At 43.9% G+C, this 288,358-nt stretch overlaps 1 protein-coding gene and 1 pseudogene across 7 annotated transcripts; one reads left to right on the top strand and one right to left on the bottom strand.

The window, feature by feature from the left end:
• Nucleotides 1–55,627: 55,627 nt before the first annotated feature.
• LOC114606862 (eukaryotic translation initiation factor 5A-1-like) lies at nucleotides 55,628–56,176 on the top strand (annotated as a pseudogene).
• A 12,240-nt stretch (nucleotides 56,177–68,416) lies between these two features.
• On the bottom strand, nucleotides 68,417–265,001 carry NTRK2 (neurotrophic receptor tyrosine kinase 2). Of its 7 annotated transcripts, none has more exons than XM_077936017.1 (18): nucleotides 264,341–265,001; nucleotides 241,794–241,868; nucleotides 240,468–240,539; nucleotides 232,750–232,818; nucleotides 226,233–226,384; nucleotides 213,648–213,784; nucleotides 210,993–211,125; nucleotides 209,288–209,587; nucleotides 204,175–204,225; nucleotides 203,248–203,280; nucleotides 196,970–197,073; nucleotides 189,224–189,323; nucleotides 123,303–123,479; nucleotides 104,216–104,346; nucleotides 99,389–99,561; nucleotides 90,614–90,848; nucleotides 70,517–70,675; nucleotides 68,417–70,022 (listed from the first exon to the last, which is right to left on the bottom strand). In XM_077936017.1, the coding sequence occupies exons 1-18, from the start codon at nucleotides 264,592–264,594 to the stop codon at nucleotides 69,837–69,839; spliced, it is 2,541 nt and encodes an 846-aa protein (XP_077792143.1). In that variant the 5' UTR covers nucleotides 264,595–265,001; the 3' UTR covers nucleotides 68,417–69,836. The 7 variants fall into 7 exon arrangements, with proteins under 7 accessions (XP_077792143.1, XP_077792141.1, XP_077792142.1 ...); XM_077936015.1 differs by having other exon boundaries at nucleotides 123,303–123,491; nucleotides 264,341–265,000; XM_077936016.1 differs by having other exon boundaries at nucleotides 123,303–123,491; nucleotides 209,291–209,587; nucleotides 264,341–265,000.
• Nucleotides 265,002–288,358: the final 23,357 nt, after the last annotated feature.

Below are 288,358 nucleotides of genomic sequence, written 5' to 3'. Positions count from 1 at the left end.
TATAGTGCATGGAAAAGAATGTTTTCACCTCACCCACCCAAAAGTTTGATAATGTTACAAAAGTTGGGTGTCTCCCCCTCTCTCTGCTGAGCGGTGGCAAGAGGTTCCAGCAGGTTTCAGGCATTCAACCAGGGTCTGTGGTCCTTTGGAGAACTGAGATACGGGAGAGACTGTCGTAGCTTTAGGAAATATGGTTTATTGACCTATTTGCACTCAGTCTGCATGGAGGGAGTCCAGATCTTACAGTCATTTCAAGAGGGGCTTATGTCCCCCACAGAAGTACAGCCCTGGAGTCTAACAAGGCATCTCTCCCAGCCTGCCCAAGATGGATCCCACTGTTGTTTCTTCTTCTTCTTCTTCTTCTTCTTCTTCTTCTTCTTCTTCTTCTTCTTCTTCTTCTTCTTCTTCTTCTTCTTCTTCTTCTTCTTCTTCTTCTTCTTCTTCTTTGAAGCCTCCCAGAGTGGCTGGGGAAACCTCCCAGAGTGGCTGGGCAGTGTAATAATAATAATAATAATAATAATAATAATAATAATAATAATAATTTCTCCTCCTCCTCCATCCCAGCAACCTTTGCTGGAGACTCTCCTTTCCTGTCACCTCACCCTCAGTTGCCCTGGCAACCTTCCAAACCCCCAGTCTGTGTTCACACCTCAGGGCAAGCGCAGAGGACAGTTCTCTTGCATTGCCAATGGCTCTCAGTGGCCCTGTATTCTTTCTTCATGGCCCTAGCTTGGCCAGGTCGTTTTGCATAGTCTAGCCCAGGAATTCCTCTGAAGCTTGTATTTCTCCCTTCACATCCCAAATACCGTATTTTTCGCTCTATAGGATGCACCTTGTTTTAGAGGAGGAGAACAAGGGGGGGGGGAATTCTCCCCCTCTCTGCTCAGCACCCCTTCAGCGAAGCGGCAGGAGAAACAGAGCCCCTTCCATTTCTTCTCCTGCTTCGTTGAAGGGGCGTTGCACAGCTCTCCCTCTGCTGAAGCCAGGAGAGTCTTGCTCTCCCAGCTTCAGCAAAAGGAACCCGAAGCCTTCGGAGCGCAGCGCGAGTTCCCGCTGCCCTCCGGAGGCTTCAGGCGACTATCCCTGAAGCCTGGAGAGCGAGAGGGGTCGGTGCGCATGGGCCCCAGAACAAAGGTGTCCTGCCCTTATATAGACATTTTAAATCCCCTGCCCTGGAGCTCAAGACCACCCCTCCATACATCATACATACATCACAGAAGGGGTGTAACCCAAGACCACCCCCTACAAACATCATACCTACATCACAGAAAAGGTGGTCTACAACAGAAATTTGAATGTTGTTGTTTTCCCCGTCTGCCAGGTTATCTGATAATGCCTTATCTGATTGCCTTTCCTGGTAGACTGGCCATCCCTTTGAAATGGTGATTATCCAATTCCTGAGACAATAGGAAGGTTCCCTCACCCCCTCCCTCCTTGCAGAGAAAACATTTGGTCAGTTTGGGAGTCAAAATGGTTTCAGGACGGTTTTCCTGTGCTGTTCCAGAAATGTGGTCCACATATCTATGTACGTACTTGGTTGGTACATTTATGAACATTTATTATATATATATAAGACCTTAAATTTAGTCTCTGACAATTACATATGCGCTTATCATTTTAAATGATGTTGTGGATCAGATATAGCCTTGGGAATGGCTCCTACTTATGCCTGGCCTGAATAAATCCTTTTATTCATCAACATATGCAGAACTACCCATGGCATCTTGCGTTCTGCCAAGCTGGCGCAATTAGCTCTGAGCAAGTAACATTCCTTTCTCCAGTCTCTAAGAGTTACGAAGGGAGGGTGCCAACACTCTTGAATGCACTTAAACCATGGGGTTTGTCTTAACTCACACATGCTTTCGTAATAATGGATCTCGAGTGGGACAGGCGCCATGTGGGGATAATTAGATAATATTTGATGGAATAAGATTTCAGCATTGTTCCTCTGAATCAGCGGGATTGGCATTTCAATGTCTGCACTCCAGTTTGGGACAAAAGTGGGGGGGGGGAATCAGAACATGAGAGAGCTGTGTTTTTAAGAATGCATCTTAAATATATTCTGTTCTACCTCTAAGGAGCTTAGGATGTGTACTTATGTTACTCCTACAACAACCCTGTGTGCTAGGTTGGCGCGTGTGTGTGTGTGTGTGTGTGTGTGTGTGTGTGAGAGAGAGAGAGAGAGAGAGAGAGAGAGAGAGAGGTCAAAGAAACCTACCAAGCTTCATAAACAAGTGGGGTTTGAGCCACAGTCACCCTAGGCTAAAAAGGTAAAGAGACCCCTGACCATTAGGTCCAGTTGTGACCGACTCTGGGGTTGCAGCGCTCATCTCGCTTTACTGGCTGAGTGAGCCGGCATACAGCTTCCGGGTCATGTGGCCAGCATGACTAAGCCGCTTCTGGCGAACCAGAGCAGCGCACGGAAACACCGTTTACCTTCCCACCGGAGCAGTGCCTATTTATCTACTTGCACTTTGACGTGCTTTCGAACTGCTAGGTTGGCAGGAGCAGGGACTGAGCAATGGGAGCTCACCCTGTCACGGGGATTTGAACCGCCAACCTTCTGATCACCAAGTCCTAGGCTCTGTGGTTTAACCCACAGCACCACCCGCATCCCATCATCCTAGGCTAAGGCCAGCACTAACCACAATCCCACATTACTTTATACGGAGTTGGAAGGGCACTGCGTTGGACAGAGAACCTCTGCACCAGAATGAATATAAGTTGCCCAAGATCACAGTAAGTTGCTCAGGAGAATTTCACAGCAAATTATACCCATAACCAAGCATGTATAAAAAGCAAGAAACTCTGCCTTTCTGGCTGTTAATACTCCCTTTCTAAACTCTCCTTTTGCAAATAAAAACCAAAGCAATGTTCCACCAGCTTTGCATTTCCAATTTCAAGCACTTCCACTAACCCAGAAAATGGTCCCTATGTGGCAGGGATGTGCCTTACAGTGAATGGGAGGGAATGTTGAAAGGAATGTGCCAAGGGCTGTTGCTTGTGAGAGCAGTTGGTCCTGGACTAGACAGTCAAGTGACTTAGAATCATAGAATCATAGAGTTGGAAGAGACCACAAGGGCCATCGAGTCCAACCCCCTGCCAAGCAGGAAACACCATCAGAGCACTCCTGACATATGGTTGTCAAGCCTCTGCTTAAAGACCTCCAAAGAAGGAGACTCCACCACACTCCTTGGCAGCAAATTCCACTGTCGAACAGCTCTTACTGTCAGGAAGTTCTTCCTAATGTTTAGGTGGAATCTTCTTTCTTGTAGTTTGGATCCATTGCTCCGTGTCCGCTTCTCTGGAGCAGCAGAAAACAACCTTTCTCCCTCCTCTATATGACATCCTTTTATATATTTGAACATGGCTATCATATCACCCCTTAACCTCCTCTTCTCCAGGCTAAACATGCCCAGCTCCCTTAGCCGTTCCTCATAAGGCATCGTTTCCAGGCCTTTGACCATTTTGGTTGCCCTCCTCTGGACACGTTCCAGTTTGTCAGTGTCCTTCTTGAACTGTGGTGCCCAGAACTGGACACAGTACTCCAGGTGAGGTCTGACCAGAGCAGAATACAGTGGCACTATTACTTCCCTTGATCTAGATGCTATACTCCTATTGATGCAGCCCAGAATTGCATTGGCTTTTTTAGCTGCCGCGTCACACTGTTGGCTCATGTCAAGTTTGTGGTCAACCAAGACTCCTAGTCCACTTAGTCCAACCAAGACTTAGTCCACTATATCATACACCTTCATGCATATACAGTGGTACCTCGGGTTAAGAACTTAATTCGTTCCGGAGGTCCGTTCTTAACCTGAAACTCTTCTTAACCTGAGGTACCACTTTAGCTAATGGGGCCCCCCGCTGCAGCCGCGCCACCGGAACACGATTTCTGTCTCATCCTGAAGCAAAGTTCTTAACCCAAGGTACTATTTCTGGGTTAGTGGAGTCTGTAACCTGAAGCGTCTGTAACCTGAAGCGTCTGTAACCCGAGGTACCACTGTAGGTCAAACAGAGCTCCGTTTTATAGGCTGTGAACACTCTATTCCTTTAAAGCACATTCAAAACACATTCTTTCACTCAAAGAATTCTAGGCGCTGTAGTTTTCACCTCACAAAGTTGCAATTCTCGGCACCCTTAACAAACCGCAGTACCCAGAATTCTTTGAGGGAATGAATGTGCTTCAAATGTGCTTTAAAGGCATAGTGTGTACACAGCCACACCATAGCTGTCAAGTGTCCCTTATTTGAAGGGACAGTCCCTTATTCCAGCGCCATGTCCCACTGCTGTCCCTTATTGATGGATGTCCCTTAAATGTCTCTTAAATGATGTCCCTTAAATTTGAAAGGAAGCAGCTTCTCTCCCTCCCTCCCTCCCTGCCGGCCAGGGAGGAGGGAGGCTACAACTGTGTTGCTTGGCTGTATTGCTCACCCAATAAGAAGTCTAAGAACGACTGGGGGGTGGGGCTTGCATGCCTTGTGTGTGGCTAGTTAATGCAAGCTGAGGGGTTTTTTGAATGCTGGACGCCATTTTGTTGCACGTGCTGCTGCAAACTTTGCACTGCAAAGCCAGGCCGGGGAGCCATCTTAAGTTGAGGCTGCATAGGCCTTGCGGTGCATGTGATTCAGATTCTATTCAGTTGAATCTCTGGTTACAAAGTTGGTTGGACATTGTTCTCAGAGCTACCAGCATGAGTTTGACTAGACTGCAGGAGGGCAGGAAGACTGGAGTGCCTGGAACAGGTGAGGCTGCAGGTCCCTTATTTTGGCTGCTGGTCCCTTATTTTCAAGGCTGCTGGTCCCTTATTTTCAAATCTGTAAGTTGACAGCTATGAGCCACACTGTCCTGAAAACTGCTATGGGGATATTTACCTGGCAAATGGGGGGGGGGACTGCTATGGGGGGGGAGGAGGAAATGTTCTGCCCCACTTTGAGACATTCAAAGGTGGAAGACTCTAAATATGCACAGGCACATTTCAATGCATATGGGTCATGTGCAAGTACGCAAGTACCAGTGTGTAGACCAGGGGCATTGAACGCAGGGCCTCTAGCTGCTGTTGGACTACAAGTCCCACCATCTTGCCCCCTGGCTATGCTGGTTGGGGCTAATGGGAGTTGGAGTCCAACAACTGCTGGAGGGCACCACGTTGGCTACCCCTGGTGTAGACACTGTGTGGACAGGCAGGTAAGATGATCCTGCCACTATGCTCTCACCCCCTGTGCTGTGCATGTCAACTGAATGTGTGGAGTCCTTCCTGAACATCTGAAAATGGCTCCTGACTCAGGTTGATGATTTATAAATATTCATTCTCCTTTGGATTCCAGTAAACAGTTGCCCTTATGTTGACATGGTCCCACTCAAGATGGCCACATTCACTTTCCATAGATGGAGATGAACTACTGAACATGCACAAACCTGTGCCAATTGTCAGCTAAAGATAAATATGCTTCAGTCAATACTGAATTCTGATCCTTCTTTTCCCGGCTCATAGAGGAATTTTTTTCTAGTCTACATGATGCCATTATTTATGTTCAATTGTAACCTGTTAATCATATAATGTATTTGACTGATAATCGCTTCTTAGAAGACTTCTAACTATGTTCATATTAGCCTTTCTGATCATGAAGGTATATTGGGGATAAATTGCAGACCTCCTCATTATTCTTCATGAAAGCTAGGCCAATAACTGCCCTAGTATCATTGATAACGGATTCCTCTCTGTTCTATTATCATCAAAGGAGCAGTCTGAATACTATTTATCTGTCAAAATTGGAGTTGTTAACCTTGATGTTGCAGCTTGTAAAGAGGGGAGATAAATGTCTCTTTCAACAGGCACTTGAAACCTCCTGCTGTAATTTATTACAAAATTGCCACCCCAATAAAAATGTTAAATACTAGAGGAACATTCTGTAAAACAAAAACAAAACAAAACAAAACAAAACACCTGGATCCAGTCCAGAAAAGTTAAGTGCTGGAGTCAATGAGACTTGAGCATACTAGCATCTTGCATTCTTGGTATCAATGGGGCAAATTTTCCTCTGTATTGTTCCATTTCTATCTATCATCTATCTATCATCTATCTATCTATCTATCTATCTATCTATCTATCTATCTATATCTATCTATCATCTATCTATCTATATCTATCATCTATCTATCTATCTATCTATCTATCTATCTATCTATCTATCATCTATCTATCATCTATCTATCTATCTATCTATCTATCTATCTATCTATCATCTATCTATCTATCTATCTATCTATCTATCTATCTATCATCTATCTATCTATCTATCTATCTATCTATCATCTATCTATCTATCTATCATCTATCTATATCTATCTATCTATCTATCTATCTATCTATCTATCTATCTATCTATCTATCATCTATCTATCATCTATCTATCTATCTATCTATCATCTATCTATCTATCATCTATCTATCATCTATCTATCTATCTATCTATCTATCTATCTATCTATCTATCTATCTATCTATCATCTCTTTCGCTCCTTCTCCAAGCTAGCAAGATCACCATCAAATAATAGCATGACCCTACAATCTGATTTAGAAGACAAGAAAATGGGAATGATTAGGTTGTCCCCCCATGACTCAGACAAGTTGCACGGATGTAGAAACACAGGACAGTGCTACGACACCAGTTGGACTGCAGTGTGCAAAACAGTTTTATCAGGATACAAATGAAAAACAGTCATGGGACTGTTTGATGGGTTGCCCATGTAATGACGTTTTGTAAAGCACTTCAGATACAAAAAGGCTTTATAGAAATTGGCAAAGGTAAAGGTACCCCTGACCATAAGATTCAGTCGTAGACAACTCTGGATTGCGCGCTCATCTTGCCCTATAGGCCAAGGGAGCTAGCACTACTTAAATACACATAAGTTTTGGTGACCCTGTCCCTGAGAGAAGAACTCTGTGGCAGGAGCTGCCCTGGACATTGGCACCAGCTCTGCTCCTGGATCTGATCTGGATGGAAGAATGAGGGAGGGACAACCAGAAATGCTGCTGACATCAGCTGTGATTTCAAGAACTATAACTTTAAGAAGTCGTGCTTGATCTTGATCTTCCTTGCTCTCTTCAATTCCTTTTTCCTTGTGCCCTTTTAGATTGTGAGTCTGAGAGAACAGTCGTGTTAAAACTGATTTTTGTAAGCTGCTCTGGGAGCATTTTTGACTATGAAGTGAGGTATAAATGCATCACTGTTGTTGTTCATTGTGCATTATGTTGGGGCAACACTGACGGTGTTCCTGTGGCCATGAAATAAAACCAAGGGAAATACCATTTTTATTATATTTAATATTAGACAAGAACCATAACAGTTTGATTTTTTTAACAGAAAAAATATTTCTTTCTTTCTTTCTTTCTTTCTTTCTTTCTTTCTTTCTTTCTTTCTTTCTTTCTGCCTCTCACAGAATATTGATCTGATTGCACATGTTGGAAAATTAAGGCCAAATTAATAAAACTATCGTATCTAGTAAATAGCTACTTTATCAATATTTTAGAATACCATGGAGGTATTCACTGGTGATCTCAGTTGGAGGAGGAACATAGCACTTTTTGTAGTTTAACAACCTTCTGTATAAGGATAACTTCAAAGAGTTTGCAGAGCAGCAGGGCTGACTCCTTTGCTCCTCAGATTTAGGCTCTGGAAATGACACGTGCCTTAACTCTGTTACTGTATTTACTTTTGCAAGACGCTTCGAATGCGTACGGTGGAGTTCCACATTTTTTTACAACCTATTGGCTCCTTCAAGGTGATTCACTAGCAAATTGTTCCAATGACTGGAAAGGGCGCAGCTACTCTCAGTTGAAGAGCATTGCCATTTTGAAAGGTTGTGTTTTCCTGCTCATCAACATTTTGTCTTTAGACAGGAAGGAAGTAGCTCTGGCAGCGTTGATAAAATATGGGACATATTTTGGGACCATATTATTGCCACAGGCATGACGCAGTTCTGGAGTTCTGCTTCTATGAAACTAGAGCAACACAGGGTTCTTAGAGGACACAAACAAGACTTTTAACATAAAATGAAACCTCTGTGCTTTAACTAAAAGCAACCCAGGGCGCTTTAGGGCTCTGCAGGAAACCTTTTGGACAGCCTCAATTTTTGCATAGCCCATGGACACAGGAAAAGAGGGAGAAACAAAGGAAATGTAGTGCAGAAAAGCTCAGAATGAGGGGGTTTAGATACTTTGTGGTGGCCTCTCTCTGATTCTGGGTTTCACCTCAATTCACCTTGTTTTTCAGCCCTCCACTCGGCTCATGCATGCAACTATTATTTGTTGCATTTGTTGTGCCCTACATTTTCCCCAAGGTGGTTCATGTGGTGTTGTTGTTTAGTCGTTTAGTCATGTCCGACTCTTTGTGACCCCATGGACCAGAGCACGCCAGGCACTCCTGTCTTCCACCGCCTCCCGCAGTTTGGTCAGACTCATGTTTGTAGCTTCGAGAACACTATTCAACCATCTCATCCTCTGTCGTCCCCTTGTCCTTGTGCCCTCCATCTTTCCCAACATCACGGTCTTTTCCAGGGAGTCTTCTCTTCTGATGAGGTGGCCAAAGTATTGGAATCTCAGCTTCACGATCTGTCCTTCCAGTGAGCACTCAGGGCTGATTTCCTTAAGAATGGAGAAGTTTGATCTTCTTGCAGTCCATGGGACTCTCAAGAGTCTCCTCCAGCACCATAATTCAAAAGCATCAATTCTTCGGCGATCAGCCTTCTTAATGGTCCAGCTCTCACTTCCATACATCACTACTGGGAAAACCATGGCTTTAACTATACGGACCTTTTTTGGCAAGGTGATGTCTCTGCTTTTTAAGATGCTGTCTAGGTTTGCCATCGCCTTTCTCCCAAGGAGCAGGCGTCTTTTAATTTCGTGACTGCTGTCACCATCTGCAGTGATCGGTTCACATGGTAGGTAAAGGTAAAGGGACCCCTGACTATTAGGTCCAGTCATGACCGACTCTGGGGTTGTGGTGCTCATCTCGCTTTATTGGCTGAGGGAGCCGGCGTACAGCTTCCAGGTCATGTGGCCAGCAGGACTAAGCCGCTTCTGGCGAACCAGAGCAGCGCACAGAAACGGCGTTTACCCTCCTGCCGGAGCGGTACCTATTTATCTACTTGCACTGGTGTGCTTTCGAACTGCTAGGTTGGCAGGGACCGAGCAACGGGAGCTCACCCCATCGCGGGGATTCGAACTGCCGACCTTCTGATCAGCAAGTCCTAGGCTCTGTGGTTTAACCCACAGCGCCACCCGCGTCCCGGTTCACGTGGTAGTTGTGAGAATAAACTGCCATTACCACATAACTAGCCTTTGAAGTAGGGTTAAACTGAGAGACACTTCTGTAAGCTTCATGTGGATGAGTAGGGCTGGTCCAACATGTAGACTTAGTTATTCTTTGGCAGCATCAGTCTGTTTGAAGACCGCTAGCTGAGGCAGACTGACATGAAGCAATTCCAGCCCAAACACGGACAGTGGTTCACTCAGTTGTACATCTGTGCCAAGGATGGCTTCTTCTTTTTAATTCCATACCCCTAATTGCCATTGAACGGTTAACCGCCAATGCTGCTAATTGCTATTTGTAGTTGTTTTGTTCTTTTTAAGTGGAAATATCAATCGAAAGTTAAATAATAGCAAAGAAAGAGGAGTTCTGTTCAGCAAGGGCTTCAGGCGCCATGTGGTGATGGATGGTCATAACAATGGCCATATATCTCTGTCCAGAATTAAAGTGGCATATAAATGGTTTAAATAAACAAATAAATAAAATTTGTAGGTAAAATTATTTAATAAACTTTCTGAGAATTTGGAGAAAGTGTGGCAATTCGGAATGGTTGCTCCTGAAGATTTGGGGTGGGACCGTCCTACCTCATCCAAAGAGAACAGAACTTAATCAAGTTAAGAGATTTCCCAACTTTCCCCTGAATAAACTCCAGAGACCAGCCCCAAGGGGGAGTTTCCCCATTACTTGTGAAAGGTGCTACAAAGGATGTTGGCTTGTGAGCAAGTAGGTTAGTGTTTTTTAATGACAGCTGAGAGAGGTATGGAGTCAAATGGTACACCTACACATTTATTTTGTGGGCTCTGTTCAAACAGGTTTTTGAAACAATACTTTTTAAAAACCCTGTTTACCAGAGGGAAAAGTAGAAGAAGTGAGTGCACTACAAGCAGTGATCTCTATTTCAAGCTGCCATTGACTCCGGGGGGAGGAGGAGGGAAGCTATTGTCTGTCTCCATTCCTAATAGGCCCTCCCATCACGAAAGCTTGATCTATATTTATTACAAGTGGCCCTGTTCTGTCTTTTGAGAACATGGCCATGTTTATTATAATGCTATAAAAATGGCACTTTTAATAGCGGCTTCAAAGAAACTATTTCCTATTCTGTGCTTTTCCTCCTCCTTTTTGTCCCAGACAAATGCTAGCCAAAATCTCCCTTCAAAAAATGATGTCTTTTTCTCCCCCACGCTGTACCATATGGTTGATTGAGACCAGTTTTCTCTGGCCTACTTGCCTCTCGTTCTGGAGCCGATTTATCCAAGAGACGAAAATAGGGCTAACTTTGCTGGCAAGAAAAGAAAGCTCCAGCTAAAATGAAAATTGTGGTGTCTAGAAACCAAGGGCTTCTCACAAATCTTCAGATCAGATTGAAGTGCATTATTCATTTCTGTATTTGATATAATTCTCCCCACCACATAAAAAGATATATTGCCTCTTAGACAAAGGTGGATATACCTTTTTGTTTTGTTTTGTTCTGTAACGGAGCAACCTTGGGACAATGGCCAAAACTAGGTTAATCCAGAAAGTTTCAAGATTGTGGCATGTGCAATAACCCAAATGTAATCTTAAAATGGCAAGTATCTGGTCAGTGATTTTAAAAAGTCTAGCTTTGCCAATACCTAACATTTAACATATGAAAGCTAGAAGCTTTGGTCTGTGGAATAGCACACTAAAGACCCATAGATGTGGGAACCACAGTACTTTTAAAACATTTACCTCATAAGGCAGAGTAGGGCATATTCCATATGTAGCAGCAAGGTGAGATATAAATCTTTTAAATAAGTAAATACTCCTTTCAACAGTCTCTTCTTTGAATGCTCATAATTTCATCTTTTGCCCAAGACGTTTTGCTATCTGCAGCTAGGAATGGATGGATCTATTTCAGTTCCTCTTAGTTTCTCATTTTCCAAGTCAGTCATTTATATTCCTGCAGTGCCTAAATGGTAACGAAGTCTGTCAGCCTCACCTCAGGAATCCTTATACCAAGTTTGGCAATGATATCTCAATAGATGGCTGAACCTATGCCAAAAAATAGGTGAAATCAGGAAGTCATGTTTTGTTCTGCCATCTTGATTCAAAATGGCGATCAGCATTCAAAAGTTAATCAAGAACCCTGCCCCCACCTCAGAAACCCTTGTGCCAAGTTTTGTGAAAGAAGAGGATGAAAATCTATGCCACAAAAATGGGTGAAATCATGCCAAAGTCACATTTTGGTCCCCCATCAAGAATAAAAATGGCAAAATGTGTTCTCCCTCATGGAGAGCACAGGTTGCTGGCGGGGCTGACGAGACACCTCACTGTTGCTAGGCAAATGGTTGGCCAGCCTTTAAGCAGGGGCGGGCTGTTACTGGGGAAATCTAGATGTTGCCATTGGTTGATTGACAGCCCTATTTGTTAAATACAATGCTCTCAGCGATGAACTTCCTCTTTTCGCTGCGTGCTTTGGATCACCCGCCCTCCCTTCCCCAATTTTAGGCTATTTGCTTGACCTTGCTATGCCTGTCATAGGGTTGTCTGCTTTGGGGCAGGGGCCTGGTAGCAATTTTGTCCATTTGGCTGATTAGTGTGTGCCACTTGGTTTTTGCCTACTGCCTAGCAAATCGTCACAACTTGTAAGGTTTGCGGTTAGGCATTGGTCTTGGAGTTGGTTGGTAGAGGGGTATGGATTCGGCTGTGCCTGCCCCTCCAAAATGCTGCTGCTTCAAGGGTTTTCTGTTAAAGGAACCCAGGGGCTCGCCATGCTTTTGTCCAAACCCCCTGGCAAGGGGCTAGGGCCATGCAAGCCCCTGGGAGCATTCTGGGGAGAGGTGAGGCATGGTTCCCAGTCCCGTCTCTCTCCCCAGGTGACTTACCCTTGCTGACTTCGTGGGGGGTGCGAATGTCAGAGCTGTCCCCGGGTGGGGTCAGTTAGTGCTACCAGTGCCTAAGCAACCACTCACATTGCTGTAATTTGAATAAAGTTGTGGCCAAAATTATCTCTGAATGCATAGAGAGCAAACAGACAAACCACTTTCCAAAACATTATATTGTCTTATAATATAATCATATTATATAGTATCAAAAGCCTTTCTAAGTCTTACACAAAACATAAACATTGATTCTCCCTCCCTTTAAGGGATTTTCTTGGCACCCTTTCAAAGCAACAGAGGGATGTGAAGTTTCTCAACCATTGTTCCATCAAGAAGCAAAAGTTATAAAGGACTCTGTGTTCTTCTAGCCAGTTTCTTCTTGGGATAATATCATCCCATAATGAGAATGGTAGAAAATAAGTAGAAATAAAACCCTTAGGATCTGCTCTTTCGGTTACCTTATTTATCTGTAAGAAGGAAAGACAAACTCTCTCAGACTGGATACTCAGAAAAGCACACATGCATGCAAAGAAAATAAACCCCAAAAGCACATTTGGTTGTCATCTGCTGTACAAATATTTTGATAAACGTTACAGGAAAACACTACTGCTGAATTATGTCAGAAAGTCCCTTGAAAAGAAGCTCATGCCCTGTCGGGCATTTTGAGATGTATTTATTTCTATTATAAAGCTGGCAAAGCTGTTCAAATAATGTCAGAGTTGTAATAGCACCAGATTATGAGGAGGTTTGACAATGGAATGTCAATGGAAAAGGCCCTGGGCAGAATGAAGCAGCAGTCACTTGGCAGTTATGCAGAATGGACAGTAATGGGCTGTGAATGAAACTCTCACTCACTCAAAAAGCGCTCCTTCCATCCCAGCCTTGTGTTTTTGGGGCAATCAGACCCCTCCAGTGAGAAGTATCTCCCCGCCCCACAATGGCCCACTCATTTTCTCTTGAGTAAAGGAGGAAATGAAAAGCTCTTGTGTGAAATTTCATCTGGCAGCCTTGGTTAGCTTATACAAATAGTCCCCTTCTCTAAATACAAGCAGATACTGGGAAAATCTGAAACAATGCCCTTTCCCCCATGTAACATTTAAACAGAAAAAAGGCATACATATACAGTGAGATCCAGCGGTTTGGTCATATATTTTCTAGTCTTCACATGCCATTATAAATTCAGAAGGAAAAATATGAACAGGGCCGTCTTTAGCATATGCGCCACTGGGGTGCAAAGATCCCCCCCAGCACCCCCAAATTAAATTAATTTCGTGTGCACGGCACCATTTGCATCTTTGGTAAATTAGCGCACAAAGTCGAAAGTCCTTTAGTGAAACAGTAGGTATACATTTCAGTAAGACGTAGGTATATATGTATTTTGCTTTTCTAGCTTGATCAAAATTATTTATTATTTCATAACAGGTGGATAGTTAAGAGCATGGGTAGGCAAACTAAGGCCCGGGGGCCGGATCCGACCCAATTGCCTTCTAAATCCGGCCCGCAGACGGTCCGGGTATCAGCATGTTTTTACATGAGTAGATGTGTCCTTTTATTTAAAATGCATCTCTGGGTTATTTGTGGGGCACAGGAATTCGTTCATTCCCCCCCAAAAAACATAGCCTGCCCCCCCCCCAAGGTCTGAGGGACAGTGGACTGGCCCCCGGCTGAAAAAGTTTGTTGACCCCTGGTTAAGAGCTTAGGCAACTTCAGCAGTGAGCGCCCCTGCACCCCTTGCATCCCTGGGTAAAGATGGCCCTGAATATGAATGCCTTGGGGATCCTGCCTCCTTTTCCTTCCTTGGACTGAGCATAGACATTAGAGCACCCTTCCTCAGCCACAGTGGACTATTAATTCCCAACATCCCTGACCATTGAGCTTGCTGGCTGGGACCGATAGGAAAGGGTATGCAATGCTACAAAGTAAAAAATAGTAATGTTTTTCTAATATTAAAATACTCTCGTAACAGTGATGGATTTTAGCTTTCAGACTCTCTAATGTAAGAGGAGATAAGTGTATGCTCCTAAATCTATCTCTTGGGGAATTAGATGCAATTCAGCTTTTTCTCCACGGTCCTGGAGTAGAGCACCATTGCTATGCCCTGTTGGCTTCCTTCAGACACAACATGTTTGCTGTTGCTAATGTCCTACAGGAAAAATGGCATTCTCTTTCACAGCTAATATCATTTGAGAGTGGAAAAGTATACTTGTTGACGTTCTTCCAGATGTATACTTTCTTCCTTCTATGAATCATGGATTCCACTTTGCTTCACAGGCAGCGGAGGAAATTCTCATGTTTCCTTACTTCTTGGAAGACAATATTTACATCATGTCAACATCTCCTTGAACATCATGTTTTGTGAAATCCACTTTTCATTCCTGAAAGTACTGTTGGTGGTGGGTAGATTCAGTGTGCATTTTTAAAAAAGCATCAGGCAAAATAATTCCAGATAACAGAGCAAAGAAACTAAATCTGAATTTAAACCAAACAATGGCCTATTATGATACAAAAATCCAATACAGCTGAGAACACAGGTGTTTGGAACACGGACCTCAAAGGTGGTTTTATCTGAAGCATGCTTACTGGCGCTATCACTACCACATGAAGCAAAAAGCGTCATTTCACAGCACAGATTCAGCCTCTTTTTAGAACATGGAGCATCTGGGCAGCTGAAGCAAACACACACACACACACACACACACACACACACACACACACACACACACCAGCCAACATGGAACTGTCAGCCTTTAAAACTTACTAAAAATGTACAATAAAGAATGGCTTTTCCTCCAGCGCCGAATGACACTGCATCCTTTGATGCTGACAATCATTTATTGTTAAATACATATGGAAATGGGAAGAGAAGCAAAATTTATCACAAGAATAAGATGACTTTAAATCGGTGTTTCCCAATGTACTCCTGGGGGGATTGTAAAAGTGTTTCCAAGGGTCCAGGCCAGAATTTTGCATTTCCCCTTCATCATAGGTTTTATTTTACCTGCAGAAAACAATTCAAAAATAAAAAAGTTCGGAAGCTATGCCCTTACAACTTGAGCCAGAAGTCACACAGTGCTGCACCCTATGCAGTCCTTGTAGCTGGTCTTTCTAATGGTTCCAATCTTTTATCCTGTATAACGGTCTGGATTCCCATGCTTTAAATACTTCATATTTATCTTGAAAGAAAGTGGTTGGGTGGTTGAATACTGGGATAAGAGGAAACTTAATTGAGCCTAGGGTGGAACTCCAGCACAGTCATACCTTGGAAGTCAAACGCCTTGCAAGTCGAACATTTTGGCTCCCGAATGCCGCAAACCTGGAAGTGATTGTTCCGGTTTGCGAACGCTCTTTGGAACCCAAACGTCTGTCACAACTTCCATGGCTTCTGATTGGTTGCAGGAGCTTCCTGCAGCCAATCAGAAGCTGCGCCTTGGTTTCCACACCATTTTGGAAATCAAACGGACTTCCGGAACGGATTCCGTTCGACTTCCAAGGTACAACTGCACTTCAAAACCCATAAGGTCGCACATAGAAAGGCACTACTAAGGTTATGTCCCTTTTCCCTTTTGTTGTACATCTATTTAAAAGCTGCTACCACTATCTGGAATAGTGACATGGAGGGTCTCAAAAAAGTATAGGAACTTTGGCAAGGCTCAACAGCTGCCATTTTGCCAAGCCATGGCGCTGATAAGCTTTTACTCTAACTTCGGACCAAACTGGCATATTTTTTCGATTTTTATTTTTTTATTATCAGAAAGCAGACTGCACATGAGACTTCAGCCGCATTTTTACAGAGACCACATTTTAAACTTGAGATCTAATGATGTTATAGAATTGGAACATAGACTGGCTTTTTGCATGGAAAAGACGAGAAGACACTGAGCTGGATTAAGGCTGGTGGCAAACATTCAAGGCAGTTACATCATTTTCAAAGCCTCCTAACTTGCTTAACTCCCCCCCCCCCCCCCGTAGCTGCACTCTGGAGAAAGAGAGGCTTCTCGACACAAATGTGTTGCTAACCTTTCTTGTCTGGAATGCTTGCACCCACTGCTATGCCCTCATCCACACAGGGGTTGGCAGCACATCCCATTTGACCGCTTGAGGTGAATCAAGAAGTGCCGCCTCTGCCACTGGCAGAGAAGATTGCACCGATTTCCGGTGAGATCTTGCTGAAATTGTGCAGTATCTTAGAATCATAGAATCATAGAGTTGGAATAGACCACAAGGGCCATCGAGTCCAACCCCCTGCCAAGCAGGAAACACCATCAGAGCACTCCTGACATATGGTTGTCAAGCCTCTGCTGAAAGACCTCCAAAGAAGGAGACTCCACCACACTCCTTGGCAGCAAATTCCACTGTCGAACAGCTCTTACTGTCAGGAAGTTCTTCCTAATGTTTAGGTGGAATCTTCTTTCTTGTAGTTTGGATCCATTGCTCCGTGTCCGCTTCTCTGGAGCAGCAAGATGCACTCTGCAAGAACTCACACGATTTCAGTGAGATCCTGTGAGAAACTGGCATGATCTCACCTAAAATTGGCATTGATACCGGCAGTGGGGCAGGCAGGGTGCCCATGTGGGCACTGCCTTGTGGGCTTCTGCCTCCTGAGGCGGCAGCCTCACCCGACCTAATGCCTGTGCCAACTCTGCATTCCCAACACAAATTTGAAGCACATTTAAATCATATGGTTTCCTTGCTGGGAACTGAAGCTCTGTTGGGGTAAGCAATAGTTCCCATGATTTTGGGGGGGAAGTCACATGCTTTGACCTTTGCCTCAGAAGAGCGAGGAACGTTCTCAGGGATGACTCACACCCTGGCCAGCACCTTTTTAATCTCCTGCCCTTAGGCAGGAGATATAGAAGCATGATAAACCACACCAACGGGTTAAAGAACAGTTGCTACCGTGGGTCTTGAGGCTGCTGAATGGAAGACAGCAACATTGCAGCTGACATTCAGGGTTGGTAGTCGTAGGATAGCACACAGAGTGTAACAAGGACTGAGAGATTGTGGGGTACAGTGGTACAGTGTCAATAAAGTATTTTCTATTTTCTATTTAAATGCAAAGTGTGGATGTGACCATTATATATCCTCCAGCTAATCCAGACAATATTTTTGCTACAGAAACTGTGTCTTTAAATGCCAATTGCTGGGTGCGGGTGGGTTACACAAATTTCCACAATGGTGTTTGTCTAGAATATGGATAACACTGAAAAGGAATACTAGAGTTGGAAGGGACAACAAGGGTCATCTAGTCCAACGTCCTGAAATACAGGAACCTCAACTAAAACATCCATGACAGATGACCATCAATCCTCTGCTTAAAAACCTCCAAGGAAGGAGAGTCCACAACTTCCCAAAGGAGTCCATTCCACCGTTGAACAGCGCTTACCGTCAGAAAGTTCTTCCTGATGTTTAGTCAGAATCTCTGTGATGGCCTGGGATTCCGATTCTGAGAGCGAACCGGAGGAATCCCAGCCGGCACAGGAGTCCCCGCCTCCAGGGCTGGCTGAACTGGGGCAAGGCCTAGATTCTGAGGAGCCTGCACCTGTGCCGGATCCTCAGGAGCAGGCACCAGGTGAATCCATTCTGGCCCCAGAGGTGCTTGAGGACTCAGTGTCTACAGGTGAGCCTCCCCCGGGGCCCAGTAACCCTTCGGCCTCTCCTGAACTGCAGAGGCTTAGGGCAGAGAGGCGAAGGGAACTGGTTTCTCCCAGGAGGAGTGCTCGCCTTAAGGCCAGGAGAGGCGGGGCTCCTGGGGGCCAGGACCGCCCCTGGCCTCAGAGAAGATAAAGGCCAGTCAGCCCGGTCCCAGGTTGCGGGAGCAACGTCGTTATTGAAGAGCTGTTTCGGCCAGCATCCAGTCCTGTTCCTCCAGTGTTCCTGTTCCCCGCCCGGCTTCCTGCTTCTGATCTTCGAGTGTTCCTGTCCTCGCCCAGCTCCCTGTTTCGGACTTTGCCTCGCACCTTGTGAGCTATTTCCAGGCCAGTGACTCAGGACTGAACTTTGACTACAGTAACAGTAACCTTCCCCCTGGGACCAGCACAATCTCCTTTCTTGTTACTTGAACCCATTGGTATGAATCCTACCCTCCAGAACAGGAAAAAACAAGCTTGCTCCATCTTCCATGTGGCAGCCCTTGAGATATTTGAAGATGGCTATCATATCACCTCTCAGTTTCGTCTTTTTCAGGCTAAATATACCCAGCTCCTTCAACCATTTCTTATAAGGCTTGGTTTCCAGACCCTTGATCATCTTGGTTGTCCTCTTCTGCACACACTCCAGTTTATCAACAGACTTCTTAAAGTGTGTTGCCCAGAATTGGACACTGTATTCCGGGTGTGGTCTGACCAAGGCAGAATCAAGTGGCACTATTACTTCCCTTGATCTGGACACAATACTTCTGTTGATGCAGCACAGAATAGCGCTAGGTCCCCCTCCCTCCCGCTGCATCACACTGTTGACTCATGTTAAGCTTGTGTTCCAGTAAGACCCCTAGATCCTTTTAACATGTACTACTAGTAAGCCAGGTGTCCACTATCTTATATTTGTGCATCGGCTTCTTTCTGCCTAAGTGCAGAACCTTCCATTTGCCCCTACTGAAATTCATTTTGTTAGTTTGGGCCCATGTCTCCAATTCATTCAGGTCATATTGAATCCTGATTCTGTCTTCTGTGTCATTAGCTACCCTTCCAGCTAGCGAGAGCCAGTGTGGTGTAGTGGTTAAGAGCGGTAGTCTCGTAATCTGGGGAACCGGGTTCGCGTCTCCGCTCCTCCACATGCAGCTGCTGGGTGACCTTGGGCCAGTCACACTTCTTTGAAGTCTCTCAGCCCCACTCACCTCACAGAGTGTTTGTTGTGGGGGAGGAAGGGAAAGGAGAATGTTAGCCGCTTTGAGACTCCTTAAAGGGAGTGCAAGGCGGGATATCAAATCCAAACTCTTCTTCTTCTTCTTCTTCCCAGTTTGGTGCCATCTGCAAATGAGATGAACATCTCCTCAATTCCTTCATCCAAGTTGTTTATAAAGACATGGAACAGCTATGGGCCTAGGACAGAACCCTGCGGCACCCCACTTGTCACTTTCCCCCAGGATGACGAGGAACCATTAATGAGTACTCTTTGGGTTCAGTCAGTCAACCAGCCACAAATCCACCTAACAGTTACCTCATTCAATCCACATTTTACCAGCTTCCTCAAAATAATATCATGAGGGACTTTGTCAACATACTGAAATCAAGATACACTATGTCCACAGCATCCCCCTGATCCACTAAGCTTGTAACTCCATCAAAAAAGGAGACGAGATTCATCTGGCATCTTGTTTTGAGAAACCCATGCTGGGTCTTGGTAGTCACAGCATCCTTTTCTAAGTGCTCACAGACTGACCCTTGAATTATCTGTTCTAGCACGCTTCCTGTTCTAGGAATACATGCCTCTTTTTCTAAATGTTACAGGAAGATTCATTGGGGGAGAGGGAGCTTGCCTTTCAAAAGGAGTTCCTTCTAGTTAGAGAGAATTCTGCCATTAGACACCCGCCCAACAGCTTTTGCCTAAGACTAGTCTTGCAGAAATCCCAAATCCAATTTTGAGCATCTTTTCCTACATAAAACTAGGAGCCATCCACTGAAGCTGAATGTTGAAAGATTTGGGACAGGCAAAAGACACAGTGCATAATTAAATTATGGAACTTGCTGCCACAAGAAGTAAAGATGGCTACCAACTTGGGTGGTTTTAAATTAGACCAATTCATGGTGGATGAAGCTATCAGTGGCAATGAGCCATGATGGTGGTGTCCTGCCTCTTCTGCCAGAGAAAATAAGCCTGTGAATGCCAGTAACTGAGAAGCAATTACAGCAGATTCTTACATCCTTTAAGCACATACAAAGTTATTTTTTTCCCCTAGTCACATTTCACAGATTCAGTCTTTCACATTTTGGAGGATTAGATTTGCATCAATAAACCAGGAAGCAAATTTAAGACTGCCATCTGAAAATTCAAATGTACACCCAATAATTCATTAAGCTGGTAGTAGTTGATTCTGTTTTACAGAATTACAGAAGCATCTATTTCAATCAAACCAGTCAGGATGCACCACTGACTTAGCAATAATTAGACTCTCTTAACTAAAACATGGAGGGAAAGGTGAAATCCTGCTTCAGCCATACATAGTAATCGACCTTAAAGATACATGGACGGGTTCCCCACCAAAAAGAAATTATATCTAATCCAGATTTTACAAACCTCAGTAATTCTTCCACATCATCCTAATTATTCCTTAGCAAGTAAAGCAATTTTAAAAAGAGCTTCAGATGACTTTCACTTCTTCCTAGATGCCATGTAGAAAAGGAAAATGAAGAATGCCAATTTTAGTGGGTTGTCAGTGCTGTTAAATACACATAACATCTCAAGGGAAGCCTGTTCTGTTATTCTTTCTGTACCAGATAACAGTACAGTTTTATTGGTGCAGTTTGAATCTGTTGCATTTTTTTTATATTTAATAGTAGAGCCTTCTGGTGCATGAATTTCCTGAAAAACAAGAGTAATATACACTTGGCAATATTTTACCCGTTTTATCCGCACACGAAACTTAATAAAGTCTGAAATTCAGAGTGAATTTTAGATGGGAAAAACGATGCATTGTGGAACACTTTCAAGCTGAAGTTATGAGCTCTGTGGAACTGAAGTGAATTCACAAAAAGCCCGTAAGAGAAGAGGGCGCATGCAATGGTTTAAACAAAGGGCAAAAGGAAAATGGCAACCCAAATTCTGCTGCTGATGGAAGCAACAGCCGTGGCAGAAACCCCGGTGTCACAGATTACAATTCTGCTGGAAACTGGCTATTGTAAAGTATTGGGCTGTTGTTCATCTCAGCTTTGTTTTCTGCTTCCCCCAAAACACATGATGTCCTGTGTAGTGGTTAAAGCAGGGTTAGCCAACATGGGTCCCCACCAGGTGTGACAACTCCCATCACCGTGACTATTGTCCATGTTGACTGGAACTGATAGGAGTTTGGGTGGGTCAAACAACATTTGGAGGGGGCCACATTGGCTACCAAGTAGAGAGTTAGCATCCTAAAGTTCAAATCCTCACTCAAACGTGAAGCACAGTGGGTGGCCTTGGCGCAGTCTCCCTGTCTCTCACACAGCCTGAGTCACGTGAGGAGAAAATGGGTAGCTCCTCTGAACTCCTTGGAGTAATAAAACAATTTTGCCATTCCAGTTTTATCAAGCCATTCATGTTCTTTCTTTCAAGTAGTTTTGAGAACTTCACCTTCATTCATTGACCAAGGACAAAAGTTTCAAGAAAACTGAAGGTGGATTTGCTAGGTGGACTTGACCCTTCCACAGGATCACGACTGGATCAACCTAGTAAGCAAACAGAATGCAGTAATATACATTTCGCCCAAATTGGTGGAAAACACATCTTGAGATGAAGCCTGGGTGGTTATTTCTTGTAAAAAGAAGACCCCACAAAGACAAACCAATTAAAATTAAGCATGTTTCAATCTCTTCCAAGGAAAGATGGGCTCCCACGTGTCTGTGCATTCCATACTGTCTTCCTTGATGAAATCATATTTACAATATAATCTTACAAGGAAGACAACTTTAAGGAAATTCATTATGAACTGTGAGAACTATTCATTTTAATGATAATAACTTGCCTACACAGTCTTCTTTAGATGTGATAAAAGCCATGGGATTAGGCTAAATATTGTCATGGTAACAGTAAGAAAAAGAAATACTTTTAAAAGGGTTTCCCATAAGCGAGAACAGCTCACATTCAGTAAGTAGCCTTCAATAGAAGTTGACATCTGTTATTCATTTGTTGTTTCTTGGTTTCAAGAAAGGCAGGGATAATTGGAAATAGTCAAGTGTTCTGGGAACGCATTGAGTGAAAGGGCTCTTAGAGCTTCTTAAATACTGGTCTGTTTATCCCTAAAAACATTACGTATGTACCTCCTTTGCCCATTTACACACTGGACAGGCTAGTTGCTTGGTGTTCTTGCATTGCTGCTTTTCTTTTTGATCAAAGCGGACCTGTCCCTTAAATAAAACAAAGAGTAGACCTACTGATCTAGCTGAGGAAATACCACCCGTTTTTGAAAACCCAGAGACGAGAGGAAGAGAGAATGGAGGATATGATAGAGGGAAATGCTTGCTTCCATCTGACGTTTTACATTACATGTGGTTTATCTCATACTTCCCTTGCTTAGATGGCAAAAAAAACCAATGGTTGTTTGACAAAAGGGCCATAGCTCACTGGTAGAGCATCCGTTTTGCATGCAGAAGGTTCCCGGTTCAATCCCTGACGTCCCCATGGAGGGCTGAGACAGTTTCCTGCCTGAAATCCCAGAGAGCACCAGTGCAGATGATGCTGAACTAGATGGACCAATGATCTGACTCAGTATAAGGCAGTTTCCTATGTTCCTCCCAAGTCTAACCAGAAGAAGCTTCCCTCCCAAATCTATAGCTAGTTGTTGTTTAGTTGTTTAGTCGTGTCCGCCTCTTCGTGACCCCCTGGACCAGAGCACGCCACACACTCCTGTCTTCCACTGCCTCCCGCAGTTTGGTCAAACTCATGCTGGTAGCTTCGAGAACACTGTCCAACCATCTCATCCTCTGTCATCCCCTTCTCCTTGTGCCCTCCATCTTTCCCAACATCAGGGTCTTTTCCAGGGAGTCTTCTCTTCTCATGAGGTGGCCAAAGTATTGGAGCCTCAGCTTCACGATCTGTCCTTCCAGTGAGCACTCAGGGCTGATTTCCTTAAGAATGGAGAGGTTTGATCTTCTTGCAGTCCATGGGACTCTCAAGAGTCTCCTCCAGCACCATAATTCAAAAGCATCAATTCTTCGGCGATCAGCCTTCTTTATGGTCCAGCTCTCACTTCCATACATCACCACTGGGAAAACCATAGCTTTAACTATACGGACCTTTGTTAGAATCATAGAATCATAGAGTTGGAAGAGACCACAAGGGCCATCGAGTCCAACCCCCTGCCAAGCAGGAAACACCATCAGAGCACTCCTGACATATGGTTGTCAAGCCTCTGCTTAAAGACCTCCAAAGAAGGAGACTCCACCACACTCCTTGGCAGCAAATTCCACTGTCGAACAGCTCTTACTGTCAGGAAGTTCTTCCTAATGTTTAGGTGGAATCTTCTTTCTTGTAGTTTGGATCCATTGCTCCGTGTCCGCTTCTCTGGAGCAGCAGAAAACAGCCTTTCTCCCTCCTCTATGTGACATCCTTTTATATATTTGAACATGGCTATCATATCACCCCTTAACCTCCTCTTCTCCAGGCTAAACATGCCCAGCTCCCTTAGCCGTTCCTCATAAGGCATCATTTCCAGGCCTTTGACCATTTTGGTTGCCCTCCTCTGGACACGTTCCAGTTTGTCAGTGTCCTTCTTGAACTGTGGTGCCCAGAACTGGACACAGTACTCCAGGTGAGGTCTGACCAGAGCAGAATACAGTGGCACTATTACTTCCCTTGATCTAGATGCTATACTCCTATTGATGAGGCCCAGAATTGCATTGGCTTTTTTAGCTGCCGCGTCACACTGTTGGCTCATGTCAAGTTTGTGGTCAACCAAGACTCCTAGATCCTTTTCACATGTACTGCTCTCAAGCCAGGTGTCACCCATCTTGTATTTGTGCCTCTCATTTTTTTTGCCCAAGTGCAATACTTTACATTTCTCCCTGTTAAAATTCATCTTGTTTGTTTTGGCCCAGTTCTCTAATCTGTCAAGGTCGTTTTGAAGTGTGATCCTGTCCTCTGGGGTGTTAGCCACCCCTCCCAGTTTGGTGTCATCTGCAAATTTGATCAGGATGCCCTTGAGTCCATCATCCAAGTCGTTGATAAAGATGTTGAATAAGACCGGGCCCAAGACAGAACCCTGTGGCACCCCACTAGTCACTCTTCTCCAGGATGAAGAGGAACCATTGATGAGCACCCTTTGGGTTCGGTCAGTCAGCCAGTTACAAATCCACTGAGTGGTAGCATAGTCAAGACCGCATTTTACCAGCTTCTTTACAAGAATATCATGGGGCACCTTGTCAAATGCCTTGCTGAAATCAAGGTAGACTACATCCACTGCGTTCCCTTCATCTACCAGGCTTGTAATTCTGTCAAAAAACGAGATCAGGTTAGTCTGACATGACTTATTTTTCAGAAATCCATGCTGACTATTGGTGATCACAGCATTCCTTTCTAGGTGCTCACAGACTGTTTGCTTAATGATCTGCTCCAGAATCTTCCCTGGTATTGATGTCAGACTGACTGGGCGGTAATTATTTGGGTCCTCGTGATGTCTATACTTTTTAAGATGCTGTCTAGCACATCACCATAAATCGGTAAGACATCTCAAAATGGTGGTGTGGTCAACTCTGCTGTGCAGGCACACTGCCAGATTGGCTCCACCGGTTCACCTGTCCAGCCCTGACCTCTTGCTGCCATGCTCTCCCACTTTCCCTTCCAGGTAGTGATAGTGATTCCAGGTGTGCAGCAGATCCCCTCCTCATCACTGCTCCTTTCATGACCAGATGAGAACAGCTGAAGGTGAGAAAGCTGTTTGTGATGTGGCTACCTTCTCCAACCCCAGCTAAACACACAAAAAAACAGCTTGCAAAGGGAATTTATGTGTGGTTTATGTGATAGAGAGATGCAAGGATTGATATGATGATGACTTTCTTAGGGCCACCATATAACCTCCAACACTTTGTAGCCAAAATTCAGGACACCATCTTCCCAGACAACATCTTTCCCTTTTTTAAAAACCGGGAGAGCATAGCAGTCATTTTGGCAATTTCGTACCACAGTCCTGTCCCCCCAAGTGCTTTTTTCAGGGGGGAATCACACAGTGAAATCACAGCAACCCAAATAGCCACTGTTCTCTTGAGATAAAAAACAGGATGTCCTGGTTTTTCTGGGACACTTACCACCCGCCTGGTAATTTACCTTTGGCCTGATGACTTTTGGATGCCCTTTTAGGTTGCGCTAGAAGAACTCAGGGGTCAATCGACAGTGTCAGGTTAATACTTATATTAAGGCTAGAAACGAAGCAGTTGAAAAAGGAGGAAAGAAAGATGGTATGATAAACAAGATTCCTCATTTTGATTATGCAAGATGCATATAAGCCTGCATAAAAAGTAGACAATTATATTCAGACTCTGTAATACATTATTTATATTGCAGCAGAATAGTTGGCCAGCATCTGTCTGCCTAGTCCTAAAAGGCACTGGACAAAAAACAAGAAGAACAACTTGTTGAGCGGCAAATGTGTGGTGCCAAAGAGCTGTCCTTAGAGGAGGATTTTTTCAGGCTTGTAAAATTAGCCACAACTTTGGTAGCAAACTTTTGAAAAACAAACAAAAGTCTTTTAAAAACAAGAAACACAAGAAAGGCCCCCTCTCCTGAGCCAATCACACCCATTTAGCTAAACAATCAACCAGCAAAAGGCGTCAATCATGCTACAAAACTCTGCAGCTGTCCATTCATTATTCATCATTGTGTATGCTTTCTGCATACCATATGGGAGACTCAGATATCAGAGATCAATAAATATAATGCATGCCAGGAGAAGCACTATAGCTAAGAAGGTCTTTTGGATGCTGCTGGAACTAACAAGCACATGTGACTGATAAAAAATATTCCCTCACCCCCTTCTAAAAATGACCAGGCCAAATAAATTAAAACTCTAGCAGATCATACGGGACTCTCCATTCCAATCCAATATATTTACTTATTAAAGGTAAAGGTACCCCTGCCCGTACGGGCCAGTCTTGACAGACTCTAGGGTTGTGCGCCCATCTCACTCAAGAGGCCGGGGGCCAGCGCTGTCCAGAGACACTTCCGGGTCACGTGGCCAGCGTGACATCGCTGCTCTGGCGAGCCAGAGCCGCACACGGAAACGCCGTTTACCTTCCCGCTAGTAAGCGGTCCCTATTTATCTACTTGCACCCGGGAGTGCTTTCGAACTGCTAGGTTGGCAGGCGCTGGGACCGAACAACGGGAGCGCACCCCGCCGCGGGGATTCGAACCGCCGACCTTTCGATCGGCAAGCCGTAGGCGCTGAGGCTTTTACCCACAGCGCCACCTGCGTCCCATATTTACTTATTAGAATGTTTTAAAACCACACTACCTGAAAAGAAGCAACACTCTACACCCATAGTAGGATTTAACAGGGACTGCAAAATGTTGGGTTGCTTATATTTTGCTCTGTGTCTCATTTCTATTTTTTGCTGTGTTCACCTTTTTTTAAACAACAACATCACTTGGTTTTAGAATGGTTTCAATTTACAGAGGACCCCCTGTTTGGAGGGTTGATGGTCCAAGTCCATTTAAAGATGAAGAACAAGAAGAAGACAGAGCAGGGGCCTCAAAGTTACCAACTGAGTAGGTACACATCTCATGTGGTCAGTCTTCTATACTATAGTGTGATGTAAGGTACAGTATTTCTGTTTAAGTGATAATACTTCTTTCTAAATTTGTGCCTAAATATATAAAGCAGCACACACACATTTCATGCAAATATCTATCCTCTTTTGCCCCCCCCCTTGTTTCAGGTCATTTAAGGTTTGTCCACCGCTTTGAGCTTGAGAAAAGTGTTTTATAGACATTTCAAGTAAATAATCATAAACAGCCTATCAGTGAGATTAAAACTATTTTCAGGTCCTCAGCATGTGGGTTGTGGTGGGGAAGAGGGACACTGTCATGCCTGGAGACATAGAAACAGAGGCAAGTCCATTACCATGACACAGGGGAAAATAGAGGGTAAATGGTAAATTGGATTTGATGGTGTTTATGCAATCTTATTCCCTTGTATCTTAAATTGTCATTTATGTTGATTTCTGTGTATTCTAAGCTACTTCTGTATATCCTAAGAGAACAGTTCTTCGTGGGACTCTATGTGGAATGTGCATATTTTGTGAGATTTTTTGGAACTTATCAGTTGCATTGTTAGTACAGACTAAGCAGTGAGGAAGAATTAAAGAACCTTTTAATGAGGGTGAAAGAGGAGAGTGCAAAATATGGTCTGAAGCTCAACATCAAAAAACGAAGATCATGGCCACTGGTCCCATCACCTCCTGGCAAATAGAAGGGGAAGAAATGGAGGCAGTGAGAGATTTTACTTTCTTGGGCTCCATGATCACTGCAGATGGTGACAGCAGCCACGAAATTAAAAGACGCCTGCTCCTTGGGAGGAAGGCGATGGCAAACATAGACAGCGTCTTAAAAAGCAGAGACATCACCTTGCCAACAAAGGTCTGTATAGTTAAAGCTACGGTTTTCCCAGTAGTGATGTATGGAAGTGAGAGCTGGACCATAAAGAATGTTGATCACCAAAGAATTGATGCTTTTGAATTCTGGTGCTGGAGGAGACTCTTGAGAGTCCCATGGACTGCAAGAAGATCAAACCTATCCATTCTGAAGGAAATCAGCCCTGAGTGCTCACTGGAAGGACAGATCCTGAAGCTGAGGCTCCAATACTTTGGCCACCTCATGAGAAGAGAAGACTCCCTGGAAAAGACCCTGATGTTGGGAAAGATGGAGGGCACAAGGAGAAGGGGACGACAGAGGACAAGATGGTTGGACAGTGTTCTCGAAGCTACCAGCATGAGTTTGACCAAACTGTGGGAGGCAGTGGAAGACAGGAGTGCCTGGCGTGCTCTGGTCCATGGGGTCATGAAGAGTCGGACACGACTAAACGACTAAACAACAACAATGTGGAATGTGTGTATTTTGTGAGCTTTTTTGGAGCGTATCAGTTCCATTGGTAGTACAGACTAAGCAGTGCTTTGAACAGTCAGCTGAGGCCATCTAGGTGAGAGTCCATACACTGGAGAGAGGGGGGGGGAGAGAGAGAGAGAGGGAGAGAGAGCGCACAGAGTGTGCTCCTGCTCTAAAAACTACAAGTCCCAGAATTGTTACTATTACCTGTGCAAAGAGGCAGGAGCAGCCAGCAGGGCCTGGTAGCAGGAGTGTGGGAAATTGGGCATAATAATTAGGGAAACTGAAAAGGATGAGGGTAATGCCTCTGGTCTCCAGGAATACATAAAACTGACACTAGATCCCAATGACAGAAAATGGTGCCAAAATACATGCATGTCATACCACCATGTCTGGCTATAATCACAAAGCAGTCCGCAGAAATCAAGGACCATAAGCAAAGGTAACACAAAGAAAGTAAAGGGCACCAATCAGTCTTTTTAAAAAAACAGACAAGGATTTTCTTCTCATTTTTGCTAACTTGACAAAACTTGTGTGTGCATATATTGTGTGTTACAAGTTTGTGCTGGGTCTCAGAAAAACAGTGCTTGAGCTCTTCCCTTTTCCCTGCAGTCTGGTTCTGAAAGTGCTCCATGCACACTTCATTGAGTTTGGGCAGACATGCAAATCTTCAAAGGTGGCGGCAGCAGCAGGGGAATTTACTGCTAAGGTATCCGCCCTGCCCCCCCCCAACAACATATATTAACCAGAGGTTGCTACATGCTGTTTCTCCACAGAGTTAGCTTCTGCACAATCTGTTACTATCTTTCCCCCTTATTTAGTGCATTGAAGTTTTAGGATGTTTTTGCTAGAAGTAGATATCCAAAGAAAAGTGGACATAGAAACTTGCATTTGGTAAACATTTTGTTTTCTAGCCCTGAAATGCTGAAGAGGAAAAAAACCCATACACAGTGCCTCATTTTATTTATATTTGCCAGTGATTGCAATTTGGCACCCATCTCAAAGCCTAATCAACGGCCTCACTCGTTTCCCCCCTTCCAAACTGTTAAAAATCTCAGTTTAAAAATGGTTGCTGGCATTGCCTTAAAGGCACGTCTGTACTCTGTTAAAGTGCAATACATTATCATTTAACAATTTTTCGTTCCTTTAGCTGCAGCGGGAGGCAGGAGGGCAGGAGGAGAGCCGTATTTGCAGGACAAGGATGAGGTGGGACAAAGTGGCGGTGAGGTCAGGGGAGCGCAGGACTGGTGATGTTCTTTCGGTGCTCTTCTTACCAACTCTAGACCTTGCCATCACTGCACACACCCCATGATTGCTAATGTGCCGCTGCCTCTCCACATCCCCCCCCCTCCGCAATGCCACTCCTAGATTCCATGCTATTGAAATAAGCATTTCAAAGTGACTGAAGGGGTCAGAGCAGGGGTCAGCAAACTTTTTCAGCAGTGTCCCTCAAACCTTATGGGGGGGGACTATATATTTTTTTGGGGGATGAACGAATTCCTATGCCCCACAAATAACCCAGAGATGCATTTTAAATAAAAGGACACATTCTACTCATGTAAAAACACGCTGATTCCCGGACCGTACGTGGGCCGGATTTAGAAAGTGATTGGGCCGCATCCGACCCCCAGGCCTTAGTTTGCCTACCCATGGGTCTGACTGTTGAACTGACCAATTTGCAGCTTTTTTACCCACCTTGAACTGAAGTGTTTTGATTTGTCAATATTTTAGGAGAGGCAAATCTTGGGGCGGGTGGGCAGGGGTTTGAATCAGAGCCATTTTGTTTCTGGAATGGTCTGCTCTGAAGGACATTTTAAAGAACCTTTTCTCCTTGAATTATTAGGTCAGTTTCAGAGGGTTGTTAGATTTTTTTTTTTTGGTCAGTTCGGTCAAACTGATTTTTGCACATTCTTCATGAAATAATAAAAGTTTTGCACACCTTTCAGATGTCACGTATAACACTTGCAGGAGAAGTAGTAAAAGGCAGGGGGCTTGCTTAAACCCCAGCAGAAAGTCACTCACTGATTTCCCTCCACATCTCCCCCCCCCCAGCTACTTTCCCCAACTTGACACGAAAACTCTGCCCCAGCGGAAGATTGCAATAATAGTGACTGAAGGACAGGGGTTACAGAGAAAAATGGGTTTGCAGTGGGTATCAGGATGAGTTAAGCACCACCCCTCCTGGCTGTCATTTCTCCTTTGCAAACTCTCCTCTGGGGGAATTGAGAATCCTTTATTTGCCACCGAATGGCCAGTTCTGCTCACAGTGGCAGCTAGATAGACAGTGCTATAGAAAGGTCAAACACCGGAGCTTCCCTTCACATTGTCCCTGTGCTTCATGCAGCCTCGCATTTCATGCAGCTCCTTTCCGACAGCTTGACGCCTCGCCATAGGAAGCCTTGCTGTACAGCAAAAAGCTGACCTCGGCACTGTGCCACGTTTGGAAACCTTAGCTCTTGGGCTTCTATCCATCTTCTATAGTCTGAAGAAGACGGAGATGAGGATTGGTTCCGTTAAAACTGAGCGGCTGAATGGAAAATAAGAGGGGTTTTTAAAAACTCAATTGTTCTTTGGCAAAACTCTCATTATATAACCAAAGGGCAGATGTTGTTGTGAGGTCTAAAGCCAAAACAGGCCTTGCCAAGGATGGAGGGAGCCCAGTTGTTCAGTTGAGAAAAGGCACGGAACATTTAGTGGCCAAGTGGGATGTAGAGGCAGAGGAGAATAAGCGGCAGCCATGATTTCTTCTCCCCTGCAGTTTGTCTGCTTCATTGTAGGCAGCAGAAAGGCAGCTGCGATCTGGCCCTGCAAAATAACCCCTGAAGGTTTCACCTTACCTAATAGCACTTGAAGAAAGAAAGGAGCATGTGGATTTATTTGCAGTGCCCGTTATTGCAATTCAGTGCCATTTATTTTGAACTGCTGCCTTTCAGTTGGAGAAGATTTGAATGTGCAAGCATATTCATCTATGTTGGCAGAGTCTTGGACACCAGTCATCATTTCTTGCTAGGTCTTGTGCAGCTAGAGAAAGCTGAATTCCTACAGAAGCGCATGGATGCCTGGGCCCCAGGATCAAGAATATGATGAATAAGTGGAAATTTCCTGAAGATTTTGGAGGAAGCACTCTGGCTCTATTGTAGGCAAGCTTCCCAAAAATTACCTGAGCTCTTTTGGGAGAAAGAAAATTTTCAGGGGAACTTCAGCAGTTTCCATCAAGATTATTCAAGGGCTTTTTCTACTCATCCCTTGTAAGAGAAGATCTAGAGAAGATAATATCTCATAACAGGAAAATAAAAGAAATCTACTGGATAATAATATCAAAATGAATTAAAAAATGTATAGTAGGATTATTATTGAACAATATTTGTAAATGAATATAGACAGACAGCAAGAATTTGTATATATAGAAAGATTTATTTGTTTACGGACATTTAATGGAAAAAATGAAGAAGAACAATCTTGTGGAAAATGGACAAAGACAATGCGAAAAGTCAAAGAGGACACAAAAAAGCCAGAAGAAGAAGGAAGGAGGGAAGTCAGCTCAGGAGAGCAAGAACAAATGTGAAATATAATGTATGTCTATGTACAGTATGTAACTAAAAATTCAATAAAGATCATCTGAAGGGAAAAAAAAGAAGATCTAGAGAAGAAATGGAGAACCTTTTTTGGTTTGTGGGCTACATTTCTTCCTGGGCAATCTTCTGCAGACAGCATACCACTGGGAGGCGCAGGGTCAGAGATGAAAGTGGTGTTGGGATGCGTCCGGGGAGACGGGGACATTTGGCAGGCTCCTAGCTGGCTCTTGCCACCGGCCAGCAGCCAGGTGAACTCCGGTTCTCAGAACAGCATCAATCAGCGACTCAAGCCTCAGAGACCTTTAGAGACTGAGCACGCTCTAAACAGCAGAGTGAATAACTCTTCACAACGGAAGTGGCGGACAGAGGCATATGTAAGCATATTTACAAGCGTTTATTCAGCATCAGGACAAAAGAAAAACATGTCTGCTTCCCTTCGTGTCCAAGCAAAACAGCAGCATAGGCAAAAGCTATATACAACGGACGTTCCCAGCAGACTGTGCTGGAAGTAAACAGGCATGTGACACACAACAACTCCACATGCCTGTTCTAAAGGTGGGATGGAACGATATCCTAACAAGTGGGTGGAGTGATGAATGTAACTTTTCTCTTTGTACAGTAGGCTAATTTTTACACATCCTCACACAGCCCTCCATAACCTTTACCCAGGCAAACAAGAGGCAGTACTCAAGAGCAGAAAACAAGGTCCGTGAAGGGCGTGACTTAGGCAAAGAGGATGTGACTGGGGGAGACGATTCTTTGCATTTTCCAAGCTAATTGATGAAGAGGAAAGCAGCTGTCCTTCAACATTCACACCCCTGAATTTTATGATGCAGTTTTCCAGTGAAAACGTATACAAAAAAGTGTATATTAGAGGAAAGCACATACACACACACATGTCTGTATAACTGAGAATAACATACAAAATTTCATTTTGTTAGGGAACATTGCTTACAAAAATGTACATGTCAAGTATAATTGGATGTAAAACTGCATGGGCAAAATGAGTAAGAATTTTTGTGCTGACTTTCCCCCCTTAAATTGATGTGGAAATGAGGCGAAGTGAATTTAAGATTGGGAAAATGAGAAAGCAAGGCTGCATTCAGATGGGGTGTGTGTGTGTTTTTGCTGCAATAGCTTTACTGGGTATAATGCTAGGACTTCTGCCCTGATTTCTAACCTTCCTTTTACACTTCCATACCTTCTTATGCTATGGAACTGTGGCTTTTTTGACCAATATACCACAATGTCACACTGAATTTTAAACGATGAGAAAGAACCGTGTACATCACCCCAAATTTTGTCAGTGCAAATCTTCTGTGATTTTCCAAGTTATCATGGTTGCAAATTGATTCTTTCTATAAACATTTAACATGGAAACGAGTGCTAAACTTTCACCAGATTCCACTAGATTTTCAGAAGTGGCTTTTACGTCATGTGAGAGTTCACATAAAATGTGGAAATGAACAGATAAAGAAACGTGAAGATGGAGTAGAGTGCCCTCTGAATGCAACCTGAGAGAAATTGAAATTGACAGATCTATCCACCCCTGCTATAAATTAAACTCAATTTCTCAGCAGGAGCTGTGATAGCTGTGCAGTCACTGACCTTAGATAAATACTTGCCTCTCGTGTTCCTTCCTCATAAGGATACTTATCTCATGCTGCCGAGGGTTGCAGAAAAGGGTGTGATGCTTTACAATGTTGCTTGAGTCACAAGCTTTACGGTGACATACAAAAGAATAAAAGGAGAATTTCCTTTTCTTAGTAATGATCATTTCTAAAACTGGCAGGAACAAATTAAAAGGCTGTGGTGGCTAAGCAGTACTTCAAAATCCAGGAACATGGTTTCTCTGTGTTACCTTGGTGATGGTGCCATATGCAGGCACTACCAGCCAGGTACAGTCATACCTTGGGTTGACGTAGCTTCAAGTTAAGTATTTTCGGGTTTCGCTCCGTGGCGACCCAGAAGTAACGGAGCGTGTTACTTCCAGGTTTTGCCGCTCGCGCATGTGCAGACGCTCCAAATGACGTCACACGCATGCGTGGAAGCGGCTAAAGGCGACCCGCGCATGCGCAGAGGCGCAGTCGCGTCTTACGTTTACTTCAGGATGCGAATGGGGCTCTGGAATGGATCCTGTTCGTATCCAGAGGTACCACTGTAATACTTAGAAGCCATGGGCTCCTCCAGACATCCTTTTTATTGTGCATTCATGCTGATTTGTACTCATGAAAGGATTGGGACAATTATGCATTATCTTGCTTTCAATTCTGTTTCGTGCATGCAAAATTTTCATGGTGGACATACTACTTTGTTTCTAGTCTATTCATGTCCTGTAGCTTTGTGCTGAAAACCTGTATCTTTTCATACCACAAATGTTCCAGCGGCTTGTGAAACATGGACCACTTATAAACAGCATCTCCAACTCCTCGAAAGATTCCATCAACGGTGTCTCTGAAAAAAAATTCACATCACTTGGGAAGACAGGCGAACTAATATCAGTGTACTGGAAGAAGCAAAGATCACCAGTGTGGAAGCAATGATTCTTCAACATCCACTTCATTGGACTGGTCATGTTGTGCGGATGCCTGATTATTGTCTTCCAAAGCAACCACTCTATTCCGAACTTAAAAATGGAAAGTGTAATGCTGGTGGTCAGCAAAAGAGGTTTAAAGACTGTCTCAAGGCAAATCTAAAAAAATGTAGCATAAACACTGACAACTGGGAAACACTGGCCTGCGAGCGCTCTAGTTGGCGAACAGCCTTTACCAAAGGTGTCATGGGCTTTGAAGACACTCGAACTCAGGATGCATGGGAGAAATGTGCTAAGAGGAAGGCATGCTTGGCAAATCCACACCATGATCAACTCCCACCCGGAAACCAATGTCCCCACTGTGGAAGGACGTGTGGATCCAGAATTGGCCTCCACAGTCACTTGTGGACTCACTCTTAAGACCGTGTTTATGGAAGACAATCTTACTAGGCTACGAGTGATCACCAAATAAGAAGATAGGCAATAATGCAGTAGCAATGGAGGAGCACTGTGGAACACCCAATAAAATGGAATGGTGTCTGTACAGCCCAGTATAAATCCACCAGAATCCACCTGCAAACAACAACAACAAAGAACAGTTTGACATTTGATCTTAGCCAACAGGCTGAGAAGCAATCTAAATAGACTATGATTTGTGGTGTGGCATCCATTTTTCACATACTTATTCTTGACTCAGATTTGTCATGGCCAATAAAGTTATTTGGATTGGATTGCAAAAAAAACACCCACCAGTATGAAGGGTCCCTATATTGATCTGAAGGCTCAACTTTGCAAAGCTAAGCAGTTGTGAATCTGGTCAGTCTTTGAATGGAAGATTGCCTAGGAATGCTACAGATAGTACATTGGAAGGAAGGTGGGATATAGAAGTCATAAAATAAATACATGCATGTCAATCATGGTTGTGATGAAAACCCAGCATGCTCAGTTGCGGTAAACACTCCTCCTAGCTTCCAGCCCTTTACCCTCAGAAGCGTAAAGGATGTAAGAGCTTTTGTTTCCTTGAAGTTAAGCCCTACTATTGTGGTTATACACCAGACTTATAAGCTGAACCCTTTTAACATTTCATCACTCCCAATTGGCAGGGTTTTTTTTGCTCTCTGTGGTTTGCTATCTGAAAGTCTTCAAGAAGATTAATCGTCTTATTGCTAATGATTACAGTACAAGATCAGGAAAGGCTCAAAGCCAAAGGCTTCAACGTTTTCTCTCTTTCTTTGAATGGTAAAGAAAGGGACAAGAGACAGACAGATGGACACAGAGAGAGGTGGGGTAGGTTTCTTAATACACTATATGTTGCTCTTGATAAAAGCTTTATTATAGCTTCTGCTTCTGCTATCTGTTGACTTGCTGTAATCTCCTGAATCCTTCTCAGTCTGTAGAAACCAAGAAAACAGCTGGTCTAACAGTGAATTCACACATTACTTTTTCTACGGGTCTTGCAGAAGCCACGTGTCCATGAACATTCCTAGAAAAAAAGACAAAAATTCAAATGCACACAATTCTAAAAGTCATATCCCAGTTCAGATATGTATTTTGGAGTACATAGATTTGTCCATGGGTGAGATCCATTACGTCACTGATCTTTTGCTATATATGGTGCAGTGTTGCTCCCCCCTCCTTTTTTTGTTGGGTTTTATAAACAAGAATAATGTTATACAGACAAGTATACTAAGTTTTCTCATGTCATTTGTATATCACAAAAATAGCATAATAAATGTGGAAAAATATCTACAACAGATGTTTCGTTATTAGTGGTCAGTGTATAAGTTCTTGGTTCATGGTTTAAACAATTAGGAAGAAGGAAAAAAGGGGGAGGAGGAATAGCGAGTGGGGTGGGTGGGGTTATGCATCTATTATTCTACTTGTGTTGTGTCAGCATTATTTGTGTGTGTTCTCTTGCTATTCACTTGTATTTCCTTAGTGGTGAGAGAGATTGGGTGTGGCTTAAGGTGCGGTTGGTTGTCTTTGGTTGACTGTAGTGAGAATTGTTTTTGTATGTGAGTGGGGTGTGAGTGTTTATTTTTGAATCAGGTTAGCCAGATTGATTTGCACGCTGATCCTTGTTGTTGTCTTGTCGGGCTACGTATGTGATAAAGGGGAGCCAAACCGGGTTGAAGGTGTCTTCGTCTATTTGTCCCAGTATCAGTTTCAGTTTATTGGTTCGTTTTTCTAATGCAGCACCTAGCCAGTGTGGTGTAGTGGTTCAGAGCGGTGGACTTGTAATCTGGTGAACTGGGTTCGCTTCCTCGCTCCTCCACATGCAGCTGCTGGGTGACCTTCGGCTAGTCACACTTCTCTGAAGTCTCTCAGCCCCACTCACCCCACAGAGTGTTTGTTGTGAGGGAGGAAGGGAAAGGAGAATGTTAACCGCTCTGAGACTCCTTAGGGTAGTGATAAAGTGGGATATCAAATCCAAACTCCTCCTCCATCCTGTAGCTGCTATGATGCAACGAGGAAAGCATTTTGTTTTACACAAGCCTGAGAGTGCTGTATAACTCTGCCATCCTTTCTAATGCAAGTCAAAAGGAAACCCTTGTTAGGGCATCCAACTGGTGTAAGGCTGGGCCAGTCATAAGAACTGTGAACCTTTCCCTCAGGTTTTAGGATGTGGCATGGGCTGGTGATAGCCTCATCAATTATTTGCCCCTTTCTAGCCTCTCCAAAGCCCCTAATATATATATGAGAATATATATGTATATTCATATATACAACCTGAGCCCACGATGGAGGGGCTCACAGCATTAAGACCCCCAAAGGGTCTTGTTTCTCCCACCTCTTTAGAATCTCCTTGGATTCAAACAGAAATCAAACATTGCTCTCTCCCTGCCTTTTTACTGATTTGCGTCTAGCTTAAAGGTAAAGGGCCCCCTGATCATTAGGTCCAGTCGTGACCGACTCTGGGGTTGCGGCGCTCATCATGCTTTATTGGCTGAGGGAGCTGGCGTACAGCTTCCGGGTCATGTGGCCAGCATGACTAAGCTGCTTCTGGCGAACCAGAGCAGCCCACAGAAACGCCGTTTACCTTCCCGCCAGAGCGGTACCTATTTATCTACTTGCACTTTGACGTGCTTTCGAACTGCTAGCTGGGCAGGAGCAAGGACCAAGCAATGGGAGCTCACCCCATTGTGGGGATTCGAACCACCGACCTTCTGACCGGCAAGTCCTAGGCTCTGTGGTTTAACCCACAGTGCCACCCGCATCCCTGCTTCTAGCTTACATCACTGAATTCTCAGCTCTCACTTTTGTCTTTCTAACTATCAGTCAGTTAGTGGGGAGCAGCCATTTGCCCCATTTGTGGCCTCACACAGATCCACTTCCTTTGTTCCCCTTAATGGCCCATCACCCAGGTGATCACCTAATCAGGAAGCTAGCCTTTCTTAGATTTTAACCTTTGATGGATCCAGGGGTTATAAGGGTCTCGCCATACAGCCTATTCCCCCCAAACTCATAGCATAAAGTTTTATCTTGAAATCTTTAAGATAATATTTTAGTTTCCTGTTAATTATGTTGCTTTGAATGTATACTTTAAATCTGACTTTTTTCAGTAATGATTTATTCTGGGTTGTTTTATTTGATGGTTTAACTGCTTTGAGATTTTCTTTTCTTAGAAATATAAAGCGGTATAGAAAATGAAATGAATACTAATAATATGAATGCTGACTTCTTTTGTGAAGTGGGCTTTAAGTATGAAATGCTTAAATGTTAAAAATCACATTAAACAACAACAGCAATTGTAATGACAGCTGCTTTATCCTGAGGGAAGCAATTCTAGGGGAAGCTGTAAGAACGAAAGCAACCTTGGAGCAATCATTGTTGGTATGTCAACGCTGCTCAGAGCAGGGGTGGCTAACCTGGGGTTCTCCAGATGTTGCTATTGGATTTCAGGTCCATGCTGGCCGGGGCTGATGGGAATTGGAGTCCAACAACATTTGAAAGGTCACAGGTTAGACTCCTCTGGTTTAGCACAACATTAATTTATTTCATACTTCATTCTACGTCCACTTGTTTCCAGCATAAAATGAGCAATGATATACCCAAGGGATACCCACATACGTAATACAAAAGAAATAGTAAGCAGAGCTTTGGAGAAAGGAGGTTTTGTAGAAAGCTGAACTAGAGATGCAGAAAGTACAACAACCAACAGAAAACAAGAAGGACTAGTATGTCTAATCTCTTTTTCTGAGAATATGTAACCCCAGTGTGATGCTCCCTTGCAATAGTACAGTGGTACCTCTGGTAGCGAACGGGATCCATTCCGGAGGCCCATTCGCAACATGAAAAGCCCGCAACCTGAAGCGCCTTATCTGCGCAGGTGTGTGGTTTAGCGCTTCTGCGCGTGTGTGAGCAGCGAAACCCGGAAGTGACCCTTTCCGGTACTTCTGGGTCGCCATGGGACACAACCTGAAAAAACATAACATGAAGCAAACGTAACATGAGTTATGACTGTACAGTGGTGCCTCGCAAGACGAAAATAATCCGTTCCGTGAGTCTCTTCGTCTAGCGGTTTTTTTGTCTATTAGTGGCTTAGCGGATTAGCGCTATTAGCGGTTTAGCGGCTTAGTGGCTATTAAAGGCTTAGCGGCTTAGGAAAGGGGGGGGGGAGCGGGAAAAAATCGCAAGACTCGCAAGACGTTTTCGTCTTGCGAAGCAAGTCCATAGGGAAATTTGTCTTGTGAAGCAACTCAAAAACGGTAAACCCTTTCATCTAGCGGGTTTTTCGTCTTGCGAGGCATTCGTCTTGCGGGGCACCACTGTATATGGTTATTCATTCTTATTTTAAAAATACTGTATAAGATATAACCATACAAAATTCTGCCCTTGGAAATTATCATCTTTATTTTGTGTGTGTGTGTGTCTGGCCCATAGCAGGAGTGTGTTTATAAAAGTTTCCACAGAAGAATGTCGGGAAAGTGTGGTCACTAAACCATTTAAGCCCACTGGCTGGTTTTCCCTTAATAGGGATAAACAGTACAGGAAATTTTACTACTAAGTATCTTGGATACATATGAAGGATTTATGCATGGCCACTTTGATAGCACTTCATTAATTCAGAAGGTGGGAATGACTAATGCCAAGTCACTATTGGAAAACTGGTCGTATTCTGTAAGTGTTAGAAACTAATATGGAGGAGAATATGTGCTGTTTGCTCTGAAGAGTGCAATGTCTCTGCCTTTACGGTGGTGAGGAATTTTTACTTGGGTGACAGCCCAGTTTATTACCTGATTTCAGTGGAATTTACTTCCATGCATTGTGCTCATTATTGGGGTGTTGCTGTGCCATTTTCACCACCACTCCTAGGCTGGCTCTAGACACATCAAAGAAGCGTTTCAATTTAAAGCGTTGTAAATTTAAACAGGGAAAACACGTAGAGAAAAACAGGACTCCACATCGCCATCTGGTGGCAGAATGTTACATTGCACATACAACACGTATAAATCACTTTTTCTTTACCAGTCTAGCCGAGTCCCTAGGCAACGTTACTTGAATTTAGCCTAACAGCTGCATCAAAGCACTCACTCCTCTTCTGTGTCATTGACTGTCATTCATCTGACCATTGGCTATAGTTGCATCTTGGCCAAAAATATAAGTCAAAGGTTTTGCATGGCAAGTCATTTTTAAATCTCTGTACTATTTTATTTTATTTTTAAAGAAACTTTTTGGCACAAAAGGTAGTGCAGGACGTTCCATATAATCTTTACATTTGTTAACCAAATGTATAGAGAACTATTTTAAGTACCGGTATATATTTGAAGTGGCATACAGAAAGCCTTCAGTCCAACACATTGGATTCAATGAGCTTAAGTATTCATACCTTTGTGCTGGATTTAGATTTATTAAGTTGTTATATAAATCCCAGTTTAAAGTAAGCCATAAGAACGAGCAGCAGGAATTCATAAATGAAAATAACTCTTTGTAACTATAAATGGGATTGTGTTTTTTTCAAACTCAGCAGGGTTTGTTTACTATGGCCTATTGTTAGTGAGGACGAGCTGTCCATACATTTATGCTCATGCAGTAGTGTGTTTGTGTTGGCACACACTTTTCTGTGCGAGAAGCCCCTGTGTAAACATAGGGTGGTCCCAAAAGCAGCTGGTCTAGTGGGACAGAGCTGTGAAGCCGTCTTCCCAATAGTGGTATGACTTGGGTGTGGTTGGGGCAGGGCGGTGATGATGCTGGAGCTCCACCGATTAATTAATGGGAGCATGATAAAGTACAATGCGGTCCCCCCCCCCCAAGTACATGGGGTTCCCCTCATTACTGAAAACTGTTGTGTACTGAAGTTCTCACCCTGGGCCAGCCGGGGGATACACTAGATAGTTTTCACTCAGGTCCACATATGCAAATAAGGAATTGAAAGTGACGTTCAGTGATTGGATAGTTACAGAAAGTTGTTACTGTTGCCTTGTAGTTGAGCGCTATATAAGCAGGCTAGCTGAACCCTTCAGTCCAGTTCTGTTCTGGCCTGTGAATAAACAAGAGCTTTTTGAAGAATCGCTATGTCGTTTGATACGTTCACCCACAACTTAACAAAAACAACTTAACAAAAACATTCCTGCTCACATGGCATTCAGCATCAGAGATGCTACATGTGCCACAGAACTATTGGACTTGGGAAGATGCTTCATGGAACTAAAATACAAGATCTGTTGGAAGAGGTTGAGTAGAAAGGAGGCAAAGATTAGCAGTACATATTCAATAGCACGGTGCAGCATGTGTTTAAATAGTAAAGGAGTGCAATGTCTTAGTGATTTCTGTGAGATGGGCTGGCCTGGCTGCTCCTCTCTTCAGCAACTTTAGGCAGCAAGTGAAGTCAGAGAGCTGTGACTGACAAGTGCATTGTTTGGCCACCAGGCGATATGTGTACGTTTATTGTACTGTACAACAATGCAACCTTCAGGTTAAAGAAAACAAAATCTGATGCTTATAACACAAACCTTAAGTCCCATTTTGCAGCCATTTTATACTTCCTTCTTATATATTCCCTCCTTCTACCTTGCAAGGGAGCCTAGTCTTAGAGCTGGTGACTGTCCCAAGGTAGGAAGTGAATTAAGTGTGTTTAAAATGTGAAACCACACAAGCTCATAGTGCAGTAGTACCTCCGGTTATGTAACCCATAAACTTTGGGATGCAAAAGCAGCAAACCCGGAAGTATTTTACTGGGTTCTGCCCTGCTCGCATGTGCGGTAGCGGTCCTCAGGTTGCGGAAACCTCAGGATCCGACTGGACCTCTGGAACAGATCCCGTCCACAACCGGAGGTACCACTGTATTTTCTTTTTGTTTACCGAGGTTGACACCCCCCCCATTTGTGTTCTGCTGAGAAACTGCACAGAATATATTTGATAGTCCATGAATGCCAACATGTTAGTCTTTAAGATACCGCAACACTTACTTTGTGATCCCTTATTTCACGTGTTGCTTCTTGGGTAGAGTTACCAGATGTCCCTGGTTCCCGGGGACAGTCCCTGGATTTGCAAATCTGTCCCCGGACAAATTTCGTTCCCGGAATGTGCCCAGATTTGCAAATCTGTCCCCAGGAAATGTGACAGCGGCAGCCTCAGCAGCCCGGAGCCAGCCTGGTAGCGCAGTTGGCTCTGGCTGGCTTCAGGAGCTGCTCACTGTCGTGGCGCCCGCCATTTTTCCTCGTTGAAAGTTCCCATATGATGTGTCTTGTGCGCAACACATCATATGGGGACTTCCGGCGAGTCAAAATGGTAGGTGCCACGGCAGCGAGCAGAGAGCAGCTCCTGAAGCCAGCCAGAGCCAACTGTACTACCAGACTGGCTCCGGGCTGCTGACTGCCACTGCCGCCGCCACTGCTGAAGGGGAACCAGGGACGTCCGGCAGTACAGATCTCCTGCCCCCTTCCCCCTTTGTTTTGACTGATTGGAGGAGGCTCGGGAGTCGCAGCCGGCCAGCCGTTGCCCAGTTTTTAAAAAACTCTGCGCATTTATGTTTCACAGGGTGCGAAAGAAGGGCTTTGCACCTTGCCTGGCAGAGAAACTGTGCACCTTGCGGCCCTCCTGGGCAACGCCCACCCGCCCGCAACTCCCGAGTCTCCCCTGATCTGTCAAAAGAAAGGGGGAAGGGGGCAGATCATCGGAGAAGGCTCAGGATATGCATGTGCGTTTGGGCCCAGGGTCTTTGGCCTCTCCATCCCCACTACAGACTCCCTGTTGCTACTCAGCTTCAAAAAAAAAAAGAAGAAAAAAAAGGGGGGTCCCCGGATTCATTGGAAAAAATCTGGTAATTCTTGGGGGAAGGGGTAAAGGTAAAGGGACCCCTGACCATTAGGTCTAGTCGTGACCGACTCTGGGGTTGTGGCACTCATCTCGCTTTATTGGCCGAGGGAGCCGGCGTACAGCTTCCTGGTCATGTGGCCAGCATGACTAAGCTGCTTCTGGCGAACCAGAGCAGCGCACGGAAACACCATTTACCTTACCTATTTATCCACTTGCACTTTGACGTGCTTTCGAACTGCTAGGTTGGCAGGAGCAGGGACCGAGCAACGGGAGCTCACCCCATCACAGGGCTTCGAACCGCCGACCTTCTGATTGGCAAGTCCTAGGCTATGTGGTTTAACCCACAGCGCCACCGTGTCCCAGGGGAAGGGGTTTGTGTGTCCTATTTTGGGAACTGCACCAGGGTTCCTAACCACTATCATTCAGACTTGAGTCTGGGGCTTGTGCAGGTGGTCAGGACTGAACAAGTTGCCAGAGGCTGAGAATTTCACTGTGGAGCTTCCCTGGCCCTAGATCTTTAGCTTCCATAAATCTCTGCTTTCTATGCATCATTTCAAAGGCACGGCAGCCTTCTCTGTGCCTCGATCGGCTGAGCCCTCCACAGAACCTTTCCCCCTTCCCTTCTTGCCCAAGTTCATGCAATCCTGCGCAGACCTGGTGTGCTAGTTTAAAAGATGCCATCTCTGCTACAGGCAGGCCGACAAAGGCAGACATTCATCAAGCCTGTTAGGAATTAGCAGTCTCTTTTCATTCAAATGTAATCGGCCGGCAAGTTCAACTTGCATTTGTGAGGGGTGAGGCATTCGAAGATGGTTTTATGGTTGCAAATAATAATAATAATAATGATTTGAGAGCTGGAGCCAAGAGGACCTCATCAGACAGGAAGAGAATGGTCTCCTTGGTAATATTTAGAATACTTTCAAATCCAAGTGCTTTGAATTAGAGCTTTCCCAGCACTTGAATGGCCCTGTTAGCTCTCTAATGTATTGGGAATTACAGCTAAACATAATCATCATAGTAGCTAGGAGAAGGAAATTACCAGATGAGGCCTTGTAATTCTATACCTCTGGTTAAGATTGCTTAATTTCATTTTTATCTCCTTTTTTTTTTAAAAAAAAAAGCAATTAATTTCATTCAGTGATGAATGCTGTTGCATTCCCATGTAGAAAAATGTGACAGACACCACTCAGAAAGACAGAACAGTCATATTCAAAATTCTAAATGGATTTTAATATTTGGTGCCCAAACAAATCACTGTTTATTTATTTCTCAGTATATTTAGGATCTGTCCTACTGTCCTGAAGGCATCCCCTTGATTCCTCTCCCTCCATGGACCACTTACTTTCACTGTTGAATTGTATTTTTCTCTGGCTCGTCATCATTATTATTTTAAAAGGATTAGTTGTTTGATTTGAATTTTAACATTTTGTGCTACTGCCTTTTTTTCTACTGTTCTATGTTTGTAACCCATTCAAGTGATGGGTGTTGGACACCCAAAAAAACTCCATACTCCATAAATTCCACTCACCTGGACCATGGGCAGCAGTTGCAGCACATGACTTGCCGCCATCTCCAGGCTCCTTTTTCCACTTCCAATGGTCGGCATGAAGTGGCGTGGCCTCTCCTGCTGGCCAGGGAGAGGGGGAATTAGAATTTAGCCCACCTGTGAAATTGACCAATCATGGGTGGACTCCAGAGGCTGACATAGTGGCGGTGAAGATGGACGGAGACTCTTGCAGGGTCTGGTCTGCTTCCCAGGCATAAATTAGGCATTTCCTTGCCCTTCACTGCAGTCAGATTTCAAATCTCCCACCCACCCAGACATTTAGTCTGTTTCGCTCATTCATCTCTTGGGGCGTGGGTGCTGTATAGTCAGTGTAAGAACTTGAGGTTCAGTTTTCACCACTTTTGTGGATAGATGCTTAGAACCCTTAATAGCTACCTGCAGGCAGAAACAAATTTAAAGGGAGAGGGCTAAATCTCACGGAAAGGTTCAATATCTTCATTTGGATATACAGTATTAAAGACGAAACGAGACAAAAGTGGTCTTTATTACATTTTTTTCTGGTGACTTTTTTTTTTTACTCAAATAACCTGCTATAGGTTCTTCTGAGGAACATTCCCTTGTGGTCTAAAAAAACTGTCCCAGGAAGCTCTCAGTACTAGGTACTGTGGTAAGGCAATCTGGCATGTTTGAGACAAAGCTTCTACAATGATTTTTGTAAGATTTAAACAATTATGTGAGGACGTTTTAGGAGAAAAGCGCTTAATTTCAAAACAGTTTGAACACTTAACCATAAAATAATGTAGGAAAACACACCCACCTACACCTAATCTGAACTGTGTCCCTACCCTGGAGTCTGGATCCACTGCAATCCTCTAGCTATTTCCTTCTGATTTTAGCTCTGATTTCTTTGCAGCGAGCTAACTCACTCCCTTTGTGCATTTTACGTCTATACATGATTTCTTCTCCTCCAGCCAACCTTTGGCCAATCAGAAGGGCAGGAGAGCCCTATTTAGGTTTCTTTTCCCTATTATTGATTCCTCCCCCCACCAACTTAAGTCTTCAGGTTTTATTTCCTCCTTAAGGTATAAATAATAATATTTATACCCCTCCTGTCTGGCTGGGTTTCCCCAGCCACTCTGGGCTGCTTACAACATATCTAAAAACATAAAAACATCAAGCGTTAAAAACCTTCTTTGACTCTCCAGGGATAACTAAAAAATAAAAGCAGCAACAGTTGTTCAGCCCCAAAACAAAACACAAAATGAAATATTTTCATTCTTTCACAGGGTTCCAGAATGTAGCTTTAAAACAATTATCCTCTCCATCCAGTAGAATGCAGTATGAGCACCCTGCTTTTGAAGAGCAGAAGGTTATGCTATTCCTTGGTCTAGTTAGTGAGTTAGAGGGAGTTTTGCAGCAGTGGTGTAGCGTGGGGGGTGCAGGGGGGGCCGGCCGCACCGGGCGCAACATCTGGGGTTAGGGCAAATCCACAGGTTAGGGGGCGCAAATCCACGGGTTAGGGGGCGCAAATTACTTGCCTTGCCCCGGGTGCTGACAACCCACGCTACGCCACTGTTTTGCAGAAGTATATTATACTGAGCCCCTACCCAGCCCAGTTTATCATATCACAAGCCTGCCCCTCCTGAGACATGTTTTGCCTTTTCTGCATTCTGTGATTCATTGCAATCAATAGGACCACGCATGCAAATTTGCTCTCTCTCTCTCTCTCTCTCTCTCTCTCTCTCTCTCTCTCTCTGTGTGTGTGTGTGTGTGTATGCAATATAATTAGCTGGGCTATGTCTCACATTATACTTTTAAAATTAGTATCAATATAATCATTAGTGACTTAGCTTACTAAATTATATGATTTCCTCATTGTCACTGGATTCCAACTTAGATATGGATGATGGGCACTATGGTGTAATGAAGAAATAAATCACGCAGAATTAAATGTCTTTAAAAGACATGCCTTCCCCCCACAATGACAGCCTCTCATTCTGCTTGAGGGAAACTCAGTCCCATAGACAACCCTGGCCAATCAGTGATCACATTGTGAGCAGGCTGCACGGTGCTATACAGCCAATCAAATATGACTACTTGATCACCTCGAAAAGGGCAGGTCAAGTCAGTTGAGAGTGAGAGCAAGTCAAGGTGATGCAAATAGGTGGATATTTCTTAAGGTGTGTCAAAGAAAGGGATGCCCATCTTTCTACAGTTTAAAATATTTACAAAAAAACCTGTGAGAACCAGCTTAATATTTGTGTTTACAATTCAATGCATCACTGTCACATCAAAGTAAGCGTAGCCGATCTACTGGCTGTAAAGAAGCTAAATGGCACAATCTCCTAGCATGCACTGATTTTTAAGGGCTTGCTGTTTGTTCATCTATAATTGTTCTGTTTTTCCTGATGTACTGACCATGGGAAAGACATCTGGAATTCTGGATCCCCCTCTCAACAACTAACTTACGAAAATCCAACCTTTGCCTTAAAAACAACTGTTTGGAAAGGTGAAAAACGCCGAGGTTACCATGTTCTTTATACTTCCCCAAGACAGCTTCAGCCCTATTTCTGACCTGGAGATATTCTTTATTGCAAAATGGAGGAAAAAGCGTTTCAGTCTTCTCTCTGCACAAATGAGCACCTAGCAGAGTGCAAAATGATGTGTTTTAAGCAAGGCATTAGTCTATTTATTGCACAGATATTGATGTGTATTGGATTTGGTCTATTTTTGAGACAGTGCCATGGTAACTAGTCTCGCTTGACAAAGGCCTTATGTCAGAGCCAAATTAAAGTACGTAGAGGCTGAACTTCAGGTAGCCTGTGAGATCAAGGCTTCTAGCACAATAGTGCACTCAGCAGCAACAGAAAAACAAGCGGCTGTGGCTTTTTATTTTCTGAAAATAACGCTCATTGGAGACTACAGAATTAATTGTCAAAGTACCCAGGGCAGTCATGCCTTCTCATTCTAATGATGCCATCATTTCTGCCTGCATTTGCAACAAATCAGAATGGGTAATATCAGGGGAGGGGACACAATTTCAGGCCACAAGCAAGGGGGCAATTGAAAGAGTTTTAGGCTGTAATGTTGGACACACTTACACAGATGAAAACAAATCCCATTGAGCATAATGGGTCTTACTTCCCAGTACACAAGCGTATAATTAGGCATTTGGATATAAAGGAACATTTTACTGAACAGACCATAGATTTGAAAATTAAAAACTCTAGCCATTGCTGCGAATGGCACCTCCAGTAATCAAAGTTGGGAGACTCCTATATATTTTTAGCCTTGTACTGTTCATTTGCTGTTGTTTGTACATTAGACACTATTGGGGCTGTTTTACACCATACAATCACAGCTGCAAAGCAATTGGTTAGAGCATGGTGCTGATAATGCCAAAGTCACTGGCTGGCCCCCCCTGCATATTCCTAGATGACTCTTGGGGTCCCTTCCTCTACAGTTCTATGACTCTAGGCTTTCAAACAACTGAAAGTAAAGCCAATCGAAGCCGAAGTCAGCCAAGATACATGGAACTACCTAAACGTCCGTCGCAACATGTTTGCTTTCTTGGTTGATAAGTGAAAACGTAGGTGCAAGGCACAGGTACGGGACTCAGGACAGCAACTTCCATTGGTTAGTTGCCAACCAGAGATCAAGACCGCCTTGAAGTTTGATGCCTGGTGTGTGATGCTGGGCTGTATCATAGAATCATAGAATCATAGAGTTGGAAGAGACCACAAGGGCCATCGAGTCCAACCCCCTGCCAAGCAGGAAACACCATCAGAGCACTCCTGACATATGGTTGTCAAGCCTCTGCTTAAAGACCTCCAAAGACGGAGACTCCACCACACTCCTTGGCAGCAAATTCCACTGTTGAACAGCTCTTACTGTCAGGAAGTTCTTCCTAATGTTTAGGTGGAATCTTCTTTCTTGTAGTTTGGATCCATTGCTCCGTGTCCGCTTCTCTGGAGCAGCAGAAAACAGCCTTTCTCCCTCCTCTATGTGACATCCTTTTATATATTTGAACATGGCTATCATATCACCCCTTGACCTCCTCTTCTCCAGGCTAAACATGCCCAGCTCCCTTAGCCGTTCCTCATAAGGCATCGTTTCCAGGCCTTTGACCATTTTGGTTGCCCTCCTCTGGACACGTTCGAGTTTGTCACTGTCCTTCTTGAACTGTGGTGCCCAGAACTGGACACAGTACTCCAGGTGAGGTCTGACCAGAGCAGAATACAGTGGCACTATTACTTCCCTTGATCTAGATGCTATACTCCTATTGATGAGGCCCAGAATTGCATTGGCTTTTTTAGCTGCCGCGTCACATTGTTGGCTCATGTCAAGTTTGTGGTCAACCAAGACTCCTAGATCCTTTTCACATGTACTGCTCTCAAGCCAGGTGTCCCCCATCTTGTATTTGTGCCTCTCATTTTTTTTGCCCAAGTGCAATACTTTACATTTCTCCCTGTTAAAATTCATCTTGTTTGTTTTGGCCCAGTTCTCTAATCTGTCAAGGTCGTTTTGAAGTGTGATCCTGTCCTCTGGGGTGTTAACCACCCCTCCCAGTTTGGTGTCATCTGCAAATTTGATCAGGATGCCCTTGAGTCCATCATCCAAGTCGTTGATAAAGATGTTGAATAAGACCGGGCCCAAGACAGAACCCTGTGGCACGCCACTAGTCACTCTTCTCCAGGATGAAGAGGAACCATTGATGAGCACCCTTTGGGTTCGGTCAGTCAGCCAGTTACAAATCCACTGAGTGGTAGCATAGTCAAGACCGCATTTTACCAGCTTCTTTACAAGAATATCATGGGGCACCTTGTCAAATGCCTTGCTGAAATCAAGGTAGACTACATCCACTGCGTTCCCTTCATCTACCAGGCTTGTAATTCTGTCAAAAAACGAGATCAGGTTAGTCTGACATGACTTATTTTTCAGAAATCCATGCTGACTATTGGTGATCACAGCATTCCTTTCTAGGTGCTCACAGACTGTTTGCTTAATTATCTGCTCCAGAATCTTCCCTGGTATTGATGTCAGACTGACTGGGCGGTAATTATTTGGGTCCTCTCTTTTCCCCTTTTTGAAAATAGGGACAACATTTGCCCTCCTCCAGTCTGCCGGGACTTCGCCTGTTCTCCAGGAATTCTCAAAGATGACTGCCAGTGGTTCTGAGATCACATCTGCCAGTTCTTTTAATACTCTTGGATGCAGTTCATCTGGCCCTGGAGACTTGCATACATCTAGACTAGCCAAGTATTCTTGTACTATCTCCTTAGTTATTCTGGGTTGTGTTTCCTCTGCTGAATCATTTGCTCCAAATTCTTCAGGTCGGGCATTGTTTTCTTTATCGGAGAAGACTGAGGCAAAGAAGGCATTGAGGAGTTCAGCCCTTTCTGTGTCCCCTGTTTGCATTTCACCATCTTCTCCTCTGAGTGACCCCATGGTTTCTTTGTTCTTCCTTTTGCTACGAACATACCCATAAAAGCCTGTGGTTGCTTAATTGTGAGAAATGTAACCTCTGCATTCACACGGAGCTTCGTGGTTACTTCACCTGCTCTAGAGTTAACTTGGATCCAATTTCTGAGAACCTGTTTGGGGCTAGTCAACTTGGTCTTTTCCAAATGTTCTTGGGCTCTAACTTCCATCAGCCCCAGCCTGCATGGTCAGTGGCGATGGGAGCTGTAGTCAGGATGTCTGAAGGCTACCCACGCTTTAGTGAATCCCATTTTCTGCTGACTCCCACAGGAATTTGGATAAAGGATTAAACCCACCTTCAACTCAAAATTGCCCTAAGTACATCTTAGGACTCACCTGCTTCTTCAAATATATATTCATTTACTGTGTTTATATCCCACTTTCTTCTCCAAAGAGCCTAAGGTGGCATACATGGCATACATGGTTCTCCACTTCCTCATTTAATTCACACAAGAACACTGTGAGGTAGGTTAGGCTGAGAAGCAGTGACAGGCCCAAGGTCACCCAGTGAGCTTCAAGCATTTAAACCCTGGTCTCCCAGGTCCTTGTCTGACACTCTGACACAACACCACACTGGCTCTCTTGCCCAATAAAAATTATGTTGACCTCAGTGGGACTTAATCTGAAGGCATGTGAAAGACTATAGCCATAATCTCCCTATTCATCACCTAAAGCAGATATTACATGTCCTTCTGTAATTCAAGGTTATCATTAAAAAGGTAAAGGTACCCCTGCCTGTACGGGCCAGTCTTGACAGACTCTAGGGTTGTGCGCCCATCTCACTCTATAGGCCGGAGGCCAGCGCTGTCCGGAGACACTTCCGGGTCACGTGGCCAGCGTGACATCGCTGCTCTGGCGAGCCAGAGCCGCACACGGAAACGCCGTTTACCTTCCCGCTGGTAAGCGGTCCCTATTTATCTACTTGCACCCGGGGGTGCTTTCGAACTGCTAGGTTGGCAGGCGCTGGGACCGAGCAACGGGAGCGCACCCCGCCGCAGGGATTCGAACCGCCGACCTTTCGATCGGCAAGCCCTAGGCGCTGAGGCTTTTACCCACAGCGCCACCCGCGTCCCAAGGTTATCATTATCATCATGCAATTTTTAGTACATATACAGAAACATGCCATCATATATAGGACAGTCATTAGGCACCATCATCTCTTGTTTCATGATTTACATCTGTGTGAGGAATAATTCTTTGAATGTGGTGTGTTGATTACAAGCTATAATTTTGTCAGCCTCAGATTAGCTTTGGGGGGAGAATATGGACCTACCACCACATTTCCAAAATACTTGCTATATCTTCCCCATATCTGAGAGAAAAGAAAAGACAGCGGCCACACCAAAGACTATGAATACAATCTTACCACTGTTTTGAATCAACGTGACTGCATTTAAACAAATCTCATTGTGGAGCGATAAAGAAATTATTAGGGCTCTTAGAATGAGGGAACATTCTGTTCGGCTGTCAGTCTTGATTCACTTTCTCTGCAACCTTTACTGAGAAGACAAATCAATAAAGATTTGAAGTTGCTCAGCCATTAAGTCATGTAAATGCATCGTGCATTTAATAGTTAATCGTGCAGGTCTGGGTGGGTGGTTTAGCACCCATAGAAGCTGGTTCAGACTAGACATGATACCCTATCCACGTCCAGTCAAAGTATCTACTAATAGAATCCATTGGCACTTGCTCCCAGGAAACGGAGTATAGGATTGCAGCCTAAGAGACATGGCACTTGCGACTGCATCTTTCCCTCAAACAATTAAAAGCAAGTTTGACACAGACACCCCTGGATTTTCATTAGGACTGCAGCATACAGAGAGAAGCAGACAACCTTTTTCTCCTTAGAAGCAGTCCTGCCAAAAATTCCTTCTCCCAATCTGGTGTCTACTGTTAGCTCTGAGGCAAGGCTTCTATGGGCATGAATGGCAGCCAGTAGGAGGGAAATTTTAACTGGGACCACACAGCGGGGAGGAAAGAATTAAACTCTCCCTCCCCGCATTCTACAGGCCCACACAATGAAAATCACCTCCATGCTTGCAAGAACAGGTGAAGTGCTTAATGTCCTATTTAGTTTGCTCCAAAGCTTTACATGTATGGACCCACAGTTAAATGGGAGTGAGGTGATCATGGCTTAAGCATAGGTATCACTAGGCCTATAAAAGTTTTGAAGAAACAAAGTAGACTTCTGTCCGTTACTTGAAGACAAAATATATGGGCCAGATGCTTTCTAAGAGTTCGCCCTGACCCATAGCTAAATGTTGCGTGGTGTGGCAGTTTTTTGGGGGGCTCACAGTTGGGGGAAGATGGGTTAAACTACCTTCTCATGTGTTGTGGTGGTCCCAATTACCCCCTCCCCCGCTGGCCCGGGTGCTTAGTATTACATTTTAAAATGCCTTGATATGGTTGCTAACCACAGGATGGATGTAACATGTACTTTGTCTTTCTTCTCTCATGGTTAGGGGAGCAATTTTGCCTTCCACAGGTTGCTTAGAGGGGATTGTTCTCCTGACTGGAAGGCTGACTGGAAAGAGAAAATCTGTGTCACGTGGATATCCTAATTTGTTGTTCATCAGCCTCTACTTCCAGGTTATGAGTGCCTGAAATGTTGATTATAGGATTTGTGGGTATCAGTGGAGATCTGTTAAATAGGGTAACGTCAGTGACGAACATTGCATTCGATGAATAAAGAGCTCTATTTTAGAAATGGCAATCAAATACAACAAAGGCGAAGTGCGCAAATGCCTTACATACACAGCACTGCTCAGCAACCAGGTCTCTGGCTTTAATTTTTTTACCTACTCTGTTGCTAGGAGACGGGACCGCTGTGTTCCTACCAGCTCCACACTTGCTTGAGGATCTAGTAATTGGCGTGTGTGTGTGAATGCGCACCAGTTCCCAAAATATCACAGAAATATATTTAATGAAAGGACTGCAGCAGGGTAAGGCGGATGCTGGCAAAACCTGAAAAGATACTTGGAAGGAATGAGCAAAGTTCAATAGCATTCAGGAATGAAGCAAGGACACCGTGGGGTTCGACCGGCAACCTAGATAAACAGACATAAAATGGATCTTAAGTCAAGCTGCCTGCTCAAGCCGGGATTGGGCAAGTGTGTAGGTTGGGGGGGGGGGCACTGATGTGATCTATGTATCTGTCAATTGAGGACTCCTGCAAGCCTGTTGCAGAAGAGAGGACGACATGCTCAGTCCGTATGTAAACAGCGAGAGCGGCTCCCCAAATAGCCCTGTCCATTGGCACAGACATCTTCAGGGAGGAAACTTTAGTGTCCAGCCGCACGGCTGACATTTCCCTCCTTAGGGATATTTGCACTGCATAAGCAGAAACCATAGGACACAGGTGGCGCTGTGGGTTAAACCACAGAGCCTAGGACTTGCCGATCAGAAGGTCGGCGGTTCGAATCCCCATGACAGGGTGAGCTCCCATTGTTCAGTCCCTGCTCCTGCCAACCCAGCAGTTCAAAAGCACATCAAAGTGCAAGTAGATAAATAGGTACCGCTCCGGCGGGAAGGCAAACGGCATTTCCGTGCCCTGCTCTGGTTCGCCAGAAGTGGCTTTGTCATGCTGGCCACATGACCCGAAAGCTGTACGCCGGCTCCCTTGGCCAATAAAGCGAGATGAGCGCCGCAACCCCAGAGTTGGTCACAACTGGACCTAATGGTCAGGGGTCCCTTTACCCTTTTAAGCGGACACCAGGGTTGGGGCTACTTGGATTGTATGACATTGGGTTAGGGCTGGGGGTGGGGGCAAGGTTACTACTCCCCTACTCACATGTTGAGAGAGACTGCATGTGCTAGTCTTTTGAAAAGGACTGCACTGCTCACATTCATGCAGGGGCAAAACTAGGTTTCATTTCACCAGGGTCAAAGATCTAGTTTGCACACCCCCGATGTGCATTTGCATGTACACACACACACACACACACACACACACACACAGGTTGGGAGCTTCAATGACACCCCTCTGGAGGCTTCACCAAGAAACCTGGCTAGCCTCACTGTAGCTACGACCCTGCATTTATGTAATTTAGTTTCAAAATCATAACTATTATAAAACATGAAGGCAGAGGCTGTGTAAAGTGATGGAGAGGACCAATGCTGGTGCGCGCGCGTGCAGAGCAGAGATTGGGAACAGTGATGTAGAAACATTTCCCTGTTCACTGCTTCCTCCTTCTCCCCACTCTGCCATGGATGAGCTAGACTTCATCCGCTATTGTATTCCCACAACCTAGGACTGGCTGAAATATTAGCAGGCAGCTGGTGGCAGAGAAATGAGCGATAGTTCCAGCTATTTCTGCAAAGCAGGCCTCTTTGCCAGAGTTACAAAAATACTGAGCCGGCTAAATGTTCCAGGCATTGCACTTGTTTTTCATTAATCTTGTGAATATTTACCTATCTATTTATTTGCAAAACTGAACCTATTGCGAATGTAATATGTTTTCAATATTTTTTTAATTCTGGATTTTAAATTGTGTAACCCACCCTGAGACCTGCCGGTGAAGGCTGAGCAATAACGATGCTGCTGATAGTAATAAGGTTAAAAAAACATATTTCTGAAAGAAGAAGCATACTGTTTTATAGATGCTGTGCCGGCATCATATTAGGAGAAGCATTCCCTTGTGTGCAAGAGAAAAGGGAGACAAGCTTTTTTTTTGCAGGAATGTGTTTTAAAATGTTCAGTGCCACTTGCTTGACAGTTCTGAGCAAACAGAACTTTGTGCCTCGTTTGCTGTCTCAGACGGGGTGGAAGGGCAGCAGGTGGAAAGGGAGCAGGGTTTTGTTACTGCTGTCAAAACGAAAAGTCAATAAATAACAAAGATGGTGCTTGCCATCTGCAGCTCTACAAATTATGCAAAATCATTGATGAGCAGCGTATTTCCCATCGATTATTTGTTTAATGGATTGATCTAACCAGTTAACCCATTGCACATTCTTACGTACACATCCTTCTCTTTCCAAAGTCTTTGCAATGTACAAATCCCTTCAACACATATAGTACATGTAAACTATATGTCATAATCATAGACACTTTGCTAGTATATCAATAATTGCGTGTTGAGGTCCCCATGCCACCCCCCAAAATAAAATCACACATCACACATAATTTTTGTTTAAGGTTTTTGGCATAAATTTTGGCCACAACTTTATTCAAATACAAAAAATGTGAGTGGTTGCTTAGGCATTGGTTATGACTATCTGTCCTTGCCCCAGGGACAGAACTGACTTCCGGATTCCAGCGGAAGCCAGCGTGGGAAACAAATATTGGGTGAGAAATGAAGCTGGGCATCAGTCCCTCACTTCTCACCCGCATGTTCCTGTGGGGCTTGCACGGCCCAAGTCCGATGCCAGGGACAAGGACGAAAAGAATGGCAAGCCCCTGGATTCCTTTAACGGAATTCCCTTTCCGCATCACCATTGGAGGAATAGGCACTTACCCCTCCACCAACCAATTTTAACCAATGCCTAACCGCCAACCTTACAAGTTGTGATGATTTGCTACGCAGTAGGCAAAAACCAAATGGCACCAGCCAATCAGCCAGATGGCAAAATTCCTACCAGGCCCCCGCACTAAGGCGGACGACCCCATGACAGGCATAGCAAGGTCAGGTAAAGAACCCCCCCCCCCATTACAGGGAGGGTGGGCGGGTGATCCATTGCAAACAGCCAAGAGGACGTCCCAAGTTAGGCGTCCAGCATTTAAAAGCTCTGACCCCACCTCCAATTTTGGCAACATTCAATTCTCCCCAATGACCAAATTAACCCTTTTGCTGCCTGGGTTTCCTCCAAAAATCTGCCCAGCAACAATGGGGTGGCCTACATCCCCAACCGCAACATGTGCTCTCTCCTATGGAGAACACGCTTTATAAGTTTAGAGGTCTTACTGAAATATTGCCTTCTCCCACCTGAACCTTGAGATCCTTTTCAGACACAGCTGCCCCAAGGCATTTTGCTGCCTGAGGCAAAGGACAAGATGGCATCCCCATCCCCATTCCACATACAGGGTTGGCTGTTGGATCCCACTTCAGCACTGGCGATGGGATAGCACCACACCTAGTTATTTTCCAGGGTGCAGGGCAGGCCATCTGCCACAGACAGCTCTGTTCACCAATCCTCATAGTTACTACAGGCACGTGATGCCTAAGTAGGCTGCTGCCTCACTTAGCCTAACGGAAGGGCCGGCCCTGTTTTCAGAGTCCTGCTCCAGGCGCCTCTGCCAAGGGAAGTGAAATTCTCCCATACCTTTTGCGATCTGTGATTTTAAAGTGATATACACTATAAACACTCTGTTTACATGGCATGTATTTTTAGCCATGCCGTGAAACTGGTTTCGAAGTGTGTGCGCACGCTGTGGGATGGGTGGCAGCAGTTGAGCTTTTGGGCGGCTTCCATAACATCTGTTCAACCATGGCTGATGACCTAGACTTCAAGACCAGCAGTGCCAGGGGCCTCTGCTACCTTCTCCATGCAGTGTTTTGCTCAAATTTTGCAAGATTGTGGAGGTGTCCCTTCCAAGACCAGCAAGCACGGTCATGTCAAATTGCTCCTCACTGGCATAGACATATTCACTGGGGGAAATATGAAGATATCTGCCTTTCTACCCACAACATGGATGTGCCCAACATTAAGAGAAATGACTTCCAGCTTTTTGGGATTTAGAATGGGTACCTCTCCTTGTTCCAGGACAGCGGGAGTCTGAGAGAATCTACACCTTCCTGAGGAAGACCTGGGCAAGGAGACTGAACAGAAATATGACGGGTGAAGAAATCCTGATCGCCGTACTTTCTGCAATTGCTGTCAAGCTATGTAAAGGAACTGCAGGGCAGCAGTTTCAACTGATTATGAACCAGAGTGGATTACAACCCGCAGATTGTCAGATTTGGCTTCAAACCCTAAATCTCTCTCCCTCTCTTTTTTCTTTTCCCTTCCTTTAAAAAACAAAACAAAACAACAACCCCTCTCTTCCTTTTGAATTAAACAAAAGTAAAGAAACTTTTTGTGGTCATTGTAAAACAGGACAGCTGGACGCTTAATTGTATTCCTTTTGATATTACTTCACTTGTTTTGGTCCCCCTTTCGCCTTGGTCCTCCCAATCCCCCTCCCCTTTCTTGGTTGTTCGTAACACTACAGCTGTTTTCTCGCAAGAGAAGTCGAGAATTTGCACTTAAAAAGGAAAAAAAGAGAAGAATATTAAAACTGCTAGAAGGAGGGGAAATTGCAGGAGACTCATGTTGATTCTTTCTCTCTTAAGTTTTAATGCTTTCTGTGTAGAGGTGGAGGTGTTGAGGAGGGAGGTGTGTCTTTTCCCAGAACAACAAACTGAGCAAAAAAATACATTTAAAATTCCCGTTGCGAATTGTGAAGAGTTGCACTCTTAACCCTGCCAAATGTGTTTGTCTTATGTTTTCTGTTGAGGCAACGTGGGAAGCGGAGGCCTGGCTCTCTCTGCCATCGGATGCTCCCCACCCCCCTCCAAATAATAATAATAATAATAATAATAATAATAATAATAATAATAATAATAATAATAATAATAATAATAATATATTTATATCCCGCCCTCCCCAGCCAAAGCCGGGCTAAGAGCGGCTAACAACAATAAAAGTAACACAGCATTCTAAAATCAATTCAAAATCAAATTAATGGCAACCATTGGGCTAGAGTTCTGTGAGGAATACCACATAGTGGAGGTTGCAGCAACTGGAGAAATTCTATTGGGATGACAACCTTTCTTGTGCTTGGAGGTTAATCCATTAAAAAAAATTGGGGGGGTTGGGGGGGATCACTGTTCTAGTTGCTGAGCTTGCTTAAAATTCTCTTCTTTAATCCCTTCCTTCTAGAGCACCGAAGTCCCCCTCCCCAGATTTGGAAGTGGGGGGCAGGGGGTGTTCCTCCCACAGGCACAGAGCACTCCCCCTCAAAGTGGGAGGAGATGCTTGCAGCTGCCTAGCAAATGACACACTTTTTTTTGCCCCTTGCCTTCATTCCACCTGGGCTCTTGTCCCTGTCAATCATGTTCAATTACCTTCCTTGCCCCCCACTTCCTGGCAACCAGTGCTGTAGCTGCCTCCTAGGCCCCTTCTGTCCTTGGAGCTAGCTAGAAAGTCTCTTGCATGTCCCTCTCCACCTCCAGCCCTTTCCCCCAGGCTGTGTAACTGCACATCCCCCTGTCAGAGCTGTTCGAGGTAGGGGTATTCTGGGGTAGGTAACAAACTAGCCCCCCAGCCGCCTATTTCCTTGGTTCATATTTATTCCCCTCTGCTGTCGCCTCCTCCCTGTTAATCCAACACATTTGTTAATCAACATGAATAAACAAGCTTAATATGAATACAGTGGTACCTCGGGTTACATTCGCTTCAGGTTACATACGCTTCAGGTTACAGACTCTGCTAAGCCAGAAATATGACCTCGGGTTAAGAACTTTGCTTCAGGATGAGAACAGAAATTGCGTGGCGGCAGCGGGAGGCCCCATTAGCTAAAGTGGTACCTCAGGTTAAGAACAGTTTCAGGTTAAGAACGGACTTCCAGAACGAATTACCGTATTTTTCTCTCTATTACACGCAGATTTTTTCTCCTAAAAAGGAAGGGGAAATGTCTGTGCGTGTTATGGAGCGAATGGGGGGGGGGGTCCCTGGAGCCGATTAGGGGAGCGCAGGAACAAAAATCAGCAAAAATCAAAGCGCGTTGTGTCGGAGAAGGGAAACCTGAAAAGAGGAAGTGGTTGCTTTCCTGCATTCTGCCTCAGGGTCTTACTGCCCACCCTCCTCTGTTTCGTTGCTGTGTTTGCTCAAACGGAACAAAGAGCAGGCAAATCCCCTCCCCTCCAGGCAAGCAGAGGGGAAAGCAGAGGTCTTTCCTTCTAATTCCTCTCCGTGCTCCTCACAGGCAGCCAGAAAACATGCAGGAGGAGAGAGAAAGCTGGCTTCGGTTTGTGGAAACTTTTGCCTTTTTTTCCTACCTCCCGTTAAATCCCTCTCCTGCTTTCTTAGCCAGCTGCTGCTTCTCTGCACACCGCTCTCTTGTCCCTTCTGTGTTTTTCCTTCACTCCCCACTTAAAATGTAGTTACAAAGCATGGATCCACATGGATCCTCAGGATCTTTGCATTGGGCCACCCCAAATTCACCATCAGATCACATAGCAGCCTGCCCCCCAAAAATCACACACCCACTGTTGCCTGGGGCTGCAATGGTGCAAAAATGTGGTTAAAAAGCATGGATCCACATGGATCCTCAGGATCTTTGCATTGAGCTACCCCAAATTCACCATCAGATCACATGTCTGTGGCCACAGCATGAAGCACAAAAATGATACATCCACTGTTTCATTCAGAATTTTTTTCCTTGTTTTCCTCCTCTAATAACGAGGTGCGTGTTATGGTCAGGTGCGTGTTATAGAGCGAAAAATACGGTAAGTTCTTAACCCGAGGCACCACTGTATAAAAAATTAAAGAAACTGGTTTCCTCTTCATTTCTACTGGCGTTTTTTAAATGCTGCAGTTGTGTTACACTGGTTTTTGTTTGCAAGCTGTCTAGAGGACAATACATTTGCTGTAAATATAAATAAAACTCGGAAGCCTATGAATAAAAGTCTGAAAGCATAAATCTACGTGCATGTGCATATGCTGTGGGCTGACGCACACCTTCCCACATAGTTTACGCAGAAACCATATCAGACAAAATATAATGAAAGCTCTGGTCATCTGTTTAGTAGGAGGTAGACTGAATGCATGAGGCAATAGGGCCACAGCTCCACCAACCTTAGTCTTGATTCCTCCAAACCAACCTGCTTTCTTACAGCCAATCCAGAGGGTTCAATACCTGTCTGCTTCCTCTTCCTTCATTTTGCCCTTCTAGGACTCAGCAGAAAAGAGGATGGGGACAAAAGCAGAAAAGGTGCCCCCTGTCATTGGCTCTGCCTCTACTGGCTCTACTACTCTCCTGTTGGCCTCCTTGCCTTCTGCCCTTCCACTCCCAATAGACATCAACCATCACTGGTGGGATGCTGCTGCAGAGAGCTAGATTCAGTGGCCCCTGCTTCCTTTTCAAGTAAATACCGTATTTTTCGCTCCATAAGACGCACCTAGTTTTTAGAGGAGGAAAACAGGAAAAAAAATATTCTGAACAAAACAGTGGATGTATGATTTTGGTGGTTCATGCTGTGGCCACAGACATGTGATCTGATGGTGAATTTGGGGTGACCCAACGCAAGAATCCTGAGGATCCATGTGGACCCGTGCTTTGTAGCCATGTTTTTGCGCCATTGCGGCCCCATGCAACAGTGGGTGTGTGATTTTTTTGGTGCAGACTGTAGCCATGGACATGCTACATGATGTGATGATGAATTTGGGGTGACCCAATGTAAAAATCCTGAGGATCCATGGGCTTTTACCTCCCCCCTCCCAGGCAGCCTTTGCTAGCATCCCTTATCTCTCTCCCAATCCCACCGATCAGCTGTTTCCTTTCAACACTCCCTTCCCTCTTGTTTGCCTTAGTGTCTTAGCTGGAGCAGTTTTTTGCTCCTCCTTTTCTTCTAATTTCTCTCCTTACTGCTTTAGTCTTCCTGTTTCCCCCCTTTGCAAGTTTGCTGTCTTTACCTCCCTGCCTCCCAGGCAGCCTCCTTTATCTCTAGCGTCCCTTATCTCTCTCCCCGATTGGCAAACAATCAGCGGCTTTGTTTCAACACCCACTTCCCTCAAAAACAAAACAAAAACAAAGCATGATACGCTTTTTGCCCCTGGCCAATTCGGCTCCAGGGACCACACATTCGCTCCATAAGATGCACAGACATTTCCCCTAACATTTTAGGAAGAATATGTGAGAAAGCCTGGTGTGGCTTGTTTTTAAAGGAAGATGCAGGACATGAGATTAAAAAGAAAGATACTAGCGCAGTAACATGTGGCGACATGAGAGAAATTTGGCCTGCCATTTCTGTCAAGATTTTGGTTGCACAAAGATCCACCTTGCTGATCCCCACTGGAAGAATTCTACAGAACAGTATGTGAAATTGCTTGTATGCAAGGCAAGGCAGCATTTAAGCAGGGCCATTTCAGATGATCGGCGAGTAATTGCCTCCTTCAGCCACATATTATTAGCATTTGAAAATAGAATTCAACATTCTGCCTCATGTGCTACAGTCTCCCTCAGCTTCAGCTTGCAACTCTTCAATACGAGGTATATCCACACCGCAGCTGAAAATTCACATTTTCCAGACCCGTTTTGTCTGCTAAAGCACTCCCCTGGTTCCACATCTCTCTGTTTTATTTATTCACTGTTCCCATATATCATAGTACAAGAAGCCCAGCTTCTGCCTATTTGTGTTTCAGATCTAGAGTCAAGTTGCTGATTTAAAAATACCCACCCATGGACCCTCTGTAAGGAGCCCAAACGCATAATAATAATAATAATAATAATAATAATAATAATAATAATAATAATAAATTTATTATTTGTACCCCGCCCATCTGGCTGGGTTTCCCCAGCCACTCTGGGCGGCTTCCATAGAAACAAAAAAAACACTAAAATATCATATATTAAAAACTTCCCTGAACAGGGCTGCCTTAAGATGTCTTCTGAATGTCAGGTAGTTGTTTATCGTTGCTCATGCATATGAGCTCTGCGGGTGTCTCTCGCTGCCATGTTAGATTGCTACTGTGCGCCAACTAAACTTCATTTCCACATCTAGCTAACTGCATTTCACCAATCAACACCACAAGTGACCACTAAACTAGGCGCCCTTAGAACTACCACTGATCTTAGGATCCCGCCCGCGTTCCTTAGTCTCAGACACTGCAGCTCAGAAGTAAGCCCCATTATGTGCAAAGTGGACCGCAGCGCAGAAGAGTTAAGATATAAGGTGGAAATGGGATAACCCAAGAAACATGATATGGCAAACACACACTGCCAGGCAGTGTAATCAGTTCTGTAACCTTAAAAGGTAAAGGTAAAGGACCCCTGACAGTTAAGTCCAGTTGCAGACGACTCTGGGGTTGCGGCGCTCATCTCGCTCTATGGGCCAAGGGAGCCGGCGTTTATCCGCAGACAGTTTTTCTGGGTCATGTGGCCAGCATGACTAAGCTGCTTCTGCCAAAACCAGAGCAGTGCACGGAAACACCATTTACCTTCCCGCCAGAGCGGTACCTATTTATCTACTTGCACTTTTTGGTGTGCTTTCAAACTCCTAGGTTGGCAGGAGCAGGGACCAAGCAACGGGAGCTCACCCCGTCGCGGGGATTCAAACGGCTGACCTTCTGATCAGCAAGCCCAAGAGGCTTAGTGGTTTAGACCACAGCGCCACCCGCATCCTCTGTAACCTTACCACCATGTAATCAGTTCTGAAACCTCACACCTTACTGCCAGTTAGTAGAGAGTCAGATTTTAGCCATGCAAAAATCAAGCATATTCACTAACCAGCAGAAACGTCATATGGTTTATCAAAAAAGCTTATGAAAAAACAAGGTGGTTTCTGAGATGGTATGGGCGTGCTCTTGGTATGCTTAGAACATGCATAGGCTATTTGAAGTCACACACCTAACAGGGACATTCACAAGAATTCTTTTTTGGAGGGGTAGGGAAGTAAAAAGGTGAAAAGGGAGCGGATAGTTTCTCACACAAAAAGAGAATAATAGTGTTTCCTATCTCAGGTTCTACAGATGCTAGACACTCTGTTTTTCAAATGAATCTGGGGGTTGCGGTCATTGGCGGGAGGCAACTGCCCCACCTATACATGCCCATGACATTTACAGTGGTGCCTCGCAAGACGAAAAGAATCCGTTCCGCGAGTCTCTTCATCTTGCGGTTTTTTTGTCTTGCGAAGCAAGCCCATTAGCGGCTTAGCGGATTAGCATTATTAGCGGTTTAGCGGCTCAGCTGATAAGCAGCTTAGCGGCTTAGCGGATCAGCTGATAAGCGGCTTAGCGGCTTGGGAAAAAGGGGGGGGGGACTCGCAAGACATTTTCGTCTTGCGAAGCAAGCCCATAGGAAATTCGTTTTGCGAAGCACCTCCAAAACGGAAAACCCTTTCGTCTAGCAGGTTTTCCGTCTTGCGAGGCATTCGTCTTGCGGGGCACCACTGTACCTAGCCAGGGATTGTTGTATTTGTACTGAAAGAGTGAGTAACCATGTGGTCCCCACAGCATTCTCACAACCCAGAGGCATCTAATGCAAGTTTGTGCATCTCTTACTCCTCAGAAAAGAAGGAATTGCTGAAATCAGACCTTATTAGGTAAAATGGTACATGGGCCACTTCTTCACTTCAGTTGTTTTTCTTCAGAATAAGCCCCTACATCTCAAGGTTGCTTCTGCAGACAATCCAGCAATGTGGTTTATATATATATATAGACAGTCGATGGAAGGAAACAGGACACAACAGCTCATTGCAGTTCTGTGCCTTCTTAAGTAATAGTCACTACTGTGTTATTAATTGTTTTTCTTTAGGATGACATTGTTTATTGTTGGACATCATTTTCATTAGATACACTTTAGTACAGGAGACTTTCCATGTCAGGCTGAGAGAAGCTGGTCACATGATTCACAAACAAAACTTTGAACATTGCTACTCGGGCATCACTTCAAATTCAGCCAAGATGCAATAGGTCTTTATTTTAAAAGCAATGAGTTTTGATAACAAACTGCAAAACAAGAACCACTAAATATCGGCACGGAGACGTCACAATCAAAGGAAAAAAATGAAAAGGGATAAAGAGGGCTCCAAACACCAGGTCACAGTTTGAGTGAAAATATAGATATTTATATCAACATCTAGATCTTCCTCTTCCTCTTCCTCCCACCAGAAAAGGCAGAAAAAGGTCTAGAAAATATATCTATACACATATATGTACATATACTATAAGTGGCCTGTAGCACTGGGATGAATAATTTCTAAATTAAATTCATTTGTGATGCAATTAAACCCAGTGTGGGTTTAATTTACAAAACATTCTCAGCTGTTTTATTCAACATTTGGTATTTTTTTAGTTACACAAAGACACCTAAAAGCTGTATGTAGGTCTCTGAAAATGTTTGATTTCTGCTTTCTTCCACCTTCCTGTCAAACAGCCTTGTTACGAACAGCTCCAGCTGCTCCAGCTCAGAGTTTTACTCCACTTGACACTCTTAAATCTTCTCCCAGAAAATGAACAAGCCCCCCCCCCCGCCACCCACCCCGACCTGGCTTTGAATGCATAGACGGTAAAAAATAACATATAACCATCAATTCCCAATTCTTCTCCTGAGACATATGTTAAAAAGATGGCAAAATAGTCACTTGGTTGCTTGCGTGAAATTCACAGTGTTTTCCCTGCAACATATATAGATTATTAAATTTTTTTTGCTTCATATTTGCAACGAATGTATAAAAATGAAATCAAAACAAGCGTTCACCTAAGGCTCTATGAGGATCGCTCGAATCAGAGCAGCAGTATCTCAGCCCTGATAAGAAAAATACATCTTTGTGTGCTATTAAACCTTCACATTTAGTGACAAGCCACAATGCGCTGCCCCCCCCCTCTGGCACACTCTCTGTTCCCATGGCAACGCTTTCAATGTGCTCCCAGGGACAACGGCCACCTCAAGAAGACAGTCTTCTTAGTCAACCGCTGGCTTCCTTGGGAAGTTGCTTGTCCTGCAAAAGCCCACGCCACTCTCCAAAGAGTAAAGAGAGAAATCAGGAGACAGCAGGGTTGCTATTGTTTAGGATTGTGAGGCTTGGCGCCTCGTAATTTTTTAGGATTATGAGGGAACGTGTGGGTGGGTGTTTCTGCCTGAGGCAACAAATGGCTACATGGCCTGGGTGGGGTTGGAGTGAAGAGGCGATGCTGCAGACCTTGTGATTCCCACTGACTGCTGTTTTTGAGTGGCTATAGACATAAATGATAATTTACGTGTCAGAGTAAACAAACCCCATTCAGAAGAAGAGCCGCCTTCCTGTCGCAATGCAGGACCCTGTCCCTTTGCAAAGCCCACTTGCCCCCAAAGCTAGCTGAAGAAAAGGAGGGTGGAAAAGAGAATACAAGAAATCCTTCTGTGGTTCTGCTCAGCCAAAACAGCCTTCGTTGTTTCAGTTGTGCCCTTGCAATTATATCAAAAAGTGAAGCCTAGACATGAGAGATGTCTACAAAGCCCCCCGGCTAAATTTGTTAAAGGCCGCAGGTACGCTTGCCATTTTTGCATTGCCAATATAATAAAATACAACAAAGATTTGCATACAATTTGTGTCTGGTCACATGGGCTCGGGAAAGGCTTTAATCAAGATAAATGGCCTTTGCAAGAGTTTTATATCAGTGAGCTTGGGAAAGTTCTCCAACTTCTTAGACGAGCTCAGGGATTAACTCCACAGCTCCAAAGTCTTTGGAGCTTCCCTGAACTGTCTTCTGTGGGCTACCTCAGAGATTATAGATGCACAACATCTGTGATCATTGTCCAGGAGAAATGTCTGAGAATTGCTCATTCAGAAGTTCTCTCGCATTGAACTAGCACATTTCACCACAAAATTCACAAAAATTCAGCTCTGCTGCACAGTGGCGGACCTCCATTTTTGGGTCCCTGTTATGGGGGCCCCTTCGCAACCATTAAAGAGGTCTGGGTAACCACTGTTCTCTTTTTCAGTTGGGTTGCTCTAGGACAGATCACAATTTAAAAAATAAAATAACTGCATCATCTCAGATTTTGGTTAAAATTGCTGCACATGTCAAAGTCACGGGTGTAAATAAAACTTTCCTATGCCTTATAGTTTTCCGGTTACCGTGACATTTGGCATCTGTGCTACTGACACTCAGACTTGAGGGTTGTTGAACTATATACAACAACAAAAAATATCAATTTGAGATAGGCAACTCAAATTAGGTCTACTGAACCCAAAATTGTTAAGCCATGTGGACTAAAATGGCTTCTGGGGCCCCTCTGGGATGAAGCTTAACCTTCATTAGTTTCATAATAATAATTTAACAATAATTTATTATTTATACCCCACCCACTTGGCTGGGTTTCCCTTGCTGCTACAACACTTACTGGAAAGTCTGTTGCTTTCCCAGTGATTCCATCCTACCCTCTTGTGTGGCACCTTTGTTTTTCCAGCTTAGCCTTAGAAATTCTACTGTGCATAAATGACATGTGAAAACTCACACCATGGAAGTTCATGAAAAATAATAATAGCAAAAGAAAATGAGGCAGGCTAAGTCAAACTCTTAGTCCCAAAGGATACTCTTAAAACCAGTCAGAAAGGAATTAATAGGGCTATTTTTATGCATTTAGTAAATCTGCTTTTTAGAATTTCTCTGGTTAGTCAGAACTGCATGCAGGTTAGATACCGATCACCAATATGTGGAAAAACATACATTATTATTATTATTATTATTTTAAAAAAACCTAAGGAAAAATGGATGATAAATGGATTTTGGTTACTTAGCATACTTTGTCAGCCTTCTGATCTACCTTGTCTTTTATACATCACCAGTAAGAAGATATGTGCAGTGTACACAAATGTATACATATACACAAAATCACATATGTCTGCATATGTATAAATCAAATATTTATAAAACACATATACAGGTATGTATCTACTGTGGATATATACACAATGTATGCAATCACAGACACATATCTAATTTATATTTAATTTATATTATATCTATATGATTGTAGCATAGTCAAGAAAGGTTTCCTCTTTATTTATAAGCCTGATTGTCATATTTGCTCAATGTATAAAGTTAGCCAAAGTTGAAAAAAATGACAGATATGTTCACAGTAGATGATTAACCTTTCTTTCCCCATTTTAGATTATATTTCTTACTCTTATTTTCCTGTCAGTTACCTATAGTTATATCCACTTGAATGAATAAATGCCACTGTTGCCTTAGCGTTTAGTTAGTTAACACCTTTCCTACAAGGCCAGAAGATTTTATTCACTTAAGGTCCACATTTGCAGTACAGGCCAAGATTTAGGCACAGAACAATGGCTGTATAGAACATTTGGTCCTTTAACATGGGCATATGGGTAAGCTACTGCACACTATACTATAACACAGTATTTTTAATTACTCTCTTATGCTTTTCCAGAAAGGGGGGTGGGGAGAGGATACCATCTGGTCAAATTTTACATTTGTTTTGGTATACAGTCCTTCAGCAATCATACAATATACATGGTTATTTTCAAGCTGAGAATCTAAAAAATGTGTATTGAGAGGTGAAATAAGGGTACTTTTTGTTAATGAGGTCTCTTTCCGTATTAGTCCCTTTTCTCTAGGAATGGCAGCTACAGATCGGTCACACTTTATCAAAATTCCAGGCGTTCTCCAGTCATTGCAGTGCAGTGATTTCTGCATTCTTCTCTCATATTCTCAGACTTGATTTGTAGCAACCCACCCCAGCTATAAGACCCAACTGCAACACCAGCTTGTCCAGCGAGGAAAGGCAAAGTGCAATTGCAACTTTTTTTGTGCTCTTGTGCCTTTAATTAAAGTTTCTTGTTTGTAGAGCCCACCTGTTTAATGCTTTGGGATGAACTGCCTGTTCTTTGTGCCTCAAATAGCCTATTTTAATTGCCACAGTGTTAGTTCCATTCATGCTGGGTAGAGGGAGGCTCTAAATTTTCCCCTTTCCTTTTTTGAATAGTGAAATACCACTATTTAACTATTAAACTGCAAAAGAAAAATAAATAAAAGGAAATGCATAATTAAAGCCAAGTTTCCTCTACTGGAATCTAAACCGACAGGTCCTAGAAGCAAGAAACTGTTAATTAACACTGGAAAGGACCTTTATAATACAGTGCTTGGAGTCTCCCCTTTAATTCCACTTTCAACTAATCATACTAACCAATGCCTCAGCAGTGCTAAAGCAACCAAAGATTTTGAAAAATGACTTTGGAATGCAATACACGGATGGGTGTGCCTTTTAGTGATCTCTGACATCTCAAGATTTATTTCCCACATTTTTCACATATTGGAAATGAACTAGAATGACACTTTTAAAAAGTGGTTCTTGAAAAGAATGGATGAAAGAATGGATAAGACTGAGTGTTCAACATTTCTTCTTTCCATGTAATAAATTCTCAGCAATCACTAAAATAATCTTCAAAGTCCATTTCATATTAAATATCCTCAGTCATTAAAAAATCCTGTTCAAATCTTATTTAGGAACATATATATATATATATGTATGGGACGTGGGTGGCGCTGTGGGTTAAAGCCTCAGTGCCTAGGACTTGCCGATCGAAAGGTCGGCGGTTCAAATCCCCGCAGCGGGGTGCGCTCCCGCCGTTCGGTCCCAGCGCCTGCCAACCTAGCAGTTCGAAAGCACCTTCGGGTGCAAGTAGATAAATAGGGACCGCTTACCAGCGGGAAGGTAAACAGCGTTCCGTGTGCTGCGCTGGCTCGCCAGATGCAGCTTGTCACGCTGGCCACGTGACCCGGAAGTGTCTGCGGACAGCGCTGGCTCCCGGCCTATGGAGTGAGATGAGCGCACAACCCTAGAGTCTGGCAAGACTGGCCTGTACGGGCAGGGGTACCTTTACCTTTACCTATATATATGTATATGGCTATATATATATATATATATATATATATATATATATGGCTTTAGAGTTACATTGTTATATGTATTCTTCACCAACCTTTGTCAATGACATAAGAGAGCCCAACTTCACCACTATTTAACATTTGCTATTTTAATTTAGATGTAAAAGAACAGTTTCTTTCCAAACTACTGAGGGACAAAAAGAAAGTGCCTTAATAAATAAGAAATGCAAGCAAAACATATATTAAACTATTATGGAAACACTTAGAAAAATAAGTGCTTAATTTTAAAAATAAAACGACAATAAAACATTGACAAGCTGTGCGTTTATGACCCCATTTGTTTTAGTAAAAAATAACCCCTATTTTTTGCAGCACTTTCTCCACAAAGGTAGGAACTGACTTTGATTTTATCTCATCTTAAGGGTTTATAATAGAAATTACCTGACATGCACATCCTAGACCTTTCACATTTGTGTGTCACGAGCTTGCCTTCCTCAGCCCAGCAGCCATGATGAAAAGTGTAAACGCACCATGCCTGTCAATCTTAAATAAAAAAAAGACCGGAATACCACCACTTCATCAAGCAGACACCAGTGCGAACTCAGAATCTTAATCATTCACCAAGTTAATAACCGTACTGTCGTTTCTCTAGAGACTTCTTGGACCTGTTTTCTCACAAATGCCATATAATCTTCGGTACCAGCCTCTTGCGCCTGCGACAATGTATAGATGTTTGAATGTAGCTAATGACCTTCCTACAACTAAATATATGTTTTCCGTCATGAATTTGCTACGCCTATTTGGGTGCACAATGAGATGAGCAACTGTTTTCAGCACAAATTGCTGGGTATTAATCAACAGGGACCATGCTGGGTTGGGGTTTGCACAGGGAGAAGGGGAAGAGGAAAGGGGGGCGACAGCAGGGGCTCGCTGTCTGAACAGCATCATATAAGAGAAGCTTCCCTCCTGTCTTACTGAAGCATTCATATTTTAGGAATTGGCCTTGGTAATTATACTACACTTTAATATACCCCAGCCCTCACCTGCGTTATCAAAGACTCACGGGAGAACAATTGTACCAGTGGCATCAGAACAGAACGAAAGAACAGCCTATCCAAATCAGGCCCAATACCTATCTTAGTACAGCATCCTGTTTTCACAGTGGCCAACCGGATGCCTTGGAGAAGCCCACAAACAGGAAATAAGAACAGCAGCACTCTCCGCATGTGTGATTCTCATCAGCTAGTATTCCGAGACATCAGAAATCCCTATGGTTAAACAAGGCTGGAGCATATTGCTATGCAATTCTGGGATGTCTTGGCAACGCCTTTTACACAGACCACATGGATGCATCTATCAGTGTAAAAATGGCGGCACACTTAGATGTGCCTTTACTCCTCTAAACATTTCCCAGGGGAAATCACTGAATTCCTTCCCATTCACCAAATAATTACATCGATATATTAAAGTGGTATATTGGATGCCATCTGATCCTATAGTTTCTCCTTAGAGTGGATTACTCAATCTGCTGATTTCTTTCCCTCTGGCTTGATCTCAGCTAAAACAAGATTCCCACAGAGAATACCAGTCTTCGGTTTTTCTGCCCAGATGCCAAAGCACGTGAAGAAGAGGTGAATCCATAGAAGCTCCAGATATCCATACAGCAGAAGTCACAAAGTTCAAGTCATTATTTCCCTTTTTTTATCCAGGTCAAAGGCATGAATACAACAAGGCATTGTTAGTTGTGATGGGCAAAACTGAGTGTCTGTTGATATAACAGGTCAGGTTTTTTAAGGCCTTTGTCTATGCAGAGTTATAATAATGCAGAAGCCTGATTGAATAGAAATCGAGGGGCAGGGACAGAGACACAGAAAGAACGAAGGGGAGAAGAGATACATGTCAGTAATGTCACAAAGTCAATACTGTGTCTACAGAGGGGGAAATGCACACAGCTTGCCCTTTGAAAGCTTCTCCATATCTTTGTATTTAATACTGTCAGAGTTGAGAACACATTTTAATGGAGTTTAGTGGCAATTGAACACATTCATTCACACACTCCGTGAGAGGAAGTGCCAGGAGTTTCTATCCCAGAATATCCAGGTACACTGGAGATGCCTTGGCCAAGTTCTGAAGCAGGCAGTGGATTTCTTTGATGTTGAGCCTCATATGAGGCTCCCGCTGCCAGCATCCCAACATCAGATCATAGACTTCCTTGGGGCAGGTGCGAGGTCGCTGCAGGACACGGCCCTGAGTAATACACTCAATTACCTGGAGTAAGAGAGAGAGAGAAGAGAAAGGACAAGGAGCAAGCCAATTTATTCTTTCTTTTATTGCTGATTTGGGCAATTAGTCAACACATCCTGAGAGAGTCACCCACCTCCCAATTTACATGTGCCAAACACTTCTGCACTCTTATCTTTCTATAAATGTTCCACTTCCGGCAAATGGATCCAGCCAAATACACTGCCTTTGAGACCATTTACCACCACAGACTCCCTGGAGAAGACACTGATGCTGGGAAAGATGGAGGGCACAAGGAGAAGGGGGCGACAGAGGACGAGATGGTTGGATAGTGTTTTCGAGGTTACCAGCATGAGTTTGACCAAACTGCGGGAGGTAGTGGAGGACAGAGGTGCCTGGCGTGCTCTGGTCCATGGGGTCACGAAGAGTCGGACACGACTAAACGACTAAACAACAACAACAACCACCACCACAGCCCGACTGCATTTTTAAAAGCATATCATTTGTACAACAGCACCCACCTCATTGTTTGAGAGCTGATACCATGGCTGTTTGCCGTAGGTAAAGATTTCCCATAGAACGACTCCAAGGCTCCAGACATCACTTTCCGTGGTGAATTTTCTGTACATTATGCTTTCAGGAGGCATCCAGCGAATGGGTAACATGGTATGTCCACCAACCTGGATAGAAGAGTTTGAAAGAATTTAAATGGTTTTTGTGGGAAGAAGTATATGGAGAAAGGGACAATACATGTTTTAAAGGTTTTGCAGTGCAATATATTATTTCCTGTTATTGTGAATTTGTGTCTCATTAGTACATCCTTCTGCCTCTTGTTATCCCCTACAATCTTCATCAAGAATGGATGGATTCTTCACTTCCAAAGCAACATTCTTTGAAACTTTCAGGGACTTTACACTATAGTCCTTTACTTCTTTTGCAAAGTATCAGGAGAGCCAAAAGTCTGACCAAGATTTATGGAGCATTTTCTTCCAGCTGTATGCCAGAGTTTAGCAGTAGCATATGGATGTTTGGAGCATACAACTGCATTCAGGGCTACTGATTTACTTGTAGAAAGCACTTCTGTATGCACTTAAAGACATACAGAAGTGTTTTCTCAAAAAGGAGCCATTGTTGACTTCCCTGAAATGAAGGCATATATGCCGGTTACATTTGTTCTTAAATGCTTTCCTGGTTAAATACGGTGGACAGGAAATGTATCAACAGTTTGTGGATTACTCATTTTGTTTCACTGCACAGAATATTTGACCATGGCAATCAATGAAAATCACTTTAAACCAGGTTTTACGCCATCTCCAATAAGGAGCTTTGCATCTAACACACAAATAGGCATACAGTGGGTGGTATTCAACTAAACTGTGGTCAGAGTAGACCCATTGAAATGAATGGCCATGACTGCATTAGAGCCATTAATTTCAATAGGTTTACTCTGAGTAAAACTTAATTGCTTACCACCAATTTTCATTCATTGACTGTTTGCTCCAGATGGGTTGTGCCAGAACACAACAATGACTAAAAGTCTACAAGCAAAGGATTGGCTAGACATCTCCAGGCATCCCCTGGTGAACATACCCAAGCCACTGTGTTTCAGCTCAGTTCCTAAGTCACCGTGTTTCAGAGCAGAAGCCACAGCTGGCAGAATTACTCTGCACTGCAACTTGGAAAGGTGCAGCAGTCCAGTTAGCGGTTCTCAACCTGTGGGTCCCCAGATGTTGTTGGACTACAACTCCCATAATCCCTGAGCTCTGGCCTTGCTAGCTAGGGGTGATGGGAGTTGTAGTTCAACAACATCTGGGGACTCGCAGGTTGAGGAAGGCTGATCTAGGCTCTAGGAACAGCCAGCTACACTCTTTCCTTGGACATATCTGGGCTCTAACATGAATGAAGCAGACCGGCCGCTGCTCTCTGATGTTCCTGAGACATCTGGGGGCTTCCAGAGCACATGAAGGATTGGTATCAAGGGTGCCAGAACCAGGATGTGTAAAAATACCCATAACTGAACTAATATGATCTGTGGCCGAGATCTGTGTGGAGAGTATAGTGTTACTAATGCATTGCCAATATGCACACCAGACACAAATACAACATTCAGTTTCTGACCCTTGCTCTAAGATGCACTGCGAGAAGCAAGATGCTATCCTTGGCTGCATTTTCTCAGTGGGTGGGTGAGCATTCATTAGGAGGTTGAAAAAATATAGAGAGACCCTTCGAAATCTGTGGCTACACACCAGAGCAAAGGGCAAGCACCATTACAACATTATTAGTTGCTAGAGGCTTTTGGTTCATTAAATATTAAGTGGCTCTTAAGCCTGTTCATCACGTGGCATCTATGACTGCTTTGGCTCCGTGGGTTTTATGGGACAGTCTTTAAAAAATTAATGAAAGCTGGTTGTAAAACACGGTTCGCTCTTTTATTGAGGTTTTGTTGTGATTTAAGCTTCTCGCTATCATAAGAAATGTAAACGCCTATTAGAAAAAGAAGGGCACCCTTCCTCTTAGTGGCTTCCCCATAGGTAGATATTCCAGAAGAATAACATATACTAAATGTAGGAGCCTCATTTGAGACATAGCTACACACATACAATCGCTACATAAAGATGCTTGGGCTGCTTCAAGGTAACAACAGAAATGTTTTTATTCATAACTATAGATACAAAAGGGACATGGGTGGCACTGTGGGTTAAACCACAGAGCCTAGGACTTGCTGATCAGAAGGTTGGCTGTTCGAATCCCCACGATGGGGTGAGCTCTCATTGCTGGGTCCCTGCTCCTGCCAACCTAGCAGTTCGAAAGCACCTCAAAGTGCAAGTAGATAAATAGGTACCGCTCCAGCGGGAAGGAAAACGGCATTTCTGTGTGCTGCTCTGGTTTGCCAGAAGCGGTTTAGTCATGCTGGCCACATGACCCGGAAGCTGTACGCCGGCTCCCTCGGCCAATAAAGCGAGATGAGTGCTGCAAACCCCAGAGTCGGTCACGACTGAACCTACTGGTCAGGGGTCCCTTTACCTTTACTATAGATATAAACACACACATACAATTAAGGCACTTAAGCTACTTAACTCCCAGCCCCCTCTATTGCATCATCCTAATCAGTTTTGTTACACTGAACTTCTGCACTGTGGAGTCTTGCATAGTGTTTGTTGTGGGGGAGGAAGGGAAAGGAGAATGTTAGCCGCTTTGAGACTCCTTAGGGTAGTGATCTTTTGAATTCTGGTGCTGGAGGAGACTCTTGAGTATCCCATGGACTGCAAGAAGATCAAACCTATCCATTCTTAAGGAAATCAGCCCTGAGTGCTCACTGGAAGGACAGATCGTGAAGCTGAGACTCCAATACTTTGGCCACCTCATGAGAAGAGATGACTCCCTGGAAAAGACCCTCATGTTGGGAAATATGGAGGGCACAAGGAGAAGGGGATGACAGAGGACGAGATGGTTGGATAGTGTTCTTGAAGCTACCAGCATGAGTTTGACTAAACTGCGGGAGGCAGTGGAAGACAGAAGTGCCTGGCATGCTCTGGTCCATGGGGTCACGAGGAGTTGGACATGACTAAACGACTAAACAACAACAACAAGGGTAGTGATAAAGCGGGATATCAAATCCAAACTCTTCTTCTTCTTCTTCCCTTCCAACTCTACAATTCTATGATACCTCATGCTAAGCTTATGAACAGCTGTTGTCTAATAAACAAGATATAAGTTGTATAGCCTTTTATACACCAAACAGTGATTCATATTGGTAAACAAGAACCCTCATGTCTCTGATCCCCTCTCTCTCCAGAGTTAGTTCATTGGCTTTTTAATGATCACAGTTTGGCTATCGCTCTAAATAGACAGATATAATTCAGCATTGATGCTGTTCCAGCATTCACTACTTCCTTGTAAGCCAATGTGGGCAATGTTCTTTGCACAGGAATATTACTCATTTCGGGGTAATAGTCATCTTTTCAGTCTCGAGATTTTTAATTTGCGGTATTGTCAAATATACAAATACCGCAGATTCTGCCCTCTCCACAATCCCTGCTTACGAAGGCTAAAAGAAAGGCATATTTTCTCCAAAACGATGAACTGTTTTTCCAATCGGTGCAATATTTTCTGGTTGAGAGGGCAGAAAAGGTAAGGAGGGGATATTTGGTCTGGAAGATACTCATCTGGTGTTCCTTATCAGCTCTTCACTCCCTGTTACAAAGACACATTAATGTTGGTATAATGGTGATCTGTCATTCAGCTCGGCATGCCATTAGTTTTAAACGAGAAAACTCATTCTCTTCCCATTCATGCCCACTCTGCTTCTGCAAGGGCAGAAAACACTGCCTGCTTTTGAGGGAGTGTGCTGTAAAGACAGCTATGGCACTGCATACTAATTGACACACTTTAATGATTTCTTTCCCTATTGCTCTCTCCTCCCTCTCTGCTCGCTGCTCCCCTGACTTGCCGGTTCCTAGCACATAAGGCTTGCTACCATGGAAACGAAGTCTCCGAATGTGCAAACCTCACCACATCAACATCTTGAGCATACTGCTGGTGAATTTCAAAAAGGTACCTCAGGCTAGAGGATAGGCAAAAAGAGGGGGATTTCCTTCATGGGCAGGCTGTTTAGGGTCCTGACAGATTTATTATGGCCAAGAGATCAACACTCACACATATATCCCACCAACATATTGTGCTAAAATGGTACATTATTATATTGCATGCGCACCCTGCTTACTACGCGAGAAACTAGCAGAACCAAAATAGACCAGCAAATCTACTTCTCATTCCTTTACCAAGGTGGCAACCCCTTAAAGGCAGAGATTCCTTCTTGTGTCTGGGGAAGTTTAATGACTCAGAATAAATGTGTTCCTGCCACTGGTATACAAGATGTAAGCAGTACAGATGCCAATCTGTGAAAACATTCTATTGAGTCAATTCAAATGATGCCTGAGAGATCTACAGGTGCTACCCAATCATAAAATCAGAACCAGAGGGAAGCTGACTCAACAGGTGGGCAAAGCCCTCTGCCAGTGGGGTGATTAAGGGGCAATGGATAAGGCTGAGCTGGAGCTATTTGCCAGAGCTCACATGCAGGCCACTGCAGGGGCAGGATCCAAATTTTAAAAATAAATTGGACTTGGAGAGCAACACACAGTTGGAATAAATGCACTGTACAATCATCATTTTATCCTGCTCAGTCATTTGTAGGCAGGATGGCTAGGGCAGAGGAGCTACAGATTCTGAACAATGGGACTGTCTCAAATTCCTGCTGCTAGTGGTTTAAGTCTAATTGAGAGTGTTTCTTCTCAGGAAACTTAAATATTATTATTTATTTTATTGAAAATAAGCTTTAAAAACAAAGTTCTTCAAAACAGGACTGCCCACCACACCCTCACTGTTCACAGTAAAGACACTTGGAGTACCTTAGTGAAATACCTAAGCATACTTTTGGGGTTAACAATAAACTTGAGTTAACTTCAGATGTGGGACATGGGTGGTGCTGTGGGTTAAACCACAGAGCCTAGGATCAGAAGGTCAGCAGTTCGAATCCCCATGACGGGGTGAGCTCCCGTTGCTCGGTCCCTGCTCCTGCCAACCTAGCAGTTCGAAAGCACTTCAAAGTGCAAGTAGATAAATAGGTACCGCTCCGGCAGGAAGGTAAACGGCGTTTCCGTGTGCTGCTCTGGTTCACCAGAAGTGGCTTAGTCATGCTGGCCACATGACCTGGAAGCTGTACACTCGGCCAATAAAGCGAGATGAGCGCCGCAACCTCAGAGTCGGCCACGACTGGACCGAATGGTCAGGGGTCCCTTTACCTAACTTCAGGTGTAACTACCGTTTAGCAATGTGTGAACAAGCCTTGCACTTCCTCTTTCCTCCCACCTTCATGAACTGTTGAGTTACTTCCTTTCTCAGCCACATCACAGTTTACAGTTACACCTGAATCATCCAATTTGTATTTGCCCTCCAAATAAAGATAGGAAGTCACTATGTCAATGTGGTTTGCCATCTTGGTTTTGGAGTGTATGTGCACAGTTTTGTTGGCACACTATGGACTGCATGGAAGAGAAAGTAATTCGTTGGCCCACTTTGCACATAATACTAAGCAATTTATTTTTAAATATATATATATAATGGTTTGTTTTACAAACCATGAGTTATCAACAAGTTGTTCCACGGACAATGAAACAAATCATGATTTGTTGCTCCAAAATATGGTTTGTTTTCTAGCTGCTCTTCCTTCACATCTTTGTGGTTTGGAGAGCTCTTGGGTGGGGTTAATGGACGGAGGGTGTTATGTTCACATGGAATGCCAAGCCATAGTAAAAACAGATCAAGGTTCATAAGCAAACAAACCACAAACTATGGCTTCATATCACAGTTGGTTTGCAGTAAATAAATCCTATTTAAGCTGTTGAGCAGGGTTCACACATAATGCTAAATCATGGTTTAATAAACTATAGCTCAATATACTGTGATTTATTGTTATTTGTAAATCAGAAAAAGCAAGGGGGGAGGGGAAGGGTCCATGGTGTGGTTATGTGTGAACCAGCCCTTACTGAACTCTATTTAACAGTTCCTGTTTTCCAGGAATCTGAGCACCATATTCAATAAATAAATGGTTCATTCTGAGTTTGGGCTCTGGTTCAGTTTCATTCCCACAACTCACACCAGCAGGACTCCTTATTGACCTTGTTACCTGCCTTCGGCCATCAGGATAGGGTGGGAAACAAATGGCGGGGGGGGGGCGCCTCACAATAAAAGTATATTTCATTGGCAGATAAGAGGGTAATAGTACAATGCATTGGAGTTTGCAGGCAAGCAGCAATAAACAAGAGGAAGTCTGGGATGATAAGCAAACATTTTGTTTGGTTTGCATTTCAGGAGGAAGTGGAGGCTTCGCTCCTTAGAAGACAGTCAACTTTGATCTTGAAATAACTTCCTCCTAATAACTGTAATTTAACCTGCCTGTGCCCAGCAGTTCTCCGGATTCCTCTAAGACTCTGGGTGGTTGCTTCGCAGAAGGCAGCAGAGAGTTTCTATGTAATTAAAATTACAGCTGCAGAGAGCTATTCGTTGAGCTTTCAAATCTTGGTGCCAAAAACAACATCTCTACTTGTGAGGGCAGACTCCTGAGGTGCCCGAAACTCTAAATTAAAACTCTCAATGCACAGTGATAATAAAGCCGCTGTTCCAAGATTGGCACAGGGATTAAGAAGGGTGACATCTGCTTTCCTCCTGAACCGGAGCTTTCAAATTCACCTTCGTTCACCATGCTCTTCCATTCATTGCAGTGCCATCTACACAAATACTTTCCCTTCAATAATTCTACAGGTGCCTAGTATAAGAGGGCAAGGATTTTATTGGATCCAGAGTTTCAGGGCTCCTTCTTGCCTCCTACCTGTGCAAAACTTAAAATTACCATCACCTAGAATGGAACATTTTTGCCCTCAAGGGATTGGCTCGGAATTTCTATATGCTTCTGTAAGGATCACCCAACAAATTCCCAATTGCTCACAAATTATAGTGCCCATAGCATATTGCTTTCTTCTTTATAGAAGATTTGCTATGTTCTCATTGCAGATCTAATTTCTATTTCTCATGGCCAAGTTAGGATCAGTTAGCAGAAGTGGGGAAGGGGAGGGATGGACAACAACAACAACAAAAAAGACTTTCCCCCATAACAGTCAACAGACATAGGCAATGAAAGCAAATTTATAACATAAGAAGTCTCCTTTCTATGTGGAGGGATGCTACCAGAAACTATTTTCCAGCATGGTTCAATGGCCACTCTTTGGCTTCTAGGCCAGGGCATAGCTGTCAACTTTTCCCTTTTCTGGCGAGGAATCCTATTCGGAATAAGGGAATTTCCCTTAAAAAAGGGAAACGTTGACAGCTATGGGCCAGGGTCTACCCTACTCTCCTTCCCAGGCTTTGGGGCAGCTTTGTGCTAAAACTGGCACCAATGGCAGCTGCTGTGTGGGCTTCTGCACCTTTAATTAACTATTAAAAGTGTAGGAGCCCTGCATTTTTGCATCTGGCCATGCCGGCTGGGGCCAGTCCAGCTTGGAAGATCAACCTCACTCCACTCCCACCTTATACCATTCTTTGCTACCAGCAGCATAATCCGTCTGCAAGCCCCTGCTTTACACAATCCTTGCTTCATGTCATTTTTATGTCCGACGACTCTGGGGTAAATGAACTAAGAATACTGCGAGGACGAGGAGTCCTCGAAGGTGGGCTAAAAATAAAGGCAACCACCATGCTATGTAGCAAAATTACCGTATTTTTCATCCCATAGGACGCTCTGTCCCATAGGACGCACCTAGTTTTTTTGGTGGGAAATAAAGGAATTTCCCCCCCTTTATTTCCCCCCAAAACCAGGTCGGGGAAACCAAACCAGGTCGGGGAACAGCGGGATGGCGGCGCTGCGCCTCCCCGCTGTCCCCCGAGCTTGTGGGGCTGGCCGATGTCTGCCCGGCGCGAGGGGTGCTCTGCTTCAGGGCGCTTTGTGCGCCGGGCGGCAGGCTGCTATCCGCAGCCTAGGGAGCCCTGCGGGAACGGCCGCGGGCTCCCCAGGCTTGCTGATAGCTTCCTGAAGCCTGGAGAGCGAGAGGGGTCGGTGCGCACCAACCCCTCTCGCTCTCCAGGCTTCAGCGAAAGCCTGTATTCACCCCATAGGACGCACACAGATTTCCCCTCCATTTTTGGAGGGGGAAAAGTGCATCCTATAGGGCGAAAAATACGGTAACATTTGAGACTGAAGGAAATCTCCACGCGGCAGTGAGAAAACAAAGGGTGTTTATTGCTAGCAGTAATGGCTCAGTGCGATCACTCTCCGAAAGCTGAGCAAAGCCCAAAAGGGTGGGCCTGCTAATATACATACTGTAGCTGTTATCTGTTAAAGCAATACATATGCATAAACTTCCTCCAATCTAAAGTTACAACACACTACTAATTATACCATGTATGGTCTTTCCTTCATTACCTATTCATTAGGCAAGGAAACAAAGGACTCGCTCTTGTCAAATGTAGACACTTGAAAATGTTGTTTACAACCTTGGGAGTAAAGCTGCTCCCATCACAAGATAAGGCACAGGGCCTCTAGCCCCTGGGGGAAAAATAAAATCCCTCTGTCATCCTCTAGAATAGATCCTGACATGACGCAATGGCCGAACCAGGCTGTGACGTTGGAGCGGAGCTGAAAAGCACATGTGGGGGAAAGAGCTAATTTCATTTGAGTACCAGTTGCCAAAATAGCATCTAATAAAAAGCTTTCAAACTGTGGCAGTTCAATATAAACACCCACAAGGATGCCTTGGCAAGCTGCTTGACTCGTCACCAGCCTGCCCCTGCTTTTCCTGTGCGAGACCTCGACACAAAACTCGCCCACACAGGTATGCAGCTGCGTAGTGACAGCGGAGACCTGCAGGTGCCTGTGAGTGCTGCCATTTCTGAGGGGAGAAAGAAAGGCAACTTCTCCCTTGCTCGAAGTGTTCTATCGGCAGCTAAACCTGCTGCCATTATTTATAAAAAGAAGGGGGAATAAGAACCCTGTCGCCATACATCGACCCTTTTTAATGTATAGACATTTTACACTAGAAATTGGCAGTGAAGTCACCCTTTGGGCTTATTACACTGCCATTATCGTTAACAAACAGTGGAGTCACAAGGAAATCTACAATGCACCAAAGCCAGGAACAGATTATTGAAAGGTTGTAAGATGGAAGGCAGAGCACAACATGCTAAGGAATGATTTCTTTTCTTTCTTTCTTTTGCAGTGCACAGATGGCCTCTCAAAATTCTCTACCCTGTTTTGTCAGCAGAGAAACTGATGGAGTGGGGCATTTCACTAAATTTCTCCATGGGGAGGGGAACCTCTCCAAATTTATTGGGGTACGGGTCCAAATTTGCAGTGGCAGTACCACAGACAGTCTCTCTCCCTCTCTCTCCCTCTCTCTCTCTCTCTCTCTCTCTCTCTCTCTCACACACACACACACACACACACAGTGATTTTTTCTGGGGGAATGCAGGGGTACCACTAAACATTTTGTGAATCTAAGTTTGGCCTCATTGAGGGGCAGTATTTCAATATGGGAAGAAGGGGAAGAAATGGAGGCAGTGAGAGATTTTACTTTCTTGGGCTCCATGATCACTGCAGATGGTGACAGCAGCCACGAAATTAAAAGACGCCTGCTTCTTGGGAGAAGGGCAATGACAGGCCTAGACAGCATCTTGAGAAGTAGAGACGTCACCTTGCCAACAAAGGTCCGTATAGTTAAAGCCATGGTTTTCCCAGTAGTGATGTATGGAAGTGAGAGCTGGACCATAAAGAAGGCTGAAGAATTGATGCTTTTGAATCATGGTGCTGGAGGAGACTCTTGAGAGTCCCATGGACTGCAAGAAGATCAAACGCATCCATTCTTAAGGAAATCAGCCCTGAGTGCTCACTGGAAGGACAGATCGTGAAGCTGAGGCTCCAGCCACCTCATGAGAAGAGAAGACTCCCTGGAGAAGACACTGATGCTGGGAAAGATGGAGGGCACAAGGAGAAGGGGGCGACAGAGGACGAGATGGTTGGATAGTGTTTTCGAGGTTACCAGCATGAGTTTGACCAAACTGCGAGAGGTAGTGGAGGACAGAGGTGCCTGGCGTGCTCTGGTCCATGGGGTCACGAAGAGTCGGACACGACTAAACGACTAAACAACAACAACAACATTTCAATATGAGTAGGAAAATGAGAGTACCCCTAAACATTTTTAAAGAAAAAAAGCACTGCTCTCTCTCTCTCTCTCCCTCTCTCTCTCTCTCTCTCTCTCTCTCACACACACACACACACACACACACACACACACACACACACACAAAACTGTTGCACTGTACAAGCACATCCTTGAGCACTCTGTATTTGTGTAAAAGGCAGCTACTACAAAAATGGCAGGGAGGAAATTCCATAAAGTGGCCCTTTAAACAAACTGAGAGTGGGGTCCGTGGGCAAAAAAAATAATTTCCCCAGAAAATGTCTACTGAATAATTTTGCTTCCACAGCGAGTAGGTAGCTCTGAGCCTCTCCATACTGTGCCAGAATCTGCCATTCTACTAAGAAGTACAATTCGTGCTGGAGAATCTAAGATTAAAACCTAGCAAAAACATATAACATTTATGGGAAAAGTTCGCTTACTCCAGGAAGTATTAGCTTGCTGCCAAAGCACAAAACAACCCCAAAGTAGAGCACCCTTTAAGCCTCCAAGCAGGTAGAGGAGCCTGCAGAAGCTCAGTAGGTTACACCTTCTTGGTAAACACTGGGAAGGTTTGCTTATTTTGAGTCAACCTGGTGACAGACAAAATCAGATTCCTATGGTGCAATAAACAACCTGATACAGGTCAGTGCAGAGTACAAGTATCCGAGTTTTATTTTCCATTCATTTGTGTGTGCCTGCGCTATTGTTATATTTTGTTGTGGCTTAATTTGTGACAGGCTTTGGCTTTCTGGCATTCAAAAGGGGTTGGACTTTTTCCCATCGCGGAAGAACGTGTACCTCTTACAAAGAAGCTGTGATTGCTTCTATTATCTAATATATACACACCTTAATATTTACTTAGTTACACTTACTCTTAAGGGGGGGGATTACATGTTGATAAGAAGTCTTTACTGGTTTTGGGAGGAACTCAAAGTGTTTTCCCTCAGGGTTTTTCTTTTATCCTGCAAGGCAGCTGTAGGTGACTTTGAATGAAGTAGAGGGGAAAGGGGAAGTTTAACCATTGCCTTTCCAAAACAAAAAAAATTCCTTCCAGTAGCACCTTAAAGACCAACTAAGTTAGTTCTTGGTATGAGCTTTCGTGTGCATGCATACTTCTTCAGATTCTTCATTGCCTTTCCAGTCACTTGTCCTCCCTAAATCTCTCCACCCATCCCCCCCCCCCCCGCTGCGTTCCCATCTGTGCTAGAAAAGATACCGTGCTCTCATATCTTTGGCCCTGCAAGCACAAAGGGAGCTTAGGGCGACTCTGAGTTGACAAATGGCTACCAAGAAAAAGGGGACCCGTCCTTTGCAAGCAGGTGTCTGATGAAACCCAGAACTGCTCTAGCACTTTAACAAACGATAGCAAATGACACGTTGAAATTCCATCCCCACAACACGAGGTATTTCTCAGTGACCATGAAATGTATGTAAACGAAAGTAAGGTGTTTTATGCAGTGATGTTAATGCAGGCAAGCCCTGAGAGATAGTAGAGCACGAGACTTTTAATCTCAGGGCTGTGGGTTCAATCCCCATGTTGGGCAAAAGATTGAAGGGGGTTGGATTCAATTATCCTTGTGATCCCCTCCAACTCTGCAATTCTATGATTATAAGCCAGACCATCCCTTTCCCCTTCTCCTGCAGGCCAAATTTGTCAGATGGATGGGGCCAGCCACCTGTCAATCATCTGATGTCATTTGACAACTCAGAAGGGGCTCCACTGAACCCCTTTGAAGGCTGGCTGTCAGTGCCAATCAGCTGATAACTGCTTAGAGCCCTATGAATACAAACCACTTGCAAACTGACTTCAGAGTGAGTTTTAACAGATTTTACCAGTTTTTATGGGATCAGCGTACTAAATTTGTGTTATGTACTGAGGGGAAAACAAGAATTACAATATGTCTTGCAGTCTATATATGGTAGCACTTACTTCGGATGAGTGCAGATAATTTAGGCTTGATTTATATAGGACCATAGTGGGATTTTGTGCCTGTTAAGCTTACAGAAATGATAAGGGCTGTGGAATTATACAGAGGAATTATATCAAAGGAAAACACCTTCCCAGTTAGTTAAAGGTAAAGGGACCCCTGACCATTAGGTCCAGTCGTGACCGACTCTGGGGTTGCGGAGCTCATCTCGCTTTATTGGCCGAGGGAGCCGGTGTACAGCTTCTGGGTCATGTGGCCAGCATGACTAAGCTGCTTCTGGCGAACCAGAGCAGCGCATGGAAACACTGTTTACCTTCCCGCTGGAGCGGTACCTATTTATCTACTTGCACTTTGACGTGCTTTCGAACTGCTAGGTTGGCAGGAGCAGGGACTGAGCAACGGGAGCTCACCCCATCGTGGGGATTCGAAGCACCAACCTTCTGATCAGCAAGTCCTAGGCTCTGTGGTTTAACCCACAGCGCCACCCGCGTCACTTATCCCAGTTAGTTAGTAATGTGTGATTGAGGGAGGTTTGCTTTCAAATGGGAACCAAACTGAGTTTCTCCTAGTGAATTCAAGAATACCTTGCAAAGTTGCTGTTTGTAAATCCCCTTGACATAAATGCTAATGAGTCACCTGAGTTAGGTGCCAAACATAAAGAATGGGAAACTTCCTGTCTTAAGGGAATAACACTGTGAGCAGCCAAACACCCCAGACCTCAGCAAAAGAAGGAAATGACCCCCGTCAGTATGAACACCAAACTCAGTTCAAACTGAAGAAGTTTGTATAAGGCTGCAATTTTGCAAAATGTTGAAAGAACACTTTTTTGGGGGGGTGGTGGAGGATAAATACTTATTATCAAGATCTGGGGTCTGCATGCCAAGCAAATCTGATGCTCATAATTTATCATTCTGTTTTCTCTTTCACAGAATAAGAAAGACGGAAAATGCTATATGTCATTCATGTCTTAAGACATAGTGGGCTTGCTTTTAAAAAGAACTATCATGTTTTTACATGTTTCCTGCACTGGACAATAGAAGTACTTTCCCAGCCTGTCTGTTGTACGATTTCAGAGAGGCTCTAAACAAACAAACAAACAAACAAACAAACAAACAAACAAACAAAGCCTTTGTAGCTAGCACCACGCAACAGCACAACATGCCAATTATCCAAAGGTTATCTCTCTCCACAGTTGTCCCTGCAGCATCTCTTAATAGCTGTGCCGACAGAGTGCAGAATATCATTAACAATCTGACAGAGCAGAAGGGGCCGGGCCTATTTGCCATGTAAACAGGCAAGCGTCAGACAGTAATTTTGGATGCAAACTAATATCTCAGCAAATCAGTGCAGGCGTCATGGAGTGCCGGTTACTAACACATTAATAAAGATGGTTATGTAGACACTGGTAACCAAGACTTGCTTTTCCACTATGCACCGCAGAGCTAAGAGATACACAGATCAGGCAAATGAACAGCTGATACAACAGTCAGTGGCAAATATGCAGTTTCAATAGTAAAAAGACACAAGCTTACTACACGTTCCAGTGTCTTTTACAGTTGATCAATGTCTTGCTTTGATCATACTTTTACCCAACCTTCCTCCCAAACAACAACGCAAAGAGTAAAAAGAATACAAAGATTTTTACAAAGCAACACCTTCAAATATCTTCCCAGCTAATTAATTTCAAGGATGCAAGAGACTTCAGATATCTGGGTAAGCAGGCCTGCTTTAAAATTCTGCCTAAATACAGGCAACAACCGATTTATGCACATCCAAATGATAACGCATGGCACAGAATCTGGAAGTGACCCTAAAATGTCACTAAAAGGCAGGAACAGGGGTGGAGATGAAGCACTGCTGGAAAGTCAGCACCAGTTAGGTAGCCTGCTGGGGCCACCCCTGCTGTTTATATGGGCTTTGGTGGTTGATACTGCAGGAGGTGATGTTTTCACTCCCACACTGTTTAGGGCCTTGTACTTGGAACTGGGCCTGGTAGTTCACTGGCAGCCAGTATAGTTTTTTTCAGGACCAGTGACACATGGTCCAATTAGTCTGCCACACCAGCTGCAGCTTCCAGGCTGTCTTTGAGCCCCACATAGAGCATACGTGTGGAGCCCAAATACAAGGTCACTAGAGCATGGCCTACTGTAGTCAGGCTCTTCTGGCTCAGAAACAGCTATGGCTGTCAAACGAAAAACAAATCAAGTCTAGCTACTGAGGCCACTTGGGATTCCGGTGGCAGATCTGAATCAAGGCACACTCCCAGACCATGAGTGTGTCTTCACGGGGAGTGCAACTCACCCCGCAGATCACTCACCTAATTCCAGGACTCGAAAACCACCCACCCACAGCACTTGGATTTTATCAGGATTCAGCTTCAGTTTACTGGCCCCCATCCAGCCCATCACTGCTTCTAGGCACTGATCCAAATTTCTCACAGCCTCTTCTGGTATAAATGGAACGGTGAGATAAAGCTGCATATTATCGGCATGCCGAAGACACCATGCTCCAAATCCCTGGATGACAACTCCCAATGGTTTCATATAGATGTTGAAAAGCGTAAGAGACAGAATAGACCCCTTGAGGACCCCATAGCCTAAATGCCCTGCAGGCAAGAACAGAACCATTGTAATACAATGGCTCCAACTCCCCCCCCCCCCCGAGATGTTCCAGAAACCTTGATCAACGGTGTCAAAAACCACTGAGAGATTAAGGAGAACCAACAGGATCACACTCTGTCCCTCTAGCATAGCTTGGTCAAGGTGGCAGAGACTGTCTTGGTGCTAAAACTAGACCTAAAATCAGAGGTCTGGATAATTTGCTTCCTCCAGACGCACGGGCCACTGGCTGGCCACCACCCTCTCCATCATCTTGCCCATGAAGGGAATACTAGAAACTGGGTGAATGTTTCCTAAAACCTCTTGGTCCTCTTCAGGAGGGGTTGTACTACCACCTCTTTCAAGGTGGTGGACATAACTCCCTCAAGTGGTGTGGCATTTACCACTCCTAGTCAATCCCCTCCTACTTGATTTCATCAATCATAATGGATGGGGATCAATAGGACATGTCGTTAGCCTCAGTACCGCAAGTGTCCTGCGCAAGTCCAGGATAGGATCATTATCACTATTTGTCTTTATCAAGACAATCATTTCCTCCCATGTTGGTTCAGGGAAATGTGAGGATGTCACTGTCCCACTTCTGCTTTAGAAGGGGACTAGGGCCTTAGGGTGGAGCAACTTTGGACAGTATGCAATAAAGGAGAGCTAACTAAGAGGTCCTGGGAGCTTTGGGTACACCGGACCAATCTAGCATCTGAAAGAAGGCTTAACCACACCCCAGAAGAATGGCTAAGGGCATAAAGACTCGCCTGAGTTGGACCTCTGTCTGCTACCGTTCTTTCAAAGTTTACCTAGCAGCCAGGCTAGGCTGGTGCAGAAGCCACCTCTCAGCAACTGGGCAGATAAAGGCCAAGGCCCTTCCTTTTTAGGCCAAATTAATTTGAATTATGACAAATAAAGTAGTAGTATTTTACCCATCTGGGACGTGGGTGGCACTGTGGGTAAAAGCTTGCCGATCGAAAGGTCGGCGGTTCGAATCCCCGTGGCGGGGTGCGCTCCCGTCGCTCGGCCCCAGCGCCTGCCAACCTAGCAGTTCGAAAGCACCTCCGGGTGCAAGTAGATAAATAGGGACCACTTACTAGCGGGAAGGTAAACGGCGTTTCTGTGTGTGGCTCTGGCCACGTGACCCGGAAGTGTCTCCGGACAGCGCTGGCCCCCGGCCTCTTGAGTGAGATGGGCGCACAACCCTAGAGTCTGTCAAGACTGGCCCGTACGGGCAGGGGTACCTTTTATTTTACCCATCTAGTTTTGTGTTGCTTCTCTCTTTTCTCTCCTACTTCCACAGTGGGCACTATAAACTACAAACAACCTAAGATTCTGATTTTAAGGATTTCTGACATCAAGGAACCCTTCCTATATTGCTTTGCCCACTGAGGATGTTTAAATAAAAATATTTATAGCCTTTTAAACTGCGTGTATGTGGGGGTATTGTCTTTCTTTGTCACTACTTTATGTATTTTTGTGTTTTTTGTATTGTAAACTGCCTTGTGATCCTCAGATGAAAGGCAGTATATAACTTTAAGAAATGTTTATAGTGGAGTTATAAACTCCATTATATGTTTATAATGGAGCCCCTTCTGTGTTGCAAAGGATTCTGGGGCATGTCCTAGGGCTCTCTAAGGAGCATCACCATTGTCCCATGTGGGTTGAAAACGTACCTTAGAATGTGTCCTAAAACAGTCTTGTGCATTCATTTGTCTACTGCTGGGGAAGACAAGAAGTGACTGGCAAGCTGGCTTTGGGGGAAGCTGGTCTGCCACTACTGATTTATTTTTTTCCATTGAGGAGTTCCAGGATTTCCCAGAAGAGAGTTTGAAAACCCTGTTATGGGAGGATATTTTTCCATGATAGAAAGCAAGAGCTCTGTGCAGGCCCGTCTTACCCATAGAGGCTAGTGGCACGGGGTGCCAGGGCGCCAAGTTCTGGAGGGCTCCAGGCGAGAATCCAGGGAACACCGAACAAGCGCGCTGAGTGAACAAGGGTGCGTGTGCTGCTCCCGCCGAGCGTCGGCTCGGTGTTTTCCCTTTTAGCCTGCAGGCGCCGAATTCTGCAGGGTGCCAGAAAGCTAAAAGGGAAAAAACCGAGCCGACACTCCGCAGGAGTGGTGCACACGCCCTCACTCACTCGGTGCAGGCAACTCTGGGAAGGGGGGCGCGCCGGAGGGATCTTTGCACCACGGCGCCGGATATGCTTAAGATGACCCTGGCTCTGTGATCAATCTTCCTCTAAGCTGACACCCACACCATACATTTAAAGCACTCCTGTGCCACTTTAACAGTCATAGCTTCTCCCAAAGAATCCTGGGAACCGTAGTTTGTTAAAAGTATAGGTACAATTCCCAGCACCCTTAACAAACCACCTTCCCCAGGATTCTCTGGGAGAAGCTATGACTCTTAAAGTGGAATAAGGGGGGGGGGGTTAATGTATGGTGCAGATGTAACCTAACTTGCCAGATAGACTTATTTTGAAGCTACTGCCCTTGAGGCATTATTGTCTCGTAAAGTGTAAAAAGTGCTGAAACTTTGCGGATGCAAATTAGCCAGTGGCAACCCTTTCCTGCCCCAAGGTCTTAAAACTGCACGTGAAAGTCATGTTCGCTCGTGTGATGTGATGTCATTTTCGTAGTGTAACAATGTACTAGCTTGGAAGGCTAAAGCTTGGGAAGACAACATGTGACAGAAATCTAGTTCAGATGTTCACTAATTGCAAAGTATGGATCACTGGAGGAAGCAACAGACAATGCAAACCAAAATAAGAGTGTTCTTTTTCGGCTCTTAATTAAAACAGTTGTATGAAAATAAATACTGTCCTTGTGTGGTGGTGCAGTTTCCTCTGCCTTGCCACTAAGCCATATGTAACAATTCACTTTTGAAGCAGGATGTCTGCAGACAACAGAACTGCTCAAAATCGGTTCTGTCCTCTCACAGAGCCAGGCCACTAAGCGAAGAATGAGGTGGCTAAAGAGCACGACTCTTTATTTACATGTGATCAAAACCAAATGCTGTTAGCCCATGACTTGTTGCTTTACAATAACCACAGCCACTTGCCTCATTAAAAGAAGTTAGCAACAAAGACGGCAATAAATAATCAGTTTAGCACTGAAGCTTTTATCTTTTGTGAAGTCCTTTGAATGTTGGTCAACAAATTGATCCATAAGCAATGACTGAACGCTTGTTGCTCTGCAGGGAGTTCACAAATGCATGGGAACATGATTATGTCACCATCGGAAGGTAGGCATTGTGAGGTGGCAGCAACATGCAACCTATTAATGTTGTGTTGCATGATTTTTAACTGGTACAGTCCTACCTCGGGTTACAGACACTTTGGGTTGCACAATTTCAGGATACGCACAGCGCCGAACCTGGAAGTACCAGAACGGGTTACTTCTGGGTTTCGGAGCTTGCGCATGCGCAGAAGCGCTAAATCACATTTTGCAGATGCGCAGAAGCACTGAATCACAACCCACGCTTGCGCAGACGTGGCGCTGCGGGTTGCTGGCGCTGCGGGTTGCGGACGCTGCGGGTAGTGAACGTGCTTCCCGCACGGATCACGTCCGCAACCCGAGCGTCCACTGTATTTTCTTTCCAGTAAGATCTGGTCTCTCTCAGGCTTAAGAACAGATATGGTGGTTGTGTTATCATTGATATGACGTGGCAGATCAAACTGACCAGTCAGCATTCATTGAGAAATGCTTTTTCTTTATTCATGTCAAGCAAGCTCTCAGGTCTCAGAAGAAACTTGTAAGCTACTCGTGAGCAGGAATAAAAAGAAAGATTAGCCAAACAGCTATTTCATTTTTAATAGTTATCAACTCACAGCTAGCATGTTGGACCAGAACCAGAGTTCAGTAGGTCAGTATCTTCACTGAGAAAATAATGTGCCAAAAGCTGTTTCTCAAAAGTTTTCTTCTGAAAAAGAGGCTTCCCTTTACCTGCCTCATTCCTCAGGGAGCTTTAGAATTTCTTTATAATTTCAGTGATTGTGGTGTTTCCTGATCTCAGGGGAGGAATGTCTCCCCCTGGGCTTTAATTGAAGGGTGGGACACTGGGGAGGCTGACCACTGAGAGCCTGGGCGCACTCACTGATTTTGTTTTTTTAAGAAGGTGCTCCCTTTTACCTAAAAAAATAAATAAATCCACACTGATTTCTTTATAAGTAAAAAGATTACTCTTTTCACAAATGAACATCTGCCAGGAGCAGGGTAGGCAGCCTCCCTGGGTTACCCTGCTCAGAAAGAGTCCAGCAATGACACCATGGGGTTTTCAGGGCAGGCGCTTGGGAAGACTGAAGGAGGCAGATCACGGGAGAGATGGCTTGTAGAATGAAAGAAAGGACACTCACAAGAACCTCGGCTCATCTCAAAAGTAAGTGCAACAAAAATCTTGCATCTCACCCACGGGAATTTTACTTAATTTTCCTTTCCCCTTTGAAAATTTTGGAATGCAATTTCTTTTCTCATTAATGGATGCAGAATATTCATGAAAAGATGCAGAAGGCATTTTCCAGCAGAAGGCTAGTCTGAGACTTTGGCGAGCCAGACGGCTCAAGGAAATTCATAAAGCAAGACAAGCCGGCAATACGTGGAGCCGACTATTTCTTCCCAACATCTGGTGGTCAGCATGTTATATTCTCTGCGACTATAGAATTGCATTTTTGGATATCATAGGTAGCTAGAAATCACCACTGAAAATTGTCTCGGTTTATTTATTTTCAAAGCCAAAGGATGAATTTAACATTGCACTATTATGGAACAAAGGAACCAACTCCCATCTCTCCCCCCCCCCCTTGGTGTGCCAATCTGGGATTCTCCTGACCCCCCTGAGCAAGATTTGTGGGGCCTGAGCGAAGGAGCGGGGAAAGCCCTGTTGTGCTCCTGCTGGTGCAACTGGCCCCAAGTATGAAAGTGGCAGCCATAAAGTGTATATTATACAAGATGTATAATATTTCAGTTTTACAGAGTGAAAGATCAGTCTAACAGTTAATGAATTGCCCTCTGGCCCTCAATTGATTTATGACCGGGTAGGGATTTTAATCCAGGTCTCCCAGATAAAAGTCAAATACTATACCCACTGGAGCACTCAGCAGGATATATTTCCTAAAGTGTCCATCCTTGACACTTTAAACTCAACTCTACTAACATTTTCTGCTTGTAGATTAATAATGGTTTCTGTATCACTCTTTGCACAAGCCACATGGCAGTTTAGAACAAAATTAAGTAAAATAATCAGTAAGGTCCATAAAATGACACAACCTCTAAAAATAACAGCACAAATACTGGCTTCAATTGCTGCAACAAGATGGCAGACTGAAGCCAAAGTTATTAAAAACAACAAATCACTTACCCTGTAGTAATCTGTGCTATAGACGTCTCTTGACATTCCAAAATCTCCTATCTTCACCAGTAAGTTTTCACCAACCAGGCAATTCCGAGTGGCGAGGTCACGATGCACAAAATGCTGTGATGCCAAGTAAACCATGCCAGCTGCAATCTGCTGGGCAATATGTAACATCTGTGACTGGGTTAGCTCAGTTAGATGACTCCCTTCAGCCATCAGAGCTGCATCAGGTCCATGTGCCCTGTATGGAACACAGGAGAGTGTAAGCAGATCCGTTTATTCATTTCCTTTAAGTTTAAAACATGCACACACAATGGAAGAACCATATGGGAGATGAAGATCCATGAGCCCCAATCTCTTTAATGACCATCTGTTTTGAAGAGCAGGCAAAGTGCTTATTGAGTTTATATCTCCTACAGTCCTTTTCCAGGTTAAGAATCTCAGTTGTATGATTCATGAAAACATCAAGGCCTGGATTAACAGACCTCGGGCTCATCCACACTTAGCTTTGCTCTGCATGTCTAGGCTCAGGTCCTCGCTTTCCAGGTTCCTGTCCAAGCCCCGCTGGGACTTTCCCTGCAAAAACCCGCTCTTTACCGCTAAACTGGAGCAAACAGCAATCTGTGGAAAGCCTGAATTGCTGTTTGCTCTGATTCAGCAGTAAAGAGCAGGTTTTCCTGGGGCAAGAGGCAGGGCATGGCTGGGAAAGTGCGAACACATGCATAGAAAGTGAGAGGCAAAGGGTGCGTGTGGATGAGCCCTTGTCTCTACAAATGAAAAGGGACTTGCTGGTCTCTGCCAAGACTTAGCAGAACACATAGAAACCCTACATATTCTGCCTTGGACTCCATGGAGGAAAGCCAATTATAATATGAAACTATTGTACTCAATGCTCAGTAGTACCCTCCGAAGCCATTTAAGCTCTGGAAATGGACTCTTAATAACCAAAGAAAAATAAAGAAGAAGGGTATTGCTCAAGTTATTAACAGACAAAACATAATATACGTGAACTGTCTTGTTTTGCTCATTACACATCCCTCTGCCAGCCATAGGACAGAGGGCATAGATTACAGCATACATTCCAATACAAATTGGTGGGGTGCATTCTTTCATTAGTCCCAGAGAGACTTTGAAACACAAGCATCCTTTCTGGTAAAATAGTCTGCTGCTCATAATCAGGGCATAATCCTCACTACAAACTGTGGAACAATCTCTGTGAGAACATCAGAAGCAGAATGGTTTTACACCAGTGACAATGCAAATGGCGCTAGGTGAGTGTTCCTGCTGGCTCTGAGTTATCGTCTTGCAGAATAGTTATTGCACTGGTGACTGGTAGGGATGGGCTGGATAACTTTGCTCCTCTTCTGTCCTTCATAAGACCCAAGACAAAAGTTACAAAGAAAGATTGGGAATGGAATGTGTCAGGAACTCGTCCTACACTCGAGTAGGACCCTGGCAGAGACACATGCCCAACTGGCATGTTCTCTCCCTCCTGGTCAATTGTTCGGGAGCTTCAAAAGCTTTCTTCAGCCCGAACATCACAGAGACCGATGCCAACAGACACCGGCACACTTAGGGATCCGCAGAGTCTTTGCAGCTTGTGTAACAGACCTCAGCAACTCAGCATTTTGGCTAATCTACTTTATTTACCTATAAACACACACGGAGCACTGGATCATGGCTCCCTCTCTCTCTAGCACCAGACAGCAAAGAGAAAGAACAAAGGACAATAGTCCCACCTCACAGAACACAGTAACACAAACATCCTGTCTCCATCACTTCCCACTTTGTGGAGTCAAAACATACACCATTATGTGATAGACGAAAAAATCCCATGACTGCAATCATGGAGCAGGAATTCTAACAGAATGTACCCATCCTAGTCCCTTCTCACTTCGGACTTGTGCAATCTGACATGAAGGCAAATGTCAGCCTTCAGCCCTTAGAACACAGAATACATATCTGAGGATACATATCTGGGGGGAGAGTTTAACAATCTGTCATAAATGCTCAAAACAGAGAGCAAAAAATACAGATGCAGTGACTGGAATGAAGTCTTCCAATTATGCGAATTTGCATACATTCACTTCTGGTTTTTGTGTCTGTAGAACGACATGGGTTTTTAAACAAACACATGAATAAACAAATAAGGAACTGGAGTAGAAGAGGATGAAAAAGAGTGGAAAACAAAAAGAAAGATGATAAAGGCCAAAGCAGAAACCCAAAGGGTGGGACACGATGACTTGTACTGTCAAAATCCCGCCTTTTATTACTGTATCATTTTGCTTGCTGAGCTGTAGAGCAGATTGCTTTATTCACGTTTAAAAGCTTTCTTCCATGATCATTGGAGACATTTTGAAAATAAAATAAAAGCTGAGTTTGAAAATGAGCAAGGAGATTTTGAGGGAAGCAACAGCAAAATCCTTGTTGCAGGTGGTAGAAGCACAAGGCTGGCTTGCCATGGACTTGAGGAGACCAGCGCATGCTTTCAAGTGGCCCTCACATGAGAATGTGAAGGTTGTGTCGCTGGGCACTCAGATCCTAAAGAGATAAACAGCTGCACTGTTGTTTCACAGACTGGAATGTCGCAAATTAACTACAGAAGCATTTCATGTGAGAAAACTCACACAAGCCTTATCACCACAGATTTGATATAGGTCCCTTTTTAATTCCTAACTCCCACATTAAGTGCATACAGTTGTATGTACATGGTGGCTGAAATGTAGGGCTGTCACCCCTCCCTAGAAAAACGTGATTGTCCTTTTTTCAAGTGTCCCCTGTCCTTTGTTGTTTAGTCGTTTAGTCGTGTCCAACTCTTTGTGACCCCCTGGACCAGAGCACGCCAGGCACTCCTGTCTTCCACTGCCTCCCGCAGTTTGGTCAAACTCATGCTGGTAGCTTCAAGAACACTGTCCAACCATCTTGTCCTCTGCCGTCCCCTTCTCCTTGGGCCCTCCATCTTTCCCAACATCAGGGTCTTTTCCAGGGAGTCTTCTCTTCTCATGAGGTGGCCAAAGTCTTGGAGCCTCAGCTTCAGGATCTGTCCTTCCAGTGAGCACCCAGGGCTGATTTCTTTAAACAGGACACCTTTTTTCATGTATTCAACTCCTCCTCCTCAAAACTGTGTGGGCAGCTTTTAACATTGGCAGAAAAACAAACTGTGAAGCAGCACTCCCTTCTGCAGTCACGGCACATATCGTACGTAGTTAGTCTTTGTCAATAATATTTGACTATCACCCATTAGAATTATTTCCATCTAAATTTGATTTTTAAAAATAAAAATGACTGGCTCTTCTTTTTCATTTTTGTCCAATTTATATCTAGAACAGACACACAGCTGTGTGTGGCTGCCACATTTCATTTTTTTCTTTAGGTTTCCTCCGCCTAAGTGCTACCCACAGGAAGGCTCCCTGACCTTCAGATCCTGGCCTGCAATTTGGCCCTGAACTGCAGGAAGCCAGCACTGTGAAGGACGTAGAGAGTTCACTTTCTCCTGGCGGCCATGGGGGCGCTGCAGGGTAAGAAATAAATGTTCCTTTGCCTCACGATCAGCAAGCAGCCTTTTATTAAGCTGCGTCAAATGGCAGAAGGAAGCCAGACTTAAGCGCAAGCTCAAGAGCAATTCAGCATTCTAAACTTGAGGAATAACTAACAATTGAAGGCAGAGAGAGAAAGAGTGCAAAAGAAAGACCATGTGTTGCTGTGGTATAATCCCAAATCAAAACTCAAGAGACAAATGTAAATGAATAAGTGCTTCAAATGCTATTAAACGGGTGCCATTATTATGAATTTTTAATGTTTGCATTCAATTGTGGGAAGCTGCCTTGCGCTGCTCATCCAGGCCACCTCAGCTGGCACTATCGGTCTATTAATAGCATGGATCTCTCTCCCCACATTTGTTTGGGAGTAAAGCCTACAGTGGGATTTACTTCCAAGTAAACATGTGTCAGGCCAGGCTGCCAGTAAGGTATTCTCCCTGTGGAAATGGCACATGCCTTTTTGGGATGAAATGGCTGCGCTGTTAAACACAGGCCGCCTGTATCCCAGTGACAGCAATTTAGGCAGCCTTCCTCTCTCCAAAGCAAAGCAGTATGGGGAATGCTAATGGTATCTCACACCAAGAACTCTGTTAGCTAAAGAAGGATCTGCTGTGAAACACATCATGCCTTTAAGGCACATTCAAAGCACCTTCTTGCCCTCTAAGCAGTCTGGGCACTGCAGTTTGTTGAGGGCTGCTGGGAATTGTAGTGCTGTGAGTGGTGAACTACAGGGATCCTGAATGCTTTGAGGGAAACAAGGTGCTTCAAATATGCTTTAAAGGTATAAGCATCCATTAGATGCCAGTTGTGTATACAATGGACTTACGAAGGGGAAGAAATAGGATCACAGCAGCAAGTTCTGCTACTCAGCCTATGTACATTCACTAAACTATGCAGTGATACAATCAGTACACACATAGACTTAGATGTCATCTGGGAATCTGATTTCTGTTGACGTAATCGCAGGTCACATGAACACAAGGCCTGCTCTAGCTTTCTGGGGACGCTTGGATGCAGGTTATCAACAAGGCCTTATCTCTTCTCTTTCCTCCTTAAACGTCGCTTCTCCCTCTATCATACTAATAAAGTGTCAAGCTAGGAGGATGGATTAGATCCACTGGATGCCTTTAAGAAATGTTACTCGTGTGCAGAAACATGCACTAGAGTTTCAGCCTCCTAAATTTTTCAATGGTGGTTGACTGCATCTCGACGCTAATGCATTTATATATGTAACTACAAGAACAAAAAGCAGACAACCACCTGCACAGATAATGAAGGTTGACAGGGAAGCTGAAACTAAATAGAAAAAACTAAGGGCTCGTCCACATTGCCACTTGCCCCACAACTTGCCCCCAGGAAAACCTGCTGTTTATCGCTGAATCAGAGCAAATGTCAATCATGTTTTCCCTGGATTTTAGTGCTAAAGAGAGTGTTTTCTGGGGGAAAGTTGTGTGGCAAAGGCAAAACTGCTTGGACTCACACTTTCTAGGAACAAGCCAAGTGGAAGTGAGGACAATCCCTAATTTAGGCTGCAATTTTAACTCCACTTACCCAGGAAATAAGCCTTATTTCAACAGGGCTTACTTCTGAGTAGGCATGGGTAGGACTGCGCCATTAGAATATTAGCTAGTGAAAATGATTTCTCTGTTCAAAATGGTATCTTGAGGAATGTTTACTGTTGATGTGTGGTCTTTAGGTAATATGACTGCCAAAATACCCTTCCTAACAAAATACCTGATTCCAGAATAAAGTTTGGCATCCAAAAGGCATCTCCAGGAGCCCAGTAATTGTGCCAGATCATGTGGTCCATGCAATACACTCATAGATGATCCTATAAGCTCAGGCTGGATAGTTTTGGAACACAGGATTGGAGGACAGAGCCAGATTTTGAGAATGTGCCCTGTTCTTAAATGTTTTCATATGGCTCAGTTCCTATGATCTCTCACAGCACTTTAGGAAAGTAGACATCAAGTCAACTGGATAGTTTCAGCACCAGTTTTTGTTGTTGTTTTTTTTTGTATACTTCTTCTCTTTCCCATGGTTTGCAGAATTTTCATGAGTCATATGTTCCCCATTCCTGAGTCTAAATCCTACCTTTTGTGGACTGGAAGCTTCTCCCAGCCCTAGCCTGAGATGTGTGCCATTTTATAATGTATACGTGTGAGTAAGCCCCATGGTGTTAAATGGGACTTACTCCCAGGTAAGAATGTATAGGATTGGAAGCTAAGGGTTGTATGTGACTAAGTCTTACTCAGCGTAGACCCACTGAAATAGTAACTTGAGCCATGACTTTTGGTGGCACATAATAAACAAAACCAAAACCCATCAACATGCAAGTTATGAAATATCTGGGCTATATTCTCATCATTGTTCTGGAAGTTGGGCAATAGGGGCAGTACAGGATTCCTTTTGGTGTACCGACCTCCCCGCTGCACCAAGGATTCCCTGCCCGAGCTGCTTCAGGTTGTGGCGGATGTTCTCCTGGAGACACCTAGCTTGGTTGTCCTAGGGGATTTTAACATCCATGCCGACACGACCTTACAAGGGGCCACTCGGGACTTCGTGGAAAGCATGGCCTCCATGGGGCTGTCCCTGAATAAGTCTGGCCCAACCCATAGCCGTGGACATGCCTTGGACCTGGTGTTTACCTCTATGGATGTTGGTGATCTGACACTAAGTAAAAGCGAAACGAAAGAAGTGCCATGGTCAGATCACTTCCTGGTGCAACTGGACTTCTCTGCGACCCATCCCCTCTGCAGGGAGGTGGGACCAATTCGGATGGTCCACCCCCGCCACTTAATGGATCCAAATGGTTTCCAGAGAGTGGTAGGGGATGCTTTATCCCATGTTGATGGCCTTTCAGCTGATTCCCTGGTGGCCCGCTGGAATGTGGAGTTAACCAGGGCTATTGACTGTTTGGCTCCGAAGCGCCCTCTCCGATTGCATGGAGCCCGGACAGCCCCGTGGTTTTCCACGGATCTGAGGGCAATGAAACAATCGTTGAGACGGCTAGAGCGCCGGTGGCGGAGAACTCATTCCGAATCTGACCGGACACAGGTTAGAGCTCAACGTCGAGCCTACCAAGTGGCGATAGTGACGGCGAAGAAGAATTTCTTCGCCGCCTCTATTGCATCTGCAGAAAACAGCAGCAGGAGACTTTTTCAGGTGGTTCACAATTTAGCGGAACCACCTGCAACATCGGGGCCCAGTACGGGCCACATGTTCTCCTGCAATGATTTTGCAAAGTTTTTTGCAGATAAAATCGCTCAGATTCGGGAAGAAGTAGACTCCACCGTGGGAGCAGGGCCGGGGCGGGAGAGTGCTAGAGTTCTGTCTAGTCAAGTTGAGTGGGATCAATTCCAATCTGTTACCTCCGAGGATGTGGACAGGCTGCTGGGACGAGTGAAACCAACCACCTGTCTCCTGGATCCTTGCCCATCCTGGCTTATAAAAGCTAGCCGGGAAGGACTGGGCAATGGGCTTCGTGGGGTGGTGAATGCTTCCCTCCGTGAGGGAGCCTTCCCAGACCCGCTGAAAGAGGCGGTTATTAAACCGCTTCTTAAAAAACCATCTTTAGATGCGGCCACGATGGCCAACTATCGCCCAGTCTCAAATCTTCCATTCCTGGGCAAGGTGATTGAGCGAGCGGTTGCCGAACAACTCCAGGCACGCCTGGAAGAAGCGGACCATTTGGATCCCTTCCAGTCGGGATTCAGGCCTCATCATGGGACTGAAACTGCCTTGGTCGCACTGGTTGATGATCTCCGGCGGGCTAGGGACAAAGGTGAGAGCTGTTTCCTAGTTCTGCTGGATCTCTCAGCGGCATTTGATACCATCGACCATAGCATCCTTCTGGACCGTCTTGAGGGGCTGGGAGCTGGGGGCACTGTTATACAGTGGTTCCGCTCCTTCCTCCTGGGCCGTGTTCAGAAAGTGGTGGGGGGGGATGAGTGTTCAGACCCCTGGGCTCTCACTTGTGGGGTGCCTCAGGGTTCTGTCCTCTCCCCCATGCTTTTCAACATTTACATGCAGCCGCTGGGAGAGATCATCAGGAGGTTTGGGCTGGGTGTTCATCAGTATGCGGATGATACCCAGCTCTACCTCTCTTTTAAATCAGAACCAGTGAAGGCGGTGAAGGTCCTGTGTGAGTGTCTGGAGGCGGTTGGAGGATGGATGGCGGCTAACAGATTGAGGTTGAATCCTGACAAGACAGAAGTACTGTTTTGGGGGGACAGGAGGCGGGCAGGTGTGGAGGATTCCCTGGTCCTGAATGGGGTAACTGTGCCCCTGAAGGACCAGGTGCGCAGCCTGGGAGTCATTTTGGACTCACAGCTGTCCATGGAGGCACAGGTCAAATCCGTGTCCAGGGCAGCTGTTTACCAGCTCCATCTGGTACGTAGGCTGAGACCCTATCTGCCTGCGGACTGTCTCGCCAGAGTGGTGCATGCTCTGGTTATCTCCCGCTTGGACTACTGCAATGCACTCTACGTGGGGCTACCTTTGAAGGTGACTCGGAAACTACAACTAATCCAGAATGCGGCAGCTAGACTGGTGACTGGGAGCGGCCGCCGAGACCATATAACACCGGTCTTGAAAGACCTGCATTGGCTCCCAGTACGTTTCCGAGCACAATTCAAAGTGTTGGTGCTGACCTTTAAAGCCCTAAACGGCCTCGGTCCAGTATACCTGAAGGAGCGTCTCCACCCCCATCATTCTGCCCGGACGCTGAGGTCCAGCGCCGAGGGCCTTCTGGCGGTTCCCTCATTGCGAGAAGCAAAGCTACAGGGAACCAGGCAGAGGGCCTTCTCGGTAGTGGCGCCCACCCTGTGGAACGCCCTTCCAGCAGATGTCAAAGTGATAAATAACTACCTGACATTCAAGAGACATCTTAAGGCAGCCCTGTTCAGGGAAGTTTTTAACATGTGATATTTTATTGTATTTTTGGTTTTTATGGAAGCCGCCCAGAGTGGCTGGGGAGGCCCAGCCAGATGGGCGGGGTATAAATAATAAATTATTATTATTATTATTATTATTGGCCAACACTGTTGGATACCTGATGGACTCTAGTCCACAAAAACTTGTGTTGTAATGCATGTATTAGTCTTTAAGGTGCTATAATGTTGTTGTTGTTGTTGTTGTTTGTTGTTGTTGTTGTTTGCTGCAACAGACTAGCCCAACGTTATTTCTCTAAAAGCTATTTCCACTTTGTACATAATTAGCAGATGTTTCTTTATGAATTTACCTGAGGAACTTGTTAAGATCTCCATGCTTCATGTATTCAAAGACCATGATGAGAGGATCTCCTTCCACACATACCCCATAAAACTTCACAATGTGTTCATGCTGTAAGTTAGTTAATAGTTCTGCCTCCCGGTGGAAGTCTTTGCGGGCATTATCGCTAGCATCTTTTAGCGCCTGTGAGGAAAGAGTCAAACAAAGTTAAGAGAAAAACATCACACACTTTCAGAAACTTGGCAACTACTTTTTTTGTTTTGGGAGGAATCACGCCGTCAAGAGTGTTGTGTGTTGCACTATTTCCTTCTGCAATTTCTTATGCCAGGAGCCTAAGTCACCAGGTACTTACATGGTGGCAAGTTGTCTTATAAGTTCTCTTCTTGGGCGATACATATTTTTTTCCATTTTTACATACTGTTACATTCAACAACATGGTGACCTTTCCTCCTCAGAAACATTGCACCCAAGTATCAAGACTCTTGGCGCAGTCTGTGTTGCCAAATGGAACTATTTTGCAAGGAACAGCTATGTCAACGCTATGTACCAGATATAGCTGTATTCACACTGTAAAAAACCCCCAATGGTCTGAAAATCTCTCACAGAATGAAAATGAAATTACCAACTTGGGAGGAAAAAATGAAGTGTGTGTGTGTGTGTGTGTGTGTGTGTGTGTGTGTAAGCGAGAGAGAAAAAGGGAACATGCTATAAACCCTCAAATCCAAACACATTTAGGCTGCATTCAAACATGGGGTTTATTGCATGAGTTTTACAGGTACTAGCACTTCTGTCCCAATTTTCAATGTTCTCTAACTATGGCTTTTTGCTTGATATACCACCGCGTCATGTTAAATTTCGTTCGCACTAGTGGGTGTGGTGTGACACAACAACAAATGTCATTGGATATGTCACACTCGCCTTCCCTTTCCAGGCTTGGGTGCTTCCATTCCCCCATGATTCACGGCGCGGTATGCCAAACTGCCATGCAGAATTTCATTATGTGAATAAAACCCTTCCGATATTACGGGTTTCCAGGGTTGCAAAAGGATTTTTTCTGGAAACAACAGAGAAATGAGCACTAGAACTCTGACTAGACTTGGCTAGTCTTCCAAGATGGGGATTTTACTTTGTGTGAAAGATCACATGAAAGGCAAAAATCATCAGGCGAAGAAACACCAGGAAGATGAAACGAAGTGCTGTCTAAATGCAGCCTTAGTTGGGGAAGGTGGAATGGTGAACTCATGTTTTTCATCTCTGAGGAGTAGCAGCTGTTTTCCGTGATGGAGCTGTTGCCGTGGTAACTGTACACTGTCCGTCAAAACAGCCAAATGCACACTGTCTCTAAGCCAAGATAGATTGTTGATGCTTGAGAATTATTGCTGCTAGAACATCTTTGTGTCCCCAATCTAGTCCTTTCAGAACAGCAGAAACTCCCTAATCAAAATTCTGCTTGTCTCTCTTTCCCACCCCAACTGCAGTCCTTTTCGGTAATTCAGTTCAGGGAAAATGAATGCGCAGGGTGGGAGCATCTCAGCGGCAGGGCCTACCTCTCATCTATATGTGCTCATTAGAAAACCCAAAGAGAGGGCATCACTGACTACCATTCATGATGGCTCTGGTCTGCCTCCATGGTCAGAGGCACTAATACTTCTGCATACCAGTTGCTGGAAACCACAGGAGGGGAGACGGTGCTGCTTGCAGATTACCCACAAGTCTCTGGTTGGCCACTGTGAGAACAGGATGCTAGACTAGATGGGCTGCTGGCATGGTCCAGCAGGCTCTTCCTATGTTCTTATGTCCACACATGCATGTGCAGGATCTCTTCCGATGTTCTCATGAAGGTTAGGGGTAGAACCATCAACAAGCACACACCCCTGCTATGCATGTTCTTTATCCATGTGCTGGACTATAGAGAATACCCTAAGCCTTCTACCATATTGCTCTCTGTGGCTTTAACAGCCTTCGCTTTTCCATTAAGGTAAAGGTAAAGGAACCCCTGGCCGTTAGGTCCAGTTGCGGATGACTCTGGGGTTGCAGCGCTCATCTCGCTTTATTGGCTGAGGGAGCCGGCGTACAGCTTCCGGGTCATGTGGCCAGCATGACTAAGCCGCTTCTGGCGAACCAGAGCAATGGAAACGCCATTTACCTTCCTGCTGGAGTGGTACCTATTTATCTACTTTGCACTTTGATGTGCTTTCGAACTGCTAGGTTGGCAGGAGCAGGGACCGAGCAACGGGAGCTCACTCCGTCACGGGGATTCAAACCGCTGACCTTCTGATCTGCAAGTCCTAGGCTCTGTGGTTTAACCCACAGCGCCACCCACGTTCCCTTCCATTAAGCTACAGTCCTTTCTTTTAATTCCTCCTCTAGCGCCTTTTCTTTTCTTGAAGTCTTTTCTACACCACCCTAATGAAACAATCCCAAAAAAGTGTAACAGGAATATCCTGCAGCAAAGACAAAAGCCACACTTTTGCAATCAGAATTCTATTCTGTGGAGAACAACAAATTCTGTCTTATCTTGTCTGCTGCTTTCACATTGTTATGAGTTTGTACATGGCCTCTCCATCTGCTTGCTTTTAGAGGGCTTATAGCAGGACTGTGTGTTACTCAAATCTCAGCTAAATCTTTCTGCACAGAAGCTGGCTCCAGAATGGCCACACACAAATCAAACTTTGTCCAAACAAACTGAAAGTAAAAATAAACCTGAGTCAAGTTGTTTTTTTTAAAGGGCAAAGCAGAGCTTCCCTCTGTATGTGTTTTCCTCTTTTTATATCAAATCATTTTTTATGAATATCCTTTCTTCTAAAGCTATTATTTCATACAAGATTAGAATATTTGCCATCCTCTCTTCCACACACCCTGAAAATGCTACCTTTTGAGATTTTGTCTTCTCACAGGAAACAGCGGCTGCCATTCCCTAACATGTATACACAATGCTGTTCTGGGTTGCCCAGCAACCAGCAAGGAGGCATGTCAAAGATCCAATGAATGAATAGCAAATGTGACAATACTTGAACATTAAGTGAGATTATTTGGCCTTCTGGGGCAACTTGCTCAGATTCTCCTCTGTCTAAAATCTTTCTGAAATGGACATATTAGTCACAAAGTGTATATTCCACAAGGAGAATTGAAGGATGTGTGCATATAACGTCCCCTAAAATTCCAGCACAATCCTATATGTATTTATACAGAAATAAGTTCCACTGCTTTCAGTGGGGCTCACTCCCAGGTGAATATACATATTGGTGTGTGGGTGTGTAAGAGAGAGAGAGAGAAAATCTTTTTGCATTATTTGTGCTCTTATGTTTTCTCTCTGCATCAAGGTGACAACAATATTGTCAACTACAAAGCTACTTTGAGTAAGAGCTAACCATTAACTACAAAGTCAGAGTTCCAGATCTGTCAACTTGCAACTGCAGTCCTGCTCACACTTGCAAATTGCATTCACTCAATATGTGAAAAGTGATAGTGGAGAGTAAGACTGCATCCTCTGGTCCTGCCCATATCTTCTGTCTGTTCACCAGTGCGGACAAAGTCCTATGTGGTATGTGTACAACTGGAAGCAAAGTAGATGCTTCCATGCAATTGAGAACTCTGCAAAAATGCTGGGCCAATGATCTCACAGAGCCTTCGTGCATTGATTTGTAACCACAATGGGCACACCTTCTGCATCTGAACACACAGAAGGGAGGGGGAGGCCAACAGATGTAATCCTCTGTCTACCGCTCCTGAAAAGTAAACAGGCTTATCACATAATTTATCAAGATTCTATTGTCTTAAAGAGACAGGAAGTGATATCACATTGTTTACAATTCAGAAAAGAATAAATAATAAGCATTCTTAATAAACAATTATGTGTCCCCCTTGGCTGACCAATTCATATATTTAAAAAAACACATAATGAAGACTTGAAGAAAAAGCATAATTCTTGGAATGCTAGTACTTTTCTCCAGGCACATAGTACAGTGATACCTCGGGTTACATACGCTTCAGGTTACAGACTCTGCTAACCCAGAAATATTACCTCGGGTTAAGAACTTTGCTTCAGGTCAGGATGAGAACAGAAATCGTGCTTTGGCGGCGCGGTGGCAGCAGGAGGCCCCATTAGCTAAAGTGGTGCTTCAGGTTAAGAACAGTTTCAGGTTAAGAACGGACCTCCGGAACGAATTAAGTACTTAACCCGAGGTACCACTGTACTGGTTGACACACAAACTAAGTGCATAGGTGGCCTCACATGCACAAGTTTGCTTAAAAATGTAGATCTAATTAAATTATCCCCCATGCTGTAAGAAAGCATTTAGGGATGAGAGACACAGCAAGGAGCACTTTATCACTAATGTTCAGCCATGGAACATGTTTGCAGTACTGTACTAGGGCTCAACTCTCGAGCACGTGAAGCAAGAGAGAGTGCATCTTCAAACATCTGCAGAGTGCTTTTTCTTCCCTGAATAAACACAACTAGAATGTGAGATTGAGATTATGACAAGGTTCTCCTTTGAAAGGGTATGGCTTTCAGGTAGGCCACAGCCTACTTCTAGGCATTTTCACAGGAATATCCTGACTTCCTATTAACATTTGCAAGATGTTAATAGCAGCCTACTTTGAACAATGCAGGGCAGGTAGAAGCCTGTGACTCTATGGATGATGCCAAACTACAACTCCCATTATCCTTGACCGTTGGCCATGCTGGCTTGGGCCTATGAGAGCTGGAGTCCTATAACATTTGGAGGGCCACAGGTTCCTCACCCATGTTTTACAGGAACCATTTATAGCTGGAGACAATTCAATGGCAACAAACATCAACCGTTACATCCACAACAAAGTTGGTCCGTTTTACCTTCACTGCAACCAAGATCTTTTCCTGCTCATGACACAGATTATAACATTCGGCCAAGAAGACTTTCCCAAAGGCTCCTTCTCCCAGTTCCCTTTTGAGAACAATGTTGTGTCGCTTGATGTGCTGGACAACTGCAAAATGAAGGTAAAGCAAGGATTAGAAATGAATTTCCTGGCCAAGGAAAGAGCCAGTTTGGGAAGTGGGCCCAGGTAAAATCCCAGCATGTAGAGCAACAGGGCTTGCTTGCTCTGTTGACTTGGCAAGTCTTGCCCCAAAGCAGGACTCCTCCCTTTTTACCTGGCCATGTTAAGTCAAGCAGCTAATGCAGAGGTCAGGACCATTCAGGCTCACATGGCCATTTCTAGCAAACTCCGCCCACCCACCAATCATGTGACCTGACAATCGTTTCAATCTGCCCCAACACCTTCCTCAGCTCCCTTCTGGTTAGACCTAACCATTTACTCATATTATGTATGAGGTATACATTTCCCCTACCCCTAAACAAAGGGGGAATTGAACATAAAATACGTAAAATGGAATTGAAATATATCAGAGCTGGCCAGCCTTCCAGGGGCCACATTCTGATGTGGGGAGGCAAAGCCAACAGAGGGTGGGGCACAAGAATGAAATACTTTGATATTGCTGTTAAAATGGTGTACAGGTTAGGTTGAAAAGGCTTAGAGAGGGGGAAAGTGTGCTCCTTTTTGACAAGATCAAGGTCGTCCGTCATCCTGGGATGTCTTTGATCACCGCAGCAGAGTGAGCTCTGAAAAAAACAATTCTGAATGCTGCTGCTTCAAGAAATAAATTAAGAGGAGGAAAACACTGAAAGACAGGCTGTGTTTATTTCCTGTCACTTCCGTTTTTTAAAATTTCTTTAACAGCTGCTCCCCTTTATTGCACAGCAAAGAAAATTTCTGAGGGGGGGGGTGAGGGGGGAAATTCATATAACCTAGGAAGATAAAGTAGGTCTTCCTTTAATTAAATCCAGCCTACTCTGTGGCTCTCCTCGCTTGCTCCTCTTAAATTGAGCTGCCACTTACTCTGTCTGTTTCATTCAACAACTAGGATAAATAAAATGTTTCATTCTAGCAAATATGATTTACACTCTTGCTCTGAGGTTAAACGGAGAAATAAGACAACTGGCAACAATATGGCCATCAGAGCCTGGGCAATTGTCTGCTACAGGATAAAACTGTCTTACTGCATTAAAACTTGGACCCGTCACCATTTTCTTTGATGCCTGTTCTTCTTTCTTTCCCTGCTTACAAAAATATTTACAGGGCATGTCTACTCAAATGTAAGCCTCATTGAATTCTATGAGACTTACCACCATGTAAATATGTACAGGATTGCAGTCTTGGTACTTAAAATACCAGACCATACACACATATGAATGTCACAAACTATACTGAACAACTATTCCTGTTTTTGAGATGTTACTTGAGATGATACGAAAAGGATAAAGTTATGACAATGCTGCTGTTGCTGCTTTATTTTTGTCTGCTTCCCTTTATATCAGATGATCCTGTAGAGCAAGAGTGAAAGCTTCTGTTTAAGCAGGAGTTTCACTGCAAATCACTCCTGGAGCAAGGCTCTTTGAAAGGTCCTGCCCACCTGTCACATTTGACCCATGAGAAGTAGGACAGGTACAGAGGGGAATAAAGGTTCTCTACCCCTGCTTTATAGTGTAAATCAAACACTGGCCCAGACAAAATAAGCAGGGGTTGCAGGCGCCACTGATCAACCCCATCCTCTTGTCAAAATGGCCAGTGGAGGATGCAACAGGTAAAGGATGCAGCCTGCCAGCTTCATAAGTTTCCCCACCGTTGCTTTTCACGTTGACCTGATGGCTCCAAAATGCCAACAGATATGACTCATAATAAGAGGGCCCTGAAAATGTAAAACTAGGCTATCAGGCTTGCTGAACTCAGAACCTGCCTCTATGAACACAGAATTATAGAACTGTCATGAAGAAAGGCATCCTAAGTGTCATCTAGTCCAAAGCCCTGCGATGCAGGAATCACAGCTAAATCCCTGACAGATGGCCATCCAAACTCTGTTTAAAAACTTCCAGTGAAGAAGAGTCAAGAACCTTCAGAAGTAGTATGTTCCACTGTTGAGAAGCTCTTGCCATCAGAAAGTTCTTCCTAAAGTTTAGTTGGAATCTCCTTTCCTGTTATTTGGAACAGCAGAAAACAAGCTTGCTCCGTCTTCCATGTGACAGCCCTTCAGATATTTGAAGATGATTACCATATCACCTCTTTTACAGGCCAAACACCCAACTCCCTCAACCATTCCTCATAAGACTGGTTTCTCAGACCCTTTATCATCTTGGTCACCCTCCACAGCACATGTTTCCAATATATGAATCTTCCTTATACAATGTCCCATCAGGCCCAGTATTGTCAAGCTCCCAAGTGCTCATGCTAGGATCTTAAACTATCCCTGCTACTGGAGAAGCTAGGGAGTGACCCTGGGACCTTCTATACATGGTCTACCACTGAACCGTGGCCTTTCTGAGGAATATATACAGCAGGCTACTAGTGCAGTAAATGTCCAAAACTTACTTTGCCACTGGTGGCAGACCATATACAGTGGTGCCTCGCAGGACGAAAATAATCTGTTCCGCGAGTCTCTTCGTCTAGCGGTTTCTTCGTCTTGCGAAGCAACCCTATTAGCGGATTAGCACTATTAGCGGTTTAGCGGCTATTAAAGGCTTAGCGGCTTAGAAAAAGGGGGTGAAGCGAAAAAAATCGCAAGGCTTGCAAGACGTTTTCGTCTTGCGAAGCAAGCCCATAGGGAAATTCGTCTTGCGAAGCAACTCAAAAACGGAAACCCCTTTCGTCTAGCGGGTTTTTCGTCTTGCGAGGCATTCGTCTTGCGGGGCACCACTGTAGAAAGAAAAAAATGCATGCTGGGTTTAAGGCTGATATTTGGCCATTTGACTTGGTGATGGGGAGCTACCTAAATCTCATTGTACAACAGTTCAGCCAACACCAGCATCACAGCCTATCATTTCTACACTGCTTCACATTTCCAAAAGAATTTCAAAGTAGGATTCAAGCTGCCTTAAATGATCAAATAGAACACTGCGAAAAATAAAAAATAACACATTACAAATGAGAATCAGATCCAAATATATTATGATTCACATTTGTTGCTGTTTAGTCGTGTCCGACTCTTCGTGACCCCATGGACCAGAGCACGCCAGGCACTCCTGTCTTCCACTGCCTCCCGCAGTTTGGACAAACGCATGTTCGTAGCTTCGAGAACACTGTCCAACCATCTCGTCCTCTATCGTCCCCTTCTCCTTGTGCCCTCCATCTTTCCCAACATCAGGGTCTTTTCCAGGGAGTCTTCTCTTCTCATAAGGTTTGATCTTCTTGCAGTCCATGGGACTCTCAAGAGTCTCCTCCAGCACCATAATTCAAAAGCATCAATTCTTCAGCAACCAGCCTTCTTTATGGTCCAGCTCTCACTTCCATACATCACTACTGGGAAAACCATAGCTTTTACTATACGGACCTTTGTCGGCAAGGTGATGTCTCTGCTTTTTAAGATGCTGTCTAGGTTTGCCATCGCCTTTCTCCCAAGGAGCAGGCATCTTTTAATTTCATGGCTGCTGTCACCATCTGCAGTGATCATGGAGCCCATGAAAGTAAAATCTCTCACGGCCTCCATTTCTTCCCATTCTATACTTCACATTTAAAGTAATGCAATTAACAATGAAACAAAAGATTCTCTTAAACATTAAAAGGAAAATAAAAAGCAAACACCAAAATGCAATAAAAAAACCAATAAAACCCACATATAAATAACTAAACAAAATGAATGGAACAGAAGTTGCACCCACAGGTTCCCCCCCACTGAGTTTCTGGTAGGATTAATAATAATTTACATACTATTATTTTTGCCCCACAGCAAAACAACACACTTGCTACAATGCTTCTGTGCTGTCTACACCTAGGCATACCCTTTCCCTCCGAATTGCATCTCTCTCCCAGCCTCCCTCTCTCAAAATATATCCATCTATCTTCCTCTTCTTCCTCTTCTCTCTCAAAATCTCTCTCTGTTGATAATTGCGGCATCCTGTGCCAAGCAGCTGTCACTAAGGAACACGAGCTGCCCCAACACTTCCGCAGTGACAATGCATGCAAGTTTATTGGCTGATTTATCACACCATAATGAACTCGCTCACAACTTTCCATCCGTAGCCTGAGAAGCAGAGGGAGATGGGCCACGGCCTGAACATTTTGTTCCGATACATCTGAAAGGAGGGGGAAACAATCACAAGTATTTGTAACCACGGTCGCCCCCTCCTCACAGCCCACTGTTCCTGAAAAAGTGGGCACGAGGCAAGCATCCAAGGCTGTTTGCTATTCACAGAAGGGCATGAGTCCAATCTTCCGGCAGATGCAGGACTTTGCTGAATAAGGGCATGCGCAGATAAAGGACAATCACTTTTATTCAGCTCTGATTTATTCAGCTACCCTAATGAGCTTGACCATAAGATAATATTCTCCAACATTCTGAAGCCTCCCCACAACTGTTCTAAATCTACTCTGCCTTCTCTTGTTCCTCAACCTGCCTCTTGACTTCAGTTCTATAGCTTAGTATGCAAATATTTGTGCATGCAGTTATTTATTCCATGACATATTTTTATTTTGCTCTTCCTACGAGGAGTTCAGGACAGAATCCCATCCGTCCCCTACCATCTTATTGCAACGTCACCAGTAAGCTTTGTGGGCATGTGGGAATTTGAACCTGCTCCACCTTCGTGTTGTTTAGTCGTTGAGTCATGTTCGACTCTTCATGGCCCCATGAACCAGAGCATGCCAGGCACTCCTGTCTTCCATTGTCTCCCGCAGTTTGGTCAAACTCATGTTTGTAGCTTCGAGAACACTGTCCAACCATCTCGTCCTCTGTCGTCCCCTTCTCCTTGTGCCCTCCATCTTTCCCAACATCAGGGTCTTTTCCCGGGAGTCTTCTCTTCTCATGAGGTGGCCAAAGTATTGGAGCCTCAGCTTCAGGATCTCTCCTTCCAGTGAGCACTCAGGGCTGATTTCCTTAAGAATGGATAGGTTTGATCTTCTTGCAGTCCATGGGACTCTCAAGAGTCTCCTCCAGCACCATAATTCAAAAGCATCAATTCTTCAGCGATCAGCCTTCTTGATGGTCCAGCTCTCACTTCCATACATCACTACTGGGAAAACCATGGCTCCACCTTAGTCTATGTCTAACATCCTAGTCACTGGTCCCATGCTGTGAATGGCGCATGCAGGAATCGATAGGTTGCAACACAATATCAAAAGTACCTTTTTTTTTTTTAACTGGACATCTTCAGGCCCTTCTTAAACCATCTACAGTGGTGCCTCGCAAGACGAAATTAATCCGTTCCGCGAGTCTCTTCGTCTTGCGGTTTTTTCGTCTTGCGAAGCACGGCTATTAGCAGCTTAGCGGCTTTAAGAAAAAGGAAACAAACTCGCAAGAACTCGCAAGACGTTTCGTCTTGCGAAGCAAGCCCATAGGGAAATTCGTCTTGCGGAACGACTCAAAAAAACGGAAAACCCTTTTGTCTAGCGAGTTTTTCGTCTTGCGAGGCATTCGTCTTGCGGGGCACCACTGTATAAGTGGTCATCTGGAAAGGCACCGTGCAAACCAATCTAATGTGGGTAAGCGGGAAACAGTTGTACATGTGCCTCACATAGGTTTTGGCAAATGGTGGGGAGGAAGTCCCATGTGGTTTATAATCCTATCCCTTTCCAAAACACTGTGCGCCCCTCTAGGTGTCCCACAGCCACAGGTTTGGAAGCTAGACCTTAAGACTAACCAGTGCTTAGAAGAAAACTGAGCTGGCATCTCTGATTCATCAAGAACCCTTAATTCTGCAGTGTTCTCATAGAACAGGCCTACTGGTTGATCGTGGGGTGTCCGTGGTCGATCCTGGTCAATCTTTGGACTCTCAGCTATTTACCCCCCCCCCCCCAAAAAAAAAAAAAAAAAGCTCAGCAACTCTGGCTCCCTAAGAAAAGCTCAACAATCCAAACAATATGGTCAATCCAATGGGTAGATCACTGCCAGTTTTTTTTATAGTGGAAACAGATCACAGTCTCTTGGGAGTTGGACATGCCTGTCATAGAGCATTCGATGGCATCACCAATAAGCCTTTTCAGGTAGCTCCTACATTTCATCTTCCATTAACAGTCATGTTGGAATGCCCTGCATGAATCCTGGGTCTCTTAGGTAAGCAATAAGTAAGCTTTCCTCCACCGATCATCAAGATATTGCTGATAATCTATATCCTTGTTTACTTTCAATAGCCCTTCTGCTATTGTTGTCAATTACAACCTATTTAAGGATTGGTTCACCACATGCATTGCCTTATTGATTTCCTATCCACTGATTATGTAATTTAAATTTACTGCTTTACTATATACAGTCTTTTTCCATCTATAAGACGCCCCCATGTATAAGACGCCCCCTATTTTGGGGGCAACAACCAATTGCCAGTCCACCCTTGGTACTATCAGTGTATAAGATGCCCACCGATTTTTGACATTATTTTTTTGGGGGGAAACCTAGTCTTATACACAGAAAAATATGGTATATATTTGCCATTTAAAGCTCAATACTTGGAACTATTGAGGATTTAAACAGCCAGTATCAGAATGGATGAACTGACAACACCAAAAAGCCTCAGGCTTATCAAAACGTTGGGTGATGTGAAAGTTTTACATGGACTGAATTGTTGACACAGCAGATCACCACTTGATCTTGCTGTGAAACAATGCAAAGTTTTCTATAAAGTGATGAGGGACCTATTCCCCCCCCCCAATATTGTTTAACTATGACTCCCATCAGCTCCAGCAAGCATGACCAATGGTCATGGAAGATGGGAGTTGTAGTTTAACAACACCTAGCGGGAAAAAGGTTCCCCAACCCTAATCTAAAGAGACATGAAGCCCCAAATTTGCTAATCAGGTCTGAGTCTGGTCAATGCCTGGATAGGATATCTGGGGATAGCTTCTGTACACACAGCTTTGAGCAGCAGATGGAATATATTATTAATGAAACAAATATTAAAAATGCAGCCACTGTGAATACAAATGTGTTTAATGGTATGGAATGTTGACAATTAATTTGAGATGGAAAGTCGGCATCAGTATTTGAAATATGGCAATATTTTCTATTTGATTTTAATATTTGATATTTGAAAAGAGTTGATAGTTGTCATGAAAAACCATATCTGGCACCTGGCATACAACAGAATTTAGTTTTTGGGGAATGTGCTAAAAACGTAAGGCAAGTTTTGAGGCTGGCAAGGGTTGAGATAGTTAAATGAAGAGCATGGAAAGTATCGTACACTCTCCTCTAGGTAAAAGTCTCTAGATCACAGTTAATTTGTAATATTAATCAGATTTCTTCCCACTTTCCCACTTAAGCATTTTAGGTACTGTTAAATTAATTTATATTCATTCATCTTGAGTAGCCTAGGGGAGCTGCTCACTAAGAAACCACACATGTGCTTCGAAAAAGAGTTGCTTAGCGGCTCTGCCAGCCACCTCAAATTCAGCAAGGGACTGTCCATTACTCTGCATCTGTGGAATGGATGTTAATATAGCCTTGACCCTGTGTTACTGGGTGCCATAAACCCCTGTGTGCTTTGTGTTTGTTTATTTAAAGGTAAAGGTACTCCTGCCCGTACGGGCCAGTCTTGACAGACTCTAGGGTTGTGCGCTCATCTCACTCTATAGGCCGGGAGCCAGCGCTGTCCGCAGACACTTCCGGGTCACGTGGCCAGCGTGACGAAGCTGCATCTGGCATGCCAGCGCAGCACACGGAACGCCGTTTACCTTCCCGCTGGTAAGCAGTCCCTATTTATCTACTTGCACCCGGGGGTGCTTTCGAACTGCTAGGTTGGCAGGCGCTGGGACCGAACGATGGGAGCGCACCCCGCCGTGGGGATTTGAACCGCCGACCATGCGATCGGCAAGTCCTAGGCACTGAGGTTTTACCCACAGCGCCACCCGCGTCCCACGTTTGTTTATTTAGGGCCAGACTAAAAGTGATGTTTGAGATGCCTCCAAAATCAGCCACCAGGGGATGGGACAATTTGAATTGGGCCATGACATGGGGAGGCTTTAAGAAACACGTCTTGTTGAGCTGTGGCCCTGTTTGAAAGTCACCATCACCAAAGCGGCTATTACCTTTAGAATGAAAACCATACAGGGCACAAAATCTCTTTCAAATGTCTTGTGCACATGTACGGAGACTGGAAAGTGGCATTCTAAGCATGGTAGGCTTTGCATTTGCCTTATACAGTGGTAGCTCGGGTTACAGACGCTTCAGGTTACAGACTCCGCTAACCCAGAAATAGTACCTCGGGTTAAGAACTTTACCTCAGGATGAGAACAGAAATCGTGAGGCAGCGGGAGGCCCCATTAGCTAAAGTGGTACCTCAGGTTAAGAACAGTTTCAGGTTAAGAACGGACCTCCAGAACGAATTAAGTACTTAACCTGAGGTACCACTGTAGACCTGGAAAATGCAACCCCCGTTTGTTCACCTTCTCTGGGTTGTCATCAAGTTCTACACTGTCCATATTTACTGAGCCTGTTAAACATTACTTAGAGCTAGGTAAAGGTACCCCTGCCCGTACGAGCCAGTCGTGACCGACTCTAGGGTTGCGCGCTCATCTCGCTCAAGAGGCTGGGAGCCGGCGCCGTCCGAAGACACTTCCAGGTCACGTGGCCAGCGTGACGAAGCTGCAACTGGCGAGCCAGCACCAGTGCCACACACGGAAACGCCGTTTACCTTCCCACTAGAAAGCGGTACCTATTTATCTACTTGCACTTAGGGGTGCTTTCGAACTGCTAGGTTGGCAGGCGCTGGGACCGAACGACGGGAGCTCACCCCGCCGCGGGGATTCGAACCGCCGACCTTACGATCAGCAAGTCCTAGGCACTGAGGTTTTACCCACAGCGCCACCCGTGTCCCACCCTACTTAGAGCTAAGACTTCCTTATTTTAATGGGATTTACACCCAAGTAAGTGCACAGGATTCCAGCCTTAGGGTCCTGTGTGTGAGAGAGTGAGAGTGAGAGATGTGCATTCTGGAATATTTATTTCAGCCATTTTCTCAGGGGCTGATACTAGAAATAGGTGAATATATCAGTTTTGGTTTATTTCATTTTCTCCTTTTTCCAGTCAAGTTCAGTTCTCAATATTTCTGCATCACGAAAATTCATTAGCGTTCTTGTGCAAATTTCTCCTACTATATACATTTTTACATGAAATGTTCCCCAATATACAGTCTTGCAATGCAATTTCACTTAACGTAATGCACTTTTGTATGTTATTCTAACTAATATATATGTATCTAATATATATATATCTAACTAATGTATATGTATCCTTTAGTATATGCACTTTTGCACATATTATGTAGCTGAAGAACTGCACTGCAAAATTAAAGTGTGAATTTTGAAAGATGGCTGAATTTTAGGTCATACACTAATTCAGTGAGTGTGAATTAGGTACATTCACCTTTAAATGCAAACTGAATCAAATCCCCCCCCCTGCCTATCTGGTACTGAAAGCATGTCTCTAAAGGGCTCCGTAATCTCTGAAAGCTCTGAATGGCAACTCTGGACATGTTAAAAAGCATTATTATTCGATTTTCACCCAAACCTTTCCCCCAGTTCAACTCTTATCATCATTCACCCATCTTCCATGGCTTTTTGTTGTTGTTGCAAAATTGGAGGCAGAATTCACTTCCTAACCTGCCTGGGAGTCTCTGAGAGAAGTGCCAGGAAGAAGAAAACTTATAATGTGAGTACATTACCTCCTGTTGAAAGCCAGCTAAAAAGATCTGTCATCATTAAGCATGGATGTTGTTAACACCAGCCAGGAAATATATCAACAGAGATGGTAACACTCCCAAATGCCTTCGGTGCTTTAACCCAAATTCTGCAGATATTCTGTCAAAGGGTGTAAGGATGGAATCTATTTAATAGCTTTAATTGCCTAAGATGTGGCATGGCACAGCTGCAAAATATTGTTTTAATTTATGACATCAGCATGTTAAACAGCCAAAGACAGGCTGTTTTGGGGCTGCCTCCCTCATTTTTCTCTCCACTCTTTTCTAGGTTCCATTCTCTGTTTTGTATCTAAAAGGAGAATGTGGCATATCTGGGTTTTCTTGGTCAGCACCTAAGCAAATGAGAAGCAAGTGACATTTTAAGCATAATACTTCATCCGTCTAAGAAAACACTCCAAAAATCCAGTTTCCCTATACTTCTAAGATAGGCTGGCATCAGAGAGGTTCTATATCAGTAATGTTGGCACTCTTATGGCTTTAAAGAGCCCATAGAGCCTGAAGAACTGGGGTGGAGTGTTCAGAATCAAAACCTGCATAGGCCTTGCTTTACACTGCCTGCACTTTGCCATTCATACACACACACCTTGTGGCATGCTGGCTTTTGTCAAGGCTGGAGCTAGTTCAGACATGGCGTGAGGGTTAACAGCCTGTCCTTGGGGAGAATCGGAAGAGAGTGCCTAAGGCAGGAATGAGGAACCTGTGGCCTCCAGATCTTGTTGGAGTACACATCCCAAGATTTGGAGCTCAAGTATGTCTGGAGCGTCACCTTCATGGACAGAGCTGCAGCTTCCTGGCAGAAATTTTCACCAATGTCATGGAAGGGTTTTTTAGCTACTAAATGTGTGTTGTGAATGCATGCATTGAACCTCAGCTGAGAAAATGTGTGTATTTTCTCCCGAAAGACAATGTTTCTGTCTCTTTTTAAAGAGCTCCAAAGGGAAACATCAGAGTTGGATGCAGCAGTCATATTGCTGTTGTGCTGTATTGTCCATAGATAAATGGTAAAGTAACTGTTTGTATGAATATGACCTCAGTGTGTGAATTATTCCAATGTATTAACTGGTGCAGGGACGCGGGTGACACGGTGGTCTAAACCACGAAGTCTAGGGCTTGCCGATCAGAAGGTCGGCGGTTCGAATCCCCATGATGGGGTGAGCTCCCGTTGCTCGGTCCCAGCTCCTGCCAACCTAGCAGGTCGAAAGCACACCAATGCAAGTAAATAAATAGGTACTGCTGTGGCGGGAAGGTAAACAGCGTTTCCGTGCGCTGCTCTGGTTCACCAGAAGCGGCTTAGTCATGCTGGCCACATGACCTGGAAGCTGTACACCGGCTCCCTCGGCCTATAGAGTGAGATGAGCGCGCAACCCCAGAGTCGTCCACAACTGGACCTAATAGCCAGGGGTACCTTTACCTTTACCTATTAACTGGTGCAGTGATTTCCCTTGGAGCTGCAATCCAGTGATTTCCCCTGAAGATAAAACTTTACTTCTGAGGGCTTCATGCCCTCCAACTACTAGGCAATGCTATCTAAAAAATATCCTACTGACTTGCCACCTAAAAAGTAACTTCCAGCTTTAAAGACTACATATCGTTCTTTGTTTTTGTTCTGTGCCTTCCAAGGGAACAACATATTCTAATTATAGCTTGAGAAAGAAGAACTAAGTAGTCATGGCTAAATTTTATATTCTCAAATGCAGAGAAATAGACTTGGATGCAAGTTATAATCGGGCTTTGCACTGTGAGAGGCTTAATCCAGTTAGGTCCAATAGATTGGTGCATTCCAGCTGAAGACTGCTCTAACTGCAGACTTGGGAAGCAAAGAACTTCACCAGTCCCCTCTACTTCCTCCCACCCAATCTTGCATATCCTCCTGCCTGGTTAAGAGTTCTGCAGAACTCAAAAGCTTGCTTACTATTTTATGACTATTTTATGACTATTTTATTCTATTGCCCTAAAGTGGATTTTATATTTTAATGTGCTATGCATTGTTCTGTACCTGACTAACACTGCAGAAACAATTCATTTGGAGCAATGGCATTCTTATTTTTACTGCATGCTAGCTTGTCAGCAACAAGCTTTTCCCTCAAGCTAATTTCTGACAAACTTGCCGGAGGCAAGGAACGTAATGCAAGTAAAAACATTTGATTAATGACATGATCACTTGATAATGAATTGAAGCAAAGATGATGTTTGATTGATTTATGAATAATTCTAACTATGTGCTCGTCTTCTTACCAAAAGATTTATGAGAGATTTGAAAGGCAAAACTAAAAATTATACAAATGAATACATTAAATTGAAGATTAAATGGATTCCCTCCTTCCCCCCCCCCCCCAGCCTGCTGTTATCCTTTGGGCTAACTCTGGTTGTTCAGATAAAATTACAAATGGCCGAAGCACTCAAGTTGTATTAACTGATGGTAGAATAGTTTGATCTTTTAACATTTATGCATTGCACGGAACGCATTCCAAAGATGCTCTTTTGCACAAGAAAACTGGTTCGTGTGGACCCAAAGCACAATGTGCAACCAGGCACAGGAATCTTCACATCTGCCCAATACATTAAAAGCAGAGTCATACCACTTTAAACAGTCATGGCTTCCCCTCAAAAATCTTGGGAAGTGCAATTTGTTAAAGGTGCTGAGAACTGTTAGGAGACCCTAATTCCTACCAGAGACATATGATTCTTAGAGTTCCCTGCAGAGAGGAACTGATTGTCAATCAATTCCGTGAACAGTAGATCTGGAAAAGGAACAGGAGTCTCCTAATAACTCTCTTGGCATGTAGTGAAGATGGGGCTAAATTGGATCCCCCAGTCCTTATTTTCCAGAGACAGTCCCGAATTTGCAGAAGCCATCCCAGCTTCAGACTAGATCCCTGAATGGACCCCTGACAGTTGGTAAAGGACCCCTGACAGTTAAGTCCAGTCACAAACAACTCTGGGGTTGTGGTGCTCATCTCGCTTTGCAAGCCAAGGGAGCCAACGTTTGACCGCAGACAGTTTTTCCGGGTCATGTGGCCAGCATGACTAAGCCACTTCTGGTGAACCAGAGCAGCACATGGAAACGCCATTTACCTTCCCGCTGGAGCGGTACCTATTTATCTACTTGCACTTTGGTGTGCTTTCAGACTGCTAGGTTGGCAGGAGCTGGGACCGAGCAACGAAAGCTCACCCCGTCGTGGGGATTCGAACCGCCAACCTTCTGATCGGCAAGCGCTAGGCTCAGTGGTTTAGACCACAGCACCACCCATGTTTCCTTAGGATGTCCTTATTTTCATTGGAGAAATGGGAGGGTATGGAATTATACGACCCCCAAAGCCAAGGATAAAAGTAACTATTCATCTTTTAGAAGACATCTGAAGGTAGCCCTCTGTAGGGAAGTTTTTTAAAAAATGTTTAATGTTTTATTATGTTTTTATATATGTTGGAAGCTGTGGCAACCCAGTCAGATGGGTGGCCAATAAAAAATAAAATTACTACTAGTACGACTGCTATGGGATGGGATGTTCTTCTTTTCAACAGAGAAATGTTGGAGGGTATGCTAAATTGGCTGTGCTCTAATGTGGAAATGTGGCCTTTGGCTGAAAAAGGTTCCTTGCTGCTGGTTCCAGACAACTATATGTTGCCAGCTGCAATGGCTAACATAATACAGTGGTACCTCGCAAGGCGAATGCCTCGCAAGACAAAAAACCCGCAAGATGAAAGGGTTTTTTGTTTTTTGAGCTGCTTCGCAAGACGATTTTCCCTATGGGCTTGCTTCGCAAGACGGAAACGTCTTGCAAGTTTGTTTCCTTTTTCTTAACACCGTTAATACAGTTGCGACTTGACTTTGAGGAGCAACGCATAGCACACGGTGTGGTAGCCTTTTTTGAGGTTTTTGAAGACTTTGGTGATTTTTGAAGCTTTTCCGAAACTTTTCTGACACCGTGCTTCGCAAGACGAAAAAAATCGCAAGACGACAAAACTCGTGGAACGAATTAATTTCATCTTGCGAGGCACCACTGTAGCCGTGTTCCCTCATTCCTCCACAGCGTCACTGAGTACATAAGGGGAATATGACTGAACTTGCTGCTCCTGCCGGCAATGCCTTTGTGCGCCTCAAGGCATACAAAGAACACCCACATGTTCAGCTGAATGGGTGAAAGGGACTCCTATGTGCCAACAGGAGGAAGCAGTTGTTGGCACCTGTCTGACTCGAGAGGCAATGGAGTGTGCCTCCAAGGGTGAAGTCAAGCCACTGGAGAATCACAGCACCTGCTGTGGCTGCAGAGACCGGCAACTTATAACTGTTGCCTCCTGCGTTGCTTTTGCTGCATTAGCAGCACTGAAGTGACTTCTCCAATGTGCAAGCCTGGGCAGTGTGTCTGGAGGTCCTGATGTGGTCCAAAGGAAAGCAGAGTAATACTAGCTTGGATGCAGGAGTTTCTGAAAGGAGAGTGCAAGGCGCCATTCAACTATCTTAGGGACTCCACTCTGGATTTGTGTAGGGTTCACTGGCGGAGGAAGGCGGGTGCAGGGGATGCGATGCGCACCGAGTGTCAGCCGTAAGGGTGGGTGACATCACCGCGCCACCCCCCCACCCCACGCTCACTGTGCGGGTGGTGCCCCTGGACGCTCGCTGCATGGGCGGCGGGCTGCTAGGGACGATGTTGCCGTGGGCAGCTAACAGTGCCCCCCACCACTCACCGCACAGGTGACTAGCGGCAACACTCCTGATGCTCGCCAGGCAAGTGGCTAGGGCCGCTCGCCGCGAGGGCCGCTAGCAGCACCCTGCCTCACTCTCTGCACGGGCGGCAGGTGGCTAGGGATGCTCACCATGCAGGCAGCTAGTGGCGTCCCCCCATGTTCAATGTGTGGGTGGCTAGCCCCACCCCCATGCTGCTCCAGGTGCCAGGGCAGGTAGCTCTGCCCCAGTAGGGTTTACTCCTTAGACATTTCTTCTCCCAAAGATGTCCTGCAAGGCAGCAAGTAAGTATGCAGTATGTTCTGGGTATTCCATGCAATCCAGAACCGGGACCACACAGGGCTCTTGGCTGCATGGAAACCCCTATGTACACCCAACTGAATGCATGCAAGGTCCCATTTCATGAATTCGGCTGAATGCATACGTCTTAGGGTGTGCTCAGAGGCTCATGCGGACATCAGGGGTGGGATCCGCCGGTGCAATCCTGCTCCCTCTCTGTGCATTAATCGAAATGTGTAAACAATAATCAGAATAGGACAATTTCCAGAATAAAATAAATGGTAAATAATAAATGTAGTAGTAGCAACAGCAATGGAAATTCTGGATTTCAGCCAGAGCGTAATTAATATATTTGACTCAGTGCATTCATCAAGGGGGACTGGAGATTTCATTTATTTGATAATATTGACTCCTTACTTTGTGGAGATGCACTTTTAGCACTCGATTCTACTCAAAGAGCAGGGCTTCTTGTGACACTGGAGCTAATAGCACTTGGATGAGCTGGCACCAGTGATCACCAGTACTTTGAAATTTTCTTGGGAATAGATAAGAAGTCAATGAAAATTAACAATAACTCAGCTCTTGATTTAAAATGGTAGAAGGAAGCCAAAGGTAAAATGTAGATCCAACTGATTTGAAACGAAACCTATTTCATAGCCAGCTGTGCTTAGGGTGGGGTGAAGGTAGGTTCTGGAAAAAAATTTGACCACAAACTATTTTATACGCGTTTGTTTGTTTGTTTGTTTGTTTGTGCGTGTACTAAACTAAGCCTCACATTTCTGGCAGATAGTTAAAACACTTGCAAATAATTTCGTCCTTTTCTGCATTAAGTATTGAGCTCTACTGCTTTGTTTGTCCCAACAGTAATGGCAGTAAGAAGTTATATTTCACCTTTCTTTTGAGCGCAGTTCAAGAAAGGCAAATTGTCAGAACAGGCTTCAAAGAGTAGGAGAGTTCACTCCATTTGGAAGCAAACTAAAGCAACAAGGAGTCTGCAGAGAAATAGCAGGTGTTCGGTGATCTCCGCTGCATGTTGGACAAAGGAATTATGCAGCGGGATCAGTTAAATTAATTGTGTTGGGCTCCAAACTTGTACAGGCAATATATCACATGAGTAGTTGGGAGACCGGTCTGGCTGGAAACTGGACGCTGAACGAGAGAGTCCTTTGGCCAACCCAGCACAACAATTTCTAATGGCCGTGTAGTCCAGGGGTCAGCAAACTTTTTCAGCAGGGGGCCGGTCCACTGTGCCTCAGACCTTGTGGGGGGCCAGACTATATCTTTTTTTGGGGGGGGGACGAACGAATTCCTATACCCCGCAAATAACCCAGAGATGCATTTTAAATAAAAGGACACATTCTACTCATGTAAAAACACACTGATTCCTGGACCGTCTGCAGGCCGGATTAAGAAGGTGATTGGGCCGGATCCAGCCCTTCGTTAGTCTTTGAGGACCAGAATCCCTTTGCAATTCTTTTCACTTAATGATATAATTTGCCCTTTTAATCCCCCCAATTCCCAATTTTTGGCTTGCTTTGGTTTAGGTGACAGGAAAATGAAGTACATTCTTTCCCCCAAAGAATTCTGGACTCTGTAGTTTGTTAAGGGTTGCTGGGAATTATAACTCTGTGAGGAATAAACTACAGTGCCCAGAGTTCTTTGAGGGGAGGAATGTGCTTTGAACATGCTTTATAGTTATTGTATGTGTGCAACCTTAGTTCCTTTAGTTCATGTTAGCTGCTGGTAACCTTTTCCTGGACAAAGGTTCTTCTTCCACAGTACATGATGCAGTTGTGTGCTTGAGCCTTTATATTTACCATATTAAGAGACTTTACTTCAGTGTGGTGGGCTCAATTAAATTACCTTCTGGTATATTTTTGTGTAATATTAATGGCCATTCCCTGGTGAGTCTATTTGTGTAACATTTCCAACACTTCCTCCCCCCACGCCCCATTTCAATTTTGAAATATTAGCAGCCAAGGCATCAGTCAGCAGTAACAGTATCAACGAAAGGGCAAAAGGACGATAAGGGGATATTGCATCTCTCGCCAGAATTTGTAAAACAAACACAGGGCCCTCCAAATAGCTGTATGAGATGCTTTCAGTCTTCAAGCGTGAGAGTGTAATCTTTAAAAAATTAAACCACTGCCACCCATCCTAACACCTGCAGATTACTTCACTCCAATGCCATTCTAACAGTTATAATTGGAAATTATAGGTCATTCCAAGGTGAAATGCTGCTCCTCACACCCCAAAGTTTTTGCACACAATGACCTCATATCAAAAATTGCTTTCCATATTCAGAGCCTCCTTGTGAGTCTGTGACTTCAATTGCTACTCTTGTCCATCTACAAGTAGGTAATGCAGCGAAACCAGTTAGATGTTCTTGATCTTGTTCACCAGCCCATAGAAAAATCTCAAGGAGACAGTTTAATCTGAAGGATAAACCAAAAGGGACAGAGCCCAGCAATGTGTGAAGACTGGAAATGAAAAATTCACCATACATGAGATGGAGATTTACAGGGATATTTAAAAGAGAGACATGTTAAAACACTCCAGATATAGAATGAATGGGAGTAGGAGCGCTCTGCAGACTTGAAAAGGAGCAGAGAGCTATTCTGAATCATGTAATGTTTAAGGTTTCAAGTACTGGAACCAAATCTCAAATTCTCTGCTGGTTCATTCAAACTTTTGAAGCTAGAGGGCTGGGATGTACAGTGGTACCTTGGTTCTCGAATGTAATCCATTCCGGAAGTCAGTTCAACTTCCGAAACATTCAAAAACCAAGGCGCAGTTTCCAGTTGGCTGCAGGAGCTTCCTGCACTCCAAACGAAAAACGTTTGAAAACTGGAACACTTACTTCTGGGTTTTCGGCATTCGGGAGCTGATTTTTTCATCAACTAAGCCGTTCGAGAACCAAGGTTCCACTGTATAGAACAAGCCTGCTCTTGGCAGGCTAAGATTACCACAGCAGCCAAGAGGTCAACTTTGAACTCTTTCTTACCAACACAGCCTGCTAGCTATTTTAATTTTAAATTTTAAAAGTTTTTTTTTTAAAGAGAATAGGCTGGCATCCTGAGTTTGTTGCCACTGTTGAGAGCACCGATAATAGGGGGAGCAACTAATAATAGAGGGGAATTAAATGATTCTCATAACAGTAATCTACTGTTATGTAGAAGGAGCGTCTCCACCCCCATCGTTCTGCCCAGACATTGAGGACCAGCGCCGAGGGCCTTCTGGTGGTTCCCTCACTGTGAGAAGCAAAGTGACAGGGAACCAGGCAGAGGGCCTTCTCGGTAGTGGCGCCCACCCTGTGGAATGCCCTCCTACCAGATGTCAAAGAGAAAAACAACTACCAGACTTTTAGAAGACATCTGAAGGCATCCCTGTTTAGGGAAGCTTTTAATGTTTAATAGACTATTGTATTTTGATATTTTGTTGGAAGCCACCCAACAAAATAAAATAAAATAAAATAAAATAAAATAAAATAAAATAAAATAAAATAATAATAATAATAATAATAATAATAATAATAATAATAATATTGTGATACAATCTACGGCCTCATTCTGCTTTTTATATATTGCTCCAATAATCAACAGAAAGGGTATTAGTGTATTTGCCTTGGCCTCTGTGGCACAATGGTTAGAGTGCTGGACTATGGACTGGGAGACCAGGGTTCAAATCCCCACTCAGCCATGAAGCTCACCATGTCACCATCTCTTAGCCTAATCTACCTCATAGGGTTCTTGTGGGGATGAACTGGGAAGGATACCAAGTTCCTTGGAAGATAAAGGTGGTATATACATGTAATAAATAAAATAATAAAAACATACAAGAGAAGCCATTAATTTAATCCAAACATCTCTAAACTTACCTGAAAACAAAACAAAACATTTGCATTACAACTTCACCTTTGGCATTTGGCAGGTTTAGCTTATGCCTCCTTGACATGTATTTAAAATTGTACCAGATTTTGATCTTCAGAGCCTGACGGATTCAAATGCTTGGAGAAATCCACCTGTCCCCATTTCTCCCACCTCAAAAGCTCATTTAGACTGCAGTCCTACTTGCACCATGAGAGAAAGCCCAACTGAACACACAATCTAAACGAAATTAGATTACGCACCATAATCAAAAAGAAAAAGTTTAGGACCTCATTGTTAATTTGCTGTTCGGCTCTCATACACAATTCAGGAGAGGAAAAAGCAGCGAAAGACATATAAACAAACACCTGTACTTACACGTGTCGGGCTTGAGTTGACTATTTGTGATCCCAAAATACTGAGGGTTTTCAATTACGGGAATCTTTGTCATTCCAATAATTACTGCATCTGGTCCACCCTCGGAAGAAGATGGAGTGTTGCTTCCATTAGAGATGTGATGAAGAGGACTCGCTGAATCGTCGTCATTGCTGATAACTGAAGAAGGACCTAAAGTTAGAAACAAAGATGGCCCTGTAACTTGACATAGTTTTCCCCTCCCTCTATCATTGCTCTGGCCCTCACTTACATACTGTAAGGTTTTGCACAGAGGATGCGGGGAAACAGCTTTAGACCAGGACACCCAGAGGCTTAGTGCCTTAACTTCTGCACCTCCAAGGCAGCAGACCTACTGAAGGTTGAGCTGTGTGGCCTATTTGCCTACCATTGACCAGGCTGCTTGCCTCCGACCTCAACGGCTGCCGCTTCTGGAAGTTGACCTTTTGCACATCACTTTGGCTCTGATCCTAAACGGCCTCGGTCCTGTATACCTGAAGGAGCGTCTCCACCCCCAACGTTCAGCCCGGACACTGAGATCCAGCGCCGAGGGCCTTCTGGTGGTTCCCTCATTGCGAGAAGTGAGGTTACAGGGAACCAGACAAAGGGCCTTCTCGGTAGTGGCACCTGCCCTGTGGAACACCCTCCCACCAGATGTGAAGGAAATAAGCAGTTATCCTATCTTTAAAAGACATCTGAAGGCAGCCCTGTTCAGGGAAGTTTTTAATATTTAACGCTGTACTGTTTTTAACACTTGATTGGGAGCCGCCCAGAGTGGCTGCGGAAACTCAGCCAGATGGGCGGGGTATAAATAATAAATTATTATTATATTATTATTATCCTGTTACCACTTTGGAAGCTGACCCACAGCAAACCGTGGCAATTACGTATAGGCGGTGCTGACTTTTAGAAGGTTTCGAAGACGGTTCCTCCTGCTGTTTTGCTCCAATTAAAACTCTCATTTCTTTTCCATTTGGATGGCATTTTGTACTTTTAAATCAATAAAGTGCCCGCTCATACAGCACATGAAACTTAGCTATATATGAGCAGCGTATAAATGCAACAAGTAAATAAAGAATAAAACACAGCAAATGTATAGATGACGACTCATGTCCTAAGTGGGTCTCCTTGTAAGATACTGGTGACTCTGTAAGTCATGGAATGTAGATGCAATGGAATGGATGGAGAAAAGCAGCTCAAATGCACCCTCTCCCAGAATGGCTTGCATGGTGAGGGAGGTGACAGCGCCAATTTGAGCTGTCTGGCCATCTCGCTCAGCATTGTGTACTCTGGGGAAGGGGAGCCTCAGGCCCGGAGGACAAATGCAACCACTGCGGTCACCCTCTCACTAGTCATCCCTCCTTCCCAAGCCATGACCACACATCCCTTTACTAGCCCCCCCCCCCCCATTTGCCCATGTTATATTGTAAAATCACCACCCAATGCAAAGTACTCTAGAGGGTTTTCATAAACCAGAATTCATAAATCAGAAAGTTAATTCAATCCACTGACCATCTTGAATTCAGTTATATATGACCCTTAACTTCACTTTACCTGAAAAGCAATGACTTGCACCACAGTTATTATGTATGCTTGCCACTACACCAGGGGTGTAGTGGGAAATCTTGAAGCTGGAGCGTAGTGTTGTGAGAGTAAACGCCATTGAACCCCTCCTCTTACTTTGGACCCCAACTTAGAAAATACTTCAGGCTTCAACAAAAGTTCTTCATCCAGCCAAAATGCAACCTTTAGCACTTAATTAGAAATGCAAACAAGCTTGCAAAAACGTGTTAACATATCACCTGCTGTTGTGAACCAGGAAACCCATCAAATAACACGAAAGAAGTCTCCATTCTCTGCTTGATGGTGTTCCTCATCTTCTGACTTCCTCTACGCTACTCTGTTACAAACAAACTTGTAAATTTCATGATGGTCTCATTCTTTTGCCAGAACACTTCAGCAGATGACTTGGAACTGAAATTTGATTCTACTTATGGCCAAATATGTCTCCTTTCTGCTTCAGCGAAGACAACTGGAGTAGCATTTTGTTTTCTTTGCAATTGCTTGTTTCTATGGGTACCTTACACGAAATGTTGAGTTCCTTTTACTTGTTACTTTCCATCATATTAAAAGCTGAGGGGCTCCTCTGCAGAGCAACTCCTTGGCCCCATCTGGCTCTTCCAGGATGGGATTAGCTCTTAAAGGGCAAGGGCATACAATAACAACAGTTCTAGAACAGGCATAGGCAAACGCGACCCTCCAGATGTTTTGAGACTACAATTCCCATCATCCCTGACCACTGGTCCTGTAAGCTAAGGATGATGGGAGTTGTAGTCCCAAAACATCTGAAGGGCTGAGTTTGCCTATGCCTGCTCTAGAAGAACCCTCAAACTCTCAGGGGAGTGCTGCACCACTGAGAACAGGCTATCTACCTAACTCCAGGACCTGGAAACCACCATCAACAATGCCTCCATCTCACCAGGATTCATTCCCAGCCGCTTGACCCTCATCCAGTTCCAGTTATTACAGATTCCAAGCCCAGATCCAGTGCCTGAATAGCCTCTTCCGAATCAGATGAAAGGAGAGACAGAGCTGGGTGCCATCTGCATATTGATGACTCTCCAAATCCCTTGATGATAGCTTTGACCATCTTCATATAGATGTTAAAAAGCATGTGTCCTGCACAAATGCCAAGGAACTGAGCAGAAGACGCCCAGTGCTACTGTCCAGGATCAGTTCTGCAGGTACAAGAGGAGGTCCTGTAATATGGTGTCAGTACAGGAGGATACAATGGTTAATGGTATCTGGAAGCTCAGGGGACTTCAGTGGCTAGAAGTGCCTCTTACCAACTGTAGCTCGTTTGACAGGGAAGGCCATTCCTGGCTCAGGAAAGCCTTACCACAGCAGTCCACGTGTTGCTTGCTTCAAGACTGTATTACTGCAATGCACTCTGTGTGGGACTTTCCTCACACTTGAACCAGAAACTATAGTTAGTGCAGAATGCTGGAGCACGATTGCTGACAGGTGAGGCCCTGTGCTCAAGAGATCTGAAACGTTGCCGATTTGCTGCTGGGCCAAGTTACTATTAGCATATAAAGCCCTTAACAACTTGGACCAATTCACTGTACTCTTTTAAGCACTTGCTAATAACATTCTGGTTTAGACAAGCCCACCCAGATGCTAAGAAAGCTGAGGTAACCTTGATCTGTTTTTAACTTGTTTTCTGTTCTTTCCTTTTTCTTCTTATTTACTTTAATTGACTATAATAATCTCAAAATCAGAAAAAAGAAAGTTGAGGTAATCTTGATCTGTTTTAAAGTAGAGTTATCGTTATTCTTTAATTATTCTTTATTAAATTTATATACCGCCCTACACCCGCAGGGTTGTGATTTTTTTCTTGATTTTACTGTCTTATCTTTTGTAAACTGCCTTGAGGTTGGTTTGTTTTTACAATCAAACGATGTATACATTTTGTTAATTAAATGATATCAAAAGCACAACGGGATCAAGAACCAACAGAGTTGCACTCCCTCTTGTCGCTTACCTGATAAAGGTTATCAGTCAGGGTGACCAAGGTCATTTCAGTGCCATCTATGATGCCAGAGTGAAATAGGTAGCTTCATCCAAGCATGCCTGAAACTGATCACCTGTCATCTCTCAATCCTCTTGCCCTGAGACATTTGGAAGTGGATCATAGCTATCTAGAATTTCAGAGTCCAGGGAGGAACTCTTGAGAAAGGGATCACTGCTGCATCTTTTTTGGGAGATAAGTATCACCCCCCCCCCATCTCAACCACTTCATATGGTCAAACCTTCCTGGCTAATATTTATTAGCCATGATAGGCAAGGGTCAACAGAACACACAGCCCATGAGGCAGTATCCAGTGTTAGTTATATTTTATATTCAGAGTAGAACCAATAGAATTAATGGACATGATTCACTTAGACCCAGAGTTCAACCAATGACATGGATGGACCTAACTTACCGGTAGTTGAATGTAACCTGTGATAATCGAGACCCCTGCCAGTATCTTGCCCATATCCTCAGGCCACAACAAGTGAAACTGATCCCACAAACCAATATTAGACAGTGCTCTGAAAACCTTCACCTCACCTACATTAATGCCAAACAAACAGCCATAACAGAAAACAATAAAACAAAAACCGCCATCATATTTTAATATCCTAAAAGAAGATAATAAAATACTCCAGACAAAACTGTGGCAATGAATGAGCTTAGTGCAAGTGTTCTGATTTCGCAATGCCTACTTTTTTCCCCTTTTGTCCTCTATTTGTTATGTAATTAACAGATGGCAAATCTCTGTGTGTCAGGAGACAGCTAAATTTACACCTCTTTAAATACCTTGTTTGTCAGCTCCCTTGATAAATGTGAGTAAACTGGCGTACAAACTGTTTTAATGCTTGCTTATCTGACAGACGAGCTATTAGATGAAAAGCTGCATCCCATTTCCTTAATGCACTGCCAAATTTACACCACAGTCAAAGGCTATGCTATAGAGCCAACACTTAATTGAACAACCAAATGTATGCGTGAGGTTTCAAGAATGCAAAACAATTTTCAGAAGCGAATTTAAAAACACTCACTTCGAATTGGAAGTAGCTTTCACTGTTCCATCAACTCTCCCATACGCACAGTGTGTGAACTTTGAGGCAAAGGGTAATTTTCCACCCAAATGCTGAAATTCTGCTGCATCTGGTTCAAATGGGGTCAGCTAATTACTTGTCAGAAGCAGAAGGAACCTTTTGATAACACCTATTATTGATGATGTTTTCACAAATCCAGCTTTGGCTTACAACCAAAAGTTGGAAAAGTACATTTTTTTTTAAAAAAAAAAGGCTAGAAATGCAGGTCACTAATAGCTAATAGTAACCACATATGGAGTTCCGCTTGATGTTCCCAGCTGAATTCATGTGAAGATTATTATTTTTCTTATTTTTTAAAGTTGGAAATTAAAAACAGATAAGAAACAGCAATCTGCCTAGGAGAGAGAGAACATGGGAGAAATACTTCCTGCCCTAGCTTTCCGTCCTTCCTTCTTATATCTGATGTGCATTCTAAGTTGCATGTGAATCATTTCCAATACAGTGGTGCTCCGCAAGACGAATGCCTCGCAAGACGAAAAACTCGCTAGACGAAAGGGTTTTCCATTTTTTGACTCGTTCCGCAAGACGAATTTCCCTATGGGCTTGCTTCGCAAGACGAAACGTCTTGCGAGTTCTTGCGAGTTTGTTTCCTTTTTCTTAAAGCCGCTAAGCCGTTAATAGCCGCTAAGCCGCTAAGCCGTTAATAGCCGCTAAGCCGCTAATAGCCGTGCTTCGCAAGACGAAAAAAACCGCAAGACGAAGAGACTCGCGGAACGGATTAATTTCGTCTTGCGAGGCACCACTGTATAGTGTCTAGCCTGGAGATTTGGAAAAGTACCGTATTTGTCCATGAATAAGACTAGGTTCCCCCCTAAAAATAATGTCAAAAATTAGGGGGCGTCTTATACACTGATACATCTCCCCCCATTTTCTTAAATCTGAGTTCCCCAAAATAGGGAGCGTCTTATACATGGGGGCATCTTATAGATGTAAAAATACGGTAGTTATCCATGTTTCTTATGTAGGTTCCCCACCCTCAAAAAATGCATAGATCGCGACTGGCCCTTCTGAGGTGTGTCGACGTTCTGGTGGAGAACGTTTCCTGCTGCACACACCATGGAAGTGCCAGAAGCCACCACACCATCCTCTGCCCCAACCCAAGAGCCTCACTCCCCCACAAAATGCCCACTGGCGTACATTTCCACAGAGAACTCTCACTCCAGGAAGCCATCTGTAGTGTCATGCAATAATAGCAGAGTACTTTACTTGCCCACTCAAAACATCTGAAAGTCCACGCTTCCCAGTTGCTATTGCACACAATAAATCTGATATCGGAGACCCAGCCTGACTGAATTCCATTGCTGTTACCGCTCCCACCTCTTGCCCAACAAATGCTGGGGCAACTTAAGAAACTAGACTGTGAAGGCTGCATCAATGTCTCTGAAATATTAGAGCAATAAAAGACTTCATTCTTTGCCAAAATGAGTAATACGTTGGGCAGTGGTTGTTTTTATATTTATAGCTTTACTTATTGTTTGGAGTAAGTAGGTCTTATAGAAGCTGGGTCTACTTCAGAGTTAGCCAACATGCTGCCTTCCAGATTTTGTAGATTCCAGTGCTGGAGACAGCAGGCCTGTGTGTGCCAATTGGGGGGGGGGGGTCGCAAGAGGCCAGAGTGCTCTGGCACTCAGCTCCTGTTCACAGGCTTCCCACTGGCAGCTGGGTGGCCACTATGAGAACAGGATAATGGGCCTTTGGTCTGATCCAGCAGGGCTCTTATGTAATCCCTATTGGTCCCAGCCAGTGGGGCCATTGGTCAAGGATGATGGAAGTTGCAGTCTGCCATCTGGAGAAAATCCTATTGCTTACACCTGTTCTACTTCTGATTCTGGAAATGGCACGCAACACATCCTAAGTACTTATCCTCTTCTCTAGTTCTTTCTACCCTACACCATAAATTCCTGTGTTCCTCCCATATTCACTTTTCTCTCAACACCCTTGCAACAGGATCCTTCTCATTCTCCCCTTAGGAGGTTGGATTCTCTGACTTCCTACAACTCTTCCAGAGGCTGCAAGAGCCTGCCCCTCTCTCTCTCTCTCTCTCTCTCTCTCTCTCTCTCTCTCTCTCCTATTCCTCTCTCTCTCTTGTATTCCTATATGTTTAAGCCAGGCATTGCCATATTTGGCCCGCCAAATGTTTTGGGACTATAGTTCCCATCATCCCTGACCACTGGTCCTGTTAGCTAGGGATGATGGGAGTTGTAGTCCCAAAACAGCTGGAGGGCCAAGTTTGGCCATGCCTGGTTTAAGCCATTAACAGGATACAGCAGAAACACTTGCACACAGCCACAGCTGGAGGACTTCCCAACAGTCAAATGGCGAGACCTGTGTTTGAAAGGTTATCCTTAGGCTACATATTGTAGCCAGATTTTCTCTAGAATGCTGTACCTTAAAGGTAGATTCTCATGTTTGCTTTCTGTTTCTATTGCACATATGGTTTTTCCAGTTAATTTTTTTCTTTATGGTGTTGCAGGGTGTGTTTTTGTATGACACACCTAGAAATGTAGTACCTTCCAAAGCAGGCTTGCTGGTTGTCCTTTTTTGAGTGGTGTGATACTTCTGTGGGTGTCACTGACAATGCTGAGATACAGTTCCTTTGCTTTCAAAAAGGGAAAAGAGGGAACCCAATGAACTTTGGGTTTTTCATCCATGCTTGTCCACAGCATCTGTGGAAACAACGGTGGGGTAGGCCTTCGTGCCTTGTTTGCAAACAACATAAGGAGGTCCGTCAGCAAGTGCTGTCTGGTGGGTCCTGTCCTACATTGACAAGTGCCCCCCCCAGTCTTAATTTTCCAGAAGGCCATGAAACATAACAACAATGGGTGCTCTCAGGCCCCGTCAGGTATTTAAAATGGCAGCTTTCCTGATCTGGTGCAACGGGACCATAGCACTGGTTGTCTTCACTAGGCCCCAAAGGACTACATGAAGAGGCCAGGTCAGTTTGTGGGCTTCCTACAGGTATCCGGCTGGGAATTGTTAGAAACAGGGAGAATGTGTGCCAATTTACTCTTCATTTCTAATACAGTGGTACCTCGCAAGACGAACGCCTCGCAAGACGGAAAACCCGCTAGACGAAAGGGTTTTCCGTCGCGGAGGCGCTTCGCAAAACGAATTTCCCTATGGGCTTGCTTCGCAAGACGACAGCCCATAGGGAAATCTCCGGGACAGCGGGGAAGCGCAGCGCGTCTTCCCCGCTGTCCTCGGACCTCCTCTGAAGGCTGGCGGCGGGGCGGGGACAGCTCCTCCTGCCGCCGCCGGGCTTCGGAACGATACCCCGATGCCGGTCGGCAGGCGGGAACGCCTCCCACCGCCGCCCGCCATCGGGACCATGCCCCGATGCCGGGGGCGGGCGGGAACGCCTCCCCCCGCCGCCCGCCATCGGGACCATGCCCCGATGCCGGGCAGCGGGCGGGAACGCATCCCCCCGCCCCCGCCATTGGGACCATGCCCCGATGCCGGGCGGCGGGGACGGGGCGGGGCCTGGTCACCGCCGCCGGCGTTTAAAAGCACTCTGGGGAAAGCAGCGAAGCGCGCTGCTTTCCCCGAGCATCGGGAAGTCCGGCGGGGGTCCTTGGGATTCCCTCCCAGCCCCCGCCTTTAAAAGCACTCTGGGGAAAGCAGCGAAGCGCGCTGCTTTCCCCGAGCATCGGGAAGTCCGGCGGGGGTCCTTGGGATTCCCTCCCAGCCCCCGCCTTTAAAAGCACTCCAGGGAAAGCAGCAAAGCGCGGCGCGCTTTGTTGCTTTCCCCGGAGTGCTTTTAAACGCGGGTGGCTGGGAGGGAATCCCTTGGACCCTCGCCGGACTTCAAAAGAGCTGCGGGAAGTCCGGGGGGGTCCAAGGGATTCCCTCCCAGCCCCCGCCTTTAAAAGCACTCCGGGGAAAGCAGCAAAGCGCGGCGCGCTTTGTTGCTTTCCCCGGAGTGCTTTTAAACGCGGGTGGCTGGGAGGGAATCCCTTGGACCCTCGCCGGACTTCAAAAGAGCTGCGGGAAGTCCGGGGGGTCCAAGGGATTCCCTCCTAGCCCCCGCCTTTAAAAGCACTCCGGGGAAAGCAGCAAAGCGCGGCGCGCTTTGTTGCTTTCCCCGGAGTGCTTTTAAACGCGGGTGGCTGGGAGGGAATCCCTTGGACCCTCGCCGGACTTCAAAAGAGTTGCGGGAAGTCCGGGGGGGTCCAAGGGATTCCCTCCCAGCCCCCGCCTTTAAAAGCACTCCGGGGAAAGCAGCAAAGCGCGGCTTTGTTGCTTTCCCCGGAGTGCTTTTAAACGCGGGTGGCTGGGAGGGAATCCCTTGGACCCTCGCCTGACTTCAAAAGAGCTGCGGGAAGTCCGGGGGGGTCCAAGGGATTCCCTCCCAGCCCCCGCCTTTAAAAGCACTCCGGGGAAAGCAGCAAAGCGCGGCGCGCTTTGTTGCTTTCCCCGGAGTGCTTTTAAACGCGGGTGGCTGGGAGGGAATCCCTTGGACCCTCGCCGGACTTCAAAAGAGCTGTGGGAAGTCCGGGGGGTGTCCAAGGGCCGGACTTCCCGCAGCTCTTTTGAAGTCCTGTGGGGGGGAGAAGGGCTTTTCTTCCTACCGCCAGCCTTCAGAACAGCCTTCTGAAGGCTGGCGGTGGGAAGAAAAGCCCTTGTCCCCCCCACCCAGCCTTCAGAAGAGGTCGGGGGACAGACTGTCCCCAGACCTGGTCTGAAGGCGGTTTCCCTAGGAACGCATTAATTGATTTTCAATGCATTCCTATGGGAAACCGTGCTTCGCAAGACGAAAAACTCGCAAGAAGAAAAAACTCTTGGAACGAATTAATTTCGTCTTGCGAGGCACCACTGTACCCTGTTCTATTTACAAAAGCTGACTGGACTGGCAATGGAATCTTACTTCAACACTTATGATGGGACAGGTCGGCTTAGGGGAGGCCAAACCACACAAACAGCTTTAACCCCCCTCCCCAAAATCTTGCTGCTGTTCTCTGCACCAAAACATTTGTCATCTGAAGTGGCTGCCTCACTCTGCCTAATGGTAGGGCAGGCCTCATGTACTGGGCTTTATTCACACCATCATTCCTTAGCGTTGGCCTCCAGCTCTTTTCCTACTGTGTATCATTGTGCTGCTGGCTTTGGTGTCCTTGGCTTTGGCAGCACCCCTGAGTTTTGACTGCCACTGTAAGCACATCACCTCCTCAGCTTATGGGAAGAAGTTCCAGCTTCTGGATGTTACACAGGAAATGTGCAGCATGCTCAAGCAAGAACACTGGTGTGCCATGCGCCCAACCCTATGGCCTCATCTAAAGGTAAAGGTAAGTTACCCCTGCCCGTACGGGCCAGTCTTGACAGACTCTGGGGTTGTGTGCCCATCTCACTCTAGAGGCCGAGGGCTAGCGCTGTCCGGAGACACTTCCGGGTCACGTGGCCAGCGTGACATCGCTGCTCTGGCGAGCCAGAGCCACACATGGAAACGCCGTTTACCTTCCCACTGGTAAGCGGTCCCTATTTATCTACTTGCACCCGGGGGTGCTTTCGAACTGCTAGGTTGGCAGGCGCTGAGACCGAGCAGCAGGAGCGCACCCCGCCACGGGGATTCGAACCGCCGACCTTTTGATCGGCAAGCCCTAGGCGCTGAGGCTTTTACCCACAGCGCCACCCGCGTCCATGGCCTCATCTACTGGGGGAGAAAATTGTAAGGTCATGCTGGAGCTCACAACGTTTTTCCCCCAGGAACAACTTGAATAAAACATTCCCAGTCTATTTGTACCTATATTTAACTTAATAAATCTTGTTTGACTTCTTCAGAGGGCTGATCTCTCTTGAAGTATCCCTCCATTCAAGCATTCTGGGTAGCCTGTCTATTTCAGCGACATCTGCAATGTAGTACATGGAGGATTTTCTCCTGATCTTTGACAGGAATGGGCTGACTGCCTATGCAATAAAGTTCAAGTTCAAGAACCAACTTGCAGGTTTTCACTCCCCCTTGGCTGAATGGGATCCAAGCTCAAGGTCACAGTTCATGAAATGAAACACTTCTTTATGCAGCTTTCATTCCACCTATCAGGCCATTGTCATGTTACACCTTTTTGGGTTGACAGGGAAATATATTTCTCTAAGGCCTGAAGAGAACGGCAATGGGTTACCTTGTAGTTCGACTTTGATGAAGAGGAAATGCATTGAAGTGACATTTTTAGTGTTCGGACAACGTTGGCAATAAGTCATAGCAAGGGCAGAGAAACAGTTGCATTCTGGTTCATCCTAAATAATCAACAACTGCGTCAAAGGGTTACTCTTGCTAATTTAAATAGAACTTTAAACACACCTTTCAGAAACAGATCCTGCATAATAAATGTTTATGTCAAACACGCCAGTTCCCTAGAGAATGATGAAATAAGCAATTTCCCGATTGAAATGAATATATACTCCTTTCAGCTATTTGTATTTTATTATAGCTCTGCTATCAAAAGTGCTCACGGCTGCAAGTTTGATCCAGAAACCATTTTATAATGGCAACCAATGTTATTGGCCTGTTTGCTTACAATGAACTCTCCACGTGAGATCAGACTGTTGTGACTCTATGCTCACTTCAGACCACTGGGAGCTCTCTTAGACCACCAGCTGTGAGATTTGAGACAGGGGAAAGACATTCCCAGACCTATAGGGAGATGCCAAGAATTGAACCTTATTAGTCCTAAATGGAAGGTAAGCAAAACACTGGTTGCTGGTAGAATCAGACGTTCCTGATTGCCCTTCTGTTCATACAATGGTTTTTTCTGTAATCAGGTGAAATAAAGGAAAAGGTAAAGGTAACCCTGACCATTAGGTCCAGTCGCGGACGACTCTGGGGTTGCACGCTCATCTTGCTCTATAGACCGAAGGAGCCAGCAAGACTAAGCCACTTCTGGCAAACGAGAGCAGAGCACAGAAATGCCGTTTACCTTCCCACCAGAGCTGTACCTATTTATCTACTTGCACTGGCGTGCTTTCGAACTGCTAGGTGGGCAGGAGCTGGGACCGAGCAATAGGAGCTCACCCCATCGCGGGGATTCGAACCGCCAACCTTCTGATCGGCAAGCCTTAGGCTCTGTGGGTTAGGCCACAGCGCTACCCACGTCCCTAAATCAGGTGGAAATACACAAGCCCAAATTAGAGGAGTGGCATTTCAAATGTGCCTGCCTGCATCATTCTTCCTTATCCTCCTTAAAACACATACAGTACATCCTCTTTTGAGAGTGGAGAGTATAAATCAGTGAATGATAAAGAATTGTACAGGGACACACAGACAGCACTCGGGTGTGTCTGTCTTGCTTGTGTTTGGTACTTGGGCAATCTTGGCTGTGAGTCCTGGAAGACCTGCTCCCTGCCCTGCAGGCCTTTCCCACTTGGGCTGGGACGGTGGGACCCCGACTGATTCCAGCTACAGAAGCCGAGACTGCTGAACAGCCCCTTGGGCTGAGGCATTCTTTAGGGGGGGGGTTGTTGGGTGGGTGGGGGTTATTGTTGTTAATTTTTTATTTTGGAAATTATGATTTATGTGGGAATTGTTCAATTTGGTTGTATACGCTTTGATGTTTTGTTTATTGTTTATGACTACTTCTGTTTGTAGTTATGTATTTTTTTATTGTTGCAAGCAGCCTTGAGCATTGTTTTAACTTTGGAAAGGTGGCATACAGATAAAATTGGCACAGTGGTGCAATTAGGTAATTTTAGAGAGGGGACTTTATGGTCTTATGCCCCACCCCCTTCAACACCTTTAGTTCAGAGCTTTCCAAACTGTGTCTCCTGGTATGTCCTGCAGAGGACCCTAAGGTCCATGCATGATAATAGCTTAAAGGTCCCAGGCCCTAAGGAAGCCAGACTATCCTCACCAGGGCCAGGGCCTTCTCAGTGATGGCTCCGACCTGGTGGAATGCTCTGTCCCATGAGACTAGGGCCCTGCAGGACTTGATCTCCTTCCGCAGGGCCTGTAAGACAGAACTATTCCACCTAATTCAATCAGAATTAGGCTGATCCTCTATTCCCTTTTCCCTTTCCTCTTCTATGAAGAAACCCTTTCTGCGACCCCACATTTAAATTCTTCCCTGGTCTCCTTGCTGGCCCTAGTAGGACCAACTTGGCCAGTTAGCCCTGGTGATCAAATCGATTTCTGTCTGGGTCCCCCCCCCCCCAAAAAAAATGACCCCTGAATTTTAGAATTTTATTGATATTGATGCTGCATTTTATGTTGTATTCTATGCTGTTTTATGCTGTTTTTAAGTCACATTTTAATCAATGTTTTATATTTGTTGTTAGCCTCCCTGAGCCCGATTTTTAAACTGGGAAGGGCGAGGTATAAATAAAAATGTATTATTATTTTTTAATTATTAACATATTAGTGTGTTGGCTGCAGTGTGTGTCGTGTGAATGCTATCCACACTCCTGGAAAGGGGTTAGTTTAACCTCCGGTTTGCTGGCAAAACCGAACTACCGTGTCACGAAATGATGCATGTCTAAAAAGTCTGTCACCAATGTGAAAAGTTTGGATGTGGTAAGGTGACCCTGAAGCATTGAGGGCTCTTCTACTCATTCAGCTAAGTGGATCTGTAACAGTGAACCATCCAGACTTTCCTAACAGACTGATTCTGTGCATGTTTACTCAGAAGCAACTCCCACTTAGTTCAGTTGGACTTCCTCTAAAATAAATGTGAATGAGATTAGATTATTAACTCGTAGCCTCATTATACATAACAAGTCCCATGGGAATGAGGGTCAGAGAAGCCCTCTCTACGTGTACTCACATAGAGGACCCTGGTGGGCAGTAGCTACTCATGTGTAGAGGTTCCTCTTCAGAGATCTCTCTGCAAATATAGGGGGCAGGCCAAGCTGTGCTGAGCAACCTCCCCTCCATTATGCATGAGTGCTCTCCAGACAAGGTAAAGCATGAAGTCTTGAAATAATCAGCGCATGATTTTTAGCAAATGACATTTTCAGCCATTTCTGTCCTGGAGAGACAATAGTTCATTTATACAACTGCAGATTAATGTTCTGCTGTTAAGAATGAGTTAAAGTAATACATCTTCCTTATAGTCCAATGCCGTGCAAAGAGGGAAATGATGGATCTTTGGTCTCTTATATTACAAAGAGCGACAGTTTCATGTCTACATAATGTTTAATTGAAAATCTATGAAAATCCATTCCTCATTTTTAACCCCTGAGAAATTAATGCAAGATCAAATCTTGAAAACTCCTTGGTTCATGCTGAGACAAAACTATCAGTGGGAGTTTTGCCAGAGTAGGTATTAAGGACTTGCATGACTTGGCCCACAGTACCAGAGAAATATGAGCTATTAGCTCAATTCATCTATGTCTAAAATACATTGCTCAAGCCCTAACATTCTGCTAGAGCCTGGCTTTGCCAGACTGTTTGGCACAACCACTAGGGCTTAGCAGCTGTTACAGATTTGTGAGGACGGCAGGACTGAGTTCTTTCTAACAGTTCTAAGGAACAAATGAAATGCCTTCTGGTCAGCGTGCCCACAGCATTTGCCTCCTCACAAACCCAAAAGACAAATCATAACATAAACCAAAGTAAAGATTTATAGTATACAACTTAAAAGATGGCTTTTAAGATGAATTTTTTGAAGAACAACTGGGGACCTAACACCTGACATTTCACAGGATCTACCTTTCTACTTCTCCCCACCCCCTTCAAGAAGAACATAAAAAGAGACCGAATGGATCATGCCAAAGGCCCATTAAGTCCACCCTCCTGTTCACAGTGGCAGACCTAATGCCTGTGGGAAGCCCAAAAACAGCACTGAATACAACAGCACTCTCCCCATCCTTTCAGCTCAGCAGGTTAGGAATTGAGACGACCTGCAACATTTGTTAGAGCACAATTCTCTGCATGTCTACCCAGCACAAAGTTCCATTAACCGAATGTTATATTTGTCAACATAAGCTACTTCCTAGATGGGGTGTGGGAAGAGTCATGGAGGCTGCACTGAATTCAGGAGAGGGGATAGGATACAAACAAATAAAATAGATGACGTTCCTGAAACAGAAAGGTCCCTTTGGCTTCGGAGTGAAATACTGTATTTTTCGCCCTATAGGGTGCACCGGCCCATAGGGCGCACCTAGTTTTTTTGGGGGGGGATAAAGGGGGGGAAATTATTATTTTTTCCCAGGTGCGGGACTGGGGCGGGGGAAGCCCGAGCTTCCCCCGACCCCAGCCCCCAGAACAGGCTGCTATCCGCAAGCCTTGGGAGCCTGGTGGGAACTCCTGCCAGTCTCCCCAGGCTTGCGGATATCTGCCCGAAGCCCGGGGCGTGCTCCGCTGCGCTCCCCGGGTTTCGGGCTGCAGGCTGTTGTCCGCAAGCCTTGGGAGCCTGGTGGGAAGTCGCACCAGGCTCCCAAGGCTTGCTGATGTCTTCCTGAAGCCTGGAGAACGAGAGGGGTCGGTGCGCACCAACCCCCCTCGCTCTCCAGGCTTCAGCGAAAGCCTACATTCGCCCCATAGGACGCACACACATTTCCCCTTCATTTTTGGAGGGGAAATAGTGCGTCCTATAGGGTGAAAAATACGGTAAAATTAGCTGAGGTTTCAGCCCCATACTCATTTGCATAGGTAAGCCCCACTGAACTCAATGAGGGTATGTAGCTATAGGATTGTGCTGTTCAGACTTTTAGATCCTAGCTAGGTATTAAAAGCCAAAGTCTATAAAATGTCCCAAATTCAGAAAGTCTTCTAATTTTGCATTCTGTAGTACTTGAAAAAAACTGGAGCATGAAACTTCTTCCAGAGGTCAGGACAGGAAAAACTATTAGCCATATAAATAAGAAAACTTACCAAGCAACACTTTCTATTATCGTGGTGAATGTGTAGCTTTATCTCTCCGCTTATAAATAATGAAAAGCTGGCATCCACTCTGACATAAAAAAAATCTCTAAGTGACCTTTCCTACAGAAAGTTGTTGTAGTGGTAATAGAATTATTATTATAGGAGTTTTGTTAATCACTTTTCTTTTTTGCAAACAAAGGGTAGACTCAGGCTGCATTAACACAAGCAACAAATGCCTTCAGTAATGCACACAAACAGCAAAGAGTATTTCGCTTGAATAAAAGACATAAGAGGGCTTGTGGAGCAGGTACATTTGAGAAATGCTCTAGAATTCCACAAAAGAATGGCTGTGGATTTATATATATTGTATTTATATTTGTGTTAGGTTAGAGCAACAGAAGGTTAAACATCTGCATGGGGCTTTAAATATATGATATATATTGTGAAAACAAGGCAATGGAAAAAGTATTTTGCACATGGCTCATCATGGATAACTACATTTTCTTTGAAATATTATGTGAATATCATGTTTAGGCTAGAGAAGAAACAGAAACCACTGCTCAGTCATCAGTCCATTACTTTTGCGATCCAGGCCAATGCCTTCCACACTATTTGTTCCTATATATACACTGTATTTTTCACTCTAGTGCACCAGACGATAGGATGCACCTAGTTTGGGGGGGAGGAAACAAGAAAAAAACAATTCTGAATCCCAGAAGCCAGAACAGCAAGAGGGATCTGGCTTCTGGGATAGCCGCTGGGATAGCTGGTATAGCTTTGCGCGAAGCCTCCGCAGGGCACAGGGAGCCTTCATCCCTGTGCCCTGCAGAGGCTTCTGGGACAGTCCGCGAAGCCTCCAGAGGGCAGCGGGATGAAGGCATCCCGCTGCCCTGCGGAGGCTTTGCGCCGCTAACCCCGAAGCTAGAACAGCGAGATGGAGCGCTGCGCAGTGAGATGGAGCGCTGCGCAGTGAGACGGAGCACTGCGCAGCGCTCCGTCTTGCTGTTCTGGCTTCTGGGACAGCCCGTGAAGCCTCCGGAGGGCAGCGGGATGAAGGCACCCCGCTGCCTTGGGGAGGCTTTGCGCAGCTAACCCCGAAGCCTTTGGAGCACAGCGCGAGGTCCCGCTGCGCTCCAAAGGCTTCAGGCGGCTATCCCTGAAACCTGGAGAGCGAGAGGGATCAGTGCGCACCGACCCCTCTCACTCTCCAGGCTTCAGCGAAAACAACGCGTAGCCTCCGGAGCGCGGAGGGAGCGCTCCCTCTGTGCTTTGGAGGCTTCACGTTGCTTTCGCTGAAGTCAAGGAGCCTGCATTTGCTCCATAGGACGCACAAACATTTCCCCTTAATTTTTGGAGGGGAAAAAGTGCGTCCTTTTTATAGTGAAAAATACGGTGTGTGGGTGTGTGTCCAGCATATCATAAAATTTCAGTGCAGTGAACGTTATTAAAACCAATAATTGATTGGTTATTTAAACAGCTGCAAAGACAAAAATCTTCAAGAAATACCTTGAAGTGACTGGCACATGGAGGAGCCCCAACCAAGGCCCGTACCCTGGCCCTAAGTGCACTGTCAATAAAATCCTGGCTCTATTTTTTCCTCCCTGCTGCCTCCTCATTGGCCCAGAGGGGGGTGAGGAATGACAGCAGCCACTGTTTGCTTCCTCACAAGCAGCTAGAACAATAGTAATGAGAAAGATGAAGGCAGGTGCGCAGCCTGGGAGTCATTTTGGACTCACAGCTGTCCATGGAGGCACAGGTCAAATCTGTGTCCAGGGCAGCTGTTTACCAGCTCCATCTGGTACGCAGGCTGAGACTCTATCTGCCTGCGGACTGCCTCGCCAGAGTGGTGCATGCTCTGGTTATCTCCCGCTTGGACTACTGCAATACGCTCTATGTGGGGCTACCCTTGAAGGTGACCCGGAAACTACAACTAATCCAGAACGCGGCAGCTAGACTGGTGACTGGGAGCGGCCGCAGAGACCATATAACACCGGTCTTGAAAGCCCTACATTGGCTCCCAGTACGTTTCCGAGCACAATTCAAAGTGTTGGTGCTGACCTTTAAAGCCCTAAACGGCCTTGGTCCAGTATATCTGAAGGAGCGTCTCCACCCCCATCGTTCTACCCAGACACTGGTCCAGCACCGAGGGCCTTCTGGTGGTTCCCTCCCTGCGAGAAGCCAAGTTACAGGGAACCAGGCAGAGGGCCTTCTCGGTAGTGGCGCCCTCCCTGTGGAACGCCCTCGCACCAGATGTCAAAGAGAACAACAACTACCAGGCTTTTAGAAGACATCTGAAGGCAGCCCTGTTTAGGGAAGCTTTTAATGTTTGATGTATTATAGTATTTTAATTTTTTTTGAAGCCGCCCAGAGTGGCTGGGGAAGCCCAGCCAGATAGGCGGGGTATAAATAATAAAATATTATTATTATTATTATTATTATTATTATTATTATTATTATATAGATGGCCCAGCATATGGTGCCCCAAAGCTCCTAAACTCCGTAGCTAACCCTGGGATGTACGAGACCCAGCTCTCTGTTCCCATCGAACTCTTGACACTTGTGAACATTTCTTCTGGCATTTAAAGATATAAAGTGGAACTGACTTCATTAAGCAGAAGTTAGAAAGATTTGGCCATTTAAAGGAATGAAAGAATGTTTAACAGAGAATGGGGGAGATACATTGATTATCTAAAAAAAAAGTAAACAATTACACACTAGCTAGCAGGATTAATTTAAAACCAAGCAGTTAAAAGGTGAATTTGGAAGAATTATAGAAAGTAACAAATAAAAGGAGTTAAGGGGGAGATGCAGTTTTGAAAATGTTTTTACAAAAAACCAAGGAAGGGGAGGAGGGAAGTCAAAACAAGTATGTATGTAAATATAATTGATGATGATTACTGTTAAATTGAACACTGAAAAATAATATGTATAAAAATAAAATAAAAGGAATGGATCTGGAAGTGGATGATCTAGAATGCCAGGACACGGAAGTTGTCATAATCCAAAACTATATATGTGCAACTATATATGTGCAAATGGAATAAAAGCTCCTATCCCCATTCCCTTACATGAAGAGTATAGTTCCAGATTCCTATCTCTCTGTGTATTGAAATAAAATGGGGAATACATTATGGAAAAATGAACTCATATGTGCATCAGAGCCAGTGCACTCTCACAAGGGATAGTTGAATCTGGATTAGACCAGGCATGGCAAACTCGGCCCTCCAGATGTTTTGGGACTACAACTCCCATCATCCCTATCTAACAGAACCAGAGGTCAGGGATGATGGGAATTGTAGTCCCAAAAACATCTGGAGGGCCGAGTTTGCCTATGCCTGGATTAGAGTATATAAAAGTGCTCTTACGAGAAGGAATCCTTTGCCCAGAAGGGCAAGGAAGAGCCAGTCTGGAAAATTGTAGAAACCAAACATTTTGCTGAAAGTATTAATCAAATACATTGCTGTTACAGTGGTGCCTCGCAAGACAAAAAGAATCCGTTCCGCGATTCTCTTCGTCTAGCGGTTTTTTCGTCTTGCGAAGCAAGCCCATTGACAGCTTAGCGGATTAGCGCTACAGCGGTCTAGCGGCTTTCAGCGATCAGCTGTTAAGCGGGTTATCAGCGGAACAGCTGATAGGCGGCTTAGCGGCTTAGGAAAAGGGGGGGGAGCGAAAAAAAACCGCGGGGATGTGCAAGATTTTTTCGTCTTGCGAAGCAACCCCATAGGGAAATTCGTTTTGCGAAGCGCCTCCAAAACGGAAAACCCTTTCGTCTAGCGGGTTTTCCGTCTTGCGAGGCATTCGTCTTGCGGGGCACCACTGTATACCCAAGGTTGCAGGGTGAATCCAGGAATATTCTGCCACTATGGAATTATCATAAATGAACATAGAAGCATGGACATGGGCCTATCCATGGTGAAGAAACCCTGACATGGAAGCTTGTGATTCTTAAATTCTAATTTCTTTTGGATGGTGAGACAGTCTAGCAACGTGTTTCCAATAACAGCACATTCCACACAAGAACATTCCACACACAAGAGTGATCTGCATATTAAATATAGAGTCATACCTGGAGTTGAATGTGCTTCGGGTTGAGCATGTTCGAGTTGCGCTCTGCGGCAACCCGGAAGTATCGGAGCATGTTACTTCCAGGTTTCGCCACTCGCGCATGCGCAAATGCTCAAAATGACGTCACACGCATGCGCAGAAGCGCCGAAACGCGACACGCGCAGACGCGCCGTCGCATCTTGCGTTCCTTTAGGGATGCGAACAGGGCTCCGGAACAGATCCCATTCGCATCCTGAGGTACCACTGTACCATGCAACACCATCAGCTATCATGTCTCTTTCAAGAAAAAAATAGTTGTCCCCTACGGCCAAATTAGGCTGATTGCTAAGATGCTGTGGAGACTTCTGTCTTCCCAGAATGAAGAAAAAAAAATATGACTGCACATTTTGCAAACACAAACAGCTTAGATTGTAAAAATCTGCATCTGCCAAGTTAGCAGAACTAGAATATTCAAAACCATGGGAAAAACATGACATGACTGTACAAATAGCAAGAAAGGGCAATGTTGAGGCATAATTGCTTTAACACTCATAGGATTGTTTTCTCTTCCCTTCAGAAAAAAGCAGATACGACTGCCCATAATAATCCACTTGCATTCACATCAACCAAAAATGTTTCAGAGTTTTTCCATTCCATTTCCCTGCTATGTTATAAAAAGAAAACAGCTTGTTTCCACAGTGTGCCTATGCAGAATCTATTCTAGTTCTGTGAGAATATATATATATTTTTATGTGCAAAAATCTGAAAAACTGACCCAGTTATCTCAGTGTTGTTCTCCTAGTGACCTTCTCATGACAGAATGAGCATGAAAGCAAGGAGTTGGGGCTGTAAACTGACAAAGCATACCATGGGCATAGCCGGGGGGGGGGGGGGGAGCTGCCCCCTATCAATCAAAATCAATACATATCTGAGGTTCTGCCTCCCCCTAACAAAAGCCTGCCCCCCCTAACAAAAATACTGTCTACGCCCATGAAACGTACAGGCCTCATCTAAAGGAATACGCTGAGGCCTATTTAAATAAGGTGACTTGCCAGATATGGTGGAAAGTTCTAGAGCAGCGGTTCTCAACCTGCGGGTCCCCAGATGTTGTTGGACTACAACTCCCATCATCTCTGAGCTCTGGCCTTGCTAGCTAGGGGTGATGGGAGTTGTAGTTCAATAACATCTGAGGACCCACAGGTTGAGAAAGGCTAACCAGAGTCAAAACGTGGAGGAAAAAAATCGGATATGGAATTATGAAAAACATTGATGATGATGAGAGGCAGGACTATGATGTTGAAAGCGCTTCGGAATTCAGATCCTGGGAAGCCAAAAGAAAAATTATTACAATTTGGAAGATAATTGGACTTTTTTAAAATTTTAGGTTTTTATTTTCATTGGATTGGATTTGATATGTTAATTAGATGTTTTAATTGGAAAATTAATAAACGCTTTAAAAAAGAGAGAGAAAGAGAAAGGCTATTCTAGAGAGTCCAGCTGTTCCATTGTCTTGGCAAGGGCACTCAGGCAAAATTGGGGTTGATCAATTCCTTAAGCACGTCAGGGCCAAACAACATTGTGCTATGGCTATGCAGCTGTGCAGGTGTTGTTGTTTTGCACAAACTGCCAGTGTAGGACCTGCAATGTAGTGGGGGGGGGGGTTAACCCTTTGCTCCCTGCTAGGATCCTCCACTTAGACTGGAGACACACCTGGAGGCACACAGATTAGCCACCCATGGGTAGGACCAAGCAGAAGAAGAACAATGCCTTCCACTATCTCAGGCACCATTAAAGTGGAAACACCACCAGATTGATGAGTCCTGTACACATCTCTGGTCCCTTTCATTTCTCCAGTTGAAATGACCTCTTTGGTCAGAACTGGGACACGTTCCACACATATCCTGATTAAGAGAAGGGTCCTAAAAGGCAATAAACCTCAAGTGAAACTGAATAGCATAACAAACAAACAAACAAACAAACAAACAAACTTACCTATGAAGCCAGTTCTATGACATGAAACACCAATGGGCACCCATATGCCAACGGAAGATTTCCCTGGCACCTGCAGGGTCCTCCCCTCCCCCTGGTGAAATTAGGATTGAATGCAGCCTTCTATTGTAGCAATAGGCAGCTTTTTTTCAAGCCTAACTGCAGTGCGAGGGGTGACTTTTGGGGGAGAATTAACTGCTGCATGGTGGTGTATGAGTGGTTGCAGCACTTATGTGGGGTTCCAGCTTCTGCCCACAGGACACCAAAGACTGGTGACCCCTGATCTACAGTATTAAAAGGTAAAAAAGGTAAAGGACCCCTGGAAGGTTAAGTCCAGTCAAAGATGACTATGGGGTTGCGGCGCTCATCTTGCTTTCAGACCAAGGTAACCAGCCTTTGTCCAAAGACAGCTTTCCGGGTCATGTGGCCAGCAAGGCTAAACCGCTTCTGGTGCAAGAGGACACCGTGACGGAAACCAGAGTGCACGGAAACACCGTTTGCCTTCCTGTCATAGCAGTGCCTATTTATCTACTTGCACAGGTGTGCTTTCGAACTGCTAGGTTGGCAGGAGCTGGAACACAGCATCAGGAGCTCACTCCGTTGCAGGGATTCAAACAGCCGACCTTCCAATCCTGCAAGCCCAGGAGGCTCAGTGGTTTAGACCACAGCACCATAACAGTGCAAGTAGATAAATAGGTACTGCTGTGGCAGGAAGGTAAACGGTGTTTCTGTGCGCTCTGGTTTCTGTCACGGTGTTCCATTGTGCCAGAAGCGGTTTAGTCATGCTGGCCACATGAGCCAGAAAGCTGTCTGTGGACAAATGCTGGCTCCCTCGGCCTTACAGTGAGATGAGCACCGCAACCCCATAGTCGCCTTTGACTGGGCTTAACCATCCAGGGATCCTTTACCTTTTATCTCTACAGTATTACCTAACTGGGAAAGCATATTTGTTCCCCTTCTATTAAAATTGTTTTAAGAAACTGGCATAGTTCCAACCGTCACGGTTTCTTACCTGTAAGATGTTTCTTATCAGTTCATTTTGACATTGCAGTGTTTAAAACAAAAGTGACAAAGACATTGCTAAGATGCTTGATCCAGGAATGCAAGTAACTATAACAATTTACTCCTTCCTCAGTCGTTCTGCCCATTCATGTAGTGACCTCATCCTTTTTCTTATCCCATCTCTATCTGCACATTCCCTTCATCCCCTTCCACCCCCCATTTTACCATAATGCAAATCAGAAAATGCTCTGGAGACTCAGTTTAGTAGTCTAAGGGATTCCCAATTATCATCAAAATGCTAAATAACTGTGGGATGCTGGATTAACCACATATATTTGTCTCAGCAAAATATTACATTTCCCTTAATTTCAATTTGGAAATGGAGTGGTTTTTACTTGTCTGAACACACCCCATACTCTAAATTTCAAATAAATTTATGAGGAAAACATTACCAGCTACATATTTTAGAAAAGCACCAGACTATAAACATACATAAATATCTACAAATTTCAGAGAAACAAAATAAATCAAAACATAAGAATGATACATCAATGGATTCCATTTCTGGTTAGACTTTCACTGATGAAGGACTAGGTGGACGCTACATACATTTACAAAAAATGCAAGACACAATGGTAATGAATTATAAAACTTTATTGGCCTGTTAAAAAGAAGTTTAGAAATTTCAGCAAGTACAGTCTGTCCATATTGTCAAGATCGTGCTTTGAAATAAAATCAGTGATTGTCAATTATTTACAAGAAATATATATATAATTCCCTTTAAGATGAATTGCAGGCAGAGTATCTAAAGTTTCACATTGTTGATGGATTACAGCAAATGATGAGAATTTTCCTCTTACTCAAATGGAACTACAATCTGTATCTAGTACTGTTCCAGTGAGGTTCCACTGCTACACTAGGACTTCTGTTTCCTTCCTCCAACCCCCCCCCCAAAAAAAAAACCACCCTGCTCCAGAGGGTCTTCCAATCCTCTAGAGCTAATTTTGAGGGTCCATGGGAGAATGAAAGGAGAGAAAAAGGAAGTTCTGTTGTGCACACAGAAGTCCCTTGCAACAGCTGGGCACTGGATACAATCCTATGGTCCAAAATAAATGGTGCCTTCTAATAGCAGCTATATTAAAGCTTTGATGTGATTTAATTAAATTGTAAACATATTTACATTATGCATATGTCAGGAATTATGGGTGTTTAGATTTGATCTAAACTCAAATCAATTAAATGCTGAATATGTCAGCATCAGCTGGTTCAGGCTAGGGGAATAGATCCTGCTATTCATCCTCTGTAAGGCACAGTACTGTATGAATGGGCTAGCAGAGTATTGCACACATTAAACCATAGCTAAAAATCAACAATGGTTTAGTGTGAATGTGCAGTTGGTAGACACAGCTGAAAATTTCTCACTGCGCTCCTCCCCGCCTCTTGCGACGTCCAAACCTGGGCTTGTGCAGGAAGCCAAGGATAAAAAATTATGTTCCCACTTGTTTCTTTGGAGAGAAACAAACTAGGCTTTGGACATTATGACAAGCCAGACTCTGGCTTGTTTCCTGGTAGTGGGAAGGCATGAGGAAGAAGTGCAGTTAATTTTTTTCATTCATATTAAACTGTACCTTGTTCTATGAGACATATGAACCAGGCGACTGGCATCCTATGACTGGGTAGCTTCACTGGTCAAAATCTTCAAACCACTTACTTAAGAGTAGTGACCCTAAAGTCAGTGTGACTTTTCTAAGATAAGTGCTTGGAAGATTTTAACTAATGAAAGACAGGAGAGCAGGACTTTCAGGAGAACATTATTTCACTTCTACGATAGGAATCTAAAAGGGTGGTATTGTGGGAGACTTCAAGTTTACATCCCCCAAACTCACATAGAAGCAATCATTTAATTAGAGGTCAGAACAATCCAAATTCTGCTTGGATTGACCCCTGCATTGCAGGCATGGTCATCAGGGGGGAAGATTATGGGGAGAGGGGAACCAGGCCCTGCTCAAGAAGATGGGGGATAGCTTAGGATCCAGTGAGCCTGTGGTCAGTTCTGTTGTACCTCAATTCTAGGCCCTATGTTGGTTACCCTGCGAAGGACCTTAAGGTCCACAAATGACAACACTTTGGAGGTCCCAAGTCACAAGGTGGTTAGACTGGGCTCAACTAGGGCCAGGGCCTTTTCAGTACTGGCCCCGATTTTGTGGAATGCTCTGTCACAAGAGACTAGGGCCCTGCGGGACTTGACATCTTTCCGCAGGGCCTGCAAGACAGAGCTGTTCCGCCTGGCCTTTGGTTTGGACTCAGTCTGACCCTTATGTTTCCCTCCCCTTCTGGTTTTGATCTATGGGCTACTATTAAAATGAGGCTGCATTTTAAATTATTTGTTTAACCTGTATTTTAAATTGCCCCCCCCCATTATGTTTTTATTGTAATTTTACTGATGTTAGCTGCCCTGAGCCCAGCTCTGGCCAGGGAGGGCAAGGTATAAATAAAAAATTATTATTTATTATTATTATTATTATTATTATTATTATTATTATTATTACCACCAGTGGAAACATTGCGGGTGGTAGTGGCCCTGCCATGCTGCTTTCTTTAGATGCAATGGAGTCCCCATGGCAGCAGAGCTTCCCCACCTCCCAGGCAACCAATGACTTTGTGAATCTTATGTGAAGGCTGCTTTAACATCACTCCACATGGAAATGCTCACGGAAGTGGTCAGGCAATTTCTTTCATGCCAGCAGATGGGTCCTTCTGCTGCATCCTAACTCTCCCCAGTAGCACCAACTTAGTAGCCTACAATCTAAAACCAGGAACCCAAGAAGAACTAGTTTGGGAGTGTTTTTCACTCCACTTGATGAAGGTAATATCCATACTCTGACTCCCTGCCCCCACTTTTCCAGAACACTCCTGTTTAATCCACACAATTTACATAATTAAACAAGTTCATTTTTTCTCTTTATTTTTTAAAATGCTAAATGAAAATGGTCACAATTCAGCTTAATGTGTCAGCTTTACGCTGTCATTTGCTAAGAACGGTTCTAGTAACTAAAGAATGAAAATGAGTCAAAGCCTGAGCTATACAGCTGGACAGTAGTTAGCTATATTGCACAAGGAAACCCAAATTATAAGATGATAAAATGTAAGCAACACGTACAAATTAATTTCTAGGAAATTTAAAGGCGGGCAGCTAACCCTTTTAAATGGTGACATTCCTTGTGAACTTTATGTTATGGAACACTAACGTGTCTGTGATTAAGTGGGCATTCAGGGCTTGATCAAATATATACACTCTACACAAGGTACCATGATCTAGCCATGCATGCCAATAGCAGAACTCCCAATAGAATTCAGCAAGAAAGGATACAGTTTTATTACAGACCTGAAGCTGCTCAACCTAAGTGAATAGTTTCTGGACATGATAGTAGTTTCAGATTCTGGTTCTTAACACCTCCGCCCCCCAGCAAGAGCCAAGGACTGATTTTTAATGTATGCTGCAATTAGCCAGCACGACAGTTAGTTAGGCACAACTGCTGGCAATAAAAATATACTATTCTACCCGTTCAGGGTTTATCAATGTGTAAAACAGACTTTCAGCATTCTACAAACCCTTTTTACCACCTAGCAAGATACTAGTAACACCACTTTAGCAATGAAAGCTACGCCTTTAACTATTTTAATGGCCCTGGCAGATTTCTTGGGGTGATTTTCACTGTGGTTTAAGGGGTCAGTAATTGTATAATTAACCATGATCTTTGTAAACTCAACACTATTTGGACAGATTAAAATATCTAGAGTGACAGGCAGGGTCATTAGTAATCCAAATGAAATAAGCATACTGCAAGTTCCAACTTCAAAATTTGGCTTCAGTAAGCTTTATCTGCTCCCATATTGGAAAGGAAATCGGCAAGCAAAGCATGGCCTATTTCATTATTTAAGCATGGCTACTGCCAAAACACAAACAGCAAATAGCCATGTGCTGTAATCCATAACACATTGTGAGTAACTATAGCATGAACAGTGCATTGGGTGGCTAATGTGGAATACAAAAATACCCAGATTATCCTATATTGCCTGTGTGCATATATAAATTGGTGGTGCACAAATCAATTCTGTTTTATCAAAATAAATGCCTTGATTACATAGAATCCAAAATAATCTGTCGTACCTGTGTACCTTAAAGTTGAACTGCAAAATACTACAAGAATGTTTTATAGAAATACTGATAAAGATCCTAAACCTATAATGTGACCAGAAGTGCGTCTGGAAGCTTCTTTAAAGAATGGAAAATTGAGAATATTTTGAAGTTTGGCAATTCTCAGTTTGGTATTTAAGATATCCGTCTATTGATGTTTTTTACACACATGAAACTTTGCAGCTGGGATGAGGCCGGAATAAGCTAAATAGAGCATTTGTTTTGTTGACCACCTTTTGTTTAATGGTTTTCAGTCCATTAACACCAAATATAAGTTCATACCAATCAGGAGAAAGAATCAGTCTCATTCCCAGAGGTGCATAAGTGAATTATATTGGAGATGACAAAGGACTGGCAGGGTTAGGCAACAAGATGTTAGACACTTATTCTGTGCTCCTTTGCTGCACAGAACACTTTTCCTTTGAGAATGAAACCTCTTGGGCAACTGCCCCAGAACCCACCCTGCTTTTTATATTTAACAGAGCAGGCTGTGATATAGTGAGAGATGTGGCACTTTTCAGAGCTATCTGAAAAGGGTTGCTTCTGCCTCAGATGCCACCACAGCACTTATTTTTCGCTCTATAAGACGCACCAGACAACAAGACGCACCTAATTTTTGGAGGAGGAAAACAAGAAAAAAAATATTCTGAATCTCAGAAGCCAGAACAGCAAGAGGGATTGCTGCGCAGCGAAAGCAGCGATCCCTCTTGCTGTTCTGGATTCTGGGATAGCTGCGCAGCCTGCATTTGCTCCATAAGATGCACACACATTTCCCCTTACTTTTTAGGAGGGAAAAAGTGAGTTATAGAGCAAAAAATATGGTATATGGGCAACCTAAGTTTTTAAGGGTGGTAATGCTGTATGAGAGTAATGGCAATAGTACTGCTGTTGGGTTTGAGACCTAAAAGACCATGCAAGTACTTGAACTGCACATACAGCAATTTAGTATATTTTATTTAATGGTAGCAGTGGTGGAGAGTCATATAACGTTTCCTGACTAACCGATTTCTTGAGAATAGCAAAGAGTGATCTTTGAACATGAGATGGCACACTGCTAAACAATGCCTTAACTGCAGCATGTTAAGAGGCAATTTTTACAGCTTATTTTCTCTCCAGAGACACCAGCCCATGCTAAAGACTACTTACACTGAGAAAGCTTTGCAGAACTACTTTTTATTGGTTTTAAAATGTTTGATCAAAGTCCTGCAAACATGCAAGCGCTCAGGTTTTAAGTGAGCAATTGCGCCATTGGTATGAATGTTATAATTCAAAGGCTGGAATATAAGAATCTGTAAAGTGAGCACATAAAACATTTAAACTTTTTTAGTACACAAAGTATTTGCAGTTCACCTTTAATAAATATTATCTATAAAATTAATTCTCTTTCCAGCTAAGTTCAGGCAAACAATCGAATTGAAATAATACTGTGGAACTTTGCTAAAATGCCACTTTGTGAGCAGGAACGTTGCTACGGAATACAACAGTTTATTTTTGTGCTTTCTTTATAGCTGCCTGGGGCTGATTTTGAAATGAAGTTGCCAAAACAGTGCATACTTCCAGAGTCCTCCAAACATAACTCATCTCTACAAGAGAGGTCCAAGGAGTGTAGCATTGACAGCACAACAACATGTCCACTGCCTAGTGAGAAGCACATAGATTCAACACGCCCCCTCTCTTTTTTTCCTTATTTCATTTACCCATCCAGTGGGATCTTATGAAACAAAACAGAACCTAAAAGAAACAAAATAAACATATGAGAAATCATGCTTATAACAGTCAAACAAAATTAACACAATGAATCAACATAAATATTTTTTAAAGAATCAAATAAATATGGAATGCATTTAACAAAACACATGACATAAGGGGGGGGAATGTGCTTGACGCTTAAGAAAAAATATATTTTGACATGACTTGCATGCATGGATTTCTCTTCTTTTTCCCTTTAAAAGGCATTTACTATTTAGTGTATGGTTATATATGCATTGTGTGAACAAATAAAATATTCAAAATAGAAAGCAATGTAATATGAGCAGCACAAAAATGATCCTTGGTTGCGGACATGGATGCCACGATTCAGAACCACATACAACTGTGTCTGGCTCAAATGTTCAGGTCAAGGCACCACCACAATAACCAGGGCTTCGTTTCAGGGGGAACTCACAGGAACTCAGTTCTGGCACCTCTCAGGTGGGCGCCATTGCCATCATAAGAGAACCAGGGAAGCAGTCATGGTGAGTTCCAGCACCTCTTTTTCTAGAAAAATAGCACTGACAATAACACAGTAGAAGACCAGTGCAAGTCTCTTCCCAACCACACTGCTGCATAACTTGGGCCTTCCACATTAGCATCCAATCTTGAGGAGATCTGGTTTGTGTGATTTCCACCCCACAACCCCAAAGTGGGGGAAGATCAAATGGATCAGAGAGCCACCCAGAAAAGAAGGCAGGGCACACAAAATAATAATAATAATAATGGATGAGTGCTTAACCTGTGAAACATTCTCCAATGTGCTTCAACTGTAAAGGAGACTTTTGGAACTTCTAACTGCTCCAAAGTTTATCAATACAGGCTGTAGGGCTTTGAAGGGTGTAAACAGCAATTACTTCATTTGCATTCCACTTGATTGCTAATTTAACACCTGAGGCAACAGTACTATTTGCTGCTTCACTGTAGGTAATGACACATGTGCAAAAACAAACTAGCTTATTAGGAGCTATTTCATGTTTCCAAGGAGGTTTGCCTAAATTCCTTTTTGCTGAAACAATCACTACAACGTGGAATGAAAAGCCAACAAAAATAGAGAGAGTAAAAGGGATTTGGCTAAACCACACACAAAATTATAATCTCAGAGCAAGTGTAATCAATTTAGAACTGCCAGGATTCTGTAACGGGGCGTTCTCATAAGCTGTTTTGAAGGAAAGGCTTTAGGACATTAAGAAGATTAATTTCATAAGGTAATATTTGCTGTAATGACAACTACTTCTGAGGAATACCACATTCACTGATGTGATTAACACTTCACTGTGATTTATTTTTAAGTGGCCCTCTTACCTCCCTAGTAAGCTACTCACATCTTGCCAGGGACAACACACAGACATGCTGCAACTTCCAGCACACCATGGCTCATTCCAATATCTAATAGAGGAGGTATGCACACAGCATTTTGAAATGGAGTTGAAGTAGTGGGGCAATCATGAACTGTGATTTTTTTTAGCAGAAGGATTTGTACTTCAGGATCGCAGCTAAGCACCACTTGGAAAATCCAAGACACTGCTTAAAGCAGGACACAAGAAAGCACAACCTGTGTGTGCTCGGGAGCACTACTGACACCAACCACCATACTGATCTTATATTTGTCCCATCAAAGTGGCTGCTATACACAAGCAGGGTGAAGCTGAGAGCTCTCATCTTTCCCAGGGGGTCAATTTTACTTTCTAGCACTGCATGATTACCAGTTTAGCAGATTTTGGGGATGCTGCGGCCATAATGATTATTGTTTTATTGTTTATTAAATTTGTACACTGCCCTTCATTCAAAGATCACATGGTAGTTCACAACTTAAAAATACAAAACGAGAACACAAAATACATAATAAAACAAAAGCAAATCACTAACCCTCCTCCCACAAACACATTTAAAAGGCCAAAGAATGTTTAATCAGCCAAGGCCTGGTCATAGAGAAACATCATCCCCTGGCACCTCAAGATATGTAATGAAGGCACCAGGCGAGCCTCCCTAGGGAAAGCATTCCACCAGCAGGGAGCCACTGCAGAAAAGGCCTGTTCTCCTTTTGCTGCCCTCCAGGCCTTTTGTTGAGGGGCTACATTAAGAAGGGCCTGAATCGCAGGGCCTGGGTTGGTTCATGTCATATTATGGTTGTGAGCCTTTTCAGCTTTATAGGTCAAAACCAGCACTTAGAATTGGGCCTGGAGACTAATTGGCAGCAAGTGCAGTTGGGCTAGGATTGGTGTAATATGCTCAAACCGTCTTGCCCCAGTGAGCAACCTGGCTGCCAAATTCTGCTCCAGCTGAAGTTTCCAATTTGTCTTCAGAGATAGCTCCATGCATTGAAGTAATCTTATGTTGATTTCAAAAAAGCATCTGTCACTCACTCACTTTCTCTCTCTCTCTCTCTCTCTCTCACACACACACACACACTACATTTTGATTAGCAAACTGGTTAAATGCAGGTTATATGAGAATACAGCCATGTGGATTCACAGGTGATTATAAAGAGTTCTCATCAATAGCTCCTCATCATACTGGGAGGAGGGTTGCTGCAGGGCTCTGAACTTGGCCTAGTACCTCATGTTTTCCCCATCATGTGAGGGGCAGGCGAAGAATGAGTGTGTCCTTAATTGGAATGGGTTTGGAGGAGAGCGACAAAAATGGTCAGGGGTATAAAAACAAGTGCTATTAGGAAAGGGAGATGGGACTAAATATGTTTAGCCTGGAGAAGAGAAGACTGAGCGGGGCATGGTAGAACTCTTCAAATATCTAAAGAGCTGTCACACAGAAGAGAGCAAAGACTTGTTCTTTGCTTCTCCAGAGGGCAAGGTTAGTGCCATGCCTGCTCCTAAGGGCTCTACAAGACAAGATGTACAAAGGGGAGGAGCACAAAATGGTGAGAATTGTCAAATGGGAAGTGAGGCCTCAAGTAAATCAAGACAGGAATAACATGAGATCTGAGAGAAGCTGAAGAACACAACCAGAGGAAGAACTGGAAGAAATCGAAGTGAACAGAAAGAAAAGTGAATTCTGACAGACTGAAAGACCTGTGCCAGATGGACTTGTGCCAGACTTAAATAGCAACAGTTAGCTGACATTGTTTGTTAATAAATCCTCTATTGCCAAGGAACCCACAGTGGTTTGAGTTGTGTCCTTCTGGAATGCTTTGCTTTGTGCAGTGTGTATTTGTTTGTATAATGGGTCATTGACTGGTTATGTGAATAGTTTGTTGTTGTTGTTGTTTACTTTTAAGAGATAAAGGATTATTTTAATAGATTTTGGAGTTATTGCCAATCCGCCCCTCCTCTTCTCAATTACAGAACCCTGAGGCTTTACACACCATTTAAAACACATGCCATTCAAAGTACATTTTCAACGCATAAAGGTAAAGGTAAAGGGAACCCTGACCATCGTGGCCGACTCTGGTGTTGCAGCGCTCATCTCGCTTTATTGGCGGAGGGAGCCGGCATACAGCTTCCGGGTCATGTGGCCAGCATGACTAAGCCGCTTCTGGCGAACCAGAGCAGCGCATGGAAACGCCGTTTACCTTCCCGCCAGAGCAGTACCTATTTATTTACTTGCACTTTGAGGTGCTTTCAAACTGCTAGGTTGGCAGGAGCAGGGACCGAGCAACGGGAGCTCACTCCGTCGTGGGGATTCAAACCGCCAACCTTCTGATCGGCAAGCCCTAGGCTCCGTGGTTTAACCCACCCGCGTCCCTAAAGAATTCTGGGAACTGTAGTTTGCTTAGGGTCCTGGAAAACATAGCTCTGCAAGGGTTAAACTTAAAAATCTCAGGATTTTTTAGAGGAAGCAACATGCTTTAAATGTATGATGTGCATATCACATAGAACTAATGGACTTAAGTCGTTACAGGAAGGGTAGATTTTGGTTTGACATTAGGAGAAGCAGAATGGTAAAATCAGTTTGACAATGGAAACAATTATCTAGAAAGGTGGTGGGCTCTCGCTGTCCAGAGGTCTTCAAGCTGAGCCTGGACAGTTCTGGATTTCATGCCCTGAGTTGGGCTAAATGGCCTAAAATGATCACCACGACTCTGTGATTCAAATTGGAGACGCAGAGTCTGAAAATTCTCCTGGCTTTAAAATCTGACTAAAATTGAACTCCGTTTCTGTCTCCCACTATATTTCCTCATATATCTCAAGCATATTGGCGTTATTTGATACCCTATGCAATCTCAGCTCTTTTAAACAAGATACAGACATAATCCGTAACAAGACTTGTATCTGTGACCCATTTAAATGAAGAATGATTTATTAGGAGAGAAATGAAGAATAGCTGAGTGTTAAAGGGAAGCAATATAAAAAAAAGAAGGAAGGAGGATGCTGCAATGTTACCTAAAAAGGAAATCTTATCAAATTTGTTCAGTTCCGATTCCAAGAAGAAAGTGAAATGAAATAATTTATCCTGTTCAGTTGCTACTTCGCAATGCTTGCTTATGTTGCCGCCTTGTTTTTATTTATTTATTTTATCAGAAAGCCAGGGAATGTTCCCGCCTGGATTTCTGGAAACTGTTTCCTATGCAAAAAGAATAATGCTGTGTATCATCATCATAATGCCAAGCAGTAGATAAAATATTCAGAAAAAAGCCTCTTAATCTGAAATTTCACATGAAATTATAGCTACAGCTAAGACATAAATGTCTCAGAATTCTATGAAGTCTGCCTTTTAAGCTTCCTTTAGCTATCTCTGTGTGTGTGAGAGAGAGGGGGGGGGGAGCTCAAATCTCTCTCTCAGATGACTGCCTTTTAGGAAGGGTAACCTCTCTACATTTGCAAAAAAGGTTACCGTATTTTTTGCTCTATAAGACTCACTTTTTCCCTCCTAAAAAGTAAGGGGAAATGTGTGTGCGTCTTATGGAGCGAATGCAGGCTGCGCAGCTATCCCAGAAGCCAGAACAGCAAGAGGGATTGCTGCTTTCACTGCGTAGCAATCCCTCTTGCTGTTCTGGCTTCTGAAATTCAGAATATTTTTTTTCTTGCTTTCCTCCTCCAAAAACTAGGTGCATCTTGTCGTCTGGTGCATCTTATAGAGCGAAAAATACGGTATTTTAAACTTATGATAGTGTTTCTCAAATTGTGGGACACGCTGTTTTCTTAATCGTACCCACAACCTGTATGGCTTTTGTAATCACAGCTACCAGCAGCTGTGTTGAACGCTGAAGACAACTGCTATATTCTTGCCATTTTATTTTTTTAACTGGCTGGTGGGGTGAAGTGGAAATGGGAAGTGGAAAGGGCCAGATTCTGGCCGGAAGGGGAGAAAGAGGGGAGAACCCTGAGTATGAGAGCAGCACACACATCCACATAGCTATGTGTGATGGATTATGCCTCCGTGTACCAACAATATACTAGAGATGAGGGAAGAAAGGTGAGTAACATTAGAAGTGAGACCTGTTCAAAACGTTAAAGAAACATCATTGTATGGTGTATGCTATAGAAGAGGCATGATTAGCAGCACAAACACTTCCGCTTATCTTCTATGATGTGGGCTCTCCACATACATTACAATTCCCCACTTCCTATGCAGAATGTTCAGCTGTGAGCACGACAATCAGTAATATGCTTTAGAGCTTCTGGTTTATAGGTAAAATTTGTAGAATACTGACAGTCCACTCCACTTTCTCTAATGGCAAAGGAAACCATACATTTAGTTATGAATCCTTCTACCAGCAATATAACCATCCACATGTACATTTGTACAGGATCTCACCACATTGATTGAATTTCCCAGTTTTGACTATGCATGTAAGAAACAAAACAAATCTTGCCCTAAGATAAATGAAACACCCAACAATAAACATTAAACCTATCTGCATGTGATTCTGGCTGGTTTTCTTACATGGTAGCTGAAACAAATGCTCAGGCCCAAATAACAGGTAGTAATCTAGTGTGGAGCCCTTACTGTGTAACTTTAGACAATTTCTAATGATTACACTCCATTCGCACATTAATTAATCAATGCACAGGAAGGTTAAGTGAATCTTCAAACAAGGTCACATATCCTGACAATGGGTGAAATGAGCAGAACACAAGAGTCTTGAGTCCCATTATTAGTCCTTCTTGAACTGCCCCAGACACACAACCATTGTAGAGCTATAGACACAACCTACCATAACGTCACAATATCAGACTACTGCGTCATTATTGTTAACATTTTTGTCCACAGTCCTCAACACAGAAATAAGTATGTAAGAGACACATGTGGTGGTGGTGGTGTTTTTTAAAATGCAGTTTCTTGTACAAAGCGTGTTCTCCCTAACAGAGAGCACGTGTTGCGGTTGGGGGAACAAGCCACCCTGCCGTTACTAGGCAGGTTTGGTGAGGAACCCAAGCCTTTAAGTGGTTAAAATTGGGTTGCTGGGGAGTTTTGATTGTTGCCAATTTGGAGGAGGGGTCAGAGTCTTTAAATACAGGGGCCAGACGTTGGACGTCCTCTTGGCCGTTTTGCACCGGATCACCCGCCCTCCCTCCCTTTAATAGGGTGGTTTTTTCTTGATCGCTTGACCTTGCTATGCCTGTCATGGGGTCGTCCGCCTTGGAGCGGGGGCCTGGTAGGAATTTTGCCATCTGGCTGATTGGCTGGTGCCATTTGGTTTTTGACTACTGCGTAGCAAATCGTCACAACTTGTAAGGTTGGCGGTTAGGCATTGGTTAAATTGGTGCTTGGAGGGGTAAGTGCCTACCCCTCCAAATGATGCGGAAAGGGAATTCTGTTAAAGGAATCCAGGGGCTTGCCATTCTTTTCCTCCTTGTCCCTGGCATCGGACTTGGGCCGTGCAAGCCCCACAGGAACATGAGGGTGAGAAGTGAGGGACTGATGCCCAGCTTCATTTTCTCACCCAATACTTGTTTCCCACTCTGGCTTCCGTTGGTGTCCAGAAGGCCAGCTCTGTCCCTGAGGGCAAGGACAGATAGTCATAACCAATGCCTAAGCAACCACTCACATTTTTTGTATTTTGAATAAAGTTGTAGCCAAAATTATGCCAAAAACCTTAAACAAAAATTGATGTGTGAAGTGTGATTTTTTTGGGGGGTGGCATTGTGGGACTCAACACGCAACTAATAAAAGTCACATTCCTTATTAACTGCCAAGCCATATATTCTCAACGTCTACAGAAACAAAGTTTATAATTTAAGGAGACAAATTGGAATAATTAATGTGATTGCTATTGATAGTGTTCATTCATATGTTTAATAGCTTAAATAATCTACCTACAAGTTAATAAAATAAAAGTGTATGTGTGTGAGAGAGGGAAATGGAATGGTACACACTTTAATTTTTGAAAAAGTGTTAACACTGATCTCAGTATAAAATGAATTAGTGGGGTGGGACGTTAAGATATGACCCACAGACTCAGCATTTCTGACAGCAAAAATATGGGCAGGGTTAATAGCCTCATGCCCTGCCAGCAATGATTGCTGATTTCCTTAAACTCTTTTGCAGTGGCCTTGCCTGTAATGGGCTATTTTAGGCTACTTGACGGTGTTCTCTCCCACTGAAACCTTGAACAGCATATACATCTTCCTGGCATGAGACAGAAAGAGAAATATAAATTGTATTCAGCATTTTAATCTAGGATTTACGATGCATTCCTCAAACGCAGGGTCATTACTCTCACATTGCCCTGTGCAATGTCTAATAAGCACTTCCTTCTACGATTCTGCTTGTGTTGAAGATATAGTTCCTTGCTTTTTTATTGATTAGTGAGAAAGAAGGGCATTAAAAAGACCACAGCTTTCAAATAAGCTTCCTTTCAAAACGATACGCTGGCAGGTTTTGTGCGATGAATTTACATCTCACTCGCATTGCAAATAATTGCAATGGGCTGCATCAGAAAACCATCCTCTACCAATACTGAAAAGGATGGGGAGTACAGATCTATATGAGATCTGGTTACAGTGGCAGCTCTTGCTAAGAATAGCAAGACTGAATTAAATTCAATTAAAATTATATTGTATTGAAGTTGTCAGAAAACTTTACAGTGTGTTTAAAAAAATGGTATTTTTGCTATTACTAGTGTACCTAGAAGTTTATTCTCATAAACCTAGAAGTTTATTCTCATTATGTGTAAACCCCTGCACCTACTACATCGATTCTACAAGAACCTGTTTTGTAGGACAACATTCCTGTCGAGATAAAACAGGAACCCACCCTCTGCACTTTCTGGAAACATTTGAAGATGTTTTTGTTCCGATAGACTTTCCCAGCTGTATGGAAAGGTCTCGGCTCTGCCTGAGTGCCTACTTTGCACTGCTTTTAAATTCATAAACTGTTATTTTCTGTGCTGTTTTTAACACTTTTTAAAGCTGTTTTAATGGTACATTGAAATTGTGTTTGGAAGGTGATAGTTAAATAAATATGAACCTGCACCATGCATTTTGTAAAGAAATGGACACAGTGTCATTTTAGACAATTACCATGGAAATGCACAGGGGAATGAATTCAGCTAAAGCCACCACTGATGTGATAAGAGATGGAAAATGAACAGGATATAATGCTACTACTAGTGTGGATGCTGTCTCCAACAGACGCCTAGATCCTACACAGAACTAGCCATGGTTTCTGTTATGTACTGAGGTTCTCACCCTGGGCCAGCAGGGGTTTACTGTAGATAGTTATGCAAATAAGGGATCAAAAGTGACGTTCAGTGATTGGATAGTTTTAGAAAGTTGTTACAATTATGTGTACTGGAGCTCTATATAAGCAGGCTGACTGAACCCTTCAGCTCAGTTCTGTCCTGGCCTCTGAATAAACAAGAGCTGTTTGAAGAATCGCTGTGTCGTCTGATATGTTCACCCACAGTTTAACAGTTTCAATGGGATTAAGCATGCTTAACTCTGCTGGATCTGGGGCTATATATGCTTAAGGAATTGAAAAACAAAACAAACCCTTGGTATATTTCCAAGTTTAACTAGCTCCAGGTTAAACTTAAGAAGACTTTTCTGGAAATTCAGCCCACATGTTCAACAAGAATGGAATGGTAATTAAATATTACCAAATTAATTAATATAAAATTAATTAGAGAGTTGAGCTACGTTGGACAGTAGGCTATGAGCGACTTACTACAAGGTCTACCAGGAATACCACTAGAAAGCTAAATATTAGAGACTAGGGCCCTGTGGAACTTGACATCTTTCCGTAGAGTCTGCAAGATGGAGCTGTTCCACCAGGCCTTTGGCCAAGGCACAGTCTGACCCCCTCTCTCCTTCTATAATCTTCATAGAACTCTAACCCAACGGTTGCCATTAATTTGATTCTGAATTGATTTTAGAATGTATTTTAATTAATTGACTGTGTTTTTTATGTACACTGTGCTATTTTTACCTGTTGTTAGCCGCTCTGAGCCCAGCTTTGGCCAGGGAGGGCAGGATACAAATAAATTATTATTATTATTATTATTATTATTATTATTATTATTATTATTATTATACCAGGGCATTTATTTAGTGACATTTGCATTTCTGTCACCAGCATGACTAGATTTCAGCTCAGAACTCCTCATATAACTAAGTTTGTTGGCTTTTTTAAAAAAACAACAACAAACCAGTCCAGTCTGCCAGTAGTCTGCCATTAGAAACATAGAAAGCTGACATAATACAGTGGTGCCCCGCAAGACGAATGCCTCGCAAGACGAAAGGGTTTTCCGTTTTTTGAGTCGTTCCGCAAGACGAATTTCCCTATGGGCTTGCTTCGCAAGACGAAACGTCTTGCAAGTTCTTGCGAGTTTGTTTCCTTTTTCTTAAAGCCGCTAAGCCGTTAATAGCCGTGCTTCGCAAGACGAAAAAACCGCAGGACAAAGAGAATCGCGGAACGGATTAATTTTGTCTTGCGAGGCACTACTGTACCAGGAAACACTATTTGAATTGTCTTTTATGCATGATGGAAGCTGCTTTCTGAGAGTATGGCCCTAAAAGGCAGTCTAAAAATATGTTAAATAAGTATTTGCCCATCCAGCCCAGCATTGTTTACTCTATGAGGCAAAAGTTCTCCAAGGTCTCATGCCAATGTCTTTCCCATCGTTTGGAACCCACAAACTTCCTAACTGGAGACATTAGAGATTAAAGTTGAGGTTTTTGAATGCAAAGTATATATACTCTGCCACCCCTCATCTATGACCCTTTCCCTCTTTTTAATCGCATTAAAAAGATTCCAAGAAAATTTCCATACCCAGAAAGGAAAGAAGCAGAGCTGCTTTCCCTCACAGCTTTCACATACTGAAATGGTCTCATGAGTCAGTCCTCCTTATACTGAATCAGACCAGTGGTCCATCTAGTTCCGTAATGTCTATGCTGACTGACAGTGGCTCTACGGTCACTGTAGATGCTGAGACCTTATGACCATAGAATCTGGGACCTTTTGCATGCACATCAGATTATCTACTACTGAACTATAGCCCTGACGTAAGGGGCTTATAAGCTATGTGCTTATTGTAAAAGGTAAAGGTGCCCCTGCCCGTACGGGCCAGTCGTGTCCGATCTGGGGTTGCGCGCCCATCTCGCTTAAGAGGCCGGGGGCCAGCGCTGTCCGGAGACACTTCCGGGTCACATGGCCAGCATGACGAAGCTGCTCTGGCAAGCCTGCACCAGCGCAGCACACGGAAACGCCGTTTACCTTCCCGCTATAAAGCGGTACCTATTTATCTACTTGCACTTAAGGGTGCTTTTGAACTGCTAGGTGGGCAGGAGCTGGGACTGAACGACGGGAGCTCACCCCGCCGCGGGGATTCGAACCGCCGACCATACGATCGGCAAGTCCTAGGCACTGAGGTTTTACCCACAGCGCCACCCGCGTCCCAATAAGCACCCGCGTGCTTATTGTACATCTATGCATTTTGATTATGTATTAGGATTTATCATGTTGTAAACTGTGCATAGTAAGTGACCTATAATTAGAATGAACATATAAATACATGTTGATGTCACCAGTCAATTTGCAAAGTACTGAAGCAGTTTTGTGAATGGTTCAATGGGTCTTTGGAATGAGACTCAAAGAGTCCTAAGAAATCTTCAAACTTTAGGGCAAACAAAGGTATGATTAGAGAATATTTCTTCAGAGGCTCAAAGGGAGAAGGCAACTTAACATACACATCCCTGGAGCTTTGTTATTTAATTTTAAGTGCTGTGGGAAATCTATGCCAGTGCTGTGGCACATATCAGAGCGTCCATAAAACTCTGGGCTGGAGTCACCAGATATAACAATATGTTCTACTGAACTTCTTCATTTCACAAATTGGAGACAGGTAGTATTCCTCCTTATCCTCCAATTGCTATGTCTCTTAGGATGGATGGATGTGAAACTAAAATGACCAATGAAATATATGGGACCACACAACACAATAATGGTAAAAATGTTTTGCGCTAAGACTACTACTATGATAGAATCATTTCATAGTATATCCATTTTTAATAAGAAAAATGGATTTTAGTCTTTATCTTCTGGTCCATGAGCTATGAGTCTATACAACTAATGGTCTCACCTTCATTATCGCAGTCTTGCAATGACAGCCACATGTGGTCTACCAGACCAACTTGTTTAAATTCAACTGCAACGAGATGCACTGGCATTAATGCAACAGAAAAGGGTGTTGATCAAGCTCAACATAACTTAAGGTCATTTAACACATTCCATTGCTCACACCAGCACCACTCACTCCAGTTTAACAGTCTGCACCTAAACTATTTATTCATAAGAACCTCCCTCCAGAGGGTGTTTATTTACTACAAAGAAACTGAAGGAGATCTCTGCATATTCTTCTATGTCATGAACAGCCACCTCTCTGGCAGGAAAGAGGTGCGAAGCACACATAAAGCTAGACAAGATGCAATTAACCTACATGCTTTTTGTTATGTAAAAAAGCAGTGGGGGGGTAAGACTGTGCAAGCTCAGGGTCATTTGAGATGAGGCAAAGAGTTTTAGGAGGTGGCTTTTGTAGAGGCTGTGGCAGGGAAATAAATGGCTATATTTCCCTTCCCCACTCAATTTCCAAAGCTGCCAAGGCTTCCCCTTGGCCAATATTTACATAACAAGAAACTTGCAGTTTAATTGCATTGATGCAGTTAATGTCACCTCTAGTTTAGACCTGATAGAAGGGCAGGAAAAGACAGGGCTGAGATTACTAAATTTTAGCAGATAGTTGTAATTCTGAATTAACTGACTTGATATTTTTTTTAAAAAAAATGTAAGTGTTTGTATGTGCATGCCATAAAAATGCAAATAACCTGTCTGGTTTTTCCCCCCAACCACCCTGATTGCCTTGTTGCTAATTGTGGCATGGATCCAAAAGGCCATTTCAGGTGCACAAAAGGGCTTAGGGCATACCCACAATGACTTTTTAGTCCCACACCAAATCAGAAACCACTTTTTAAACTGCTCTCTGCTTCAAAAGAGAGCTGCTCTTTGAGAAGCAGAAATTCAAAGATCCCTCTGGCACACAGAACTGATCATGCAGTTCTTTGGATCCAGGTCTATGTTTGCACACATCAATTTCAGTCCTGTTTCGGTCCTGTTTAGATGGGAAGTAAGTTTGTGTGTTTCATTCTAAATGAATGTTTTAGAATTTCTATTTAGATCCAGCATTTGTCAGCTTCTATTACAGAGGACTCAGAAGTAGGTCAGTAAGTCAGGGCAAAAATTCATGGCTGGAACATCCCTCTTGTCTTAACTGCTTTCTGCAAAGGGGGGGGGGGGTGCAGCTGGGTAAATGGAATAACTTCCAGCTACTCATCGAGAGGAAGATAGTAGAGGAAACCAGTACCAGTTCCTTCTGAAATTAAAGGCAGTGTGCTAAAGTTAAACTAGTTTGTGCAGAAGTAGTAAAAGACTGTGTAGTTTTTTTCTTTTGTTATGGAGGGAGGAGTAGGAACTGACTGGGTGGGTATGCATGGAAAGGAAAAGTACTCTGTGAGCACGTATTCTTATCTATAAACAGCTGAGGAGACTGGGTGGGATGCATAATTGTGACTAAACTTGGAATCAGATCAGGGGAAACCAAGACTTTGCTCAGAACAGATTGAAACCTGCCCTACTTTATACAACAGCTTTGAGTCCAGTGATTCCATTTCTCTTAACCTTAAATGACATGGCATCTATCGTGGCATTCAGGCAGCAAGTAAGGGCATGTTTCTGTACATGTGGGCACAGTCTGTATATCTGCATTATTAGGGTCAATGTAACATGTGAGCTGATAGCTCATAGATGTCAGCTGGGGAACAGTTCGCATGCAGAAGGTTCCAGATTCAGTTCCTGGCATCTCCAGGTAGGCTGGGAAAACTTGTAACCCAGATGTGATGATGTCAGTTGAGTGTAAACATTACTGAGGTAGACGGTCTGACTTGGGATATGGCAGCTTCTTATTGGCCAAATCTTAATTTCAATTTAGTGCAACAAAATGTGTTTCTGTGTATGTAAACTCTGTATTAATCAAGTCACTATCACAGAGCTGAAGTGTGTACCATCCTACATAAATGAGGAATGAAACTAGAGACAGGCTGGACACATAATATTTTGCAATGGGAACTTCAGCAGCAACTGTTAACTCCCGATGCAAACTAGTGGTTAGTTAATGCGCACTGTGGGGAGAGATGGGGAGAAATTCAATTCAGTCCTCATCTGAAGGTGAATCGACCCAATTTAAACTTTCCGAAACAACATGTAAACTGAAATACAAAATTCACTCAAAACCACACTTCTCTGAATTTCACAGTGCAGTTCTCCAACAAGTAATGCGTACAAAAATGCATAAACTGAGATAAAGTGTCCATAAAAATGTAAATAATGAAGAAAATAGCATTCAGAATGCATTATATTAACGGAATTTGTTTTTCAAATGTGTGTGTATTAGACAAAATTGCATGCAAACACATGTATGTTAGGAGAAATTCACACAAATGTGCTGATGAATTTTTATGAGGATTTTTAAAACAAAAGTTGCAAACTGCTGTAGAAATGTGGAGAACTGAACTTAAAATTGGAAAAATGAGAAACTGAAATTGATAGATTCACCTATTCCTAACCACGAGCAATGCATTTATATAGCACCGATCAAGCATTACCTTTTCCATTCAACCCTCTGCATTTTAATAGCCATTCAGGTTGACAAGACTTTTGTATAGCATTATTTGGAGGCTGACAAGGCAAGGAGTGGAATCCCAGCCCATTGCAATGCATTACTGTGGCCATCTGGAAACTCTGCTGATTTTTATGCAAATGAGGATGGCTGCGACAGGTTTGGGTCAGAGGAAGCAATTGAGGAGAATCCAAAATGCTGGATGGAACGGCCATTCAAAATTGGGCTGATTGACATGGCAGGCATTAAAGCCTACAAGAAATGTCTCAGGACTGACAACATATGCCAGGGCATTCCCATGGTCGTTTATGAAAAGCAGGCTTTATTACGAGACTATGTACCGTATTTTTTGCTCTATAAGACTCACTTTCCCCCTCCTAAAAAGTCTTATGGAGAGAATGCAGGCTGCGCAGCTATCCCAGAAGCCAGAACAGCAAGAGAGATTGCTGCTTTCACTGCGCAGCAATTCCTCTTGCTGTTCTGGCTTCTGAGATTCAGAATATTTTTTTTCTTGTTTTCCTCCTCCAAAAACTAGGTGCGACTTCCGGTCGGTGCCAGCGCTTAATGGCGGTCCTACCTCCGAGCTCCGGAGAAGGACTGCTCCGCAAGTTCGGGTCTTACCCGCTACGGCGAGCGGGGGACCCCTAAAATCTCAGGCGCGGAAGCCTGAGAGCAAGGAGACTCGGTGGGCACCTTTGCGCCCCCCGGTACTGTGAAAGAGCCTTTTTAAAGGCTCCGGAGCGGCATCGGGAGTGAGCGCGGTGCTGAGAGTCGCTACCCAGCCTGCGGAGTGAAGCCGCGTCGCCATTAGCGGAGAGCGCCGATTCCTTCCTGAAAAGAAAATCTGGACTGGATTCCCGTGAGTAAGAAGGGAAAAAATTAGGAACTTTTAAAAAGTGAAAATTTGGCTGAAAACGGGAGGGTAAAAAATAAGGAAGTCTGCCCCCCCTGGACTGCAGGAATTTAAAGCAACGAAAGACCTCGCTGCAGTTATTAGAGACTTAGTTGCGAACTGTCAACCTGAGCTGTCAAAAGTATCTCTCCCCTCCAGATTGGCAGGAGAAGGGGGAAAAAAAGACAGTCTTGCGAAGATACTTTTAACTTAAAGGGAAACAAAGTTTTTCACTGCTCTGATCCCCGGGACGACCTGCCAGGACTTAACACCGGGAAAACTGTTCTTTAAAACAACTTTGAAGTGGATATAGACTACACCCTAAATGGTGGAAAAATTTTAAGACATTTAAGACTTAAATGGGACTTTGTTACTGATATTGGACTAGCCAAATTTAAATTGGAGAAGAAGTTTTATAACTTTAATGGCGGACTTGAGATTTTCTACATCCGGCTTTCTGTCTCTTTGTTGTTTCTAACTTGGAAACTTTTAACTGCTCCCTCTTGAGGGCTAAGAGGGAAAAATTGTAAAGTAACTGACTAATACTGGGATTTTCCATTGCAAGTTTTTCCTGTGAGAACGGCCTTGGGATATGAGTGGCACGGCAGAGGAGATAAGAACCAGATCTAAAGTTAAACAAACACAAAAGAAAAGAGGCTCACTCTCTGGCAACACAGTGCCTGCACCAGACACTGGGACAGCAGCATCAATGGAACCTATGACACAGGCACTGCTTAAAATAAATCAATCCCTTGAGGCCTTAACAAAGCAATCAGCAGAAAATTCAAAGAAATTGACAGAACTTACAGCAAGATTGGATTTGAATACCACATCAGTGGCAACAAATACAGAATCTATAAATAGACTGATTCAGGAATCTTCAGAAACAAGGAAAATTGCAGAGAGTGCAAAATCTGTCGCAGGTGAGACACAGGAAAGACTTGTGCCGATTGAGAAAAAGGTGAATGAGCATGAAGCGGCCCTCTCCTTACTGGAATTACAACGGAAAGAACGAAATCTGAAATTTAGACAAGTTCCAGAGAAAGAAGAGGACAATCTGGCGGAATTTCTCACAGAGGCAATTCTGGAAAATTGGCAAGAAGATCTGGAGGAAGATGAAGTGGGGATAACAACTGCTTTCAGACTTGGTAGAAAGCAAAGCAAGAAGTCAAGGGATTGTCTGATCACCTTTAGAACCAAAGAGGAAAGAGACAAGATACTGAACCTTCATTATCAAAAAGCTTTGGTGATTGGAAACATTCAAGTTCAAATCTTTAAAGACATCCCTAAATACATCTTGGAAGTGAGGACCTTTTATAGAGATCTTGCCAATTTGCTGAGGAAGAACTTCATACCCTTCAGGTGGGAATTCCCACAGGGGTTGTCCTTTAACTACAAAGGGAAGAAAGTAAGAATAAGAACAGTACAGGAGAAAGAGTACTTTTTGGAGAGAAACCTAGAGGACCTACAGAAAGGTACGGTGGACCCGGCAAAAGAAGGGCAAGGATTAACACCAGAAGGAGGAGGGCTAACAGACATTGCAAATCTATCATTTGGACTACCACAACTGCCAACTGAAGAGGAAGAAAAACTTGGAGCAGTCGGAGGATCAAACATCTAACAAATAAAATGTCTCTGCAACTTCTAAGCTGGAATTGCAACGGTTTGAACCATCCCAGAAAAAAACGACAGGTTTTCCACATTCTGAAAAGGGAACAACTGGATCTGATATGTCTACAGGAAACTCACATAACTAGAGCACACAGGAAATTGTTGGTGAACAAAAGACTGGGACAAGAATTTATATCTTCTGATAAAGTAAAAAAGAGAGGAGTAGTGATTTATGCAAAGGAAAAATTGGACCCAAAGTTAAAATTTAAGGATGAAGAAGGAAGATACCTGGCAATTGAAGTACAGATCCAGGGGGAAAAATATTTGATAATTGGAGTATATGCACCAAATGATGGGAAGGCAGAATTTTTTAAGAAGTTGCATGAGACCTTACTAGATTATCTTGACTGCAAAATAATAATGATGGGGGACATGAATGGAGTGGTTTCTACAAACATGGACAAGGCACAAAGACAGACAATATCTAAAGAAGGAAGATTACCAAAGACTTTCTTCGAGATGACGGAAAATATGGACTTGATTGATATTTGGAGAACAAAGAATCCTCTCGAGAGAGAGGGAACTTTTTTCTCGGAATCTAAAATGACATGGACGAGAATCGACCAAATCTGGGTATCTAGTGTGATGGCTACAAAGATTAAAAAAGTAGAAATCTGCCCAAAAACCTGCTCCGACCATAATGCCGTAAAGATGGAAATGAAAATGACAACAACTGGATCCTTTAGATGGAGAATGAATGACTCCCTATTTAGAGATGAACAATTTTGTATAAAGGCCCTAAAGACATTGAAAGATTATTTCGAGATAAATTTGAGAACAGATGTGGAAAAAAGAACAATCTGGGACGCAAGTAAAGCCGTGATGAGAGGCTTCCTGATACAACAGAATTCAACCAAGAGGAAAAAGCAAAATGAAAGGAAAGAAAGAATATTAGAAAAAATGAAGGAAGGAGAAAAGAAACTGAGGTCAAAACCAAAGTCTCAAGAAATTTTGAGAGAAATAAAATATTATCAGACGCAATATATGGAACTGACAAATCAAGAGATAGAATGGAAAATTAAACAAATGAGACAAAGGACTTTTGAGTCTGCAGACAAGTGTGGGAAGCTCCTTGCATGGCAATTGAAAAAGAGACAAAAAATGAACACAGTTACTTGTTTGGAGATAGAGGGAAAGAATGTTCATAAGCCAAATGAGATAAGTAACTGTTTCCAAAGTTTTTTTAGGAAATTATACACACAAGGGCCAGTAAATGAACAAGAAATAGAAGAATTTCTTAAAAATTATGGACTACCGAAAATTCCAGAACAGGGCAAGTTGATTTTGAATGAGAAAATAACAGAACAGGAAATAGAGGAGGCCATACAAAAGGCACAACTGGGAAAGTCTCCAGGACCAGACGGACTGACGGCTAGATATTATAAAGCTTTGAGAGAAGGTCTAGTGCAACCACTAAAAGAAGTTTGCAATGAAATATTGGAGGGGAAAAAGGCACCTGAAACGTGGAAAGAGGCTTTTATCTCACTTATACCAAAGACCGAGACTGAAAAGAACCAGGTTAAGAACTACCGCCCGATATCATTATTAAATGTGGATTACAAAATTTTTGCAGACATTTTAGCAAAAAGACTGAAGAAAGTATTGACAGGTGAGATTCATAAGGATCAATCTGGCTTTCTCCCGGGTAGACACATGTCTGACAATGTGAGGAACATAATAGACATTGTGGAACTGTTGGAAATGAACATTAACAGAAAAGCGGTTCTGATTTTTGTGGACGCGGAGAAAGCCTTTGACAATATTTGTTGGAGTTTTATGAAAAAGAATCTCCAAGGGATGGGGGTAGGCCAAGGTTTTGAAAATGGTATAGGTGCAATTTACTCTGAGCAGAAGGCAAAGCTAATTGTGAACAATGTGGTAACGGAAGAGATAGCCATAGAGAAAGGAACACGACAGGGATGTCCTATTTCCCCCCTACTTTTCATACTAGTTCTGGAGGTTTTGTTAAATATGATTAGAAAGGACCAGTTGGTTAAAGGAATTCAGGTCGGAGTGAAAGAGTATAAATTACGGGCATTTGCAGATGACCTAGTTTTGACTTTGCAACAGCCAATCACTAGTACAAAAAGAGTTTTAGAACTGATCGAGATATTTGGTCAAGTTGCAGGATTTAAGCTGAACAAACAAAAAACTAAAGTATTGGAAAAAAACCTAACAAATGAAGAAAAAGAGACATTCCAGAATGAAACAGGTTTGGAGATAGCAAAAAAAGTGAAGTACCTGGGGGTGAATTTGACATCGAAAAATGTGAATCTTTTTAAAGACAATTATGATAAATGTTGGACAGAAGTTAAGAAAGATTTAGACATATGGTCAAGGCTGAAACTTTCCTTGTTAGGCAGAATTGCTGTTATCAAAATGAATGTATTGCCTAGAATGTTATTTCTGTTTCAGACATTACAAATAATAGACAAGATGGACTGTTTCAAGAGGTGGCAGAAAGACATATCGAAATTTGTTTGGCAGGGCAAAAAGCCAAGAATAAAATTTAAGACATTAACAGATGCGAAAGATAGAGGGGGTTTTGCCCTGCCGGACTTAAGACTCTACTATGAATCAGCAGCGTTTTGCTGGTTGAAAGATTGGCTGCTCCTCGAGAATACAGACATTTTGGACCTTGAAGGATTTGACAATAGATTTGGCTGGCATGCATATATATGGTATGACAAGGTAAAATTGCATAAGGGTTTTAAGAACCATATGGTGAGGAAAGCTCTGTATAATGTTTGGATTAAGTATAAAGACCTGTTTGAAAGTAAAACCCCCAGGTGGTTGTCACCAATGGAAGCAAAAGAGGTGAAAAAATTGAATATGGGTTCTAATTGGCCTAAATATTGTGAAATTATAGAACAGGAAGGTGAAAATGTAAAATTGCAGAGTTTTGAGAAACTGAAATTTAAGGTGAGAGATTGGTTACATTATCGACAGATAAATGAAGTATTTAAACAGGACAGAAAGAAAGGCTTCCAGGTGGAGAAGTCAAAATTAGAAACAGAACTGTTAGAACCCAATACTAAAAATTTGTCAAGAATGTATAACTTGCTGTTGAAATGGAATACTCAAGATGAAATGGTGAAATCTAATATGATTAAATGGGCACAGGACATTGGGCATGACATTGAATTTGCAGACTGGGAGCAGTTATGGACCACTGGTGTTAAATTTACGGCATGCAATGCCTTAAAAGAAAACATTATGAAAATGATCTACAGGTGGTACATGACTCCTGCTAAGTTAGCAAAGATCTATCATTTGCCCAATAACAAGTGTTGGAAGTGCAGTGAAACGGAGGGAACCTTCTATCACCTTTGGTGGACCTGCCCGAAGATTAAGGCTTTCTGGGAAATGATCTATAATGAAATAAAAAAAGTTCTGAAGAGAACGTTTGTAAAAAAACCAGAGGCCTTTCTCTTGGGTATGGTGGGCCAAATGGTGCCAAAGAAGGATAGGACATTTTTTATGTACGCCACCACAGCAGCAAGAATTCTTCTAGCAAAGTATTGGAAGACGCAGGATTTACCCACGTTGGAAGAATGGCAGACGAAGGTGATCGACTATATGGGACTGGCAGAGATGACTGGCAGAATTCGAGACCGGGGGAAAGAGGCGGTGGATGAAGACTGGAACAAATTCAAAGTTTATCTTAAAAACTGTTGTAATTTGGAAAATTAGGGGCTCAGAGTTATAAGAGATAAAGAACTACAGTGGTATTAATAATTAATTGAAGTTAAATACATGAAATATATTTAAGTTATGATCAGAGGGTTGCTGAAAAATCTTGAAACAAGAATGCAGAAAAGGGGTGGTATGGGGAAGTCATGTTTTTGTTTGTTTATGTCTATGTTTTTGTTTTGTTTATTTTTTATTTATGGAAAACTAATAAAAATTTATTATAAAAAAAAAACAAAAACTAGGTGCGTCTTGTGGTCTGGTGCGTCTTATAGAGCGAAAAATACGGTACCTAAATTACCACCTTCTCCCTTACCAGCCTGTTTGCTGCCGAAGATCTACCCAAGAGGCCCTTTTCTGTATGCTGCTGTAGTGGAAGTATGGCTGGTGGGGAGTAGAGAGGGGCCTGTCAAGAAAACTGGTTTTTATGTTTAGGCCTTTTCTAAAAAGATGGCTCCTTTTGCTCAGCTTTCTGGGTAAATCAGCTCATGAGAATGTAGTTTTCTCTCTCACTAATAGCAGATGCACCTATGTTATCTCACTATCGCAGGTTTTCAAGGCTATCCCACTGCCATGCTAATTAAAGTTATATTAATTCTTCAGCTGTGCAGTCACAAACATACTCTTAGACTCTAGGTTCTGGAAAGCTACAACCTATGCACTTTCTGATTGGCTAAGAAGACACTGGAATATTGTTAGGCAAAATCCTAGAAGTACTGTATACAGTGGTACCTCAGGTTACATATGCTTCAGGTTACATACACTTCAGGTTACAGACTCCGCTAACCCAGAAATAGTACATTGAGTTAAGAACTTTACTTCAGGGTGAGTACAGAAATCGTGCTCCGGTGGTGCAGTGGCAGCAGGAAGCCCCATTAGCTAAAGTGGTGCTTCAGGTTAAGAACAGTTTCAGGTTAAGAACTGACCTCCGGAACGAATTAAGTACTTAACCCGAGGTACCACTGTATTCCTCTGCAGGGCACAGGGTGGGATAGCCTAAATGTATTTCTGACAGATAGTTGGGCTCCTGGTGATTCATACAGGTCATAGTTCAGTGCCCCATCTCAACAGATTCCTATGACCATTTGGTAACACACTTCGTTGACATAGAAGGCAACAGTCCTAATGCATTCTTATGACCATTTGACAACTCAATTTTTATGCATATGAGGGTAGATGTTGGGTACAGCAGGGCAGCCCTTAAAAACCTCTGGATGAGCAAGCAACCACCTTTGATTTAATGCTTTCCAATGGCTATTCAGAAATACATTGTGTTCCCATGGCCATTCATTTAGTGTATCCCAAGAAACACAGGGAGAGAAGGCAATAGAAATGGATTTTTCTATTAGTGGCTTTTTATGAACAACATTAAATCAGTATTACATACATGAAACCTGCTTGAACTGTAAGTATAATGTCACAGGGATTAATAAAATTGAACAGCATATGGTTCCTGACTGATGTAGTCTTATGAGCCACTACAAATTTGGATCTGCTATATTTAACAGCTATTGATTACTTGTGCCCTTGATATATGATAAAGCCAAATGCTAGCAGTCAATTCTAAAATATTTCTAATGCCAGTATTATGTAACATATTTAATCACCATAGATAGGTTCCTTTCCCTTTCCACTGCTTATGTTTTTACCTTGTCTAAATATCTGATACATCTTCAAATGCCTCCTATATTCTTCTCAGATTTGGAAGCCTGTCATGAAAAATTCACCCTATCTAGTGCCCTAGTTTCTAAAACAAATGTTAAATTAAGATACCTAGTTACACAGACATGTCTATTCCTCTTTTGTTTTTGGACATCTCACATACTGTATACTTTCTTACTTCCATATAAACAATCCGCACTTATTTGCCTGTTTCTACTGGAAGGCATCTGAATTATTCAACTGGTTTACACCTGCAAAATAAATGTAATTTGCAAGCTCGTAGCATGAAGGCAATATCTACACGATTTAAATAGCCAAGGTACTGATCATCCTTAAAGTCAAACTCCAAGTTCTTTCTATTTCCCCTTCCTGTGCAACTTCTCAGTGAAGCCTGAAAGCGGGATCTGAGCAACTGGCGTTCAGAGGCTTACTGTCTCTGACAGTGAAAGGAGAACACAGCCTTATCCTCCTTCAATTTATAATCTCATGGAGTGAGACCATCTATAAAAGGTAAAGGTAAAGGTACCCCTGCCCGTACGGGCCAGTCTTGCCAGACTCTAGGGTTGTGCGCCCATCTCACTCTAGAGGCCGGGAGCCAGCGCTGTCCGCAGACACTTCCGGGTCCCATGGCCAGCGTGACAAGCTGCATCTGGCAAGCCAGCGCAGCACACGGAACGCCGTTTACCTTCCCTCTGGTAAGCGGTCCCTATTTATCTACTTGCACCCGGAGGTGCTTTCGAACTGCTAGGTTGGCAGGCGCTGGGACCGAGCAATGGGAGCGCACCCCGCCGCGGGGATTCGAACCGCCGACCATGCGATCGGCAAGTCCTAGGCGCTGAGGTTTTACCCACAGCGCCACCCGCGTCCCGGAGACAATCTATAGCAATCTGCAAAGAGAAAGTGGAAGGTGGAAGAAGGGACAAGGATTCCCATCTCTCCACTGGTTCCATTCCCAATCACCCCCCCCCCCTAAAACAAGTGCATTCATTTTGTGATAATCATTCTAACAGGAGCCAGTAAGTTAAAAAGAGGTGGACTAGAAAGATGCAACTGTACTAGTATTTAATAAGAACCATGTATGGCAACTGATACCAGAGGTGGAAATATCCCATTCTCCCACTAAAGCAATGCCCCACTATTAGGTCAAGGGAATGCGAGTCAGGGTTTAGGTTAGCAAGTCAGGGTTTAACTGGCCAAAGGGTCATCACTTTCAGATTTTTCAACTAGTACATTTGCAGCCCACAGCTTTGGGTGTGGTTAAGCTTCCTCCAACTATCTTGCATTCCCAAGTTTAGCACTCTAGTTTTCTAAACCTCTGGTCTCTCTCTTTCTAGGTCATCGCTCTTTATCTTTGTGACATTGTAGATGACTCCAAGCTAAGTGGACCAGTAGTCTGAATTGGTATAAGACAACTTTCTATGTTCCATCAGATCAGAGCATCACAATGTTTACTTGAGAATAACACTAATTTGCAGACAAATCCTAGTTTTCTCTCTTTTCCCTCAAGGGAAGGATGCAGCTAGTGCTAGGACATTATAAAGTAGTATGTCCCCAGTGGACAGCCCCTTGATCCTGCTTCTTATCATGGCAAAGGATAATACCCGGTGAAGATCTCAAAAATGGCCCGAGAAGCCAAGGCTTCAGCACTCCCTATGGAATAAGCAAGCATGCCTTCAAACAGCTGCAAATTGCAAGAAGTAGAGGGCAGATCTATACTTTCCTGAAGCCAGTGCACCAGGAAGGTCATAGATACTGTCCTGCCAAAGATAACTTCTTCCAAAGTAAGAATAGGGTCTGTGTTGTCAAATGAGCTTCATCCTGTTTACATAACACATGAGAGCTCTGTATACATCAAGAATTTCCCCCAAGGAGTAGCAGGCAGTTGGCAGAAGAAAAGAAGAACAAATCTTCCACCCTGCAGAAAAGGCCAGGTCAATCTTAAGAATAAAATATTTAATGGGCCTAAAGATTACATTTCCCAGCAGGTAACGACACAGTTCTTTCCCTAAAGGCAGAATCCCAAACTCTGATACTGAGGTGACCACCACCAGTCAGTCTTCAAAATCAGTATCTTGAATGTAGTGGGTCCAAAGGCTTTAAGAGGTTGGGTACCCTGTGAACTGGAGGGGGGCTCACAAAATAAGCTGACAAACTATGCAAGATGACAATAAGTTTTCCAGGGTACTGGCAAGGGCTGATACTGCTTCTGTAGAGTTCTTTGTTTCAACCCTGACTAAAGGCTATTTTGGAGGGAACCAAATCCACCACAACCAGTGCTTTCCACCCCTAGAAAAATGGGTGCCAGAATTCACCATGAAGTTGTTACAGCAAGTGCCACACTTTTTAACAACAACAAAAAGAGGTGCAGGTACTGTGTACCCCTGAGTACTCCCTGAAAAAAGCACTGACCACAACCTAAACCTAGATTGAGTTCTTTTTACCATACCACTGGCATCAAGCTACAAAAACATCCAGGTGGTGCCACATACTTTTTAGTCAAAAGGACACAGATGCAAAGAGGATGTAGATCACTTCTGTGGAATAACTATGAGCTTAGAGGTAGCCCATTTATTCTCCAAGTCAGTACAGCCCAGATTGTGTTAAAGCAGAGAAATGTGAAGGAAGAGATTTGAGGTGCATGAATTAGGCTCACAAGTTCCAAAAACCACATGCATTTTGGCCACCACTGCACATTTGCAGCCATGTTGACTAGGACACAGTGGCCACTGATGAGGTGTGCAAAGTATACTAGTGCCAGTGTACTCATGGAATTAATTCATGGAACTTATGCTCTTTTCCTTCTTTTTTGTTTGTTACCTACATACCATGGTAATAAACAAAAACAATATCCCCCCCCCCCAAGTTTAAAAGGCCATAGATTGTTAAATTAGCCAAAGGCCTGGGAAAAGAGGAATGTTTTTGCCTGATGCCTAAATATATATAATGAAGGTGCCAGGCAAGTCTCCCCAGGGAGAGTATTTATTCACCAGAGAGGCACTACACTTATTTTGGAAGCAGGCATATATTGGTTCAGTCTCAATAATCTGAATTTGAAGTAGAATCTTGCACAAGTTGAAGTATGAAATATTCATTTCCAGAAGCTTGGACAAAGACTGAAGACATGTCACAACATCATGTTAGAGGAGCGTCACAAGTACACTCACCAAGTTCATGCTGCTGGGATACAGAAAGACTCATTCTATGGACACAATGAGAACCAATTACAAAAGGAGTGACTGATTTTGCCATCCTTGCAGATGACAAAACTATGCCTCTACAGGGCAGAGCTTGTTATTTCCAAATGTTTAAGAAACAGGACCTAGGAACAAAGAAAGAAACAAGCATGCAGGTTGTTGAGGAGTGGATATTTGTGGATCCCCTTCTCCATCAGAAAAGCTGCTGGACCTTCCAAGATCTTGGTGAAGAGCCTCAAAGTTCAAGAGTGACGGAAGGGCAAAGCATAGAATTGCTGCTACTGATCCTTATACCTGAAACAACAGAATCTGGGATGTGAGGACAGGCTTTGCTAAGAATGACTGTGGCTAGGTGGTCCCACAATCCAGGAAGGAAAGTATCAAGAGTCTCTGTATGAAACCTGCACTTGATCAGAAACTGATTGGCTCATTTAAAAATCTAAAACAACTCACGCTTCCCTGCTTTTTCTTAAGAACAGCAAAGGGCCTGGGAAAGGGCCCACACCCACCAGAAGGCCATACTGGCAGTGACTTTTTCTGGCAGTTACAGAGTCTTGATGGGAGAGAGATGCAAGCTGCTGCTGGAGTTAATATATGTGCATGGTCTGTTACAGGTAAAGGTTGGTCTGAAGTGACATTATTTCTTTCATACGCAATTTCATCTGGTCAAGGCTAAACCAAGGATGAAGAATTCCCTCCATGGAAGTCTGACAGGAGAGAAGGCAGGTGAAGATTGTCCTTTTTTAGGTAAGTTTTTAATATTTGGTGTATTTATCATGTTTTTAATATTCTATTGGGAGCCACCCAGAGTGGCTGGGGAAACCCAGCCAGATGGGCCGGGTATAATAAATTATTATTATATTATTATTATTCTACTCTCTTCCTCACTTGCTTTCTTTTTTATAGGCTTAAAAACAAAATGCCAGGTCCTGCTGGAGCCTATCATCTGCAAAATAAGACAGGATGAGAAGAGGACATGTCTCATCCAGTTCAGGACTGCTTTCCTGGCCTCAAATGACAGCGTTTCCCAACGCTGCCTTTTTCCTCATGAAGGAAGAATGGCTAGATAAGGCTTCCTAAATGTCTGACAGGATACAGCGGGGGCGGGAGGTCTTTTGGGAAAGAAAAGAAAAGGTGACAATGTGCATATGAATTGGGGAGGGGGGCACAATAGTGGTGACCTTGAGAGAGAAATATCGACCATGATTTGCCTTGTGACTAAAGGGATGGAATTGGAAACCAACCATTCTGAATCATTAATGAATTCCAATTCTCTCTACTTTGAACTTCACCTCTTTGTGGAATGAAGTGAAAGTCTCCCCCCCCCCCTCCAATTTCTTCCTAAAAAATGCATGCTATTCCTAACCGAGCACCTTTTTGTTCAGCTTTGGGAAACTGCTTTCTAAATGTAACTGTTTAGTACAACTGGTCTGTATTGGATATCATTTTCACATCTGCACAAACCAACGACGGCGAAATAAGGCTACTTGGATGGGAAAGGGGCTTGTCCCACCAGCAACATTCATCAAAGATACGCTGCAATGAACACTCTGCAGCCCAGTTAAGGCAGAGTATTTGAGTCTTTCGAGCTTAGCAAGTTGCCTGATATTTTAAGAACTCCTCCTGGATGTTCTTGTCTAAGAGGCAATCTGTAGCTGCCTATAGAGCAATGTGGTCCATTGTGATGATGGCAACACCTAGGGATATTATCATGTTTTTCCTATTTTGTGTTGGGAGCCACTCAGAGCAACCCAGTCAGATGGGTGGCATATAAATAAAATAAGAACAACAACAACAACAAAACAATTAGTGGCTGGGGCCTTCATTTGGAGCAGGGGTAGCCCACAAGATGCTTCTTGGACTCCCAACTCCCATCAACTCCAGCTAACATAGTCAGATGATGGAAGTTGTGGTCCAGCAACATCTGGCAGACCACAAATCCTCCATACTTGTTGTAAAATATAATAACACTTTTTACAATGTTATAGGTTTGCTGTGGAACTTAAGACAGGGTTTGTCACAGAAACGGACTGGGGAAAATCTTTGAAATAAATATTCTCGCTGATTAGTTAATGCAACAACAAACTTCCAACAGCCAGAAACTGTCCATTTAAAAAACCGTATTTGAGAGGAACAGGGACATTTCATTTAACTCTGGCCCCAAGGACAATGTACTGCTATTGACAGCAGGGAAAATTAGTACACGGTGTCAAATTCATGCCTTCCTACAGTAACACGATTCTATTAGCTTACACAGCGATATCACCACTTCCACTGTTAATGTGTCAGGACCTTGCAGCAATTAGGAGGTGAATGGTGTTTCCAACTCTATCAGGCTAGGTAGCGAGAAATGAATACCTATGATTTCAATCTATACAGCAGAAAACAGCGAGAAAGGTTAAAAAAACAACACCCCACCATTTTTAGTTTGGATGAAATACAAAAACGACAGCTATGCTTTTTCTATGGCGGAGGGAATGTAAATTACTCAAGAACATAAACAGGCTTTCAAGGATAAGGAGAGTCAGTTGTGATAGTACCACTAGGAAAAGAAAACGTGCCATAGGAGCCACTGGTATATGTATGTATGTATGTGTGCAGAGGTGCTGCACTTGTGTGTGTGCATGTGCTATGCAAAAATCATGATACAGTCGTACCTCGGAAGTTGAACACCTTACAAGTCAAACGTTTTGGCTCCTGAACGCCGCAAACCTGGAAGTGAGTGTTCCAGTTTGCGAACGTTCTTTGGAATCCAAATGTCTGACACGGATTCCGTGTCAGACAAGGAACTTCTTGCAGCCAATCAGAAGCTGCGCCTTGGTTTCCGAACGTTTTGGAAGTCGGACGGACTTCCGGAATGGATTCCGTTCGACTTCCAAGGTACGACCATATTGGAAAAACAGGGAAGCCAGCCGGTGCTTCTGTGTCTCCCTGAGTTGAGTGAGCAAGCGCTCTCTCCTCCCTTCCTCCCTTCTTTGTGTGCAAGCCGCTGATAGAAAGCATTGTTTTGTGAAGCTAGCTGATGCTGAAGCTTAAGGAAACCCACCCTTCCGGCTCGCATGGGCCAGAACGGCATGAGGGCATGCTCAGCTGGGGGACAAGGAGGCTTCTGCGACTCAGCTGAGAAGTTCAAGGAAGCCCCACCCCCACCCCTCCAGCATGAGTCAGAGTGGCATGGGGGTCAGCTGTAGGGCTGGGCCATGCATCTCAGCTGCTTCTCCCTCCTCACCTTATTTCTTTCTTCCCCCTTATTGCAGACACTGTAATATATCATTATATCGTGATATTTAGCTGGTGATATATCACAATGTTGAAAACCAGGTATCGCCCAGCCCTAACAGTGCCAAAATATTTTGAAGACTCTATTAAAACACCAGTTGATATAGTTTCAAATGTCTTTATTAGTAGTAAAATATTCATAATTATGATTAATAGGCTGTATGTGGGAGGAGAGCTTGTAAAAGCTGCTGGGAAATGCAATTCATCTCTGCATACTCTCCGCCCTACTTATTGGTAAAAACATACACATGATAGGCTTATAGGCTTAAGAACAAAATGCCAGGTCCTGCTGGAGCCTACCATCTGCAAAATAAGCCTATAATTGACTTTTTGTTTCTATTCTTTGTATATTGTATTGTTGTTTTATTGCTATGGCCGATGGCTGACGCAAATAAAGATTCATTCATTCATCCATCCATCAAGGTGTTTAGAACTAAAAGAACAGGCACTATAATGGTGCTTGGCTGGAAAGGGGAGAATACAAAAAAGGTAGTACAGTAATTCCATCTAGAAATGGAGTGTATCCAATTTTATGAACTGCCATTGAAAGGTGTCAGGCTACAATTGAACAATTTATCCTTGCTACAATAGACCGTATTTATCCGTATATAAGATGGGATTTTTAACAACAATGTTGTTAAAAATTGGGGGTCATCTTATACACGGATAGTGCAGAGGGGGGACATGCGATTGGTGGCAGCCGTGAGCAGGAGATTGTAATCAGCGATTGGGTGGGTGATTAGTGGCTGCGGCAAGGCCTGCTGGCAGCAATTGGGCGGGCGATTGGCACTGGCGGTCAGGCGGATGAGCGATTGCGGGCAACCCAACCCCCCCATAAAAGCTCAACAGCTCTGGGCAACCCCCCAAAAAAGGCTTAACAACTCTGGGCAATCTCCCCCCATTTCCTAAATTTGGAGTCTGAAAAAATAGGGGTTGTCTTATACACGGGGGCATGTTATACACAGAAAAATATGGTAGGTGCTGTATTGAAGTCAAATGATATTGCTTCAGCTCCCATTTGACCAGAGCATCTTTAATGCTCATTCAATGTTCCTTTGGCTCCTTTTTTGGTAAGCTGCCTGGCTCCCTTTTCCTCATGAGGCTCCTTTGAAGCACTAGTTGCTTGCAGAGATATATGTTAGCTGACTCTAACGCAGGATTTGGAATTTATAGGCTAGATAAAGGGAATTGCTAATGCATTCACTGGCACAACATCACCCCAAGAGGATATAGTCTCTAGATCAGAGTCCCGAAGGAACCCTAGCTACTGTACATGCATGCTACAGTCTGGCACACACTGCTTTCTTTGTTTCGTTCTTTCTAGGATGAAACTCTGCTGTTCCTGAGATCAGGTAAGATATATCACAGCATTCGGACATCAGCCACCACCTCTAACTGCATCACAGAATCAGACAGAACCCAAGAGCATAGTGCTAAGGTAACTCTTTTTTTGCGTTGCAAAATGAAGTGCCCAAATATCTGTCCAGCTCTTTCAGAGACTTCCCTGGTTCATGTGAAAGGCCAACAGTAAAGGGGTTTCAATGGGTACAGTAACGGAAGAAAACACCCAAAGAGCTCTAATGCAAGAGTTCTAATGTCCACATGGAGATACTCAGTGCTTTTTTCCTGGGGTACGCAGGGGTACGAATACCCTTAAACATTTTGTGAGTCTAAGTTTGGTCTCATTGAGGGGCAGTATTTCAATATGAGTGGGAAAATGAGTACACCTAAACATTTTTTTAAAGAAAAAAGCACTTGGAGATACTGCATGCAAAATCTTCCCCATGCACTCTGATGTCAACAGATGCACCACTGAACAAGAACATGTATCCATATGCCCCCCATGAGCTCTGGCACATATGTATAGCTAGTTTGCACCTGTCTGAACTCCTGCACACATAAGAATATGTTCATGCTGGGGTTGTGAAACAGGATTTATGGCTGACGTTAAGACTAAGAAAGATGCTGAATTCGTAATGCTATTTGAGTGGCTGTTGAAAACCATGGTGGCCAGCCAAAAGTTGTGGCATATGAAGAATCCAGGATGATCCCTCCATACCATGGAACAAGTGGGTGGGTAGCAATTTGGTGGAGAATATGGAATTAGGAATGCCCTACTCATAACTAATCAACATTGTAGAGGAAAATGAAATTTTACTAAATACTATGATGAGACCGAAAGGGATTACTCACATCAGCCATGGCAAAGCAAAAAATGAAACTAAACACACTTTCCTGCTTTGAGGTCTGATGTTCATATTGAAATAAGCGCCCGCTAGTCCATCTACTGTAGGTCAACTAACAGACTCCACAGAGGTAATCAAAGCAGAGGGGACTGTGAAAGTTGATGGAGCTGGATCCCTATCCCAGTGGCGGCTTTGAAACCTTATGGGTGTGTGTCTCCACGATTCTGGAAGCTAATGTGTAATACTATTAGTACAGAAAGAGATCCCTAACCTATAGCAGGAATCCATATGTGATATATGCACAGGAACCTCTGCCCCAATCTGATGCATAGTTGCCTCTTATCATCACAATAAATTGGTGGAAGGCTCCAGGAACTGGGCCATAGAGAAGATGGGTGCTCTTCTTTCCAGAGATCACAGTCTCAGTCTTCAGCATGAGCAAAGTAGTGATGGGTGTCATGGCTATAGATCCAGGAACAAGGGAATAACAGAGGTGTAAGGTAAAAGTGAGGTGAAGGAACTCAGGAAGAAGCAGGAGAGTCAAGATGGAGTAGCAGGAAGTGTCACCAATCACAAGGATGTCAAGGGAGACTGAGAATAAGGAGCTCCTTCACTGGGAAGAGGCATGGTAGATTGTCAAAAACATTTTAAAAATGGAAACCTACACTGAAGGGTTCTGCTGCTGTGACAAGCACAGTCACCATAATAACTTAGAATAGAAGCAGAGGCTGGTGGAGAGGAGCTCATCACTCCAGATGTTGGCGGGGTAGTCATGGAAGTGGCAGAGAAGTCATTAAAGCATGCACAGTATGGGAGACCCTCACACACAAAAACTGCTAGAAATTTCTGAAAGATACTCTGCACAGGCACAAAATCCATTTGTGTGCATGCACAGAGACTATGAAAAAGAAATGCACAAGTAATGGGTAGGATAGAAACTAGAGAACAATTTAGCAGAACACAAATGATTGCTACATAATACAGGAGCACTGTATTATTGTGTGCTTTAGTTTGGCCCTTATGTAGGTATATTTAAAGAACTGTGAGAGAGATTATCAGCGAAAGATGAGCTGGATTTGAGCCAGGTGAAAATTTTAGCAATGTAGTGCTATTTTTGGCATAACAAAAAACCCCTTGCTTTTTCCTGTAAGACCTATTGCAGTCGTTAAGAGTCGTCAACAGGCTCATCACAGCTATCTGCCAATCACCCATTCCCACCACCCTTCTGAGTAATACCCCTCCCCACCTTCTCACTATATAGAAGGATCTGGCAACTTCTGTTTCAGTGTATCTGAAGAAGTGTGCATGCACACGAAAGCTCATACCAAGAACTAACTTAGTTGGTCTTTAAGGTGCTACTGGAAGGAATTTTTTTTGTTTTGACTATGGCAGACCAGCACGGCTACCTATCTGTAACTATTTTTGGCATGTTTCCCTAAGGGTTGTAGTAAGAGACTATAGTGGGGACCAACATTTGGGGAATGGGATGGAAATATAATTGCATTGCATCTGTAAGGATGGATCAAACATTAAGCTCTTGACTAGTTTGCATCAAGTAAGTCAGATAACAGGGGTGGGATTATGTGTTGATAAACTGCAATCAGGAATGCTCTAAGGTAATTCTTCTAAACACATCAAGCAAACTGGATTGATAGACCTAGGCTCTTTAAAGGCTTTGGTTTTAACACCCTATTCTATTGTGAATGAGAAGAGACAAGTCCCTGCCCCCCCCCCCAGCTCTTCACCTCAATGCCTCTCAAGCTCTGGGTGCTTATGCAGTCAATTTGGTTTTGTTTTTCAGGGGGAAAAGCAAAAGGAAGTTGGGCATGTTCTGGACAGCTGAAGCCACATAGCGGCTTGGAAGATTAGGGAGTCCCTGATCTGACTCAAGATGCCTTGTCAACAACACAATCCAACTCAGGAACATGGAAATCTTCCTAAAACCACCCTGTTTGGATACACACCTTTAATGATCACAAACTTTTAAACATCTAAATCCGGTGTCAGATTTTTTAAAATTAAACCCCACATTTCATTCATCTAAATCATTCTGAGTCTAATATAGGAAGGGTTACTAATGGAGTTGATTTGAATTAGTCTAAATTAAGTATGAGAAAACCTGTGTGCTGTTTTGGTGCACAGGCCATCAGTGTTCAATACAAGCATTCTGTTGGAACTGAAGTTCAACACACTGTTTTTTACACCACCACAGTTTAAGCTTTTTAATATAATACGATATTGATAAGGAGAAGTCGCATAATCTCATCCACGAACTAATCTGTTTTTCAAAACTCCACACTGAGCACAGGGATTCTAAGCCTCAGAAGTTCTGAATGAACTTAACTGGCATACAAACCAACAGAGAAATTAGGGCAACCCAGTCAATCACCGTAAAAGAATACTAGAACTTTTCTGCTGCTCTAATGGAAAATTCAAAAGAAGAAGAAACAAAGGGCAAAACCAGAGCTGGAAAGTGGCCATATTTTTGGCAAGTACAGTTTGTAGTCCCTATTGAAGTTATTGCTTATGCTGCCTTAACCCATCTCCGTAACAGATGCACAGATTTTCAGATGAGATATATGAGTTGCAGTGAGGACCTTTATACAGATCAACCAGTGTAGTGATATATCCGTCTCTTGGGTAAGGAACAAATTAAAGGTGGAATGAATTACATCAATAGCTCCTCCAAATGAACTGAAAAAACTTTGAATACGTCTTAGGGCTTGAAACAGTTTGCAGCCAAATTCACTGCATTTGAAATTTAGAGTAGGCAACAACACTCAATGTGCTTTCAGACAGAAAGATCTCATTAGCTTACATTTGATTTTTCTTTAAACATATGTTGGCAGCGACCCTGAGGGGGGATACATCACTATGGTAAGCACTTTCCTAATTTTACACTAGTGATGGTAATGATTTTTAGAATAGTGATAATATGGAATTCTGAGCTGAACTTAAGCCCCTTCCAGAGTTCAAAGCTAGTTCACTTTCTTCCATTGTTAAAGGAACAAATACTGTTACTACTTCACTTTTACACAGTAGCTTTTCTGTGTGATCAAAGTAACTCACTTTCTGAGCAGAAAAATCATGTTCAGTAGAAATATGGCCTCAATAACATATCTCTCTGGTTTTGTGGGTGTATACAAATACAGATATATGAGAGAAGAGAGAGATGGATGCGAGAAGGCTGAGAAGATGATAGGCTCCTTCAAAAAATCTTATATATGCCTTAATAAAAAATGTTTAGTGGTATATGTTCTGCTCTTTATAAATGGTCTATAATTTGGTTAGACTTATGAAATATACAATGACATTGTGTGTGCCGCGTTCTATTGAAATCGAATCCGACAGTATACAATGCAACTGTATACCATCTGAAGTTTTTTTTCATTATCAGGCTCTTCAAAATGTTTTTCAAGCATGTGAAGTGCAGTCCTATGAATGTCTATATAGAAATATGACCCACTGAGTTCAATGCGGTTTATTCCCTGTGGCTTACACAGATTTGCTATTGAGTAAATCTGACTGAACTCGATAGGACTAGCTTCTGAATAAACAAGAACAGCACCCTACTGTTTACTGTCCACATATTTTAAACGAAGCAGGCTTGAACAAGGCCTTTTAAAAGGTGAGCAGTTGGGAAAATGGCATTTAAGGGACACGGTTCACCTTTGGATGATAGCTGGGCCCAAAGCAAGACCCTGACTCTTTTTTTCATCATAACTGTGCCAAACCTATTTATGCAGCTTCCCTTGGTCTTACAAAGATTGAGCCAAAACAGGGCTCTTTGTAAACAAAACAAAACCTCTTTTTGTGTGGCTTTTCAAAAGTTACTCCATAAACATAACATTTTCATACGTCAAAGCTATTTGAGAAAGAACCCAAAAATATGGGTTGTCTGTAGCCTTCCCAACAGCAGCTTTAATAAATTATAATGCTTTAAACTTCCAAAGCGACCTGTGAAGTTGTAAGTTAAGGTAAATATAACTTGTAGAGATAAATTACTGCACCTTCTTTGGAAACCATTTCTTATCATTTTTAATGTATCTTATTTCTCAAGGTATTTCCTTGCCATTAGAGGGACTGTAGTGACCTCTGATGAACGAAATAAAATGTCTTACTGAATAGATATATAGACCTTGGTCATGAAACTGGATTTCTTAGCCATGATAAAATCAAACTGTATATGGGAAATAAAACTTTTCTGTGGTTTGGATATTTGCAAATAAAATTTTATGTTGACAAACTGAGAAGTCAGCATCTTCAAGGGAATTTACAGAACTTGGAAAATTATTTGCAAGTCGTATGACCCTGGTTTGTTTGATGGCCTCATGAAGGGGCTACATGCATAATCAAAACACTTAGCATAATTAGCCAAGATAAGAACCAATGCTGATCTGTGCTGGGAAGCCCGCGTGCAGCCTGAACTTGTAAAAACTGGTTGGACCTGAGTGATGCCCTGGCCTACCACTGCAGCCATGCCTCCAGCTGGTCTCATGTTGGCCTGTTCAAATGGGCACTTCCTGCTGAGAGGCACCTCTGCAGGAGAGGCTCTGATGTCCCCAATTGGTCATTCCATGGTAAAGATGGCCTGACCAGGCTGTGGCCTTAACCACTACTTCTCCGGATTCCCAAATAAGTGGCCATTGCTTGAACTTCTCCAGCCACTAGCCAGATGCTTTTGAGAAGCCCACAATCAGGGCATGAAGGTCGTAGCTGTCCCACAAAACTGACTCCCCATAACCGGTATTCAGGCATATACCACCACTGAACCTGAAGGCTCTATTTATTTACCACAGGTGAATTGACAGTCCAATTTGTCCAATCCACTTTAAAAACCATCCGAGCCAAGGGCTATCCCCACCTCTTGTGGCAGTGAATTCCATAAATGGATCATTCATTATGTGAAGTAATGATTTTTGTATGTTCGGAATCTACGTCCATTAACTTTATTGGATGATCCTGAGTTCATGTCACCCAACAGCTGCCTTAAAACACAAGACAAAACCCACCTAAAATATTCCAGACATTTTAGGCTTTCCTTGTAGATGTCCCAAATGAACCTCTAAAGCCTTTTGGTTGCCCCTTCTAAACCCCTTTCAGGTCTGCGGTAGCTTTTTTGTGATGGGACAGATAGACTTGTACATATAGTTGTATTCAGCTAGGTCTAAAATTGATAAAAGTGAAATTAATGATCCCAAATTAGTCATGTCAATTAACTTCAATGCATCTACTTCGTGTAGGACAGCATCTCTAAAGTAGCTGAACTATAGTATTATACAGGACTTTTTTCAGCCAGAACTCAATTCCAGCACTTCTAAGGGGGGCACCATTGCCATTATAAGAGAATGAAGGAGGTGTTAATGGTGAGTTATAGCACCTCTTTTTCTAGAAAAATAGCACTGGTTGTATATAAAGGCATTAAAAGATTTGCTGTATTTTTAAAAAATCTTTTCCCTAATAATCACAGTATGAATTATGACTGTCCGTTCATATTACCACACATGGTAGACATGCCCACATATGGTAGAATGACTGGACAAATATGAGAAAAGATAAAGTAACCACTGACTTACAACTACATCTTGACCCCTTTCTATTCCTCTACAGAGAATTAATCACATCAGTGACCAATTCTGCCAAATCACTTCCTATATGAAAAATATTTTTTGGGGGGGAGCAAACAGAACTCTCACTATTACTGAATAAGCACACAAACTATTTGATCATGGCGTAATGGTTAAAATGGTTACTGAAGAGTGAAAGAAGCGGCAATGAAAATGAACAGTTCGGTTTTTCAGTAGCAATTTGTATTAATCATTGGAATAGTAGGAAACTGAAGACAAAACACCTTTGGCAGAAGGACACAGGAGGAGGAGCCCCCACAACTCTGTTGGCTGAGAAACACCTTCATTGTCTGGTGGTTCCACACTCCCCCTCCTGTGACATGCACTCAAAGTATTAGAGCACTCGCCACATCCATGGAGACTATGGATAATGAGATATAGAAAGTAATGGCCTCACTCTGAAATGGTGCTGAGGGAGAAGCAGAGAAAGAAAGCACCCATGACCATAAAGGGACCAAGGTGCACTTAGGGGAATTTCAGGAAGTGGGCATTTGGGCTGCCTTAAAATGCCTTTGTACCAGAACATACAAACACATACAAACATTTAGCACAGCCCCAGTGTACATTTGTTAGTAGAAGAAAGGGTATAGGGGCCCAGCACTTTGTACTGCTATTATGCACTGCAAACTTCAAGAATCATAGAGGAAAAAATTGCTGTATCTTCCAGGAGGTACATTAAAATACACCTTCCATTTTCTGAGTTAACATGCATACTGTATGTATTTTGTACAAAGTTTACACATGTAAATGTATATAAATGTAAAGGTAAAGGGACCCCTGACTGTTAGGTCCAGTTGCAGATGACTCTGGGGTTGTGGCACTCATCTTGCTTTACTGGTTGAGGGAGCTGGCATACAGCTTCCGGGCCATGTGGCCAGCATGACTAAGCCGCTTCTGGCAAACCAGAGCAGCACATGGAAACGCTGTTTACCTTCCCGCCAGAGTGGTACCTATTTATCTACTTGCACTCTGACGTGCTTTCGAACTGCTAGGTTGGCAGGAGCTGGGACCGTAGAATGGGAGCTCACCCCGTCACGGGGATTCGAACCGCCGACCTTCCAATCAGCAAGACCTAGGCTCAGTGTTTTAGACCACAGCGCCACCCGCGTCCCTATGTAAATGTATATAGTGTGTATAAAAAAACAAAAAACAACAATTTAACCCATTGAAGTAAAGAAATAAAAGCAGCCCCTCTTACCTTTCATTCCAAACTTGGAGTGCCTTCCAAACTTGAGAATAATGAGCAAAATAACTAAGCCAGTGCACACTAATGCTGCAATCCCCACTACAACATAGACCTAAAAGAAAAGCAAGGTGCATTAAACCCAGTATTGAAGTATTGGCAGTATTTGAACATGATATCAGAATTGTCAAACTGGAAAAGCTTTTGAAGTTTGCAGTCTGAACTCTTGCCACTCAGAGCCTATGGGTGTTACACACCTAGGCTGCTCTTACTAGGGATAGTCACAACGCCCTAGTAAGAGCTGAGAATTTAGAATTTTAATCCTTAAAAAAAAAATTAAGGTTGCCTCTTCGATAAAAGAGACTTCAAAATATGGCTTCTATGGCTTTTTGCTAAGGAAACCAGAACCAGGAAAATATCTCAAGATCATCCGCTCCTTGGATACAACACCCAGTTTATCTTGGCTTTAAAAAGGTAAAGGACCCCTGACAGTTAAGTCCAGTTGCAGACGACTCTCGGGTTGCGGTGCTAATCTTGCTTTACAGGCCAAGGGAACCGGTATTTGTCTGCAGTTTTTCCAGGTCATGTGGCCAGCATGACTAAGCTGCTTCTGGAAACCAGAGCAGCGCACAGAAACGCCATTTACCTTCCCACCAGAGCGGTACCTATTTATCTACTTGCACTTTGACGTGCTTTCGAACTGCTAGGTTGGCAGGAGCAGGGACCGAGCAACGGGAGTTCACTTCGCCATGGGCATTCGAACCGCCGACCTTTTGATCAATGGCTCAGTGGTTTATACCACAGCGCCACCCACGTTGACCTTATAGTTACTTAAATTATATGGGTGCTCACTAGAACATTCAGCTAAAGTTACACCATATTTTTCATGCCAAAGGAGGGAAACCCAAAATATTTCAGGCTGTAAATGGGAGTCGTTTCCATGCAGCTTGGAAGCTGCAACCAAGTAATATCACTTAATGGCAACGTATGTGTCAGGGGTTCAGGAGCAGAGGCAAGGGCAAGGAAGGAAACAGAGAGCGAAGGGGAGGAGGCAGAAGAAAGGATGAGCGATGACGACGACCCGAGATCTCCGAGTCTCTCCAGTGAGTCGGAGGATTCACAGAAAGGAGCACCAGTGGCCAAGGCAAGGGGGGAGTTTAGGGGGGCACCCCAGGGAGATAGAGCCAGAGGGGAATCAGAGGAGAGCAGTTGGAGATCGGGTCCAGCGTCACCGCCAGAGAACAGGGAAGAGGAAAGGAGCCAGGGGGCAAGCGCTGGCAGCTCACAGCAGGAGGGAGGGCACGAGTCAGGGGTGGCCACACCTCCATCTGGGAGCGAAGAAACGGTTAGACGGAAGGTGGAAGGTTGGGCGCGCGCGCCAAGTTCAAATGCACAGGAAGGAGGCGCAGTAGGCAGCCCGGAAAGAGAGCCGGGTCCTAAAGCCCGGCGCAAGGAGACAGGAGAGTCCGGGGGGTCAGCGTCCGAAGAATCCCGGAAGGAAGAGACCCAGGGGGGCAGAGGGACCCAGAGAAGAACAGTCAGGCGGAAAAGGTGGAGCAGGGCTAGGATATTAAGTTGGTGTACGAGGGGCGGAGATTCAGACGGAGCTTCGCCGATCTAGCTACTAGACGTAGGGTTGCACGCAGCAGCTTGAGAATGGAAACTGTAACTCAATAAAGACTTTTACTTAATGACCGTTGGCTAGCGTGATCCTCTGTGAGCTAGGATCTTGAAGCAACCCTGACAGTAAGCTCCGTCTCACGTATTGTGGGCATCTACAGCCTCGAGGAGAGGAGAGAAGCAGGTGCCTACGAGTGAGCTCACGAACGGCAGCCGACATGACGGCTGAACAGCAGATAGCGGAACTCAGAGAAGCAGTGTCACAGCTGAATGCCGAGGCTCTCGCATCCAGGAAGAGAGAGGAGGACGCAGCTGCCGCCTACAGGGATCTCCAGGTCAGGTTGGAAGTGCTTACGAAGCAAGGGCAACAGACACCCAAACCAGAGGGGATTGGGTTGGGGAGACGCACAGGCGGTCTGGTCTCTCACTTCGATGGGAACCTGCAACAGTATCCCAATTTTAAAGCAGACGTACTGTGTGCACTGCAACTGCTGAGTAAAGATTTTAGAGATGAGCAAGAGAAAGTGGGGTTCATCATGTCTTATTTGCATGGGGATGCCAGAGCATGGCTGCGCAATTTATGGAGGGATAACGATCCGGCGCTCCAAAATGCGAATGCCTTTATTAAAGCGATGGATGCGTGTTTTTTATCAAGCATTGACGTGGATCTTGCTCGGCAACAGATTCATGGACTGAAGCAGGGAAGGGCCAGCGTACGGCAGTACCATGCCCGCTTTTTCGCCTTGGCCAGTGCCCTAGAATGGGACAGAGATGCGACCCCTGTAAGAGACCTTTTCTGGGAGGGACTAAACAGCTCTGTAAAAGATGAGATTGCGAGGGGGGAGAGACCCCGGACCACCCAGGAGGTCGTGCAGAGGGCGCTGGCAGTGGGGGTACGGCTGGAAGGACGTCCGTGGAGCAGGGACGAAGGGCGTGGAGGGCGCGAACCAGCCAGGGGCTCCTCCTTCTTTCCCAGAGAAGCAGCACGTACGCAATCCACGCCTCCGCCAGGGGGAGGAGCTGAACCGATGGAGGTTGGAGGTGCCAGGGCTCAGTCAGCAACCAGAGCCCTAGCACCAGCAGCAGTGAAAGCGAAGCCTCCTAGAGGGAACAGGAAGTGTTACGTCTGTGAGGAGCCAGGGCATATGGCGAAAGAGTGTCCCCAGAGGCTCCACAAGCTCACTGCAGCCTCAGCAATGGCGACTGCAGCAACGCAGCAAGGAGAACCACAGCAGGGAAACGACGCTGTCTGGCTGGAGGAAGAGGCACTGGGGCCCAGCCAGACGTATTAATGATGCAGTCCCCAGAGATTTTACAGCCCGTGAACCCCCTCCCGCCCAAACCAGTGGTGAGGCTCACCGCGTCGCTCCAGCTGCCCAATGGCATCACCATGGACGTGCCAATCACCATTGACTCAGGCAGCAATGCGGACTTTATGGGGCAGGACTTTGTCAACCAGCATGCTATACAGTTGCTGCCGGCCACACTGCCCCTGCAGGTGGTCACGGTGGATGGCAGGGAGCTGCTAGGAGGGCAAGTGGTGCAGCAGACGCCACCGATGGTGATGCGACTTGGGAATCACCAAGAAGTCATCAGCTTCAACGTCACTCAATTGTCGGACACGCCCATTGTGTTGGGCATGAGTTGGCTGGACAAACACAGCCCAACGCTGGCTTGGTACCAGAGGCAGCTGACCTTCGGCTCTTCCTTTTGTGCTGAACACTGCATCGTGCCCAGGCAGGAAGGAGAGGAAGAGGAGTCACAGCTACTGCTAGGCACGCTGCAAGCGATTCCCCACAAGTACGCAGAATTTTTGGAAGTTTTCTGCGAGAAGGAGGCAGACAGGCTACCCCCTCACAGGCCATATGACTGCAAGATTGACCTGCTGCCAGGGGCGGCGCTGCCTAAGGGGAAACTGTATTCCATGTCAGAGGACGAGCTGCAAGAACTCAAGGAGTTCATAGATCATAATTTGGAGCGCGGTTTCATCCGAGAGTCCAAGGCGGTGGGAGGCAGCCCGGTGTTCTTCGTTAAGAAGCGGGATACGCCCCAAAAGAGGCTCGTAGTGGATTACAGGACCTTGAACAGTGTGACTAAGCCGTCGGACTTCCCCATGCCCCGAATTGACGACCTCCTCGCAAAGGTGCGGAAGGGCAGAGTGTTCACCAAATTGGATCTGCGAGGTGCGTACAACCTCATTCGCATGCGGGAGGGAGACGAGTGGAAAACAGCCATGTTCACGCCACTGGGGACCTACGAATATAGAGTTATGCCTTTTGGATTGCAAAATGGCTCCCACGTTTTTCAAGCATTCATGCATCACGTGTTGGCGGGACTTCTCTACAAGACGTGCGTCTGTTTCTTAGATGACATCCTGATCTTTTCGGAGTCGCAACAGGAGCATGACAAACACGTCAAGGAAGTACTGAACAGGCTGAAGCACCATAGGCTCTACGCCAAGCTGGAGAAGTGCCAATTTGACGTGACGGAGGTGGATTTTCTGGGCTACAAGCTGTCTGACAAGGGGCTCGCCATGGACAGCGCCAAGGTTCGAGCGGTGTTGGATTGGAAGAGCCCGCGCAACCGGAAGGAGGTCCAACGGTTTGTCGGCTTTGCGAACTTCTATCGCAAGTTTATCAAGGGCTTCGCTATGCAGACGGCGGCCATCACTGACACGCTTAGCTCCAAGAAAAAGAAGTTCATTTGGACAGAGCAGGCGGAACAGTCCTTTCAGGCACTCAAGCGTCTCTTCGCGTCGGAAGAGCAGCTGCTTCATGTCAACCCCAGCAAGCCGATGAGGGTGGAGACTGACGCCTCGGACAGAGCCGTGGGGGCGGTCCTGCTGCAGAAAGACCCGCAGGGGGTGTGGCGACCGGGAGCGTTTTACTCCAGGAAGCTCAGCAAGTCCGAGCAGAACTACACCATATGGGACAGGGAGTTGCTGGCCATTCATGCAGCGTTCAAGGCGTGGAGGCACTTTCTGATCGGCGCCAAGCACACGGTGCAGGTTTGCACGGACCACAAGAACCTAGAGCACTGGCGCACGGCACAGTTCCTGAACCAAAGGCAGATACGTTGGGCTGAGTTCTTTGCGAACTTCGACTTCCGAATAGAGTATGTCCCGGGGGACACCAACATCATGGCGGACGCTCTCTCCCGCAAGCCACAGTATCTGGAGGAAGCAACGCCAGCGGCCGCCATGCACATCTTCGCACCAACAGTGTGGGCGTGCGCCGCGGCAACCGTGGATCTGGAGGCGGTGCGACGAGCGTTGCAGGGGGACTCCTTCGCGCAAGCAAAGATCTCAGAGGTGCAAAGGGGCAAAGCAGCGGCCGACGGTTTCCAGCTAAGAGATGGATTGCTCATCCGTAAAGGGGCCATCTACGTGCCGGGAGACGAACTTCGCGCCAAGGTGCTGCAGCAGATGCACGACGCGCCCACTGCAGGGCACTTCGGCAAGGAGAAGACGGTGGAACTAGTAGCCAGGGATTTCTGGTGGCCTGGAATGAGAAGGGAGGTCGCGGACTACGTGGCGAGGTGTGACACCTGCCAGAGGGCGAAGCCAGTGCTTAGACCGCCGGCCGGACTGTTGGAACCGCTGCAAACTCCGGCCGAACCTTGGGAGAGGGTGGCCCTGGACTTTGTCACGGATCTGCCCAGCTCGAGGGGCAAGACGGCAGTGCTGGTGGTGGTGGACTTGTTCTCCAAGATGGCACATTTCATTCCGTGTGCGAAGGTGGCCACGGCGGAACAAACCGCCAAACTGTTCATAGACCACGTGTTCAAGGTTCACGGTCTGCCACGGTCTATTCTGTCCGACCGGGGGCGGCAGTTCATCTCAAATTTCTGGCAGCGGCTGATGGGCTTCCTGAACGTCAAGATCAACCTGGCGTCGGCGAGACACCCGCAAACCAACGGGCAAGCAGAGCGGGTCAATGCCATCATGCAGCAGTACTTGAGGTGTTATGCAAATCAACAACCTGCGACATGGGTGGATTACCTGCCGCTCGCCGAGTTCGCTTACAACAACACGAAGCACGTGTCCACGGGGGTCACACCGTTCTTCGCCAACAACGGGAGGCACCCCAGAACCTTCCCGGGACTGGAAAGGCTGGGGGAAGGGGAGCCGCAGACGGCAGATGCGTTCGCGTCGGAACTGCAGGAAGTCCACGATCAGCTGAGGCGCCACCTGGAACTGGCCAAGCACGCATACAAGGTACAAGCGGACAAACGCAGAAGGGTTGGCGAAGAGCTACACGTGGGGGACTGGGTCTGGTTAGCAGCCCACGCAGTGCCGGCCAGGTCGTTGGCCAAGAAGAAACTAGGGCATAAGCAACTGGGGCCCTATCAAGTCGAAGAGCAGGTCAACCCGGTGGCCTTCAGGCTGGCGCTTCCGGAGGGTTCCAGAATGCATCCGGTATTCCACAGATCGGTGCTCACTCCCTACAAGGCACCGCACAGGTTTCAGGAACCCGGAACGGCGCAGAGTCCGGCCAGAGACAGACCAGGGCACGCAGGAGTGGCACAGAAGGAGCGCATCAACGAAGTCACAGAGATTTTGGATTCCAGATGGGGGGAAGAAGGGGTAGAATACTTTCTCGCCAGGGAGGGCACCCCGGCCAGTGCGAACAGTTGGGTGCCGGACTACGCCTTGGACGAACCTCTGCTCAAAGACGAGTTTCATGCCCTCTTCCCACATAGACCGATGCCAGCAGACTTTTTCGACGACTGGCTTTTCACACCCACGCTTTCGGGCAGCACGTTCCGGGGGTTCGACTCGGACGAGGACCCGATACGAGACGTCCGTTCCCCGGAGGGGTCGCCCTCGGGATCTGCCTCAGAACCCTCGTATTGGTGGGACGACAAACCAGAGGAACAGTGGCGCAGGAAGTGGCAAGAAGGTCCAGGCCGAGCAACGCCGCCTGGAGGAAGCGAGGGAGAGACGGACATGGACATTTTCGGGGACGATCCAGGTTTCGAGCACGGCGGCACAGAGATGGAAGCAGAGGTGACCGTCGTCGACGAGAGAAGGGAGGAAGAACCGGAAGACTTCGGAGGGAGGCCCGCTACGGGAACCGAACGGTACCCGACATTCGTCTCCTTGACGCAGCAGCACCCAGCTCCAGCACCGGAAGGAGGGGAAGGGGGAGTGGGGGGCTTCGAGGGGGGGATGGATGTCAGGGGTTCAGGAGCAGAGGCAAGGGCAAGGAAGGAAACAGAGAGCGAAGGGGAGGAGGCAGAAGAAAGGATGAGCGATGACGACGACCCGAGATCTCCGAGTCTCTCCAGTGAGTCGGAGGATTCACAGAAAGGAGCACCAGTGGCCAAGGCAAGGGGGGAGTTTAGGGGGGCACCCCAGGGAGATAGAGCCAGAGGGGAATCAGAGGAGAGCAGTTGGAGATCGGGTCCAGCGTCACCGCCAGAGAACAGGGAAGAGGAAAGGAGCCAGGGGGCAAGCGCTGGCAGCTCACAGCAGGAGGGAGGGCACGAGTCAGGGGTGGCCACACCTCCATCTGGGAGCGAAGAAACGGTTAGACGGAAGGTGGAAGGTTGGGCGCGCGCGCCAAGTTCAAATGCACAGGAAGGAGGCGCAGTAGGCAGCCCGGAAAGAGAGCCGGGTCCTAAAGCCCGGCGCAAGGAGACAGGAGAGTCCGGGGGGTCAGCGTCCGAAGAATCCCGGAAGGAAGAGACCCAGGGGGGCAGAGGGACCCAGAGAAGAACAGTCAGGCGGAAAAGGTGGAGCAGGGCTAGGATATTAAGTTGGTGTACGAGGGGCGGAGATTCAGACGGAGCTTCGCCGATCTAGCTACTAGACGTAGGGTTGCACGCAGCAGCTTGAGAATGGAAACTGTAACTCAATAAAGACTTTTACTTAATGACCGTTGGCTAGCGTGATCCTCTGTGAGCTAGGATCTTGAAGCAACCCTGACAGTATGAAACAAACTTTGCACATTGTTTTCTATCTATAATTTACCAACTCTTTGGGAAAGCAATTGTTTCACATTTTATAAATGCCTGTGAAAAGCTCTGGGGTATAGTCAAGGTGGTGTCTTGTTACAAGCTAAAACACCACAAACGTATCAGATCCCTTGTAAGAATGTCTGCTAAGATTACAAACCAGGAAACTATGTATATACTTACAGTGATGCTATCTTCATTGTTTTTGTCGGAAACATCCGTAGAAGTAACTGGATTACTATTATTTGTAGTATCTTCAAAATTATCCGTTGGCGTTCCATAATCCTCTAAGAGAAAGAATGTATTTTTATTTACTTCCCTGACTGTAACTTTTTTTTTTTGTCTCTATGAAAAGTACTAAACACAGGAAATGAAAATTTACTATAATTCTATAATGCATTGTTCAGTGTTCTAAGTTTTGTTTGCCAAAAATGCAGAAAGCCAAGAACTTTATTTGCTCCTGACTTTCTCAGTGAATGCTCTGTGGTATGAAAACTTGTATCTACTCTTCAAATTCAATATGTACTCTGTTCTTTCTTAAGTTATATTCTAAACAAAGGATGAAAATAGTAATACTGTAATAGTAAAATGCACTAAATAGAAACTTCTTCTGTTATTTGTATAGTACTTCAAAGAGCTAACATAAGTTAAGCAAAAATACTGGCCCCTGCCCTAAGCATCTTATAATCTACCATTTAAGGGGCACGAACAAGAAAAGGGAGAGAGCAGGATAACAGCAAAGGAACAGGAGGAAATAGAGTTCCATATACTTGCTGCACAATCCTAAGCATCTATATTCAAAAGTAAATTCCACTGAGCTCAATGAGGCTTAGTGTCTAGTAGGTATAGGATTACACACGTAATTGGTGGTAAAAATTAACAGTGCAATCCTATACTTGCCTACTCAGAAGTAAATCCCATTGAGTTTAATAGGACTTATTCCCAGGAAACTGGGTATAATAAGGTTTCATACAATGAGACAAATCAAGGGGTTCATGGAAGAGATGGAGTTCAATTGGAATTTAAAGAAAGAAGGAGAGGTATCATCTCCTAAGAATTCTGTGAGGGAGTTCTAACCACATGGACCAGCCAAGAATAATGCATAGGGTAGTTTAAGGCCTGTTTTGGCAGCTGAAAGTACATCATTGTTTCCCTGATTCTTCTAACTTTCATTTTGAGTATGAAAAATGTATCCTTTTGCTTGAGTTGCAGTTCTCCTTTCCCAGTGAAATAAGTTTTGCAAAAGCTCAAAGGCGGGAAGTATTTTCACTGACAAGAGATAGGTTAAGTTGAAATGCAACAAAATGTGCATTAACTTTCCAGAAAGTTGTACAATTTGAAGTATCTTAAAATGCCAAAAAAGTTATTCTCCATTTAGTGGAAGGGGGAAAAGGTTAGATTTATTAAAGCAGGCATTTGGAAATACAAAAGAATGAACAAATAATTAATGAAAATCTGTTCAGTGAGCACAGAACAAAAGATCTTCACTTAATATTAATGAATCAAATATTAAACCTAAGTTATGCATAACTTTGCCTATCCTTGAACTGAAGGAAATTTATTTTAAAACTATTCCAGAACAAATATATTCTCTTCCCATGAGATAGTAATGCTTCTTGTATGTAGAACTTTTCAAAAGGTTTAATCTGCTCATTATCTCAAATCGCAGCAAATGTTGTGCTTATTTATGACTAGTTACACTTCCTTTCACGTTTTGCATAATATCTGATTCCAATGTCAAGATCCCACAAAGGGCAAATGAAGTCCACACCACCTGGTGCTCTGTTAATATCACAAGAAGGTGTGCATCTGAACAGGAAAGGATTTCCACATCCAGGCAAGGGCTATAAGTTTCTTCCTTGAACCCAGAATGGCTAAGCAGTAAGACCTGCCAAAAAAACTGCACATGAAACTTGTGAGATTACGGGGGTGAGGTGGGGTGCTTTGCTTTCAAGACTCTTGTAACAGAGTACAAGCAAAAAGGTGTAAAGGAGGTTTCACTTGGCACATTAGTGGTTGTGTTGCCATGATACAGATATACTGAGAAACATTAACATTGCCACTTGGACAAAAGCCAGGGGTTCTTCCACTTTCATTAGTACATATTATCACAAAATAAGAGAGGGCAAAAGAAAAATCAGATTATATGGCTTTTGAGCCAAATCTGAAAACTATAAATAAATAAGCATCCAGCAGAATGTACAATATACCATAAAAAACATGTAGAGGAATACATAATTTCACACAGTACTAGGTGGTTTTTCGTACAAAATGTTTTCTGTTTATGGCTTTTAGAGTTGCACAACTGGAGTTAATCTTTTTATATGCTTTGAATGCAGAGTTAATTTTTATGATTTGTTTTGGAAAAAATGATGCAATCAGCTCCACGCATAGGAACGGAGCATTTAATGGCAGAAATTCCATTTGTTATAATTGTATACAATTGACAGAATTGAGCCACTTTGTGTGCTTTGGACTACCAAGGTGATTAACCATAAGCTAAACTAAATGGCAGTTTACTCCCTTTAAGTCATCTCACTCACTCTTTCCCCAAAGTACATAAGGAAGATAGGCAAGTTTGATGTATTCCCTACCAAATATAGTTAAATATGAGCTGATATCATTTGAGCAGGTTGTTTCTTTAGCTGACATGAGGAGGGAGGAGCAGCTTGCCCAGTGCCATGGAGCCAAACAACAGCCTCCAGCCACCATGGTCACTGCCACTTACCATGAGGAAAAGGGGTGAGGCACTGGAGAATTTGGGGCTACATGGGTGAACAAGTGGGAGCATCCTGCATAGCCCTAACCTCACCCCTCCCCGCTGCTGGGAGACTATTGCTGCAGCTCCACCCCACTGGGTGAGTTACTCCTGATATGACAATTTTATTTTATCATTAATTTTGACAAGCCAGAAAAATCAGAAATGACACAGAAAAAGGGAATGGAAGAGATTAACTCTATGGCAACATATATGCATCATGCCAAACCATGGTTTAACACAGGCATAGGCAAACTCGGCCCTCCAGATGTTTTGGGACTACAATTCCCATCATCCCTGACCACTGGTCCTACTAGCTAGGGATGATGAGTGTTGTAGTCCCGAAACATCTGGAGGGCCAAGTTTGCCTATGCCTGGTTTAACACAACGTGCACAACCAAGTACAAAGCTCAGTAAACTTTGGGCTCCAACACTTTCACCTAATTTTTCCATACAATTCAGAGAAGTGGGGAAGCTTTCATTTCTGTTTTTGGTTAACCACAGTTTATTGTCTGAAACAAACCAAGTTCAGCTGTGGAAACCTGTGATTAAATAAACACACGAGCAAAAACTTCCAAAGTTAGTTTTGTAAGAAGTGGAGAATGCAAGCCCGAATTTTGCTGCAGCTCATTTTTTAGAGGACACTGCAATAATTTACCAACTACAATAATATAGTATCTCCAATCATAAGGTCATATTAAACATTTTATTGAGAAAGAGGCATAACTACCATACTCTCCTTTTTATACACAGTCATTCCAATCAATGAGTTTTAACTCTGGGGTCATTGTATTTTACATTTCTCTAGCACTTTCCCCTATGGCAGCAAGGCCAATGGAGACTTTTCCCCCTATGGCTCCTACAATCACAGTGTGCATGCTTTAGGGAGGGAAGAGGTAATCTTCCCTTTCTCACATACTGCATTCTTGATCAGGCTTATTGTAATTAAGTATGAAAGAACTGAAGGCATGGCTGCAAGCTATCTATTCAGTGAACTTCTAATTAAGTGAGGGAGACTTCACCAGTGGGCTGTGGGATTCCCTCCTGCCCTGCTCCTCCACTATCACAGGCAAGCTGCCCAAATATTTATCCAAATAATGGGTTCTTGAATGGTCCAAAACTCCCCTTCAGAATTGACTTTAATTAGTATTAGGAACTACTCATTCCTCTTACAGGTAATGTGGCAATCCAATTGCATGCTGGAGTTTATGGTTAATGATGTGGAATAAAACCAAATGAATATATAAAATTATATATTATAATTAATATATATTTTATATTGGGTTTTAGGCAATTTTTGGCATAGGGCTATATATTCAGCAAGAATGAACAAAACGTTCCACTCCTGAAGGTATACAAGTATTATAGAAACAATGTTTAAAATGGACTTTCACAGATAAAAGGCAATGGTGCCTTTTATGATGGAATTATCTAAAAATTTAGTTCTTTTAAAAGGCACCAGTTTTGATCTAACAACGATAGGTTGGCCTTTTGTTGAAGAACATTAATTTGCAAATAGCTTCAGCAGCAATCCTACACACAATCGGGCAGCTTAAATGTAGGACTTAAGCAGATTAACTGTGTGCAGGATCATAGCCTCCAACAAGCACAGTTTTAAGAAATTGTTTTACAAAGAAAAATAGCTGATGGGAATTTTTTTATGGCAAAAAGTATGTTTTTATTTAAAAAATAGTAATTAATAATTCTATGTAGATATACAAATATATATATATGAAAAACAAAAGTATGATATTTTCCATAAATATATAAAGGGGTTGTTATATAAGAAGACTTGCTTCAGTACACACACAAAAAAGAAAAATTGGAAATTTTCCTTACTACAAATTTCTGTTTCTCTAAGTCTCACAGAGGGCAGCTCTTAACCTTGAGAAGGCACCTGGAACATGTAGGTTGGTCAATTTTTATCGCATGGCCAGGAGGAATGGATACCCTGCCCTGCCAGAGCAGACTGGAAAAGGGCACAAACTCTTTGGTCCCCACTCAAAACCAAATAAAAAAACATCCATACCAACAGGCACCAATTCTATTACCATTTCAAAAACAACTGTTTCTGAAAACAATAAGAAATGGAGAGAAGGAGGTGAGCGGGGAGGTGAGTTCACCCCAGGCACATCTGTCTGCCTCCAACGTATGTACAATGTTGACAGAAGCTCTGGTTTGAAGGAAATCCATAACCGGCTGGCTAGTCACAAAGAGGTCGCATGTGGACTATCTTCCAGGAAATTCAGAGACGAGAAATTCCATTTTCTCCTGAGGCTCCAGGAGACCATTCCTTCACCTTGGCACGTAACAGAGAAGCAGCATTAAGGGTGGGCTTCCATGAGCTAGCACCCTATGAAAGCACAACCTTGTGCGAGACCTTCTTATTAAAGTCCATGTCTGCAGTATCTATTCTGTAATACTTGCTGAATGCATGTAATATTGTAATGCTGTCGTGGTTTGAAATACAGCTGTAAGCCATTTTATGGAATAAGCTCTCTTGAAAAACAGACTGTATTTTTTTTTTAAGGTAGTAAAAACAAATTTGGGTGGAGACCCATTCAGCGACATATCAAATGACTAAGGACAATTAGGCCAAAAAACAGCAGATGCTGCCATCTCCTTTAGGGAATAGTGAGTTTCCAAGTCTATGATAAGTCAAAGCAGTATATTCCATTGAACAACTAGAAACTGTATCCTTGGATACTCTGCTAACCCAACATTCATAAGCCAACTGTGGGTTTTTTTGGTAGTAAATAAACCATGGATAAACTGCTGGACAGAGTTTGTAAGTTACATTTGATATTTGTGGATATCAAAAGTGTTTTCCTGCCAATTTGCCTGGGGAGACAGATGCTCTAGGAGCACTTTTAGTCTGCCTTGCCCTATGACAAGAGGAGAGAGTGGGCATAGGATCACATATTAGTTGTTGCCTCACAGTTTTTGCTGCCAGAACATCTATCCTAGTATAGTGGTACCTTGGTTGTCGAATGGCTTGGCTCCTGAACAAATCGGCTCCCAAACCTGGAAGTAAGTGTTCCGGTTTGCGAACATTTTTTGGAAGCCGGACATCTGAAGCAGCTTCTGATTGAGTGCAGCCAATTGGAAGCCGTTCCTTGGTTTTTGAACAGTTCTGGGAGTCGAATGGACTCCCAGAATGGATTAAGTTCAACAACCAAAGTACCACTGTACTTTTATTTTAGATTAAAATTGCTATTTTCCTTCAGTGGCAAGACATCTGGCTCCAGACTAGGTGGGAATGGAGTGCTCTTGAAGAGACTTTGCGCACATACACACACAAAGAAACATCCAGAGGCCCTTCTCACGCATGTTGGGCAGGTGAAGGAGAAGCCTCAAAGAGCTCTTACAGGTCCAACTTGACCTGACTGTTCATCTCACTAGGCAGAGCTTAACAGGAAGGGCCATGTTGTCCCTCTCCCTTGACAGCAATGAAGATTGACCCTGCTGACATTCTCCAGGATAATGCGCCACCTCAGGATTAAGGATTGCCCTTCAGAAAATTCAGAAGAAATTCATATCTATATTAAATTCAAGGCAAATTTTGAGGTTCAAAATCTAGCTGAATAGTATCTACTGTATTAATGATTCCAAACTGTATAAAAGTCCATCTTTCACATGTTTCAGTCATTTACTTGATCATTTGAGGTTATATACATATTTGAAGTAGAAAATAAAAATATACCACTATAACCAAGATGGGTGTAGAACGAACTACCTAGATAACAAAAAGAAAAAGATATAATTAAGTTACAAATATAGCATAGAGGTACAGTTAACCAATTAGCTTTTAATCACATGATACCATATGACATTAAATACAGACCTAAATTGTATACACTTTTATCTTCTAAACTGTTTCCAGAGAAATACAAAATACACTTATTTGCGCATCATATTCTACACCACACATATCAGCTGAATTCACCTATTTTACATTATGCATTGCACATTTATGTTGTAAACCACCCTGAGATCTGCAGATATAGTGTGGTATACAAATTTGATAACTAAATAAACAAACAAATAAATAAATATATTGTGCCTTGGGAGAACATTAATTCAATATTCAATATTCCTAAAATGAGAATTCAGATTCAACTTGAATGAACAGGTTTGCACTGGGGAATTTTTAATATAATAATTATCACTTTTCTAAAAGAAAAAGAACAGAGCCTTGTCAGGCTGAAACACAACAGTCTAAGCACCACTCACTATTGAATTTGTAACTTTTAAAGGTTTTTTTAAAAAACTTATCTAGGAAGCTGAATCTTCCAAGATGATGAAACAGTTTGGGCACACAAAATCTAAGTCACTTATTATTTCTCTAGAACAATGAGAACAACTTGCTACTTGATAAGATTAGCGTAACGTGAGAATAGCGGGCCCTGTTCATATATTTTATTGATGGGAAAACCCATTTATTTAAGTGTGTTTGAACCTCTCTCAATGATGCAAGGTGAAAATGTAGCATGTTTTAATGGTCAAGTAATCATTGTACCAGTTACTAGTAAGATGTCATCATTATGAAATGGTGGAAAAGCTCGTATATGATCAGGTGCCTATGAGAAAGACTCCTGGGAGCTTGCTTGTGAGACTCTGGGGTGCCTACCTGTTAGATCTGTCTCATCTGGGAATGGGGACCAGCATTCCGGATCCTGCACTGTGGAGGAAGAGCTCTGTGAGAGCTTGCTTATGAGACACTAGGTGCCTAGCTGCAGATTCTGCCCAACCGGGCCCTATAGAAAGGGGGTAGGCCTGAAAGCTTTTTCAAAAACCAACAGCCCAAGATCCGCTTTGTGCCTGCGAGGAAAACTTTGGTGAAACTGCTTGTGAGATTCTGGGGTGCTTACCTGTATAGTATATGCCACCTTGCTTGGTAAAACAACAAGGGGAGGGGGGACACATTCTGACCAGTGGCAGAGACAAAGCCGACCTTTTAACTTCTGTTTCTGACTTGCTGTAGATTTTAAAACCTCAAATCACATCCAGAAGAGCTAACAAGGAGTGGCTGACAAACTGCCCAGAGGCTGGGGTGGGAAACTATGGTGCTGCACAGGTAAATGAAACCTGTTTACATGTCCTGCATCACCCCAAGCATGGAGCGAGTCCACCTACTCCTTTGTTATTTAGCTGGTTAACCTCAAAATCTTGGACTGAGGACTTCGGGACATTCTGTTAATTTAGACCTCTGAACGTGCTGTTACTTGGCGACCATTTTCTGAACCCTAGACCTTTCCCATTTCAGCCTCAGATGGTGACAGAAGCCAAGATGCATTTGAAGTGTATTGGAGAACATATAGAGGTGCGCTGGGAAGCTCAGAGACTATGCTTCCTTTTAGGGGATCTTCTTTTTATTCATTTTTTTAGTTTTTGAACAATCCCACTTTTCTTAATGGCTGTTATTTTTTTGTTGGTTTCATAGTTTGTTGTTAGCCTCAAATTGACGAAACATTGTCAAAAAATTTTTTTTGAGAAGGTATCTCATCAGAACTTTAACTTTCATGTTGGACTTTTTCCATTAGCACTGCCACTCAAATCAGCCTCTCTGAGGTCAATATCATTAGTAATGTAGATTCTTGATTACTTTTTTTTTGGGTGGAAATTAGAGGTTTTGGAACTAGATGTGAGCCATTTTAATAATGAATAATTAACATGACAAAAAAATCTGTTGACTGTCTGTCTCTTAGAAGAACTCAAGCCAAGCTTTACTTCAAAATGCTTGTGCCCAGACTGAGAATCCCTCTTTACAACTTTTGGGCACACATTTTATGCTAACATACAATGTATCTGGATGATAAGCTTTTCTCTGAGATCAATTGGATAAAGCAACTATTAATGAAAATTAACCTTCTTTTGTGACTATGTATGCATATATCATCATTCTCTCTAACAGTTAATGTGGTAGCTCCATGCCAGCAACAGAGGAGTGAAATGTATCCCCACACAGAAAACACACATCCTTCTACTCCATATTCAGAACACCCTACACATGGGATTCTCTCAAAAGGTTTGTACATGCAGAGTTTAAGGGTCATAGCTTAGCGGGGTCCCAAGTTCAATTCCTGGCATTTCTAGATAGAGACCTTGATATGAAATACGGGATAGCCTTGCAAGTCAGGGCAGACAATACTTGGCTAGATGGACCAATGGTGTCTCTGTATGGCAATTTCCAGAACCAGGATCTGACATTGTATAAGGCAGTTTCCTATGTATGTTCATACATGTATGCCCCATACAGGAACACAATGCTATATACAATTAAAAGTCCTGGTAATGGTAAAACCAGAGGAGGGCACTGGTCCCAACAGGTCAACTGCTGTCTCCCTTCAACTAGAATATAAAAGAAACTCTCCCTCTGTAGGAGAATGGGGTAAACCCTCCTCTGTACTGTTCCAGTTGGGGACTGCAGCACATCCAGGTTTTGCCAACAGTGTTGGCAAATGTAGCCTATTTACTTGGTCTCATAAACTGAGCGTGAGCCACCGACCTGTTCTTATATCTAGCCCTAACCAGCTTTTGTTCTGGGTGGGAGTGGATGGGTGGAGCAATGGTTATCTAGCCCCAAACAGCTCCACCAACATCACTCCTCCAGGGTGCAGCTCCCTGTTGCACTGATCCAAAAATGCAGGAAGGCAAGAATATCACTTGTGGGATTCACAGCAACAGTAACTCAAGGAAAGCCTACTGAATCTCAAGTCAGCTCACTGCCATCACTTGATAGCATTGGGCTTGTGCAGTATGTAAAACTGACAGTGACAATAGCTATTAAAGCCATTTCAGGCTTGAAGACTGATCTGTATTTATTTTAAATGGCAATGTAAACCATGAATGCAATTACAGTAGATTATATATGTTTTATTTGTCTTTATTCTCATTATGGAAGAAGGCAAACATAAGATATAAGACAAATAGTTTGTAAGACACTGCAATATTCCAAGAGTGAAGCTATCTTGGAGTGGGGTCTACACATGGTTTAACCTAGCATTGATTTCTTAATACTTGTCAACAACTATAAGCCACTTGAAAAACTGAACTTTAGGTAGAGAATTTCAGGCAGACCAAATACAATGGACACCCAATGTGCTGCAGACCTGCACAAGCAAGCTTCCAGGGGATCAAGCGTTTACTTCAGTCACCCTAAGATGCCAACATCCTCATGGGCATTTACCAACTGTCCAGCCCCCAATCCAGAACCTTGTCAGGATGCTTGAAAAGGATATGAAAAGGAGCAGACGCGTCATTACATCTACTGAAGTTTCTTTCTGCTTAGGTAGCCATACTTTAATGCCACTGACACTCAAATAATGGAGCTGCACAGTAAAGCAAGTGAACAAAATGTTTTGCTTAGATTTGTTTACTAGGCTAGAGGTACAAAGTTATCTCTTGCCATGCAAACCTGTAGGAGGCAAAGATCTCTTCTGTAGTCTATAGCAGGCATAGACAAACTCGGCCCTCCAGATGTTTTGGGACTACAATTCCCATCATCCCTGACCACTGGTCCTGTTAGCTGGGGTGATGGGAGTTGTAGTCCCAAAACATCTGGAGGGCGGAGTTTGCCTATGCCTGGTCTATAGCACCTCCCTGCTACTGGGCTCCAAGACAAACAAATCAAGGATTTTAGTAAGTCCTTAGGTGTATCCAGTGCTTTTTTTCTAAAAAAAAAATGTTTAGGGGTATTCTCATTTTCCCACTCATATTGAAATACTGCCCCTCAATGAGGCCAAACTTAGATTCACAAAATGTTCAGGGCTAAGCGTACCCCTGCGTCCCCCCCAGAAAAAAAGCACTGGGTGTATCTTCATCCAACTTGGATTGGCCTCCCCTGGGAAGTTTTAACCTACTTTGCAGAGTTCTTTTCCTCAAGCAGGGAAAAAACCCCAACCATTTAGATCTATTTAACAAGTTGATTGGTATTTTCCTTCTCTTAACAGGTGAAACTATTACATTATTAAGGAAGGTATGAGATATGAAGTTTAACCATGGAAAACAAGACAGTGGTGGTAATTACTGGCATATGAAGCTCTATAGAGTGCCCCAAGGGATTTCACAATGTATTATGCCATTCCACTACCACTGTGCTTGAGTCTATTCTTCCTTTTCACCACAAAAGCAGCAAAAAAATCTACGGTTTTTAAAATCTCTGAATATTTACAAGTTTGTTAAGACTTAAAAACAGTATAAAGTAATGATAAAAGAAGAGATTATATAACTGGCAGCTTGGCTTAATTAACTTCACAGGGAGATACTGTATAACAGCATTCTATGAAACTGCAAATGTAGCTGAATATGGGAGCCCTAAATGTTTATGTTCAAAGGTAAAAAAAATCACTGTACGTTAAGGAACTTCTGCTTAAATTATGAGATTCAATTTCTGGAAGAGCAAGATATGATAACCTCCGTGCACCTCTGTGCATAGGTAGAAGTAATGCATCTCTTCAGTAGTAGTGAATAATGAGGAAGGCAGAAGAATACAAAAGCATGCACACACAGGCACACACCCCCATGCAATGATCACTTATCCTTCTCATTTTGAGAGCCTTAAGCTATACATTAAGAAAACAATTAACAAAGATGTTTCAGTGCAGACAAACTTCTCATTTAATAGCACCCATAACCTAGGAACACTGGATTGCAATTTGCACCTCTATAATTAGTATTTCAGTATCCAGCAGAAAAACAAACAAACCATGCTTGAAGTGAAAGTTAAGCAAATGAATGAAACAATTACCGTCTCCGATGGGCAATACTGTATTAACTTGCAGTGACATGAAGATTAAGAAAATAATACTTTATATCAGAGGCTTTCAATCTTTTTGAGTCCATGGCTCCCTTGACCAACTATATTATTTTTGTGGCCCCCCTGTGGGGCTCTGGAGCCCAGTTATGTCCCCCCTTGCCTGCAGAGCTGGCAGCCTCTCACCCTTTCTCAAACACCCTCCATTGTGGAGTGTTCCCTGAGTCTCCTGTCTTCTCCTTGGGCGTCCTCTGGGCAGCCACAGCGGCCGCCCCTGGTCTCTGAGCTGCACCCCCCTACCCCAAAGAGAGCTGCTTCCTCACACTGCCCCACAGGGACCTGGGAAGCACCCCCTGGCCAGCCCAGCAGCACCATTCGCCTGGGGAGCTTGTAGTCAGGGCTGCAGCAACAAACAGCTGTGCAAGCCTTTGGGAGGCAGAGATGCAAGAGGGCATCAGAGGGAGAGAGGGAAGGAAAGAGGGACAGAGGCCAGTGTTGCCCGTGGCACCCCTGACTATCATTCAAGGCACTCCAGGATGCCACGGCACCCTGGTTGAAAACCACTGCTTTATATAATGGTTTCAGTCAGTTGATAATGTTAAATTACTAATTTAATGAGACTGACCAGAGACGGTTTAGTTCATCATGCAAAGTTTAAGTTACTTTGCTGTCTAGTGAGATTACTTTCTCAAATCTGCATTTTATTTGCTTTTTAGCATTTAACTAGTCTAACCTTACGACTTACAATGCAAACCTATGCACGACTATTCAAAAGCAAGCTCTAATCCATTCAATGGGGCTTACTGCAAGGTAAGTGTGTATAGGATTGCAGCTTTAATAGAAATATGCCACCCAAGGGCTGCATGCAAAATTAAAATAAAAAAATTGCTCATCTTAACTTTCAGTAGCATCATTAAGCAAACTAAGAAGAAACAACAGCCCTACTTAATTAATGCTTCAATGATATTATAGTAATATTATTACTTACTACCTCCAGGATCTTCCATAAAGTACGCAGAAATGCTGGCTTCATCTTTTCCATATTGATTCTGTGCCACCAAGGTATAATCGCCGTTGTTCACATGAGTAGGGTTGTCCAGCTGAAGGCAGCCATGGTATTCCGTTTGATTTACAACATGTATTTTAGTCCAGATATAGACGGACTCATTCAACTTAACCCCATCATGCAACCATGTCAGGATAGGTTGTGGATTCCCCCTCACGCTGAATGGAATACACCAGTGGTGGTCCGGATATGGAATTTCAAGGTAGGTGATATTTGGTGCAACTATATTAAGAACAAATAAGAGTAATGTTAGTATACTACATTTTCTCTTCCTTGAAAATTCATCTGTTTGTTTTAAATCATTAAAGCAAAGCAGCTGGCATCCATATAAATGCAATGAATAAATGAATTCCAAAAGCAAATTTGTTATGTTTTTAATATATATATATATATTAAAGCATTCTTTAGAGGAAGTTATAATAAAGGATTATTTAAGCTATGATTTATTATTTCCTTCTTCACTTTTTGGAGGGGCAGTGGCTTGTTTATGTTGTTCAATCACTAGTGTTTCCTACCCACTTCACAACTGAGTTTATTTTAGGTAAAGGTAAAGGTACCCCTGCCCATACGGGCCAGTCTTGACAGACTCTAGGGTTGTGCGCCCATCTCACTCAAGAGGCCGGGGGCCAGCGCTGTCCGGAGACACTTCCGGGTCACGTGGCCAGCGTGACATCGCTGCTCTGGCGAGCCAGAGCCGCACACGGAAACGCTGTTTACCTTCCCGCTAGTAAGCGGTCCCTATTTATCTACTTGCACCCGGGGGTGCTTTCGAACTGCTAGGTTGGCAGGCGCTGGGACCGAGCAACGGGAGTGCACCCCACCGCAGGGATTCGAACCGCCGACCTTTCGATCGGCAAGCCCTAGGCGCTGAGGCTTTTACCCACAGCGCCACCCGCGTCCCATGAGTTTATTTTACCTAAACCTTTAATATATTTCACATTTACATACACCTCTTTTTCTGACAGCACAGTCATATCCATTTCTATCTGAAATAAGCCACTACTTCAATGGGTCTTACTTCCTCATAAGTAGGTATCTGATTGCTGCTTGAACCTACTCTGTTATAATGTTATTTCAGCAAATTTTGTAATGTTTACAGCAGAAGTTGACATAACTAGGCAAGGCAAAACTTAAAATGCAGCATTGTTCTCTTAAAACTTTGATATTTGCATGTTCTGAGAATTAGAACAGAGAGGAAAATGAATGATTTGATATTGTCTGTGGTCACGCTCTTGCCTTAAGGCCAAAAGAAGAGCAATTCTGCACCATTAATCAATTTTCTGCCATAAATGATGGAATTGGGCCAGACCAAAAAGAAACAGATTGTCAATGTCCTCCGATTTACTGAAGCTCCAACTCTACATCTCTTGCTCAGATTGCACACACGCAATGAATACAGGGAATACCTTTAGCAACCTCCAAGGAAGATGTTTGTTGGAGTGTTGAGGGTGACAATCATAAGCATTTAATGACACTTCTCTTCAGTGCTAATCCTTACTAATATATACTTTATAAACTTTTATCTTTTTGGAGAGGGCTGGGCAGAAATTCTAAACTTGTTCTCTACTGATGCCACTTGGCTACAATTATCTGCAGCTAAAATTTTCACGTAAGTTTATTTACATACAGAACACCACGAGGTCAACAGAAGCTTGGTCTTCGCCCACAATGTTTTCTGCTACACAAGAAATCTGCACGCCGCTGTCATTAGATGATATATTCTTTATGGTTAGGGAAGCTGGGTTCTTATTTGTGTCGTTCTAGAAGAAAAGCAATGGAGAAATAAAGGGGTTAGGAGTGGTTTCCCTAACATGATCTGATACTAAGAAACCTATTTGAATTTAAACGTATTTACAAAACAGTTTATTCAATTTAAATAAAGCGCCTGTTAGTTTGAAGGCTATATTTTGGTTGTAGTTATGTAATTGCTGTCTCATTAATTACTCATGGGGAGGAATTCTAGAGGGTGGGTGCTATAACTGAGAATGTCTGCTTACAGCAAGTGACTCCTCAGAAGACTTTACAATCAGCCTGGTCTATACACAGGAGGTGGTCTCCTAAGTGCCCTGGTTCCAAGTTGTTTATACAGTATTTCATCCCCAAATAAATATATTATATAGGAAATAGGGAATAGCCCTGGGTGTCAAATAAAAAAAAGCCCTAAAGGTAAAGGTACCCCTGCCCATACGGGCCAGTCTTGACAGACTCTGGGGTTGTGCGCCCATCTCACTTAAGAGGCTGGGGGCCAGCGCTGTCCGAAGACACTTCCGGGTCACGTGGCCAGCGTGTCAAAGCTGCATCTGGTGAGCCAGCGCAGCACACGGAAACGCCGTTTACCTTCCCGCTAGTAAGCGGTCCCTATTTATCTACTTGCACCTGGGGGTGCCTTTGAATTGCTACGTTGGCAGGCGCTGGGACCGAGCAACGGGAGCGCACCCCGCCGCGGGGATTCGAACCGTCGACCTTTCAATCGGCAAGCCCTAGGCGCTGAGGCTTTTACCCACAGCGCCACCCGCGTCCCTAGTAACCTACTATCAAATTATACCTTCCAATGCTGAATTGTTACAAGAGTACTTCCACTGTGCTCACTATGGTTATGTAACTATAATTCTAGCCACAGAAACTAAACTGTGAACATACCCATAGACATATAAATGGATGCAAAGAAATGCCAGAGACTTTGTAGGAATTAGGCAGGATAATAAGTTAGCACATGACTTGTTCCAATCAATATGCACACATGGTATACCAACCCACATACAAACAGGAGTGGGAGATGGATTAAGGGCATACTCTCACACAGACACACCTATATGTGCTGTTGCTTTACAGAAGCCCACCTATCATGTGAAGAACTGAAGCAGTATTTCATATCCCATCATCGCCTCAATTGGCTCATGTTCAGGTGAGCAAAAACTCTAATGCATTCTTAATGAATTGTAGGTACATTATTATTAGCTTTTGTCATGGTTAATAGTTTTACTAGTGCATGAAGAATTTGGCTAGAAATCAAATATTAAACTGGTTCGCTGTATGTGGGTTCTGATAATTATCAGACAATTTTTCTGAGATGAGAAAATTAACCACATGTATTCAACACAAACCACAAATTCCATTCCATTTGCATTAATTGCCTCCTAATCTAGGACATTAAATGACAATACCCACCAGAAGTTTTCTTTCACTAAACAGACATTATAAATATGTTTGTATTTTTATATAAAAAGTAGATAGTGATAGGATTGTGAAGGGAAGAGTGTGCTATCTGAGGCAATTGGCAATTCCTGCCAATAAACGGGGATATGATCCTGCCCAGCACGGGTAAAGACAGTGGGAGCCTCTGAGGACGACTAGTGAAGAGGGAAGGAGAAACTACATTTTGCAGTGCCTGCCATTCATCTGCCCTTGGGCTTCATTCCTGGGTAGCATCATTACTGTGATGTCAGCCTAGAGGCAGCACATAGTGGAAAGGCCACAAAAGCTTATAAGGGGAAGGTGACACTAAGCCCAGTCAAATGTGAGCAGCTTCTTCTCCTGATTCAGGCTGTAGGCCAGGCATGTCCAAAGTCATGCCCACTGGTTGGTTTAATCTGGCCCCTGTGGCAGTTTATTTATTGGGGTAAAATCCTAAAACAAACCTCAACAACTTTGGTCGGCCTTTTGGTCGTCCATGGCCCTTCACTTCATCAAATCTGGCCCTCTTTGAAAAAAGTTTGGACACCACTGTGTAGGCTCTGAAAGTATTACTATAAAGGTAAAGGGATCCCTGACCATTAGGTCCAGTCGTGGCTGACTCTGGGGTTGCGGCGCTCATCTCGCTTTATTGGCCGAGTGAGCCGGCGTACAGCTTCCGGGTCATGTGGCCAGCATGACTAAGCCGCTTCTGGCAAACCAGAGCAGTGCACAGAAACGCCGTTTACCTTCCCGCCGGAGCGGTACCTATTTATCTACTTGCACTCTGACGTGCTTTTGAACTGCTAGGTTGGCAGGAGCTGGGAGCTCACCCCGTCGCGGGGATTCAAACCGCTGACCTTGTGATCTGCAAATCCTAGTGTCACCTGCTATGGATGTGGGCAATTCATTAACTCACAAGACTGATGAGGAATGTCTGCGGGGTTCCTGACAGGCACTTAAAGAGTTCCAAGCTGCATAATTCAATGTAACCTGCATTACTGCATCTGGCACTTTTACTTCAGGTAGGATGTGGGACTTGTACCATTCCTTAAAAACTAGTACGTATACGGCTTTGGCAGATCCAGATACTTCAGTATGAAATTCTTACCTCATGTTTTGAAACAATATTATTGAAAACCCAAGCTATACTTGGTGATGGACTTCCAGTAGCCTCACAGTACAATGTGACACTTCTTCCTTCAATAACAGTGAGGTTCTGTGTGTTCAGTCTAACCGAAGGCAAGCCTACAAAGCAAGAAAGAGAGAAATCTCTATGCCACATTTTCAGCAAATATCACAGGTGAACCATATGCATCTTGCTTCTCATAAACTATTTGAACATAACACTTGTGAACAGACTTTTCAAATATTATTTTGGCATATCAAAACACAGTTATATGAAGAACTGGGAACCAAGTGAGTTCTTAAGGCTCCTCAATAGAAACCACTGAAAATGCTTCATAATAAGGAAAACTCTATGAAGTGACTACAATATGTCCATGATGCCAACAACATAGAACATCCCCATCACAAGTAATCTTTTTTTATAACAATTTATGTGTAATGTTTTTTGAATCACTTCACCCTGCTGCCAACTATTATATACCAGCTATGGAGAATTATCACCAGGACCGCAAGCTTTAGTTCAGCAGAGCAATGAAAGGCTTAAATGCAGATTAAAATTTTCTCCATGATTAATCATTGGTACTCACACAATCAGTGCAGGCCCCACAGATACTCTGAAACCCTCCTCCCTCTGGCAAAACCAATGAAAGTGAAACTTCTAATAAACTTTCTTTTTAGTTTGCAACCTTCAGCTTTATAGCCAGATTTTTTCCATTTCAAAGTGAAACCACTAGGCTTTTCCTTCTGGCAAGAACCACAAACAACTGAACCAGGCCACGCTCAGTTAAAATCAATGTCAGTATGGTGTTTTTTTTTCAAATCTGGGTTTTCCGCAATATTTAAGGGATTTGAACTTGTTTATTTTAAGTCATTTTGAAGTTGGTGTGCTTTGTATATAGGAATATCCTATATTCTGGGTTCCCAATCTGAGGAGAAATATTATATTCCTAAACATGAAATGTAATACGTTTAGTAAAATCTCACTCAACAGAAACTTCCTTCCATATCTTGAAAAAGATGCCTATATTGAGGTTTTGCTTGGCATCACCAGGACTGGGCAAGCAGCCTCCCTTTGCTCAATGACTGCTCTCCCCATCTTCTTGAGACTGCTCACTAGATTAGCAGCTTTCTCCCAAAACTTCTATGGGTCTGGCCTTGCCAGGGCTGCTCATGTGTGCCATTTCACCCACAAGAAGGAGACAGATCATGCTCACTGATTTCAATACATCCAGTATTGTTATTATGATATCAGACCCTCCAAGTGTCCCTATTTTCCAGGCACAGTCCCAGATTTAAAGAAGCCATCCTGGTTTCTGATTTGATGCCAGAATGTCCCGCTTTTTCTTAGGATATCCCTAATTTCATCGGAGAAATGTTGGAGGGTATGGAGTTCTGCGACCCACGAGCCAAGGAAATAAGTAACTATACAACCTTTAGAAGACATCTGAAGGTAGCCCTGTATGGGGAAGTTTTTTAAAGTTTAAAGTTTTATTATGTTTTTATTTATGTTGGAAGCTGCCCAGAATAGCTGGGGTCCTTTACCTTTTTTTATGTTGGTTAAGCAATTCTAGGCATGTTTGTTATCTCAAATAACTGAGAGGGCATGGCAGCACATCTCTGTACAGAGATTGTAGGCTCTGTATCGACATGAGTTTATTTCTGTAACTGTGCCTCATTCTGTTTCTACTTTCCAGTTATGGTGTAGTTGTTTCATCATGTGCTGACAGGCATGCCAGTCTTGCAAGGTTGATTCTTTTGTCTTGCAAGGTTTAATGGCTCCATTAGCCATTAAATATGTGATCTGTATTAACTATCAAGGCTCTTGTATTAATATAAAAAGCCCAGAATAACTTGGGTCCAAGATACCTCTATGACCGCATGATGCATTCTATCCCAGCATAACCTGAGTTAATCTGGAGGAGTGCTATTACTTGTCCCCTGTGTTTCAGATGCCCAACTGGCTTCAATTATAAGTTGAGTACAAGCGACTCCCCATTTATGCGGGGGTTACGTTCCCGGGTACCATGCATATATGTGAAATAGAGTAGGGAACACCATCTAAAAAGCCAAACTCTGACAAAAAAACTCATTAAAATCTGCCAAACTCCATCACAATTGCTCCTTTCTAACCTCAGATTCCAACTCTCCACAGGCCTTAAAGGGCAGTGCAAAGGCTCCTAGGATTGCTAGCTATTTTCCCTCTCTTTTCAGGCCCTTTTTGCAGTTTAAATCAATTGATTTGATTATTTCCTGGCACTGTGCATATATGTGGTTGTGCACATAAGTGGGAAGACACCTGAATCCAGCAGATATTTGACAAGCACACTCAGTCCTAACTTTCAGGTGTTTCTTGAAAACTTTTTCTAATGATGACTGGCCTGCTCAGTTGTTTATATTTTTTTCAAGGTTAACCAGACATTTTAATATTTATTTTGAATTGTTTTATGTATCTTATTATTTATTGTATTATGCATATACTGTTGTATACCACCTTGATATTTTATATGAGTGGGTGGTATGTAAATATTTCTATAAACAAATGAAAGTATTTCCAATGTTCACATGTGAGTGCTGTTGCTCTATCCAAGCAGAAGGGTAGGGTATTAACAGGCATAGGGAACCGCCAGGGTTAGCAGAAGTGCAGCAAGGGGAGAAAAACCTAAGGTGGGGAACCTCAAAAACAGCCCAACAAGGACTGAGAATGATCAACAGCTATGGAATGTTACTGACTATTTATTGCAAGGATGAGGAGGGTGGAAAACTGGCTGGGACGAGGAATAGAATGAAGTACAGTGGTGCCTCGCAAGACGAAAAGAATCCGTTCCGCGAGTCTCTTCGTCTTGCGGTTTTTTCGTCTTGCGAAGCAAGCCCATTAGCGGCTTAGCGGATTAGCGCTATTAGCGGCTTAGTGGGCTTAGCTGATAAGCGGCTTAGCGGGCTTAGCTGATAAGCGGCTTAGCGGGCTTAGCTGATAAGCGGCTTAGCGGGCTTAGCTGATAAGCGGCTTAGCGGCTTAGCGGATCAGCTGATAAGCGGCTTAGCTGATAAGCGGCTTAGCGATCAGCTGTTAAGCGGCTTAGTGGCTTGGGGAAAAGGGGGGGGGAGGAAAAAAACCCTGCAGGAACTCGCAAGATATTTTCGTCTTGCGAAGCAAGCCCATAGGAAATTCGTTTTGCGAAGCACCTCCAAAACGGAAAACCCTTTCGTCTAGCGGGTTTTCCGTCTTGCAAGGCATTTGTCTTGCGGGGCACCACTGTATCCCAGAGAAGGGCATGGCTGGCTTACTGGACGAATGAGCAAGAAGCTCTCTGCACTGTCACATTTTGTTGCAGGCAGGCCCCCTGGTGCTATAACAATAAGAGGGACAAAAGAATTTGAAGGAAAGTATAATGTACTTAAAGTTCAATAGAACTGAAATGACACGTAATAGAAAAGCAGGACAAATCATTTTCTTGCCTAGCAAGGTTTTACAATGAACATATTACTAAGGCAGCTTATTTTGCGTCCAAAGACCAGTTTGTGGGAATTGTAGACAATTCGTTGTCCATTCCGTTTGCAAAACTGTACATTAAACACTACTGAAAGCTCCATTACTCTTCCTCTGGATGTAGCAATCTGTCGACAAAAACGTCCATCAGCTTTTATTAACTGTCAACGAAACCTATGGAACGGTTAGATATGAATGACACTAGCTAAGAAACAGGCAGGAGCAATAATATAATTGTTTCAGTTCTGAGCAACCTGTGGCCATACTGGCTTGCAAGAGGAAATTTAGAAGCTAGGCTCCTTTTTGCAGGGACATTAATTTCAAGCACAATCTCCACAGCATCTGTCACGTGAAGTGAAAGCTAATACAAACTCCAAATAACAGGAAAGTCTTCATATCAATATGTAAAATTCAAATGCAGCCTGTTAAATACTTAACATCAATTCAGAAAGGCCCTTTTGATATCAAAGGCACGGTTGTCAGAAATACTCAAAGGGCTCTCTCAGCTGCTATGCCCACTCTCTGGAACTCGCCGCCTCAGGACTTGCCCCCCCCCTCCGATGGCACTCTGCCAGCACGTGTTTTCTTTTTTTCTGCAAGCTTTGAGCTATGACGCTAGGTGAAATTTGCTTTTGCTGCAGCCTTTTGTTTTTACGATTGTATCTCTTGTTTGTTTGCTTCTGTTTTCATTTTATTTTTGTGTTTATGCTTTTGAGAATGCCTTTCTGCCTACGTTTTGCATTTTGATGTTAGTTACTTAGAAAGGGTCACATTTTGACTTAGAAAGGCAGGATGTGAGTACTCCTTTTAAGAACACAGTAAGTAATAAATGTCAAGACATCTCTTGTTCACATTCTTAACTCTGATCCTCTTTTTAACTAGCAAAGGGCATACAACTCTTCACTTGCAGTCGTGCTGTGCTGCCCCTTGTGGGGCTGCAAGGCCTGCTTAATGTAACCCCATTAGATACCGGTACCTGTTGGACTTTGCCACCTGGTGGTAAGCAAGAAGAACTGTTATGCCTCTATGTCTCATCAGGATAGCTTGCACCTGCTTGCACCTCATCCAGGTAACACTTGGGGACGGGGTGCAGTTTGGGGAGCTTCCTTTAATTTATTGACAATCCTATCATGGTGCCAAAAGCTGCAGAGTATTCTCAGACAATAACAAAGGGGTGGGGAAAATCTGGGGGGGGGGGGGCATTCTGGCTGAAGAATGTGGGACAGAAGAGGCTATGATCACTCCAGTATAAAGTAGAAAGCAAAATATATTTAAGGTTAGGTTGATAGCTTAGATTTTTCTTCATCAACTTTATTTCACATACTTGTGAATCCTATTGGTATTAGCATTATATAAGCATGGAAGTCTATGCCAGGAACCAGTTATGAATTCAGATAGCTGTTTTGTTCTGAAGCAATATAATTTTAAAAAACCCAAATTTTGTAGAATAATAATGCTCCAAATATTCCTGTCAACTACGCCAATGAATCAAGTCTTGTGACTGAAAATTCATTGCTGGAATCCAGAATTTACCAGGAAATGACATTTGGGTAGACAAAATAACAACATTCTAGAAGAGATTTCTTGAGCCAGCTGAGGGACCTGGATATACAAGTTCAATAAAAACAAACATACATATAATCCTACGGGAGGCCACTTCATTATTGCAGCATTATTGCCAAATCTAAGGAACCTTACTTGTGGGTGTTCTATTTCTGACCCAGATGTCCTCAGAATACATCTCAACTAAGACACCTATGCAAATAAAACTTGGAATTTATTAATTCCACAGTCATAAAAAAAAAACAAGATATTTTGATGGATGCAGAAGACAAAAAAGAACTGAAAATTTAATTAAATGACATTATGGGACCAATTGCTTCTGCGCCCATTATAAATGTTCACTTCTTCTTCTAAAGAATAGGCCTTTTACTGTGACACATCCTCCCTCCCCTCACCAGCAGGAAAACGCCATCTGACCTTCATTAAGGTCTTTGAAATCCTTATCTAAAATCAACTTAAGCATCTTCTTGGAAGTGTTCTAAGACACAGACTAAATAATTTAGAATGGGGAACAGCAAACATCTATTATACTGAAGTTTCAAATATATTTGTATTGCTTCATAAATCTGTGTTCATATTCAGGTACTCATTCACTGTGGCAACATTTCAGGAGCAGACCGATACTTCTCAAATCATCCTGAACCCTCATGCATATCACAATTGCATACCTACTCATGGCCGCATGTATTCTGTCTCCAGTTTAGAAGCTGTTATTTTTCTGTATTTCGATAGAGGGTAGCAGTGGCTACGAGCCATGATGGATGGCTATGCTCTATCACTAGCTCCACAGCTTGAGACAACAATGCTTTCAAATACCAGTTGCTAGAAACCATGGGAAGCTCTAGTGCTCATGTTGTGCTTGCTGGTTTCCCATAGGCGTCTGGTTGGCCACTGTGAGAACAGGGTGCTGGATTAGATGGGCCACTGGTCTGATCCAGAAGGCTATTCTTATGTTCTTATGTATTCAAAGAAAATGATTAACAGGTGCGAGAAGAAGAATTTACAAGGTTCTCCAACACAATAGAATTTGACCAACCACTTGACTTTGTAACTTGTAAAGTAGCACTATATGCGTTGGCAGCTAAGAAGATCAGGAGAAAAGAACTAGATAAAATAGCGGTCAAATTCAAAGATGATTCGGAGATTTAAGCTGGCACATTCTACTTGAGAACCCCTTTTATTCTATCATATGCACCAAATAATTTTTAGGAGACGTGATCGTGGTTAATTGTATCTGCAGTGCCTGATGTTTTTATGGTTTTTATGGTTTTTGTTGCTTTTCTTTTTGTCCCCTTTGTGAATGATGCCCTGGCCTTTGGCTAGTGCAATAAAGTTTATGATGAGGAGGAGGAGGAGGAGGACCAACCACTTTTAATTTGCTTTTTAGAGTGAACACATTGATTAAGAGAAATGTTTTGTGTTCGTGTGCATGAGGCAGACACTACTGTGTCAGAATTACAGTTTGAGCCCTAATACTTCTGTTAAGACCTGGTCTTTCACCCCCTCCTAGCAGTCACTCATCTGTGTCAAGATAAACAACGGATTGCGAGAGAAGCAAATTCAGATCCAGAGGTGAATGAAATGTTGCCAAGACAGATTGACAACATTCCAAATGACCCAAATAATTCTATTGGGTTATTATGATATTTTGGGGTTTGTTGCATTAGTGAGATTAGCCAACCACTTTGTTACTCTGTTCTCAGTTATGTGGAATATTATTAACAAACCTAAATCTACCTCCAGTCTAACAATGCCTTTATCCTTTTCATCTTTACACACAACAATTTTAGATGTAGCCATACAAACTAGATCTAAGTTCACACTTTGGTACCTTAAAGCAGGGAGCAGCTATGTCCTTTGCAGGTAACACAGGACTGAATTTACACTCACACAGATACTGTTCAGTAGCAACAGGCAGCGTCCCTCAGTATCAGGAAAAATATACAAGGTGGCCTCATCCTGCTCAATCTAATTTCAAAGAAATCATTTCAGAACTTATTCAATAACCAACAGAATGAAGCCTGCATTTGTTTTATGAACACCTCGTTCAGTGTCAAATATGAGGCGCTAACAGACACCTACAACTACAAAACTCTCTACCAGTTCACACATGGCCTGAACACATGCATATGCTATTCTTTAATTTTTTCAAAATAAAAATCATGGGGTGGGTTAATTTAAGAAATACATATAAAGGTAAAGGGTCCCCTGACCATTAGGTCCAGTCGCGGACGACTCTGGGGTTACGACGCTCATCTCGCTCTATAGGCCGAGGGAGCCGACATTTGTCCGCAGAGAGTCATGTGGCCAGCATGACTAAGCTGCTTCTGGCAAACCAGAGCAGCGCACAGAAACGCCATTTACCTTCCCGCCGGAGCGGTACCTATTTATCTACTTGCACACTGACATGCTTTCGAACTGCTAGGTTGGCAGGAGCAGGGACCGAGCAACGGGAGCTCACCCCATCACAGGGATTTGAACCGCCGACATTCTGATCGGCAAGCCCTAGGCTCTGTGGTTTAGACCATAGAGCCACCCATGTCCCACATATAGGTGACCTATAAAGAGCATTGTGCATAGGTGTATCACAGACAATTCCTGTTACAGAAACATGGCCCCATGTTGGGGAGTTTTCAATAGCCCAAGACTTTTCCCTACTCTCTACCCTACACACAAAGCCCAGGTGTCAAGAGGCTTCCGGAAACAACCTGTATATCTCCACTATTCAGAAAATAATTAACATACACAAAAAGATCTTTCAAATGAAATATTACAACCTGCAAGAAAAATCCCTGCAATTTACAACTATGCAGCAAATGAACAGCACCAACCATGCAAAGATGTTGGGACGAGGCCCTTTAGGGATCTGTGAGACATATATTACCTACTTTTGCATCAGCACATTACCTGGAAGACTAAATGGATTTTTATAGCATAAGTAACACTTGGGTAGGAAAAGAAGCCACTTTAAACCTTGCCAAGTATCATGACTTCACCACAATTATCAGAATCCTTTTGCTATTGTTTTAAACAAGAACATTCCTTACAATTGATTAGGTGAATGGAATTAACTTCACATTTGGTAACAGTTAAAAGAGCAATCACACCCTAACACTCCATGAACGAAACCATGGAGACTACCAGACAACGTCTTCCAATGAAAGGAAAGGCATCTATGAAGTACAGCCCTAGATTCCTCGAGAATTCTGAATCCCTTCTTCCATTTTCAAAGCAAGTGAAGCATCTAGCATAGTGCAGAAGTCTCTCTTGTGCTCACAGAATTTTAGCAATCTGCAAATACTTGCCACATATTGTCCAACTCTTATCAGCACTAGAAAATCATAATCAGAAGCCTAATTCTGAATTAGTTGGCATTTCTGGGCAACTCAAACAAATGCAACATGACTGAAGAAAGCAGATTAGCCAAACCAGGGAGTCTTAAAAAGAACAAGCAAGTTTTGGCAAACAAAGGTATCACACTGAAAGCCAAGCCAGACATAGATGTGATTATTAAACATGCACTTGTCTGCTTGGTTATAATGATAAGGTCACTGGGGGAAGCAGTGTTTCAGGCTAAACAGAGTGTAGCTCTACAGAACTTAATATTGCCACATTCTACTGTTTAAAGCCATTTTTCCCAACTGGGGAATGGAAGGGGGGAAAGGAGCACAGGAAGATTAGGTCAGCTGGCAGGAGGGGGGGCTTTTCTCCCTTCCCCCACATATTCCATGTGGTATAAAATTTTTGACACACCCCCCCCCCCACACACACACTAACTTTATAGCCAAATGGGCAAGCACGTAGGTCTGGTTTGGTCCCAAGATGCAGATATCGGGTTGTGTCCAACTAACTTGTACAGTACAGTGGTACCTCGGGTTAAGAACTTAATTCGTTCTGGAGGTCTGTTCTTAACCTGAAACTATTCTTAACCCGAAGCACCACTTTAGCTAATGGGGCCTCCTGCTGCTGCCGCGCCGCAGGAGCGCGATTTCTGTTCTCATCCTGAAGCAAAGTTCTTAACCCGAGGTAATATTTCTGGGTTAGTAACCTGAAGCGTATGTAACCCAAGGTACCACTGTACTCACAGAAAACCCACTGGAATTAATGGGGAAAATTCAGCACAGCACTACAAGAGCTGCTCTATCACTGCAAGCTTTTCAGCTCACCAGATGGAACAACCCCCCTTCCCTTTCCTGCTCTGACATGTTTTTTTTGCGGTTCTCCTGCTTCTCCTAGCCAATTTCCAGGGACACAGGGGAGAGGGGAATAGGGGAAAGTACCACTGTGCTAGCCTGAGTCATAGATTCATAGAAATGGGGAGTTGGAAGGGAACCTGAGGCCCACCCCACTGCAACGTGGAATCTCAACTAAACCATCCATGACAGATGAGCACCCAACGTCTGCTTAAAATCTCCAATGAAAGCGAGTCCACCCACCTCCCCAGGGAGTTTCACTGTTGAACAGCTCTTACCATCAGAAAGTTCTTCCTGATGTTTAGTCAGAATCTCCTTTCTTATAGTTTGCAGCCATCAGTTTGGGTCCTTCCATTAGTGGGAGTGATTAGCCAAATCCCGCCCAATGGAGTGGTTAGCCAAATCCCACCCAAGTTAAAAGGTAAAGGTAAAGGTACCCTTGCCCATACGGGCCAGTCTTGACAGACTCTAGGGTTGTGCGCCCATCTCACTCAAGAGGCCGGGGGCCAGCGCTGTCCGGAGACACTTCCAGGTCACGTGGCCAGCGTGACAAAGCTGCTCTGGCGAGCCAGAGCCGCACACGGAAACGCCGTTTACCTTCCCGCTAGTAAGCGGTCCCTATTTAACTACTTGCACCCAGGGGTGCTTTCGAACTGCTAGGTTGGCAGGCGCTGGGACCGAGCAACGGGAGCGCACCCCGCCGCGGGGATTCGAACCGCCGACCTTTCGATCGGCAAGCCCTAGGCGCTGAGGCTTTTACCCACAGCGCCACCCGCGTCCCTCACCCAAGTTAGTCACACCCATAAATTTGAATGGGTTTACTCTGAGTAGGACTAACATTGGCCACAACCAACAGAATGTAACTGCTACACAAATACAATACTTCACAGCAAAAGTTATTCAGGAGCTTGAACATTTACCGTAACACAGATTTTTCCTTATTTTAATGACATAATCATAAACCACACAAAAACACCCCGATTTGCTAGCTAAACACTTAACAATACCCTCTAAATGACATTATTTTATATACCACCTCCAAATGAAGTCAACAAATGGCAAGCTAGCAGCAAACATAAACAAACAGTATTTTAATGCAACTTAACAGCTGGAAAGAAGGAAAGTCCCCTACAGTTCATCAGTGAGCAGTCTAAGAACCAGCTGAAATATACTTAAGAAAAGAGAGAAAAGTAAGCCAAATCTGACCCACTCTTCATAGTTCTCTTTGTTAATATTTTACCAGGGTTAGAAATAAACTTCCATTGCACACTTAATGTGTTTTTTTCAGCTAAGCATTAAAAGCAAATCTTTGACCATTTCAACCATAAAAAGAGAGTACAGGCAGTACCACCAACGATTTCTATTTCTTGCTTCACTGCTCTGCTAATATGAATAACCTTACCAAGAAACCACAACAGTCTCACTTCATTTCCCAGCAAGTAATTTATTACCAGCTGACTGCTGTAAGGCCTTGCATTACTAACACTTATACTGCCTTCTGTACAATACTAAATTTGCAATATATTGAGGAAATTATAACCATACAAAATGTAGAACATCTGTCAAAATAAATGAACAAACGGCTTTGACTTCCTACATCCTTGATTCCTTTTTTTAAAAAAATGTTTGTCCTCTTGCAAGTTCACAGGAATTCAGAATGAAGCAATGACAATTCATTTAATTATTACATCAAATAAATATGTACAACAACGTTGCTTTAAAAAAGCTAAGTCTAAGAAGAAGTGGGTGTTCATCTCTTGGGATGAATTATCTGAGCAGAAAAACAAGTCAAAAGCAGTCTGTTTCCACAGAACAGGAAGAAAAACGAGTGGCCATGCATTTGTTCCTAAACTTGAAAACAACACATTACATGCTTCCTGTTTCTCGGTTAAACCAATTATTTCTTTATTCCTACTTTTAATGCAAAGTGTGTATTTTTAAGCAGAAAAATTAGAAGCATAAACCTTTAAAATGTTGCTTGACTCAGAGCTGGAATACTCTGGAAAGGATGCTCAGGTCCCTAGTTTGTCAGCTGAAAGCACATGGATCAGTTCTGGCAGGACTGCTTGGCGAGCTTTTGACAATGAAGCCTGTGCACTCAATCCTATCCTATTCTCTTAGGCAAAATTGCTTCCCCAGAGCAGCTAGATCAGGCATAGGCAAACTCCGGCCCTCCAGATGTTTGGGACTACAATTCCCATCATCCCTGACCACTGGTCCTGTTAGCTAGGGATGATGGGAATTGTAGTCGCAAACATCTGGAGGGCCAGAGTTTGCCTATGCCTGAGCTAGACAATGGCACTCTGAATGCAAGGGCACCTGGAGGGGCAGCATAACAAAAAAGGGGGGGAGGAAGGGAGATCTCTGCCATGTACTCCTTAGAGGGAAGTATCTCAGAGTAAAGAACTAGCATGTGGAGGAAACTGAAGTTAACATATTTTTCTATAAGCTCAGCAGACCTAAAGCCTATATAATATCAGTGCCCTGAGAGGAACAGACATTTCTGCAACTGGTATAAGCCACTGGATGGCATGGACAATGTAGAGTAGATGGTATTTTGGACCTTCCCATTTCTACAATATAAGCTTCAGAAAAGGCAAGACACCTAATAGTTCATATAAATACACAGGCTTGGATGCGAAGTGTTCATCAATGAATGTAAGGGCTTTTGATTGAACAGAAGTTCCTGCAGGGGGAAGGCAATTTTTTTCCAATTTTCTCTCCCCACTGCTGTATCAATGAAATCCTCCCACAAAAAAATTCTCTTTTTAGCAAGTGCAACTTGCTGACTAAATATTGAAAAGTGGACTGACACATTTTGAAATTTTAAAAAGATACAGAATGGGAACAATTCTGTGGTTCATTCAACGTGAAATTATCTGTTTCAGCTTAACAAACAGTCACAGTGTTAACAGAATATCAACAGTTGTCAAGGTACTCATAATGCAACACAGAAAAGATGGACTAACTTTGGAAGTTTTCACCAAGCAAAACAGGACTTTCACTTGAAAAATCATTCTAACAAGTGAATCCAAAAAGTGACAAAAGTCACATTTCCAGTAGAAATCTTGCACACAATTAAGACTGATTAAGCAACAGGTATGCACAACTTAACTTTAAACATTCTCCTGAAGTATGATTTTTATCTTTCACAAACCAGACTAGCACCTGGATTATAAACAAGAATCTAATCCATGAAGAAATGATCTAATAAAAGTTTGATTAAATGAGGTTTGGACAGGGAAGGTGCTTAATGGGTTGTGCTCCAAAACTTTTAGCAACATCAAACACACATGCCAATCATTCTACATTAAAAGTGCATTACCACAGTTTGTGACTGGCTTCTCCCTCAGAGATATGTTCTGGTTGAAGTCATTCATACAGTAAAAATCCTGAGTTTTTGGAAACTTGGTCTCTTGATATATCTTGATCCACATAATGTCACAGTTACACTTGAATGGATTGCCATCCAAAATCCTACAAAGATTAAAAAGACAGGAAATATGGTTTTCTTTTCCAAAACTAATTAATAATATACAAAACAGTAAGTACAAATGCATTAAAAAAAAAGTTGCTCCAAATGAAAGTTTAATATGAGACCAGGAAGGACTGACACCTAATTAAGAAGTCGTTAAGGCTGGACTGAATGTTACCTGTTCTTGATCTGCTCCGTGATGGAGAGCAATCAACATAGCTCTTCCCCACTCCCACCTGCCATGATTGCTCCATCTTTAACATACCTAAACGCAAGGGTGTGAAATAGGACCTATGTGCATTGTGCATAAGCCCATACATTTCAATCTATTAATCAATACAATCTGTATATGAATAAGACAATATTCATGCAAGTCTTGTAGCAGGCATTCACAGATGTATGTGAGAGTGGAAAGGAATACTTCTAACATGGCACTTGATACTGTCAATATCATACATATTTATTTATTTATACATACATGTATCTTAAAAAAAAAAACTTGGCAATTTTCTAAAACTCCCAATTAATTAAGGACACATTTTTAAATCAAATGTTTTCTAACCTATTAATCCAACTGATGAATAGACTAAATGTTTCAGCCCAAGGACCAGGTCTTGAACTGGAGGAAAGAGATGTGATTCCACTGACTTCAGTAGCGTTCTACCATTAGTTTGAGCTGTGCTAAGCACAGAATCAACCTATTGAGCAATTCTATATATTTCAACAAAAATATTATGGACCAGGAATATGAACCGTATCTGATTTCCAGTATTATTTCTGGAGAAAGTAAATTTTAAAATGTTTTTCATATTCCGGGGTAAAGTTAGCTCCCTTTATATTAAAGCACCAAAGAAATGTATTCAAAGTCAGTGATGCAATTATTCTAAAAAGAAATAATCTGTAGATCTCTAGGCAATGACGCAAAAAGTGTTTAACTAATATCAAAGAGTAATAACAAACAAAAGCTTTACTGCATACTCTAAGCATGTAAGCACATATTGAGGAATTCAAATGAAAGCTTTGCAGAACTATTATAATTAAAACACACATGAAAGCCACAAATCAGCGCTAAGTGCAAAGATGCTGGAGAGAAACACAACACAGAACATCCAGATGTCTGGCTCGGGAACGGAACATTATCTCAACTTTGCTCATAAAAGCATACCTATGTTTCATGAGGATAATTTTTTATGTGCCGCTTGAGCCGCCAAAGACATTTCATTAAAAGAAGAAACAAACCAGCACTAATTATAATAATCTACAGGAGTTATATTTGATTTGACCACGATCTTCAAAATCCTTTTTGCCAATGCAATCTCAGCAGAATGTTCATAACAGTTCAGATGTTTCCAAAGCTCTTGATTTGGACTGGACCCAAGCCAAAGTAGATAATTCCGATCAAAACAGACTGTTCTACAGATTTGACAAATTCTCGCTAACAGACTGGAAAAGTTAAGACCCCACTCCTACAAACCTTGTGGTTTGGGTCAGCACTGGATTTCTTCCAGGGGTGCGTAGGAGACAGTAGAGGGAGAGGATGGGATTTGCAATAAAGAGAGACAACTGTATCAAACAGACTCACGCCCCACCTTAATTCTCCTTTAACACGGGGCAGTGGAGAAGGCTGGGAGATGGTCTGGTCTTCCCAGTGTCCCCTCTCTCATAAAATGGAATGCTGAATTTCTGGCATCTGAGGGATAAACTGAGTAAAATTTTACATACATGGTTTGTTTTTGTTTTTGTTATAGGAGTGAGAAGTGAAGCCCAAAGAGCCTCAGGACTGGAGATGGGGAGGGAGAGGAAGTTTCAATCTCTTTCCCTCTGTCTCTCTGCCTGCCATGGTCCTAACAAAAAATGTCTCTCTGGAGCTTTAGATTTCATTGAAATTTTCCATTGGCAGAAAGTGAGGCTTCCCTTGAAATGTAAACAGTGGCTTCGGAACATAAATCTATCAATTTGTCACCAACTAACCACTAGACAAGAATTTGCAGCCAATTCTGATTCCTTGGCAAGTGTATCTCCACCAGCTTGCTAAACTGTTGGTGGCAAATCTGGGTTTACAGCTACACAGAGTACATGGTAATTAGCCATGCATATGGATGGTAGCCTTTAGCTAGCAAATACAAAAGGAAAAAGTATCCATGGGTCAGCCTCTCAATAGCCTAACTGCAACCGTTATCTGCACTCAGGCAACTCAGTAGGTGCCAAAGTCCCTCAACCTCAAGATAGCATTCACACTTTCCTGTCATGACACTGCCACACTGCCAAACTAAAGCTTTGCCCAGGTCTAATCCAGGAGTACAGTAGAACCTCGGGTTGCGAACGTGATCCGTGCAGGAGGCACGTTCGCACCCCGCAGTGTTCGCAACCCGCAGCACCGCATCTGTGCACATGTGGGTCGCGATTTGGTGCTTCTGCACATGCGCCGAAACCTGGAAGGAACCCATTCTGGTACTTCTTGGTTTGGCACAGTGCGCAACACGAAATCGCATAACCTGAAGTGTCTGTAACCCGAGGTACCACTGTATTGGAGGAGACACCGAAAGAAGGACTTGGCAACTACTTAATAATCATCATCACACTTCCATAATACAGTACTTAATTTATACCCAGCAGGTAATCAGGTGGACACAAAGATGAAAGTATATGCATAGTAGATTAGGGGTTTGTCGCCCCTCCCTATTCCAAGAAAACTTATTTTATGCTGATTTGTGGCTTCATGATTATTTTAACTTTTATCTGAATTTCTTATAACTTTAAGGTCTTTAAATCCCCACTGTACATACTGGCCTAGCCTTTTATTTTTTTTAAAAAATAAATTTTTATTGGTTTTCCAAACACAAAAAATAAAAACAAACAATACACAATACACAGACATACAAACATATAAACATGTATAACTTCATAATCTTATTTTCATATACCTTACTTCCCGGACTTCCCCATACCTCCCCTTTTCTGCATCCTTGTTTTACATTTCTTCAGCAACTCCTCATTAACTAATTATTCAATTCAATTTCTTTTAAGTTCTTCTTTAACTTATTGATTACAGCTGCAATTCTCTATTTCCCAATTCCTTGACATCTTAACACTCCTCAATTTTACAACAATTTTTAAGATATATTTTGAATTTCTTCCAGTCTTCTTCCACTGTCTCTTTTCCCTCGTCACGGATTCTGCCAGTCATCTCCACCAGACCCATGTAGTCAATCACCTTCGTCTGCCATTCTTCCAGCGTGGGTAGTTCTTGTGTCTTCCAATACTTTGCTAAAAGAATCCTTGCTGCTGTAGTAGCATACATAAAAAACGTCCTATCCTTCTTTAACACCAGTTGACCTACCATGCCCAAGAGAAAAGCCTCAGGTTTCTTAGGAAAGGTCCTTTTAAGGACTTTCTTAATTTCATTATAGATCATTTCCCAAAAGGCTTTAATCTTCGGGCAGGTCCACCAAAGGTGGTAGAAGGTACCTTCAGCCTCATTACATTTCCAACATTTATTGCCTTTTAAACAATATTCCGCTGGTTCCATTTAGGTAAACACATGGAATTGCATGCAGGCGCATAAAGAGGCCAGCAGAAGGGTGATGGAAGACTCCATCCTTCCTCTGTGCCCAACAAAGAAACCAAGCATGCTGCAAGAGGGGAGAAGCTACATCATCCATGCAAAGAAATGTAAATGCTACTGCAGGAGGGACAGAGCTCTCTCACCCTGCCAGCCACAACAGGCTAGTAAAAGAAAAATTGCAGGCTAGTAACCTTTGTTTACAAGGCTGTGTTTGTCAGATTATAAACTAGCTTCCCTTGGAGATTTAGTGGGCCATTCAGAAACATTTCCTCTGTCTTTAATATTGCAGCACATTTTAGCAGCACAAACCAGACTTACCCACCTCCTAAATCTTAATGATCAGCTCACAGCTGTCAGCGTTTCCCTTTTCTTGCAAGGAATCCTATTCAGAATAAGGAATTTCCCTTTGAAAATAGGGAAACATTGACAGCTATGGATCAGCTCCCTGCCCTTTGCTCAGTAAACATCAAATGTGGTACATTGTTCCTTCGCTTTTCACAGTAATATTTCTTTCAGATTATTGCTACCCATTTATTGTTACATTTTATAATAGGTTCTCTACCCTTGTTATACCAATAACTTCCCATCTCCCCTCAAATCTCTACTTTATTAGACTGACTTATTGTTATAGCATCCAAATACCTTATAATCAACAAATTCAATCTCTTAAAATGTACTTAAAGCTATGGCCTTTTAAAACCTCTCTCAACTCATGTCTACCATGACATCTAAAACAAAGTGTTTGTTTGATTACAGAGAAGTCAAAGGACAGTCAGAACAGGAGATTGGATTATTTTCCTCAGTAAGAATAATTTCATATCTCACTTTCATTGCACAGAAGAATCAAGTTTTGTAACTCAATGCCCCACCTGGCACCTACAGATATATGAGGCAGATTCCACTATCAAGCCAACTTTTATAGTCTCAATTACATGCTCAATTTAGCCATGAGCAAAGTGGGTGCTCCTACGCCTTCTTTTAATCACAAGTTGAAAACTGAACTCACTTAAATCCTGGCCAGTGCTAGCACAAGTTCTTTAAACTTTTGAGAGTCTATGTGCACCCAGATGAAAGATCAAAAGGAGAATTATAAAATGCCATCATTAGGCTGTTTATGCAAGCAATGTACATTAATATGAGCTGACAAAAAAAGTATCACATTCAACTGAATAGTACAAGCTTTACTATAGAGGTTGGATTAGTGAAAATACTCAATGGAGCAAAGGAGTTGCTCACACATTCAAAAGGCTTCTTCATATCTCAGCTTACCGAGATATAATCGACCAAACATGGTCACTCTATTTCCTCAAAAAATAATCTTTCTCATCCAGCTGCTTGATGACTACTACATTACAAAAATATGCAAACTAATGCTGCCTCTTGAACTGTAATCACAAGGCCATAGTATCTTTCCACTTGTCTATCAAATTTCCATACCCTGCACATAACATGGGACCTAACTAAGATTAGGCTCTCCTTAGGAACTTCTAAAACCAGTAAATGATATGGCTTCCCTAAAAAGGAATATGTAACAAATATTTTAAAATATACACTTACTGGTATTATAGCTAATGAGCTGAATCCATCTAAATTCTACTCATAGCAGACCCTCTGAAATGAATCTAAGTTACGCATGTCCATTTAATTTCAATAGGTTTCCTCTGAGTAGAATTAACACTGGTTTCAACACAACGAGTCCAGGTAAGATAATGTGCCTTCAGACAAGTTTAAGAAGCAGCAGGAAATAAAATCAAACACAAATCTAGTTTTTAAATCCTCCAGATAGTCCTAGTTTACTTCTTCTCTATCAACTGATTAAAACAACAAAATTTTCTTTTACTGTACATCTTCACCAGAAAGACAAGTGCAATAAAGATGTGAAGAAAGTTCCAAAAGAGCAGGACAAAGACGAAAGAACGAAAAGATCCAATTCACACAGAAACGTTTTAGAGTGACAGGATGTGAATTCCCATGACCATGGTATGTTACCTACTGACTGCTTCTTCATAAGCACAGCTCAAACATCACTTGGTCCACTTTTACAAGTTTTGTGATACTGCCCCAGTAACTCAAAAACTTTAATTAGGTGAAGCAATTAAGTCTGCTGCTTCACCAAGGGCTCAGTAATTCTCATCAGGTCAAGGGGTCAGGTGATGCTAGGCTTGCTCAAGGGCTTCCCATAGTGCACAGTTTACTGCCACTGCAATTCTCTAGTGTTTCAAAAGTAAATTGATCTGCAGTGTGGATTCTGTGGTTTGAGGGGGAAGAGAGAAGAGCTAAAGAGTTCTAGCCTAGGAGTCCTTTTCACTGATTGCATGGAAGCCTCTTTAAATTGTCTCCATGGGATGAAGTAAGTGGTTTGTCTGTATTGTGCTCATCACATGTATCTGTCCCATATTCTTTACCACCACAGTCCCCAAACATTCCCAGTAACGGCTTGTGGAGTATGGAGACAAAACATGTGGTAGTGACCAACCCATGTGATTCTCCAGAGCACACAAATGTCTTTAGGCCTGTGCAAAGTAAAATTTACCTTTTCTTAAACCCACAAGTATTTCCTTGGTATATTCCATGTCCATTAAAAACTGGATAATGGTTATTTTTATTTATTTATTTATTATTTTATTTATATCTCACCTTCCCTTCAAGGAGTTCCAAGACAGCACACAAGCTTTCAACACTCTCCATTTTATCCTCTCAAGAACCCTGTGAAGTAGGCTTGGGCTGGATGGCGATGATAATGGTAACTATTACAACAACCAACCCTCAACATTTAAGAAACAAAACAAAACAATTACTTACAGATCAGTCAAATTCAGGTGGCGGAAAGACTTTCTGGACAAACTTGAGAACTTGTTTCCAGATAAGTTACTGTGAAGAAACAGAATGTCATTATTAAAAGTAAAAAACCATCTGAAACAAAAATATTGCAATGTTGTAAAGCTACCAACTTTCAGGTTTTTTTATTGGGTGATGGCCTATAAAATGATACGGACTGTACTTTAACTTGAAGATGAGACACAACACAAAGGCAAACACTCATCATGATGTGCACTTTTAAACAGGTCTATTCATGTAGAGGAAAAATGTGGATTAAGTTTTACTCCAAAGACATTCTCAGATGTTGACTACATGCTCAACTTATTCATAAGCAATATACATGTTTACCATGTATTCTTTGATCCTTCATTGAAAACTGTACTTACCTAAACCCTGACCACATGCCAAATAAGAAGTTTCATAAGCTTTTTATATATCCTTTTGAAACTGCATGAAAGATCACAGGGAAAATGGCAAAATACAGCCATTAGGCCTTTCACGTCAATTAAGCATTCAGGGCGTCATACTATAATGAGCTTTAATGTCTTCTACTAGATTGAAGATCAGAGGCAATTTTGCTCTAGATTATGTTCACATGGTCATCTGTGCTGTGGGGGTGGGTACACCTTCACTGAAGAAGAGACAAAGGAGGAAAAATAAAATAAAATAAAATGTTCCCGGTGAACAAGGGAGGTGCTTAGTAGATGCTGTAGTGGTCCCTGTCATCTATGTTCCCATTCAGACTACAAATCTCTGCAGACCTGAACCTTTTTTTTAGGGCTGGGAACCATAGCTGTCAACTTACAGATTTGAAAATAAGGGACCAGCAGCCTCGAAAATAAGGGATCAGCAGCCAAAATAAGGGATTTTCCGGGCACAGGTATGTTCAACTTCTGAGCCCTTGCGAGCCAAAGGCAGAAAGCCCAGCCAGCAGCCAAACAAAGCCTCATCAATAAGGGACAGCAGCGGGACATGGCGCTGGGATAAGGGACTGTCCCGCCAAATAAGGGACGCTTGACAGCTATGCTGGGAACAAGTGTAGAAGCTGCCATGAATTGCCAGTTTTGCCTCCCCACAACCTCCATCCCAGTTGAGTGCGCATCTGGCTGAAGTAAGGGATATGAAGCTACACTGCACAGCACCTGAAGCTGAAGCACTCCAAAGAGAGGAAGTAAGGAAGGCACTGTCATCAAAAATTAAAACAAAAAATAGTCGTAGTAGCATAGTCAACTCCGGATCATTAAAGTGCTATTAATATGCTGCTTAGGACAGAAGATGGGGGAATTAAATCCACCTAGGGCAGTGAAGAAAAAATCTTAGAATAGTCCTAAGGAGATACAGTGGTACCTCGGGTTAAGAACTTAATTGTTCCGGAGGTTTGTTCTTAACCTGAAACTGTTCTTAACCTGAGGTACCACTTTAGCCACTGCGCAATTTCTGTTCTCATCCTGAAGCAAAGTTCTTAACCCAAGGAACTATTTCTGGGTTAGCGGAGTCTGTAACCTGAAGCATCTGTAACCCGAGGTACCACTGTATTGGTTTGGTTTACAATGCTGAACTATATTTTTGTATTATCTTCTTCTTCTTTGGCGATCACTCGTAGCAGAGTAAGATTGTCTTCCATAAACACGGTTTTAACAATGAGTCCTTAAGTGACTGTGGAGGCCAATTTTGGATCCACACGTCCTTCCACAGTGAGGACATTGGTTCCCGGGTGGGAGTTGATCACAGTGTGGATTTGCCAAGCATGCCTTCCTCTTAGCACGTTTCTCCCTTGCGTCCTGAGTTCGAATGTCTTCAAAGTCCATGACACCTTTGGTAAAGGCTGCTCTCCAACTGGAGCGCTCGCAGGCCAGTGTTTCCCAGTTGTCGGTGTTTATACTACATTTTAAAGATTTGCCTTGAGACAGTCTTTAAACCTCTTTTGTTGACCACCAGCATTACGCTTTCCATTTTTAAGTTTGGAATAGAGTAGCCGCTTTGGAAGATGATAATTAGGAATCCGTACAACATGACCAGTCCAACGAAGTTGATGTTGAAGAACCATTGTTGAAGAACACTGGTGATCTTTGCTTCATCCAGTACACTGATATTAGTTCACCTGTCTTCCCAAGTGATGTGTAAGATTTCTCGGAGGCACCGTTGATGGAATCTTTCGATAAGTTGCAGATGGCGTTTGTAAGTGGTCCATGTTTCACAAGCATACAGTAAGGTTGGTAGTACAATAGCTATGAGCCGCAGGACCATGTACTCTCGCTTCCTCTCTCTGCCTTCTGCCTGAGTGAAGATCAGGTGCTTTCAATTCTACTTGTAATGAACTACATTGAACTAGGAGCTGCACCCAGTGTTACATGCTAAGCCATTTGTAGTATACATGGTTCTCCTCTTTCTTAATTAATCCCCACAACAACTCCATGAGGTAGGTTAAGGCTGAGAGGCAGTGCCTGGCCCAATGAACTTCATGGCGGAGTGGGAATTCGAACCCTGGTCTCTCAGGTCCTAGTCCAACACTCTAACCACTACATCACACTAGTTTACAATTCTCGTCATTCTTGACTACTGGCCACATGCACTGGGGCTGAATGGAGTTGGGGGTCTATCAACAACCAGATGGTCACAGGTTCCTCACCCATAGTTGAGGGTGAATTAGGTGTTTGCCTACCTTATTATAATGGGCAGCTTTAATAAGTGTACTAGGCAAGCCCTGATTCTTTCGGCAAGGGAGTCAAGCAAGACTTCATTTTACACTGTTCCTACTTGTGCTACTTTTCACCATTTTATGTAGCTGAGAAATCTGCCAGGCTATAGCACGTCAGTTATTACACAGCTGGAGTAACATGAAACATGAATGAAAAGTTGATTGCATTCTTTATAAAAGGACTTTAAGCATATGCATTTGGGGGCGATTTTTACAGCAGAAAATGCTCTTTTTTTTTACACATTTGGCATGTTTGTGAGCTAAAAAATTTATTGCAAAATTTAGAAAAGAGCAGAACAACCCAAAGTAAACCAATTTTGTATATTTACTCATATTTAGTAAACAAAGCTCAAAACTCTGAAACTTCCAAACTTGCCCAATATTTATTTGCAATGAGCATCCATTCATTGTTACTAATGAACATACAAAACAGAAAATAAATCACAGGAAAATGTTCTCCCTCACAGCAATGTTTGCAATTCATGATCCGGAAAATGTGAATTTGGTTGGTTCATTTTAAAATACAGAATGAACTGAATCCCTTCAATGTCCCTAGCATATACTTGCATGCACTGAGCATCAATGCCCCAAAGTTTTGAAGAGCACATACCGTACAATACTTCTTCAGGCACTTAAATACACAGTGACTGTTCATACAGCATGATAACAAGTCATTAATGATTTTGACTGCTGAATTTACAAACAGGTGGCTTTGCTAAAACAGTGCTGTTCAATGGCTTGTTAAGTGTTATTGTTTTGAAATTTAAAGTCAGTGAGAATGCCAGAACTGAGTCAATGATGCTGTAAGTTACATTTAAGCAATATCTACTGGAATGTTTATTTTCCTTTGTTTACATTATTACTGATTTCAAATAATCAAGCTAAAGGAAAGCATTTTGGCTACACAAATTTCATCTGGGGAGGGGACAAAATGTATTCTTTAGCATTTGACGTTACTGCAGTTGCTTTAAGTGCTTGCTGCTATCATTAGTATTTTCACATGAAATACTGTTGGGAATGAGTTTATTTTTAAAAAGGGATTTTAAAAGGAGTTGAAAGGCTCCTCCTGTGACATAATTAAAGCCAAAATAGTTTTCTTAGTTGGAAAGTTCATGCAGTTATATCAATCTTCATTAAAACGTCTGCCAAAAAAACAAAAACAAAAATGGTTTCCAAATCCTAGATATGCACCAATTGTTATAAGACAAGAAACAGCAAAATGCATAAATGTATGCTGCCACTCTGATGATTCAAACTTCAGTAGAAAAAGCAAACATTACTCCCTATGAAATCACTTGGATTTTTGCCACCAATGTTAATGAGACTCAATGATATACAGTGGTGGGGGGGGGGTTGTTTTGGGTTGTTTTCAGCTTAATATGAAAATGAATAATGACTCTGTCTGAATGCCACGCAAAACCAGTCTTGCCCAACCTGGGTTCCTCAGCCATTGGTGGTCCACACCTCCCATCATTCCCAGATCGAATGGTTAATTGTCTGAGATTATGGGAGCTGTAGTCCAACACCACCTGAAGGACTTAGGCTGAGGAAGGCTGTGGTAAATGATTATTCCAATTGACTAGAACAGGCCACAGCAAGCCTCCTCCCCACTCTTCCTCCAGTGTGGTCACGAGGACTTCTAAAGCATTTGCTCCCCCTTTCCCCCCCCCCTTTTTGCTTAACGCAAGGATGGGAAACCTCATCCACACACCAGGGGGTTGGACTCGATGGCCCTTGTGGTCTATTCCAACTCTATGATTCTATGATTCTATGATTCTACTTTGTGGTGGCCACATCCCGGTGAGTTACAGGGTCAAAAGCAAAAGTGGGCAGAGCATCCAGTGTAAATGAAACCTTTGGTACAGTAAGCTATGTTCTACACACATTCCTCTATATCAGGGGTCAGCAAGGTTTACTTCGCCTGGGCCGGTTCACTCCAGCAGATTCGAATTCCAGTGCTGCGGAAGCAAGTCCCTGCACCAGGCTGGTTTAGCAATGCAAGGGGAATTGCCGAGCGGACAGCTCGGTTCGGGGGTGCCTGTTGGTTGCTTGTGGCCCATGGGCCTTAGGTTGCCTACCCCTGCTCTATATACTCCATCCAAGGAACAAAGAGGCAATATCAGAGCTCAAGAACACATTTCAGCAAGGCAGAAACTCTTAAGGAAGAAAAGCAGGGTTGATGTGGACTGGGGGGAAGGGTGTGTGGCCTGACAGAGGGGGCGTACAGAAGCCACACGTGGCCTCTAGGCCTGAGCTTACCCACTCCTGGCTTAACCAACAGCTCGTCATGTCATCTGAAGCAACAAGCTGCCTTTCATGTTAAACATGATTTGTTTGAAACAAGCCAATCGTGGTTTAGCATGACATCCCAATATGGCCTATGCAATAAGTTTCAGGGACAAAACTCAAGAAGCCGCATCTTTCAACAGAACATGTAGCTGCATAACATATATTCAAATGCTTCTGGTATTTAGGGCTTTCATCACTCAAAGTCCTGGAACTGCCACAGGCACACCGCCTATCAAAAGGCGGAGATAAGCAAACTCGCTATACTCTGATTCTTTTTTACAAGGGGAGGCCATTATGTTCCATCAGCCAAAAGGGTTTTTAATGCAAAATCTGTTTCCCAAATTCTCTATGCTTCAAACGTCTGGTACAACAGTTCATTTCCTAAGTTAGACAGGTTCCGGGCAAAGTTTCTTCAGTCCCTATTACAGGTCCCAAACTGTGTCCCAAATTCAATTCTATTTCTGGAAACAGGTGATGTCCACTCCCCACCAAAGCATGGTGGGCTGCCTTGAGATACTGGCTCAAGATCTCAGTATTTGGCCTGGAGAAGGGATTATTAGTACATTTAATCAATGAGAAGTTTGTCAGCCCATGGCTGAAAACTATGGCCAGAAAAGCCACCTCGATTAGACTGCCATCATCCCTCTTACATCATCTAGGTTACGACACTGCCCTTGAATCCCTGAGGCAAAGGCTTTGGGACATCTCACATAGCGACCTGCGATCCCGATCTTATGTAATTTGTAGACCGGTCGCAGCTGGAATCCAATATGGGTACGACTTTCAAATATCCTCATACCTCAGGAATTTGCCTGTACCTACCTATCGGTGTTTATTTACCAAAGCCAGACTAAATGTATTTCCCTCGGAAGTTCTAAATGGCAGACTGAGAGGCATCCCCTATCAGAACAGGCTCTGTTCCCAGGACGTCGATTGTATAAAGCTTATCCTACTGCATTGTGGGCAATATGAGCAAGCAAGGGACCAACTGAACACAGGGAAAATCTGAAGCTTTCCATATTAAATATCTTTTGGAAGATAGGTCAAATGATATTACACTGGCCGTGGCAAAATTTCTTTCAGAGGTTATAAGAAACAAAGATCATTTGGCCTTGGTTTTTTTCATCTGTCTGTCTGGTCGTTTTAACTGTATCTTGTTTTGAAATTTTTTTGTGGGTCTTTGGACCACAATAAAGTATTGTTGTTGTATAACATATATACAACAGTAAATATCCACAGGCATATCATTTGCTGCTTCAGATACATTGGAATGTGCATCCAAGTGTACATGCTGTATATCTGCAGTATACTGCTTTTGACAATACAGTATACAAATATGCATATGAATTTAAATGGCTATCTCCATCAGCGTTCTGATGCTAGCTCAGGTGCTGTGTGTCTCACAGGAATACATGATATTTTTATGTGTAAATATAAAACATGGAATTTGCAAAGTGGCAATTAGCAGGTCATTGGTATCTAATATTTTTCTTCCCTTAGGTTCCAAGCTTGAGATCCGTGGCTGAATGAAAAACAAAATCAGCAACCACTTCTTTACTTAAAACACACTTCCAACATATAACCAGATATATCTAGATGCTTTCCATTTATCATTCTTTCTAAACTGAACTTGAACAATCCGCTGCCATCAGTATGGTGGCAAAACAGGGCTAACCGCAAACAATATAGTGCTTTCTGCATGCAGAAAAATGTAAGTAGTGTATTAATGAAAAGGGAAATTAAGGTAGTGCTAAAATGGTTCAACAGGGACGCGGGTGGCGCTGTGGGTTAAACCACAGAGCCTAGGACTTGCCGATCAAAAAGGTCATCGGTTCGAATCCCCGCAACGGGGCGAGCTCCCGTTGCTCGGTTCCAGCTCCTGCCAACCTAGCAGTTCGAAAGCATGCTAAAAGTGCAAGTAGATAAATAGGTACCGCTCCGGCGGGAAGGTAAACGGCGTTTCCGTGCGCTGCTCTGGTTCGCCGAAGCGGCTTAGTCATGCTGGCCACATGACCCGGAAGCTGTACGCCAGCTCCCTCGGCCAATAAAGCGAGATGAGCGCCGCAACCCCAGAGTCGGTTACGACTGGACCTAATGGTCAGGGGTCCCTTTACCTTTTAAAATGGTTCAACAATGCTCTATGCTTTCAAAGGTGTTAGAGGATAAATAGTAAAGTAAAGGGGAGAGCCATGGATTAGCCTTCTTGAACTCATAACAGGACAGATTAGGGTCAGGATCAGGATTAAGATTAAAAAACTTTCCACTTCTCACAATGCAGAGAGGTTTCAAGAAGAAGGCAAAGGAAAATAGCATATTTTCCCTTTCTTTTTTCAGACACACCCACTTTGCTACGTAGTGATACAGGTGCAAGGCTGGCAATCAGCCCCAAACCTGTCATTTAGAACAGCCAGGAAAGGCTTTGAGGGGATGAGAAATATGTCATTTTCTTTTCCCTCTCCTGAAATCTACACACACACGTGAACAGACACGTGAACGCCTCCGCAAGCCACAAAAAATGTTTGTTCCAGGTTGGTGTGAACCCTGATCAGGAGCCTTGAAGCACCAATGATACACTGCAATACTTTGGGGCAGGTCACAGCTTGCTATTTTTAAATAGCATCCCTCTAATTTTCTTCACATGGATTGCAAATAAGGTCATGATGTATGATAAAGCTTTGCATGTTCTGGAACCATTAAGTGAGTTTTTACTTACATGTAATGCAGGCTGGGATTTTTCAGGAAAGCTTTGGTTGAGACAAACTTCAAACCTGAATTCACCACAGTTCTGGCAAAAAACACAAATGCAAGTTAGAATTGTCAAGTGATCTTTAACCCTTTTTTAATGCTGCATAACAGTTCAAGCTTCTGTCAACCTAGCAATTCGAAAGCACACCAATGCAAGTAGATAAATAGGTACCACTGCGGTGGGAAGGTAAACGGTGTTTCCGTGCGCTCTGGTTTCCATCACAGTGTCCCATTACGCCAGAAGCGGTTTAGTCATGCTGGCCACATGACCTGGAAAGCTGCCTGTGTGCAAATGCCAGGTCCATCGGCCTGAAGTGAGATGAGTGCCACACCCCACAGTCACCTTTGACTGGACTTAACTGTCCAGGGGTGCTTTATCTTTTACCTTAATAGCTCAAGGTATTTCATGATTACACTGGGAAACAATTTTTTTGTTGCATTGACACCTGCAGTTGTTCTAACCTAATTTTGACATGCTGATTTCATATCTGAAGTTGGTTTTTTATATTGGTTCAGTAACCACAGCACGTCTAACGCAGCCAGGGCCAACATGGCTCCTTCCAGATGTTTTGGACTACAACTTTCATCAGGCTCACATGGCCAATGCTCAGAAATAATGGGCACTGTAGTTCAAAATATCTGGAGGGCACACATTTGGGGAAGGCACATAGTACTGTGATTCTAAAGATTATTAAGCACTACTGCCCTTATTTTAGGGACGCGGGTGGCGCTGTGGGTAAAAGCCTCAGCGCCTAGGGCTTGCCGATCGAAAGGTCGGCGGTTCGAATCCCCGCGGCGGGGTGCGCTCCCGCTGCTCGGTCCCAGCGCCTGCCAACCTAGCAGTTCGAAAGCACCCCCGGGTGCAAGTAGATAAATAGGGACCGCTTACTGGCGGGAAGGTAAACGGCGTTTCCGTGTGCTGCGCTGGCTCGCCAGATGCAGCTTCGTCACGCTGGCCATGTGACCCGGAAGTGTCTTCGGACAGCGCTGGCCCCTGGCCTCTTGAGCGAGATGGGCGCACAACCCCAGAGTCTGTCAAGACTGGCCTGTACGGGCAGGGGTACCTTTACCTTTACCTACTGCCCTTATTAAACCGTCCACGGTGCATGTGAGAGCTTCAAAGTGCAATGGAGAGGACATATATTCTTTTTCATTTGCAAAGTTGTTCTTTTCATTAAAATAAGCAGGGATGCCCAAATATGCAGGAACTCTGCCCAAGCCCCTACAGAGCATATGCAGCAATGGGCAAAGACACGTGGTTTATAATAATAAATATGAAAAATGATATACTCACAAATTTCTTAATCCAACGTAGCTTCTGACATCACTTTCATTTATGCTTTCTAATTTCCGTTGGTTTGCAATGTAACTAATTAAGAGAGAGAGAGAGAGAGAGAGATGCCAGTTAAGAAGGCTGTTGATGCATTATTGTAGTGGGGAAGGTCTTGTTGGGAAGGTCTGGAGTTGGGGGCCTGCTACACATGTATAGGCTCCCTATATGATTTAGAACCCTGGCAGCTGGGGCAGAGGTGGCCTCAGTAGATACAGCAGCAGGGACAGGGCAGACTGGCACACCCCTGTTCTTCCCTCACACACCGGTAATTTCATGAACTACTAACACCCAAATAGGGCTACAGGCTTGCAGGAGCATCATAAGATAGAAGAATACAAGCATAAGGTTTCAAGAGGTCCTGTTCTGGCACTCAATCCATTATACCACATTGGATTTCACTTACTCCTTTCTAGGTTGATGGTTTTCTCCAAAAAAGCAGAACAGATAACTAGCAAAGTCTAATGATCTTAGTCCTAATGAACTCTGTGTGTCTATCACATCACACCCTGAGTAAAACACAAACACAGAATGTTCGGCTACCAAGCATAGATTATAATTTGACACCGTGAGTTAAATGGGCAATGTGTGCAACAGAGATCTGATGAGAAGTAATTGAGTTTAACCTGTAAGTAATTGAGGGATCTCAAGCCTTAAAGTGTGGGGACAAAACTACCACAAAAATTGTTTAGACTGGAATATTAAAATGTAAAATTACAAAAACTGATCTGTACAAATTTGATACAAGTTATTGACTGTCTGCTAGTTTGGATCCATTTTTAAATGACCAGACATTTAACGTTTTCATCATGCCCTTGATTCAGGGGAAAACATCTGCCACCACTTCCAATAACCATGTATCTTCCCTCCAAATTCATGCCTAATAATGACCCCAAACCCTGCTTAGACTGAAGGTTATTGAGAAGTCTAAACATCAGCCACTGCTGGTATACATTGGTTTTCATCACATAGTACACCAGTATCATGTGCATCACATCACAGTGACAGCACAGCAGGGGATGAACAGAAAAATAAATATAAAATAAAATAGAAATTACGGGAGAGGTTTATTCACAATCTCCCCCCTGCGAGCCATCACAGGCAAACTCATCTAAACCTTTAGTGCTCATTAAGAGACAGTGCAAAACTCATGAAGCAACACTAGAGATAATAAGGAGAAACCCCTTGTTGATCGTCAGTTCACATTAGAGCAATTCTCTCCTCAAGCTAGGCAAAGGATCTCACGCTGAATGTTCAAAACCTGTTTACAAAATCAGGTTGTCTCGTGAAAGGATAAATTAGGGTTGTTACTAAAGAACCTTCTTTCTTCTTCTATTTGTTTACATTAAAAAGCAAAAACCAGGCTCCTTCTGATGTACACTCTCCCTACACATAAGGGCAATCGACACATTCCTCCTCCCGTTATTGTCTTTCAACTAAGTATGTAACCCCTTATGCATGCTTTTTTAAAAAAAAAAGAAAAAGAAAAAACATTAAAGCTGATATCACAGGTTAACTACCAGCCTTTCAGTTTTCATAATCTAGTTTCACAATGTTGTTAGTATATACAGAGCTGTCTCTCCCATTGGTGTTAGTGGTTCGTTGCGCCAGGACGCCGGTCTCTCAGGGGCGCCCTAGCAAGTGGGGGAGCTGAGCGGCTTTGCCAGCAGCCTCCCCTTTCCCTGCACGCCCGCCAGCTGCACCCCGCCAACTATATGGCTGGCGGGTGTGCAACTTCCCTCCCAAGCCTCTGCATCTGCTAAAGACGGCCCTGCTCCCGGTCGTTGTCGTCCTCCTATTTCCTGGCAAAAGGCGCAGCCTTCCTAGGTGCCCTGGTGCCAGAGAGCATGTCTACCAGCAAGATTTCCTGCTTGATCGCTGCCACCACGCCGGGGATCAGGGCAGTGGGGGAAGGAGAGGACATTTTCCACTGCCCCCTCCCTTGTTTTGGAGTTGCCGGGGGGGGGGCACCAGAGGGATCTTAGCGCCATAGCGCCGGATATGCTTAATACGGCCCTGAGTATATAATCAAATGCCTGGTCTCTTGGGTCCTGCACTTGGGTCACTAAAATGTGACCCAAGCTGTGGATCCTCTACTATGCAGTGCTAAAACCAAGAATTGCAGCTGTGGGGGAGGCATTTGAAATCCCCCCCCCCCATGGGCTGCTTCTTGCAGCTCCAAGTTTAAGGGGAACCTTGGAAAAATGTGTCCTCTGGTGCCCCCTTGTTGAGGTGGAAATGCTCCAAGCATTGTCAGGTATGTCCATGCTGTTTCTTTGTCTCTTTTCCCAACAGGGAGCAGACTGGATAGATGAAAGTTCAGCATGGGGCTAAGAACCATGGCTTGAAGGCTTACAGGCTTACACCAATCACTGCTTTGGGTGTTTGCCTGTGGCCCTCTGCTGGGTGGACCAGGAAATGCACCCCACTTGGTTTACCTTAGATGTAAATTCTCTACAAATAGATATTAACATAGGAACTGTAAGATGGACAACACATCAATTTAAACTTTCTACTCAGAACCAGAAGGTCGTGCTTATGGATTGATCTTGGAATTATTATTTTAATTCTCTTTTCATTAGCAATCTTGGATAGAAAGGAGGGGCATGCTGGAAAACCCTGCGGGTAACAGAGATATGGAGAATTGCTGTGTAGAACAAACAGGATGAGCTCAAAACCAATACATTCAAAGCATAACAGTACATGTTATTAGCTAGGGAGCCATCCTTTTGAAAAGGCAAAAAGCCACAAGACAATGTAGGCCATCTAAACAAATAGAGAATTCTACAATGAATACAGAATAAGAGAATTTGATCTACTTAAATTTAAATGGTGACACGATGACTGTAGTAAAATAACAATGGAGACAAGATATAATAGGAGGAAGGTATTTAAATTAAAAGACTACTAGCTATAAAAAAATTGTCCTTATTTTTTCAAGCTGAAAGCCTGAAGGCTTCACTCTTATTAGAGAAATAACATTTTAGAACAGAATAGAATGGGAGCAAAGAACTACACTGATATAGTGATAGGATTTGGGGATCTTGCTAGGTTGTTTACAGATTTTAATCTTTCTCTTCACTGCTATGATCTTCTGAGATCAAGTACTTATTCCCACACCCTGCCTAACTGGATGTTGTTGGAAACATTTGCCCAGTAAAGTTAGGGGTGATTCTCAGTGGACAGACTTTGTCACATGCCTGTAAGGGCCAACTCCTAGGGACCAAGGTCCCTTTGCACCCCCGAAAATATTTGAGTTGGCCGGTCCTCCACAAAGTTGATGGGCATTGCCATTGAAATGGTGTGTGTGCAGTGTCATGTGATCAGTTATGTGGGGCGGGGCTTAGCTGCCCCCCACCCACCAATATTTTATTCAAGCTGGCCTGCTCAGAGTACCATCACTGACAGGGAGCAGAGTGGTGTTCAGGAAGGAATTCTCCCAAAGGGCCAGAGGATAGTAACTATGCAAAGTTGAACTATGCAGAGTGTATTACTTGCCTCTGCTTGGAGCAATGTTCACTTGCCTGAATAATTTAGAGCTGTCTGCTTTGCAAGCACTTTGGTATCAACGCACTGTACTGCTTTTGCTTCACTCCACCAGGTGTTGCAGACTACAATGCAGATCACCTGGGTTAATTGGGGATGGGATGACAGCAACTGACGTGTGCTCTCCATCCCAGCCACACGTACAGATCTGTGCACGGACTCCTGAGTCAGACAGAGGTTTGAAGCAAAACCTCTGCTCTGGCTAAAGGCTATTTCTGCCTCTTTCACAACTACTCTACCTTGATGTTACTTATCAAACATTAATATTCCTAAAAGCTCTGACATTACCATGGCTTTTTGAGGGCAATCTTGAGAAATGTAGCGTGTTCTGCTCTTAGAAATAGCTTTCCTTTTATTTAATTGAATAGCCTTACAAGAAAATCACTCTAAGGCATGAGCAAATTATGGAAGCCCCAATGTTCCATTTGTATGCCATAGGAAAATGTCAACAGCCCTGAGATCTAAAGCTTTTGTAACCGGCCCAGTCCAGCCCCATTGCTAGAACTTAAGCAGAGTGTGAGGATCACAACTGACCTACAAGATAAGTACACTTTCTCATTATTTTAGTCTTTAGGCAAAGCCACAACAATCCTCAATGACAACCTTTTTATCATCAACATGCAGTACCTATCTCCATGCTTCCGCTCTTCTCTTCCAAATTCCTATTACTGTATTTAGCTGTAAAATTTGGCATCTGCACATGGATACTCTCAGAACCCAAACAGGGAATATCAGGGTAGGCTCTGTTATATATGGTAAAAGAAAAAGTCTAGAGATAAACAAAAACAGTTTCCATTATCCACCGTTTCACTGAATATTCTCCAGAGAGAAGGCAGTCTTCTCTCAACAGTTTTTTGGGCTGCAGTAGGAGAGATTTTTTTGTGGGATGGGCAGGGAAATTATTGTTTTTAAACAGATTGGTTAATACAGAAAGTAACTATTTTTACTTTATGAAGGTGGATAAAGCAAACAATGGGGTGGAAAGTAATACAGTTCAAGCCCATTGCTTCCTATAACAATATTAAACAATAATCACAGGTAACGAAACTGGGGATGGGAGCATGGTGGGGCTAAAATTCTACGGCAATTCACGTATGAGTTTGAAAAATAATTCTTGGAGGGGAGAGCAAAAGAATTGTTTTCTATGATATTTCAGCCCAGCTCAAAAAACAGCTACCATCTTAACTGGCTAAAATCCCCAAAACTAAAACCTGGCAAGTTCAAGGGCTATGTATTTGGTATGTATTCTCTCAGCCCAAAACAAACACACAGAGAATCCTTTCATCAGCTAAATTAGTTTAGGATGAAGTCTACGTTTGTATGCCATTTTTATTTTCAAAAGGCCCCCAAGGTAGCACAGAGATATATGGTTAAGACAATAAAATAGAAAAGTACAAATGTTGAAGTTCAAAGAAGGGTATGTAATGGTTTGCAAAGCAGCAAAATAATAAATATCAGGGGGCAGGAACACTATTCTCAATGGTCTTAAAATACCTTAAACTCCTATCCTTCTCTGCATAATACATCTGAGGGAGACCAACAACACCCCTGAGACCTCTCCCAACTCAGAGAGGTACCATTGGGTAGTCAGTTGGATGGCACACAAAGAGAATCCAAATTCTGTCTTGCAGGCCCACAAATAGGGACAAATACTTGAAACTCAATGATTGGGTGCCTGGATAGGGCAGTGATCTTACAAAAGATTATGGGGGTCCCACCAGCTGCAACACGTAATCCAACCTGTCAAACCAACCAATTTAGCGTGCCAATCATGCGGAACATAGCCTTGGATGGTGTAATGGTTTGGAGTTACTTGTGCGTAAGCCGACCCCGTTTGGGTGCTTGGTTGCCTGGTTAAACCCTTCGGACTGCACAGCCCATCTCTGCACGGCTGCCCTCAGTTGCTGGCAGAATCTGTCTGTGGGCGTTTCTTAAACCTCTGCCAGCATAAAAGCTGTTTGACACCTAATCGTCTCCGCCTCTCATTGCGCGGGAGTCTCCTGCGCAGGGTGGGCGTGGGTAGAGGAGTGCCTGGGCTCTCTTCACTGACTTCCAGGGAAGAATCCCGGAGCCCTTCCCCCTCCTCTTCCCATTGCTCTCCTGGACTCTGAGTGTTACGCGTATTTCTTTCCCCTTCCACCAACCTGAGTCTCCCCCTTGTGCTAGGACCTTCACCTGCAGAATCGGAGACCCTCTCCTTCTCCCGTGTCTCCGATGTCAGTTCCCTGACAGATGGCTAAGGTCTTGCATGGACCTTAATACAGCCTTAAAAACAACTTGCTTAGAGCTAATGAAATATATTATGGACACTGAATGTCCAGTATGTAAGAAAATTTAAAAGACATGAGATTGCAACATACAGAAGGTCCAATTATATAACCAAGATAGACAACGAACTTGCAATTTTATATGCACATATATTTAAATACTCATATATTCCCACCAGAAATTACTTTCCTCATGTGTCTTATTCTTTAAAAAAGATGTTACATTTCTGAATACTAGAACTGATAATTAATCTTTCCAAAACTAGCTTATGACACATACAGCCACAAGCAACAGCAGTTTCACTCACCCCAAATATTTTGGAAAAGCTAAGGAATATCAGCAAACTCATAACACTAATCCACTTCATGCTTTAGGACCCTTTAACATAGTTTGTTCCAAGTAAAGAATCACTTTTTAAAAATTTAACATGGCATGTTTATAGTCTTTTCCAATGCTTCAATCAGTTTGATAGCCAAAATATGTCTACTTACCGTATTTTTCGCCCCATAGGATGCACCGGTCCATAGGACGCATCAAGTTTTTTGGGGGGGAAATAAAGGGGAGGAATTATTTTTTTCCCCAGGCGCTTGTGGGGCTGGCAGCGGGGAGAAGCGCTCTTCTCCCCGCTGCCCGCCTTCAGATCAGGTCTGGGGACAGCAGGAAGACGCGCTGCGTCTCCCAGCTGTCCCCGGAGCTTGCGGGGCTCGCGGCGGGGTCTCCCCGCCGTCAGCCTCCAAACCACTTTGGGAGAGAGCGGGATGGTGGCGTTCCGCCTCCCTCTGTCCCCCGACCTTGTGGGGCTGGCGCTGGGGCTCTCCTGAAGCCTGGAGAGCGAGAGGGGTCGGTGCGCACCGACCCCTCTCGCTCTCCAAGCTTCAGTGAAAGCCTGCATTCGCCCCATAGGACGCACACATATTTCCCCTTCATTTTTGGAGGGGGAAAAGTGCATCCTATAGGGCGAAAAATACGGTAAGCCTTTTGATGTTCCTGTCTTGTACAAGCAACATTGAAGTTGACCCACACAATTCAGAGCAGCAACAGCACACTCAAAAACCCGCCACACACTAACATGAACTACCGTATTTTTTGCTCTATAAGACTCACTTTGTCCCTCCTAAAAAGTAAGGGGAAATGTGTGTGCGTCTTATGGAGCGAATGCAGGCTGTGCAGCTATCCCAGAAGCCAGAACAGCAAGAGGGATTGCTGCTTTTGCTGTGCAGCGATCCCTCTTGTTGTTCTGGCTTCTGAGATTCAGAATTTTTTTTCTTGTTTTCCTCCTCCAAAAACTAGGTGCGTCTTATGGTCTGGTGCGTCTTATAGAGCGAAAAATACGGTACATAGGTAAAAAGAAATAATACTGCAATTTAGCTCAAGCTCTACTGCCATAAATCCCCTTTATGGAAAGCATAATTACAAATACACACTTTCCACCCACGTCCCATTCTCGCCCTCCCCAACAAAACACTCCCCGTTATCTGTTGAGCTTTATTTCATTGTGTTGGGGGAAAGCATTTTGAAGGTTAATGAACAAACATTTCTTAGTGAACAGCCATGTTCCTGGGATTCAGCTAACTTTCACTTCAACTGTATTTGTGCTGGTCGTTAGGAAAAAGGAGAAAATGTACCAAACCCTCTTCTTGAAACAAGGAAGACTATATATCAAGGTTGGATCCAGATTTCCCATGTGGCGAGTGTCACTGATGGGATGCCCTCCATGGAAAAGGGGGGCAATTTTTGAACTTTTCCCTTTCTATGTGTCTCCTGAAAAGCTGCCCTGGAGGGTCTGTGACCCTCTGAAACAGCATGGGAGGTAGTGCTGGGATTTGTAAGAGGAAATCTGGTTCCATGAGCAACTCTTCTAGGGCCCTGTGAATGAGGGTCAGTAGACAGATGCTGAATCCTACGAAGACAGAGCCAGTGTGGTGCAGTGGTTAAGAGCGGTAGTCTCATAATCTGGTGAACCAGGTTCACTTCCTCGCTCCTCCACATGCAGCTGCTGGGTGACCTTGGGCCAGTCACACTTCTCTGAAGTCTCTCAGCCCCACTCACCTCACAGAGTGTTCGTTGTGGAGGAGGAAGGGAAAGGAGATTGTTAGCCGCTTTAAGACTCCTAAGGGTAGTGATAAAGCAGGATATCAAATCCAAACTCTTCTTCTTCTAAGTGGTTCCCAGGGATGAGAACTGGGGAGTCTGCCTGTTTTAAATGGGGTTGCACTCCTACTGAAGAAACAGGTATGCAATTCAGGGCTACTCTTAGAACTCTTTTTGTCCATAGGGGCCCAGGTGGCTTCTCTGATGAAAAGCATCTATCATCAGCTTCAGTTAGTACATCAAGTGGGGCAAGAAATCCTAATTTTGCATATACATTGGTGGGGTTTGCACTGGCCAGTGACTGACCAGAAATGAGACCTTGAAGTCCTAGCAAATAGCTCAGCGAAGATGTTGACGCAGCGTGGAGCTGTGTAGGTCTGTTAAAATGGTGAATGGCATTACAGGGATCGTTAAGAAAGGGAATGAAAATAAAGCTGTCAATAAAACCATACAAATCTATGATGTGACTGCTCTTGGAATATTGTCTACAGTTATTAGTAAAGGTAAAGGGAGCCCTGACCATTAAGTCCAGTTGCAAACGACTCTGGGGTTGCGGCGCTCATCTCACTTTACTGGCCGAGGGAGCTGGCATTTGTCCACAGTCATGTGGCCAGCATGACTAAGCCACTTCTGGCAAAACAGAGCAGTGCACAGAAACGCCATTTACCTTCCTGCCGGAGCAGTGCCTATTTATCTACTTGCACTTTGATGTGCTTTCGAAGTGCTAGGTTGGCAGGAGCAGGGACCGAGCAATGGGAGATCACCCCGTCGCTGGGATTCGAACCGCCGACCTTCTGATCGGCAAGCCCTACCGCCCTTCACCCAAAGATCACAGAACAGTTATAAGAACACAAAATTCATAACATAATAACAAACAAAATAACAACTCAGTTTTAAAGGCCACACATTGCTTAATTAGTCAAAGGCCTGGGAAAAGAGGAATGTTTTTGCCTGGCATCTAAATATATATAATGAAGGTGCCAGGCTGACAATGTACTCCATAACTCCAGATGACCCCATTCAATGATTTCATGTAGATGTTAAACAGCATGAGAGATAAAACTGAACCCTGAGGAACCCCACAATGAAGTCTCCACAAGGCTGAAGAGCAAATGGTGCCACCCAGCCATAACTCGGACAGCTGCTCCTGAAGGATACCATGGTTGATGGTGTCCAAAGCCACTGAGAGGTTAATAATAGTAGCAGCAATAATAATATTCTGATCACCTTACTTCAAAAGATATTTTCGAGTTGGAAAAGGGCAACCAAAATGACCAAGAGGTTGGAGCAACTCCCCTGCGAGGAAATATTACAGCATCCAGGGCTTTCAAGTTCAGAGAACAAGCAAGTAAGAGAACATGATAGAGGTGTTTAAAATTATACATGGTGTGGGAAAAATGAATAGAGAAAAGTTTTTCTTTCTTTTTCATAATACTAGAACACAGGGACAGCAAATGAAGCTAAAATGCTGAGAGATTCAGAAGGAACAAAAGGAACTGCATCATACAATGCATAGTTAAGCTGTGGCATTCCCTCCTTGGCATGGCCACCAACTTTGATGGCTTTAAAAGAGGATTAGACAATTTCGCAGAGGATAAAAGCTATCAGTGGCTACTAGCCACAATGTTCTATCTTCACTGTCAGAGGCAAATGGGTTCACATTTCTGCCCAGCCACAAAGCTTAGCCTTAGTTGGTGACTTTGAGCAACTCACTGTCTCTCAATCTCAACCTACCTCATATTGGGGTTAGGAAGATAAAGCCGGTAGCTGGAGAACCATGTGTGCTGCCCTGAGACGCTTGGGAGGAAGCGTGGGATAAGAAGTAGTTTAATTGTTAAGCAATGGTCAAGGGCAGGGTCACTCTGAAGTCCACACTGACTACAAAAACCCTCAGCTGCTGCTTGGAATCTGTTGTACAATAATCCTATGGACCATCGCCTAATCCTAGCTGTCTCTTTGGCTCCCCCTTGCTAATCAGCACTTGAAATTTGACCTTGCTGGCACTGCTGGACAGCTCCCTTGCCAGGTCTCTGGTTCTCATAGGACTTCAGTTCTTGCGGGTTTAGCTGACCACTCCCCTGCTTTGTCTGGGAAACTAGGAGTGGGACAGGGAGAGCGAGATACAGGCACACATTAGCCTGAGAGCCTAGCTTGAGGAATTCAGCCTGATCGGCATCTCCTGGATTAATGTTCAAAACGGAACATAGTTAGCCTTCAGATTTCCCACTTCTCCAAGTGTGCAATGCAGTTCCCAGCTCCAAAAAAATATACCCAAATGCACATAAAATGCATACTTTAACAAAAATCTTTACATTTAAAAAGCACATTTATAAACGCTTGTTTCGTGATGAAAGACATTCAAAATAGCATTTAAATATTTAAATGCAAAGTTGCTTACACATTCTTGTTTTTAACAATTTGCAAGTTAATGCAGAAATGATCTGGAATAGACTTTTGAATGAACATATATAAAAGTGATACAGATTGGAAACAAACTGATCCATCCATCCCTAAGTGTGACTGCCAATCACAAGGATCAATTAATTCCCTAGCCCATGTCCTATCTACCCTTGCTCCTCCCACATGTTCATTTGGTTGATTTCCAGTGCCTGCTGGCGATTTGCCCAGGATGCCTGATTTTACCCTATGGTATCCTCCACTTCACACAGCAACTGCTGACTTCACACCAACAGTTAGAGAGAATGGAAGGAGGAATGAAGAGTTAAGAGGCCATAAAACTGCCATAAATCCTACTAATGCCCCAGTGGCAAGATGCACATCCCAGTGGGATGTAATGGAGAACATGCTGCCCCATCACAGAGATATTCAAGGCGGGGTGTGTGGGTTGCTATTTGATAACAAGCACGAAAACAGATTGATACAAGTGGAACCATCACTGTTGTGCAGCGAGTTCTGTTAGATCAGGCATAGGCAACTCAGCCCTCCAGATGTTTTGGGACTACAACTCCCATCATCCCCAGCTAACAGGACCAGTGGTCAAGGATGATGGGAGTTGTAGTCCCAAAACATCTGGAGGGTTGAGTTTGCCTATCCCTGTGTTAGATTAATGGAGGAAACTTTGAAGACAGAGGAGCAAAGATGCAGGGTCCTGCCTCTCCCCAAGTCCTCTGACAAATGCAGAGAACTTGGGAGAGCAGCCAGGAAACACCAGCACATAAGCCAAATTCCATCCTTCTCCACCCCATCAATGCACATGCCACATAATTAGGGGAGGGGCAGGCGTTGGTGGTGAGCTGAGACAGAATCTGAATAGTAGACCGGGTCAATATTTATGAACCCATAAAAAAACTGGTCACTTGTCATCATAATAAACAACTTTCTCCTACCATATCTGAGAATCACATAGTCTAGCACCATGCGTGCAAATACTATCTGTTTCAAGGCATGGAATGAAGGCTGGCTTACACCACTGCTAAATGGATACAGCTATCACCACTCCAAATTAACTGGGAGCTCTCAGGTGGGCAATTTACCTTCAACAGGGGTTTCCATAAAATTTCCATAGACCCGTTTCTTTTTTCACCGGGGGGGGGGGGAGGGGGTAAGGGAGGGGCAAAGGGGAAAGGGAGCTCCCAGCAAGAAGCCCCTAGCCAGCTCAGACCAGTATCTCTGTAAACCACATCTATCAACCTGTCCCACTGGCTACTAGACTGCTGAGTCGGGGCTTGCTGCAAATTCGAAAGAAGTATATTGGGAGGGCTGATAAGATTCTGCTGCTGGCTGGCTGCTGCTTTCCCATCTACTTTCATAATCATCATCTGCTTTATGAAACCATTATCGTGCTGTGGACTTCATAACCGATTCGGAACGAAATAGTGAAAAATCGCCTGGGTCTAGTGGTAGAGCATCTACCTTGCATGAGGAGGTCCCAGGTCCTATCTCCAGTTATCTCCAGGTAGGGCTGGAAGAGATACCTGCCTGAAACCCCGAAGAGCTACTCTCAAGTCAGTGCCCAGCTAGATAGACCAATGAATTGACTCAGCTATATTCTTAGCAATGGTTGGATGTGACAACCATGATAGCCTGCCTTCAATCTCTTTCTTTCTTTCTTTCTTTCTTTCTTTCTTTCTTTCTTTCTTTCTTTTCTTTCTATGTACCATGCAAAATAGTTCTGTGTAGAGCCTTTCTGACAGAGCCTTCATGTTCCTCAGACTAGTCCTGAAAGAAAGCAAAGAATGTCAAATACTAAATGCCACTTAAAGTACGTTCAGCTGTGGCTTGATTCTAAGCTTGGGATATTAATATTGACTTCAACTGCAAAAGGAAAAGAAGAAGCCAGGACCCTCTGTCCGTATTGATAAGTGAGAAATATACAGAGCTCTGCAGCTTGACCTCCTTGCCCTTCTGCAAATCCCTAGTGCTACAGTAGTCAGCAAGACCTCTTTTAAATGGGGATCAGGTTCCTCTTAAACCTACAATAAGGAGTTTTGCATTAGTGAGCACAGGAGCTTGTTCTCCTTTTTGCCTTCTGTGATATACCTTATGCCACCTACCCCCCCACACACCCCAGTCCCATGCATAGAGCTCCATAAACTATCCATTATCTGATACAGAGTACACCGAGTTTCTAAAAAAAAAAAAAAAACCTCCAAAAACACTTACTTTATTATAGGTAAAGGTAAAGGGACCCCGGACCATTAGGTCCAATCATGACTGACTCTGGGGTTGCGGCGCTCATCTGGCTTTATTGGCCGAGGGAGCCGGCGTACAGCTTCCGAGTCATGTGGCCAGCACGACTAAGCCGCTTCTGGCGAACCAGAGCAGTGCACGGAAATGCCGTTTACCTTCCTGCTGGAGTGGTACCTATTTATCTACTTGCACTCTGACGTGCTTTCGAACTGCTAGGTCGGCAGGAGCAGGGACCGATCAACGGGAGCTCACCCCGTCACGGGGATTCGAACCACCGATCTTCTGATCGGCAAGCCCTAGGCTCTGTGGTTTAACCCACAGCGCCACCTGTGTCCCTTACTTTATTATAGTAAGAGTCTATTCTCACAATCAATGAGATCTATTTCTAAACATGTCATCAGTGTGAAAAGACCATTTTTTCTGTCCTGAATGACTACTTCCTTCATATTCCATGACCCATATCAAAACTATACACAACTAATTCATTTGCAAAAGTATATCCCATGCTTCTTTATTAATTCCAGGCAGGTTACAGGCATTACGAATTCTATGAACAATAACAAAACTGCAAGTTGTAAAACAGCTGTACAATCTGCAAGTAGAATTAAAATCAGCTTACACACTGTAGGACTTGTAACCAAAGACAATGTCACAATTTTTCATAAAATCCCTAAGAACACTACCCAGCTTTCCATAAGAAGGAGATTATAACTGTGGCACTAGAACAACAACAACAACAACAACAACAACAACAACAACAACAACAACAAAAAGGTTCTAGCCCATCTCACCATCAGTCTAAACATCCAACACAGCAAGTAGATGGAAAAAGATTACCTCAAGTAATTTAAGAAAGCAGGGAAACACTTGTGGAAGGTGGAAGTCTCTGTGCTATACAGATCCCAAGCCATTCAGGGGTTAAATTTTTCTAGTAGACACAGCAGCCCAGCCAAGGAAAAATAGGTTCCTGGACATAGCCCCACCCTATGGACTCAAGAGCAAACCAAAATCCACACACACAGCGCCCTGCACACATGGTCCTTCAAGGGGAGTGTGACCTCCTCGATAACACACAGAGCTGCTCCTCCTAAGACTGAGCAATCGCCAGCATCTCTATCTTATCTTAATTCAGTTTAAGCTTCCCTCTGTTCTTGCCACTCCGTGCTAAAAATTCTAAATTTTAAAAAAAGAAAGATTCTGACTGAAACCAAAGTTATCATTCCAATAATATATCAGCAGTGTTTATCTGAATTCATACTGAGCACATCATTTGAGTTTTTCCAAGCCAGAATCTCTTGGAAGAAATTGGTAAAAAGAAGAGTCATACTAAAAATCTGAAGTTGTTTTATAGATCACTTTCTTATGTGCTGAAAAGAAGTCGTTCTTTGTTACAAGACACTATGCAAGGTTTCCTCGGCAACTCTGATAAATTAATCCATAAATTCCACACAGTCTGATACATCGCCCTTTTTTTTTCAACCATTACACACTGACTAAAATGGCAGCACCACAAGAAAATCATCTTAAGCAACTAAGAAATCCCAGATAAAATAGTGAGGCACAAAAATTTAGTCATGAAGAGATTCCTGGTTTGTCATCAAAATTGAACAAGTGGGATCTGCAACATAATGTTGCATCGTATACCCACCTGCAAACAAGAGCGCTCCTGTTCAGAGTTCCAGTCAGCCAGTCTTCCTTGAGTGATGAGGAAGGCATCTTCCTCCCCCCTGCCCCTCCCATCTTTTATTTTTATTTTCCAACTGACACTCAAAGCTCCATGGGTACCAAGTATGTACTCAGTTTTCACTGGTCTGGTGAAACAGGGGTGATGGGAGGAATTGAAATACTTTATTGTCACTTGTGCAACTTGTATACAGTGAGATTACACAAGCACCCCCCACTCAGCTCTCTTAGTCTTAATTCCCCTCGTTTACTGACGCACACCCACCAAACCCGAAAGTCAGTTGCCCTGTTGTTATCTTTTCATTCAGCAGCCTAACAGCCCACGGATAGAAGCTGTTCTTTACCCTGTTGGTGCGACTAATCATGCTTCTATATCTTCTATGTCTTCAAAGGAATTGCCACCTTAATGGCATTTCATACTTTTGCAATGCTTGAGGTTCCCTGATGCATGCTGTCAGGGCCGCCTCAGGTCCCAGCTCACAAGAGACCAACGCCAAGTCCACTTTATTTACAAAAGTCTTTATTGAAGTACATTGTTTGTTCCACAGCCGAGGCGCGCAGCCCCACGTCTTTTACGCTTAGACCGCTGAAGTCCCCTCTGAATCAGTCCCGCCTCTACACCAGTTTAAGAGGCTTGTGCTAGTCCACCTCTTCCTGTCCTTCCTTTTCCGCAGGGCCTTTCTGCCCCCCCCCCCTGGGTTCCTTCCCTCCTGCTTTCCCCTGACGCTGAGTCCCCAGACACCTGCTCCCCCCTCCTCCGTGCTTTGGGACCAGGCTCCTCCTCCGGGCTCTCCGCATTTCCGCGCGCCTCCACATTTGAACTTGGCGCGCGTTCGCTACCCCTGACCTTCCTCTTGACAGTTATACTACTCTCTGTACTACTCTCCGCCCCTTCCGGCAGGACGTCTTGCCCCGATCTCCTTCCCCTCTCTGCTTCCTGCTCTGCTCCGTGTGTCACACTGGGAACTCCACCCTCTTCACTCCGTTCCGGCTGGGAAGCCGGCCCCGATCTCCCACTCCCACTCGGGGTTTCCCTGCTGCTCCCCTGCTCCTGACGAGTCCCCCCTGTGGCTCCCCTTGGCCTGACCAGGGGCGCCCCCTTTTGGGAATCCTCCGATTCACTTGAGAGACTCATGGAAGCCCTCAAGTCATTGTCATCCTCCTCCTCCTCGTTCCTGGATTCTTCCCCCTCGCTCTCAGTCTCCTCCCTCATCTGTGCCTCTCTCCCTGAACCCCTGACACATGCTAATACCCCTCTCTTGATGCTCTATGGACACTACCCAAGTCTACTATTAGATGAATTATGCATTTTATACAGCACCCCACAACAGTTGTGTTTGCAGTGCTATCCATATCTAGTATCATAAGCTCTTTCCCCCCCCATAATGAGAGCCCATGTTACTGTTTTAGCAGTAACAACTGCACAGCTTCTTAATAATAATAATAATAATAATAATAATAATAATAAATTTTATTTATATCCCGCCCTCCCCAGCCGAAGCCGGGCTCAGGGCGGCTAACAACAATAAAACAGTACAAAAGTACAGCATAAACAACACTCTAAAATCATTCATTATAAAATTAATTAATCAATTCTTCTCACTACTCCTCTGGGTGGGAAGCAGTGGCAGACCTTGGGATCTCAAATTCCAGCAGCGCCATATGCAATTCCAAAATTTAGCGCCCCCAGCCTTTCGCCCTCCATTCTACATTGTGGCCTGTGCTTTCCCCCCCTAAAAGAATGTTGAGGGGTACTCTCATTTTCCTACTGATGTTGAAATACTGGCCCTCAATGAGGCCAAACTTAGATCCACAAAATGTTTAGGGGTATGCGTACCCCTGCGTCCCCCCCAGAAAAAAGGGACTGGTTGTGGGACCTCCTGCAACACCCTCAAGGCTCCACACCCAGTGCGACCAGTTCAGTCGCACTTCCCTAAATCCGCCTCTGTGAGAAGGACCCACACAATTAGCTCTGCACATGTGTTTCTGGTCCTCAGGTGCTTACCACAAGGCATGAGATCTCTCCACAGGGAAGTAGTTCCCATGGTGATTGTGATAAGCATGACTAGAGTCCAATTTTCAAAGTTCCTTAGATAAATAAAGTGACTTGTGGCTGAACCAATACAATGTGAAAGCTGGTGCAATCAAAATCATTGGATTATTTTTTTCCTGGTAGAATAAGGCTATTCTGGGTTAACAGTTATCTGAAAATTGATAGTGGGCTTCTTTAGCACTACATCAAGGTTCACACAGTCTTGACCAGGGGTCAGTAAACTTTTTCAGCAGGGGGCCACTCCACTGTCACTCAGACCCTGTAGGAGGCCAGACTATATTTATTTACAGTTATCTATGATGAGTGCTGCAACCCCCGAGTCGTCCGCGACTGGACCTAATGGTCAGGGGTACCTTTACCTTTCACACCTTACAAAATGAATCCTGCAAGATGCCTCATTTAAAAGTGTTGTGTTCCCTGTCTTCTGGAGCTTAGCTTTTCCCAGTGCAATATTGGGCATCATCAATCCCATGTCGAAACAGGTTGAAAGGTCAACAGGGGGCCATGGCAACCACGATAGTGAAAATGCAAAAGCTAGAAGACCTCCTCAGGTGTTTCTGTGAAACACGTGGTCTGCCCCTAGACAGCACAACATGCACCAGTAACTTGATTTGAGTCTGAAGAGGACACCCTTCATCATGTGAAATGTTTTCAATAAGGTAATGGGAAACATGGCCCATCAGGGTTTCTAACACCATTGGAAACCCTTTGTGAGATTAAGGAGACCCCCTTGCCTGACTTTGCACTGAAAAGAGTTCCCGGCATGAACAGCATCATCAAGGGGGCGAAGCTGGCCCTTCATATTCCTGCACACACACCCCTTGTAATGTTCAGTAGCTTGCCTAGATAACCTTGCCCCTGCAAATGTTTTCTACTTACCTTAAGACAGCTTGGCCATTTTAAAAAATGAATGAACGGTCCCTTTAAAAGTTACTACAAGGCGAACTAGAATACAAAAAAGGGAGGTGTGAGGAGGTCGATGAAACAAGTAAATGAAAGATAAGGATATGGAAATATTGAATGTGTTTTTTAAATGTTTTTGTTTATTTTTTTGTAGTTTTGCTGTATTGTTTTTTGTTTTTGTTTTCACTTTTGATGTATTGTAAGGTATTGTTTTGTTTTGTTTAACTTTTTATTGTTTCTTTTTTCTTTTTTCTGTAACTATTAAACCTTTAATAAATATCATTTTTTTAAAAAGTTACTACAAGGCAATCTATCACATAGTTTCCCAGGCACATAAAAGTACGAAGATAAAAATGCCTGGATGATTTCCTCCATTGCAAATTTCTCTGGCCTGAAGTATCAGTGTAGATATGACCACAACATGCAGCCTGGTGTCCGTTCTATCTCCATCAAGACATTTATTTGGGTCTGTTCAGATAATACTTACTGGGGACAAATTGCAACCTGCTAGAAGTCTCAGGCTCTCGCCTGTGTTCTCCTCACGAAGAGGAGAAAACAGCATCTGGTGGAAGTGGTACAAGGTGAGGAGGTGAAGTTGTGCACCTCCAAACCACCAGAGGAAAACAGATTCAATCTCAGCAGAATTTTCTGTAGAAGTTGGCAGTGGCCATTGAATAAAAACAAATGGGCCAAAGAACGAGGGTGCTTTTATTGTATTACGCAAAGAGCATAATGAGCAAAGCATGGAAGAGACCCAAGAAATTAACAGGACAAAGCTTCACAGGAATGCAAGCAACATCTCTCTCTCCCTCCCACCCCCCTTTCTGCACAAGCTTACAAACCTTGCTAAATAATTTATTATTTAAATTGCACAATGTGCCTCATTTATTAACAGGTCTGAAAGTGGTTTACATTACAAGCACATTACAAATTCACGCTGTGGCTTTTAGATATACATAATATACACATACACAATCTGCTTTTTCAATGCTATGGCGAGGAGTTGAATAGCTGCCTGTTTTTTTGTTGGCACATTATATGCGTTCTTAAATAGAACAATTAATTTCAAACGTTGGTTGTCTGAAGTAATAGCTTGACAGAAGAACTGCTAATCTTAGCTACTACAATATACAGAAGTCTATAAGGAAATAGTTTGATAGGATAAGCTATTGACATTACCCCGATTTTTGCAACTGAATATTTTAGCACAAGAGAAAATATTAATCAAGAACTCTAAGAAGCCCATTAGCCATCTTGTTAATGTTTTAACTCTAGAAATTCCACTGTGGGGGGAAAAATCTACTTCGAAATGCCTCTAGTGCGGATTTTGAATTCTCTGTCTTAACAAATGCCTTACACTTGTTCCTCAGCTGTTAGTAACAACAGCAGCTAAGCAAGGCCTACATTAATTTCCCTACTACAGTGTCTCACTGCAAAGATCAGAATATTTGTGTAGCCAATAACCTGCAACAATCATGTCAGAAGTAGATTATGGCCCATTACGGAGCAATAACCATCACAAGTGTGTATACGTAGCAGAAGCTTTTCAAGCCCACACCAGGACCCCAAGGAACAGAATCAAACACAATCTCATTATTAGCACAGGCTTATAAGACCATGTCTGTTGTATTCATTAAAAAGACAAGCAAGTTTGTGAATAATCTACTGAGAGAGATTTTTTAAGATTCTAGGCAAAACACTTTAGGCAAAATTCCTTCATCTCCCTAACTGGTTCAATCAGCCCAGTCCCAAACCACATACATAAAGCCAATGAGAGTCTCTATTTCCACCCTGTGAGTTCTATGTCAGCTTCTGTGAGGAAACAGTAATTTATCTTAATGTCTGGCAGCCAAAAGAATGTAGCATTTTCACCTAGGTAGGACACCAGAACCCGACATTTACAACTTATTCTGAGCTGATCTTACCCCTCCCACCCACCGAATTACTCCACCCTCCATCCTTCTGCCTTCCCTATGTTGTACCATACTAAAGCATGGGAAAGTTGAAACCGTGCATGCCCTCCATTTTACAGTGTATCCCCTATTCCACAGAAAAATTCCACTGACTCCAATAACAAGGCCTTAAAGTCCTCCACAAACCCACAAAAAAAGTTTGCCTCCTCAATTAGCTGAGATTTACCAATCATAGGGAAACACATGCAATAAAATCACTCCCATTATTTTTAAAGAAAATCACAAGTTAGGAACATCACGTTTTTTTATATGGGAAAAGCATGCAAAACTCTACCTATTGTAACATGCAGCACATATAACAGAAAAAAGCTATTATTTTATGCCTGATGAACTAGCAGGTGACATACCAGGCTGGAATCATTCAATTATGTATGTAGTTTGTGTGTAGTTTTGGAAGCCACATATAAAGCATTGGTTTATTTATGGTGAACTTGCCACGTAAATATTACAAAGAAACCCTAAAATAATTCCCACGTTTAATAATGAGTAATAATGAACAACTTTGAGCTGCTCATCCTTTAGCGTCAAGGCCAATTTCAATGCTTTGTATCTTGAATTTGTACAATAAGATCTCCTGGGAAATTAGCCATTCTTCTATGGCCAGTTCATGATGTAGATGGTATCAAATGGTGGTAACAGGGGTTGGGGAGGACAAATACTGCCAACAAACTTCAGAAATGCAAGGAGGAAATGAACCTAACTTGTATGTTTTCAGGGTAATTTCAAATTAAATAGAAATGGTTAAAGAGAATACAAGGGGATAATTTTTTCGTGATTGATGGTGTCAGTGAAAGAAGAAGAAGAAGAGGAGTTTGGATTTGATATCCCGCTTTATCACTACCCTAAGGAGTCTCAAAGCAGCTAACATTCTCCTTTTCCCTTCCTCCCCCACAACAAACACTCTGAAAGGATGGGGTACCAAATCAATGTCACCTTTCTAGAGTTGAAGATGAACGAAAAACCATTAAAACAAACTGTCGCTATCACCTTCTGAAATATGTGCTTTTATTATTGTCAAAGAAAGAGCTGCAAAATAAAATAAGCCCTTTGAACAATGTCATAGAAAACAAATCCATCACTTTCTACCAAACCCAGGCACTGGGAAATGCTGCAGAAGAACTACGGTGAACTGTATATAGGCAGCCCAGAACAAGGATTTTTATGAAGTTGATAATGAAGGTAATGGATTTTTCAGCTAAAAAAAAAACTGCAAAGGAAAAACTTTAAAAATACTTCTTGAACACAACCACGTATCTTGAAATTCTGCAAATAAACAATGCACTCAATGTGGAAGAGTGAATAAAATGTCTTTAGCAATCTCGTGCATCTCTTGATTTACAGTTATCTCTTATTGTAGTATATAGTCTATACTCAGCTACCTATTTCAGAGGGAAAGAAGCCTGGGTTGAAAAATCAGCATTGTGTTCTAAAGGAGAAGCTAAGTAAAGTACTTTCCAATTGCCTTTCCAATTAAAATAATCCAGCAGCTCTAATTTTTAAGAGGCACTCAATTTGCTATAGTAATAGTAAGGTTAATACAATGGTGTAATCCAGAATTTCCCAAACTTTTTGAATTTGCCCTCCACCCTGACTGAAACTTACTTTACCTTCTTCACACCCCAAGTCACTAATGCAGCACCAACTCTGTTCTACAAATGAGCTTGTGTGCTAGAGGAGAACATTTCTGATCGTATACAAGGAAATATTGTTGAAATAACACGGCAGCCTTTCAAGCTTCTTTCTCTCATTCAATTGGGCAAACAGGAGTTACCCCACAAACCCAGTATTTATCGTTGATGGTCCTCTGCTGCAGGGCATCCAACCCACCCAATTCTTGGTTGGTGGTAGGAGAGATGAGCCCACCGGTCCTGTCACTCATTGGTATAGGCATGGCTTCCATGCAAAGTCTCCTATGCCCCCAAAGGGGAGGCCCACACCACAATTTGGGAACCTAAGAGGTAACCTATCCTAGAGGAAGGAAAAGTAATGAATTCTTTATTTACAGTACTACTGTTACACAATTCTTCATATACTTTATATGGAAGAATATGTAACAGCGAGAACAAAACGCACCATCTACACTGTTACGGAAACATGAAAACGGGTAAAGTCTAAGAAGAGAAAATAAATCTCATCTGCTTTTCTTGCCTCTGAACGAAAATGATACAAACATTGTTTTGGTTTTTGCCTACTACACACAGCTAGCCTATATGCCCTTGTTCCCTCTTATTTTTAGAACACTAACAGCTTGTGAAAACCCAATAATAAGCAGGAATGTTCAAGTTCTCCTGCCTCCCTCCGCAGCAAAATCTGACAGCAGGTTTGTAACAGAATACTAGCCTTGTACTAAAATGAACACCAATCCATGTCCTTTATTGCTTTATCATCTAGTTTATTCCCAGCAAATTGGACTGTGGGCAATTAAGATTTATAAGCTAAATGCTTTCCAAATTATATCTCAGGGAAAGTCAAATCTAAATTAGATCAGCCGAGGCTTTTAGGCTTCCAGTGGGTTGCCTTTTGAGCAAGTACATTGCTATACAGAGACCATCTCGTCTTACACAGCCTTTACAAAAGGTCTCAGACAGTTTCCTTAACGCAGAATCTCCTTAGGAACAGCCCATTTGCCTACGGCTAGGGTGCCTTTTTCCAATACACAGGAATGGAGTGAAGTGTTTTGGTAGTGCAGAAAGATTTTCTGAAAGAGATGCCAAAAAGAGGTTTAAAAAACCCTCAGATGAGCGGCTCACAACGCAAGGGTGTCCATCCTTCTCATGCCTATTAGCTACAAAAGACTGTCGCTGGCTCTGCACAGAGGCAAACATAGTGGTTGGTCTTTATGTGACTCCATTCTCCAAGGGTGGACAGAAGCGGTCTACTGGCACATGGTCACAGCACCAGAATGGTGACTATACAAAACTTGTGACAAATAAAAATAGATATGCCTAGTCCAAATTAAACAATTTATAGGTTTGCTGCTATGAGATCTTGCGTGTGTGGTTAAAAGAGAGGGAAGAATCATGAGCCTTTAATGCGATGCTTTAAAAACACACACACACACACACCAAAGGAATAGGTCCGAATGGCCATTTGGCATATAAAAGCGGGTGTTATTGGAAATAAAAAATAGGAAAGTACCTGTCTGCGTCATTCACATAGGCTGCAAGTATGAGAAATCTGAAAGGATTGCCTTATTTAGTTTGTGTATGTAAGCATGTGCCTATCTATGTGATATGGTGATACTGATAGGATATTGGGGATACATAGAGGATATCCATCGAGAGAGGCATCGAAGCCTCCCCGCCCGGTCCCGCCGCCCCCCGGCCGCCCCCCGGACCACTCACATGTCGGTGACTTTCTCGGGCGCGCTCCTCTTGCCCAGCACCGGGAAGGAGGTGAGGTTCCCGGCGGGCTCCAGGCACCAGATCTGCTCGGCGCTGCACGTGCACGACGCGGGGCAAGCCGAGGCCACCAGCCCCCGCCAGGCGCCCAGCACCAGCCACCACAAGCTCCAGAAGCGGGGGGCCGCCGGCCGCGGGGAGCCGTGCAGCTGCTGCCGCCGCCGCCGCCAGCACCACGTCCTGGGCCAGGCGCCCATGGCGACGCCGAGGAAGCTGCTGCTGCTGCTGCTGCTGCTCGCCCTCCCGCCCGCGAAAGGCAATCAATCCAGCGCGGCTCCGAGGACGAGCCAGTCACTCGGGCATCGTCGAGGCTCCCGAGCGCCGACCAGTCGCCTCAGCGGCCGCCTTCTTGCCTGGCCCCTAGGCGGCGACTGCGCCTCCTGCGCTCCGTCGGCCGGGGAGGAGAAGTCCTGTGAGGCGAGAGGAGACCGGCTGAGGCTGAGAGGGAGAGAGAAGGAGAAGCGCCCCGTGAGGGTCAGCCGGGCAAAGGCGCGCGAGGGTTCGCCTGCGCGCGCGCCCGCCCCCTCCCGCTTCCCGCCCTGAGAATAAGAAGCGGGGCGCCGCGCATCCCCAGCCCGCTCTTCTCCTCAGCCAGGTGCCCGCCGCGCTCCTACCTAGGAGCTGCCACTGCCGCCGCTGCCTGGTCAGCCGCCCTCCTGCCCGGCTTCTGTGGGCCAACACCGCCGGGAGGGAGCGGGCTGGGTGGGGGGGGGTTGCGGTGGGGGGAGAAGGAGGCTTCGCTGCCCCACGCGCCGCCGCTGCCGGCTGCCGCCGTCTCCCTCCTCCTCGCCGCGGCGAAGAGCGGCTCCAGCCCCAAAGCTCTCGGGGGCTGCCACCGGCCAAGTGACGTGAGGCTGACGCAAGGAGGGGTAGAAACTCCTTGACCAAAAAAGAAAAGGGGGGGGAGAAGAGCCGAGCCTCAAATCCAAAATAAAAACGGGGAGGGAGGGAGGGAGGCGGGGGCTGCTTCGCGGGAGAGAAGAGCCCATTAGTCAGGCGGGGATCTGGCCGCGCGCGCGCGCATCCGGGGAGGCGGCGGGAGTGCGCGCCGCCCTCCGCAAAAACACCTTTCCCCGTGTCTGGCGTGTGGGGGGGGGGGATGCTTGTGGTTGTTGTTGACAACCCTCCCGCCTCCCTCCGCCGTGCAAATCGCAGCAGCACTCGTCGCCCCCCTTTCCCTGCCCGCTCCCCCTAAGAAAGAAAGACGCAAAGACGTGATCGGAATGGAAAGCCAGGCAGGGGGGACGGGGGGACACTGGCTCGAAAAGGATCTCGAAGATCGGCGTGAGAGAGGAAGGAGGACCGGGAGGGGGGGCAGCGGGTGTCTTTTCGCCCCTCTCGGCGCCCGGGTAGCCCGCAGGGCGGATTCGCCTGGGGGGCTTCCACCCACCCACCCAGTGGTGTAGCGTGGGGGGGGGTGCAGGGGGGGCCCGGCCGCACCTGGCGCAACATCTGGGGGTTAGGGTTAGGGGGCGCAAATCCACGGGTAAGGGGGCGCAAATTACTTGCCTTGCCCCGGGTGCTGACAACCCACGCTACGCCACTGCACCCACCCACCCGCGCCACCCGCGCCGCTGCCCCCTGCAGCACTTTTGGCCCCCGCAGGTCCCTTATCCAGGTCAAGGCGATGAGCTGTTCTTTTCAAGATCGCCTAGCTAAAGACGTAGGATCGGGACCCGGGAAGAGGCCCGCTTCTCTCCCCCCCCCCCCCCAGATCCCCGCAGGCCAGGCCGAGAGGCGCCTCCCGCTGTCACGTGTACGCAGGGAGCAGACACGCGCGTGGGAACGGGGCAGGGAACGGAAGGCTCAGTTGGGAAACGGGATTCTCCTTGATGCTGGGATCATGGATCGTGGCCGTTTTTTAACACCCGCGCGATGGATGGCGGACGTGGAGAGCGCTCGGCCGCGGGATCTGCCTTTCCCCGCAGGTCGGCTCCCTCCCGCGTCCGCCATCCCTTCTCCGCAGTCATCGCGAAAAAAAGGGACCAGGGAAATCCACCGCAGTGCCGTCGGCGCGACACCGGCGAGCTCTGGCGCCACCCGGTGCCCGAAGTGGGAAGTGCTGGTGGGAACGGGCAGGCAGGCGGGCGAAGGCGCGTCTTTGCGGCTCCCTCGGTGCTGCGGGAGTAACATGGGGATCCTGACAGAGATGGGGCGGGGGGGGGGGGGACGGACAGACGAAGGTCGCTTCTGCTTTCCACGAGGAAGCCACCCACAATCCTGGATTGTCACACGCGCGCACGCTCAGCAGCCGATCCCCCGCGCGCGTGGCGATGGAGAGAGCTGCTTTGCAGCACATCAGTAGCGGGGGGGGGAGGGGGGAGCAACCATTGGAAAGGCTTCACAACTAATTCACATCTCTCTAGATCTGTGGGAGGATGGAAACCTTGAGGAGGAAGTCGTCTCTTTCCCCCCGTGCACACACGTGAAGACTATACGCTTTCTGCCTATAAGCGTCCTGAAAGAGCTTACTGGATCCCTCTGCTAGCACAGATGAGAGCAGAGCTGATACTGGTGCAGCCATTTCCTCCTTCACATAAATAATTTTACATGAGGCTTCCTTCATATATTGCTTTGCTTTCCCTTTACTGAAGTATTGCCCAGGATTACTGGTGAGATAGTTCATCTTGGGCTCTGGAGAAATGCAATAATTCAGCAGCGGACACACTAAAAGGTCAAATGGTGATGCAGTTAGGCCATCTTAAGGGTCTTATGGGAGCCCCTCACATTGAGATGGTAATGGGTATTCACTTCCCTGCTGCTTTGGGGGTCCTCCTGCTCCGTCTGTTGAGTGGGGGTCCAGACCTCGGCCCCAAAGTCCAGCCCTGACAGCACTATGGGCAACAGCTCAGCAACCAGTGTGGTGCGGTAGTTAGAGCATGGGTAGGCAAAGTAAGGCTCAGGGGCCGGAGCCAGCCCAATCGCCTTTTAAATCCGCCCCATGGACGGTCCAGGAACCAGCGTGTTTTTACATGAGTAGAATGTGTCCTTTTATTTAAAATGCATCTCTGGGTTATTTGTGGGGCATAGGAATTGGTTCATCCTCCCCCCCAAAAAAAAAAAAAAATAGTCCGGTCCCCCACAAGGTCTGAGGGACAGTGGTCCAGCCCCTTGCTGAAAAAGTTTGCTGACCCCTGGGTTCGAGTGTAAGGCTAAGACCCTGGGAAACCAGGGTTCAAATTCCCACTTCAACCATGAAGCTTACTAAGTGACCTTGGACCGGTCACTAATGTTGAGACTGGATGTGGAGGGGGAGGTTCACATACACCACCTTCAGCTCCTTGGAGAAAAAGGTGGGATATAAATGAAATAAACAGGTCTTTTTTAAAAACACACCCTGCTATACATTTTTTAAAAGTAAAGGGACCCCTGACCATTAGGTCCAGTCGTGGCCGACTCTGGGGTTGTGGCGCTCATCTCACTTTATTGGCCGAGGGAGCTGGCTTACAGCTTCTGGGTCATGTGGCCAGCATGACTAAGCCGCTTCTGGCGAACCAGAGCAGCGCACGGAAACGCCGTTTACCTTCCCACCGGAGTGGTACCTATATATCTACTTGCACTGGCATGCTTTTGAACTGCTAGGTTGGCAGGAGCAGGAACCGAGCAACGGGAGCTCACCCCGTCGCGGGGATTCGAACTGCCAACCTTCTGATTGGCAAGCCCTTACATTTATTGTACTCCAAAAAATATATAGAGGTCCAAAAAAGCTACTTCAGACATTCTTGAGGGTCCAAATATGTGACGTTAGAACTTTTGACTCCCCAACACCACTTTGAATAGTGATACACAATACAAATCATTTTAAAAACACATCTGAGGCTAGGGATGGGGAAGAAATTAGATTCAGTTCGCATTTAAAGGTGAACCTACCTAATTCACGCTTTCCAAAACAATGCACGAGCCAAAACACATCAATATTTGGAAATCAGCACTTCCCTGAATTTTGCAGTGTAGTTCTGCAGTCAAGTAATTTGAACAAAAGTGCATATGCCAGGGTAAAGCATGCATAAAAATCCAGGTATTAGTGGGATTTTTTTTAATAAAAAAAAAATGGTGTCCATTAGGCAAAATTGCATAGTAAAATGTGTATGTTAGGAGAATTACACACTAAAAAGCTGCTGAATTTCCATTAAGAATTGGGACGTGGGTGGCGCTGTGGGTTAAACCACAGAGCCTAGGACTTGCTGATCAGAAGGTTGGCAGTTCAAATCCCCGCGACGGGATGAGCTCCCATTGCTCGGCCCCTGCTCCTGCCAACCTAGCAGTTCGAAAGCACGTCAAAGTGCAAATAGATAAATAGGTACCACTCTGGCGGAAAGGTAAATGGCGTTTCCATGTGCTGCTCTGGTTTGCCAGAGCACCGCAACTCCAGAGTCAGTCACAACTGGACCTAATGGTCAGGGGTACTTAAGAATGAGGGACGTGGGTGGCACTGTGGGTAAAAGCCTCAGTGCCTAGGGCTTTGCGATCGAAAGGTCGGTGGTTCGAATCCCCGCGGCGGGGTGCGCTCCCGTTGTTCGGTCCCAGTGCCTGCCAACCTAGCAGTTCGAAAGCACACCTGGGTGCAAGTAGATAAATAGGGACCGCTTACTAGCGGGAAGGTAAACGGCGTTTCTGTGTGCGGCTCTGGCTCGCCAGAGCAGTGATGTCACGCTGGTCACGTGACCCGGAAGTGTCTCCAGACAGCGCTGGCCCCCGGCCTCTTGAGTGAGATGGGCGCACAACCCTAGAGTCTGTCAAGACTGGCCCGTACGGGCAGGGGTACCTTTAATGTGTTTAATGTGTACCTTACTTAAGAATGGGAAAATGAGAAAATGAGGCAAACTGAAATTGACAGATTTGCCCACCTGTTATTTCACAGTGGCCAACCAGATGTCTTTAGGAAGCCTGAAAGCACAGCTGCCCTCTCTCCACTTGGGATTCACAGCCCTCTGGGGCAACAGAACATACCTTTGCCCTCTTTGTTCAGCATATTTGATCCTGTCATGTTATTTGTTGCTCATGAAGTTTGATGTGACAAGAAATGATTCTATCCTTTACTTTTCCGGGAAAGGGTTTTATGATCAACTTTCTGTAAGAGCTGAAAGGAATGTGAAATATAAAGATTCAGGTCTTCCCATTAATCTGAGCATAATTCAGATTTTATCAGATTCAGGTTGCAGTAATGAAATTCACATTTTGTCATTAAAATACATTTGTTCCCATCTATGGCTGATCCATTCAGCAAAGATACAACATAGTATGTTTGAGTGGCTATACCCAAAGTTCAGCATGAAATATTAATAGGAATTTTAAGCTTTAAATGTTTTGGCTTTTCCAAGTACTGTTTATCCAACGGGAGAAAATTATGCTTTCTTCTCCTGTTGAAATCACAGTGACTTAAGTAAGACCGAAATCTTATACTCGCTTACCTAGGAGTAAGCCCCATTGAAGCCTACTCAGGACATTTATAGGATTGTACTGTCAAAGCACTTAACAGTAGCCTAGTTTCTTGCTGCCAAACTACATGCTCTGTGCAGGATCTAACATTTTATGAAATGCAGCTGTGGTGATGGTCAGGCTACGAACTTGATGGGAGCAGCAGCTCTGTTGCAGGGGACGTTTAACTTCCATGCCCTTTTCTTGATCAGCTCACTCCTTCCCCACTTGCTCCCTTGGGAGAAACAGTGGGTGATTTTATTTGGAAAATAAGTTCAAATAGTCCACCCCACCCCACCCCACCCCACCCATATCAAGTAGGCAGTTTCCCCCGACAATGACATTTGTTGGGTTTCTTTCTTCTTCTTAAGTCCGTGTAATGATCACCTATGCATTATGTCACACTTCTCCATTCTTAAGGAAATCAGCCCTGAGTGCTCACGGGAAGGACAGATCCTGAAGCTGAGGCTCCAATACTTTGGCCACCTCATGAGAAGAGAAGACTCCCTGGAAAAGACCCTGATGTTGGGAAAGATGGAGGACACAAGGAGAAGGGGACGACAGAGGATGAGATGGTTGGATAGTGTTCTCGAAGCTACGAACATGAGTCTGACCAAACTGCAGGAGGCAGTGGAGGACAGGAGTGCCTGGCGTGCTCTGGTTCAGGGGGTCATGAAGAGTCGGACAAGACTAAATGACTAAACAACAACATGCATTATGTGGACCTCACTACGTGGTAAACCTGTACCTGGGATATACAACTTGATTTAATTGTTTTTATTTATTTATTCAATTTGTTAGACATCCAATAGTTACCACTCCCTTTAGACTTTGGATTGCAGGTGCAGGTTCAGATTATGCAATGCTTCTTCATACATTTCAAAAAGAAACAAACAAATTCATCCATCATTAAAACTACCGTGCCCGGATAGGGTAGAAATCAAATGGCCAGCCTAGTTGGATTTTGCACTGCAAGTGGATCTTACACTTTTAAAAAATGCAGACACAGGAAGCAAGGGCACAATCTGGATCAAGAGAATGGCATGGACAGAAGGGTTAAAAAATACCTCCGTCAGCACCACAGTACCAGTTTGATTTGCTGCCGCCTCCTCCTCACAACTGTAAAGGCAAAGGTAAAGGGACCCCTGACCATTAGGTCCAGTCGTGACCGACTCTGGAGTTGCGGCGCTCATCTCGCTTTACTGGCCGATGGAGCCGGCGTACAGCTTCTGGGTCATGTGGCCAGCATGACTAAGCCGCTTCTGGCGAACCAGAGCAGCACACGGAAATGCCGTCTACCTTCCCGCCGGAGTGGTACCTATTTATCTACTTGCACTTTGACGTGCTTCCGAACTGCTAGGTTGGCAGGAGCTGGGACAGAGCAACGGGAGCTCACCCCATCGCAGGGATTCGAACCGCCGACCTTCTGATCAGCAAGTCCTAGGCTCTGTGGTTTAACCCACAGTGCCACCCGTGTCCCCCTCACAACTGTATTTATCCATTAAAAAAAACAAACTATGGCAAATCTGTTCACAGCTCTCCCTCTGCCACCAGCACCTTGTTCTTTATGGGGAGTGATTTTTTGGGGGGATGGAGCAGCAATCTACCCAATTAACTGCAACCTTCAGTTTGAAGAGGTACAACCCATACATATGTTTGTTACCTCTGTGAAAACTGGAAAGTTGGTATGGATTATGTCCTTCAATATTGATTATTGCATATAAACATTTGTTTTTAGGTTTGAGAGGAAAAATAGTTTACCACCCCTACCTCAGCCTATTTACATATTTACATTTAGGGTAAAGAATCAGAATATAAAGTGCTGATGAGGCTATTGCTTCTAATGCAAAATGAGCTTGTTCTTAATGCCCATTTTCTGGTAATCTGGAGCTTACTGGAAGCTCAGTCTCCAGGGATATTTAAACTAGGGTAGGCAAAGCTCTCGAAATTATATTGTAAGAATAATCCTGTGCGGCCATGATCAAGCTAAATCATCTCATAGGCATTTTCAGTCTCTTATTTCTAAGAGTCCAGGAACCTGAGCTATTTAACAGAAAAGTTCAAATACGCCCTGATGTCAAAGTAGTCATATCATATTGATTAATTAGATCATGTTTAATAATGTTAGACAAGCTAATGTTTATACAATCAATATAGAATCTGATGGAGAAAGCTATCTTCATCACCTTTATTCCTCAATAGTGAAAAGCCCATAATCACAATGGGCAGGAGGGCAAAGAGAGAGCACATATATTGCAGGGATCCCTCGAGGGGATGAGACCTTCTGATCATAAAACCCTCAAGCAAGGCACCGTTACATGCAAATGTGTGTAACAGGTCGTTTCCCCCATTGTTTGTTACAGGAATACAGGGCCAGCCCTCCCATTAGGCAGGGGGAGGCAGCTGCCTCAGGCATCAGATTCTGGGAAGGTAGGACAGAGTTAGCCTGTTGCCCTCAGGCCTAGTAGAAGACGCTGTCCCAGTGCTGAAGTCCATTCCACTGCCAGCCCATCCAACTGCCGTATGTCAAAGAGGGTGGGGAACATTTTATTCTTTACCTAGATGCCCAAATGCATTGGGAAAGCCTTGGGTTTTGTGCAGCCGTCAGGGGGGAAGCCCATAGCTCAGTGTTAGAGTACATGCTTGGCTATCAGAAGCCCCCCCCCCCCCCAGATCAGTCCCCAGCATCTCCATGTAGGGCTTTTGCTTGAAATTTCTCCTGCCTGAAACCCTGGACAGCCACTGCCAATCACTGTAGACAATACACCAAGCTGGATGGACAAATAGTTTGGCTCAGTCTAAGGCATCTTCCTGTGTTCTTGTAGTTTATAGGGAGAAGGCAGTTTCAGGACACTGTTGGCCTTTGTTCCATGAAACACACAGGAGCTATTGAGAACTGACCCCATTTGATGTGGACAACCGACTGGCATCCCCATAGCCCCACCCTAGATACTATTTCTGCATCTAGTGCAGAACCTAGAAACAGGATCATACATATATGATAAAAAGGTAAAGGTAAAGGTACCCCTGCCCGTACGGGCCAGTCTTGACAGACTCTAGGGTTGTGCGCCCATCTCACTTTATAGGCCGGGGGCCTGCGCTGTCCGCAGACACTTCCAGGTCACGTGGCCAGCGTGACAAGCTGCATCTGGCGAGCCAGCGCAGCACACGGAACGCCGTTTACCTTCCCGCTGGTAAGCGGTCCCTATTTATCTACTTGCACCCGCAGGTGCTTTCGAAATGCTAGGTTGGCAGGCGCTGGGACCGAGCGACAGGAGTGCACCCTGCCGCGGGGATTCGAACCACTGACCTTTTGATCGGCAAGTCCTAGGCGCTGAGGCTTTAACCCACAGCGCCACCCGCGTCCCAAGCACATATATGATAGTTAAATACAAATGAGAGCTGTGGGGTTATTTCAAAAGAAGACTGCTTCCTGTCTAATGTTTTATCCAACACAACGGGCCAATGGCGACTTTTAGGAGCCTGACTTGGGTTCCACATCCAGCTTAGTCATACATCATAATAAGAGACAAAATGCGTGATCTTTTTCTATAAAAAACAAAACCACTAAAAGCTGATCTGGATTGGAACCATTGCATGAAGGAGATGGGGTTTCCCCCCATGCTGTTTTCTTGGTGTCACACACACACACACACACACACACACACACACACACACCAGCAAGCTGGTATTTTCACCATAAGAGAAATGGACATTAACAGAAACAGCAATTTTGAATGGGTGGATTTTTGTCTGGAAAACTGTACAGGAGGAAAGATTTAAGCCCCCTTCCCCCATGCCAAAGTCCAGATCTAGATCAGGATCCCCTCCCCATGGTTGCTTTTAAAAAGAAAATTAACACCTGCAAATACAATCACACGTATTTGATACACTATCTAGTTGAGACCCCCATACCCTCAAATTTAGCTCTTCATCTACACATTGAAAAGAAGAGGACACGTAGTATTTCTGACCCTACTTATCACAGAGAACAAGACAGTAAAATATCTACCTTTAGCTCAACTGTCTGTCCTGAATCTAATGTGAATTACCATATTTTTCTGTCTATAAGATGCCCTCATGCATAAGACATTTTAAAAATTTTAAAAATAGGGACTCCGATTTAAGAAAATGGGGGGATGGCCTCCGTGTATAAGATGCCCCCACATTTTTGACATTATTTTAAAGGGGGAAAACCTAGTCTTATACATGGAAAAATACGGTACTTTAATTTAATTACCCTGAGCTCTAGTATTAGAAGAGGTGGAGAAAAGCCCCAGTCCACATTCTGCACACTGGAGCACTGCTTTCCTCTTTACCACAGTCCCTGGAGCCTTTAAGTACTGCAGATTCCCCATCACACACACACACACACACACACACACAATCCTTGCAGGGGGAAAGCTGCGCCTGGTGAAATTGCTGCCTGTGATTCTGGGGTAAACAAAAAAAACAGTGGCTCCTGTGACCGGGTTATGTGAGCTCATTGAAAAGCCCAGGCAGTTTGCACCAGAATGCCACAGAATGATAAGAGTCCCCAAGAGCAATATATCCTGAAAGGAAGATTTCCTGGTGGTTAAAAGGCTAAAAGCTTTGTTAAACATCGATGTCCATGATCATTGATTGTGGATTTAAATGCTCTTTTAAGGTTAACCACTGACGCAGGGCACTTTTTCTTTTCTTTATTCAGTATCCACAAAAGAGTAGTTTAGCAAACCGTCAAATTATTAATTTCATCAATGGCCAATATAGTTTTTTCTTTCAGTCACTAGGTGCTGGGCTCTGTGAGAACGCTGGCCATAACAGGGATGTAAGGCCAAACAATTCTCCAGCTTAATCAAATTGCCATACAATGGCACACTCTGTATAATTACAGTGGTACCTTGGGTTAAGAACTTAATTCGTTCCGGAGGTCCGTTCTTAACCTGAAACTGTTCTTAACCTGAAGCACCATTTTAGCTAATGGGGCCTCCTGCTGCTGCTACGCAATTTCTGTTCTCATCCTGAAGTAAAGTTCTTAATCTGAGGTACTATTTCTGGGTTAGCGGAGTCTGTAACCTGAAGCGTATGTAACCTGAGGTACCACTGTACTTGGGTGTGAGCCCCACTTAATATAACATACATTACTTCAAAGTAAAAATTCAGAGAATGAGATTGCCCAGTTTTATTTGTGTAGAGCAGAGATGGGGATTCTGTGTACCTCCAGATGCTAATGCACTACAACTCCCATCATCCCTGACCATGAGCCATGCTGGCTGCTGCTGTTGGGAGTGGGACTGCAGTAACATCTGGGAGGAAACAGAGGCTTCCCTGGTTTAGAGAGAAAATGACTTCCAGTTTCTCCAGGATACCTGTTGGTTGCGTTTTTAAAATAAATGTATTTTACTGACTTTTGTACAATCTAAATGATACAATAAAAGGGTAACAATAAAAGCAAAACAAATAAATGTATTCTGTAAACCAGCATAATACAATCACAGCACCCAGGCCTAGTTAGTGATCTAGCAGTGAACTGGAAAAGGAAAGAAGAACAAGCTGTAATTTGTGGGTAAAAAGAAGAAGAAGAGGAGGAGTTTGGATTTGATATTCCGCTTTATCACTACCCTAAGGAGTATCAGAGCGGCTAACATTCTCCTTTCCCTTCCTCCCCCACATCAAACACTCTGTGAGGTGAGTGGGGCTGAGAGACTTCAGAGAAGTGTGACTGGCCCAAGGTCACCCAGCAGCTGCATGTGGAGGAGCGGGGAAGCGAACCCGGTTCACCAGATTACGAGTCCACCGCTCTTAACCACTACACCATGCTGGCTTCCCAATAGCTGCCTCTTCATCCCACATGGCAAACTGTTTTTTGAAAATTGTGATTTGTCATGCAGCTCTGTTGTTCAGAGGTGGCGGGCAGATGAACTCCAAGCCCTTGGGTGCCCCTCAAGTAGGTCTTTGGATTCCAGTGGCAAAGCCATGGCTTGGCCTTATGCAGCTGAGTCCTGAGGAATCTCGGGCTCAAATGGTCCCTCTTCCCTCCACACACAATGAGATTCTTACCTTTACTTCTTGGTAAATATGGGTAAAACCATGTCTTGTGCATGCTTGAAACACAGGATCGCAGACCAGGACCAAACCCAGGTCAGGCAAGCCCAATCTGCAGTTAGTCCACTTGGACTAGTTGTTTCCTAGTTCTGCTGGATCTCTCAGCGGGCTTTGATACAATTGACCATAACATCCTTCTGGACCGTCTAGAGGGGCTGGGAGCTGGAGGCACTGTCATACAGTGGTTCCGCTCCTTCCTCCTAGGCCGTGTTCAGAAAGTGGTGGTGGGGGATGAGTGTTCAGACCCCTGGGCCCTCACTTGTGGGGTGCCTCAGGGTTCTGTCCTCTCCCCCATGCTTTTTAACATCTATATGAAGCCGCTGGGAGAGATCATCAGGGGGTTTGGACTGGGTGTCCATCAATACGCAGATGATACCCAGCTCTACCTCTCTTTTAAATCAGAACCAGTGAAGGCAGTGAAGGTCCTGTGTGAGTGCCTGGAGGCGGTTGGAGGATGGATGGTGGCTAATGGATTGAAGTTGAATCCTGACAAGACAGAAGTACTGTTTTTGGGAGACAGTGGGCGGGCTCATGTAGAGGACTCCCTGGTCCTGAATAGGGTAACTGTGCCCCTGAAGGACCAGGTGCACGGCCTGGGAGTCATTTTGGACTCACAGCTGTCCATGGAGGCGCAGGTCAATTCTGTATCCAGGGCAGCTGTCTACCAACTCCACCTGGTACGCAGGCTGAGACCCTACCTGCCCGCGGACTGTCTCGCCAGAGTGGTGCATGCTCTAGTTACCTCCCGCTTGGACTACTGCAATGCGCTCTACGTGGGGCTACCTTTGAAGGTGACTCGGAAACTACAACTAATCCAGAATGCAGCAGCTAGACTGGTGACTGGGGACAGCCGCCGAGACCACATAACACCGGTCTTGAAAGACCTACATAGGCTCCCAGTACGTTTCCGAGCACAATTCAAAGTGCTGGTGTTGACCTTTAAAGCCCTAAACGGCCTCGGCCCAGTATACCTGAAGGAGCGTCTCCACCCCCATCGTTCTGCCCGGATGCTGAGGTCCAGCGCCGAGGGCCTTCTGGCGGTTCCCTCATTGCGAGAAGCAAAGCTACAGGGAACCAGGCAGAGGGCCTTCTTGGTAGTGGCGCCCGCCCTGTGGAACTCCCTCCCATCAGATGTCAAAGCGATAAATAACTACCTGACATTCAGAAGACATCTTAAGGCAGCCCTGTTCAGGGAAGTTTTTAATCTGTGATATTTTACTGTATCTTTGGTTTCTATGGAAGCCGCCCAGAGTGGCTGGGGAAACCCAGCCAGATGGGCGGGGTACAAATAATAAATTATTATTATTATTATTATTATTATTATTATTATTATTATTATTATTATTATTGAACAAAATGGCAAACCATGGTTTGCTGAGAACCAAGAAATAAAGGCAGTAATTGGGGTACAGTATGTGAGGGGAAAATAGAAAGAGAAGACAGGAGGATGAGCACAAGCTTAAAACGGGACATAGCCATCCAGCAATCCATATATCTTCATGCTTAGAGGAATTTTATAACCTAAACAAATACAGAAACCGATTTCATCATTGTAAAAAGAACAAACACATTATTATAGGGGCACACTACAGTTTTGCAGTGGCACAGAGAAATTTTCCAAGCTGAATGGATTGCTCCATAGAGACATCTGCTCTGGGGTGGAATTTTATACTGGATTCCACATGACAGCTGATTCATTTGCACGGACCCCACAGGAAACACACTGGGTTTTCTCCAGAAGGTTTCCCCCCTTTTATAGGAACTGAACTGAACTGAACAATCCACTCATCCTAAAAAGAAAACATTTCTGTGGAAATCTCAATCCTGGTTGAAAACTGTATCAAGAAATGCCCCTCCCCCTCCCCCCGCACTTTGCAACATTTTCATGTTTGAAAAATTCAATAAAAACTAATCCCATAGATAACATGTAGGTGTATTCATTGCAGCCATTACTATCTATACTAACATAACAGCATGGGTCATATATAAATAATGGGGCACTAGAAAGAAATTGTGGTTCAATTATTAATAGATTATTACTGTCAATAAACAAGTATATAAATTTCATTTTCTTACAATAAGCTGCGTCCATTAGATTCCCCTTCCCAAGTGCATAGAGAGACCCGTGGTCCCTGAGCTTGCATAATATATTTATGGAGTTCAGAAAATGGTTTCAGTTATTCTATTTAAAGAGAGCGGAGCAAGAAGCTTAAAGCTCTGTTCTGTGCTTTGTAAAAATGTCCAAGAGGCATTGCTATTGCCTTGCACATGAAGGAAAAACACAGAAACAAGAAGAATAGTCCAGAAAGCATCAGGGTACCAAAGATTGCAAGCCCAGTGACAACCATAAAGACAGGTTTCAACTGCTCTTGTGTTTTCAATTAACTTTCCACCCCAAGATACCTGAGATTATATTTTGATATTCCAAATATGTATGTATGGAAATACTTGGAAAGAAAGAAAGATTTAAAAATCATATGAAAAGAATTAACTATCTGTATACACCCTATTTTTCTTCAAGTAATTTGGTTTCTAGCACACCCAAAAGAAGCAATAATAATAATCTGATTTCAAAAGTGAAAGACAAGGCAGATTCATACCACACCGTTATGTTGATGGGCTTCAGTTACTTATCTGAAACATTTTTGTCTACAGTATTGCCATGGATGGTGATATGCAAGTGTAACTGAGCAAGTACACAAGGCTTTTGTTGGTTAGTCTTCATGCGCTCAGGATGCTGCTCGCCCAGGTTCTTTTGCTTTGTTTTACTATTAGATCGGGAACTCTTGAGGGAAAGCACATCATAAGCTAGCTGTTGGGATCAATAAAACGACATGCACGAGACCTCAACTTTGAAGAAGGATGAGAAATTAAAATAGGAATCCTCTTGCTAGAAGTCAATGGAGCAGCTCATATGTGCTGTCCAGGGGAAAGAAAGGAGTCTTAAATCATCCACTAACAGCCTCAGTGGGACTGCTCAGTGCTTTCATGGCTTGTCATACATCTAACATTTTCTAATTTCTTAGGGCCATGTTTTTTTACCACAGCAATAACCTATAGGCAACTCAGGCAGCAGCTCATGAATTCTGTTATTGAAAAGATGTCACCCTTTTCCAACCTGTAAAGCAAGCCCTTTACAGGATACACAAATGATGAAGATGATGGTGATTATGATGCTTCAGTATATCTGAAGTATATCTGAAGGAGCGTCTCCACCTCCATCGTTCTGCCCGGACACCGAGGTCCAGCACCGAGGGCCTTCTGGCGGTTCCCTCGCTGCGAGAAGCCAAGTTACAGGGAACCAGGCAGAGGGCCTTCTCGGTAGTGGCGCCTTCCCTGTGGAACGCCCTCCCACCAGATGTCAAAGAGAACAACAACTACCAGGCTTTTAGAAGACATCTGAAGGCAGCCCTGTTTAGGGAAGCTTTTAATGTTTGATGTATTATAGTATTTTAATACTCTTTTGGAAGCCGCCCAGAGTGGCTGGGGAAGCCCAGCCAGATGGGCGGGGTATAAATAATAAATTATTATTATTATTATTATTATTATTATTATTATTATTATTTAGGAGGATCACAGTAGCTTTCACTGCATAGGGTTGGGAAGCAGGAGGTGAGTTTGAGTCCCGCCAGGGGGAAGAGGAAGGAACATCCCCACACACACACACTTGTTGCTGGGGAAGGACTCTAGCTCAGTAGCAGATTGTACCACACGTCCAACCCCCAGATTTTCCAGGTAAGGGGGCTGGGAAATACTTTGACCCCAGAGCAGCTTGCCTGCCAGGGCAGAGTCACAGCAATACAATCCTGGCAGCTGCATCTCTGATGCCTACAGGGAGGTGGCAAGGTCAGGGTTGCCCAGGCACATGAACAGAACCAATCCAACCCTCACCACTGCCTTGCTCCCCCCATTAAGTGAGAGTGGTCATTGCTACAGCTTGTGCTGAGTGAGCTGCTCCTGCAGCCCTAAGGTCTGAAAGCTCATAGTGCTGCTGCCAGTTAATGTCCACAATACTGGATGAGACTCTCCATAGCTCCTAGCCAGGATGGCAATGTCCTTCCTCCACTGTTCCACTGGGGTCCCTTCCAACTCTACAGTTCTGTGATTCTATGTTGGAGGCAGTATGGCCCTGAATGTCAATTGCTGGGAAACCCCAAGTGAGGAGAATGCTCAATGCTGTTGCGCTCAAATGCTTGTCTTAGGGTTCCCAGAAGTTGTCCACTGTGATAACATGATGCTGGACAAGATGAACCATTAGCCTGATCCACCAGGGGCTACTTATCTTCTTACTGGACAGACTACTGGCCTGACCAAAGGCCTCCTATGTTCTGATGTGCATCGGAAAGCTACCAGAGTCAACTCCTTTCTTCCACTGATTTTAGGGCGAATGTGGTTCAGACCCACACAAAACCATTTTGTGTTGTTTTCAGCCAACTACAATAGCAAGGGAAAGATAATCCCAGAGTGCACCTTGTTGCCTACACTTGGAAACTATCAGGACCCCTGGTTAGACGGTCTCCATTTCACGTGTTTCTCCACCCCCTACATATTTTATGCAGCGTTCCTATTCACTTAAAAACATCTGTGACAGCAAAGGATTAAAAACAGCAGGACCTCCGTAAGTGCTGATTAAATTTGCCTTTGAATGGGGAGAAGTCTTAGAAATTCTCCCTGTTATCTTTATATTAAACACCGCTTCCCTCTGCATGGTGCGATTCTCCTTCCCGGGTTGAAAGCGCCCTGGTTCAGCCTCCAGATTACAAATTGGACACTGACACAAAGCTGACATCATAATTAATTAACGGGGAGCCGTGGCCCTGCTGGTCTCTCTGGCAGGGGGCAGGAGAGAAGAATGTGAGTGACAGCACTCTGCTCTCCACCACAACCCATTGCCCCGTCCCTTACGCAAACAGAAGTGCGTAAGTGTTATCAGGGTGCATTTCAAGATATTTGATCTATTTAGTTTCCAAGGAAATTAAACTGATTTGCATGGAAGACTAGTATACGAAACGTGACATCCCATCCATAACCAGGCAGCCTTAGTCGCACATGTAACGATAAAACAGTTTTTGTTTCCTGCGCTGTGGGTTAAACCACAGAGCCTAGGGCTTGCCGATCAGAAGGTCGGTGGTTTGTATCCCCACAACGGGGTGAGCTCCCGTTGCTCGGTCCCTGCTCCTGCCAACCTAGCAGTCCGAAAGCATGTCAAAGTGCTAGTAGATAAATAGGTACCGCTCCGGTGAGAAGGTAAACGGCGTTTCCGTGCGCTGCTCTGGTTCGCCAGAAGAGGCTTAGTCATGCTGGCCACATGACCCGGAAGCTGTACGCCGGCTCCCTCTTCCAATAAAGCGAGATGAGCACTACAACCCCAGAGTCGTCCGTGAGTGGACCTAATGGTCAGGGGTCCCTTTACCTTTAACGCATGTATACATGATTCTGAAGTCATGGAATGAATCCTACTTTATCACACTAAGGTGATGTATGCATTCCAGTTTAACAATGTAATCCTACAGAATAGATGTGTCCTCAGAAGGAAATCCAACTGAGGTCAGTGAGGTTTACTCCCAGGCTGCAGTCCTATACACACTGGGAGTAAGTCCTATTGAACTCAATAGACCTTACCTCTGATTAGACCTCCATGGCGCTGAGCTATAAATCAGTTTGCTCAACTCTCCTCTAATTCAAGTGATGTTTAGTAGTCAGATAAACTGGGTAGGCAGGTTACCTAAATCTTACTTTCAATTTAACACTGTACCAAAGCCACAGATATTTTCACTACCGTCTGGCTTTGTGCCTGCATAAATTGTTTATATTTCTAAAAACTATATATGATGCCTTTATCACTCCTTTCTCACCCCACAAAATGAAACTCAATATAACCCATTCAGGAGTGCCAGGGCTGCTTCACCAGAGTGTTTCTGCCATGAAACCTTCCTGTCACCTTACCTCTCTTCTTCTCCCAGTAAACAACAGCTACCCACCTGCAAGGAGACTAGTGGATTATAGTTGCTAGTTGTCTATTAACAAAAAAAAATATCTCAGCGTTTCAGTAATAAAAATATTATCTAGATGCTATATTCTGCATTCATCCGTCTGCAGTCTGAATTTTGGGGTCAAATTCCCAGTTTCAAATCTCATGGAATCTCAGAAATTTAGTTTCCAACAACGACTGGATTAATTACCATTTACAACATACCTTCAATTGTTCCTGCACATTCTTGGGAGATCACTTCACCTCCCCCCTCACTTTCATGAGCCGTTGAAAATATCAGCTTTGAATTATTGGTAAACTTAAGTTTCAAATTTTGGAACTGAAGAAACGGATAAAGTTGCAACATGCTGCTTTGTAAATTGCACAGATGCCCATCAGGCAGTCAGCCACCCAATACCCATAATACCCAGTGGCTGTAGAAAATGTATGTCCCAAATATCATTGTGGAGTAGTAGCAATGTTTTTAGAACAAATCAGAATCTGAAACAACAAATCTGACAACCAGGAAAAAAATCATTTAGGAAAGCTGAACTGAGATCAGATTGGATCTTATGGGGTTCCCCAAGCCTTAGCTCCTTAGATTAGGGACACGGGTGGCGCTGTGGGTAAAAGCCTCAGCGCCTAGGGCTTGCTGATCGAAAGGTCGGCGGTTCGAATCGCCGTGGCGGGGTGCGCTCCCGTTGTTCGGTCCCAGCGCCTGCCAACCTAGCAGTTCGAAAGCACCTGCGGGTGCAAGTAGATAAATAGGTACCGCTTTCTAGCGGGAAGGTAAACGGCGTTTCCATGTGCGGCTCTGGCTCGCCAGAGCAGCAATGTCACGCTGGCCACGTGACCCGGAAGTGTCTCTGGACAGCGCTGGCCCCCGGCCTCTTGAGTGAGATGGGCGCACAACCCTAGAGTCTGGCAAGACTGGCCCGTACGGGCAGGGGTACCTTTACATTTACCTTTTAAGCCTTAGCTTCTACCTATGGGGAATGTTGATGGACTTGTTCATGTAAATATCTGAAAGATTCCTTTACAGGATGCTGAAATTTGGGATATTTTAAAAAAAAATTAAAGAACAGATGCTGCAAGGGAAAAGAAATGAAAAGCATCTGGGTCCCCTGAATAAATATTTAAACTTATGTGTGAAACATTCGCAGTTTATCTTTTGCACAAATCCAGAGATGATTCAACAAAGCTTCTGCACTGTCGGGGTAAACTTTTTATTCTTGTTAAAAATTTAAAAGACATGCACTTAACGTCCTTGGCATTAACTGAAGTTATGGTAGGCTCATAAAACAATAGGAGATATGCTATTAAAAGCAGGCAAGTAATAAAAGGAGACAATCTGAGAGATGGAACCAGAAAAGCCTTTCCCTTTGATACAACATACCAATTTGGGGAATGACAGTGTGAGACACATACACTACCTGTGTAGTTTTTAAATATGAAAAGAGAGCTTGATTTCATTTTTATTATTATTATTATTATTAAAAAAAATCAGATGCAGGCTTACTTACTGAGGGTTCGACTATGTGATAACTGTGTCCTTACATCTAACCTGCAGCTTTTTTAAAAAATGAGAATTGCACCAGCTGGTGGGAGGAAGGAGCAGCTGACAAGGAATGGGATTGCAAATGCAACACACTGGCTAATAACTGTTAGTGAATACATAATCGGTTATGATGTCATTCAAAATATATGAATAAGCCACTTCAAAATGATGTACCGTATATATCATGCAAAACATCTCACAAAATATACAAGTAACTACAAGTTGTTATATGTATCAGAGTCAAACAAAGAATCAAACAAATCAATCAATAGCGAGGAACACCAAGCCGTCTCTCAAAGGAAGACGTCTCACAAAAGTCTCGAAGACATCTCTCTGAAGTTTCAAAAGGACAGTATATCCGGAATAGTTCAAATGTTTCGGAATAAAGTCTTCATCAGCTGGAAATGGAATATAAGGCATTGCAAGCAACAAATGACAAGAAAACTGAGCAGCCTGTTATTAGCCAGAGTGTTGTGTTTTGCATTTGTGTATATTGTTACATTTTGCAACACAGGGGTGTGTGTTTGCTCAAATGAATGGGATTGCAGCAGACATGGACAGAAAATGTAACCACCTCCTTCCCTCTTAGCATTGGTAGTTCATTTCCCATTGGCACCAGCGGGAATTCCCATTCCCCAAGAAGCAAGTAAAGTGATACCTCGGGTTACATACGCTTCAGGTTACAGACTCCGCTAACCCAGAAATAGTGCTTCAGGTTAATAACTTTGCTTCAGGATGAGAACAGAAATTGTGTGGCGGTGGCGCAGTGGCAACAGGAGGCCCCATTAGCTAAAGTGGTGCTTCAGGTTAAGAACAGTTTCAGGTTAAGAACGGACCTCCGGAACGAATTAAGTACTTAACCCGAGGTACCACTGTACAGTCATACCTCGGGTTGTGAATGCTGAGGGTTACATGTTTTCAGGTTATGGATGCACTGAACCTAGAAGTACCGGAACGGGTTACTTCTAGGTTTTGGCGCTGACACATGCGCAGAAGCACTAAATCACACTTTGCACATGCGCAGAAGCACTAAATCACACTTTGCACATGCACAGAAGCACCGAATCATGTCATGCGTGTGCGCAGACGCAGTGATGCGGGTTGCGAACATGCCTCCCGCACGGATCACGTTCGCAACCCAAGGTTCCACTGTATCAGCTTCAGGAGAAGGATTTTCTTCTGGACCTCTGTGGGTATGTGCATGTTAAATTCCATCACTGTGCCTTATCAACTCCCGCCCTAATTCTAACCGATGCAATTTGCATTAAAAAAATACACCACCTGCCTCTTAACATCATTTAACAGAATGCCTAGTGTGGCCCTCAGTTTCCTCCCCTATTTAAAATATATTTATTTTAAAGTATTTATATTCTGTCCTTCATAGCCAACCTTTTCCAAGGTGGCTAAAACAGATAAAGCATTGAAAATACAGCAGCACTATCAAAACAATGACATCAAAAATCAGTAGATAACAAGTTCACATTCTAAAGGCATGGGAAATTAAAAGGGTCTTCATCTGGTGCCGAAATGACAAGAAGATAAATACCTGCTGAGCTTCCCTGGGGAGCCTGTTCCACAAATGGGGCAACCTGCCAAGAAAGCCATGTCTACAGACCCCACCCAACACACCTCAGATGGCAAGGCCTTGGAAGGGGAGCTCAGTGCGAAACACTCTTGAGAAACTCGCTAATCCTCAATGCTATCCCACCCAGTGCTATTTCCATGGGGATTGGACCGGGGTTGCACCCAGTGAGTTGCAGCCCTGCCATCTGAATTCTAAAACATAATTACTGCAACAAGTTCAAAGGCTCAGGATAGATCACATACATCTGGTTAGACTAAACAGCCAGGTCACCTGGATACTTTTCCCAAACAACCCTTCAAAGGTTTCTCTTTCGCATCAGAGGAATTTTCATGTATTTCCCAGCACTCAAAGAACAATACACCTGGCTTGAGAGCAGTACATGTGAAAAGGATCTAGGAGTCTTGGTTGACCACAAACTTGACATGAGCCAACAGTGTGACGCGGCAGCTAAAAAAGCCAATGCAATTCTGGGCTGCATCAATAGGAGTATAGCATCTAGATCAAGGGAAGTAATAGTGCCACTGTATTCTGCTCTGGTCAGACCTCACCTGGAGTACTGCGTCCAGTTCTGGGCACCACAGTTCAAGAAGGACACTGACAAACTGGAACGTGTCCAGAGGAGGGCAACCAAAATGGTCAAAGTTCTGGAAACGATGCCTTATGAGGAACGGCTAAGGGAGCTGGGCATGTTTAGCCTGGAGAAGAGGAGGTTAAGGGGTGATATGATAGCCATGTTCAAATATATAAAAGGATGTCATATAGAGGAGGGAGAAAGGTTGTTTTCTGCTGCTCCAGAGAAGCGGACATGGAGCAATGGATCCAAACTACAAGAAAGAAGATTCCACCTAAACATTAGGAAGAACTTCCTGACAGTAAGAGCTGTTTGACAGTGGAATTTGCTGCCAAGGAGTGTGGTGGAGTCTCCTTCTTTGGAGGTCTTTAAGCAGAGGCTTGACAACCATATGTCAGGAGTGCTCTGATGGTGTTTCCTGCTTGGCAGGGGGCTGGACTCGATGGCCCTTGTGGTCTATTCCAACTCTATGATTCTAATACTTTGCAGCTAGAAAACGTGCTTTCCCTTCCCAGCTGATGCAATCACTGCTAATGTGGTCATGGTGTGCTTGGTACTTTCTGGAAGGTGCCTTTAATAATCTGGAGCATGATTCTGACCCCCTTTCCACTGCTCCCTTGGCTTGTGAGAACAGGAAGCCACTGCTCTGCCCATCCAGGCCTCAAGGAATGTTCTATTCAAGGGGGGGGGGAAGCAGGAGATAAACTGTAGCGAAAACTTTACAGTTAAGGTGCCTTAGGATGCTTGATTCTTCTCAAGTTTTACAATGTAAACTGCTTTACAACACTTTTTTTTGTTGGAAAGAGGTAAATAAACACTGTATGTCAATTAATAATAAATAATTTGGGTCACTGATAAATGACATCACACCCACCGTTAAGAGTAGACATAAGTGCAGTTGTCAAATAAGCACGTTTTGTCGTTGAAATCCTGAAATCCTGTTTAGTCAGCTCTTCTGTTTATACCGATGGGGACTATGGATAAAAAATATATATTTATGTGTATGCCCATTAAATTTATTTCCTGTTTTCTGAAGCATATTTTGATTGACGGGTAATTCCTTAGCTTTGTTTTGTTTTTGAATAATGGTGGATATTAACCACATAACAAAGTAATTTGCTTATTTTAGCAGGATTTCTTGTACTTCTTGGTTTCTAATTATTTCCCCCAGCAGGTAATGTTAGATGGAGGGTGGAGGGCGCACAGGGAGAGAGAATATGCACTAAAATCTACCGTATAACTGTATGAATAAATCAATAGACTTTGACTTGTTTATCCGCAAGTCTTCCAGAAAAGCTAGTTCTTTGCATTTTGGGAATTGGGACAAGAGGCCATTCCATCAGCATCCATTACGCTGCACTTAAGTTCACGGGAGGGCAAGGAAAGTATCTGTGTGTCCCTGTTTATTTTGTACATAATTGGCAATAGACGTGAAGAAAGTACATTATTAATTCCAACATGTTCCCAAACGAATTCCTCCACTTTGCAATGAGGTCCAGATCGACTTCCCTCATCCTGTGCCTCTTTGTCTGTTTTCTTTGGAGTCAGAGCGGCCCTTTGCTTCATAATGCTCCTTCGCTTATCACTGCTCTGTTATTTTCAGACTTTCCGTCTTTGGATCTCCTTAGCTTCCAACTAGGAACGTTGCTGAAATGCAAATTCCCTCCAATTAATATCACAAAATCCCCTGAGAATATTTTTGCTAGACTTGAGCACATCTTCAAAGTTTTTTCATCTAGCGCCATAGCCAGTTCCTGTCTAAATAAGTGTATTTGTGCGAAAGGAATTCCACTCTGTTGGATTCAGTGTGTGATGCAATGTTCTTTCATCGTCCTGGAAATTAAAACAATACTGGGCAGCACATGCAGTGTGGAAAAAAGATTAAATAGAAGCACACATTTAGGCTCACCGTTGGGGACTAGAGAGTGTTGCCATGGATGGAGCACCTGAAAAAATAGCCAATGTATTTGTGCTATTAAAACAGAAGAGATGTTTAGCTTCAGGGTGAATAATCAGGACTTGGGATCAGCTTGAATGCTTTATACTAGACTTTCCCAAGCTGGTGCCTTCCAGATGTTTTGGACCAGAACTCCCATCAGCTGCTTTCCTCTCTGGCTTCACTCTTTCATGAACTGTTCAGGCATTGCCATAATGAAAAATACATTGTTGTGCAAGAGTTCCCATGGAAGTTATGCATTTGTCATAGGCAGTGGCGGAGCTTCATGCTCTGGCACTGGGGGGTGGAGAGCAGGCGGGGGTGTGGCGTGCGCCCCGGGGGTGTGGCACCCAGCGCGGGCAGGGGGGCAGCTACGATGGCACCCCACTGGGATCCCACTGCCGGGGGCGGTGCACTCCCCCTGCACCCCTCTACCTCTGGTTGAACCAGTGTGTGTGTGTGTGTGTGTGTGTGTGTGTGTGTGTGGTGTCTCACATATACATATATGATTTTATTTATTACATTTATGTATCACATTTTCCTCCAAGGTTTCCCCCTCCCTATTTTATCCCCACAACAAGCCTAAGAGGTAGGTTATGTTGAGAGACAGCAACTGGCCCAAGGTCACACAGTGAACTTCATGGCTGAGTGGGAATTCAAAACCCGGTCTCCTAGGTCTTAGTCCAATGCTCTAACCATTGCACCCCACTATACTGACTCTCTCTCTCTCTCTCTCGCTCTCTCTCTCTCTCTCTCTCTCTCTTCCTACACACACACATTGATCTGAGACCATGGCTGGAGGCTGCTGCTCTTCTAGGTAGTGAAGAAGCAGCTG

Source organism: Podarcis muralis, chromosome 11 (assembly GCF_964188315.1).
Source record: "Podarcis muralis chromosome 11, rPodMur119.hap1.1, whole genome shotgun sequence".
NCBI classification, from domain to species: Eukaryota; Metazoa; Chordata; class Lepidosauria; order Squamata; family Lacertidae; genus Podarcis; species Podarcis muralis.
Note: the sequence above shows the minus strand (reverse complement) of the source record. Positions and strands in the feature narration are given on the sequence as shown.

Coding starts and splice junctions, on each gene's coding strand:
- NTRK2 (XM_077936015.1), bottom strand. CDS start 264,594: ATGGGCGCCTGGCCCAGGACGTGGTGCTGGCGGCGGCGGCGGCAGCAG. Junction 104,347..123,302: donor TCAACTCAAGCCCGACACGT/GTAAGTACAGGT, acceptor TTCATTTTGCAG/TTGTCCAGCACATCAAGCGA. Junction 99,562..104,215: donor AGATCTTGGTTGCAGTGAAG/GTAAAACGGACC, acceptor CTTTCCTCACAG/GCGCTAAAAGATGCTAGCGA.